The sequence below is a fragment of the Dendrobates tinctorius genome, unplaced genomic scaffold, assembly GCF_039654945.1.
Source record: "Dendrobates tinctorius isolate UK_male_01 unplaced genomic scaffold, ASM3965494v1 ptg000005l, whole genome shotgun sequence".
In the NCBI taxonomy this organism is placed as follows: domain Eukaryota; kingdom Metazoa; phylum Chordata; class Amphibia; order Anura; family Dendrobatidae; genus Dendrobates; species Dendrobates tinctorius.
In genome coordinates this window covers 884533-1172890 of record NW_027361673.1, presented here as the reverse complement: position 1 = coordinate 1172890, position 288358 = coordinate 884533, and positions in this window count along the sequence as shown.

The following is a 288358-nucleotide window of genomic DNA, read 5'->3' as shown; positions in this document are numbered from 1 at the left end:
AAACTCGCCACGCTGTCCCAGAGCTGTTTAAAAGATGAAATGTGAGCTGTGATTGGTTGCTATCAGCAACAGTTTTCTTTGTAGACAGTTGTGGTAACTGAGACCTATTACACAGGTCTGCGACTAAAAAGCTGTTTGATTATTTTCATCTAATTTCCATGTATTTAGGTGTGCTGAAAACAAAAGAAATATTGAAAAAAATCCTGGACGTCAGGATTGCCACAAAATGCTAAATTCTCTTCAAATTTAGTAAATTTTTCTCAATTTTTGTTTTTTTTTTATCTTAGGGTTTTGAAAGTCAAAATTACTATTAATTAATTCACATCAATGCATTGAAGATATACAATGCCAAAAAAATATAACTTTCAAAGAAAAGAACTTGCAGAGTGAGCTAATGAAACCAGCATCAACATGTTGCAAGCTGAACGAGCGGGCTCTGACATGCCCCGGCTTGTTTCAATTGTTTTATCTTGCTTCTCGCCTGTTCACACTTTTTAATCTCAGTTCGTGTTAGCTCGTCACATTCAACCGTGTTTCCCAAAATTAGCATTATGACTCAGCGGAAGTGTATTAATTCGCCTGACAGTTTCTGTTACATTTGTGGTGAATATACAGTGTTGAAGCAACAGCTGAATATTACAGACTTTGTGAAAAAAATATACTTCGCATATTTCGGACTAAAGCTTGGAGATCAAGATAAAGCTTGGGCATCTTCAGTTTTTTCTGTCAGCTAAAATCTGCCAAAATAGCGGAAAACGGATCCGCAGGCGGACTGACTGAAACGGGGGTCGGCGGATCGGCGGATGAACGGATCCGCCGAAGGTAAAAATTTAAAGGAACCGCGCCTGGGGAAAAGGAGAGAGAGAGAATTTTCTCCAGCAGCCAGACAGAAACGTGGGTTAAATCGGCAAATAGCGGATCCGGACACAAAAAAAAGTTACATGCTCCGTTCGGGCCGCTGAGCGGATGCCAAAATCTTGGCGGATCCGTACAAAAATGGATCAAACGGACGACCATTCGTCAAGATCCACCGATAATGCACGTCTATGAGGAAAAAAGGATCTGCCAAGATAAATGGCGGATATGTTTTTTTCCAAATCGGCGGATCTTGACTGATGGTCACAAACGGAAGTGTGAAACAGGCCTAAGAAAAAAGCTTTCCGTTATGGGATTCCTATGGTATGGCGAGAGCAAAAGAACCATAGTGACGATTGCTACTTTTGTTCATGCGATGTGAAAGGGTATAATTCAAAATGGAAGCATTCCATTTCATACCCCAATATTCACTCAGCAATTCATCCCATCCCCCATGGCACAGATATACCAGTACCCAAGGCCCCTGCTACCTTGGAAGAGATAACTAGCTCCGATGAAGGTGGAGTCATACCTGAACCAGATGATGAATCAAGTTCTGACTTTGAAGATGATACAAGAACAAAATTGTTTTCCCAGGAGGAGATGAATGATTTGGTAAGAGACTTGAATCTTCCCAAAGATGCCACTAAGTTACTCAGATCGAGGCTCAAAAGCAAGAATTTATTGTTGCCAGGAGTGTCTTTCTCATGGTTCAGACATCGTGAAGACGAGTTCATTCCTTACTTTGCCCAGGAAGATAAGTTGGTTTATTGCATTGATGTCGAAGGTTTGATGGGTCAATTCAAAATCCAATATGATTCAGCGCAATGGCGTCTTTTTATAGATTCTTCAAAAAGAAGTCTCAAAGCAGTTTTACTCCACAACGGCGGTTTTTTATGCTTCCATCCCTGTAGGTCATTCCGTACAACTCAAGGAAACCTACGAGAATTGGTTCTTCGTAAACTTAACTATGAAGACCACGGTTGGCAAGTGTGCGGGGATTTGAAAGTCTTGTGCATGCTGCTCGGGCAACAAGCTGGGTATACTAAATACCCTTGTTTTCTGTGTCTATGGGGCAGTCGAGACTGACAAAACCACTGGACCAAGAAGAATTGGCAGCCGATGGTGCTCACAGTTGGTGAAAAAAATGTCCTCCGAGAAACTTTGGTTCCTCCCCATAAAGCTCTTCTACCACCTCTTCACATCAAATTGGGATTGATGAAGCAATTCGGAAAATCACTTCCAAAAGATGGAGAATGCTTGAAATACTTGGTCACCAAGTTTCCAAGCCTCTCGGAGGCAAAATTGAAGGAAGGTGTGTTCGTCGGACCAGACATTAGAAGGCTTATAGCTGATCAAGAGTTTATCAATACCATGACGCATCATCAAAAAGAAGGGTGGATTGCATTTAAAGAGGTCGTAGAGAAATTTTTAGGCAGTAGCATAGACTCTGTCTACAAAAAAATCATCAGACGAATGCTGAAAGCATTTCAAGCTTTAGGTTGCCTGATGAGTTTGAAAGTGCATTTCCTCCATTCCCACCTTGACAACTTTCCTGAAAATTTGGGAGCTGTGAGTTTAGAGCAAGGTGAACGATTCCACCAGGACTTTAAAAAGATGGAAAGAAGATACCAGGGAAGATGGAGCATTACAATGATGGCAGACTACTGTTGGACGCTTCAGAGAGACATTACAGATGCTACTCACAAGTGTAAATGTACCAAGAGAAGCCTCACAGGGAAGAAGTGTGTGTTAGTGAGCTCATTGCAGTTAAAAAAATGATTTTCATGAAACTCTTGTAATAAAAAATTAATTTTATGAGTCTATTTTCATTTATTTTGAGGTATTGTCTTATTTAACATAGTTACTTAAATTGTCAGAAAACGTGATGCCCTATGACAAAACGGAGGTCATTATCGGATTCAGCGCACTCAAAAACATAAAAATTACGTGGAATAATCAAAACAGCTCTTGAAAAATTTTTTTTTGCAGACCTGTGTTATTCTTATCATTTCTATGGTGTTATCGTCCTTCTGAAAAGCTGGAAATAACACAATTTATTACCGTGCCAACACAAACCACCCTCTGACACAGACTGCAGGGGGAGCCCAGTATCACACAGGATAGGATTAGATACACGGCTCAGCAGTCAGTATCACACAGGATAGGATTAGATACACTGCTCAGCAGTCAGTATCACACAGGATAGGATTTGATACACGGCTCAGCAGTCAGTATCAAACAGGATAGGATTAGATACACAGTTCAGCAGTCAGTATCACACAGGAGAGGATTAGACACATGGCTCAGCAGGCAGTATCACACAGGAAAGGATTAGATACACAGCTCAGCAGTCAGTATCACAGGATAGGATTAGATACACGGCTCAGCAGACAGTATCACACAGAATAGGATTAGATACACGGCTCAGCAGTCAGTATCACACAGTATAGGATTAGATGCACGTTTTTTATGTGCAATATAATCATTATAATTTGTTATAACTAACCACAGTTGGTTAATATGCCCAGGCAACGCCGGGCTATTCAGCTGGTTTTCAATAAGTGCAATTGTAGACACTGGTCCGGCCATCATGTCTTGAAATGTCCCTATAATGAGGTAGTTCCCTTTTTTTTCAAAGAGAGGTTCCTATGTAAAACCAAGAGAGAGCACCTAAAGAGGTGCAAACTATTTACATAACAGTTCTGGATCACTCAGCGTCCATGATCTCCACAGTTCAAGTGTAAAGGCTGCCAATGGAACTAGGCAACAACTGGGTAAACATAATCAAAATAGAAAAATTGAACAATAGAAAAAAAATAGAAAACTTGGTTAATACCCTCCTGGGTAGCGAGAGTTAGTTTGAATCAACATTAGAGCTAGTTATCCCCTCCTGGGTTCTGGAAGCTGGTTGCTTGGGCTGCTTCCAGGGGAGATACTCTGGGTGTCCTGACAGGTTGGTGAATTGCCAGTATTCATCTGGCATGGCTGCTGCCTGAGGTACAGCAGGGGTGGTATAGCAGTGGTTGCTGGTGATGTTTCGGCTACCAGTGATTCAGCAGGAGTAGCAACTGGTACCAATGGATGCTGTTCCTCATTAGCGGGTGGTCCTGCTGCTCTGGTGCATGGCCTGACATCTGGGGAGGCTGCGGCCTGTTGGCGTTGGTAGGCGGCTACACGGGGATTCAGTAGCCAAGGGATCTCATGGCGCCTTTCACTATCCCAAAGTGACCTAGACTCGTCCCAGCCCTCAAGGCGCCGAATCATGCGTGCCTGTTCCAGCCGTACCCTCCTCAGTAGGGACCTCTTCCACCTCCCCATCTCCGACAGCCTAGTGCCCCCGGATGACTCATCCAACATCCCCATTTCGAGCTCCAGCAAGCCAGCCTCTGACAATGTGAATTCAGGGGCTAACCCGTTAGGAGGGCCGGGATATATACCTGGTACATCCTGGTGGTGTAGTCTCGGGTCCGGTACAGGCATGGTGCGGCTCCCGGTGGCAGTAGTGGTAGCAGATGGCGACTCCCGATCCACGGGGGGCTCCGGCGGGACCTGCGCGGCCGCGTCAGGTCCAGGCGGGAGCTCTTCTTCCTCCGCTTCGGCTCCCAAGGCCTCGTACAACTCCTCCCGTGGTGACGGCAGAGAGGGGACAATGGAGGCTGCTGGTGGTATGGCAGCGGTCGCAGGCTCCAGAGTCTGCCTGGATGAGATCCGGTGCAGCAGCGATGGGTACCGGTGTAGCGGGTACCGCAGGTGTAGACCCCCTCCTGGGCGCGCTGCAGGTTCAAAGTCCATAGCGCCTCCTGCCTCAGTTGCAGATGGCGCGTCAGCTGGGCTATTTCGTCCTCCAGCTGCTGGCGGTTCATCTCGGAAACTGGCTTGGAGCCTTCAGCCATGGCGCCGAGGAGATTCAGCTTAAACTCCTCGAAATCCGCAGGCCTCCTCCCGTCTCCTCCCCTCTCCTTCCAATATGGCGTTCTGGCGTTCTTCTTCCTGTCTGGGCCTTTTTTTCCGCCACTGGCTTCCGCTCCTCCTTCTGGGGGCGGCGTCTTCTTCCAACTCCTCCATACCAGGCCAGTATACGAACCCCTCGGGGGGTGGGCCATGTCGCTGTCGCATAGTAATTCAGGCAGGGGAGACCCAGGACAGTTCCCGGTCTTTTCTTAGGACCTCCCATGTTGTCACGCCCTTCTTCACCGCGCCAGCGGCCATTTTTAGCGTTCATTTTACAGTCTATTAAATTGGGTCTTCTGCACATTTTCAAAAACTTTGAGTCTTAGGCACACAGAACCCGATGGCATCGGGTCTCGTCATCCTGTTCGTGACGCCAAGTTGGGTCGCCCTCCCAGGGCTGTGGGGTACTCGGTACCAAGCCGGTCACTCAGGGGGAAAGGTGTCACAGCAGCGGTGACCCGGTCCATGGCCCTGCGCGCCCAAGTAAAAAGGAGATTGAATGGTGGATTGTAGTTGATTAATTGAATAGTTCGTGACACCACCTGCGGTGTTCGGCAAGGGAGGTGTTAAGCCGACGTTGCATGCAGATCCTCTGGGACTGATGGTATAGTGTAGCAAAGATATAAAAGCTCCCCACAGTTGAAGCTGTAGTCCCAGGGCAGTGTAGATGTGGAGGTCAAGGGGAGATGTAGGTCAGGCGGTGTTGGGCACCAAGATGTAGCAGTGTCGGGTGTGTTGGCGCCGGAATAAGTGGAGGACACCAGGGCATGTAGTTCCAAAGCTTTACTTACAGTCTGTTGTGCAAAGAGGTGCCTGCCTCCGTGCCGTGTCCTCCAGGTCAGGGACTCAGTCAACCTCCAGGCCAGGTGGAATACTGCTTTCCAACACTCCGCCAACATGTGCCTTTCTGAACGTCTCCTCTTATAACGCCTATAAATGAAGTACTCCCAGTACTGAGTTACACTGGAGTTCCTCCTGTCCGATGTTATTATGAACTTTCCTTGTACGGCAGACAGCTGTAGCCTGCTTCGGGAACTTCTTGCTTCCTAGTCCCGGCTCACTATCCATGTTGCTGTTGTGCCCCCAAGTCTGATGTGGGAATAAAGTATTGCTTAGGCTACTTTCACACATCCGTTTTTTTAAATCCGGCACGATGCGCCAAAAATTGTGAAAACCGGATCCGGAATTGGATCCGGTTTTTTCACATAGAATGTAATGATCGCCGCATCGTGCCGGATAGACATGCGGCGGCCTCCGGGTTTTGCCGGATACGGCAAACATGCGCCGTAAGGCTGCGACTTTTTTTGCAGCGCCGGACCGGCTTTTTCAACAGCGCATGCCCGGGCACTGTGAGTTTTAACCCCACAAGTGCCCGGCACGCATCTCTCTCTCTCCCCCTCCCCTTCTCTCTCTCCATACGCTCCATACCTCTCTTTGGCTGCTCTCTCGTCCCCCGCTCTCTCTTTGGCTGCTCTCTCGTCCCCCGCTGTCTTTCTGGCTGCTCTCTCGACTTTTGTGTTTGGACTTTTATGTGGCGAGGTTGGTTTATGTGTGGTGAAATGTGTGCTGAGGGTGGTATATGTGTTGAAGCACGTGGTAGTGTGTGGCGCATTTTGTGTGTGTGTTCATATCCCGGTGTGTGGTGAGTATCCCATGTCAGGGCCCCTCCTTAGCAACTGTACGGTATATACTGTTTGGCGCCATCGCTTTCATTCTTTAAGTCCCCCTTGTTCACATCTGGCAGCTGTCAATTTGCCTCCAACACTTTTCCTTTCACTATTTCCCCATTATGTAGATAGGGGCAAAATTGTTTGGTGAATTGGAATGTGCGGAGTTAAAATTTTGCCTCACAACATAGCCTATGACGCTCTCTGTGCCCAGGCGTGTGACTGTGCTAAATTTTATGGCTGTAGCTACGACGGTGCAGATGCCAATACATACATACACTTTTTCCCCATTTTGTAGATAGGGGTAAAATTGTTTGGTGAATTGGAACACGTGGGGTTAAAATTGAGAAAGTTTAGCGCATAAACTTGGCCATTTTATGCACTAAACTTTATTAATTTTTCATATTTCTAATGCAGTAATGCAATTCATTATTCATTTTTCATGTTTGCATGGTTTGGCGCTACAGTGTGCTTCCTTTTTTGCTTGAATGTGCCAAATTTTATGGCTGTAGCTGCGACGGTGCGGATGCCAATCCCGGACATACATACATACAGTACATACACTCCCACATTGAGCTTTATATATTAGATAGTACGGTGTTGTGCACACAACTGTATTATGGCTCCATACAAGCAAAGCGTTGTATAATCATAGCCAAACTAGAGCCAATTCTGCACCTCTAGGTCTCATATGGAGGATTTTTTCATGGCATCCATATTTTTTTTGGATTCCATTTATAGAGCACCATATGGCGGCACAATGGCTAAGCAAGACGCACCCAAAGGGACTACTGTCTATGTCTTGAGGCTTTACTCTCACACTTGACAATATGGATCAGGCATGTGTTGTCGAATGCAGTATTTCCCCCCCCCCCACATTTCTCCCCATATTGTAACCCTTTTGCTCAGCGTTGTCCATTTTTTATCTAGTAGTTTTGTTTTTGGTTAAAGCATTAACCAATTTTGCAGAAAAGCAAATGAAAAAAAAACAAAAAAAAATGCATGCTTAAACTAATTAAAAATCTTTTTTTTGTTTTTTTTCTTAAATAAACGTCTATGTGGTAAAAATGGTACCAATACCGAGCTGTTGCCACATGCTGGGCATTTTAGAAAAAAAATAAAATAAAGAAAAAGTAAAATATATATTTACAGGTCACTTTTTCTTCTCTTTTTGCAAGTGACATGTAAATTAAATCATGAACATCTACTGCCAAATTTAAAAAAAATGAAAACGAATCTAAAATAAGCAAATGTGATTGAGCCCTTGGCATAAAAGACTGCGGACTACTAGCCAAAAAATCGGACCAGATTAAGCTTTTTAGTGCAACTATATTGTATGTGTGACAGGACTGGACTGGATTTTTTGTTTTGCTTGCATAGTGTGCCTATGTCAGGCATATTCACTTTTATGGTTCATACACACCGCTATAATTATTTCAGCATCATTATGTTTTATCCCCTCACTTTCAACACTTGTTATCACTTAAAATAGTGATTATTATTCTTCATAATTATTTTATTTTCATGTACTCACATGAGCGCATGCCCAGTTCTGTCCTCCCTAGGAGCCTTCTGACGTGCTCAGTCTGGTATGTGGCTGTCTCTGGCTGCTTCGCAGCTCGAGCCACTTTCATGCTGATGATGAGCGCTGATGATAGACTCCCTGTTTATAGTGGGGACTCAACAGCGCATGCGCTGGTGATGCTGTGGACGTTTAGAACTGGATACTATTGACGTCACCGTGGATGCTACAGCGCAGGTCCTAAATTTTACAAGCTTTATTAGGGAAAGCGGTTCATTGGCTGACCGCACTATATAAACTAGATCCGGGGCACATGTAAACCACGCCTCCTGAGGAAGCTGCGGCGTAACGCGCGTGGGGCGGCAGGTCTAACAGCGACATACACAGCACATGTAAGTGTTACTTTCTAATGCAGCCCTTGTATCCCACTCTGGAATTTGTATAGACAGTCTTTACTCTGTGTACACTTAACGCCTACCAGGCTTATTGATACAAGGCACTTATGCACTTTATATTCAGCATTTTACTCTGGGCACTTATTGTATGCAAAACCTTATCTGGGCATACATATTATGTAAATGGGGAGTTTTCTGTTTATCATGCATTCTATTTGTGAAAGGAAAGCAAAGAAACTACATGTTTTATACAGATAAAAACTTTATTAACTGTCAAGGTGCTGGTCTAATTATATTGTGTTTATGTCTGCTGTAACTTGCACTTAGCATTTATGCTCTGTTAATTATTCTAAATAAATTATTTAGCTTGAAAAACTCCAATTTTGATCTCTTGTGATGCTTAATAGCTCATTTATGAGATTTTTTTGCTATTGTATTTTCAGTGAGTTGAGCTTTTGAAGATTTTTTTCCAGTATTTGGGATATATTTGTACTTAACTACAGACCATAGCAGAAATGCTGGATGACTCCGAGAACAGGGGACGCAGGAATAATATAAGAATACGGGGCTTACCTGAATCTATACCTCCCCAGGAGCTGAATACCACTCTGAGAGGCATTTTCAACACGGTATTAGATAGGCCTCAAGACACCCCATTGGAAATAGACAGTGCACATAGGGCTCTAGGCCCACGTCCCGGAGAACAAGACCCACCGAGAGATGTGATATGCCGGGTGCACAAGTACCAACTTAAAGATGCGGTCATGGGAGCAGCCAGAAGAGCAAAGCCCATACACCATTTTGATTCTCGCATACAGCTTTTTCCAGATCTGTCCAGATGGACCTTTCAGAGACGTAGAGCTCTTCGCCCCCTTTTGAATGAACTGCGGCAGCGTGACCTTTATACCTGGGGATTTCCATTTTGTCTTCGAGTTCAGAAGAGAGGCAGAGTGCATCGATTGAGTCACCCTAGTGGTATCCCAGCTTTTTCAGCTGCCCTCGACATACCCGAGGTGGACATTCCTGATTGGCCATCCTTACCATCATTTTATCGAATGGAGGACCCCCGCAGAGGCCTGGATCCTCAACAACAGCGCCGTCACGGAAGATGGCCTAATGGACAGGGCCGCATACACTCGGAAGAAGGAGAAGCTAACTGATTATCCTGTATTTTTCGGGCCTTTTTCTCCCTTTCCCCTTTTTTTGAAGAGGATAAATCTTAGGGGTTACTTCTATAAGTAATACCGAATTAATGTTCATGTATGTTCATGCTATTAACCGACTCTCCTCTTCTATTTTTTCCTTTCCCTCCCCCCCTTTTTTTTCCTTTCTCCCTCCCCTCCCTTCCCTTGTTTCCCCCTCATATTCTTAAATAGCTCATATTTCTTAAATTAGCAATGTCCTTTGTCCTTCATTGGATTATTAGTCTAGGATGTCCTGTTTTTGAAAAAAGAAGTGGATTCTAAAACTTACACTAGTTCAGAGTTACAGGATGGGGTATCTTTATATACTGTTCATCTCAACGATATTGAAGCTAATCACGAGTCGTTACGAGTATCATACGTGTTATAGTTATGATAGGATGCATATGGTCTTTACCCGTTACATTTTTGATTTGCAAGGAACATGACTGTTATATCATTACGGGGTCGGGTATCGAGGGAGGTGGTATCTCCGACTCCTCTTTTGTCGTACTCGTGCCCCCTGGAGACGCTGCTTTGCCATTGAGGCACGCAGCCATTAACATTTTCCTCCACTTGGTTAAATTTTCTATTGGAGTGTGACTATCCGCACTCGTATTGTTAATTTCTTCTATTCTTTGTCCTGTGTTAACTTTATTTACTTTTCCTTTTGCTGCATCCACCCCCCTCTTCCTAGCCTTTCTCTCCCTTCTCAGTAGCGGGCATTGGACCCCGAAGCCGACTCATCCCTGCAGGTGAAATTTACATCCTTGACCCCGGACTACATCCACAATGCCGGGTAAGACTGCCACGCAGAAGATCATATCGGGCTCCTTAAATACTAGAGGCTTTAACATTCCGCAGAAACGGTCACATATCTTATATGGCATGCATAAGAAAAGAGTAAATGTGTTGCTTTTACAAGAGACACATTTTAAAACTGGGCATGTTCCTAATATACACGATCGTTATTACACAACCTGGTTTCATAGTACCAACCTGAGCTCCCGATCCCGAGGTGTATCTATAGCGCTCCATAAAACGGAGGGCAGATACGTAATTTTGAAAATTCAGATTTTTTCAACAATATACACTATAGCAGGATGGTACGCCCCCAGCCGAGACCAAATACGGACAGCTAGATCCTTCTTGAAGACAATGGCTGACTTTGCAGAAGGGGTTGTTATACTAGGGGGTGACTTTAATTTGACTCTTAACCCCACGTTGGACTCCACAACCGCAAAATCTTATCTATCTCTTCGTCAACTGTCCTCTTTGAAAAAAGACCTACACAATTTACGTCTTGCTGATGTCTGGAGACTACTTAACCCTAACGGGAAAGATTATACGTTCTTCTCCACACCACATAACTCCTATGGCAGAATAGATTTCTTCCTCCTCAGTCATTGCGCACTGGCCTGGGATCCGAAACCGTCCATCGGCAGTTTTTTATGGTCGGATCATGCTCCAGTCTTTCTAGCCATTAGTCCTCCCGATTCAGGGGTACGACAGTGGACGTGGAGATTGAACGATAACCTTTTAAAGGACGCTACTTGCGTGGCTGATATTAAGACTACCATAGCAGAATTCCTACAAGACCATGCACACGACACTACTGCTATGCCTATCAAATGGGAAGCCCTCAAATGCGTACTCAGAGGGGTATTTATCAAACATGGATCTCGCTTAAAACAAATAAAAAGTAGGGAAATTATAGACCTGATGGAAAAAATTTTGATGTTGGAGATGAAACATAAGATGACTAAGGAGGCGGAGACAATGACTGACCTGATTAAATGTAGAGACGATTTGAAGTCACTACTAAATGAGAAATACCGACACCATAGAAATCGTTTTAAGAGTATATTATACGGTCAGGCAAATAAATGTGGGCGTTTGTTAGCTAGATTTCTACACCCACGCAATCAAACCACATACATTCCATCTCTCCAACGACATAGAGGTCAGACGACATCGAACCCGCCAGAAATTTTGGATATAATGCGGCGGTATTACCATACATTGTATAATATTAATGGAGATTACCCCCCTCAATCGCCTTTGGACTCCCAATCACATATAGAGTCTTATATACGGGACACGGCCCTTCCGACATTGGCCACAGACCTAACAATGCCATTAGACACTGATTTTACGCCAGAGGAGATTGACGACGTCATTCGAAATACCCCAACTGGTAAAAGTCCAGGACCGGACGGTTTTTCCCCTCATTTTTATAAGATGTTTCATGAACAACTTAGCCCCATCATGACGTCGGTGTTCAATACCATTGCAATCGACACCCCGTTTGTCCCACAATCCTTAGAGGCTTTTATCAAAGTCATACCGAAACCAGGGAAAGATCCTAAAGTAGTAACTAATTACCGCCCAATATCTCTCATCAATATCGATGTAAAATTATACGCTAAAATCTTGGCAAATCGACTGGCTCCTCTTTTACCTTTAGTAGTACATTCGGACCAGGTGGGATTTGTGCGATGGAGAGAAGCGAGAGACGGCATAGGTAAAACTCTCATATTGACTGCACATGCTAAATTAAAATGTAAGCCACTGGCTTTGTTATCGATTGACGCGGAGAAGGCCTTTGACCGTGTACACTGGGGCTTTATGTTCTCGGCCCTAAAACAGCTGGGCCTGGGAAATCGTTTCCTACACAGAATCGCAGCCCTATACTCTGACCCTTCAGCGAGGGTTAGGATTAACGGGGCTTTATCAGACCCTATTTCCATTGGGAACGGAACCCGACAAGGTTGCCCCCTGTCGCCCCTCTTATACGCGATAGTTATGGAACATTTGGCGGTGGCGATTAGGAAGAACTCCAGTGTGCACGGTCTCTGGGTGGACCGCGTTCATTATAAGGCCCCTCTTTATGCAGATGATCTCTTACTGTATATATCCCAACCACACATCACTCTCCCATCACTAATGGAGGAGTTTCGAAAATATGGAGCAGTCAGTAACTTTAAAATCAATTTTCAGAAAACTGAAGCCCTCAACATTTCCTTAGGACAGGCAGAACTTACAAGCATAATGGGAAACTTCCCCTTTCGATGGAAAACTGGGGCCATTCAATATTTGGGTGTTCAAATTCCTACTGACATGACTGACCTATACAAATTAAACTACGTGCCCCTCTTAGAATCGAGTCTGAAACGTCTGAGGGAATACGGACGGAAATCTATGTTATGGTTTGGTAGGATGAATTCATTTAAGATGGACATTCTTCCCAGGTTTTTATACCTGTTCCAGGCGGTTCCGGTTGTACCGCCGAAGACATTCTTCCAGACCATCAGATCTGCGATAATCCACTTTATCTGGCAGGCTTCTAGACCCCGTTTAAAATATTCTATCTTAACTGCTCCAAAATCCAGAGGTGGTGCGGGTCTCCCTGACCTGGAACTTTACCATAGGGCCTCCTTACTTGCACGTTTATTTGACTGGCAATTCAACTACCGCTCTAAACAATGGGTTCAATTGGAGCAAACATCTTTTAGTATCCCATTACGCCATCTTCCATGGATCCAACATTATGATTTGGGTGCAAACGAATCTGAGGAATCCACTGGCTTCTTGACTCGAGAAGTCCTACAGATATGGAATCGTTTTAAAAATAAAAATAAATGTATTAGCACCCTAAATCCACTGACACCAATATTTGGTAATCCGGATTTTCCCCCAGGATGTCACAGAGACCAATTTCTGGGTTGGCATAGTAGTTCTGACTTAAGACTAGGACGGGTTCTAGTGGGGGGGGAGTGTTCCATCCTGGGATGCCTTACAAGAGAAGTTTCCCGATGGGGATCTCTCCGGAATTCCACACAGGAGACTCGGACAGGGCTCTGAGCTATATACGAGCGTGGGAGGATGAGATAGGATGTAAATTTTCAGGTGAAGACCTTGACAAAGCATACCTCTTCACGCACAAAATGTCTCTGGCTGGGGGCGCACGAGAGAAAAACTTTAAGATACTGACCAGGTGGTATCTGTCCCCCGTCAGACTAAAATCTATTTTCCTGTCAGTAGACGATGTCTGCTGGCGTTGTGGGACCGAAAGGGGTACACTTCTCCATATTTGGTGGCAGTGCCCTGCTGTACGATCCTTCTGGGAAAAGGTGTTTCGGGCTTATCAAAAGATTACCGGGAAATATGTTCCCCCCATCCCCACAGATTGCCATCCTATCAATTCTTCCGGGTTCTATATCCACTCAGAAGAGCCTTCTTAGGTTTTGCATTACCGCGGCGCGGATGGTAATCCCACGCCACTGGCACACGACAACACCACCAACTATGGCAGAATGGTTGGCGGAATTTGCAGACATTTTCCGTATGGAGGAATTATTGGCTGAAATGGAAGGTGATAACACTCGGTTGGTCCAAGCGTGGCAGCCTTGGATCTTATTCAAGGAAACTTCTGAACTCCCTCGATTACTCGAGGAAGCTCCTTAATGGTCGGTTCGGAAATCCGAGGCCCGCTTTTCCTCACCCCCTCCCCTTCCCCTCTCTCTTTCTTTCCTCTTTCCCCACTTCCTCTCCTGTGAGTTTTCTTTTCCCCTTCTTAATTTCTTTCTCTCTTTGTCTTAGAAGTGCACTCCCATTGGTTACAAGTAAAGATGCCGTTATGTATGCTCGCAATTATTATCTCCTTATATTTGATTAGGGATGCTGATAATGTACTGGAGGACACACAGAGCATAATGACGCTTTTTACATTTTGTTTTATTATATACGAGTAGCTATGGTATGAAGAATGTTCATACAGTTGAGTTTATTAAGATATGAAGACAAATTCTTGTTTATTCTCTTACATAAGATAATTTTGAGGAATATGCGCCAACCTCCGCTCGTTCGAGGCATACGAATATATGAGCCGGAAGACATCTTACCTTTACAGGGGACTGATTATACTGTAACCTAGTGCGGTTTGGTGTACAATTCTTGTTGCTGTCTTATATGTTATGTTATGTCTAATTGTTTTCAATAAAACAGATTCAACATAAATCTGGTATCGCTGTAATTGCACCGACCCAAAGAATAAAGTTGGGCTCTCGCTCATAAGCCATCACCTCAGGATGCATTTCTTTGCTAGATCATGCAATACCGACTTCCTCCCCCCTCCCATTTACATGTCCAAGTCATAATGGAAAATCCAAAGCATCGGTGTTGTGAATTCACTTTCAGGCCTACCTCTGGTTGCTGGTGAAGGTAGTGGAGATGGTTGTATTGACAGAGGGGTCGCGAGTTCTCTTTCCGGGCTCCCTCTTGTGGTTACAGGAGGTAATGGAGCTGATCTAATTAACAGAGGCCTGCCACCTGATAATGAGGAAGACGATTGGACATTGGGTGTTTCTGACTGGATTTAAGACGGCCGACTCCCTCTATCCCGGCTGGGGCTGTGCTGAATTTCCATCTATGTTACTGTTTGTGCCAGTTTGTTTTAGTCCCTTATTAGATTGGCCTCTCTTTGCTCTGTTTTCAGAATATAACAGAGTGCTGATATAGTGGGCGAAGTCTAGTGACTTCAGTAATTTTTCTATCAGACGTGTTGGGCATTTTTTTGCAGAGTTTTTTGCGTGATTGCAGACAGCGTCTTTCCTTTCCTGTCCTGTCTAGTTAGTTTGGGCCCCATTGTTTGCTCAGCCTATTTTCCTATCTGCGTTTGTGTTTTCATCTTGTCTCACCGACAATATGTTTGGGGGCTATGTAAAATAATGCTTATCCTGTAAAATACTCAGGACTAATTACCAGATAAAAATATAGTGGTTTATTTGGATTCTTCCATCAAAGAAAGGTTATTACAAAAAAACAGGTGAATAAAAATAGGTGAGATATTGTCCATTAGTTCATACCAAAGCAACGTGTATTCTACTTTCTCTCCGGGATCTCACATGGCAAATGGCGTCTGTCTCTCAGTTCGGCTTCTTCGTAGTCAAGTAACATACCAGCTGTTGAGTTGTGTCATCTTGCGTCTGTGTCTCATGATGGTGAGGGAAGAAGAGCGACCTCTACAGTTAGCCATGAATTATATACGTCTCCTAAAGCACGTGGTCTCTACATATATGGAGCTGTCTTTCTACCATGAGCCAAGCTTAAAAATAGCCTATGTTGTGTAAGCTAAAGCAATGTACAGAACTGAGTCTTATAAGAAATTAACGGATTATTAATATTTAACAATTCCCCCTTTTGAGGGAGACAGACATTAACTGGAACCCTCAAATATAATGATCTTTTTTCTTCTTTTTTGACAAAATAATTTAATATCAATAATAATAATAATAATAATAATAATATCAGATTACCGTTATAAGTACTCAATGACATAATTGATGTGAATTCATGTTATGGTAAGTCGTGAACAATATTTATATAAAATATGTATAATTATACTTCCCTAAGTCTAAATTGAAGCATCTCAGGTCCAGTCATCATCTGATGTCATCTGGTCTTCATTTTGATGTCTTCTGTCCTCTTCTTGGTTCTTTTAAAAATACAGTTTTTCTATAGCATATAGAAATTGTGTTGTGTATCAAATCAAAGTCCATAATTTCAAATGTTAATACGAAAACAAAGTCTATGCAGCTTTAATATCTGTGCAGTGTCATCTTTAAAAACCTGGGCTTATATTGGCTCGCCTTGGATATTCTGGAATCCTCCATCGGTACTGGTCTTTGAACAGGTGTGACGTCTTTGGTCAGCAAAGCAAGGGTTAAAATGACTCTTCCTTGCTAAACATAGCACCATAACCAGTATTTGTCCTAATGCACAGGACATATGTCAGGGTTGTAGCTTCCTGATAATTACCTTCATTGTTCACCAGCTTTCATCGAAGCTTTTCAGGTGATTGAAAACCTCTGGAACTTGATAAGAACGTGATAACACCGTTCATCTCAGCATCATAGGATCATCGTCCTCTGGTTGTCAGGTTAGACACTTTAATTGTGACTGTCGGTGGTGGATACTGCACTTGTGACTGTCAGTGGTGGATACTGCACTTGTGACTGTCAGTGGTGGATACTGCATTTGTAATTAACACAGTTCATTACTCAGTAATCATAGCTTTGTTACCTTCTGGGACTTCTGGATCGCGGCATTCTTCTTCTTGCAACTGATAAGAATCAATGAAGTTTAGAAATGTGAAAAGTCTTTATTAACATAATATCAGTATCTTGCTTGAAGTCTTCATTCCCTATCCTATACCAAATCTGGTAATTTCCTATCCTATAATATCACAGCGTACCATAGCAATCAGTAATATCCATATAATTATTATCAGAATTTGTACCGTATATGGATTTCAATATTTGAAATAATAAACCAATAATAAGTGATAATACATTATTATCCATTTTTTTCATGTGATAGAACATTTTTTATGTCATAGGTGTAATTACCTTTTTCAACCCATAGGTGTCACTGTGTTTTATGTAACCAGTGTTATCATCTTTATTAATAAGGAATATATTTATTATACTAATAATATGTAGGAATGTAAAGCCATGAACCAAAATAAGAATATATGAGTGAGCGAATGAATGAATAAAAGAATTGTTGCATATAACTCAGAAGTGAAACATTTTCCTTAGTAATAGAACCATATAATTGCTATATTTAATGAAGCAATATTCTCAGTAGATATTACTTTACTAAATATTGGTGAAAGAATTAAAAATAATGAAAAATAAGAATAAAAATAAAAATAAGAATAAGGCCTTTATGTTGATGCAGAGTAGTTATGTCTTCAGTAACATATACCCTTAATATTTCCATGATCTGGATTATTTCATAATTGTCATAAACTTGTGTTACCAAAATATTCAAATTATGCAACTTTGCATGTAATTCCTCTTAGTGTAAAGAAATGACTCTTTATAATACTTGTTATTATACCCAATACTTATACCATTGTACCTTATTAATATTCTTTCCTATTAAAATGTGTGAAGAAGAGGTATTAATCAAATGTGATGATGTAGTCAGGATCAAAAACATATTTCCCCCTTAATACCAAAAAATATTGTTCTATGAAATAATTCATTTATCAAAACCAAAATTAAAAATAATTAATGTATAAATTATGTGAATTTATACTTGCTTATACCATTATTTGTCTGAAGATGTGTAACCATCAAAATTAATTTGAATATCATAAAATTATCCTTTGGAAAAATTAATTTGCATAAACCATTTTGATGTGCGATTGCACTTTGCACTTATCCACAATTAACTAAATCAAGAAATAATAATTACTATAGAAATATAGAAATATATGTTTGTATAGATAATATTTCATTATGTAGCTTAATATTCTAATAATTTCCTAAAGATAAAAGCTTTGGGGGTTTTTTTTTTTCCTTTCTCTCATGCATTCAGGATCCTGAGGTCTCACAAACATATCACATTACTCGCTCAGCAGCTGCTCATACACTCAGTCACTGTCACTCAGACTGTGTCACATATTAACTTTAAACCAAATACCTCACATACGAAGGTGTGAGGAATACACGTATTTTAACCCAAATTATCCTAATTATCAATGCATTGTAAACTATTTCAATTTAGTCTCTTAATATTTCTTTGAATATTCCCCACATGACATAAATATATGTATATGTATAGCTATACTTGACATTTAGGCCTGGAAAAAAAATTCCATTGGTTTGCAAAAGTTGAGACCCCCTTAAAAATTCTTTCCCTAAGCAACAGGGACATAGTATACTGGTCTACTTGTATTATTAGAACAAGGTTCAAATTCCCCTGCTGTGGTTGTCATTCAAACCATGCAGTAAAGCACACACCCAGAACATTTTAAAAGCAATTAGTTATTTCCTTTTAAGGGTTAGATATATAAAATCATGCAATTATTGCAACTTCCTGTGTAAATAAAGGCATAAATCCTTGGAAGAGAATTTTTCTCGATTAAGTCCTGCTTTGAAATGAAAATTCTAAGGAAACATAAAAAATAAGGTTAATATCATATTCATAATTCTATATATTATTACTGATGTAGATTTTAATTTTCATTAAAAAATACAGTTCTACTATTTCTACTTCTACAAACACTCTATATATACTGTATGAATATGTATATACAAACTATAGAACTACAGGATTATACTCTATAAAATAATTACATATAACTCACTAATTGTATAACACTGTTACACAAAATATATATATATAATTACTTTTTCTAGCCAATTCCTAAACCCATACTTATTTCTCTGCAAAAAATATCCTGAAAGGTTCTTGCCATTTTAAAGCTGATAGATTCTTGGAGCAGAGTATTCAGTTTACAGGCCATGATGTCACTCACCACCTGTTTCTGTCTGTTAAATTCGGCCATCTTTGTTACAGGAAGAAGATCAGAACTCATCATTTTTCTTAACTCAATTTGTGTCTTTTCGGTGATCTTTTGCATCATTCCATAGGGCTTGTAACAAACATGTGATTTCCTTTGTTCCTCATATATTTGTTGATTTTGAAGAAAACTCATTTTAGAAGGTTTTGCTAATACAAGCTTCTGATAAGATTTTACTCTGCCTGTCTTCCCAAAATTAGCACAATTTACTTTCCTTTAACGATTCTCGTGTTTTCTGGCAAAATCAAGGGATTGCGCACATTCAAACAAAGAATCTTTTTGTGACGCAATAACACGAGATGCAGGATTTAAAAACCAAAATTTGCTTACAAAACTCCTTATGAGGGACGGTGTTTTGACATTCTCCATGACCGTTCTATACAAGCGTTCATATATGGACATAAACGTAAAAATACATTCCTTCCGACCAATCCTTAATTTTTGAAGAATATCAATATCTGGATGATTTTCATTTGATGAACAAAAAATGAGAATTTTTAATCTGTCCTTATCAGTTAAATTCTCATGTGTTTCACCAGATAACTTTAAAGACAATCTCCTAGCAAAATTTACAGGGATCCACATTTTGAACAACTGATTCTTCTCCTCGTTAAATCAAATTTATCAGCACAACTTTCAAAAATCTCAGAGTTTCTACAAACATCTATTTTGTTGTCATAAGCAGGAATTATTTGGCATATCTTTATCAAAGTTTTCCTTCGGATTTGGGCCTGTGAGTCGTCTATTTTTAGTGGTACGTCTTTCCCTTGTACATCCTCTACGTCAGTTCTGAAGTCTCCTCCTACTTCTCCATCTTGTTCCACGTCTGCAAGGTCACCTTCAATAGCTGCTACTTGTAACTGTTTCTCCACATTACAGTGAATCTCGGGAACATCACAACAATCATTTTTGGATTTCTCTGACACAGATCTATGAAATATATCTACCATCTGTAGAATATTTTTTAATCTCTCTCTTTCTCTATTGAAAAACTTAGAATCTAACCTTTGATTCTCGAGTTCACACTCGGCATATAAACTTAACCATAGAACTTCTGAATTAGAATTGTCTACAGACTTAAATTTCAATTTACTCTGCTTAGCAAGACAATTAATGACATCCATTTCTCTTACCTTGAAATTTCTCAGCTTGTTCCTTTGATAGACAACGCTGGGCTCTTGTCTTGGTTTCAGCACGTCTGGCACTTTGGCACTTGTAGTACTTCTCAATCTATCTGGCAATTCTTACTTCTAGGTTCTGTGTGATTCTTGTAAGTAGTGGAATTCCCGATAACTTGCACATATGATTTGACGTTAGCAAAGTCCAATCCCCCGTGTGTGCAAGTTGAGGGAAATCCGCAAAAAAAGTACAAAAATTCAGATCTGGCTGGCTCTCCAATGTAAAATAAAGCTTATCCTGTAAAATACTCAGGACTAATTACCAGATAAAAATATAGTGGTTTATTTGGATTCTTCCATCAAAGAAAGGTTATTACAAAAAAACAGGTGAATAAAAATAGGTGAGATATTGTCCATCAGTTCATACCAAAGCAACGTGTATTCTACTTTCTCTCCGGGATCTCACATGGCAAATGGCGTCTGTCTCTCAGTTCGGCTTCTTCGTAGTCAAGTAACATACCAGCTGTTGAGTTGTGTCATCTTGCGTCTGTGTCTCATGATGGTGAGGGAAGAAGAGCGACCTCTACAGTTAGCCATGAATTATATACGTCTCCTAAAGCACGTGGTCTCTACATATATGGAGCTGTCTTTCTACCATGAGCCAAGCTTAAAAATAGCCTATGTTGTGTAAGCTAAAGCAATGTACAGAACTGAGTCTTATAAGAAATTAACGGATTATTAATATTTAACAGGCTATCTATTCCTTTGGGGTCTGCTCTGGGGCAGTTTAGATTTCACCTTTCTTGCTTTAGGCTTATTTAGTTCTCCGGCTGTGTCGAGGCATCTAGAATCATAATAGGTACGCTCCACGGCTACTGCTAGTTGTGTGGATAGGATTAGGGGTCTGCAATCCGCTTAGTTACCAACCTCTCTGGTTTTCTATGGCTTAGCTTGGTCTTGCTTTCCTCCTCGGTGACCCAATCATAACAGAATCACCAGCCTAAACCGCAGATTCTAGGGTACTAAAAAGCAGGAGAGAATTGTAAAAAAAGTGTCAGAAATTGTTTTTTTAATATATATTTTTTCCACTTTTTCTCTTGGGCCATAGGATTTTTTCTTTGATGGAGATTAAGCATTTGTCTGATCGTGTTGAGCAGCTCGCTGCTGAAGTGCGGGGAATTTCCGCCTATCTCGCTCAATCACCTGCTGTTGAACCAAAGATCCCTACTCCGGATGTGTTTTCTGGGGATCGGTCTAAATTTTTGAATTTTAAGAATAATTGTAAACTATTTCTTGCCTTGAAGCCTAACTCATCGGGGAGCTCTGTGCAGCAGGTTATAATTGTCATCTCCTTGCTGCGCGGCGATCCCCAGGATTGGGCTTTTCTCTGACACCTGGAAATCCTATTCTGACTAATGTGGATGCATTTTTTCAAGCCTTGGGGTTGTTGTATGATGAACCTAATGCTATTGATCAAGCTGAGAAAACCCTATTGGCATTGAACCAGGGTCAGGATTCTGCAGAGCTATACTGTCACAAATTCCGAAAGTGGGCGGCCCTTACTATATGGAATGACGGTGCCTTAGCAGCTCTCTTTCGGAAGGGTTTATCAGAAACCGTAAAAGATGTTATGGTGGGATTTCCTGTTCCCTCTGGTCTTGATGATTCTCCAGTATGTCATTAGCCATTCAAATTGATCGGCGTCTACATGAACGTAAAACTACACGAGAGGCGTTGCCGCCTTTTGAACAAACGTCTGAACCCATGCAATGTGATAGGGTTTTGTCTAGGGCGCAATGTCAGGAGTTTAGAAGGCGTAATAAGCTGTGTTTTTTCTGTGGAGACGCCTCTCATACTATTTCTGTCTGCCCTAAACTAAAGAAACGTTTTGCGCACACATTTGCTGTGGGCAGTGTACAACCTAAGTTCCTTTTGGCAATTACTCTGATCTGCTCCTTATCTACATTTTCCTCTAAGGCTTTTGTGGATTCAGGAGCAGCTTTTAATCTGATGGATTTGGACTTTGCTAAACGTTGTGGTTTTCCCATGATACCCCTGCGGACTCCTATCCCTTTGAGGGTATTGATGCTACTCCTTTGGCGGAGAATAAACCCCAGTTTTGGACCCAGGTGATAATGCGGTTGCCCCAGACCAACAAGAAAATTGTAAATTTTTGGTGCTGCACAATTTGCATGATACTATTGTTCTGGGTTTTCCCTGGCTGCAACTCATAATCCTGTTTTGGATTGGAAATCTGTGTCTGTGGTGAGTTGGGGTTGTCAGTGTGGTCTTAGTGACACTCCTGTTTTCTCCACTTCTCCCCAGTCTCATGATATTCCTGATTATTTGGCTGATTTTTCTGATGTATTCAGTGAGAGTAAGTCTGCATCTTTGCCTCCTCATAGAAGTTCTGACTGTGCAATTGAGTTGATGTCAGGGTGTAAATTTCCCAAGGGTCGGCTTTTCAACTTATTGGTACCTGAACATGATGCTATGCGATCTTATATCAAGGAGTCGTTGGAGAAGGGTCATATTAGACCATCCTCTTCACCCTTAGGTGCTGGGGTTTTTTGTGACCAAGAAAGATGGTTCATTAAGGCCTTGTATTAACTGTCGTTCCCTTAACAAAATCACTGCTAAATATCAGTACCCGTTACCCCTGATTTCTGATTTATTTTCCAGAGTTAAAAGTGCCTGCTGGTTTACCAAGCTTGACCTCAGGGGGCGTATAATCTTATTCGCATCAAGCACGGGGATGAATGAAAGACGGCGTTTAATACGGAGGGACATTTTGAGTACTTGGTAATGCCTTTTGGGCTCACTAATGCCCCTTCTGTCTTCCAATCTTTTATGAACGATATTTTCCGGGACTTTGTGGATACGTTTTTGATCATTTATCTCGATGATATTTTGATCTTTTCCAGTGATTGGGATTCTCATGTGGAACATGTCCGGACTGTGTTCCGGATTTTGAGGGAAAATTACCTGTATGTTAAGGGATCGAAATGCCTCTTTGGTGTACAGAGGATTTCATTTTTGGGATTTATTTTGTCTCCGTCGGCTATTGAAATGGACCCGGCCAAGGTACAGGCCATTTATGATTGGGTTCAGCCCACTTCTTTGAAGGCTCTCCAGAAGTTTTTGGGTTTTGTTAATTTCTATAGTAAATTTATAGGTAATTTTTCTGGTATTGTCAAACCACTGACTGATCTGACCAAAAAGGGTGTTGATGTGGTGAATTGGTCTCCAGAGGCAGTCTCGGCATTTCAGGAGCTTAAGCGGAGATTCACTTCTGCTCCGGTTTTACGGCAACCTGATGTCTCACTTCCATTTCAGGTAGATGCTTCTGAGATTGGTGCAGGAGCTGTTTTGTCCCAAAAAGATCCGGTGACTTCTAAAATGAATCCCTGTGCCTTCTTTTCTAGAAAATTCTCCCCATCTGAATGTAATTATGATGTGGGGAATCGGGAATTGTTGGCCATGAAATGGGCATTTGAAGAGTGGAGACATTGGTTGGAGGGAGCTAGACATCAAGTTGTGGTCCTCACCGACCAAAAGAATTTGATTTATCTTGAATCAGCCAAACGCTTGAATCCTAGACAGGCTAGGAGGGCCTTGTTTTTCACGCGTTTTAATTTTGTGGTCTCTTTTCTTCCGGGCACTAAGAATGTTAAGGCGGATGCCCTTTCTAGGAGATTCTTTGCGGATTCTCTTATTCTGACCGAGCCTACTGCCATTCTAGGTGAGGGGGTAGTTCTTTCCGCCATCTCGCCCGATTTAAGATGTGCCTTGGAGGAATTTCAGGAGGATAAACCTGAGCATTGCCCTATGGGAAAATTGTATGTTCATGTCTAGTGGAGGAAGAGAGTAATGTCTGAAATTCATTGCTCCGTGTTGGCTGGTCATCCAGGTATTTTTGGTACCAGAGATTTGGTGAGTCGGTCTTTTTGGTCGCCTGCCTTATCTCGTGATGTCAGGAATTTTGTGCAGTCCTGTGGGGCTTGTTCTCGGTCTAAACCCTGTTCTCGTTCTAGTGGGTTGTTGATGCCCCTGCCGGTGCCCAAGATGCCATGGACCCATATCTCAATGGATTTTATTTCTGATCTTCCTGTCTCTCAGAGAATGACTTATCTGGGTGATTTGTGATAGATTTTCTAAGATGATCCATCTTGTACCACTCCCAAAGTTGTCATCTTCTTCAGAGTTGGTGCCCTTGTTTTTACAACAGGTGGTTCGGTTGCATGGGATTCCTGAGAACATTGTGTCGGACAGAGGGGTCCAGTTTGTTTCCAGATTTTGGAGAACTTTTTGTTCCAATCTGGGAGTTCAGTTATCTTTCTCCTCTGCGTTTCATCCTCAGACCAATGGGCAGACAGAGAACAAACCAGACTTTGGAGTCCTATTTGAGATGTTTTATATCTGCTGACCAGGATGACTGGGTCTCATTTTTGCCCTTGGCCGAATTTACGCTAAACAATAGAGCTAGTTCTGCCACTTTGATGTTGCCCTTTTTCTGTAACTTTGGGTTTCATCCTCGATTATCTTCAGGGCAAGTGGAATCTTCGACCTGCCCAAGTCTGGACACTGTGGTAGAGAGAATGCAGCAGATTTGGGACCAAGTGGTGGATATGTTGTCCCTCTCTCAGGAAAAAGCCCAACGGTTTTCCAACCGGCATAGGACCATTGGTCCCCGGTTTAAAGTGGGTGATATGGTTTGGTTGTCGTCAAAGAATATTCCCATTAAGGTTGCGTCTCCAAAGTTCAAGCCAAGATTCATTGGACCTTATAAGATTTTGGAGATTCTTAATCCTGTTTCTTTTCGATTGGCTCTTCCAGTTACGTTTAAGATCCATAACGTGTTTCATAAATCTCTGTTGAAGAGGTTTGTGGAGCCAGTAGTTCCTATGGCAGCACCTCCTGACCCTGTATTGGTTAAAGGCAATGTGGAATATGAGGTAGAGAAAATATTGGATTCTCATTTGGCTAGACGGAGACTCCAGTACTTGGTCAAATGGAAGGGTTATGGCCAGGAGGATAATTCTTGGGTCTCTGCTTCTGACATTCATGCCGATAGATTGGTTTGTGCTTTTCACCGGGCCCATCCTGATCGGCCTGGTGGCGTGGATGAGGGTTTGGTGACCCCTCCTCAAGGGGGGGTACTGTTGTGAATTCACTTTCTGGCCTACCTCTGGTTGCTGGTGAAGGTAGTGGAGATGGTTGTATTGACAGAGGGGTCACGAGTTCTCTTTCCGGGCTCCCGCTGGTGGTTACAGGAGGTAATGGAGCTGATCTAATTAACAGAGGCCTGCCACCTGATAATGAGGACGATTGGACATTGGGAGTTTCTGACTGGATTTAAGACAGCCGACTCCCTCTATCTAAATTTTTTCCTGCCTCATGAGGTCTTAGTTTCCAGCTCAGTCCCTGCTTGTTCAAGCTAAGTGTTCTTTTGCTAATGTTCACATTTGATTTGGTTTTGTCTATTTCAGTTTTTTGTGGTCAGCCAGCCCCGGCTGGGGCTGTGCTGAATTTCCATCTATGTTACTGTTTGTGCCAGTTTGTTTTTGTCCCTTATTAGATTGGCCTCTCTTTGTTCTGTTTTCAGAATATACCAGAGTGCTGATATAGTGGGCAAAGTCTAGTGACTTCAGTATTTTTTCTATCATACGTGTTGGGCATTTTTTTGCAGGGTTTTTTGAGTGATTGCAGACAGCGTCTTTCCTTTCCTGTCCTGTCTAGTTAGTTTGGGCCCCATCGTTTGCTCAGCCTATTTTCCTATCTGCGTTTGTGTTTTCATCTTGTCTCACTGACAATATATGTTTGGGGGCTATCTATTCCTTTGGGGTCTGCTCTGGGGCAGTTTAGATTTCCCCTTTCTTGCTTAAGGCTTATTTAGTTCTCCGGCTGTGTTGAGGCGTCTAGAATCATCGTAGGTACGCTCCACGGCTACTGTTAGTTGTGTGGATAGGATTAGGGGTCTGCAATCCGCTTAGTTACCAACCTCTCTGGTTTTCTGTGGCTTAGCTTGGTCTTTGCTTTCCTCCTCGGTGACCCAATCATAACATATTGGATTGAGATCCCAGTCTTTCCCCCCATCCCCTTGCTAAACTCCGGAACTGATGAACAGAACTTTTGTATCACTATACATCCCCACAAACCGTGATACATATCCGTGCGTTCTGACCCGCATCTGAATAACATCTGATTGCATTGGGATACTAAAACCATATATGGCCCCATGAATAATTCTGAACAAGGTGTCACCCCAATTTTCATTAGGCTCGTTTCACATTAGCGTTTTTTGCGCAACACATCGTGTGCGTCCATGTGTATGCGTACCTATGTTTAATATGGCGTGCGCATGGTCTTGCGTTTGCACGCGTTTGTATGCGTTTTCATGCACATGCATTTTTCAAGGTGTTCGCCTAGGTGCGCCAGACGCAACCTGTTGCATTTTTGGGTCCGCCGAAAGGCATCAAAAAAATGCATGCGCATGCTTGCGCGCAGAATGCGACAAAATAATGCATTACAGTCTATGGGACCACAGGCGTGCGCATGGGTATGCGTTCGTCTGCATTTTCGCGCGCATGCATTTTTGGCATAAAAATGTGTAGATACTGGTTTTTACCCCTAGAGAACGAATGCACATAAAAATGCAAATGCATGCATAAACGCATGATGCGTTTTTTGCATGAGTTTCTATTGCGCACGATGCACTGCGGAAAAAAACGCTAATGTGAAATTAGCCTTAGTGATATTTTTCCTTAATATACACAACCCCTGAGTAATCTTGTCCATAATGTCCATGTCTCCCAACTGCTTTATCCACGCATTTGCGCAAGTCTGTTTCCCCGAGTTAACCAATCCCTCAGGACCCCGTATATTCTTGATAACTGGGGAGATCACACTCAATCAGGATATCAAATTCGTTTTTAAGTAATTCTTTAGAAACATCACGCAGATCACGCAAAACAAAGTGATGTATTTGTGAATATTGCATACCATGATACTTGTTAAGTGCAAACTTCTCAGTCACCTCTGCTTCAGTCATCCATCTCCTTTCATCTACATGCATCAAATCTTTCATTCTCAGTTCACCCTTCTCTCGCCATTCTTTAAATAATCTGTTCTCCCTTCCTAATTGAAAATTTGGATGGGCCCATGGATTGAGATATTTGGATAACTTCCACGGTATTCCCAATTTTTTTCTTACCGCCTTCCAGGATACTATTATGTCCCTACATATCATCGAGGTCCTCACTGTCGAACCAAGACAGGACGGGGGGGGAGTGTAGAACTGAGGCCAAGTCCCAAGGCTTACAAAACTCATTCTCCAAATACACATCCGAATGACGACTCGTTCTGTGCAACCAATCAATCACGTGCCTAGCCAAACATGCCAGATTATACCCCCTAATATTGGGGATTTCAATCCCTCCTTCCTCCACAGGGGACATAAAAGAGTACTCAAACCTATTCTAGGCCTCTTCCCTCCCCAAAGAAACCTTGTGAACGCTCCATTCAATCTAGATATATCTCCTCGTTTAAGTAACAGGGGAATCGTCTGAAGAGGGTACATCAGTCTCAGAAAGCTCATCATTTTAATCAGGTGTCCTCTGGCCAAAAGTGACAAAGGCAGACCCCTCCAACCTCTCAGCTGTGCTTATATTTTCAAAAACAACGGATAATTTAGGGCATAGACTGAATCCGCCGTGCGGCCCAAGTGAACACCCAGGTATTTGACCGAGGATTTTGCTACCCTGATTCCCCCGTTGTCGGTGAGTTCACTAACGTTTCTTGTCCCATCCCCTCGCAAAAATAATAACTCACATTTGTTTTTGTTAACTTTAAAACCTGAGAATTCCCCAAACTTCTCTATGAGCTTCAACCTTCGCATAAGATCTTTGTATGGATCAAACATATATAACACTATGCAAACAGTAAACAAAGCAGATCGGAACATCTCATTCCCTATTTTCATCCCCTCGTGGCTTTCTCCGCTATTAAGGACCCTCAACAGGGATTCGATGGCCATATTAAACACTAAGGGCGACAATGGGCAGCCCTGGGTGTGTGCCCTTTTATAATGGAAATACAGCTCATAAAAATCCAGGTGTATACACTGGTGGTTCGAGTAGAGTGTCTGTATATATCTTCTCATTCCACCGAATAAACCCATTCAGGTCTTTGGAGATGGACTTGTAGCCTTGAGATTGCTCATGCTTCCTCACAATTTGGTTTCTCAAGTCCTCAGACAGTTCTTTGGTCTTCTTTCTTTTCTCCATGCTCAATGTGGTACACACAAGGACACAGGACAGAGGTTGAGTCAACTTTAATCCATGTCAACTGGCTGCAAGTGTGATTTAGTTATTGCCAACACCTGTTAGGTGCCACAGGTAAGTTACAGGTGCTGTTAATTACACAAATTAGAGAAGCAACACATGATTTTTCAAACAGTGCCAATACTTTTGTCCACCCTGTTTTTTATGTTTGGTGTGGAATTATATCCAATTTGGCTTTAGGACAATTCTTTTTGTGTTTTTTCATTTAAGACAAATTCAATGAAGATAATAATACCAAAGAATTTGTGTTTGCAATCATTTTCAGGAAGAAACTGAGTATTATCTGAAAGAATTGCAGGGGTGTCAATACTTTTGGCCACAACTGTAAGACCTGATTGGTGTGACATGATAGTTCTAGGCGAAATCGCTACCAGTCGATCTGCCAAAATTTTAGAAATCAGCTTGAAATCCTGGTGGATAAATGAAATTGGCCGGTAATGGGAAGGGTCCCCCAAATTCTTATAACCCTTAGGCAGTAGTTTTATATAAACCGTATTAGCATGGCTGGGTATTTCCCCTCCCCCTATCCAAATGTTAAACATATCAGTTAGCGTCCGTGAGACCTGATCTTTTAAGACTTTACAAAATTCACTATCAAAAATTGATCCAAAAAGGGTATCAACTGTTAAATCATATATATTTTTTGTGAACATGTATTCCCATTAAAATTAGATTTTAATGATAAATTTAAAAACACCTATTCCCGTGAGCAGATGATAAAGAAGACAAATTGTATACAAAAAAGCCCTATTAAAGGCTACAATGGACTATCTGTACCCTTCCTTGCCGTGGAGGTTGGCACCCTAATAGATACGATTGTTTGGCGCCCCCACTCAACATCGACTGACCCTGTCTCCCCTATCTCACCCTAGTAACACAGGTGGGAAAACAATGTCAAATAGAAAAGAAATGAAGGAAGGGAATAAAAAGGAAAACCTTTCTAAAATAGAAAAAATAGCCACAATAAAAAGGTATGCCCAAACCTAGATTATAATAGGGCTGACCACTGACATTTAACCTCACAAACATGGAAATGTCAAAAACAATTATTGCCTACTATAGAACAATGGGCCAAAAAACCACCATACATTGCTCAGAGCATGTTTCACAGAATATACATGCACCAAGGACATAAATAGTCCGACAAATAGAATATAGCAGTATATGGCGGATAGTCGCCTCTGATAATTAGAATAACCACAGGTGGTGCAATAGAATAGACATGATATTAAATTGTCCCATAACAGACACATAGATGAAAACATAAATCAAACACCACCTAGTGGTTTTACTTATCATTTAAAGTCGCCCCGACGCGTTTCCCCGGTGTAACGGTTCATCAGGAGGCCGCAGACTTTAGTACCACTGATACTGGATATACTCCATGATGCCCCAGATAACAAGATGTAAAAAGGCATGGCGGCGGTCTCAAGAGATAGGGTTAAATACCCCCGCTATCATGTACCAATAAAGCCAATTGGGCGCACGGTCACACAGGATACAAATCATTCATTTAACCTAGCCAATCGCTACGTGTTTTACATTTCCTCACCCTGCTGCGTTCCAAAACAAAGCCAGCGTGCGTGTCAAGTGAAGTGCGCATGACCGGAAATGATGTACCGGAAATGATGTACTCAGAAAAAAATCAAAGCACGTTACCTCGCAACCAGCAGTAACATCCGGGTGAGTAAAAAGATCAGGAAGTGTCAGCATATATAATAAAATAAGTAGAAACGATGTCTAGGTCAAAACGCACTATCGCGCAAGCGCACATAAAAATGGCACATATATCAATTTCAATTTGAACAACTATAATATATCCATAGCTGAGCTATTAAAATTAAATGTAAGCGTCTCCAACAACAGGGATGTATTAATGCAATAACACTAGGAAAAATGAATTTATAATAATATGCTTAAATAATAATAAATAAAAACATATCATATTTATTTATAATAAACAAACTCATAATAGAGTTAGTGCGAAAATTACGCACTACTTACAAAAGGACTAGCTACACATTTTCAAAATAATGAAAAATTTATAAGGGCCAAAGCAATCATGACTCTTAGAAGAAACATGTGAATGACAGGCACTCATTCAGACCTTTTGGGGAAAGGGATTGGAGTCTAAATATCCATTCTGCCTCTCTTCTTTGTATAATTTTATCAAGGTCTCCCCCCCGGGGTTTGGGTCTGACCAACTCAATCATACAAAAAGTTAAATCCTTCAGGGATCCACCATGAACCTCATTCATATGTCGGGCAATAGATGTATCTCTTTTATTTCTAATGTCATTCAGATGCTCACCTGCTCTTATCCTAAGCTCCCTAATAGTTTTGCCAACATAATCCAGAGGGCAGGTGCATGTTGCTTTATAGACCATACCAGAAGATCTGCAATTACCAAAATCCCTAATATGGTATATCTTCCCATCTACCGAACTACAGAATGTATTAGATTGTAACATAACACCACACCTCGAGCAGTTCCCACATTTGGGGTCAGTTGACGTTGAGTGGGGGCACCAAACAATCGTATCTATTAGGGTGCCAACCTCCACGGCAAGGAAGGGTACAGATAGTCCATTGTAGCCTTTAATACAGACCTCAGTGGAAAAGTTCCAAACTAGATTAAAAGACAGAAAACACGCACAGTTTGTGCGTGATTTTGCTGAATTTAAAGATAAAGCCTACGAATATCAAGTTAAAACTGTTGCGGAGGTATCTTCATCTGATTTGGATACTTCAGACACAGAGCGTTCTGATTATTATAGTCATCGGGGGAGAGGTAAACAAAATCGGGGCAAATGGCGCATGCCAAGAGGTCAGTACAGGCAACGGGGAAATGTGAGGGATTTGAAAAACTCTCCTGGTGCATCACCTGCATCTTCCTCATCAGTACCACAGTCTTTTTTTAGACAGAGGCCCCATAATGGGCTACGATCTGAGGAGAAGACAAGTATAAATCAGAGACAGATTATCAATCTATCATCTTGTGAGCTATCTGGTAATGATTATCTATTGTTGCAGAAGAGTTTCAATTTTGTGCCTACCTTTTCTTTTGATTGTTTTAGGTGGGTAAAGGATTTGAATTTGTTCAGATGTAATTTGAAATGGAAGCTTTTCCTTCAGCAACATAACAGAGATGAATGCAAAAGGTTGGGTATATCTGAGGAGGATTATGATAGTGTCCAAATTTTGACATCTCTTCTAGAAGAAAACAATCAATCACGTGGCAAGGGCCCTTTCACTGATTTAAGGAATAGGAGTACTCGTATGCCACCTATGACGAGTAGCACTAGTGTTGATATCTTTATGAGGATGGTGGAATCTGATTTGTGTAAAATCAAGAATGATCGCATCAAAAATACCTATAATCTCCCTGAGGGTGAAAGGGAATCCCTTGTGGCACTAGAAAAAAATGAGATAGTTATAAAATCTTCAGATAAGGGTGGGAATTTGGTCATCCTTGATCATAAAAAATACCTTCACATGTGTCATTCTGTGCTGTATGAGCATGGCACCTACGAGGTGCTATGTGGGGATCCCACAAAAAAGTATCATTCTGCTTTAACTGAGATTTTGACAAATACAAGAGGGATGGGACTTATTTCTTTGAATGAATTCAAGTTTATGTTACCTGTTCAACCAGTAATACCAACATTCTATGCTCTGCCAAAGATACATAAGGGTCTTGCACCTTTAAAAGGTAGACCAATTGTGGCAGGCATAGAATCGTTAACACAGAATGTTGGTATTTAACTTGATAAGACAATTTGCAACATCTCTCCCATCTTTCATTCGAGATACATCGCATTTGTTAAATTTGCTGGAAGGAATTTCTATTGATGAGAATACAATCCTAGCCTCTATTGATGTAGAGGCACTCTACAGCAGCATTCCACATGATTGTGGAATGAAAGCGGTGAATCATTTCCTTCAATCCAGAGCGGTTGAATGTGGAGATCATAATTTATTGATAGAGGAGCTTCTTTTATTTACCCTTACACATAACTACTTTCTTTTTGATGGTAAGTACTTCCACCAGCTCAGGGGTACAGCAATGGGGAGCCCTTGTTCCCCCACTTATGCTAATGTATTCTTGGGCTGGTGGGACGAAACACTCATCTTTAGTGGTGAGGACATGTGGTGGAACTCCTATATTACATTATGGGCCAGATATATAGATGACATCCTGATATTTTGGTCTGGCCCCGAAAGTGAGTTCCACCGGTTTATGGAAGCTATTAACATCAATAATATAGGGTTACGTTTTACGTCTGAGTGTCACAACAATAGTATCAATTTTTTGGATTTGACTATTATTAAAAAACAGGATGGCAACATTGAGACTCTTACATATCGGAAACCGACATCTATAAATAATCTCCTTAAATGGACAAGTCATCATCCAACCCCTTTAAAAAGAGGTATACCAAAGGGACAGTTCCTCCGTATCAGGAGGAACTGCTCTGATTTGGTTACCTTTAGAAACCAGGCTGATGATTTGCATCATAGGTTTCAAACGAGAGGCTATCCAGAACATATTCTGAGAAAATCATATTATGAGGTGCTATCGGCTGATAGATCCTCACTTTTGGGGGTTAAAGAAAAGAGGAATGATGGGAAGACGGTTAGGATGATAGGCACTTTTGATGGCCAAGCGGAAAGGGTATACCACATCTTTAGAAAGCACTGGGGTATTCTTTTGGCAGACCCTGATTTGAAGGGCATTATTACGCCGAAGCCTAGTATTACCTACAGGAAGGGTAGGTCCCTTGGGGACCGTTTGGTGCATAGTTTTTATCAGAGACCAAAAAAAGAAGGTTCTTGGCTTGATCGGAAACCACAAGGTTTTTTCAAATGTGGGAACTGCTCGAGGTGTGGAGTTATGTTACAATGTAAAACATTCTGTAGTTCGGTAGATGGGAAGATATACCATATTAGGGATTTTGGTAATTGCAGATCTTCTGGTATGGTCAATAAAACAACATGCACCTGCCCTCTGGATTATGTTGGCAAAACTATTAGGATAAGAGCAGGTGAGCATCTGAATGACATCAGAAATAAAATAGATACATCTATTGCCCGACATATGAATGAGGTTCATGGTGAATCCCTGAAGGATATAACTTTTTGTATGATTGAGTTGGTCAGACCCAAACCCCGGGGGGGGAGACCTTGATAAAATTATACAAAGAGAGGCAGAATGGATATTTAGACTCCAATCCCTTTCCCCAAAAGGTCTGAATGAGTGCCTGTCATTCACATGTTTCCTCTAAGAGTCATGATTGCTTTGGCCCTTATAAATTTTTCATTATTTTGAAAATGTGTAGCTAGTCCTTTTGTAAGTAGTGCGTAATTTTCACACTAACTCCATTATGAGTTTGTTTATTATAAATAAATATGATGTTTTTATTTATCATTATTTAAGCATATTATTATAAATTCATTTTTCCTAGTGTTATTGCATTAATACATCCCTGTTGTTGGAGACGCTTACATTTAATTTTAATAGCTCAGCTATGGATATAGTTGTTCAAATTGAAATTGATATATGTGCCATTTTTATGTGCGCTTGCGCGATAGTGCGTTTTGACCTGGACATCGTTTCTACTTATTTTATTATATATACTGACACTTCCGGGTTTTTGCCCGGATGATTATGCGTCTGCGCGATATTGCGGTAGAACCTGGACATTGTTCCTATCTATTCTATCTATATATGCTGATACTTCCGGTTATGTAATAAAGTCCGGATGTTTGTGGGTCTGTGCGATAGTGCGGTATAGTCTGGATATTGTTTTTATATATGCTGGCACTTCCTGATCTTTGTACTCGCCCGGATGTTACTGCTGGTTGCGAGGTAACGTGCTTTGATTTTTTCTGAGTACATCATTTCCGGTACATCATTTCCGGTCATGCGCACTTCACTTGACACGCACGCTGGCTTTGTTTTGGAACGCAGCAGGGTGAGGAAATGTAAAACACGTAGCGATTGGCTAGGTTAAATGAATGATCTGTATCCTGTGTGACCGTGCTCCCAATTGGCTTTATTGGTACATGATAGCGGGGGTATTTAACCCTATCTCTTGAGACCGCCGCCATGCCTTTTTACATCTTGTTATCTGGGGCATCATGGAGTATATCCAGTATCAGTGGTACTAAAGTCTGCGGCCTCCTGATGAACCGTTACACCGGGGAAACGCGTCGGGGCGACTTTAAATGATAAGTAAAACCACTAGGTGGTGTTTGATTTATGTTTTCATCTATGTGTCTGTTATGGGACAATTTAATATCATGTCTATTCTATTGCACCACCTGTGGTTATTCTAATTATCAGAGGCGACTATCCGCCATATACTGCTATATTCTATTTGTCGGACTATTTATGTCCTTGGTGCATGTATATTCTGTGAAACATGCTCTGAGCAATGTATGGTGGTTTTTTGGCCCATTGTTCTATAGTAGGCAATAATTAATTGTTTTTGACATTTCCATGTTTGTGAGGTTAAATGTCAGTGGTCAGCCCTATTATAATCTAGGTTTGGGCATACCTTTTTATTGTGGCTATTTTTTCTATTTTAGAAAGGTTTTCCTTTTTATTCCCTTCCTTCATTTCTTTTCTATTTGACATTGTTTTCCCACCTGAGTTACTACGGTGAGATAGGGGAGACAGGGTCAGTCGACGTTGAGCGGGGGCGCCAAACAATGGTATCTATTAGGCTGGGGTAACACTGGCGATTAAATCGGACGAATGCAATGCAATAAAAAAAAAAATCACATTGCATTCATCCCAATGTTATTCTATGGGGCAGCTCCCATCATGCGATTTTGATCAGATCCGATCCTCGGACCGAGACAATCGCAGCATGCTGCGATTGTCACCGATTTTCGGATCGGATTCGACAATACAAGTCTATGGGGCGAGAAAAAATGGGACTAAAAACGGACTAGATGTGTGACTTGCGATACAATCGCACCCGGTGTCCTTTAGCAAAAGCCGGCAATTCTTCCAATACAGTAAAATCACAGAGACCGGTTAAATAAAGAATGAATAGATCTAGACACACACATACATATATATATATATATATATATATATATATATATATATATATATATGTCATAGAGACTCATTAATATATATATTACAAATTCATACAGTTCATCATAGCAGAATAGGCGCAGAAACATTTGCCGGCTTTTGTATAATTATTCTCCTGCCTAACATGAAATGACACATGGTTTATATATAGTTAACCATTTCATTTCATGTTTTTTTTGTTATGTCTATCACTATTAATTAGATGAGGGTTTGTGGGTAAAATTTTGGACTTGTAGGGGTTAATTTAAGGGGTTAATTCATTGTATGAAATTGCTGGGACTCCCGCTGACGTCACTGAGGCTGCAGGGAGTCCCCGTAATTTCATACAACGAATTAACCCCTTAAATTAACCGCTACAAGTCCAAAATTTTACCCACAAACCCTCATGTAATTAATAGTGATAGACATAACAAAAAAAACATGAAATGAAATGGTTAACTATATGTAAACCATGTGTCATTTCATGTCGGGCAGGAGAATAATTATACAAAAGCCGGCAAATGTTTCTGCGGCTATTCTGCTATGATGAACAGTATGAATTTGTAATATATATATTAATGAGTCTCTATGACATGTATAAAATATATATATATATATATATATGTGTGTTGTGAGAATCATGTGGGAATAGTGGATGAGGGCAGGTATATCTCGCCCAGATTCCTTTCCTATGTGGCCTAGTCTGGTCAGTATCGCACCTGCTTGCTAATGAATAATGGGAGGTGGATATAAAAGGATGCCAGGTGGTTGTGTGAGTGTCTCAGCCTGGGAACACAGAGAGCCTGTCTGTGTGAGAGACACACGTGAGTGGAAGCAGTGCCCACTGCAACTGTGGTTTGGCTGGACGGGAGAAGCCCACCAGTTGGTAGTTAGGTTGTCCATTGTTTAGTTAGTGCTGGACAGGCAAGGATTTGTTTTGTGTTTTATTTCCTTTTTGCATTGCTTTCACCGTTAATAAACCTGACTCAGGGTCAGTTACACCCGAATCCCAGCTCTGCGCCTGAGTTTCATGCTGAACGCACGTGACCTTTGACCCCAGTAAAGGCGATCCCGGAGTGTTTTATCACAGTGTCTAGATCTATTCATTCTTTGTGTGGGGAAACCTGTCATTGGGCTCCATTATATGTCCATTTAGCTACCCTGCGAGAAAATCTCGCCAGACGGATGTCAAACGGATCCTTACATGCGATTTAAATCGCATCAATGAAGAAAAATCGCATCAAAAATGGATCAATGGTTAAGATACCTTTGTGCAATTTCGGACCGTTAAAATGGGACCGTTTTTTTAATGGTTGTGTGTGACTCCAGCCTTAGGGTGCCAACCTCCACGGCAAGGAAGGGTACAGATAGTCCATTGTAGCCTTTAATAGGGCTTTTTTGTATACAATTATTTGTCTTCTTTATCATTTGCTCACGGGAATAGGTGTTTTTAAATTCATCATTAAAATCTAATTTTAATGGGAATACATGTTCACAAAAATTATGTTATTCCTTTTTCTATTTAATTAGTCTGTTAAATCATATATATCCCTAAAAATTATCTTTATTGATTAAAAAACCATATACAATGGTTCACACCAAAAAAAAACGTGCACAAACAAAAACAAACGTGTTCCAAAATTACCAATAAAATGGGTAAGCTAGAAGTCCCTCTTACGTCAACTACGCTGTCACCTTCCTGGCTGCGGAGGTTGGCACCCTAGGGGGGAACGTTGTGGCGCCCCCGCTCCACAATGGCTGACCCTGGGAGCCCTGTATCACCCTACAGCCGCTAGGGGAACCCTTCTACCCGATGTCCTAAAGGAACCCCTATCAATAGACATAGACGATCCTATATCTAAGAGGACCCTAGACCCCAATTAAAAACAAAAAGAACACAATAGGCAGTTGGTGACGATTGACATAATTTCACAACGTGGTCAAAGGATAATAATACTCCAGGGGTTTGGGCCCTTGATTTGCCAAAATAGACTATAGTCTCTTAACATGCAGACTAAATTTCAAAAGTTGCTACAGAAATTAGATACTGCTTACACCGCCAACTAATAGTTGGTAAAGATGAAAAAATGGTGCTCAGAAAACTATTAGAGCCAACTCAGATGTGCTCACTGTAGGAAAAACCTAATGTTGGTTAAATCAGTGTTTTCTAAGCATGCAGTGTATGTTCACACTCTTTCCAATAGCAACAAAAAGACCAACAATGCCACATTTCAAATGTCACAAAAAATACTGCATGATATTGCCCAAAAGAAGTTATAACCCCATCATTAACCACTTGTATAAAATGGAAGTGGCTTCTAAGCATGCAGACTGAGTTCAAAAAACTGCTGCAACAGATACTGCTTTTTAATGCCAATTGTTAATGACACACATGAGTACCAATGCTAAACCAACTTATAACTACAATGAGGTCAATGAAGGACCCGAAATACATATATATATATATATATATATATATATATATATATATATATAATTCACCCCCAAAACCATCTGGTCCCGGAGCCTTTCCATTACCAAAGTCCTTGATAGCCGATTTAACCTCATCCTCTGTAATCTTGGCATTGAGAAACTCCAGCTCTTGGTCAGTGAAATTAGGAATTATAGCCCTTTTTAACCATTCCTCGCTCCCTCCTCCAACCCCCCTAGTTGCCCCATAGAGATACGTGGTCTAGGTTCTTTTTTATCTAAGTGATGAAAAAAAATTCCAAACTTTTTTAGACGAAAAAAATTGCACCATTTTCCGATACACGTAGCATCTCCATTTTTCGTGATCTTGGGTTGGGTGAGGGTTTATTTTTTTGCATGCCGATCTGACGTTTCTAATGATACTATTTTGGTGCAGATACGTTCTTTTGATCGCCCATTATTGCATTTTAATGCAATGTCGCAGCGACCAAAAAAACTCAATTCTGGCGTTTTTACTTTTTTTCTTGCTACGTAGTTTAGCGATCAGGTTAATCTTTTTTTACTATTGATAGATTGGGCGATTCTGAATGCGGTGTTACCAAATACGTGTATGTTTGATTTTTTTATTGTTTTATTTTGAATGGGGCAAAGGGGGTGATTTGAACTTTTATATTTTTTTATATTTTTAAAAACTATTTTTTTTACTTTTGGCATGCTTTCATAGTCAACATGGGAGACTAAAAGCTCCCAAAACCCAATTGGCTCTGCTACATAGAGGCGATGATCAGTTTGCCTCTATTAGAATTACTCAAATTAAAGATGTGTCTGACAGGATATCAGGACTCTTCAGACCTACAGATGACTACCCATTCCTGCTACTACATGTGGGGACAAATGACACCGCAAGAAACGACCTGGAAATCATCTGCAGAGACTTTGAAGACTTAGGCAAGAAAGTGAAAGAACTGGGAGCGCAGGTGGTCTTCTCTTCCATCCTCCCAGTGGATGGCCATGGAACAAGGAGGTGGAATAAGATTCTGCAGGTGAACAACTGGCTACGTCGATGGTGCCGTCAGCAACGATTTGGATTTCTGGATCACGGAGTGAACTACTTATACGATGGACTACTTGCTAGAGATGGGGTGCACCTTACGAAGACTGGAAAGCATGTATTTGGAAGTCGCCTTGCTACACTTGTAAGGAGAGCTTTAAACTAGAACCACATGGGAAGGGAAGCAAAAGACCAGAAAAAGCCATACACCTGACAAATGCTATTGAGAACTCTGCTATTAGAAGTGGAAAGGAAGAACAAAGACGAAAGAATCTAATTAATAAAAATATTGGAGAAAGAGAAACCAATCACAAACTAAAATGTTTCTATACTAATGCACAAAGCATGGGCAACAAACAAGGAGAATTGGAACTACTAACACAGGAACAGAAATATGATGTAATTGGAATCACTGAAACTTGGTGGGACAATACACATGATTGGAATACAAGACTAGAAGGATACAACGTATTTGCAAGAAACAGACTTGATAAACGAGGAGGGGGTGTCGCATTGTATGTTCGAAACGCGTATATCTGCACAGAGATTGAAGCTTCAGAGACTGGGAGTTCTGTGGAAACTGGGTAAGAATACAAGGACAGAACAATGGAAAGGACACCATTGTAGGCATTTACTACAGGCCGCCTGTGCAAGCCGAAGATATAGATGAACTCTTTATGCATCAGATGGCCAAGTTCTCCAAAAAATATGACATAGTTGTCATGGGAGATTTCAACTATCCAGACATTTGTTGGGAATCTCTCTCAGGCAAAACTAACAGGTCAAGGAAATTCTTATCCTCTCTTGCTGACAACTTTATCTTCCAAAAGGTAAGGGAGAAAACAAGGGGAACTGCTACCTTGGATCTAATCCTTATAAACAGGGAGGAAATGGTTGAGGAGGTAAAAGTGGCTGGGACCCTAGGAGGTAGCGACCATGCTATTTTAGAATTTTGGATTACTAGAGGTGGAAGACCTGTGAAGACTCAGACGTCAAGGTTAGATTTCAGAAAGGCAGATTTTAAGGGATTCAGAAAGAGAATTGGAGGGATCCAATGGCTGGATATCCTTAAAGACAAAAATGTCCAGGAAGGATGGGAAATCTTGAAAAATGAAATTCTCAAAGCACAGTTGTTAACAATTCCGAAAAGAGGGAATAGGAAGCATTTAAGGAAACCAGGATGGATGAACACAGAACTTAAGCACATGCTAAAAAGGAAGAAAAAAATGTTTATAAAATGGAAAGAGGGAGGCATATCTAAAGAAGAATATAATGCTGTCTGCAGAACCTGCAGGGCACGAATCAGATTAGCTAAAGCTGAAAATGAACTGAGGCTTGCAAGAGATGTCAAAAGCAATAATAAAGGATTTTGGGGATATGTCAAAAGTAAAAGAAAAGTCAAAGATGCTATAGGATTTTTACAGGATGAAAATGATGAAATGGTAAGACAGGATGTTGAGAAGGCTGAACTTTTAAATTCCTATTTTGCATCTGTTTTCTCTCAGAAAGGAAATGCAACATCAACTGTTATTCACTGTCCTATTAAGGGAATAGAAGAATCCAGGATATCTATAAACAGAAAGATAGTGAGGAAACACTTAGCTAACCTAAATGAATTCAAGTCTCCAGGTCCAGATGAATTACACCCCAGAGTACTGAAGGAGATAGCAGAAGAAATTTTTGAACCCCTCTCCATAATCTTTGAAAATTCTTGGAGAACAGGAGAAGTGCCAGAAGACTGGAGAAGAGCAAATGTTGTTCCTATCTTCAAAAAGGGGAAGAAGGTGGACCCAGGCAACTATAGGCCGGTGAGTCTGACTTCTATACCAGGAAAGATCTTTGAACAAATTATTAAACAACATGTATGTCAATACCTGGATAAGAATGAAGTGATTAAACAGAGTCAGCATGGGTTTCTAACTAATAAGTCATGTCAGACTAACTTAATTTCCTTCTATGACGGTATCACTGATTGGGTGGATCAAGGAAATGCTGTAGATATAGTATATCTTGACTTCAGCAAAGCATTTGACAAAGTCTCTCATACAATCCTTATTGAAAAAATGACTAAGTATGGAATGGACAAGGCAACTGTTAGGTGGATTCATAACTGGCTTAGTGATCGGACCCAAAGAGTGGTCGTAAATGGCTGCACATCCAGTTGGAAGAATGTCTCAAGTGGGGTACCACAGGGCTCTGTCCTGGGCCCTGTATTGTTCAACATCTTTATCAACGATTTAGATGAAGGAATTGAGGGTAAACTGATTAAATTTGCTGATGACACAAAGCTAGGAGGGATAGCTAATACTAGAGAAGAGAGAGAGAGGATTCAAAAAGATTTAAATAAACTGGAGAAGTGGGCAGCAACTAACAGAATGGTTTTTAACAGGGAGAAATGCAAAGTACTACATCTGGGCAATAAAAATGAAAAAAGCATATATAGAATGGGAGGAATAGGGCTAAGTGACAGCACATGTGAAAAAGACTTGGGTATACTAATAGATCACAGACTGAATATGAGTCAACAGTGTGATGCAGCAGCAAAAAAGGCAAATGCAATTCTAGGATGTATTAACAGAAGCATACAGTCTAGATCACGTGAAGTCATTATTTCCCTCTACTCCTCTTTGGTCAGACCTCATCTGGAATATTGTGTCCAGTTTTGGGCACCACATTTTAAAAAAGACATCAACAAACTGGAGCAAGTTCAGAAAAGAGCGACCAGAATGGTGACCGGTCTGCAAACCCTGTCTTATGAGGAAAGGTTGCAGGATTTGGGAATGTTTAGTTTGCAAAAGAGAAGACTGAGAGGAGACTTAATAGCTGTCTACAAATATCTAAAGGGCTGTCACATTGTAGAAGGATCAACTTTATTCTCATTTGCACAAGGAAAGACTAGAAGCAATGGGATGAAACTGAATGGGAAGAGACACAGATTAGATATTAGAAAAACTTTTTGACAGTTAGAGTGATCAATGAGTGGAACAGGCTGCCACGAGAAGTGGTGAGTTCTCCTTCAATGGAAGTCTTCAAACAGAGGCTGGACAGACATCTGACTGGGATGATTTAGCGAATCCTGCTTTGAGCAGGGGGTTGGACCAGATGGCCCAGGAGGTCCCTTCCAATTCGACGATTCTATGATTCTATGATTCTCACTTGCTATGAGCGCCGACCACTGGGTGGCGCTCACAGCAAACCAGCAGTGACAACCATAGAGGTCTCCAGGAGACCTCCGGTTGTCATGCCAACCCACTCGTGACCCGTGATCACGTGATGTGGGTCACCAGTGGGCGGATTTCCAGCGCGATTGCCGGAAGCGCTTAAATGCCGCTGTCAGCGTTTGACAGCGGCATTTAACGAGATAATAGCCGCGGGGGCATTGCGATTCCACCCGGGGCTATTCCGGGCACATGTCAGCTGTTCAAAACAGCTGCCAAGTCCCGAGAAAGATGTGGGCCCACCGCCGGAGCCCACATCAAAGGGAGGGAGTCTGATATAAACGTAAATGTACGCCCAATATCGGAAATGGGTTAATAATTTGGGAAAAGGAACAATATCCCAAAAGGTTCTCAGGCTATTAATAACAGCTCACAGCTGTTTGCTTAACCTTTACTGGTGAGTTTACAGGGGACCCCCCAAAAAATGACTCCTATAAATTAAAACCAGCAAGACTAAACAGACAGCTGTGGGTTAATATTAATAGCCTGGGAAGGAGACAGAGATATTGCCTCCCCAGCTACCAACATTATCGCTCAGCCGCCCCAGAAATGGCGCATCCAGAAGATGCGCCAAATCTGGCGCTTAGCTTCGCTCTTCTCACTTGCTCTCTGGTAATGGCAACTGAGGTAATTTATATATTCTTCACCTGTCTGACGAGAAGATAATCCATTGATGCCAATGTCACCTGTAAAAAAACCAAAAATAATAAAACACCATTTTCCTCACCTGTCCGACGAGAAGATAATCTATTTGACCCACACCGTAATCCATCTCTGCTGCATCTGGATGTCTTGATGAACGGTGACATGATGCGACCGTTCACCCTGACATCCAGGAGACACTGAGCTGAGCTTGGGGTGCAGCTTCAGAGACGAGCGGTAATGTGATAGAGGTTACCACTGGTCACTGATGCTGCAGTTCCCAGGCTCAGTTCACTATGAGCCACCCGATGAACTGTGGTAACCGTCATTAAGTCACCACCGCTAGCACTAGCGGTGATCTCATTGAGGCCACTGCAGTTAATCGTGCCGCTCCCAGCAAACAGAGTGGGAACCGCAGCTTCATTGAGCTTCGGTAACCTCTATGACGTCACCGCAGGTCACTGAAGGTGTGCTCCAAGGGAGACACTACATCTTTTTCACCAGAAAAGGCTAAGCAAACAGCTGTGAGCTGTTATTAATAGCCTTGTAAACATTTGGGATATAGTCCTCTTTCCCAGATAATTAACATTAGGCTCCCAAACATGGGCTTTCCCTCTACTGGTTATGAAAATTACGTGGAAGCCCACGCCATTTTTTTTTTAAATTTAATTCTTAATTTTACAACAGATGTACACAGCGGGTGCTGAATACAAGTCCTATCATTATTGCCTGGACGCGCTAATCTCAGGGAGACTGGGCAACAATGAAGAGAGCTGTCTTCAACACACGGCTCCTGGGAACAGCTAATTATTGCTTTTCTCAGGTGCCAGTGTCACATGGACATACAGACGGCACACGGGTGCCACACGAATAGTAAATGGATACAAGGATGTCACATACGTACATGCAGATGACACACAGACCATGGATCTCACCAATACAGGAATCACCAGGATGTGTGAAGGAGTCCTTAGACTCGGCTCACATTTATCCTGCACTCTATGCTGAGAAAACATTCTCAGAACCAGTGGGATCCATTGAAGCGTTTCAGAATTATTACCTCATAAAGTGACACTGGTCAGAATTGAAAAAAATGGTCTGGTCATGAAGGTGAAAACAGGTTCTGGCATGAAAGGGTTAAAGCTCGAATGCGTAACTGGAGGAGGGGCTGAAATTAGGATCAGAAGATGTAATTACTGGTAGGCTAATTTTGGGCAGGCATTGTGGAGATGCATAATAGTAGAGCAGCAATGCAAATTACAGGATACAGTGAACCTTTGAACTACTTGTGAAAAGTCTAGGCTGCCTTGTCTATTGCTCCACTAAAGTCTCAAACATTAATGGATTCTGTACTTTTTACTGAATTATATTCAAGAAAACTGAGGGGTATTTAAAAGTGCAAAGAGAAAAGGGGTTTATTGATTATAGGAAAATGATTGGCAGTAGGACATGGGGAACGTTTTGGTAACGGTGCATTATACTATTAGCAAACAAATACATAAATTAACAAAAAATGGTTGAGGGAAAGTAAATTACCCATGACCACAATAATCTCTCTGTATTTCAGGCAGGCAAAGTGGGGAACAAAAGCTTCCCCAGATCTCAGCTTCGTGAATTCCTTTGTGTTTGGCATAGGGCAGAGTGGGATAACTGCAGGCAAATGTGATTTTTTAAGATAAACAGCATGTTCTGGCTAAACAAGGCTAGGTTCACATATTCAGTTAAGTCAGCAGTGTATCGTCCGCAACCGCATGCAAAAATGCTTGCAAACGCATGCATGTGTTTGCGGACGATAGGCAAATGCTATTTCCCGGCAAATTTTGAATTTACACAAGCCACGCCCAATGGGTTTGTCTTATGTAAATTATTGCGTACGCTGGCATTACTATAGTGCGGATGGCTGCGGATATTTGACGCTGCAAAAAAATGCAACACGATGCGTTTGCCACGCCCTGCCACATACCGTGAAACGACGCAAACGCATACAAATGCATGTCCCTGCGTACCCCATATTAAAGATAGGTACGCAGGACGCATACGGATGTATGCGCATCAAACGCTGCGGACTCAACCGCAAATGTGAAACTGGCCTTAATGGATAATTTTAAGCTAAAGAGATCTGTTGGCAGGATTTTGCTACTTAATCTGACAGCAGCATGAGGTAGAACCCCTGACTACAATAATGTATCACTTACTGGTTGCAGCAGTTGATATAAAAAGTTTTCTCTGCTGCGGATCTAGCAGAGCTCAGTTGTTGAGTTGTGTATAACCCCGGCAACACCACAGCTTTCTGTGTGCATTGTATAGTGGCAGAGAACCGCTAATCAGTGGTGAGGGCATGGTTGGGCTACCCTGCAAAGGCCAGTTGTCCTGTACTGATAATCTCCTGTTGATAAAAAACTTGATTGTATTGAAATGACAAAACACAGCCTAGTAAGTGACACATATCTGTAACCAGAGACTGTGCTCCTACACTCTAATGCTCTCAGATAACATAACTACAAAGAAGGTCCAGACTAGAATGAGCGAATGTGCTCAGATAATGTCTTATCCAAGAATGTTCAGGTGTTATCCAAGCATGTAGGAGTGCTTGTATATTATGTTCAAGTCCCCTGCAGCTGCATGATTTGCAACTGTCAGACAGCCTGCACACGTGGGGATTCCCTAACAAACAGGCAATCTCAGCATGTGTTGTGTCTGTCTAACAGCCGCAGGGACTCACACATAATATACAAGCACTCCCAGATGCTCGAATAAGAAGTTATTAGAGAACGTTTTCTCATCACTAGTCCCGGCATGTAACTTGAATGGACAGTCCATTTGTACTATGCAATATTTCATTTCTTTTTTCAAACAAATCACCAGCAGAAGGAAGCCCTGTTTTCACCAAACGAAGCGGACCCTTATAACAAAAATTGGATTTTTTTTTAACTTACTGTAAAATCCATTTGTTGTCTTGATCATTGGGGGACATAGAGACCCCAATAAGTGTAGGTGCTGCCAGTAGGAAGTGGCACTCTGCTAATCAGTTTGTACATAATCAATAGAATCTCATGGCTTCCAGTATCACATCTATGCTGATGACACACAGAGCTACATCTCTGGACCAGATATCATCTCCCTACTAACCAGAATCCCACTATGTCTGTCTGCTATTTTATCCTTCTCCGCTAGACTTGAAAAACTTAATATGGACAAAACAGAATTCATCATCTTTCCCCCATCTCACTCGACCCCCAACAGACCTATCCATTAAAGTAAATGGCTGCTCGCTTTCCCCAGTCCCACAAGCTCGCAGCCTCGGGGTAATCCTTGACACTGATCTATCCTTCAAACCACATATCCAAATATCCAAGCCCTTTCCACTTCCTGCCGACTTCAACTCAAAAATATTTCACGGATCCGTACATTCCTCAACAAAGAATATGAAAAGCCTTAGTCCATGCCCTCATCTTCCCCTGCCTGGTCTACTACCACCTCCTGCTCTGTGGCCTCCCCCCTAACACTCTTGCACCCCTCCAATCTATTCTAAACTATGCTGCCTGACTAATCCACCTGTCCCCCCGCTATTCCCCGGCCCCTCCCCTCTGTGAATCCGTGCACTGACTCCCCACTACCCAAAGAACTGTCTGCCATAGCATATCAGATTCTCGCCTACCATGGAAACCTTCAAAAAGAACCTGAAGACCTACCTCTTCCGACAAGCCTACAACCTGCAGTAACCACCGATCCATCAAACCGCTGCACGACCAGCTCTACCCTTGCCTACTGTATCCTCACCCATCCCTTGTAGATTGTGAGCCCTCGCGGGCAGGATCCTCTGTCCTCCTGTAACAGTCGAGACTTGTATTGTTTAAGATTACTGTACTTGTTTTTATTATGTATACCCCTCCTCACATGTAAAGCGCCGTGGAATAAATGTAATAAAAACAAATAGTCAGAAAAGGAAAGCGCCATAAATACAATGCTCCAAAAAATTAAAGTATAACTTTAATCACACATCAAAATTCGATGGAAAAAAAGATTAAAGTTGAAAATATTTAATATAAATTGTTATTCAATTAAAACAAAATGATGTGTCAAAGTCAATGGTAACCAAAACTGTCAGCCACGTGAGAGCTGGATTTCCTCAATGATGAAAGTAAAAACAAACAAAAAAAAATATATATATAATCACAGATGCACCTAATTTGTGTGGCACACCCAACGTTAACTAAAAATTTAAATGGTAATCGTGGGCATGGGCCACTCCTAAGACCCAGAGTGGAGGGAGAGATTATCATAATCATAAAGACTCTAGAGTAAAGTGGCGGAGGATTTGTGTTCTGATGATGGCTCACTAAGCTTGCTGCTAGTGTTCTGATGAAAACCCTCTACTGCTGACCAACCTTACTGCTTGGGTCGGTTACGCTGACAGTAATAAAGGGTAAATCACATACCAAAATTACTCAGCCTATTGAAGAGACTATAGCAGTTTTCTCCAGAACCATGTTTGTTGCCCCATCACCTTTTGGAAGGAAGTAATGTGGTTGCCTGTGTTGGAATAGGCTATGCTGTTAGCAAAAAGGGGCAATTCAGGTACCACAATAACTGCACCTATGGGGTGTGCATAGCAATGTACAGAAACTGTAGGGGGAACCTTCCTTGAGGATTATACTCACTTAATCCGGCAATACATATCTTTATCCTCATTGCTTTGGTTCCCACGTTATAGCAGCAATGTCACACCCTTCAACAACTGTAGGAAGAGTAAGCTGGAAATAACAGGGTAGCAGAGGGAAACAACAAGTGTGATGGTTCGGCACTGAGCTCCTTCCCAATTTGGTGTAGATTCAGGACTGTCAAACTCAAATACACACAGCCCCAAAATTAAAAACTTGAATAAAGTCACAGGCCAACTTAATCTAGTCTATTTATGGCAATTTAGGATTGTCATTTTAACAAATTACCCCATAAAATATCTATTTTAATGGAATAAAATAAAAGCTTATTTTTATTGACTTGCTAGAGAGGGGTAATTTCTAATGGGGTTTTGCGCCCTTTAGGTCTTTTTTGGATTAGATAACATACCCTTCCCAGGTCAAGAGCAATAAAAATGATAGCAACCTAAATTGGCTAATTGGTATCGAACTGCTGCCAGAAATCCACAGCATTAAAAAAACACCATGGGAACTTAGCCCAATAGGTTCAAGTCCCTTAGTGGGACTAAAAAAAGTGGAAAAGAATGTGAAATTCACATAATAGGTTTCCACATATCTGTAACGGTACAACATTTTATTTCACCCACATGGTGAAAGTCATACAAAAATATTTGAAAATCCTTGCAGAATTGCTTGTCTTGCCTCCAAAAAATGGCATGAAAAATAAAGAATCTTATGTACACCCAGGAGCATGTTTTTTTTTCGACGAATTACATTTCTCAGTGGAATCATTTTGGGATTCATAGGACTTATTAACAAACTTTTATTAACTCTTTATAAACAAAACAGTACTTCTGCAACTGATTTTTTGTTTTTGCGTTAACAATTTTGCGCTATTCGCCATGCTGCATACATAAAGTGTTAACTTTATTCTGTGAGTCAGAACGAATAGGGCAATACCAAATGTACATAGTTTCATATATTTTTCTTCTACTTTTGTCTAAATATTACGCTCTTTGAAAAGTATTCATTTGTTTCAGGGTCTCCATATTCTGCGAGCCATAAGTCTCACAGGTTTCCATCAGCACAGTTGTAGAACATCTTGATTTTTGTGGGACAAGCTGTAATTTTCATTGGTGGCATTTTGTTGTACATGTGACTTTGATTTCTTTTTTTTTTTGAGAGGCAAAAAGAGCAAAACAAAACCAACAATTCTATTTTTTCTTAACCAAACAACATTCAGTATAATTGGCATAATATCTTTATTCTGCGGTTCGATGTGACCATGCCAATACCAAATATTACCGTATTTTCTGGCATACAAGATGACCCCCAACTTTTCCATATAAAATATAGAGTTTGGGATATACTTGCAGTATAAGTCGGGGGGTCAACTTATACGCCGGGTGTCGTCTTATATGGCGGATGTGGAGCTCTGTGAAGGTGTGAGTCAAGCTGCAGGCATCTGTGACGCCCGGGGTATGGAGAAAAGAGAGTGCGGCGCTGGATCTAGAGAAACACGCCTCGCTGAGGAGCTGCTCCACCAGGCTGGGTGCAGAGTGTGGTGACGGCAGCCTGGTTGCTGTGCACCCGCAGGCTTCTCCTGCAGTAGACGCTCGGCTGGTCCAGGTATCAGTTCGCCACTTCGTTCACCTCTGGAAGCAGTGACCTGGGGAGACATCTCCAGGCCACATCTTCCTCTCTGGGTGATTCGGGCTCAGGGCGGGGTGCAGAACATCGGCGGATGTAATTTCTCCGTGGAGCTCTGCCCTTCAGTGATCGCTGAACTCTTCCAGGAAAGTGTCCATCGCCAAGGTGACTATCAGCCTCACTCCATCATGTTTGGGAACTGGAGGGCAAGGAAGCTTCGTTAGTAGGGTGCAGTCTGGAGTCTTCCGGCCAGCAACTGTGACAAACATTGATTCCTACCCTGACGTTCGTATCTAGTTAGCAATTGTACTGTCCATCCTCACCAGTAATGGCGCTGACGGCTCCATATGTGGCGACCCCAGAGCTCCGCACCTGCTGTATAAGACGACACCCGGCGTATAAGACAACCCCCGAACTTTTGAGAAGATTTTCAGGGGTTGAAAAGTCATCTTACACGCCTGAAAATACGGTGTATATATCCTACTATATAATCGTATAATTCTGTCTGTCTGTAACGGAAATCCCGCATCGCTGATTGTCGCGGACGGCCGGCAGGGCGCAATCAATCAGCGACAGGCGCAGTCCGACCGCGAATTGGTGCGGAATTTGAACGACGCACGCCACCGCTACCGTCGGGAGATCTGCGGTGCTAGCCGCTGATCTCCCAAAGGTTGCCGTGGGTCATCTCCTGCCGCACGGAGGTCAGCGGCGACGCAGCCGGGAGATGACTGGCGCTAGCCGGTACCCAGGGTCCGGAGGAGCGGAGACTCTCCTTCAGGCCCTGGGTACCATAAACCTGTAAACAATAGAATTAAAATAAAAAATAGTGATATACTTACCTTCCGACGGCCCCCGGACTCTTTCCCTCCTCTCACCAGACCGCTGATGACGCTGCGCTCTCGCGAGAGTGACGTAATCTCCGATCCTTCGCGCCAAGCATTACTGGGACCGGAAGATGCCAGGAGCGTGGAGAGGAGATCGGGGGGCGTCAAAGGTGAGAATAACCTTTTTTTAAAAAATTTTTTATTATTTTTTACATTTTATCTTTTACTACTGATGCTGTATAGGCAGCATCAATAGTAAAAAGTTGATCACAATTGTCAAACACTATGCTTGACAAGTATGACCAACCTGTCAATCACATTCCAAGCGATGCTTCAAATCTCTTGGAATGCGCTTGAATTCCGCACGCGAAAATCCCGGGGAAAACGCATGCGAATTCACATGAGTTTTTCCTGCGGCGGGAGTTGCGGAAATGCTGTGGAAATTTTTGTAGCATTTCTGCAAAGTGGGTACTTAGCCTTAGTGTGACACGCAGCAGCGACCAGGCCCCCACTGTGAGATCGCCGATCGTGGTGGATTGTCTTGGACCATCTTTTGAACGTCGGTCTCCCGCTGGCCATATTCTAGAATGCCCGATGCGTTAGAGTCGGGCCACCAATATATTTAATCTTTTGCAGCAAAAATGCAGAAAGTGGGCAACCCCTTTTAAAGAAAATATTAAATTGCTCAGTTCTAAGACATAATGCAAATTTTAAAATACATTTAAAAAAAAAAAAAAGTAGTTCAGAATGTGCATTTAGTCCATCTGCAAATAATGAATGCACATTTGTAGCTTCAGTTCTGAGCAGTATAAATATCACAGCAGGAAGACACTGCCCTCTGCTGATGAAATGCTTCATTGCAACAACTTCAAACATTTTTACATAGACAGTAGTTTGCATTAATGGAAAAATAATAGTTTTTACCTTATATCAGGACCATATTTTGATTGATTACATTTTGATTAGTGTCTAGAAAGTGCATAGGTAGGTCTGCATTATCAAACTAGAACATTTAATGGTGTGTTCTGGGTAATAAAAAAAATATACCTTAAAGTTTGCTGACTAGTTTTGTGTCCATTTTTGTAATAGGACTTTATTTCCCTTCATCATAGATAAAGGTAAAATGTAAAAAGATAGCGAGTTACTATGGAAATCCAAGTAAATCTAGACAGTCAATGCTGCATCATAATAAATGTGACCCAGTATTTAAAAGATCTAGGTAGCAGTTGGGCAGAAGGTCAGACACGGCATATGCACTCTGTACTGAAGCCATTAGTGGTGAGGGGAGAAATCAACCCCAGAAGCCATACAAGGGACAGGGAGGCATAATACAGGCGGCTAGTGGGTCATAGTTGAGGGATAGTTAATAGTTTCTGAAGATGGTTCTGACGGGGGAAAATGTTGCTTAAGCTGCAGACTACTTGGCTCCAACTGAAATTGGGAAGGTGAACACTATTGGTAGGGGGTCAATTCGATAGGAAAATTAGAGGTTGGATCAGGTTAGAAACTATATATAAGAAATGGGTTAAGGCATATGTAAGGGCCGGCTCAGATGAGGGAGCTCAGAATCGTACCTGAGAAGATTGGAAGCCACCCAACACTCCCTGTATAATGAGACATTGCTGCAGAATGTAGGCCTGGGGTTGCGGCACAGTAATCACTGTAGACAGAAGGGTTGGACTGGAACTGAAATCAGCCCCGGCAATTGAGATCACGCAGGCCCACCCGATGTGTGGTGAATGTGAAATATTTTTGAGTACTTGTGGGTTATGACTGATTTGGGTATATTTCACATTTTTCAAATAAAAATGGCTGCAAACTGCACTTTATCGTCAACAGACAAAACTGAATTGACATAATGTGGAGTATAAATTTCCCTCCAGGAAAATGTTAATTTCTTTCAACTGGAGGGACAGACATGTTTGTAGTAAAGAGCTCCATGATCCCAAAAACGCTGTTTGATAGTAATAGAAAAGTGAATGAGATGTCTGAAATCTCATGGAAAAGCCGCTTATGTTTTCCTTGCAGATTTGAAGCAGTTTTATGTCCGCAGCGCAGAGGTGTAGCTAGGGTTTTGGTTCGGGGGGGCGAAACTTCTGAGTGGGCCCCTAACCAGGTAACCTTGATTATAACTGGGTGACGCACCCTAATAGTGGAGGAGAACCTCAGCAGATGACCGCGCTGTTACTGAAAATAATCGCTATATAAAGACCAACATTGATATTACCGCCATATGGTCAGTGGTAGATACCCGTCCTACAGAACATACTGTATAAGAGATCACAGCACAGCTACAGATAATGACTTACCACTGACGTTCTTTCTGAAGGAATCATTAACTTTTCACGCCTTTTCCATCTGGCCCAGACTGACATGACAACTCCTCCAGCCAGGACTCGGCTACAGAGAATACAACAAAGACACGTTTCACTTCTCACATTTTCAGCACTGTCCAAAACGGGACTATTCCCAACCTGCACAAACTCCTCATCCTACTGATGCCCCAATGCTGATCTGCTGCTGCCATATGTGACCCTATCAGTGCACCTGCTGTGTGGCCCTGTGTGACCTCTAAATTTTAAAGCAACCCTCTAGAAAATACTAAGGCCGGGTGCAAGGGCTCTAGAAAAGTGCCCACATTTTGTCCCCTAGAATGTAATAATGCCCTCTGTGTGCCCATTTGACAGTCACAGTAACCTACTGTAAGTTCCCCTATAACAATAAGTGCCCACTTTACATTTAATAATGTCCAGAGTCTCCCTCCTGTACAGCTCCTCTATACACAGTATGATACTATCTTATACACAGTATAATGCCCCCTCACTGTATATACAGTCATATGTAAAAGTTTGGGCACCCCTATTAATGTTAACCTTTTTTCTTTATAGCAATTTTGGTTTTTGCAACAGCTATTTCAGTTTCATATATCTAATAACTGATGGACTCAGTTATATTTCTGGATTCAAATGGGGTTTATTGTACTAACAGAAAATGTGCAATCTGCATTTTAACAAAATTTGACTAGTGCAAAAGTATGGGCACCCTTATTATTTTCTTGATTTGAACACTCCTAACTACTTTTTACTGACTTCTTGAAGCACTAAATTGGTTTTGTAACCTCATTGAGCTTTCAACTTCATAGCCAGGTGTATCAAATCATGAGAAAACGTATTTAACCCCTTCATGACCCAGCCTATTTTGACCTTAATGACCTGGCCATTTTTTGCAATTCTGACCAGTGTCCCTTTATGAGGTAATAACTCTGGAATGCTTCAACGCATCTTAGCGATTCTGAGATTGTTTTTTCGTGACATATTGGGCTTCATGTTAGTGGTAAACTTAGGTCGATAATTTTTGCGTTTATTTGTGAAAAAAACTGAAATTTGGCGAAAATTTTGAAAATTTCGCAATTTTCAAATTTTTAATTTTTATTCTGTTAAACCAGAGAGTGATGTGACACAAAATAGTTACTAAATAACATTTCCCACATGTCTACTTTACATCAGCACAATTTTGGAAACAATTTTTTTTTGTTAGGAAGTTATAAGGGTTAAAAGTTGACCAGCGATTTCTCATTTTTACAACAATATTTACAAAACCATTTTTTTTAGGGACCACCTCATATTTGAAGTCACTTTGAGGGGTCTATATGGCACAAAATACCCAAAAGTGACACCATTCTAAAAACTGCACCCCTCAAGCTACTCAAAACTACATTCTAGGAGATTATTAACCCTTCAGGTGCTCCACAGGAACTAAAGCAACGTGGAAGGAAAAAATGGACATTTTATTTTTTGCACCACAAATTTTCTTTTATCATTAATTTTTTTCATTTTTACATGGGCTACAGGATAAAATGGATCCTAAAATTTGTTGGGCAATTTCTCCTGAGTACACCGATACCTCATATGTGGTCATAAACCACTGTTTGGGCGCACAGCAGGGCTCGGAAGGGAAGGAGCACATTTGACATTTTGAATGGAAAATATGCTGGAATATTTAGCGCTTGCCATGTCGCGTTTGGAGAGTCGCTGTGCGCCTAAGCACTGGAGCTTCCCCACAAGTGACCCCATTTAAGAAACTAGACCCCCCAAGAAACTTATCTAGATGCATAGTGATCACTTTGAACCCCCAGGTGCTTCACAAATTGATCCGTAAAAAAAAAAGTACTTTTTTTTCGCAAAAATTATCTTTTAGCCTCAGTTTTTTCATTTTCACGTGGGCAACAGGATAAAATGGATCCTAAAATTTGTTGGACAATTTCTCCTGAGTACTCCAATACCTCATATGTGGTCATAAACCACTGTTTGGGCGCACGGCAGGGCCCCGAAGGGAAGGAGCACCATTTGACTTTTTGAATGGAAAATTCGCTCCAATCGTTATCGGACACCATGTCGCGTTTGGAGAGCCCCTGTGTACCTAAACATTGGAGCTCCCCCACAAGTAACACCATTTTGGAAACTAGACCCCTTAAGGAACTTATCTAGATGTGTAGTGAGCACCTTGAACCCCCAAGTGCTTCACAAAAGTTTATAACGTAGAGCAGTGAAAATAAAACATCATTTTTTTTCCTCAAAAATGATTTTTTAGCACGCTATTTTTTATTTTCACAAGGTTAACAGGAGAAATTGGACCAAAAAAGTTGTTGTCCAGTTTGTCCTGAGTACGCTGGTACCCCATATGTGGGGGGGAACCACTGTTTGGGCGCACAGCAGGGCTCAGAAGGGAAGGAGTGCCATTTGACTTTTTGAAATGAAAATTAGCTCCAATCGTTAGCGGACACCATATCGTGTTTGGAGAGCCCCTGTGTGCCTAAACTTTGGAGCTCCCCCACAAATGACCCCATTATGGAAACTAGACCCCCTAAGGAACTTATCTAGATGTGTGGTGAGCACTTTGAACCCCCAGGTGCTTCACAGAAGTTTATAACGTAGAGCCGTGAAAATAAAAAATATTTTTTTTTCTTAAAAAAAATATTTTTAGTCCGCAATTTTTTATTTTCACAGGGGTACCAGGATAAATTGGACCCCAAAAGTTGTTGTACAGTTAGTCCTGAGTACACTGGTACCCCATATTTGGGGGGGACCACTGTTTGGGCACACGTCGGGGCTCAGCAGGGAGGTAGTGACATTTTGAAATGCTGACTTTGATGGCATGGTCTGAGGGTGTCATGTTGCATTTGCAGAGCCCTTGATGTACCTAAACTGTGGAAACCCCCCACAAGTGACCCCATTTTGGAAACTAGACCCCCCAAGGAACTTATCAAGATGTGTGGTGAGCACCTTGAACCCCCAAGTGCTTCACAGAAGTTTATAACGCAGAGCTGTGAAAATAAAAAATCATTTTTTCTCCTCAAAAAAAAAGATTTTTAGCCCGCAATTTTTTTTCACAAGAGTAACAGGATGATTTGGACCCCAAAAGTTGTTGTACAGTTTGTCCTGAGTACGCTGGTACCCCATATGTGGGGGGGAACCACTGTTTGGGCACACGTCAGGGCTCGGAAGGGAAGTAGTGACATTTTGAAATGCTGACTTTGATGGCATGGTCTGCGGGCATCATGTTACATTTGCAGAGCCCTTGATGTACCTAAACTGTGGAAACCCCCCACAAGTGACCCCATTTTGGAAACTAGACCCCATAAGGAAGTTGCCTAGATGTGTGGTGAGCACACTGAACCCCTAAGTGCTTCACAGAAGATTATAACGCAGAGCCATGAAAATAAAATTATTTTTTTTTCTCAAAAAATGATTTTTTAGCTCGCAATTTTTTATTTTCACAAGGGTAACAGGAGAAATTGGACCCCGAAAGTTGTTGTACAGTTTGTCCTGAGTACGCTGATACCCCATATGTGGGGGGGAAACCACTGTATGGGCACACGTCAGGGCTCGGAAGGGAAGTAGTGACATTTTGAAATGCTGACTTTGATGGCATGGTCTGCGGGTATCATGTTACATTTGCAGAGCCCTTGATGTACCTAAACTGTGGAAACCCCCCACAAGTGACCCCATTTTGGAAACTAGACCCCATAAGGAAGTTACTTAGATGTGTAGTGAGCACACTGAACCCCCAAGTGCTTCACAGAAGATTATAACGCAGAGCCATGAAAATAAAAAATATTTTTTTTTTCCTCAAAAAATGATTTTTTAGCTCGCAATTTTTTATTTTCACAAGGGTAACAGGAGAAATTGGACCCCGAAAGTTGTTGTCCAGTTTGTCCTGAGTACGCTGGTACCGCATATGTGGGGGGGAACCATTGTTTGGGCACACGTCAGGGCTCGGAATGGAAGTAGTGACGTTTTGAAATGCAGACTTTGATGGAATAGTCTGCGGTCGTCATTACGTTTGCAGAGCCCCTGATGTGCCTAAACAGTGGAAACCCCCACAAGTGACCCCATTTTGGAAACTAGACCTTCCAAGGAACGTATGTAAGATGTGTTGTGAGCACTTTGAACCCCCAAGTGCTTCACAGAAGTTTATAATGCAGAGACGTGAAAATGAAAAAATCATTTTTTTCCACAAAAATAATTTTTTAGCCTCCAATTTTTTATTTTCCCAAGGGTAACACGAGAAATTAGTCCCCAAAAGTTGTTGTACAATTTTTCCTGAGTACGCTGATACCCCATATGTTGGGGTAAACCACTGTTTGGGCACATGTCAGGGCTTGGAAGGGAGGGTGCACCGTTTGACTTTTTGAACGCAAAATTGGCTGGAATCAATGGTTGCACCATGTCGCGTTTGGAGACCCCCTGATGTGCCTAAACAGTGGAAACCCCTCAATTCTAACTCCAACCCTAACCCCAACACACCCCTAACCACAGCCCTAACCCTAACACATCCCTAACCACAAGCCTAACCCTAATTCCAACGCTAACCCTAATTCCAACCCTAACCCTAATTCTAACCCTAATTCCAACCCTAACCCTAATTCCAACCCTAACCCTAATTCAACCCTAACCCTCTTTCCAACACTAACCCTCTTTCCAACCCTAACCCTCTTTCCAATCCTAACCCTAACCCTCTTTCCAACCCTAACCCTCTTTCCAACCCTAACCCTAACCCTCTTTCCAACCCTAACCCTCTTTCCAACCCTAACCCTCTTTCCAACCCTAACCCTAACCCTCTTTCCAACCCTAACCCTCTTTCCAACCCTAACCCTAACCATTTTTTCAACCCTAACCCTAACCCTAATGGAAAAATAAAAATAAAAATATTGTCTTTATTTTATTAGTTGTGCCTACCTATGGGGGTGATAATCGGGGGGTTTATTTACTTTTTCTTTCATTTTGATCACTGTGAGAGTGATCAAAATGAAAGAATGGAATCTGCAGTCGGCAGATTCGGGCGGGCGCACTGCGCATGCGCCCGCCATTTTCCAAAATGGCGGCGCCCATGAACCGGACCCGCCGGACACCGGGAGCGACAGGGGGACTTAGAAGGTGCCAGGGGAGGTGAGAGGGGGTGAGGGGGTTATCGGAAGCTGGCGGGGAGCAGAGGGAATGGGAGGGGGGCAGATGATGACAGCGGCGGCAGATCGCCGCTGTCATTCAGTTGCGGGGGGGCGATCGCCGGTGGGGGGGTGGAATCGGTGTCTCCAGCCATGTCCGATGCTACAGCAGTATCGGCCATGGCTGGATTGTAATATTTCATCAATTTTCATTGATGAAATATTACTGTCGCTCTGATTGGCTGTTTCACTTTTAACAGCCAGTCAGAGCGATCGTAGCCACGTGGGGGCGAAGCCACACCCCCTGTGGCGAAGAACAAAGCCCCCTGTATCTGCGGGTCGGGTGACCTTTCAGTGACCTAGGTCACCCGACCCGCAGGGGGGCTTTAAAGTCATGACGCCACATAGGCGTCATGGGTCGTTCTGGCACGACTTTTCATGACGCCTACGTGGCGTCAAAGGTCGTGAAGGGGTTAAGGTGGCCACTTGCAAGTAGTTCTTCTATTTGATTCTCCCATGAAGAGTGGCATCATGGGCTCCTCAAAACAACTCTCAAATGATCTGAAAACAAAGATTATTCAACATAGCTTTTCAGGGGAAGGATACAAAAAGTTGTCTCAGAGATTTAACCTGTCAGTTTCCACTGTGAGGAACAAAGTAAGGAAATGGAAGAACACAGGTACAGTTCTTGTTAAGCCCAGAAGTGGCAGGCCAAGAAAAAATATCAGAAAGGCAGAGAAGAAGAATGGTGAGAACAGTCAAGGACAATCCACAGATCTCCTCCAAAGACCTGCAGCATCATCTTGCTGCAGATGGTGTCACTGTGCATCGGGCAACAATACAGCGCACTTTGCACAAGGAGAAGCTGTATGGGAGAGTGATGCGAAAGAAGCCGTTTCTGCAAGCACGCCACAAACAGAGTCGCCTGAGGTGTGCAAAAGCACATTTGGGCAAGCCAGTTACATTTTGGAAGAAGGTCCTGTGGACTGATGAAACAAAGATTGAGTTGTTTGGTCATACAAAAAGGCGTTATGCATGGAGGCTAAAAAACACAGCATTCCAAGAAAAACACTTGCTACCCACAGTAAAATTTGGTGGAGGTTCCATCATGCTTTGGGGCTGTGTGGCCAATGCCGGCATCGGGAATCTTGTTAAAGTTGAGGGTCGCATGGATTCAACTTAGTATCAGCAGATTCTTGACAATAATGTGCAAGAATCAGTGACGAAGTTGAAGTTACGCAGGGGATGGATATTTCAGCAACACAATGATCCAAAACACCGCTCCAAATCTACTCAGGCATTCATGCACAGGAACAATTACAATGTTCTGGAATGGCCATCCCAGTCCCCAGACCTGAATATCATTGTACATCTGTGGGATGATTTGAAGCGGGCTGTCCATGCTCGGCGACCAGCAAACTTAACTGAACTGGAATTGTTTTGTAAACAGGAATGGTCACAAATACCTTCATCCAGGATCCAGGAACTCATTAATAGCTACAGGAAGCAACTAGAGGCTGTTATTTTTGCAAAAGGAGGATCTACGAAATATTAATGTCACTTTTATTTTGAGGTGCCCATACTTTTGCACCCATCAAATTTTGTTTAAATGCAGATTGCACATACTGTATTCTGTTAGTACAATAAACCTCATTTGAATCCAGAAATATAACTGAGTCCATCAGTTATTAGATATATAAAACTGAAATAGCTGTTGGAAAAACCAAAATTGTTATAAAGAAAAAAGGTTAACATTAATAGGGGTGCCCAAACTTTTACATATGACTGTATACTGACCCCTTAATATCCCCCAAACTATTTTATGGCTCCAACACTATGATAGCCCTGTCACTATAATCACCACACTGTATGATGGGCCACTAGATAGGCCTCCACATAGTATACTGCACTCCCCATAGGTTTCCATATTGTATAATGCATTCCCCATAGGTCCATCTCCAAATAGTATAATGCACTCCCCATAGTCCTCCATATAGTATAATGCACTCCCCATAGGTCTCCATATAGTATAATGCTCTCTCCAAAGGCAGACTCTATATTGTATAATGACCTCCCCATAGGCAGACTCTATAGCATCATGCACCCCTATAGGCAGCTTCTGTAGTGTAATGCACCCCCATAGGCAGCCTCTGTAGTGTAATGCACCCCCATAGGCAGCCTCTATAATGTATTGCATCCCCATAGCCACCCTCTGTAGTATAATGCACCCCCGTAGCCACCCTCTGTAGTATAATGCACCCCTATAGCCACCCTCTGTAGTATAATGCACCTCATAGCCACCCTCTGTAGTATAATGCACCCACATAGCCACCCTCTGTAGTATAATGCACCCGATAGCCACCCTCTGTAGTATAATGAACCCCTATAGCCACCCTATGTAGTATAATGCAGCCTCATAGCCACCCTCTGTAGTATAATGCACTCCCATAGCCACCCTCTGTAGTATAATGCACTCCCATAGCCACCCTCTGTAGTATAATGCACTCCCATAGCCACACTCTGTAGTATAATGCACTCCCATAGCCACCCTCTGTAGTATAATGCACCCCATAGCCACCCCCTTGTAGTGTATTATAGCCCCATAGCCACCCCATTTAGTATACTGCACCCCCATAACCTCCCTCTGTAGTATAATGCACCCCCATAGCCACCCTCTGTAGTATAATGAGCCCCCATATCCACCCTCTGTAGTATAATGCACCCCTCCCCCATAAACTAATAACTCACCTTTCTCCCTCATGGTTGCTGTGCTGCTCCCACTCATCTCCGACTGCAGGTGCCGAGTACTGACGTCATCAAGCCCACTGTCAGTGTCGGCGTCGGTGACGTCAGACGCTGACAGGGGGATGATGAGTGAAGGAGCGCTCGCTCCTTCTCTCATCAATGCGGTCAGCTGTATCGGCATGAAGCCGATTCAGCTGAACCTACGATGACGGGCGGGGGGCCCATTGCTGACACTGGGTCCCCCCGCCTGCTCAGGGGCCCCATAGCGGCCGAGCAGGAAGATTGATTCTCCCTGCTCTGCCGCACAATGTAACTGTAACGTAGCTCCGGGTGGGCCCCCTGGTAGCTACGCTACTACCGCAGCGTCTATTCTTTCAGCATTTTTCAACCATCCTAAAGAACGGGAAAAAATCTCATTAAAAAAAGCAGCAATATGAAGGCGATTTTCCTGCCAAGTGACACATTTTTGGTGCAGAAATGTCTGCAGCCTGTACTTATGGTGTGCACATACCCACGCCGTATCATTACCAGTACACACACCAGACTATAGGCTGCTATCTCTACTAGATGCTGAATTCAACAATTATCTTGGACAGGAGAAAGGTCCATGTACACCGGCAGAATGCAGCCATTAAAACAGCATCCACCGTTTTGTCATGTAACTGCTGGAATGTGATTTCCACAGTTGCAGTTTCGTGCTGAATAGATCCTCAATATCTTCTCTCAATGTTCTGTTGAGTAAAGCAGATGACAATCTGATCAGAACATGACCACCATGCAGCCCAAATCACATTCCTGCAGTGACGCGACACCAACAAGCAGAGCCGAACCCTGACTTTGTATATACTGCTCACGGTCAGTTATTCTGCACGCTGTACTGCTTGCTGAGTTTCCTTCTGGGTGAAAACCCCCTTTAATGGCTGTGGTCAACCGGGGTGAATGCACCTTAAATAGAACCTGTCAGCAAGTAAAGAGATGGCTGTAATGGCGCGGTAATACTGATCACATTGATATCTTTGGTGAGGGAATCCACATTGATATTCCTCTGTAGTCACCATGGGAAGTTTTCTGCTAATCACATTTCAGTGCACAGGGGCCGGACTGTTTAATTAGTTTTCCATAGACTTCATTGTTGAAAAAAAAAGAAAAAAAAAAAGATTCAGTTGAAACCAGTTTTTTTCAAGCTGGTCAAAACAGTTGTGTCTGCAACACTTTTTTGTCAATTGATGGCTGCTGGATCCGCTCTAACTGATGATACTAGACAAGTGAACAGAGCCTTACTGTAGGGATTCTTACTTTGTCTGGTCTTATCCCCTCACTGTTTGGACTCGCTGAGCTCATTCTAGGGGTCTTTAGACTTCATCTTTTCTAAAAGAATGGTCACAATAAGTCTAAGTATAGAAGTGCAGCCATTCTTCCCATTTTTTTTTGCTTATATTTTGTTATGTAGCGCTCTTCAGTACATTTATGTCATCCCCCATTAGCTTTTTCATCTCTCCTTACACATATGTCTTGTATCTTAGCTAAAACCTGGTAGTAAGTAGCACATAAGACAGTTCTATAATGGGTAGTGTATAATCCCTGCATATTTCAGGGTTATGTGCTTCTGAGGACTAATTAGTGCTGCCTTCCTCAGGCAGAACCTGGTTGTGACCTCGTATAATATGGGGCTGGCCAGTCTCAGCTACCAGTGTGGGTCACAGACCCTTTTTCTGTTTGCTTTGATGTTTTACTCATCTTTTATTATGCTACACCCCAAATCCCTCCTAATCCTGGAGATCCTGGTGTGGACGAGGTTAGCTGTGGAGTGGGCGGGGTTAGCTTTCTCAGCTGTGCTGCATTGCTAAATCTAATAGCTCTGATTGTGTCAGAATGGCTGCACCCAGTAAACTAAGCAATAAATATTTGGATTCAGGGTTTCTTTTTCTATATCGGGCTGCTCTCAGATGAAATAGTAAAAAACTGCTGACAGATTCCCTTTAACTAAAAATTATTTTAACTTCTCAGTTTTTCTGAATCTAAAAGTAATGGATCAAGGCAATAAATAAGAGAGGGTGATCCAGCCCACCCACGTTAAATGACCGAATCCTCAGCTTGGATGAAAAACCACTCCTGCTTGGTGGTAGCAATTGGAAACGATAGGGATATCTATCTATTTTTTAAATTAAAATTTTCAAAACTATTTTAGTAGAATTAAATAAAAACAGAACATACCCAGTACAATAGAAAAAGTGAGACCTGTTCCAAAATGTTTTGTTTTTATTCAATTCTAGTAATATTTTTTTTTTAAATTTGTTATCCAAAAAACGGCTGGATATCCCTACCTTTTCCAATGGATCAAGGCACCCTCCAAACTGCATATGTTGATTATTAACCTTTGACATTATAATGATACAAAAGGATCTGGAAATTATTCCTGCAAGAGTAACCATGATTTTAGTGAACAAGATTTTAGGGTGTATAAAAAAAGAGAGATAAAATCCTGTGATCCATATGTAAACAGCGATAAAGTCCCTAAAGGAGAAAAAAACAACAGCTCGACACACCAAAAACAAGTCCTTACAAAGCTCTATGGGATAGAAAAATAAAAATGTTACAGATCTTGGAATACAGTAAAATTTAGATGTGGACTCATATACAGGAATTTCCAAAAGGCAGGACATATAGACTGAGGCATCATCATAAGGAGTTTGGGAAAAATGAAGATTATACATAACGCTCACCCTAAAGATCCTCTGCCAATCTCTTTGATCTGGGTATAGTCGCTCATACTTGGTTTTCTCATAGGGGTCAATGATCTGATCACGGCCTAGAAGAATAAGAAATGACAATAAGACATATAAGTTGCAGGAAGATAAAAGCTGCAGATGCAGGAACTTCTCTATCTGATCACGGCCTAGAAGAATAAGAAATGACAATAAGACATATAAGTTGCAGGAAGATAAAAACTGCAGATGCAGGAACTTCTCTACATTATGTCCCCGCTGATTACACTGCAGCAGATGTAGAGGACATGATACCAGCAGGACGCTCCCCAGACACTAATATATTATAGGGATATCCTCCATACACATGTATCATTGTACTGGAGGGGATGGTAAGGAACATCACACAGAGGAGACAGGAATAATAATAATAGGTCCAATCTACATTCATTAAGAATAGAGTTAACCCACTGTACTCTGGGGTGTAACATGTGATGTGTAATTCATACCCCGTTATCTGATGATATACAGATGTTTTCTCTGATACTTACACTGGCAGATTCGGGGATCTCTGGTGTCTCAGATATTCCACCGTCAGCAGTTGCCGGCTCAGTTGTCTCTAATATAATGATAAAATAATGAGACATCATGTATTAGATGATATCAGAACTTAATATATAACACATTGATATAAGGAAGGAAAGACAAGTAAATGGTATAATACTAGTTATATGGATATTCTGCACATACTGTATATACTTATGGCACATCCATAGATAGATATACTCTGCCATAAATGTGTGATTGTTCGGGATCTGACAGTGACTTGGATGAGGACCCTGTGAGGTCCTCTGTGCATTTTGGGGCTTAGAAGATCCCAGAAGAGAGAACCAGAGGGGTTTTCAGAATTGCATGAGCCCTCTCCATTACAGTCTACAGGAGGTTCAGGAGCCGTCACCGGCCTCATACAGAGGATGAAGAGTAAATTTATATATTCTCTGGTGTCTCCATAATATTAATGTTTGTAGGAATGCGAGATGATCAGCTTACCTTCAATCAGATCACTTTTTAGCCCTGGCTCACTGGTATTGGGGTCAGCGATATTTCGGTGTTGCCCCTCTTTGGAGTCACCGGCCGGTGTTTCCTGATGGATATAATATGTGCAATTAATATAACAACTCACAAATACTAAATTACAGTACACAAAAGACAGAGGGACTAAACCTGGATTTACATAATTGCGGGGAATATACACGGCCGCTCCGCCCAGTAAATCCACATTAATATATAAGGGACTTGTATATACAACAGTTCTCCAATAACATCTATTACCAGAACTGCAGCATTTACAAGAAGGAAGATTGTGAAGATAAAGCGAGACCGATGTGATATGAAAGGTCCGCACCACTGAGCACAGTACAGACTGTCACCACAGAGGATGGAGCAGAGACAGGCTGCCATAAAAGATCCTGTATCTGCCTGGAGCGGACAGGGGGCTTCTATAATGAGAAATATGACTATCTGCTATATGACCAGTAATCTGGAGAAGATCAGACAAGAAAGACATGAGATATAGAAGATGACGGATTCTTACCAAATGCTTCAGTGGGCGGGCAATAAACTCTAGTACATACAGGAAATGTTGGGCCAATTGTTTAAAAAAGGCCAAATCTCCACATTGGGATCTTTCTTCAGCCTATAAAAATGGAAATAAACAAAAAAGGAAAATCATGAGAGAAAGTAGAGAATATAGGACGCTATTTATGTCACATTTTACTCCTGCAATCTACAGCTACAATTAATACATATATGGATATTTCTTATAAGCTATAAATTATATTGCTCTTGGCCAAAATATATAAATATATATTTCATGTAAAGAAACTTGTATTTTATAAATATTATTCATTATTGTTTCATGTGCTGTGAATATCATTCATTATTATTGTTATGTGCTTTGCCCAGATTGTCTGTTACCTGTTGTACTAATGTCCTGATGTTCATCTGTAAATGCTCAAGATATTCTGAGCTCATACGACCTTGTTGGTGTTTGGTCAGGCAGTCTCTCACTAGCTCCATAACCAGCCGGTAAGTGAAGCTGAGGACGCCATCGGGTATTGGTTGCACATTGTCAGGGGCATAGATGGTAAGAATCCCCTGGAGTAGTGCCAACTCCTCAAGTTTATCTGAAGAAATGTCAGACATTTCAAGCAAATCCAAGCGCAGTCAGTATATCACCAGCTTCGCAGCCAATCACTGACAATAATGACACCTGGGCAGTAAGCACTTGGTTAAGTAGTGGCGGAGCATTATGATGTCATTTTTACGCTGAGATTTATATTCAGATTTTATCCATAGAATTGCATTAGATGAGGAAAATGCGCAGGTAAAAAACACAAAATGCATAAAATCCACACATGACTCTATCAATAAAGCTTTGTTAAAGCCAAGTACCAGGAAGTATCAAAATTAAAGCAGATTTATTCAACACATAACATAGCAAATAAACAAAAAAACGCAGTCAAAAAGATACAAAAATAGGTGGAAAAATGCAGCAGAAAATCTGCGACATCAAGAACTCACCAACTACTCTAACACAGACAGGGGCTGGCTGGCACTTTTCAGCCTGGGGAGCCATCACAAGGCAGTGGCCCTCGAGTTGCAGTGGCCCTCCTTTTCCCTCCCTATCTCTGGCCATTGTATTAAAGCAGCAGAGATAACAGGCTTTAAAAATAGGCTGGTATGTAGATATGGGAACAGTAAGGAGCTTGCTGCATAGATATGGGAGCAGAACCAAGCGTACTCCAGAGATATGGAAGCAGAACCAAGCGTACTCCAGAGATATGGAAGCAGAACCAAGCTTAATCCAGAGATATGGGAGCAGAATGGAGCTTACTCCAGAGATATGGGAGCAGAACAGAGCTTACTACAGAAATATGGGAGCAGAGCAGCACTTACTCCAGATATATGGGAGCAGAATCAAGCTTACTACAAGATATGGGAGCAGAACTGAGCATACTCCAGAGATATGGGAGCAGAACTGAGCATACTCCAGAGATATGGGAGCAGAACAGAGCTTACTACAGACATATGGGAGAAGAACTGAGCTTACTACACAGATGTGGATATGGATCAGAACGGAGAATACTCCAGAGATATGGGAGCAGAATGGAGCTTACTCCAGAGATATGGGAGCAGAACAGAGCATACTACAGAAATATGGGAGCAGAGCAGCACTTACTCCAGATATATGGGAGCAGAATCAAGCTTACTACAGAGATATGGGAGCAGAACTGAGCATACTCCAGAGATATGGGAGCAGAACAGAGCTTACTCCAGAGATATGGGAGCAGAACAGAGCTTACTACAGAAATATGGGAGCAGAGCAGCGCTTACTCCAGATATATGGGTACAGAATCAAGCTTACTACAGAGATATGGAAACAGAACTGAGCATACTCCAGAGATATGGGAGCAGAACCGAGCTTACTACAGACATATGGGAGAACTGAGCTTACTACACAGATATGGATCAGAACGGAGAATACTCCAGAGATATGGGAGCAGAATGGAGCTTACTACAGCGGTATGGGAGCAGAACCGAGCTTACTTGTCACAATCCATTTTTGGATCTGTGTCAGAGTCTGGACTCTCTTATATAAACCTTTTTCCTTTCAGGCCCTGGGGGTTAATATGGGTTTTTTCCCCGGTGGCTGCTGGTGTTACTACAACTGTAGTTGCTCTGCTGCTGGTTTTCTCCTGGTGGCCGCTGGTGTTACTACATGTTCAATTAGCCAGCAGGTGGTGACCTCCCCCCTCCTTCCTATAAAAGATCATCAGCTGCTGCAGCTCCCTGTTGGTAATACCGGTCATTTGCTAACGAACCTTGGTGAAGTCTGGACCTACCTGGTGGAGAAGGGGTTCAGCTTATCTGGAGCAGTTGAGTTGCTGCTGGATGCTGATCGGGTACCTTTCTCTGCTGCTTGGAGCATTGGCAGCAGATAAAGCTAAGTTTGGGTTTATAGTTGCTTTAACCCCGTGGTGTCTGTTTTATTTTCCCTTGTGTTATTTGGTGCAATTTACTTTATTCCCTGTCTCACCTCCTGGGGAGGGGGTTGGGGTTGAGCTCATGGCTAAACAGGGGATAAGGACAGGTCAGAGAATTGGGCCTCACTACCATTAAGTGTACCCCCAAGTTAAGGAAAGTCAGGGCACCCCCTAAGCCTGAGCGACAGTTCAGGGGCCCAGGTTCCATGTCTCCTGCCTTTTCCCTACTGTCCTGTGACATTATTGCCAACCGTCCCATTTTTTCTGGTGAGCCATGGCCCTAATGCAGACCTGTTTCCAATTGCTGCAGACCCTCACTGAGGAGTGTGGGGTGCTGCGTGGTGTGGTGGAGCAGCAGCTACAGCAGTTGGTGGGGTACGGGGCTTCAGCTCAGATGCAGGCTCAACCAGAGCCCAAGTTACCTCTCCCAGACAGGTTTTCTGGAGGGAGAGAGAATTTTTTGTTTTTTAAGGAGGCCTACAAGCTACACTTCAGGCTCCACAATCGCTCATTAGGGAGTGAGGAACAGCAGGTGGGATCCACTATAGCCCTCCCTGAGGGTGAACCCCAATCCTGGGCCTTCTCCTTGCCGGCCGATTCACCATCTCTACGGTCGGTAGATGAGTTTTTTGTGGCTTTGGCGAATATGTCCAATGTAGTCCTTGCTAGGGAGGAGGACACACTGGTGCAGGAAGACGAGCCCAGGCAGGTGGGAAGAGGTGGTTCCCCAGCGGTGTTTCCTCCAGTTCGTCGTGGTGTGGGGGCATGTTTTAGCTATGGGCAAACTGGTCATGTTTTCAGGGTCTGCCCAGCGTGCGCCAAATCTTCTGTGCCATCTAAGAAGCTGCGTCCCCCTGGTCGTGTGGAGGGAGGCGATCAGGGAGTGTATATTTCCTCCATTTTGCCCTCTCTGTCTACATCCATGATATATTTTTGGTCTGGCAGGGTACTACTCTGTACTACTCTGGAACTACAGGAGTTTATTGGTCGCCTGAATAGCAACGACCAAAATATACGTTAAACATTCACATGCGATGCTGATAAGATTGAGTTCCTCTATGTCATTGTTTAAAAGGATACTGATGGTCTGGGGCAGCCCGATATTTTTAGGAAGATGACTTCTACAAATATGTTGTTACATGCTTCGCTATGTCATCCTGATCACATGGTCAGGTCTGTTCCCATTGGTCAGTTCCTCCAACTTTGTCGGATTTGCTCTATTAATGAGGATTTTGAGAGAAGAGCAGAGGAGCTAAAAATGAGATTCTTGGAACGTGGCTATAGTCGGCATCTACTCAAAAGAGCCTATAACAGGGCTAATTATTCTTCCCAAAATGGCCTGCTGTACAATAGGGAATCAGCTAGGAAGATGGAGGGACCTGGAAGTTACGCTTCATTGCAAATTATCATTCCCATTCTAGGCAGGTCAGGCAGGCTTTGTCTAAAGCATGTCCTATATTGAAAATTGACCCAATAATTGGCAAATTTATTCTGGATATACCAGTCATTACATTTAGGCATGCTAAGAATCTGCGCAATCACCTCACCCATAGTCATTATACAAGTGAGAGAAAGGGTACATTTTTGGATAATTTCACACATAGGAGTGGGTGTGTTCCGTGTGGACATTGAGTTGCCTGTCCCAACATTGAAAAGTGTGATTCTTTTTCCGATTCAGTTGGCGTTAAAAATTTTAAGATCAATAAACACATACTTGTGCTACGAGATATGTTATTTATTACGCCACCTGTCCATGTGGATTAATTTATGTCGGTTTAACAACTAGACAATTCAAGGTTTGCGTGCGCGAGTATGTGTTGGATATTCAGGCGGCGGCTGGCCACATGGATGCATCCACTCTTAAAACGTTACCCCGTCACTTTAAAAACTTTCATGACTGTGACAGTACGGTGCTACAGGTGAGGGGTATCGATGCCTTAAATATTGGAATTCGTGGTGGCAATCTGTTTCAAAGATTGGGTAAACTTGAGACTCGCTGGATCTGGACGCTTAATATGGTATATCCACAAGGACTAAACGAGAATTTGAGTTTCGATCCGTTCCTGTGACCACCTTACTGTTCCAGGTGGACATTGGGTGGATCTAATCCTTGCTATTTTTTATTGTTTTTATTATATTTTTAATTGTGTGTTTTTCATGTATTAGGTATTTTTATGATATTTTGTGGATCTATGAAGATCATTGGACGGAGTCCAGGATAGTGGCGGTACCTTGTACAGATGGACTAATTTCTACTGTTTTCTGTGTCCATCCTATACCTATGTTTGAAGAAGATCCTTTGACGAGGTTGAAGATGAGTCGGGGGGATGTCTTGTGGATATCTTTATTTTGTTTATTTTATTTTATTTATTTTTCTATTTTTTTCAATGATATATAATTAGGACTGTATGATAATGTCTTTTATATAATCATATCTTGGTAATGCTGTTCTATATATTTTGTGGGCAATAATGAAATATAATATTATTATATCTTTCTTTGTGATATGATTGTATATCAATTTTGATATTGCTTGAAAATTGTGAATATAATATGAATTCTTATCTTTTTTTATATTATCTATCAAAAAATATATATGGCATTCTCCTTTAAATATTATGCAGTGAAGGGTATGTGTCTATTTCTATTATAAAAACTTGTGGGATACATATAGGGTGTTTTTTGATTGTTGGCACTGCTGCATGTGCGGTGGTGCTGCTTCTTATGTATTTGTACTATTCTGTATTACTCTGCTTTCTATTGTATTATGTTGCCCTTCTGCATATCTTGTGTCGGCGGTGCATCCCACGCCAGACCTCAGGGACACCGTGGTTTGGGTGTGGGCTGCCATGCCTTGTACATATACACTATTTCACCTCCCTGGTAGCGTGTCACTTGTTCCCACTCCCCCTCCTCTGCACATGCGACGCCTTCTTGGTTCATCGCGTCGGTCCCCGACACGTGGTGCCTCCGGCGTCTGGTCACATGATAATGTGTTTCCGATGCTGGGGGTTCCTGTGTCGGATGCTGGCATCTTGGACACCATGGCGATGCACCACCTCTTCCCTTATTAGGTATTACATTATTTCCGGCCTCCTCCCTTTATAACATCACTTAGGTCAACCTTTACCACGCCCCCTGATAAAGGAGTAATCCTAAATGTGTGTAGGGGAGGGTGGGCTGGCCTCTTGTAGACGCTGCTGCCATCCATCACCACTTATCACCAACGGGTAATTATTGTAAGACTTTATGCACTTTATTATACATACAGTATGTTGGACATTTGTTCATGTATACATTCTGCTGTTTGAGCCCATATACTTCTGTGTATAGAAGTGAGAGTGATGGGTATACATGTATGCAGTGACTGCTTTATCTCTATGGCTGATATAGCTGGGCACTGTGCAATATGAATCAGGGCTGCAGTGCAGGGTGTTATATCCACTGATGTTTTTAACTCCTTCTATCTTTGTCTGCTCATCTTGACTAATAAAAATTATATATTTTTTGCATTACATGGACTCTTGTGATTGCAATTTTTGTTGGTTTCCTTCCCTCCTTTGTATGATTATTGGCAATCTGTTCTTACCAGTCCTATGCATTGTTTGGGGATCTATGGCCAGTCATATTTATATGATTTTGTGAGATTTATATATAACTAGCTGAAGAGCCCGGCGCTGCCCGGGCATAGTAACTAACTGTGGTTAGTTATAACAAATTATAATAATCCTCCATCCCATAGTCCCGTGCCCATATACCCATCACACATCCACGATCCCATAGGCCCATGCCCATATACCCATCATACATATCCTCCATCCCATAGTCGAGTGCCCATATACCCATCCTCCATCCAATAGTCCCATGCCCATATACCCATCATACATATTCTCCATCCCATAGTCCCATGCCCATATACCCATCATACATATCCTCCATCCCATAGTCGAGTGCCCATATACCCATCATACATCCTCCATCCCATAGTCGAGTGCCCATATACCCATCACACATCCTCCATCCCATAGTCCCGTGCCCATATACCCATCATACATAGCCTCCATCCCATAGTCCCGTGCCCATATACTCATCATACATATCCTCCATCCCATAGTCCCGTGCCCATATACTCGTCATACATATCCTCCATCCCACAGTCCCGTGCCCATATACCCATCATACATATCCTCCATCCCATAGTCCCGTGCCCATATACCCGTCATACATATCCTCCATACCATAGTCCCGTGCCCATATACCCATCATGCATATCCTCCATACCATAGTTCCGTGCCCATATACCCGTCATACATATCCTCCATCCCATAGTCCCGTGCCCATATACCCGTCATACATATCCTCCATCCCACAGTCCAGTGCCCATATACCCGTCATACACATCCGCCATACCATAGTCCCGAGCCCATATACCCGTCATACATATCCTCCATCCCATAGTCCAGTGCCCATATACCCATCACACATCCTCCATCTCATAGTCAACCATTATGACATCATAATGAGCGGCGGCAGGGCTTGCAACCTATGATGACATCAGCGTCGCCATGGCAACCATTGTGACATCATAATGAGGGGCGGGGCTTGATACGCACACACTGCTTCCCCAGTATGCAAATAGGGGCATTATGACATCATAATGAGGGGCGGGGCTTGACGCGCACACACTTTTTCCCTCAGTATGTAGACGGGGGCAAAATTGTTTGGTGAATTGGAACGCGCGGGGTTAAAATTTTGCCTCACAACATAGCTTAGGACGCTCTTGGGGTCCAGACGTGTGACTGTGCCAAATTTTGTGGCTGTAGCTGCGACGGTGCGGATGCCTATCCCGGACATACACACATACACACACACATACATACATACACACATACACACACACTTTGAGCTTTATATATTAGATATATACATTTGGATATTATCCATTCATATATTCCTTTTGGTCCATTGTTACCCCAGACATTCTAATGTCTTTCATATACAATATTTCCTTATATCTAAGTACAGCAGCATATAGAAATAATGCCCCCATGCCTCCTTATAATAATTCTCCTTCACCCTTTATAGTAATAATATTGACCCCGTACCGTCTTACCCCCATGATTGCTTATAATAATATGTCTCCTGTTCTCTCCCTGTAATGATACTGATTTTGCATTCTGCCTCTTGATAGTAATGCCCCTGAGCAGGAGCATACGTAGAAATCACTGGAACGCCAAACCAAAAGTCTTATTATTATTTATTATTATTATTATAGCGACATTTAATCCATGGCGCTTTACATGTGAGGAGGGGTGTACATAATAAAAGACAAGTACAGTAATCTTTTTTTAACTCCTTAGTGACTGAGCCAATTTGCAGCTTACTGACCAGGCCAATTTTTACAATTCTGACGACTGTCACTTTGAGGTTATAACTTTGGAACACTTTAACAGATCCCGCGATTCTGAGACTGTTTTTTCATGACATATTTTACTTTATGTTAGTGGTAAACGTTCTTCGAAATGACTTGTGTTTATTTATGAAAAAAACGGAAATATGGCAAAAAATTTTAAAATTTTGCAATTTTCAAATTTTGAATTTTTATGCCCTTAAATCAGAGAGATATGTTACACAAAATACTTAATAAATAACATTTCCCACATGCCTGCTTTACAGTAGCATAATTTTTTTGTTAGGACGTTATAAGGGTTAAAAGTTGACCAGCGATTTCACATTTTCACAACAAAATTTGCAAAACCATTTTTTTAGGGACCACCTCACATTTGAAGTCACTTTGAGAGGTCAATATGACAGAAAATACACAAAAGTGACACCATTCTAAAAACTGCACCCCTCAAGGTGCTCAAAACCACATTCAAGAAGTTTATTAACCCTTTACGTGCTGCACAGGAACTGAACAACGTGGAAGAAAAAATTTAACATTTAACTTTTTTTTACAAACATTTTACTTCAGAACCAATTTTTTTATTTTCACAAGCGTAAAAAGAGAAAATAAAACACAAAATTTGTTGTGCAATTTTTCCTGAATACGGTGATACCCCATATGTGGGGGTAAACCACTGTTTGGGCGCACGGCAGGGCTTGGAATGGAAGGAGCGCCGTTTGACTTTTTCAATGCAGAATTGGATGGAATTGAAATCGGATGCCATGCCGCGTTTGTAGAGTCCCTGATGTGCCTAAACAGTGGAAACCCCCAACAATTGACACCATTTTGGAAACTATACCCCTTAAGGAACTTAACTAGATGTGTGGTGAGCACTTTGAACCTCCAAGTGCTTCACAGAAGTTTATAACGTAGAGCCATGAAAATAAAAAATCATATTTTTTTCACAAAAATTATCTTTTTGTCCCGGAATTTTTATTTTCACAAAGGTAACAGGAGAAATTAGACCCCCAAAGTTGTGCAATTTGTCCTGAGTGCGCCGATACCCCTTATGTGGGGGTAACTGACTGTTAGGGGGCACGGTAGAGCTCAGAAGTGAAGGAACGTCATTTGACTTTTTCAATGCAGAATTGGCTGGAATTGAGGTCAAACGCCATGTCGCGTTTGGAGACCCCTTGATGTGCCTAAACAGTGGAAACCCCCTACAAGTGACACCATTTTGGAAACTAGACCCCCCAAGGAGTTTATCTAGGTGTGTGGTGAGCACTTTGAACCCCCAAGTGCTTCACAGAAGTTTATAACGCAGAGTCGTGAAAATAAAAAATCATTTTTTTTCCACAAAAATGATTTTTTAGCCACCAGATTTTTAATTTTCCCAAGGGTAACTGTAGAAATTAGACTCCCAAAGTTGTTGTGCAATTTGTCTTGAGTACGCTGATGCCCCATATGTTGGGGTGAACCACTGTTTGGGCACACGTCGGGGCTTGGAAGGGAGGGAGCATCATTTGACTTTTTCAACGCAAAATTGGTTGGAATCAATGGTGGCACCATGTCGCGTTTGAAGACCCTGTGATGTGCCTAAGTAGTGGAAACCCATCAATTCTTCAACCCTAACCCCCAACACACCCGTAACCTTAATCCCAACCCTAATCATAACTCTAACCACAAACCTAACCCCAACACACCCCTAACTCTAATCCCAACCCTAACCATAACCCTAACCCCAACACAACCCTAACCCTAACCACAATCCTAACCACAAACCTAACACCAACACACCCCTAGCCCTAATTCTTAACCCTAGTCCCAACCCTAACCCTAATGCCAAACCTAACCCTAATCCTAACGCCAATCCCAACCCTAACCCTAATTCCCACCCTAATGCTAACCCTAACCCTAATGGAAAAATGAAAATAAAAATATTTTCTTTATTTCATTATTTTTCCCCACCTATGGGGTGATAAAGTGGGGGTTTATTTACTATTTTTTAATTTTGATCACTGTGATAGGGTCTATCACAGTGACCAAAATGAACCAATAGGAAAAATCTTCCTATTGAAAAAAAGGGAGAAAAGAGACACAGGATAACATGCACACAACAGCAGAATGTCCATGTGAAAAAAGGCTTTTATTGACATACAATAGCCAGAGAGATCCAAGTGTACAATAAAAACAATTAAAAACCACAAATGAAACAAAAGTGGGCAGGTGGAGAACACATGCAGTATACAAAGGAAGAAATGTTTATATAAATAAGTGTTCCTTACTTCCCCTGACAAAACTGCAGGTTAGTAGCGACACGCGTTGGGTTCTGTGGGCAGTGTGAGTATGCTTAGGCAATTTTCATGTGATCCAGCAATTGCCTTCCCTCATCTGTGGACTTGCATGGTAATCATTTGGATTATTCATATACCTACAAGTGACTATTAGACTGATCGGACTTCATTGCTGCAAATTGTCCATATGTTTATACTAAACAATTTATGCATATTATATGGCGATAGAGGGCATTGTTGTGAATGCATTTTTTTGAAACACTTATTTATAGAAACATTTCTTCCTTTGTATACTGCATGTGTTCTCCACCTGCCCACTTTTGTTTCATTTGTGGTTTTTAATTGTTTTTATTGTACACTTGGATCTCTCTGGCTATTGTATGTCAATAAAAGCCTTTTTTCACATGGACATTCTACTGTTGTGTGCATGTTATCCTGTGTCTCTTTTCTCCCTTTTTTTCATTTGATCTATTTGGCACAGTGTTGCACCCAGTTATCATATTCATGTCATATTTTCCGTGGTGCCCACCTATATACATATAAAAAATCTTCCTATTGTTGCCGGGTACCGGCCGGCAGATCTCGGCGGGCGCACTGCGCATGCGCCCACCATTTTCTTCCCAGAAGAAGATGGCGTCACCCATGGAGGGTAAGTACGAGGGCCGAGGACCACCGGGAGGTACCGGGGGGTTGGGGATCCTATTTCTCTCTCCTCTGATGTGCGATCACATCATAGGAGAGAGAAATTGAATGGCACATTGGACTTTTTTTTCGGTCGCCGTTATACGGTTAATAACGGCGATGGCAAAAGCGGGGTCAGTAAAAATCAACCCAAATCATGTTCTTTGGAGTCTCGGCTACCTCCGGCAGCTGAGACCCCGGAGAAAATCCGACTCTGGGGGTTGCTATACACTTTCTCCACAGCGCTGTTCATTAACGGCGATGTGGTTTAAGTACCCTTAACTACTGCAATTAAAAAGCGTATTGGTGGTCGTTAAGGGGTTAAACTGTTTATTTTTTAAATATTTTCTATTTTCTTGTACAAATAACATCATAAACACAAGTATACTTGTAGCAAAATTCTGCAAAACATTTTAGAAGTTTCTTCCAGTGGTACAGTACTCAGCACTTCTGCTCCTACTAACATTAGGTCAAACATCTAATACATCATCTAAGAGTAGGTATGGTACAGGGAAGACATAGGGAAAAAGTCAGGGAGGGGGGAAAAAAAAGAAAGAAAAGAAGCACGTAACATCAATTGGTTAGCTTAGTTACATAGTCATCCCATGGATTCAATATGCGATTAACCCCTTCCCGACCTTTGACACAGTGTATGCATCATGAAAGCCAGTGCCAATCCGACCTGTGACGCATACGCTGTGTCATGGAAGGATCGCGTTCCTGCGGGTCGGGTGACTGGGGTCACTGAAAGGTCACCTGTCCCGAAGGCACAAGACCCTTTGTACTTCACCTCGGGGGGTGGGTTAGCCCCCCCATGGCTACGATCGCTCTGATTGGCTGTTTCACTTTTAACAGCCAATCAGAGCGATTTGTAATATTTCATCAATGAAATTTGGTGAAATATTACAATCCAGCCATGGCTGATGCTGCAATAGCATCTGTCATGGCTGGAGACCAAGATCCGACCCCCCCACACCAAATGATGGGGACGATCAGCCCCCGCCACTGACTAACGGCGTCGATCTGCCGCCACCGTAACCATCTGCTCCCCTCCCCCTTCCCTCCACTTCCCCCGCCTTCTGATCCCCCCTCACCTGTCCCAGTATCTCCGATGCCCCTGTGTCCATCCCGGTGTCCCTCCAGAATCCTTCATGGGCGCTGCCATCCTGCAAAATGGTGGGCGCATGCGCAGTGCGCCCGCCGGCCGGCAGATTCCATTCATTTATTTTGATCACTGTGATAAACTCTCACAGTGATCAAAATAAAAAAAAGTAAATAAACCCCCCCTTTATCACCCCCTTAGGTAGGGGAAAATAATAAAATAAAGAAAATATTTTTTATTTTTCCATTAGGGTTAGAATTAGGGTTAGGGTTGGAATTAGGGTTAGGGTTGAAATTAGGGTTAGGGATGGAATTAGGTTTAGGGTTGGAATTAGTGTTAGGGTTGGAATTAGGGTTAGAATTATGGTTAGGGTTGGAATTAGGGTTAGGGTTGGAATTAGGGTTGGGATTAGGGCTAGGGTTGGAATTAGGGTTAAGATTAGGGTTAGGCTTGTGTTTAGGGTTAGAGTTGGGATTAGGGTTAGGGGTGTGTTGAGGTTAGGGTTGTGGTTATGGATAGGGTTGGGATTAGGGTTAGGAGTGTGTTGGGGTTTGGGTTGGAGTTAGAATGGGGGGTTTACACTATTTAGGCACATCAGGGTGTCTCCAAACGCGGCATGGTGCCACCATTGATTCCAGCCAATTTTGCTTTCAAAAAGTCAAACAGTGCTCCCTCCATTCCGAGCCCTGACGTGTGCCCAAACAGTGGTTTACCCCAACATATGGGGTATCAGCGTACTCAGGAAAAATTGCACAACATCTTTGGGGGTCTAATTTCTCCTGTTACCCTTGGGAAAATACTAAAAAAATGATTTTTGTGGAAAAAAATGATTTTTTTATTTTCAAGGCTCAGCGCTATAAACTTCTGTGAAGAACTTGGGGATTCAAAGTGCTCACCACACATCTAGATGAGTTCCTTGGGGGATCTAGTTTCCAAAATGGGGTCACTTGTGGGGGGTTTCTACTTTCTAGGCACATCATGGGCTCTGCAAACGTAACATGACGCCCGCAGACCATTCCATCAAGTCGGCATTTCAAAACGTCACTACTTCTCTTCCGAGCCCCGACGTGTGCCCAAACAGTGGTTCCCCCCCATATATGGGATACCAGCGTACTCAGGACAAATTGCACAACAACTTTTGTGGTCCAATTTCTCCTGTTACCCTTGTCAAAATAAAAAATTGTGGGCTAAAATATCATTTTTGAGGAAAAAAAATGATTTTTTATTTTCACTGCTCTGCGTTATAAACTTCTGTGAAGCACTTGGGGGGTTCAGAGTGCTCACATCACATCTAGATAAGTTCCTTAAAGGGTCTACTTTTCAAAATGGTGTCACTTGTGTTTTTTTCACTGTTTAGGTACACAGAGGCTCTCCAAATGCGTCATGATGTCCGCTAACGATTGGAGCTAATTTTTGTATTTGAAAAGTCAAATGGTGCTCCTTTCCTTCTGGGCCCTGCCGTGCGCCCAAACAGTGGTTTATAACCACATATGAGGTATCGGTTTACTCAGGAGAAATTGACCAGGAAATTTTAGGATCCACTTTATCCTGTTGTCCATGTGAAAATAAAAAACTGAGGCTAGAAGATAATTTTTGTGAAAAAAAGTACTTTCTTTTTTTTACAGATCAATTTGTGAAGCACCTGGGGGTTCAAAGTGCTCACTATGCATCTAGATAATTTCCTTGGGTGGTCTAGTTTCCAAAATGGGGTCACTTGTGGGGGAGCTCCAATGTTTAGGCACACAGAGACTCTCCAAATGTGACATGGCAACCGCTAAATATTCTGGCATATTTTCCATTCAAAAAGTCAAATGGCACTCCTTCCCTTCTGAGCCCTGCCGTGCGCTCAAACAGTGGTTTATGACCACACATGAGGTATCGTTGTACTCAGGAGAAATTGCCCAACAAATTTAGGATCCAATTTATCCTGTTACCCATGTGAAAATGAAAAAATTGATGCTAAATTAAATTTTTTGTCAGAAAAATTAAAATGTCCATTTTTTCCTTCCATATTGCTTTAGTTCCTGTTAGGCACCAGAAGTGTTAATAATCTTCTTGAATGTAGTTTTGAGTAGCTTGAGGGGTGTAGTTTTTAGAATTATGTCACTTTTGGGTATTTTCTGCCATATAGACCCCTCAAAGTGATTTCAAATGTGAGGTGGCCCCTAAAAAAATGGTTTTGTATATTTTGTTGTAAAAATGAGAAATCGCTGGTCAACTTTTAACCCTTATAACTTCCTAACAAAACAAAATTTTGTTTCCAAAAAAATTGTGCTGATGTAAAGTAAACATGTGGGAAATGTTATTTATTAACTATTTTGTGTCACATAACTCTCTGGTCTAACAGAATAAAAAATCAAAATATGAAAATTGCGAAATTTACAAAATTTTCACCAAATTTCCGTTTTTTCACAAATAAATGCAAAAATTATCAACCTAAATTTACCACTATCATGAAGCCCAATATGTCACAAAATACAGTCTCAGAATCGCAAGGACCCGTTGAAGCATTCCTGAGTTATTACCTCATAAAGGGACACTGGTCAGAATTGCAAAAAATGGCCTGGTCATTAAGGTCAAAATAGGCTGGGTCATGAAGGGGTTAAACAAATCAAGTTCATTATTAATACAGGCCGTAAGAATCTCCATACGTCTTCATTTCTTTAATCTTCAAGCTGAGTTTTTTCATGGAAGGAGCTGATCTTTTCTTCCAGTATGAGGCTATTAGACACTTTGACGATGTTAGAATATGGAGGAGCAGCCTGGCAGGACCCTTGCTCATAGATACGGGTGGAACATTAAGTAAATAAGCCACAGGATCCAGAGGTATCTCTACATCCAACACCTAAGAAATCAACCCCTGTACTCTCTTCCAGAAGGGGGGTATATTCTGGCAATCCCAGAATATATGTGGCAATGAGCCCTCAGCCCCCAGGCATCTCCAGCATCTATCTGACATGGCAGGGTAAATATTATGTAAAACCTCCTGCGTATGATACCAATACATCAGTATCTTGTACTGATTTTCCTTCTGTATTGTGCATGGTGATGATTTAGCTGCCTAAGGGTACCGTTACACCTAGCAACTCACCAGCGATCCCGACCAGCGATATGACGCGGTCAGGATCGCTGGTGAATCGCTAGGTGGTCGCTAGTGAGCTGCCACACAGGCAGATCTCACCAGCGACATCGCAGGGGTCGGGGGTCGCTACTTACCTGTCAGACGCGGCGATCTTGCGTCTTCCCGCCCGGCTCCACGCGTCGCTCGTCGGCGCCACAGGAAGCGCCGCAGGAAGTGGACGACGAGGAATGGTCCAGCAGCTTCTCGCGCGATCAGCGATAACCAGCGGGGGAGCCGGTCGGAGGTAAGTATCACATGCAGCGATATCGCTAGCAATATCGCTGCTACGTCACAAAATCGGTGACTTTACAGTGATATTGCTAGCGATATCGCAGTGTGTAACGGGGGGCTTTAGACCATATGACCTGCCAGATAGGAAGTGGAAGTTCCCTCCCCAGGTATCTCTCCCACTTAATCATGTAAGTATGTTTAGGAGGGGGTCTAATGGCAGAGTGAACAGTATATTATAAAAGTCTGTGATCAAACCCTTTGTAGAGGGGTTCCCTTTACAGAGTCGCTCAAAGGGAGTGGGGGTAGAGAACGTTGTGTTTTTATATAAAGATAAGGCCAGATGGCGAATTTGTAAGTATGAGAAGTAGGTCCTAAGTGGGAGATTAAACCGCTCTCTAAGAGTCTGGAAAGGAAGAATATTTATGTTAAAGGGGTCTACAATATCTGCATAATAAAATAATTGTGATTGAAACCATGGTTCTGCCATAGCTGCAGGAATACTATAAAGTATGGAGAGTGTAAAAAAGAAGGAGATCATATGGGTACCTGGGGGAGATCAATGGAAAGGCCCTGTTGCTTATCCTCCAAATTTTCATTGTAAATGCCATAGAGCCCAGCAGAGGAACTGAGGGGCATGTACTCCCATCTCTCCATAACAATGAATTGGGATACGCTGGAGCCATCCAAAGTTTATCGATTTCTACCCATTTGCTATAAGCCCGCAAGGAGGCCCAAGCTGGTATCCTTCTAAGGTGCACGGCCAAGTTATATCTCCAGATGTCTGGAAAGGTAATACCCCCTGCGTTTTTGGAGAGGTGAGGACTGGACTGATTTAGCTATTCGATGTCGCAGTACAGTAATCTTAAACAACACAGGTCCCAATAGGTACAGGAGGAGAGAGGACCCTGCCCACGAGGGCTCACAATCTACAAGGGCTGGGTGAGGATACAATAGCTGAGGGCCGAGCTGGTCATGCAGTGGTTTGGTGGATCGGTGGTTACTGCAGGTTATAGGCGTGTTGGAAGAGGTAGGTCTTCAGGTTCCTTTTGAAGGTTTCCACAGTAGGTGAGAGTCTGATATGTTGTGGTAGAGTTCGAGAGTAGGGCGGATGCACCGGAGAAATCTTGTATGCGTTTGTGGGAAGAGGAGATAAGAGGGGAGTTGAGAAGATCTTGTGAGGATCGGATGTTGCATGCAAGTAAGTTCCCGGGAGACGAGGTCACAGATGTATGGTGGGCACAGGTTGTGGATGGCTTTGCATATCATGGTTAGGGTTTTGAGCTGGAGTCTTTGGGTAATACGGAGCCAGTGCAGGGATTGACAGAGGAGGGAGGCTGGGGAAGAGCGGGGAAACAGGTGGATTAGTCAGGCAGCGGAGTTTAGAATAGATTGGAGGGGTGCGAGAGTGTTAGCGGGGAGGCCATAGAGCAGGAGGTTGCAGTAGTCAAGGTGGGAGATGAAGAGGGCATGGATTAGGGTTTTTGCAGATTCTTGGTTGAGGAATGTACGGATCCGAGAAATATTTTTGGGTAGAGATGAGCGACTTTGCCTTGTTTAGGGTCAAGTCGGGTTTCATGAAACCCGACTTTCTCAAAAGTCAAGTTGAACGAAATAGGCCGACTATCCGGAAAAGTCGGAGGTCCGACTGAAACACGAAACCCAATGCAAGTCAATGGGGAAGCAAAGTCGTCAGGGAGAGGAGGACAGTAAACACACCTATAGTGCCCATTTCAATGCCAACGACATCAATTCTTATTACTTAAGCTTGTCAAGCTTAATTTACTTTATAATAATAGTTACGCATTGAAAACTGGGGGTTATTTGGCTAAAGTTGTGGGGGGGAAGGGCTGGCGCCAGGTTTTCGTGTGCCCCGGGCGAAAGAGTGTCAGTGGGCCCCTTTAACACATACCACAATTCATGATGCTCCGATACAGCAGAGAAATATTGGTATAGTGCAATGAGAAATACTTCACTTCTTACATTACATGACTGATATCTATTTTAAATTCTACAATAGCTCAAAAACCGGACAGTATATTCCTCCATACAGTATTATGTCCACCACATAGTGCACCATACAGAATAATGAGCCCCATATATTGCTCCATACAGAATAATCGGTCCCATATAATGTTCCATACAGTATATGATGAGCTCCACATAATGCTACAATATATGATGGTCCCCATATAATGTGCCATACAGTATAGGACGGTCCCCATAGAATAGAATGAGCCCCACATATTGCTCCATGCAGTATAATGAGTCGCATATAAAGCTCCATACAGTATATGATGAGCCCCATATATTGCTCCATACAGAATGGGCTCCAGCCCCATAAATAATGAACCCCATATGATGCTCCAGTATATGATGGGCACCATGGATGGTTCTCCATTGTATGATGGGCCTATATATTGCTCCATATATAATGGGCCCCATATGATGCTTTAGTATATGATGGGCCCCATATGACGCTCCAGTATATGATGGGCCCCATGGATGATGCTCCATTGTATGATGGGCCTATATTATGCTCCATATATAATGGGCCCCATATGATGCTCTAGAATATGATGGGCCCCATATGATGCTCCATTATATGAAGGGCCCCATGGATGATGCTCCAGTGTATGATGGGCCTATACACTGCATGCAGAATTATAAGGCAAATGAGTATTTTGAGCACATCATCCTTTTCATACATGTTGTCCTACTCCAAGCTATATAGGCTTGAAAGTCAACTGCCAATTATGTAAATCAGGTGATTTGCATCTCTGTAATGAGGAGGGGTGTGGTCTAATGACATCAACACCCTATATAAGGTGTGCTTAATTATTAGGTAACTTCCTTTCCTTTGGCAAAATGGGTCAGAAGAGAGATTTGACAGACTCTGAAAAGTCAAAAATTGTGAGATGTCTTGCAGAGGGATGCAGCAGTCTTGAAATTGCCAAACTTTTGAAGCGTGATCACTGAACAATCAGGCAATTCATGGCAAATAGCCAACAGGGTCACAAGAAGCGTGTTGATAAAAAAAGGCTCAAAATAACTGTCCATGAATAGAGGAAAATCAAGTGTGAAGCTGCCAAGATGCCATTTGCCACCAGTTTTGCCGTATTTCAGAACTGCAACGTTACTGGAGTACCAAAAAGCACAAGGTGTGCCATACTCTGGGACATGACCAAGGTAAGGAAGGCTGGAAAACGACCACCTTTGAACAAGAAACATAAGATGAAATGTCAAGACTGGGCCAAGAAATATGTTAAGGCTGGTTTCACATTTGCGTTTTTTTGCGCTGGAAAAAAACGCATACGTGCGCATGCGTTTTTTCCCCTATATTTAACATGGGTGCGCATACCTGCGCGCTGGTAAGCGCACGTATGCGATTTTCATGCGCTGCGTTTTTTTGGGGTGTGCGTTTGTATTTTCCAGACGCAGCATGTTGCATTTTTTGGCCCTGCAAAAAAGCGCATGCGCACGTATGCGCACGTTTTGCGCTAAAATTGGCCATTATAGCCTATGGATGCGCATATGTGCGCACTGGCATGCTCATGTATGCGTTTTTTTGCACATGCGTTTTTTTTTTTTACCATTAGTTTAGACAATGGAATTTAGGGGTTTGGGTAAAGTTAGGGTTAGTTAAGGGGGTTTAGGGTTAGGGTTAGGGTCAGGGTTAGGGTTAGGGTTAGGGTTAGGGTCAGGGTTAGGGTTAAGTATGGTTTGGTTAAGGGTTAGGGTCAGGGTTAGGGTTAGGGTTAGGGTCAGGGTTAGGGTTAAGTATGGTTTGGTTAAGGGTTAGGGTTAGGGTTAGGGTCAGGGTTAGGGTTAAGTATGGTTTGGTTAAGGGTTAGGGTCAGGGTTAGGGTTAAGTATGGTTTGGTTAAGGGTTAGGGTCAGGGTTAGGGTTAAGTATGGTTTGGTTAAGGGTTAGGGTTAGGGTCAGGGTTAGGGTTAGGGTTAGGGTCAGGGTTAGGGTTAGGGTTAGGGTTAGGGTCAGGGTTAGGGTCAGGGTTAGGGTTAAGTATGGTTTGGTTAAGGGTTAGGGTCAGGGTTAGGGTCAGGGTTAGGGTTAAGTATGGTTTGGTTAAGGGTTAGGGTCAGGGTTAGGGTTAGGGTTAGGGTTAGGGTCAGGGTTAGGGTTAGTGTTAGGGTCAGGGTTAAGGTCAGGGTTAGGGTTAGTTAGGGTTTAGGGTTTGGGTTAGGGTTAAGTATGGTTTGGTTAAGGGTTAGGGTCAGGGTTAGGGTCAGGGTTAGGGTTAAGTATGGTTTGGTTAAGGGTTAGGGTCAGGGTTAGGGTTAGGGTCAGGGTTAGGGTTAGTGTTAGGGTCAGGGTTAAGGTCAGGGTTAGGGTTAGTTAGGGTTTAGGGTTTGGGTTAGGGTTAAGTATGGTTTGGTTAAGGGTTAGGGTCAGGGTTAGGGTTAGGGTTAGGGTCAGGGTTAGGGTTAAGGGTTAGGGTCAGGGTTAGGGTTAGTAAAGTCATGGTTTGGGTTAGTGTGAGGGGCCACCTAATGTTGGAAAAAAACGCAAACGCGGTAAAAACGCACCAAAAACGCATACAAACGCATAAAAACGCTGCGTTTTTTTCATGCATGCTCATAAAAATGCTTGAAAAAAACGCAGCAGTTGTATGCTTTTGTATGCGTTTTTTCAATGCGTTTTTTTGCGGGAAAAACGCGCTGCAAAAAAAAGCAAGTGTGAAACTAGCCTAAGACAGTTTTTTGTAAGGTTTTATGGACTGATGAAATGAGAGTGATTCTTGATGGGCCAGATGGATGGGCCCGAGGCTGGATCAGTAAATGCTGTAGAGCTCCACTCTGACTCAGACGCCAGCAAGGTGGAGGTGGGGTACTGGTATGGGCTGGTATCATCAAAGATAAACTTGTGGGACTTATTCGGGTTGAGGATGGAGGGAAGCTCAACTCCCAGACCTACTGCTAATTTCTGGAAGACACCTTCTTCAACCAGTGGCACAGGAAGAAGTCAGTATTGTTCAAGAAAATCATGATTTTTATGCAGGCCAATGCTCCATCACATGCATCCAAATACTCCACAGCGTGGCTGCCCAGTAAAGGTCTAAAAGAAGAAAAAATAATGACATGGCCCCCTTGTTCACCTAATCTGAACCCCACAGAGAACCTGGGGAGTCAAAACATTACACCTCTGGGAACAGTGTCAGGGAGGCTGTGGTGGCTGCTGCACGCAATGTTGATCGTAAACAGATCAAGCAACTGACAGAATGTATGGATGGAAGGCTTTTGAGTGTCATCGTAAAGAAAGGTGGCTATGTTGGTCCTTTTTTTTGTTTTGAATGTCAGAAATGTTTATTTCTACATTTTGTGTTGTTATATTGGTTTACCTGGTGAAAATAAACAAGTGAGATGGGTATATACTGCACAGTAATAGTTACCTGCACAAACAGATATCCTCCTAAGATAGCCAAATCTAAAAAAAACCCACTCCAACTTCCAAAAATATTAAGCTTTGATATTTATGAGTCTTTTCGGTTGATTGAGAACATAGTTGTTGTTCAATAATAAAAAGAATCCTCTCAAATACAACTTGCCTAGTAATAATTATGCAAACAAGTATCAACCTAGGGCCTTGTCAGATCACTCCCCTGTTATGGCGACATTTAATTGGGAAAATGGCGGGAGAGGGGAACGGGCACCATGGTCGTTTAACGCATTCTGGTTACCTATTATTCAAGCAGATGCTAGGATCCCTGATTGCTAAAATAATTTTTTGCTATTAATGAGGGTGCAGCCCCCAGGGAAATAATATGGGATGCGTCTAAAGCTTATCTGAGAGGACTGTTGATCTCGGAAGTGAATAGAGTTAGAATTAAGTCTAGAGCAGGGGTCCCCAACCGCCGGTCCGCGGCCCAGCACCGGGCCGCTGCAGTGCCCTTGCCGGTCCGCGGACACAAGGGGAGCCAGGGGCGGTCAGTGGCATAGCGGGGGCTGGGGCGGCGCGCAGCAGCTCTTAGCGGCGGGCAGGGAGCGATCAAGCAGCTCCGCTGCCTGCAAGAGGGAATAGCAGGAGCGGAGCTGCAAGGACCCGTCCAGCTTCCTGCCTGCCGCCCGCGCTTCCTGTCTCTGACTGACACAGAGAGGAGAGCGCGGCCGCTGCTGTGTCAGTGCGAGGAAGCGCGGGCGGCGGCCAGGTGAGAGGAGAGAGGTGGTGTCTGTGTGTACATGTATGTCTGTCTGTGTGTGTGTGTATAATGTGTGTACATGTATGTCTGTGTGTGTGTGTGTGTGTGTGTGTGTGTGTGTGTGTGTTGGTCTGTGTTTGTGTAGCCTGGCCCTGGAGGAGATGGGGACATGAGGAGAAGGCCATGAGGGGAATGATGGGGTGAAGGCAATGATGGAGAGACAGCAGTGATGGGGAGAAGGGAGTGATGGGGTGAAGGCAATGATGGGGAGAGGGGAGTGATGGGGTGAAGGCAATGATGGGAGAGGGGAGTGATGGGGTGAAGGCAATGAAGGGGAGACAGCAGTGATGGGGTGAAGGCAATGATGGGGAGAGGGGAGTGATGGGGTGAAGGCAATGATGGAGAGACGGCAGTGATGGGGTGAAGGCAATGATGGGGAGAAGGGAGTGATGGGGTGAAAGCAATGATGGGGAGAAGGGGGTGATGGGGTGAAGGCAATGATGGGGAGAGGGGAGTGATGGGGTGAAGGCAGTGATGGGGAGAAGGTAGTGATGGGGTGAAGGCAATGATGGGGAGAGGGGAGTGATGGGGTGAAGGCAATGATGGGAGAGGGGAGTGATGGGGTGAAGGCAATGAAGGGGAGACAGCAGTGATGGGGTGAAGGCAATGATGGGGAGAGGGGAGTGATGGGGTGAAGGCAATGATGGAGAGACGGCAGTGATGGGGTGAAGGCAATGATGGGGAGAAGGGAGTGATGGGGTGAAAGCAATGATGGGGAGAAGGGAGTGATGGGGTGAAGGCAATGATGGAGAGGGCAGTGATGGGGTGAAGGCAATGATGGAGAGACGGCAGTGATGGGGTGAAGGCAATGATGGGGAGACAGCAGTGATGGGGTGAAAGCAATGATGGGGAGAGGGGAGTGATGGGGTGAAAGCAATGATGGGGAGAAGGGAGTGATGGGGTGAAGGCAATGATGGAGAGACGGCAGTGATGGGGTGAAAGCAATGATGGGGAGAGGGGAGTGATGGGGTGAAAGCAATGATGGGGAGAAGGGAGTGATGGGGTGAAAGCAATGATGGGGAGAAGGGAGTGATGGGGTGAAGGCAATGATGGAGAGGGCAGTGATGGGGTGAAGGCAATGATGGAGAGACGGCAGTGATGGGGTGAAGGCAATGATGGAGAGACGGCAGTGATGGGGTGAAGGCAATGATGGGGAGACAGCAGTGATGGGGTGAAAGCAATGATGGGGAGAGGGGAGTGATGGGGTGAAGGCAATGATGGAGAGACGGCAGTGATGGGGTGAAGGCAATGATGGAGAGACAGCAGTGATGGGGTGAAGGCAATGATGGGGAGACAGCAGTGATGGGGTGAAGGCAATGATGGGGAGACAGCAGTGATGGGGTGAAGGCAATGATGGGGAGACAGCAGTGATGGGGTGAAGGCAATGATGGAGAGATGGCAGTGATGGGGTGAAGGCAATGATGGAGAGATGGCAGTGATGGGGTGAAGGCAATGATGGGGAGAGGGGAATGATGGGGTGAAGGCAATGATGGGGAGACAGCAGTGATGGGGAGAAGGCAATGATGGGGAGAAGGGAGTGATGGGGTGAAGGCAATGATGGGGAGAAGGGGGTGATGGAGCACTTATTCAAAACCTATGGTGAGTTGAGTCACATTATAAATGTTATTTAATTATAAGTATGCACTGCTACACTACAACCGTGTCCATAGCCCCGCCCCCTTATGACCAAAGCCCCGCCCCTGCCACACCTCCATCCCCGCCCTGCCGGGCCATGGAAGAATGGTCTTGCTTGAAACCGGTCCCCGGTGCAAAAAAGGTTGGGGACCACTGGTCTAGAGAATATGAGGAACTTTTACAGAAGGAAGCTATCTCTGCAGAATTGCAATATTTGAAAACTCAGTCGGATATACATTTTAACGCATTAAAAGATGGGGAAAAACAATCAACCCAACATAAGCTTTCAAAAGCTGCAGATAAACAATACTTCCGGCGGCAGGTCTATTTCGGGGAGGGGGAGGGAACTGGACATCTACTAGCTACCCTGATCAAGACTCAATCTGGCCCTGCAATGGTAGCGGAGATAAAAAACAAAAATGGGGAACTAGAAAGATCTTCTGGGGCAATTCTAGCAACTTTTAGCGAGTTTTTTGAGACATTATATAATTCGCAGGGCGGGTTCTCTGACGAGTTGCTCAGTAGCTTTTTGGGGACTGCTGGTCTGCCTTCTCTGTCGGAATCGGAAGCTGTTGGGCTGGAGGCACCAATTAGTCTGGAGGAATAAGGGTACCGTTACACCTAGCGATGCACCAGCGATCCCGACTAGCGAATATGACGCAGTCAGGATCGCTGGTGCATCGCTAGGTGGTCGCTAGTGAGCTGCCACTCAGGCAGATCTCACCAGCGACATCGCAGGGGACGGGGATCGCTACTTACCTGTCAGACGCGGCGATCCTGCGTCCTCCCGCCCACGTCCACGCGTCGCTCGTCGTCACAGCAGGAAGCGCCGCAGGAAGTGACCGACAAGGAATGGTCCAGGAGCTTCTCGCGCGATCAGCGATGAGCCGGTCGGAGGTAAGTATCACATGCAGCGATATCGCTAGCAATATCGCTGCAACGTCACAAAATCGGTGACTTTACAGCGATATTGCTAGCGATATCGCAGTGTGTAACGGGGGCTTTAGAGGAGGCTCTAGATCAGTGATGGTTAACCTTGGCACTCCACCTGTTGTAAAACTACAACTCACAGCATGCCCTTGCAACCTGCAGCAGTTGAGGCAGCAGTTGAGGCATGCTGGGAGTTGTAGTTCTCCAACAGCTGGAGTGCCAAGGTTCACCATCACTGCTCTAGATTCTATGGCAGGGAATAAGACACCGGGGTCTGATGGGCTGCCTGTGGAGGTATATAAACAGTACTCAAATATAATGCCTCCACAGCTGTTGAAGGTGTTTGAGGCAGCTAGGGAAGATGGGCACTTGCCCCGGTCCTTGAATGAAGCAATCATAGTGGTGATCCCCAATGCTGATAAGGATCCTTGTCTTCCAGAGTCATACAGGCCTATCTCCCTTTTAAACATTGATGTCAAGATTTTTGCAAAGATTCTGGCGATGCGGCTGTCTGGAGTAATATCTAGTATTATTCATCCAGATAAAACTGGTTTTATGCCAGAGAAATCAACTGCAATTAATATCCGGCGGTTATATCTAAATTTACAGATCCCATCTAAGGGATAGGAACCTAGGGCTGTTGCATTTTTGGATGCTGCTAAAGCATTTGACTGCGTCGAATACCCATATCTCTGGGCTATATTAGCCAAGATGGGTTTCTGTAAAAATTGTATTGCCTGGATACAGCTGCTCAATTCGAGTCCAGAGGCCAAAATTAGAATTAATGGGGAGGTCTCAAATACAATTAACTTATACATAGGGACCAGACAGGGGTGCCCCCTGTCTCCTCTACTGTTTGATCTGGCATTGAGCCCTTGGCAGTAGTAATTCAGGCGACACCTGAAATTAAGGGGTTTTGGTATGAGTCTTTGCAAGAAAAACTAGTGTTGTATGCTGATGACATGCTTTTGTTTTTGGGAGAGTGGCCATCTTCTCTGAGGGTGGCAATGTAAGTCTTTGGATCCTTCGCAGTGATCTCTGGTTTATGTATTAACTGGGAGAAATCTTCAATTATGCCGGTGGGAGATGCTCCCGAGAACTCCTTGGAATTGGCCAGACGATTAAATGTAGTCAAAGAGTTTAAATAATTGGGAATTCATAGTAAGGCTAGTTTCACACTTGCTTTTTTTTGCAGCGCGTTTTTCCCGCAAAAAAACGCATTGAAAAAACGCATACAAAAGCATACAACTGCTGCGTTTTTTTCAAGCATTTTTATGAGCATGCATGAAAAAAACGCAGCGTTTTTATGCGTTTGTATGCATTTTTAGTGCGTTTTTACCGCGTTTGCGTTTTTTCCAACATTAGGTGGCCCCTCACACTAACCCAAACCATGACTTTACTAACCCTAACCATGACCCTAACCCTAACCCTAACCCTAACTTTGACCCTAACCCTAACCCTAACCCTAACCCTTAACCAAACCATACTTAACCCTAACCCAAACCCTAAACCCTAACTAACCCTAACCCTGACCCTAAACCTAACCCTAACCCTAACCCTAACCCTGACCCTAACCCTAACCCTAACCCTGACCCTAACCCTTAACCAAACCATACTTAACCCTAACCCTAACCCTAACCCTAACCCTGACCCTAACCCTAACCCTAACCCTAACCCTGACCCTAACCCTTAACCAAACCATACTTAACCCTAACCCAAACCCTAAACCCTAACTAACCCTAACCCTGACTTTAAACCTAACCCTAACCCTAACCCTGACCCTAACCCTAACCCTGACCCTAACCCTTAACCAAACCATACTTAACCCTAACCCAAACCCTAAACCCTAACTAACCCTAACCCTGACCCTAACCCTAAACCTAACCCTAACCCTTACCCTAACCCTAACCCTAACCCTGACCTTAACCCTTAACCAAACCATACTTAACCCTAACCCAAACCCTAAACCATAACTAACCCTAACCCTGACCCTAAACCTAACCCTAACCCTGACCCTGACCCTAACCCTAACCCTAAACCCCCTTAACTAACCCTAACTCTAACCCAAACCCCTAAATTCCATGGTTAACAAAAAAAACGCATGTGCAAAAAAACGCATACATAAGCATGCCAATGCGCACATATGCGCACCCATAGACTATAATGGGTGTCTTGCTGTAAAAAAAACGCATTGCGCGCGCATGCGTTTTTTTGAGGCAAGTCGGACGCACCAAAAAATGCAACAGGTTGCATTTTGTGCGCCCGAGCGCATACCACAAAAAAACGCATGCGCGGTAAAACGCGTACAAACGCATGTGTATGCGCACATAAGCGCATCCCATGCAAAGTATAGGAAAAAAAACGCATGCGCTATTTAGCGCTAAATTACCGCGAAAAAAAACGCAAATGTGAAACCAGCCTAACATAGTTTTGAAGGCTGAAGGAAGACCTTATGTCCATCTAGTTCAGCCTATTTTTAGTGCAGCTGTTCTGCATTGTTGATCCTGGGGAAGGCAAAAAACCCACAGAGTAGAAGCCAATTTTCTCCATAGGGAAAAAAATCCCTTCCCCTAAGTTGGGTCAACCATCTACCTATAATATTATGTTATTCGTAACCTTCTATACTGTTACTCACAAGAAAAACATCCATTCCTTTCTTAAATTCATTCAGTGAGTTGGCCATCACCACTTCCTCAGGAAGAGAATTCCAGAGCCTCACTGCTCTTTCCGTGAAGAACGCTCTTCTATGCTGGTGCAGAAATTGTCTTCCCTCCAAACGAAGAGAATGCCCCCTTGTTCTTGTCACAGTCCTTGGTACAAACAGTTCATTGGAGAGATCTCTGTATTGCCCTCTGATATACTTGCACATATATATTAGGTCTCCAGTAAGTCTTCTCTTTTCTAGAGTAAATAGACCTAATTTTGATAACCTTTCTGGGTTTTGTAGTGAACCAACTCCATTTATCATTTTAGTAGCCCGCCTTTGAACCCTTTCAAGTTCAGTAATGTCTTTCTTGAGCACCGGCGTCCAAAATTACACACAATACTCCAAGGGTGGTCTGACGAGTGATTTGTACAGAGGGAGAATTATGTTTTCATCTCGTGTCCCCAGACCTCTTCTAATGCATCCCATGACCCTATTTGCTTTGGTGGCAGCTGCCTGACACTGGGCACTCCAATTTAGCTTCTTATTGACTAAGATGCCTAAGTCTTTTTCCATGTCTGATTTCCCAAGCAGTTTCCCATTTAGTAAGTAATTGTAGCATCTGTTTCTCCTTCCCATGTGCATAACCTTACACTTATCTGTGTTAAACCTCATTTGCCATTTTTCAGCCCAATTCTCCATTATTCATCTTGGATATAATATACAAGATTTTGAGCATTTAAATATTACCCCGCTACTTGCTAAATTTAAAAAAAAAATAAATGACTGGTGCAAGTTACCACTGAGTATGGTGGGAAGGGCAAACCTGGTAAAAATGGTTCTCATGCCACAAGCTTTGTATGCCCTCCACAATGCGCCCATTTGGATTCCTGGTCGAATCTTTTATCAGATAAACAGAATATTTAGAGAGCTTATCTGGAAGAGGAGTGTTCCTAGAATTCGGTTGGAGGTTTTGCGTACATCTAAAGAACTGGGGGGGTTAGCGGTTCCTGACCCATTTCTGTATTATCTTGCAGCGCAGTTGCAACATTTTAGAGGATGGGGGAGGAGGATTCCTTCATGTGAAGTTCCTCGTGATGTATGCTTACATGCGTAGTGGGAAGGGACTTACTGCTGCAGGCGCTAGACTCAGTGCAGTTCCGTCAGGGTCAAGCTATCAATACTCCGATAATGAAGTACATGGATAAGGTATGGAACACGGTCAAAGAAATATTGGGTATACAGGGAGTCACGGCGCATTCCCTGATCTGGAGAAACTTGACATGTACAGAGCTAAATAAATTAGAGGGTTTGAACTATGGGAGAGGAGAGGGCTTAACCCCTTCACGACCTTTGACGCCACGTAGGCGTCATGAAAAGTCGTGCCAGAACGACCCATGACGCCTATGTGGCGTCATGACTTTAAAGCCCCCCTGCGGGTCGGGTGACCTAGGTCACTGAAGGGTCACCCGACCCGCAGATACAGGGGGCTTTGTTCTTCTCCACAGGGGGCGTGGCTTCACCCCCACGTGGCTACGATCGCTCTGATTGGCTGTTAAAAGTTAAACAGCCAATCAGAGCGATAGTAATATTTCATCAATGAAAATTGATGAAATATTACAATCCAGCCATGGCCGATGCTGCTGTAGCATCGGACATGGCTGGTGACACCGATTCCACCCCCCCCACCGGCGATCGCCCCCCCCGCAACTGAATGACAGCGGCGATCTGCCGCCGCTGTCATGATCTGCCTCAGGACAAACTGGACAACAACTTTTGGGGTCCAATTTCTCCTGTTACCCTTGTGAAAAAAAAATTGCGTGCTAAAATTCATTTTTTTTTAGGGAAAAAAAATGATTTTTTATTTTCACGGCTCTGCATTATAAACTTCTGTGAAGCACTTGGGGGTTCAAGGTGCTCACCACACATCTAGATAAGTTCCTTGGGGGGGTCTAGTTTCCAAAATGGGGTCACTTGTGGGGGTTTCTACTGTTTAGGCACACAGGGGCTCAGCAAATGTAACATGACGCCCGCAGACCATTCCATCAAAGTCAGCATTTCAAAATGTCACTACTTCCCTGCTGAGCCCCAACGTGTGCCCAAACAGTGGTTCCCCCCCACATATGGGGTACCAGCGTACTCAGGACAAACTGGACAACAACTTTTGGGGTCCAATTTATCCTAGTACCCTTGTGAAAATAAAAAATTGCCAACTAAAAAAATTTTTTTTAGGAAAAAAAAAGATTTTTTATTTTCACTGCTCTGCATTATAAACTTCTGTGAATCACCTGGGGGTTCAAAGTGCTCACTATGCATCTAGATAAGTTCCTTAGGGGGTCTAGTTTCCAAAATGGGGTCATTTGTGGGGGAGCTCCAAAGTTTAGGCACACAGGGGCTCTCCAAACACGACATGGTGTCCGCTAACGATTGAAGCTAATTTTCATTTCAAAAAGTCAAATGGCGCTCATTCCCTTCTGCGCCCTGCCGTGCACCCAAACAGTGGCCCCCCCCCACATATGGGGTACCAGCGTACTCAGGACAATCTGGACAACAACTTTTTTGGTTCAATTTCTCCTGTTACCCTTGTGAAAATAAAAAATAGCGTGCTAAAAAAATCATTTTTGAGGAAAAAAAATGATTTTTTATTTTCACTGCTCTATGTTATAAACTTTTGTGAAGCACTTGGGGGTTCAAAGTGCTCACTACACATCTAGATAAGTTCCTTAAGGGGTCTAGGTTCCAAAATTGTGTCACTTGTGGGGGAGCTCCAATGTTTAGGTACACAGGGGCTCTCCAAACGCGACATGGTGTCCGATAACGATTGGAGCTAATTTTCCATTCAAAAAGTCAAATGGCGCTCCTTCCCTTCCGGGCCCTGCCGTGCACCCAAACAGTGGTTTATGACCATATATGAGGTATCGGTGTACTCAGGAGAAATTGCCCAACAAATTTTAGGATCCATTTTATCCTGTTGCCCATGTGAAAATGAAAAAACTGAGGCTAAAAGATAATTTTTGTGAAAAAAAGTACTTTTTTTTTTTTACGGATCAATTTGAGAAGCACCTGGGGGTTCAAAGTGATCACTATGCATCTAGATAAGTTCCTTGGGGGGTCTAGTTTCCAAAATAGGGTCACTTGTGGGGGAGCTCCAGTGTTTAGGCACACAGCGACTCTCCAAACGCGACATGGCAAGCGCTAAATATTCCAGCATATTTTCCATTCAAAAAGTCAAATGGCGCTCCTTCCCTTCTGAGCCCTGCCGTGCGCCCAAACAGTGGTTTTTGACCACATATGAGGTATCGGTGTACTCAGGGGAAATTGCCCAACAAATTTTATGATCCATTTTATCCTGTTGCCCATGTGAAAAATGAAAAAATTGATGCTGAAAGAAAATTTTTGTTGGAAAAATTAAAATGTCCTTTTTTTCCTTCCATGTTGCTTTAGTTCCTGTGAAACACCTAAAGGGTTAATAATCTTCTTGAATGTAGTTTTGAGTAGCTTGAGGGGTGCAGTTTTTAGAATGGTGTCACTTTTGGGTATTTTCTACCATATAGACCCCTCAAAGTAACTTCAAATGTGAGGTGGTCCCTAAAAAAAATGGTTTTGTAAATTTTGTTGTAAAAATGAGAAATCGCTGGTCAACTTTTAACCCTTATAACTTCCTAACAAAAAAGTTTTGCTTCCAAAATTGTGCTGATGTAAAGTAGACATGTGGGAAATGTTATTTAGTAACTATTTTGTGTCACATAACTCTCTAGTTTAACAGAATAAAAATTCAAAATTTGAAAATTGCGAAATTTTCACAATTTTCGCCAAATTTCTGATTTTTTCACAAATAAACGCAAAAATTATCGATCTAAATTTACCACTAACATGAAGCCCAATATGTCACGAAAAAACAATCTCAGAATCGCTAGGATGCGTTGAAGCGTTCCAGAGTTATTACCTCATAAAGGGACACTGGTCAGAATTGCAAAAAATGGCCAGGTCATTAAGGTCAAAATAGGCTGGGTCATGAAGGGGTTAAACTAGTATCACAGCTTTATTCGGAAGGTTAGTTTCGATCTTTTGAGGATCTCAAACAGACATTTTCCATCCCTAATAAAAGATTTTTTCAATATCTCCAGCTGAGACATGCTTGTGAAGCACAACAGTGACTCGCTCCACTAGGTAATCCAGCTAAAACTCCGCTGTTGGATAGAGTAGTGATGGGAGGAGGATCAAGAGGTATTATATCCATGATATATGCAACCATGTTGGAAAAGAGAGTGGTAAGTTTGGAGACACTGAAGAATAAGTGGCAAGTTGATGTAGGTGATTTAACAGATGATGAATGGGAGAATGCATTGCAAGAAGTCACGAAAGTCTCGGTTAGCGAGGCTCAGAGTGTCGCATCTTTATTTGTTTCATCGAGTTTATCGAACCCCTGTATGGCTGTTGAAAATGGGCTATGCTAGAGAGGCAGATTGTTGGAAATGTGGAACGCCTAAAGCTGATCTGATACACATGACCTGGAACTGTCCTCGGTTACGTAGGTTTTGGGGAGGTGTGAATGATTTACTTAATACTGTCTATCAATGTCAAATGGTACTAGACCCCAAAATGGCTCTTCTGGGGCGGGTGGAGACTTTGCCGCTTTCGGAGGAGCACCAGCAGGCAGTCTCACGAATATTATATCAAGCTCGTAAAAGGGTGGTGGCTCACTGGAAGAGATCTTCCATACCCACAATCATGGAAGTTACTGATGCAGTTAATAATAATATGGATATGGAAAAATATGTGTATCAAAAGAGAAGAACAACTAAGAAATGGGAAGATATGTGGGCACCTTGGTTGGACACACCCGGGTTGGCACCTCCTAGATTAACATGGATGAGAGCATTGAGGAGGATATAACCCAAAAATTGTAGCTATGAGAGATCAAATGCATCGGGAGAGACGAGAGGTGTTTTTTCGGGTGAGGGTGGGGGGTGAGTTGGGAGGGATTTTTGTGAGGTTCTATTGTGTTTATGTAATACACTCTTTGGGAAATATCCTGTATATGACTACCTGCTTTTTCAATTCATCAGGGGAAGGTGGTACAAAATCCTTTGAAACCCAGGCATGGTTCATTTTAATGAAGGTGAGATCACCAACATTTTGGGTCAACAGCCGGGTCCTTCTTTCTGTCAGGATTGATCCAGCAGCACTGAAGACTCTTTCTGATAGCACACTACCAGCAGGGCAAGCGAGCTCCTGTAAGGCATATTGTGCCAATTCAGGCCAGGTGTCCAGTTTAGAGGGCCAGTAGTCAAAGGGGAATGAACTGTGAGGGAGAACATCGATAGGGGAGGAGAGGTAATTTTGAACCATAGTTGACAACTGCTGTCTCCTGTCTGTTGCAATCGATTCAGTATTAACAGTCATGTGAGCGGTCCTCGAGAAATCAGTCCACAACATGGTCATGAAACCCCTGTCTCCAACGCCAGTTCGGCTGTGTGCACCACGAACACCTCTTCTATTTGGCCCAGTACGGCTCGTGGTAGAACCTGCACCGCTGCTGTGTGCTGAGAATGCCTCTTACAAACGGTTTACCAGAGTTGCTTGTTTGTTCGCCAGTATTAGCTCTAGGTTCTCCTGTGGCATGATGTTCTGTAATTTGCCTTTATAGCATGGATCGAGGATGCTGGTCAACCAATAGTCGTCATCCTTCATAATTTTGACAATGCGGGGGTCCCTTTTTAGGATCCGCAAGAGATAATCACACATATGGGCCAATGTTCCAGGTGTCAATGATGCACTGACAGTGGTGGGTGGAGAAGCACTTTCTGCCAAATCCACATCCCTCCAGTCACGCACAAACCCTGTACATGACCTGGGCAAGCCAACATTTTCTCTTGCCCCCCCAAGAAGCATCCTCCTCCCCAAAATAATCATCCCCCTCATCCTCCTCCTCCTCCTCTTCTTCCTCCACCTCGTCCAGGACAGTTCCCTGAGCAGACAATGGCTGACTGTCATCAAGGCTTCCCTCCTCCTCCTCCTCCTCCTTTTCCTCCTCCTGCAGACGCCTGATCCTTAATGTGCATCAAAGTTTGCATGAGCAGATGCATAAGTGGTATGCTCATGCTTATGATGGCGTCGTCTGCGCTTACCAGCCGTGTGCATTCCTCAAAACACTGAAGGACTTTACAGAGGTCTTTCAGCTTGGACCATTGCAAACCCGACAACTCCATGTCTGCCCTCAAACTGCCTGCCCGTGTATCCTCCAACAAATGCATTATAGCCTGCCTCTGTTCGCACAGCCTCTCCACCATGTGCATGGTGGAGTTCCACCTTGTTGCAACGTCTGATTAGGCAGTGCTTGGGGAGGTGGAGCGATCGCTGCAGCCTCTGCATACGACTGGAGTCTACGGGCGAGCGACGGATATGCAAGCACAGTCTTCGCATCTTATGGAGCAGGGATGTTAACTCTGGATAATTGTTTAGGAAGCACTGCACCACCAGGTTCAAGGTGTGAGCCAGCACAACACACAAGAACACACTGACCATAAGTCCTGAATGTAAATATATACATTCTTTATTATTTTATAAATAAAGGTACTTGAGGTATTTTAAAAGTGGCAAAGCATCAGTGTTTTATAATATAAAAATATACATAAGAGGGCAGTACTATCCATTTCATAAGGACATATTATTGCAGTAAATGGTGCTAACAAATATATATATATCTCAACAGTGAAAAAAATTTTTTAAAAACCAAAATGATAATATATATTCATAAGTAAGGTGCATACAAATTAGTAAAAATTTTATATCAATTCCCTATAGGTGTACATCATAATTATACAAATAAGAAAACGTATATAAAGTGCAAAAAATATATAGGTATTAAAATGCAATATTAGTGCAAAAATAGTGAACACCATATGTGTCACTGCATAGATATACCATGTGAATAATGGGAATAATACCCAATAGCACCAATAGGTGTCAGTATATGCATAGTTTATGTCATGGACCAGGAAAATTTCTGAAAACAGCGTTAGACATCAAAGAGTATGGTAAGTATAAGGTATAACTTACAAGCTACACTGCACCTGATCTGGACAGCCGCCCTCCCCAACACGTGTTTCGACCCTTAGCCTTCATCAGGGGGTGGCGCCTATAGGAGACAGGTAAGTATATATACCCAAACTCAACCAATCGCACATCGGATATAGCAAAACTGGCCAATCAAAGCGGAAGGGTGTGTTTAACAATCACCATGATGAACCTCCCATCCTATTCTACCTCATACGTCATTTAATCAAAACCATATCATTATAAGCTGTGAATCGTTGCAATATGTGTGAAAACAGGAGACCAGGCCCTAATAGCGCGTGACAAACAAGAAGTAATCATCACCGCTCATAAATACAAAGCATCCCTGGTAACATAATGACAGGCATACTGCGCATTACAGTTAAAACATGGCCACCGCTACTCATAGATATACAGCGTCCATAGTAACTAGTGTTGAGCGATACCATCCAATATTCAGAAATATCGGATCGGATTGGATCGGCCCGATACACAAAAAGTATCAGGTATCGCCGATTCCGATACCGGAAGTCCCATTCAAGTCAATGGGACAGAAATATCGGAATTAAGAAAAACCCTTTCTTGCCTTGTACATCCTGTTTGGGAAGGGGGAAGAGTGTGGGCGGTGTGTGGGCGGACACTGTGCGTGTCTGTGTGTGCGGGCGGGGCCTGTGCGGGCCTCACAGGGGTCTGTGCCGACTGTCGGGGGCCTGTACGGGCCTCTCGGGGGTCTGTACAGGCCTGTTGGGGGCCTGTGCCGGCTGCCGGTGGTCTGTACGGGCCTCTCGGGGGCCTGTGCCGGCTGTCTGTGGTCTGTGCCGGCTGCCGTGGGCCTGTGCCGGCTGCCGGTGGTCTGTGCGGGCCTCTCGGGGGCCTGTGCCGGCTGTCGGTGGTCTGTGCGGGCCTGCAGGGGGTCTTGTGTGTGCAGGCATCGTCCGATGGGACTACAAGTCCCATCGGGCGATGCCTGCTACAATGACAGTGATTGACACATTGGCCAATGATGGGACAGTAGTAGTTCCATCATCTGGCTAATGTGTTGAATGTAAAAAAAAAAAACATACTACATACATACTACATATATACTACATTCATACAACATACATACTACATATATACTACATTCATACAGCATACATACTACATACATGCTACATATATACTACATTCATACAACATACATACATACTACATACATGCTACATATATACTATATTCATACAACATACATACATACTACATACATGCTACATATATACTGCATTCATACAACATACATACATACTACATATATACTACATTCATACAACATACATACATACTACATACTACATACATGCTACATATATACTATATTCATACAACATACTACATACAGTACATGCTACATATATACTACATTCATACAACATACATACATACTACATACATTCTACATGTATACTACATTCATGCAACATACATACATACTACATACATGCTACATATATACTGCATTCATACAACATACATACATACTACATACATGCTTCATATATACTACATTCATACAACATACATACATAGTACATACATACATACATACTACATACATACAATACATTCATACAATACATACATAAAGACATACAGTACATATAACAGAGTACATACTCACCATCACTTGTCACTTTGATCCCCGAAGCCAGTGTCATCTGTGGAAAAATATGAAAATAACAAACAAACAATATACTCCCTGATCCGCAGAAATCCACGCGTGTTGTGAGTTCATTTTCCCCTTCACTACTGAGGCCCGAGGAACTCCCTCTTCTGGTAAAGAAAGGTAGTGAGCCTGATTATCAAACACCTGAGCCTGATGATGATGACTGGCTGAGTGGCGTTACTGACTGGATATAAGGCTGCCGACGCCCTTCTGCCCTGCGGGTGATTTCTCTGTGGGATCCTTGAAGACCAGTCTGAATTCCTGCTCTTCTAAAGCTAAGTTTTCTGCTCGGCTTTTTGCATTTGTGCTTTGACTTTGTTTTGCTTTGTTTTTCTGGATTTCTGCCATTCCCTGCTGGGGTGTGCTGAATTCCTTTAGCTCTGTCTTCTGAAAATACCTGAGTGCTGATTTAGTTTTTGAAGCCTAGCTGCTTCAGGGTCTTTTTCCATATCAGCTTGTTGGCTTATGTGTTTGATAGGGTTTTGGCAGATTGCAGACAGCAACCTTCCTGTTCTGTTTGGTTGGCTTGGGCCCCATCATTTGCTCAGCCTATCTTTCTATCTGTGTGAGTGTTTTTTCATCTTGCTTCACCGTCATTATATGTTGGGGGCTGCCTTTTACTTTGGGGTCTGCTCTGGGGCAGTTTAGATTTCCTTTTCTGTCTTTAGGCTATTTAGCTCTCCGGCTGTGATCGAGGGGTCTAGGGCATCGTAGGAACCCCCCACGGCTACTGCTAGTTGTGTTGATAGGTTCAGGGGTCTGCAATCTGATAGTTGCCAACTTCTCTGGTTTTCTGGACGTAGCTTCTATTTTTGTGTCTGCCTCCTACGGTGACTCAGTCATAACACACGCGTGTCCCACGCCGATCTCCCGTGGAGTACAGCAGCATCAGCTGATGCGACTGCTCTCTACGGGGCTCCAGGAATCCAGTGACGGGAGGTAGGTATCCTTCTGCACTGTATTCCTCCGCCACTGTAAAAAAATAGTCCCTGGTCTCACTTTATGGCAAAAGCTGCATGGGAACTTTCTCACACAGCAATGCCAAAAGTGAGACTAGGGACTATTTTTTTACGGTGGCGGAGGAATACAGTGCTGAAGGATACCTACCTCCCGTCATTGGATTAGTGAAGCCCCTAGAGAGCGGTCGCATCAGCTGATGCTGCTGTTCTCCACGGGAGATCGGCATGGGACCCTCGTGGATTTCTGCGGATCAGGGAGTATATGGCTTGTTTGTTATTTTCATATTTTTTCATAGATGACACTGGCTTCGGGGATCAAAGTGACAAGTGATGGTGAGTATGTACTCTATGTTATATGTACTGTATGTCTATATGTATGTATTGTATGAATGTATTGTATGCAGTATGTATGTAGTATGTATGCAGTATGTATGTATGTAGTATGTATGTACTATGTATGTATGTTGTATGAATGTAGTATATATGAAGCATGTATGTAGTATGTATGTTGTATGAATGTAGTATATATGTAGCATGTATGTAGTATGTATGTATGTTGCATGAATGTAGTATACATGTAGAATGTATGTAGTATGCATGTATGTTGTATGAATGTAGTATATATATAACCCCTGATGTACCAAAACAGTGGAAACCCCCCACAAATGACACCATTTTGGAAACTAGACCCCCCAAGGAACTTATCTAGATGTGTGGTGTTAACTTTGAACCCCCAAGGGCTTCACAGAAGTTTATAACGTACAGCCGTACAATTAAAAAATCATATTTTTTCCACAAAAATGATCTTTTCGCCCTCAATTCTTATTTTTCCAAGGGTAACAGGACCCTAAAAGTTATTGTGCAATTTGTCCTGAGTACGCTGATACCCCACATGTGGGGGTAAACCACTATTTGGGCGCATGGCAGAGCTTGGAAGGGAAGCAGCGCCATTTGACGTTTTTGGCTGGAATTGAGATCGGACACCATGTCGCGTTTGGAAAACCCCTGATGTACCAAAACAGTGAAAAACCCCCCCACAAATGACACCATTTTGGAAACTAGACCCACCAAGGAACTTATCTAGATGTGTGGTGAGCACTTTGAACCCCCCAGTGCTTCACAGAAGTTTATAACGACCGGGTGTGAAAATAAAAAAATCTTATTTTTTCAACAAACATGATCTTTTAGTCCCCATTTTTTATTTTCCCAAGGGTAACAGGAGAAATTGGATCTGAAAAGTTGTTGTCCAATTTGTCCTGAGTACGCTGATACCCCATATGTGGGAGAAAACTACTGTATGGGCATACGTCGGGGCTCGGAAGGGAAGCAGTGACGTTTTGGAATGCAGACTTTGATGGAATGGTCTGCGGGTGTCATGTTGCCTTTGGAGAGCCCCTAATGTACCTAAACAGTGGAAACCCCCCACAAATGACCCCATTTTGGAAACTAGACCCCCTAAGGAACTTATCTAGATTGTGGTGAGCACTTTGAACCCCCCAAGGGCTTCACAGAAGTTTATAATGCCCGGTCATGAAAATAAAAAAATCGCATTTTTTCCACAAACAAGATCATTTTAGTCCCCAATTTTTTCATTTTCCCAAGGGTAACAGGAGAAATTGGACGCCTAAAGTTGTTATCCAATTTGTCCTGAGTACGCTGATACCTCATATGTGGGAGAAAACGACTATATGGACACACGTCGGGGCTCAGGAGGGAAGTAGTGACGTTTTGGAATGCAGACTTTGATGGAATGGTCTGCGGGTGTCATGTGCGTTTGGAGAGCCCCTGATGTACCTAAACTATTGAAACTCCCCACAAGTGACCCCATTTTGGAAACTAGACCCCCCACAGAACTTATCTAGATGTGTGGTGAGCACGTTGAACCCCCAAGTGCTTCACAGAAGTTTATAACGCCCGGGCGTGAAAATAAAAAAATCATTTTTTTCCACAAAAATCATATTTTTGCCCCCAATTTTTTATTTTCCTAAGGGTAACAGGAGAAATTGGACCCCAAAAGTTGTTTTGCAATTTGTCCTGAGTAGGCTGATACCCCATATGTGGGGGTAAAACACTGGGCACATGGCAGAGCTTGGAACGGAAGGAGCACCATTTGACTTTTTCAACGCAGAATTGGCTGGAATTGAGATCAGACGCCATGCTGCATTTGGAGAGCCCCTGATGTGCCCAAACAGTGGAAACCCCCAAATTATAACTCCAACCCTAACCCCAACACACCCCTAACCGTAATCTCAGCCCTAACTCTAGCCCTAGCCCTAACCCTAGCGGGAAAATGGAAATAAATACATTTTCTTTTAATTTTATTATTTTTCCCTAACTAAGGGGGTGATAACGGGGGGTTCATTTACTATTTATGGTGGTTTTTATGTTTGGCAGCTGTCGCACGCTAAAAGACGCTTTTTATTGTAAAAATAGTTTTTGCATCACCACATATTGAGAGCTTTAATTTTTGTATATTTTAACCCACCAAGTCATGTTAGGTCTTATTTTTTGCGGGACGAATTGACGTTTTTATTGGTACCATTTTCGGGTATGTGACATCTTTTGATCGCTTTTTATTCCGATTTTTGTGACGCAGATTGAACAAAAATCAGCATTTCATGAATTTCTTTTGGGGGGGTGCGTTTACACCGTTCCATCTGCGGTAAAATTGATAAGGCGGTTTTATTCTTCGGGTCAGTACGGTTACAGCGATACCTCATTTAGGTAGTTTTTTTATGCTTTGTCGGTTTTATGCAATGAAAACAATTTTACATAAAGCATAATTATTTTTGCATCGCTTTATTCTGCGAGCTATAACTTTTATTTTTTGCTGATGATGCTGTATGTGGCTTGTTTTTTGCGGGACAAGATCCGTATGGCGGTATTATCACTACTGTATATGCTGGTAATATTTTGATCTGCTCTGGTGCTATTTGTTTGGTAGGCTAAGTTCCCGTGAAGAGTAGTTGGTGAGTTTTTGATGTCGCAGATTTTCTGCTGCATTTTCCACCTATTTTTGTATCTTTTTGACTGTGATTTTTTGTTTATTTGCTATGTTATGTGTTGAATAAATCTGCTTTAATTTTGATACTTCCTGGTACTCGGCTTTAACAAAGGTTTACTGAAAGAGTCATGTGTGGATTTTATGAATTTTGCGTTTTTTACCTACGTATTTTCCTCATCTAATGCAATTCTATAGATAAAATCTGCATATAAATCTCAGCGTAATCACAAGAAAAATGTATCCTGTATATTGTGGATTTCAAACACACGCACCGCAGGTCATTTTATACAGGGTATAAAAAATCACAGTGGGCATGAGATTTCTAGAAATCCCATCAACTTTGTGGGGACTGTAAGAAAATGTGTTTTCTTTGCAGTGAAAATATTCAATGTGAGAACTAAACTATATATCGCAATATTATTATTATGAAATCTGGTTCTTCCCTCCATGCCTGAGTTTGAAACTGATGCTCAGCCTATGGTATTGCCACAATAATTATTGCTAGGCAACTTCCTTTTATGGTGAGATGTCCCTTTAAGATTCCATCACCAGATTCCCTTATGACATCACTGATGACAAGTTAACATTCCACCCCAAGATTCCATTATGACATCATAATGCTCCGCCACTACTTAACCAAGTGCTTACTGCCCAGGTGTCATTATTGTCAGTGATTGGCTGTGAAGCTGGTGATATACTGACTGCGCTTGGATTTGTTTGAAATGTCTGACATTTCTTCAGATAAACTTGAGGAGTTGGCACTACTCCAGGGGATTCTTACCACCTATGCCCCTGACAATGTGCTACCAATACCCGATGGCGTCCTCAGCTTCACTTACCGGCTGGTTATGAAGCAAGTGAGAGACTGCCTGACCAAACACCAACAAGGTCGTATAAGCTCAGAATATCTTGAGCATTTACAGATGAACATCAGGACATTAGTACAACAGGTAACAGACAATCTGGGCAAAGCATATAAAGAAATAATGGATAATATTCATAAAATACAAGCTTGGGAGGGGCGGTGATAGCGTGGGCCCGCGTGCTCTACAATGCCAGGGCTGAATTTTACTCCCAGTCCACCCTGGTCACAATATGAAGAAAAAGTAAATGTTTACACATGTAAAGAATATTTAGCATCCAAAACCTGGTTTAAATAATTTTTTGGGGGAAAGACGGATGTAAAAGCCTGATAAGAAGAGCAAAGCCATGATTTTCCCTCTATCCTTGATTCTGGTTCTGATGCTCAACAAATTATGTTGCCACTTTAATTGTTACTAGAATGTTTCTAGGCAACTTCCCTTTATGGTGAGATGCCCCTTTAACCACCACCTTACGATTTTCCATTTTATGTGCTTTCGTTTTTTTGCTCCCCTTCTTCTCAGAGCCAGAACATTTTTTACCATCAATATAGCTTATGAGGTCTTGTTTATTGCAGGCTGAGTTGTAGTTTTAAATATCACCATAGATTACATATATTGTACTTGAAAACGGGGAAAAAATTTCAAGTGCTGTGAAATTGCAAAACAGTGCAATTCCACAAATTTTTTTAATTTAAAATGTTTACTAAATGCTAAAACTGACCTGGTAATATGATTCTACAGGACAGTACGAGAATGCAGATACCAAACATGTATAGGTCCTTTTTTTAATTAAGTGGTGGGAAAAACATCTGAACGCCGGCCATGAGTCGGTGTTCCTAAAAGAAGATCAATGGACAGGCACACTGGTCTTCTGCAGACCCCCGGCTTTTATGATAACCCATCGCAACCCCAGAATCATGTGACAAGGGCGCTGTTGAGCGAGACTTGTGACACGGTTTCGGATAGCACGTCTGATATGCAGTTGTCAGTGATTGACAGCAGCATTTAAGTGGTTGACAGCCAAAATCCATCTGCATCTATTTGCAGGACATGACAGCTGATCACATCAGCTGTCATGTATGGGTAGAGATGCGGGCTCTGGTGCTGCCTAAAAAAAGACAGAGACACAACCATGGATGTAACTATACTTTCAAACTTGTAACTGGGTTAAGATTCCATCCCCGGATTCCATGATGACATCACTGATGGCATGTTAACATTCCACCACAAGATTCCATTATGACATCATAATGCACCACCACTACCTACCCAAGTGCTTACTGCCCAGGTGTCATTGTTGTCAGTGATTGGCTATGAAGCTGGTGATATACTGACTGCACTTGGATTTTTTTGAAATGTCTGGAATTTCTTCAGATAAACTTGAGGAGTTGGCACTACTCCAGGGGATTCTTACCATCTATGCCCCTGCCCATGTGCTACCAGTACCCGATGGCGTCCTCAGCTTCACTTACCGGCTAGTTGTGAAGCAAGTGAGAGACTGCCTGACCAAACACCAACAAGGTCATATAAGCTCAGAATATCTTGAGCATTTACAGATGAACATCAGGACATTAGTACAACAGGTAGCAGACAATCTGGGCAAAGCATATAACAATAATAATGAATGATATTCACAGCACATGAAACAATAAAGAATAATATTTATAAAATACAAGTTTATTTACATGAAACATGTAGTTTGGCCAAGAGCAATATAATTTATAGCTTATAAGAAATATCCATATATGTATTAATTGTAGCTGTAGATTGCACTAGTAAAATGGTGACATAAATAGCGTCCTATATTCTCTACTTTCTCTCATGATTTTCCTTTTTTGTTTATTTCCATTTTTATAGGCTGAAGAAAAATCCCAATGTGGAGATTTGGCCTTTTTTAAACAATTGGCCCAACATTTCCTGTATGTACTAGAGTTTATTGCCCGCCCACTGAAGCATTTGGTAAGAATCTGTCATCTTCTATATCTCAGGTCTTTCTTGTCTGATCTTCTCCAGATTACTAGTCATATAGCAGATTGTCATATTTCTCATTATAGAAGCCCCCTGTCCGCTCCAGGCAGATACAGGATCTTTTATGGCAGCCTGTCTCTGCTCCATCCTCTGTGGTGACAGTCTGTACTGTGCTCAGTGGTGCGGACCTTTCATATCACATCGGTCTCGCTTTATCTTCACAATCTTCCTTCTTGTAAATGCTGCAGTTCTGGTAATAGATGTTATTGGAAAACTGTTGTATATACAAGTCCCTTATATATTAATGTGGATTTACTGGACGGAGCGGCCGTGTATATTCCCCGCAATTATGTTATTCCAGGTTTAGTCCATTCTGTCTTTTGTGTACTGTAATTTAGTATTTGTGAGTTGTTATATTAATTGCACATATTATATCCATCAGGAAACACCGGCCGGTGACTCCAAAGAGGGGCAACACCGAAATATCGCTGACCCCAATACCAGTGAGCCAGGGCTAAAAAGTGATCTGATTGAAGGTAAGCTGATCATCTCGCATTCCTACAAACATTAATATTATGGAGACACCAGAGAATATATAAATTTACTCTTCATCCTCTGTATGAGGCCGGTGACGGCTCCTGAACCTCCTGTAGACTGTAATGGAGAGGGCTCATGCAATTCTGAAAACCCCTCTGGTTCTCTCTTCTGGGATCTTCTCAGCCCCAAAATGCACAGAGGACCTCACAAGGTCCCCATCCACGTCACTGTCAGATCCCGAACAATCACACATTTATGGCAGAGTATATCTATCTATGGATGTGCCATAAGTATATACAGTATGTGCAGAATATCCATATAACTAGTATTATACCATTTACTTGTCTTTCCTTCCTTATATCAATGTGTTATATATTAAGTTCTGATATAGTCTAATACATGATGTCTCATTATTTTATCATTATATTAGAGACAACTGAGCCGGCAACTGCTGACGGTGGAATATCTGAGACACCAGAGATCCCCGAATCTGCCAGTGTAAGTATCAGAGAAAACATCTGTATATCATCAGATAACGGGGTATGAATTACACATCACATGTTACACCCCAGAGTACAGTGGGTTAACTCTATTCTTAATGAATGTAGATTGGACCTATTATTATTATTCCTGTCTCCTCTGTGTGATGTCCCTTACCATCCCCTCCAGTACAATGATACATGTGTATGGAGGATATCCCTATAATATAATAGTGTCTGGGGAGCGTCCTGCTGGTATCATGTCCTCTACATCTGCTGCAGTGTAATCAGCGGGGACATAATGTAGAGAAGTTCCTGCATCTGCAGCTTTTATCTTCCTGCAACTTATATGTCTTATTGTCATTTCTTATTCTTCTAGGCCGTGATCAGATCATTGACCCCTATGAGAAAACCAAGTAAGAGCGACTATACCCAGATCAAAGAGATCAGCAGTGGAGGTTTTGGGTGAGCGTTATGTATAATCTTCATTTTTCCCAAACTCCTTATGATGATGCCTCAGTCTATATGTCCTGCCTTACGGAAATTCCTGTATATGAGTCCACATCTAAATGTTACTGTATTCCAAGATCTGTAACATTTTTATTTTTTCATCCCATAGAGCTTTGTAAGGACTTGTTTTTTGTGTGTTGAGCTGTTGTTATCGGTACCACTTTGCACTAGATCTAATCTACATCTAGTCATCTACTCCACATCTATTTGTCCCGATTCACCTCAGTTATGATGTGATATGTATGAAAACCTCCCATAAGGACTCATACTCACTTGCGAGAGACTCGCACTATTCTGGTGCCAGTCTCACATGGAAACCTGGCACAGCTGCCGGCACTGGGACTGGAGTGTGCGGCTACATGTATCTCTATGCAGCCGCACGCTCCGGTCCCAGTGCCAGTGGTAGTGCCGAGTTTTCATGCGAGAGACTAGCACGAGAATCATGCGAGTCTCTCGTAAGTGAGTATGAGCCCTAAGTGATCATTTATGCTGAGTAATTTTGTGTATTTCCAGACATTGGTTTCTAGTGACGGCCATACATCTAGTATTAACTATTAGTGATGAGCGAGTATACTTGTTACTCGTGATTTCCGAGCATGCTCGGGTGTTCTCTGAGTATTTTGGCATGCTCGGAGATTTAGTTTGTGTCGCCGTAGCTGCATGATTTGCGGCTCCTAGACAGCCTGAATACATGTGGGGATTTCCTAACAAACAGGCATTCCTCCTCACGTGTATTCAGGCTGTCTAGCAGTCGCAAACCATGCAGCTGCGGCGACACAAACGAAATCTCCGAGCACGCCAAAATACTCAGAGAACACCCGAGCATGCTCGGAAAACTCAAGTAACGAGGATACTCGCTCATCACTATTAATCACTATTAACTATTAGGACAGAAGATCATTTGACATACAGTATAGACAGACTGTTAGTAAGAATTCTGTATAAATTATGGATTTTTCTCCTCTACAGGGCCGTCCACTTAGTGCGTCATAAAGACACAAACAAGGTATTCGCCATGAAGAAACAAGCAAGGAGTAACCTGGAGGATCCAGAGTATCTTGAAATGGCCTATCAGGAAAGGGACATCGCAATATTCGCTGATTGTCCCTTTGTTGTCTCCACGCTTTGTTCCTTCCCAACTAAACAACATCTGTGTATGGTCATGGACTTTGAAGCAGGTAAACTTATCCATTGTATCTATAATCAGCCCATTTCTGCTTAAATATATAAAGCTACCAATGTATTTATATTTCATTATTCTACATGCTCAGAAGAACAGATTAGGAAGGTTACATCTTTCTGACAGATAATAATTTTCATTGCTTCTTATTGCATTTTTTTCTGATGTTGGGGCAACAAAAACACTGCAATTCCATCTGAGTTTGTTTTTTTATTATTTATTTTGAATGGAGAAAAAGTGATGTTTATATAAAATTTTCTTTCCCCAAATATTTTTGTTATTTTATTTTTTAGTCTCCATAAGGGACCTGAACTTGCGATTATATAATCGTAATTACTATGTACTGCAATATGGGCATTGCAGAATATGGTAAAAATCTTGGTCCACTATGAAGCCAAGCTACACACTGACCTTCACAGAAGTACCATAGTGGCAAGGATAGTAGTCTTCCGCAGACACTCAGCAGCCATAGCAAACCACTGACATGGAATGGGAGCGATGAGTGCTTAGAGCAGCTCACCTCCAGGTCACCTGCTGTAAATGCCGCTGTCAGAGATTGACAGTGCAATGTAAGAGTTTACCAGCAGGGGGCAGATCTCAGCTCTCTTTTTGTATAGGATTACTCTGCAGTATACAGTATACGCTCTACAGTACACAGTGTATCTCTATGATTGACTCCCTGCCCCAATGTCTCAGCTTATTTCTCATTCACACTCATCATGTGTAACTTACATTGTAACAAACCCTCACCTGTCATATTTGCTTTCTGCTCTAGGAGGAGACTGTGGCAGTCTCTTAAAGTTATATGGTCATTTATCCCTCGCCTGGGCCCGCAGGTACCTTGCAGAAACGGTTGTTGCTGTGGAATATCTGCACAGCTATGGTGTGGTTCACCGAGACCTGAAGCCTGGAAAGTAAGTGAACGCTGCAGTATAATAAAGGGAGACAGTTATAGTTTGGTATACAGTCTATGGGTTATTACTTAGGGCTGACAATATCTTTTCTTTTACAGCCTCATGATATCATCAACTGGACATATCAAAGTCACCGATTTTGGGCTTTCAAAACTCGGACTCATGAGACCAACATCAGACATTTACAAGGCTCAAACTGAAGACATCACCAGAGAGTTTCCTGATGATGGGGTTAGCTATACATAAAAAACTTATTCTTTACAGATCTGATCTATTTCTGCTTCTCTGATATTTTCTCACATAGAAAACTTTTCCACTGATATTATTTGTCACAGTTATTTTCATTGATCATCTTCTTATTGTTCTGTTGGTTTTCAGAAGATTGGCACCTTGCATTATATAGCCCCAGAAGTCATCTTAGGGGAGCGCTACGGAAGGCCTATTGACTGGTGGTCACTAGGGATCATCATGTATAAATTTCTTACTGGTGATGTGCCATTTAAAGGAAGATACAAAAGTATTATTTTTAACAGTATCACCACAGGTAAGTAAAATATTCTGATGCTGTGTGATGCCACAGTAATTTGGTTCAGTTGCTATGTTCATTCTTTGATTTAGTTACTTGTTGCTTTTGATGAGTTTTTTTAAATGATAGTAAATGTAGAGACTTTCTTTTCTGTAATATTTACTTTTTACATAACAGATGACATCACTTTGAAATTTAAAAAGCATGCTATTCATCCCAAAGCTCAAAGCATCATTACTCAGCTACTCATAAAAGATCCAACACATAGACTCGGGACAGGTAATATATATAGTAGTATTAATAATGACTTATAGCTCCTCTGTGACCTGACAAATAGATCATTTCCATGAGGATAAACACTGAGGTCTCTGCGTTATCGTCTTGTCCATTCCCCATTCTTCATGCCATGACTTACAGTATATTTTGGATCTGCTATATCTTCAGTTTAGATTAACTTAAAATGTACAGTCTTCCTAACATTGTCTGGATCACTTTTTTCTTGTCTTCCGTTTCCAGGAGGAGCAAATGAAATCAAGAGTCATCCATTCCTGAGTGAGTTAGACTTTGAGAACCTTCAAAATATGCCAACGTTAAGGCCAGATATTACGTCAGAGGAGGACACCCGCTACTTTCTCAGTAAGTAGAATGAGACGTCATCTGGTTAAAGTTGCCATTTGTCTTGTCTTTCATTTTATGTGACAATATGTTCCCATCATTATTAGTAATAACTTGGTGACTGTCTGTGATTATATTAATAATCTTTGATAATACTTGTACTTTGTAGCTGGCATTGAGAGACCCAAACATATGGATTCAGATGAGGATGACACAAGTGAGGAGGTCAGTGATTGGCCAGAAAGTCTAAACTATGTATCATCTTCTCAAAGACTTTCTAAGGTATGTATATGATCAGCAAATCCACAAAACTATAACTATAATAGTATGAAAATACTATATATATATAATTAATTTTACTCTGTGTATTTTAGCTATATGACCCCAATACCATGATGATGAGAGATGAACATCATGAGCCATCTCCAGATAGCTCTCTAGAGACCAGCACAAAACACTCAGACGTGTGAGTAGATTATTACAGGGTATAGTACTGACATATCTTCAGAATACCAAATACAAGACGCATATGACACAATACTAAATCCAGAACTCACCGCCCCCATGATTGATCATCACTGTAATGTCTGGCTTGTGATAACGCTGGTGATAACAGTTGATCATTATGACCAGCCTTTCATTTCCATTTCATTAAAGCCCTTTATTACTAGTTATTCTTCATTCTTGCTGACAGAAGGCAGTCCTGTGCAAGGTATACCCTTCATTTTGTCCAAGTGTCCTAATTGCCCATAAAAAAGGAGTCTTTTTATTTTTCATTGCTTTCACATGTAATTTATTTTTTTTTTCTACTAAACAGGCAGAAAGAATCTTCTCCAACTGGAAATGATGGTGATAATCAGTGCTTCACTACTGAAAACAACAAGTCACCCTCTCCCATATTGCCAGGTATGTGCAGGTCTATAGGACATCTTGTTGTCGCCACTGATCATAAGGTGTAATGTAAATGTTACATGAGGGCTCAGAAAATCACTGCTTTTTTGTGCCTTTAAAATAATCAACAATCCAACACTTTACTGTATAAAATTCTCACTCTTATGTGCTGCGCATTAAAAGGTATAAGGGGCCATACAGTCTGGTGCCTGATACTGATCACGAATACTCTGCCCATGGCTCAATCAGGCCCCAAACTAACCCTATATATACCCTTAATGTGCCACAGATGTTTTAACCCCTTAACGCCCGAATCTTTTTTTCGATTTTGCGTTTTCGTTTTTCTTTCCCCTTCTTTCCAGAGCCATAAGTTTTTTATTTTTAGGTCAATATTGCCGTATGAGGGCTTATTTTTTGTGGGACGAGTTGTACTTTTGAACAATATCTTTGGTTTTACCATGTCATGTAACAGAAAACAGGATAAAAAATTCCAAGTGCAGTAAAATTGCAAAATAAATGCAATCCCACACTTAATTTTTGATTGGCTTTTTTGCTAGGTTCACTAAATGCTAAAACTGACCTGTGACTTTGATTCTACAAGTCATTACGAGTTCATAGACACCAAACATGTCTAGGTTCTTTTTTATCTAAGTGGTGAAAAAAAATTCCAGACTTTGCAAAAAAAAAAATAAATTGCGCCCTTTTCTGAGACCCGTAGCGTCTCCACTTTTTGGGATCTCTGGTTGGGCGAGGATTTAGTTTTTGCGCGCCGAGCTGACGTTTTTAATGATAACACTTTTATGCAGATGCGTTCTTTTGATCGCTTGTTATTTCATATTAATGCAATATTGCGGTGGCAAAAAAAACTTAATTATGGCGTTTCGATTTGTTCTCTCGCTCAGCCGTTTAGCGATAGGGTTAATCCTTTTTTTATTGATAGATCGGGTGATTCTGAACACTGCAATACCAAATATGTGTAGGTTTGATTTTTTTTATTGTTTAATTTTGAATGGGGCGAAAGAGGGGTGATTTAAACTTTTGTTTTTTTACATTTTTTAATATTTTTAAAACAATTTTTTTATTTTGGCATGCTTCAATAGCCTCCGTGGGAGGCTAGAAACTGCCATAAATCGATCGTCTCTGCTACATAGAAGAGATGCATAGATCACCTCTATGTAGCAGAATTATAGGTGTGCTATGAACGCCAACCACAGGGTTGCGCTCATAGCAATCCGGCAGCAGCAACCATAAAGATAAGACTCTAATCTTATAGGAGTTTATCATTGACCTGTTTTTCTTCATTTTATGTATGATTTTCCAGTTCATATGAAAAATACATCTGCACTAAAACTGGAAGAGCAAAAACCAGAAATAGTAGTAAAGACAGAACCTAGCAGAGGTAAGTGTGACAATAATGTCTATGTGGTCTGATGTCAGCGACTGAGAATAATTCACAAGGAGGATATATTATATGTTACTTTTTTACATGAATTTCCAGTTGAGACAATAAATACATCTGCATTAAAACTGGGAGAAGATGAAGACCCAAAAATAGTCCCAGAGACAGAACCGAGCAGAGGTAAGTGTGACAATAAGGTTTTTGATGTCTGATGTCGGCGACAGAATAATTCACGAGCAGGATATATTATATGTCAATGGTGGGATTTTCACATCTATGACTGACAATGATCACTAACTTGTTTTTCTTACTTATTTTGTATGAATTTCAAGATGAGACAAAAAATACCTCTGCATTAAAACTGGGAGAAGATCAAGACCCTGAAATAGTCGCAGAGACAGAGCCTAGCAGAGGTAAGTGTGACAATAAGGTCTATGTTGTCTAATGTCGGAGACAGAATAATTGAGGAGGAGGATATATTATATGTCAATGGTGGGATTTTCACATCTATGACTGACAATGATCACTGACTTGTTTTTCTTACTTTTTTATCTGAATTTCAAGATGAGACAAAAAATACCTCTGCATTAAAACTGGGAGAAGATCAAGACCCAGAAATAGTCGCAGAGACAGAGCCTAGCAGAGGTAAGTGTGACAATAAGGTCTATGTGGTCTGATGTCGGAGACTGAGAATAATTGAGGAGGAGGATATATTATATGTCAATGTGGGATTTTCACATCTATGACTGACAATTATCATTGACTTGTTTTTCTTACTTTTTTATATAATTTTCCAGTTGAGGCAAAAAATACATCTGCATTAAAACTGGGAGAAGAGCAAGACCCAGAAATAGTGGCAGAGACAGAGCCTAGCAGACGTAAGTGTGACAATAAGGTCTATGTGGTCTGATGTCGGCGATTGAGAATAATTCACAAGGAGAAGATATTATATGTAGTGATAAGTGAATGTGCTCTTTACTCGAGTTTTCTGAACATGCTTGGGTGTTCTCTGAGTAGTTTCGGCGTGCTCAGAAATCAAGCTTTAGTCCCCGCAGCTGCATGATTTGAGACTGCTAGAGAACCTGAATTTATGTGAGGATTTCCAAAAAAACGGGCAATCCCCACATTTATTCAGGCTGCCTAGAAGCTGCAAATCATGCAGCTGCGGGGACTAAAACTTAATTCATGAGCACCCTCAAAATGCTCGGAAAACTCGAGTAACGAACACACTCGCTCATCACTATATGTCAATGGTGGGATTTTCACATCTATGACTGACAATAATCATTGACTTGTTTTTCTTACTTTTATATATGAATTTCCAGTTGAGGCCAATAATACATCTGCATTAAAACTGGGAGAACAAGACCCAGAAATAGTTGCAGAGACAGAGCCTAGCAGAGGTAAGTGTGACAATAAGGTCTATGTTGTCTGATGTCGGCAACTGAGAATAATTCATGAGGAGGATATATTATATGTAGTGATAAGTGAGTGTGCTCTTTACTCGAGTTTTCCGAACATGCTCGTGTGTTCTCTGAGTAGTTTGGGCGTGCTCGGAAATCAACTTTTAGTCCCCGCAGCTGCATGATTTGAGACTGCTAGAGAACCTGAATACATGTGGAGAACACCCGAGCATGCTCGGAAAACTCCAGTAACGAGCACACTCGCTCATCGCTATATATGTCAGTGGTGGGATTTTCACATCTATGACTGACAATTATCATTGACTTGTTTTTCTTACTTTTTTATATAATTTTCCAGTTGAGGCAAAAAATACATCTGCATTAAAACTGGGAGAAGAGCAAGACCCAGAAATAGTGGCAGAGACAGAGCCTAGCAGACGTAAGTGTGACAATAAGGTCTATGTGGTCTGATGTCGGCGATTGAGAATAATTCACAAGGAGGAGATATTATATGTAGTGATAAGCGAATGTGCTCTTTACTCGAGTTTTCTGAACGTGCTTGGGTGTTCTCTGAGTAGTTTCGGCGTGCTCGGAAATCAAGCTTTAGTCCCCGCAGCTGCATGATTTGAGACTGCTAGAGAACCTGAATTCATGTGAGGATTTCCAAAAAAACGGGCAATCCGCACATGTATTCAGGCTGTCTAGAAGCTGCAAATCATGCAGCTGCGGGGACTAAAACTTAATTCATGAGCACCCTCAAAATGCTCGGAGAACTCGAGTAACGAACACACTCGCTCATCACTATATGTCAATGGTGGGATTTTCACATCTATGACTGACAATAATCATTGACTTGTTTTTCTTACTTTTATATATGAATTTCCAGTTGAGGCCAATAATACATCTGCATTAAAACTGGGAGAAGAACAAGACCCAGAAATAGTTGCAGAGACAGAGCCTAGCAGAGGTAAGTGTGACAATAAGGTCTATGTTGTATGATGTCGGCAACTGAGAATAATTCATGAGGAGGATATATTATATGTAGTGATAAGTGAGTGTGCTCTTTACTCGAGTTTTCCGAACATGCTCGGGTGTTCTCTGAGTAGTTTGGGCGTGCTCGGAAATCAACTTTTAGTCCCCGCAGCTGCATGATTTGAGACTGCTAGAGAACCTGAATACATGTGGAGAACACCCGAGCATGCTCGGAAAACTCCAGTAACGAGCACACTCGCTCATCGCTATATGTCAGTGGTGGGATTTTCACATCTATGACTAACAATGATCATTGACTTGTTTTTCTTACTTTTTTACATGAATTTCCAGTTGAGACAATAAATACATCTGCACTAAGACTGGGAGAAGATCAAGACCCAGAAATAGTCCCAGAGACAGAACCTAGCAGTGGTAAGTGTGACAATAAGGTCTATGTTGTCTGATGTCGCCGATTAAGAATTAGTCACGAGGAGGAGATGTTAACTCCCAGTGGGTACGATTGTCACATGTATGATGACTGACAATGATCATTGACTTGTTTTTTCACTTTTTATATGAATTTCTAGTTGAGAAGAAAAATAACTCTGCAATAAAACTGGTAGAAGAGCAAAATGCCAAAATAGTAGAAGAGCGAGAACCTAGAAGACGTAAGTGTGATAATAAGGTCTATGTTGTTTGATGTTGGCCAGTGAGAATAATTCATGTGGAGATGTTTTCTGTCAGTGGTGGGATTGTCACATGTATGATGAGTGACAATGATCCTGTTCCTCTGCACGGATAAGATTTCTCTACCGTCCTGCCACAATGACACCAAAGCAGTATCCTCTAATACGGAGTCCCATTACTTAAATTAGTTTTATATCTCTTCTCCTAGGATCCATCTTCCGCCGGATTATATCATCCTGTCGGCGTGGATTATCCAGGGCCGCTCGCAGCATCAGAAGATGCATTTGTCCAATTTGTCTTTAGGGCACCATATACATCTATTACAGCAAGTCCATCATCAAAGCTGTACTTGGGCAGCACGGGGGCTCAGTGGTTAGCACTGTTGTTTTGCAGCACTGGGATCCTGGGTTTAAATGTCACTAAGGAAAACATCTGCAAGGAGTTTGTATGTTCTCCCCGTGTTTGCGTGGGTTTCCTCCGGGTACTCCGGTTTCCTCCCACACTCCAAAGACATACTGATAGGGAATTCCTAATTTAAAAAAAATGAAATAAAAATTCTGAATTAATTAATATTCCTTTGTAATAGAATATTTCTGAAATATATGGCATACCAATACTGTACGTCGTACATGTTTGAAGAATCCTCATGAAGTTTTGTTTTTTTCACTAAACGTGTATGTACTGTAGTGTGGTAGGGTAATATACTTCCCAACTGCTGTCTTCTCTGAGATCAAGCTCTGTCCAGCTCCACTTTTATGTGATGTCATAGATACATAGTTACATACAAAGGTTGAAAAAAGACTTAGGTCCATCAAGTTTAACCTTTCTCCACCAATTGTCCATTTTGTCACTAAATTAAATATAACCCACAATGTTATGTGTATTGAAGAAATCATCCAGCCCTTTTTAAAAGCTGTTGTAGTGTCTGCTATTACTAGTTCTTGTGGTCGGCATTCCACAGTGTGACTGCTCTAACTGTAAATAACCCTTTCCTATTTAGCTGTCGGAATCGCCTTTCATCGCTCTCCAGACTCTTCGGCTCACTCTATGCTCTCGGTGTGAGCGAGAAGTCTCTTCTATTATACTAGCCTATGGGGCCTTGTTCTGATGCTCCATAGGCTTACATTGATAAAGGCAACCTGTTACCTCGTTTTTCAGCTATAAGCTGCGGCCACTGCCTTTCAGGGCTTATCGACAGCATTCTAGAATGCAGTAGAAAGGCAGTGGCCGCAGCTTATAGCTGAAAAACGAGGTGACAGGTTTCCCTTTACTGACTACATACTTGCCGATGTGGGAGATGTTGTGACCTTGTCATCATCTAGCCATGACAATTATTCCCTTATAAAAGGTTCTAGAGACATTCATTAACTAGTAGGACTTGGGCATCCTAAGACAGTCCTGCTTAGACTGCAGAGACCCGTATGACGTAAACGGTGCCTCCCCGCCTCCCACCAATCCCATAATAACGAAACAACAAAAAGGCCTGGATGGGTTGAACAGGTCGGTCACAGTTTATTGAATTCTAAACCGAGAGAGGCAAATACAAATTCTCAACAGACTCAGAGCCGAAAACCCCCCATAACTGACAGTGGGTAAGGAAGCTGATGAGAGGTTACGAACCTTTGCCCCCCCATACTACCGCTGTGACATTGGATACAACAAAATCATGTAAGTAATGAAAACATAGTCCAAAATTTTTTTTTTTTTAAATAAACATTATATACAATAGCCGCACAGCACAATTGCGAATTTATAAGGGAGGGAGGGTGGGACAAAACTTCGAATGGTCAGCCAGGGGAGGAAGAGGAATTATCCGGCCCAGCACAAGAATTTAACCCCTGAGGGTGTGGCCGGACGCCCCTTCCCCTTTCTCCCGTTGGTCAGTGGGCGTTCTAATATATGGCATCACCTGAGAAGTAGTGGGAGGGGGGAAGCACTGCCCAAAGTTCCTTTATAGCTTAACCTATCTATGGGGGCTCTGCAGTCAGACACACATTCCCTATACGGTGCCGTGCCTCTCAGACTGTTCACGTTGGACTATGATCAGTGGCCCTGTCGGTATTTGTGTCTGAAGCCCCACAGAATGGGATTCAGATGTTCGCACCAACAGGAACATTGAATATAATGATGCAGGCAGAGTCAGTGTTCTATGTTAGCATTATTATATGCCTATTTGAGGCAGGCACCAAGACGCCATCTTGGTGTCTGCCTCAAAAAGGCATACGAGGCCAAAAATTATGACCTATAGAGCACACAATGACTCCATCTACATCATTATAATCAACAAGATGGTGGCCCGATTCTAACGCATCGGGTATTCTAGAATATGTATGTAGTTTATTTAAAGGGAATCTGTCACCCCATAAGCAGGGGCCACCGCAATCAGGGGCTTATCTACAGTATTCTGTAATACTGTAGATAAGCCCCCGATGAAGCCTGAAAAATAAGAAAATCACGTTAGATTATACTCACCGGGGGCGGGGGCAGTGGTTCGTCGCTGTCCGGTGCCTCCCATCTTCATACAATGATGTCCTCCTCCTTGCTTCTCCCTCGGCTCCTGCGCACATGTACTTTATCTGCCTTGTTGAGGACAGAGTAAAGTACTGCAGTGCACAGGCGCCGGGAAAGATCAGAGGTCAGGCGCCTGCGTACTGCAGTACTCTGCACTGCCCTCAACAGGGCCAATAAAGTATGCGTGCGCAGGAACTGAGGGAGAAGCAAGGAGGAGGGCATCATCATATGAAGATGGGAGGTGTCAGATGGGACAGCAACACCCATCGGACTGGACCAAACGCCAGGGTGAGTATAAGCTAACTCTTTTTTCTTATCTTTCAGGTTTCATCGGGGGCTTATCTACAGCATTACAGAAAGCTGTAGATAAGCCCCTGATGGCAGTGGCTGCAGCTGATAGGACAAAAATGGGGTGACAGATCCCCTTTAAATTCCACGCCAATATTGCTGATTGCGACAAATCCGTGCGGCAGGAGCCGCAGATCTCCCGATGGTAGCGGTAGCATGCGTCGTTCGAATTCTGCGCCAATTTGTGGCCGGACTGCGCCTGTCGCTGATTGGTCGCGGCCGGCCGGCCGCGACCAATCAGCGACGCGGGATTTCCGTTGCAAACAGACAGACAGAATTATTATATAGTAGATGGCTCCATTAACACAAACATCGGAAAACGTTTTTCTAGGGCTTCAGCTGCAAGCCCTAAACCGTAGACAAAGACACAATGTGAACTTTGATTAAGTAATTAAGCTATAGCCATCAAGAAGAAAGAAAAAAAATGGATTCAGCTCACTGCTTGTAGTCCAAATGGAGATGCTAAAAAATAACTTTTAAATAGTCTGTGGTCGGGCACACGGGTCGAGATACATACCAGGCTGGCTCCATAGTCAAATAGCTTCAAAAAGTAGTAGTAGTAGTATATGTAATTACTGCTATCTCCTGCCAAATTCCTTAGTGAGGAGTGCCGAACATTTATTCAGGTTATTTGTCAACCCAGAACGCTTAAGACAATGCATAGGTTAAAAAAACACACTATGCCAATAATAGTTATGACTAGAGTTGAGCGATACCGTCCGATACTTCAAAGTATCGTATCGGATGGTATCGGCCGATCTTTAAAAAAAGTATCGGTATCGCCGATTCCGATACCGTAAGTCCCATTCAAGTCTATGGGACTTCCGGTATTGGAATAAGAAAAACCCTTTCCTGCCCTTGTACAGCCTCTCTGGGGTCTGTACGGGCCTTTCGGGGGCCTGTGCCGGCCTGACAGGGGGTCGGTGCAGGCTCCGGTGGTCTGTGCCGGCCTGCCGGGGGGCTGTGCCGGCCTGCCGGTGGTCTGTGCAGGCTCTGGTGGGCTGTGCCGGCCTGCCGGGGGGCTGTGCCGGCCTGCCGGGGGGCAGTGCCGGCCTGCCGTGGGGCTGTGCAGGCTCCGGGGGGCTGTGCCGGCCTGCCGGGGGGCTGTGCCGGCCTGCCGGGGGGCTGTGCAGGCTTCGGGGGTCTGTGCAGGCATCGTCCGATGGGACTACAAGTCCCATCGGGCGATGCCTGCTACCATGACAGTGATTGACACATTAGCCAATGATGGGACAGTAGTAGTCCCATCATCCGGCTAATGTGTTAAATGTAAAAAAAAAAAAAAAAAAAAAAAAAAATTACATGCTACATACATACAACATGCATACTACATACATGCTACATTCATACTACATACTACATACATGCTACATACATGCTACATTCATACTACATACTACATACATGCTACATTCATACTACATAAATACTACATGCAACATACATACTACATATATACTACATACATACTACATATATACTACATGCATGCTACATACATGCTGCATGCTACATATATACTACATGCTACATACATACTGCATGCTACATACATACTACATGCTACATACATACCACATATATACTACATACATACTACATACATACTACATGCATGCTACATGCATGCTACATGCTACATACATAACACATATATACTACATGCATGCTACATGCATGCTACATGCTACATACATAACACATACATACTACATGCTACATACATACCACATACATACTACATGCATGCTACATACATACTACATGCATGCTACATACATACTACATGCTACATACTACATATATACTACATGCATGCTACATACATACTACATGCTACATACTACATATATACTACATGCATGCTACATACATACTACATGCTACATACATACCACATACATACTACATACATGCTACATACTACATACATACTACATACATACTACATGCATGCTACATACATACTACATGCATGCTACATACATACTACATGCATGCTACATACATACTACATGCTACATACATACCACATACATACTACATACATACTACATGCTACATACATACTACATATATACTACATGCATGCTACATACATACTACATGCTACATACATACCACATACATACTACATACATGCTACATACATACTACATATATACTACATGCATGCTACATACATACTACATATATACTACATGCATGCTACATACATACTACATGCTACATGCATGCTACATACATACTACATACATACTACATGCTACATACATACCACATATATACTACATACATACAATACATTCATACAATACATACATAGACATACAGTACATATAACATAGAGTAACATACTTACCAATACTTGTCACATTGTTCCCCGAAGCCATTGTCTTTTCCGGAATAAATATTAACATAACAAACCACAAAAATACTCACCCACGATCCGAAGCAGTCCACGAGTGTGTCCCACGACGATCTTGGGTAGAGAACGGCAGCATCAGCTGATGCTGCCGTTCTCTACGGGCTGCAGGAATCCAATGACGGAAGGTAGGTATCCTTCCGCACTGTATTCCTCTGCCACTTAAAAAAAAAAAAAGTCCCTAGTCTCACTTTATGCCATTGCTGTGTGGGAATTTCCCACGCAGCAATGGCATAAAGTGAGACTAGGGACTTTTTTTTTTCAAGTGGCGGAGGAATACAGTGCGGAAGGATACCTACCTTCCGTCATTGGATTCCTGCAGCCCGTAGAGAACAGCAGCATCATCTGATGCTGCAGTTCTCTACCCAAGATCGTCGTGGGACACACTCGTGGACTGCTTCGGATCGTGGGTGAGTATTTTTGTGGTTTGTTATGTTAATATTTATTCCGGAAAAGACAATGGCTTCGGGGAACAATGTGACAAGTATTGGTAAGTATGTTACTCTATGTTATATGTACTGTATGTCTATGTATGTATTGTATGAATGTATTGTATGTATGTAGTATATATGTGGTATGTATGTAGCATGTAGTATGTATGTAGTATGTATGTAGCATGCATGTAGCATGTAGTATGTATGTAGCATGCATGTAGTATATATGTAGTATGTATGTAGCATGCATGTAGTATATATGTAGTATGTATGTAGCATGTATGTAGTATGTATGTGGTATGTATGTAGCATGTAGTATGTATGTAGCATGCATGTAGTATATATGTAGTATGTATGTAGCATGTAGTATGTATGTAGTATGTATGTGGTATGTATGTAGCATGTAGTATGTATGTAGCATGCATGTAGTATGTATGTAGCATGCATGTAGTATGTATGTAGCATGCATGTAGTATGTATGTAGTATGTATGTAGTATGTATGTAGTATGTAGCATGTATGTAGTATGTATGTGGTATGTATGTAGCATGTAGTATGTATGTAGCATGCATGTAGTATATATGTAGTATGTAGTATGTATGTAGTATGTATGTGGTATGTATGTAGCATGTAGTATGTATGTAGCATGCATGTAGCATGCATGTAGTATGTATGTAGCATGCATGTAGTATGTATGTAGCATGCATGTAGTATGTATGTAGTATGTATGTAGTATGTATGTAGCATGCAGTATGTATGTAGCATGTATGTAGCATGTATGTAGTATATATGTAGTATGTATGTAGCATGTAGTATGTATGTAGTATGTATGTAGTATTTTTTTTTTTTTTTAACATTTAACACATTAGCCGGATGATGGGACTACTACTGTCCCATCATTGGCTAATGTGTCAATCACTGTCATGGTAGCAGGCATCGCCCGATGGGACTTGTAGTCCCATCGGACGATGCTTGCACAGACCCCCGGACATCAGCACAGCCCCCCGGCAGGCCGACACAGCCCCCCGGCAGGCCGGTACAGACCCCCACAGGGTGCACAGACCACCGGCAGGCCGGCACAGCCCCCCGGCAGGCCGGTACAGACCCCGGGCAGTCCACACAGCCCCCCGGCAGGCCGGCACAGCCCCCCGGCAGGCCGGCAGAGACCCCCGGAAGGCCCGAAATGACGGAGCATCATGATGCGCACACACCGCGCATCATGATGACGTCAGTCTGTCAATCAACTTTGAACTTCCGATTCCGATGCCGAATTCCGATATTGAAAAAATATCGGAAGTCGGTATCGGAATTCCGATACAGCAAGTATCGGCCGATACCCGATACTTGCGGTATCGGAATGCTCAACACTAGTTATGACATCTTCTTGTATGGACCTTGAGAATATATCCATGTCAGAAGGAGCAGACATCAGAAGGAAGGGTCGGAGGTTGATCATAGAACTTTGCTTTACCTTATTCACTTAACGGAGTACAAAACATGAACCGATTGGCTTTATTAAAAAAATAAAGTTTTTTCCTGATCCCGAGTGACAATCAGAGTGGACCTACAGGCATTTAGGCTTCACGGCGGTCAGAGCCAGAACAAAAAACAATTAGTTCCAGTCAGAGCATAACAGTTCATTTTAATGGCTACATTTAATCAGCAACATTCCCTTTATAATCTACAGTACATGATAAATGGATCTGGAAGATTTAAAGGGAATGTGCCCATTTTTTTCTCAACAATTGGAAAAAAAATGCAAAAACGTATATTTTTTAATGGTATAAAATAGCAATTTTTGTTCATATTTTCAACTTGAAAAACTGGAGGGAGTGGGGGGCAACTGCTGATATTTGCCATAAAAATTTAATGTAATGTGAGATAGTGCAACTGCAGTACACATTGGTGGGATCTGCTCCATGTGTGAGACGTCACTCCTCGCCTTCTAGATGTTTGCCAAAGGATAAGGCAGGATGAAGCATAGGAGCCATTTTGTTAGTGGCGGCAAAGTGATATTGACAAGTGGACAGTGACACAGAGGTCGGTCGTTAGCACCGATTCTGTTAGTTGAAGCTGCGCTGCTCACCGTTTCAGTGACCGCATGAGATACATGGCTCAGCAGACCGTCACACATGATGGGACTAGATACATGGCTGTGCTCAGTGTAAAGCCTCACTCAGATGTATCATGTAGGGACATCTGAATGAGGCTTTACACTGACTGAGCAGAGATGAGTCAGTGTTCAGAGCACAGCAACGTGATGATGAACTCTGAATACTGAAGTGAGTACAGGTCGGCAGGCTGACATTGTACGACTAATCCCAGGCCACCGAGCTGCTCAATAGCCTGATATTAGTACAGCGTCAGGCTCCTGATCTGTGCTCACCACATCTCACAACCACTGCGCAGACCTCCTGTCACCGACAGCTACGTGAACTGTTGATATTGGGGTGTAAATTGTAGCGAAGAGCACAGTTCTGGACTACAATAAAATGGCACCTGACTCCCCCGCAGCGTTGAACTGGACACCCCATGGGGAATACACAGTCCACAGCTGAGGCAGACACAATATAGGAGATTGTGGTCTGTGCGTCTCTAGTATCCTATGGCTGCAGTATTTGCGGTGCGCAAGTGTCATACCCAAACAGTTTTGTTGCTACATTGCAACAAACAAAAGATTCAAATGATCCACAACTTTAATAAAAAAAATTGATACACATATAAAGCATTCACGGAAAGCCTACAAGTGAAGATCATTAACTGGAAAAATACAGTGTTTGTGTATCCATAGTCCAGCATAGTGCAATTATTCGCATGTACTTTTATATCTTGGCCGATTTTGGTTTCAAAGACCTGCTGCAAGTATTGGCAACTGAAATAATAGTGGTTAGATTTGGCTTGGGGAAAAAAAAATAATTATATACAATTTTTTTTTTTAATAATGAAATAGAAGGCACGATTCATTAAGACTGTGCTGTGCAGGCCAGTTTAAGAAGAGGATTGCTGGAGTACACCCAATTCTGGTGCCGTCAATGTACCCCAGTCAGACTCTTTATGCAGGTGGGTGCAGCCATGCCCTGTCCATATTGGCATAGCTGGCTTGTAAAGTAAACTCCAAATGTTGCAATATTTTTGCGCAACTTCACCAGAATTCTGCTGAAATCAGCTTAATAAATCAGGACCCAAAAGACTTCAAAATAGTGAATAATGAAGTTATTAAAATCTAATAAAGGCTCATTTTAATAGCTTACACATGTAGCAGAATATGAGCACCGAACTGTTACTTGCCAATTACAGGTGGACTACATAGAGGTAAAGGGACAACATCCCATTAGAAGGGAGGTACAGTTTACCATTACCTTTTTTGGGACAGTCAGAATAACAGCCCCAATACATGTTAGTTGAAAGCCGGTCAAAGCCACAGATTTTGGGAGGATCGCTCGGCCATCTGATGTGTAGGGGCACCTCCCGGCTCTTCCCCGATAGGAGAGAGAAGGACCGGGCAGGTGGAGCGGCAATGTCTGATACTTTTGTTCTCAGGGGAGATAATCTCAAAATCCCCAGCACTCACAAGTATGTGGAGTCGGGAGTGATAGCCTTTGGCCGAACATTCAGCACACGGCTACCCAATGTGTATGGTCAGCTTTTTCCATCTCGTGTAGCCTTACAACTGGAGAATATGAAACCATCCTCAAATCCGAGTTTGCCATATTCATGGCTTTTTTGTACTCTATTCGTGCAGAATTTATGTTTGACGATCAGTCCCGAACATATTCGCTCAACTCTAGACCCATTGACGTTTGGTGAATACTGTAAATACAATATTCGCCGGCGATCGTAATCCGAACCAAATTTTGCAAAATTCGCTCAACTCTTGTCACAACCCCTATCTCCTGTGGCATTGCTTACTCCCAACACTACATTGATAGCTATACGATAGGGATACATTTTTATAATAGACATTACCAGAATTTTAATGCCAGGTAACACAAGAATACAAACCATCTTGCAGCAAGAATTCAAACCAAAATTTATTTGCATAAAGTAAAATATGAAGCCGCAAAAGGAAATCAGTGCATAGATGTCCAAGGTATGATAAAATCACAAATCTTTATTAGATAACACAGGTAGAAAAGCACAAACAATGACAAACAAAGGGTGACACAAACAGAAACAGAGCAAAAGGGTATACAGTGTCAAAAACCTCACTCTGACCCATATCGTGAGTAAACACCTGGTGGTAAAGATAAATAAGTATCCAAGTATAAACACCCAATATATAGCAGGCAGACCAATGAAAAGCAGTAAGGGGTAAAATCCCCAGCTGGACAGCCATATAATCAGGGGTGAAGATACAAAGACACAAAAGCAAGGTACATACCAGGATGGGAGAGGGGAGAGACACTGAATCCAAAGCTCAGCTGACCCCGACGTACGTTTCGGAAATGATCTTCCTTCCTCAGGGGGCGTGTCAATAGGGTGTTAATTGCGGTTTAAATAGGGGAAGTAAAAACAAGCACCAATCATGAGGGGTGACGCTGACCAATCCCCCCACATCCCCATCACTGCCTTAGCTGGCGCTGATCTTATTTATGTTGGCCTTACAACACGCCAACTAAAGGTCCGTGTGCGGGAGCATGTGTTGGGGATCCAGGCGGCACGGGACCACATGGATGACTCCACCCTGAGAACTATTCCCAAGCACTTCAAAGATCATCATAAATGTGACGCATCTTTATTTAAAGTGCGTGGCATCGAGGCTCTGAGAATAGATATCAGAGGTGGGGGCCTATCTAAAAGGCTGGGTCAATTGGAAACCAGGTGGATCTGGAAGTTGCAAACGGTTCATCCGAGGTGTCTTAATGAGTGTCTGTCATTTGCTCCATTTTTATGATTATCCTCTCTATCCCCTTTTCTGCTGCTGCCAGTTGGGTGACTCTTTGTGTCTTTGGTTTTAACATTTGTTTTTATTTTAGTTTTAATTGCAGGCACCTGTCTGATGGTTTTCTTGTGGCTTTCCTTGCTGGGTTGGATGGATATCCTACTTGGGAAGATGAAGATACATCTACTCCTCCATTGTTGTATGGAGAATATGGCGGTTTCAAGGCCTCATTTTTCCCTCATCGCAATACTATGAATGCTGGACTAATAATGCCTCTGTATTTATGTGCCAGTTTACTCTATGGCACATTTTGAATGGAGAATTTGGCGGTTTCAAGGCCTCATCATCTTTTTTTCATCACAATACTATGAATGTTGGTTTAATAATGTCTCTGTATTTATGTGCAAGTTTAATTTATGGCACATTTTCATGGAGAATATGGTGGTGCCCTAGTCCTTTTTTTTTTTTCTCCATCTCATTATTATGAATGCTGGACTAATGATGTTGCTGTATCCATATATAGGTGTATTTTATGGCTCAATATTATGGATGTGTATACTGATGTATATATTGACACGTATACAGCTTTTGTGGAGCTTTATGTATTTAAAATCATGTATTCGATTATATATGATAGGTATGGGCACTGAACACTGGTTATTGTTATTAACTCTGTAATATTATGTGCTCTGCCTCTCATCTTACCGATTATTCTTGCTGCCTAGGTGTAATTTATACACTTAGTTTACATTTCCATTTCTTGCTAATGCCCTATTTGCGCTCCCCTATATATTAATTAATTTGTATATCATTGGTGATGCATTACTACATTGTTATATTAGGGTACTAAATTAGTTGTAGCGCTATTCAGCCCGCTTCTATCTTGTAAGGTCTTTTCAGGGACGTTCACTATTCCCTTTCACAGTTCTGGCAGATTTCCTGCCTTTTGCCCATATCCAAGATGGTGGCGGCCGTCTTTCCTGTTCCTGTACATGTGTGGGTGGACACGCTTCCTGTCCCGCCCCCGTCTGCCTGTGGTCTGGCGTCTGACGTCATGGGGCCCCGTGCTGATCAGCGCCAGCTAAGGCAGTGATGGGGGATGTGGGGGGATTGGTCAGCGTCACCCCTCATGATTGGTGCTTGTTTTTACTTCCCCTATTTAACCCGCAATTAACACCCTATTGACACGCCCCCTGAGGAAGGAAGATCATTTCCGAAACGTACGTCGGGGTCAGCTGAGCTTTGGATTCAGTGTCTCTCACCTCTCCCCTCCTGGTATGTACCTTGCTTTTGTGTCTTTGTATCTTCACCCCTGATTATATGGCTGTCCAGCTGGGGATTTTACCCCTTACTGCTTTTCACTGGTCTGCCTGCTATATATTGGGTGTTTATACTTAGATACTTATTTATCTTTACCACCAGGTGTTTACTCACGATAAGGGTCAGAGTGAGGTTTTTGACACTGTATGCCCTCTTGCTCTGCTTCTGTTTGTGTCACCCTTTGTTTGTCATTGTTTGTGCTTTTCTACCTGTGTTATCTAATAAAGATTTGTGATTTTATCATACTTTGGACATCTATGCACTGATTTCCTTTTGCGGCTTCTTATTGATTACAGTGTGTCCTACACTGATTTTCCATGGGCTGATTGTGTTGGTTTTCTTTTCATCTGCACCCACATGTAATATATGATGTTATACTGTTTCAGCCTTGTGGTCTGTCATTTTTATTTATAAAGTAAAATATGAAAAAGGCAACTTCACAAACAACAAAAAAAAAAACAAAGAAACCTTCACAATGTTGATAATAAATGGAGTATTCAGAAATACAAAAAATAAATGCATACCTATTTTTCCCATTAAAGAAATTATTGCTGATTTGAATCCCCAGAAACCCTCTTGGCAGTGAACCTGTCAGACACCTGATGTGGGAGTTTTCAAATTAGGCCAGGATCACACATTGCTATGCAGCCGCACGCTCCGCTCCCGAGTGCAGGCGGCAATGCCGGGTATTAACATGCGAGATTCGTCCGAGTTTCTCGCATGTGTGATCCCGGACTTAAACCAAATGTCGGTGGTAAGAACATTTTATTTGCTGCCGATGTGCAAAACAGCAATCGGTGTGAAGAAACCGAGACATTGTTCATAGGACGGCACTTTTTATTGCAGCTTATCCCATTTTACATCAATGAAGCTACAATACTGAGCTAATCCCATGGACACGAGTATCTAATTATCCATTTATTAGATTTGCTGGTGTTTATATTATACTAGCTGAAGAGCCCGGTGTTGCCTGGGCATAGTAACCAACTGTGGTTAGTTATAACAAATTATAATGATTATATTGCACATAAAAACCGTGCATCTAATCCTATCCTGTGTGATATTGACTGCTGAGCCATGTATCTAATCCTATCCTGTGTGATACTGACTGCTGAGCCGTGTATCTGGGTCGCCCTCCCAGGGCTGTGGGGTACTCGGTACCAAGCCGGTCACTCAGGGGGAAAGGTGTCACAGCAGCGGTGACCCGGTCCTTGGCCCTGAGCGCCCAAGTAAAAGGAAGATTGAATGGTGGATTGTAGTTGATTAAATTTATAGATCGTGATGCCACCTGTGTTGTTTGGCAAGGGAGGTGTTAAGCCGACACTGCATGCAGATCCTCTGGGACTGATGGTATGGTGCAGCAAAGATGTAAAAGCTCCCCACACGTGAAGCTGTAGTCCCAGGGCAGTGTAGATGTGGAGGCCAAGGGGAGATGTAGGTCAGGCGGTGTTGGGCACCAAGATGTAGCAGTGCCGGGTGTGTTGGCGCAGGAATAAGTGGAGGACACCAGGGCATGTAGTTTCAAAGCTTTACTTACAGTCTGTTGTGCAAAGAGGTGCCTGCCTCCGTGCCGTGTCCTCCAGGTCAGGGACTCAGTCAACCTCCAGGCCAGGTGGAATACTGCTTTCCAACACTCCGCCAACATGTGCCTTTCTGAACGTCTCCTCTTATAACGCCTATAAATGAAGTACTCCCAGTACTGAGTTACACTGGAGTTCCTCCTGTCCGATGTTCTTATGAACTTTCCTTGTACGGCAGATAGTTGTAGCCTGCTTCGGGACTTCTTGCTTCTTAGTCCCGGCTCACTATCAATGTTGCTGTTGTGCCCCCTAGTCTGACGTGGGAATAAAGTATTGCTAACTTCTATTCCTCCGGTGTCTGCTGCAGGATCATTAGTATCCATACAACCTCGGGGACCGGGCCCCGGCCTTGCGCTTAGAAATCCTAGGCAGGGTTCTTCTCTAACCCACATCATGTTCTCTCTTTTACTCCTCACGTTCCGCACTAATCCTTTTTTTCTATGGAACTATCAGGTGTCCTTTCTATGTCTCTTTCTTGTGCTAGCAGACCCAGGTCACTGTGGCCTGCTGCAGCACTTACTTCATCCATCCCTCTCCCGGGGATCCTCTCTGTCTTACTCTCTGTCCTTCTGCATCCTCACTCACTCTCAGTGACTGACTGAATGACTATGACTGAATGACTGACTAGTAACTGCTGAATCCTAAACTCTTCCCGCTCTTTTAATGTAAACTCAACTCCACCCACCTCCCAGCACGTTTCGTGTTCCAAGCAGGGAGCCACCAATGGGTGCTTTGCTATACTCCAAGCAGGGAGCCGCCGAAGGTGCTTTGCTACACTACTTTGTGGTGTCGGGTGCAGGTGTTGGAGTGTGGTCAGGAGCTTCCCACCTTACCTGGATGGTGGGGCACCACACCTCAGGAGGAGGTGCAGTACCTCTGTGGCGACCGAGCTTCAGGGGCGCCACATACCCCCCGTTAAACACAGCACGTTCGCAGGCTGCAAGTTAAACAAAGTTGACAATACAGGAACATACAAAAATTTTATATTGCATAATGAACATTTCTTATACTAAACTTCCCAATGTGGGAGGCACAGTTTCTTGAATGTTACAAACAATTTAACTGCCTATCTATATTTAAAGTTATGCTACCTAATTCAAAGTGCTATGGCAACAAATTCACTATTAACTTGAGTATCACATTTGCTAGCAACACATTTCTTTTTCTGCCATCTCTCACATTTGCTACTTTCTTCTTTACTGAGTGACAAACGCTATTGCCTGGTTCATCTTCTCCACATTTTTATTCCATTCTCACATCTTTATTCAAACTTTGTAAAACATTCACTGTATTTCTTCCTCAATTAAACCTTATAAAATCTGTCATTAGTACTTTCACTACACACTATCACTTTATAGCTTTTTGTTCAAAAATATCAAACATCTAATATATAAAGCTAAATGTGGGCGTGTATGTATGTATGTATGTATGTATGTATGTATGTGTGTATGTCCAGGATTGGCATCTGCACCGTCGTAGCTACAGCCACAAAATTTTGCACAGTCACACATCTGGACCCCGAGAGCGTCATAGGCTATGTTGTGGGGTGAAATTTTAACCTTGCGTGTTCCAATTCACCAAACAATTTTGCCCCTATCTACATAATGGGGAAAAAGTAAAAGGAAAAGTGTTGGAGGCAAATTGACAGCTGCCAGATGTGAACAAGGGGGACTTAAAGAATGAGAGAGATGGCGCCAAAGAGTATATACCGTACAGTTGCTAAGGTGGGGCCCTGACATGGTATACTCACCACACACGGGGATACTAATGAAACCAGCATCAACATGTTGCAAGCTGAACGAGCGGGCTCTGACATGCCCCGGCTTGTTTCAATTGTTTTATCTTGCTTCTCGCCTGTTCACACTTTTTAATCTCAGTTCGTGTTAGCTCGTCACATTCAACCGTGTTTCCCAAAATTAGCATTATGACTCAGCGGAAGTGTATTAATTCGCCTGACAGTTTCTGTTACATTTGTGGTGAATATACAGTGTTGAAGCAACAGCTGAATATTACAGACTTTGTGAAAAAAATATACTTCGCATATTTCGGACTAAAGCTTGGAGATCAAGATAAAGCTTGGGCATCTTCAGTTTTTTCTGTCAGCTAAAATCCGCCAAAATAGCGGAAAACGGATCCGCAGGCGGACTGACTGAAACGGGGGTCAGCGGATCGGCGGATGAACGGATCCGCCGAAGGTAAAAATTTAAAGGAACCGCGCCTGGGGAAAAGGAGAGAGAGAGAGAGAATTTTCTCCAGCAGCCAGACAGAAACGTGGGTTAAATCTGCAAATAGCGGATCCGGACACAAAAAAAAGTTACATGCTCCATTCAGGCCGCTGAGCGGATGCCAAAATCTTGGCGGATCCGTACAAAAATGGATCAAACGGACGACCATTCGTCAAGATCCACCGATAATGCACGTCTATGAGGAAAAAAAGGATCTGCCAAGAAAAATGGCGGATATGTTTTTTTTCCAAATCGGCGGATCTTGACTGATGGTCACAAACGGAAGTGTGAAACAGGCCTAAGAAAAAAGCTTTCCGTTATGGGATTCCTATGGTATGGCGAGAGCAAAAGAACCATAGTGACGATTGCTACTTTTGTTCATGCGATGTGAAAGGGTATAATTCAAAATGGAAGCATTCCATTTCATACCCCAATATTCACTCAGCAATTCATCCCATCCCCCATGGCACAGATATACCAGTACCCAAGGCCCCTGCTACCTTGGAAGAGATAACTAGCTCCGATGAAGGTGGAGTCATACCTGAACCAGATGATGAATCAAGTTCTGACTTTGAAGATGATACAAGAACAAAATTGTTTTCCCAGGAGGAGATGAATGATTTGGTAAGAGACTTGAATCTTCCCAAAGATGCCACTAAGTTACTCAGATCGAGGCTCAAAAGCAAGAATTTATTGTTGCCAGGAGTGTCTTTCTCATGGTTCAGACATCGTGAAGACGAGTTCATTCCTTACTTTGCCCAGGAAGAAAAGTTGGTTTATTGCATTGATGTCGAAGGTTTGATGGGTCAATTCAAAATCCAATATGATTCAGCGCAATGGCGTCTTTTTATAGATTCTTCAAAAAGAAGTCTCAAAGCAGTTTTACTCCACAACGGCGGTTTTTTATGCTTCCATCCCTGTAGGTCATTCCGTACAACTCAAGGAAACCTACGAGAATTGGTTCTTCGTAAACTTAACTATGAAGACCACGGTTGGCAAGTGTGCGGGGATTTGAAAGTCTTGTGCATGCTGCTCGGGCAACAAGCTGGGTATACTAAATACCCTTGTTTTCTGTGTCTATGGGGCAGTCGAGACTGACAAAACCACTGGACCAAGAAGAATTGGCAGCCGATGGTGCTCACAGTTGGTGAAAAAAATGTCCTCTGAGAAACTTTGGTTCCTCCCCATAAAGCTCTTCTACCACCTCTTCACATCAAATTGGGATTGATGAAGCAATTCGGAAAATCACTTCCAAAAGATGGAGAATGCTTGAAATACTTGGTCACCAAGTTTCCAAGCCTCTCGGAGGCAAAATTGAAGGAAGGTGTGTTCGTCGGACCAGACATTAGAAGGCTTATAGCTGATCAAGAGTTTATCAATACCATGACGCATCATCAAAAAGAAGGGTGGATTGCATTTAAAGAGGTCGTAGAGAAATTTTTAGGCAGTAGCATAGACTCTGACTACAAAAAAATCATCAGACGAATGCTGAAAGCATTTCAAGCTTTAGGTTGCCTGATGAGTTTGAAAGTGCATTTCCTCCATTCCCACCTTGACAACTTTCCTGAAAATTTGGGAGCTGTGAGTGAAGAGCAAGGTGAACGATTCCACCGGGACTTTAAAGAGATGGAAAGAAGATACCAGGGAAGATGGAGCATTACAATGATGGCAGACTACTGTTGGACGCTTCAGAGAGACATTACAGATGCTACTCACAAGTGTAAATGTACCAAGAGAAGCCTCACAGGGAAGAAGTGTGTGTTAGTGAGCTCATTGCAGTTAAAAAAATGATTTTCATGAAACTCTTGTAATAAAAAATTAATTTTATGAGTCTATTTTCATTTATTTTGAGGTATTGTCTTATTTAACATAGTTACTTAAATTGTCAGAAAACGTGATGCCCTATGACAAAACGGAGGTCATTATCGGATTCAGCGCACTCAAAAACATAAAAATTACGTGGAATAACTAAAACAGCTCTTGAAAAATTTTTTTTTGCAGACCTGTGTTATTCTTATCATTTCTATGGTGTTATCGTCCTTCTGAAAAGCTGGAAATAACACAATTTATTACCGTGCCAACACAAACCACCCTCTGACACAGACTGCAGGGGGAGCCCAGTATCACACAGGATAGGATTAGATACACGGCTCAGCAGTCAGTATCACACAGGATAGGATTAGATACACTGCTCAGCAGTCAGTATCACACAGGATAGGATTTGATACACGGCTCAGCAGTCAGTATCAAACAGGATAGGATTAGATACACAGTTCAGCAGTCAGTATCACACAGGAGAGGATTAGACACATGGCTCAGCAGGCAGTATCACACAGGAAAGGATTAGATACACAGCTCAGCAGTCAGTATCACAGGATAGGATTAGATACACGGCTCAGCAGACAGTATCACACAGAATAGGATTAGATACACGGCTCAGCAGTCAGTATCACACAGTATAGGATTAGATGCACGGTTTTTATGTGCAATATAATCATTATAATTTGTTATAACTAACCACAGTTGGTTAATATGCCCAGGCAACGCCGGGCTATTCAGCTGGTTTTCAATAAGTGCAATTGTAGACACTGGTCCGGCCATCATGTCTTGAAATGTCCCTATAATGAGGTAGTTCCCTTTTTTTTCAAAGAGAGGTTCCTATGTAAAACCAAGAGAGAGCACCTAAAGAGGTGCAAACTATTTACATAACAGTTCTGGATCACTCAGCGTCCATGATCTCCACAGTTCAAGTGTAAAGGCTGCCAATGGAACTAGGCAACAACTGGGTAAACATAATCAAAATAGAAAAATTGAACAATAGAAAAAAAATAGAAAACTTGGTTAATACCCTCCTGGGTAGCGAGAGTTAGTTTGAATCAACATTAGAGCTAGTTATCCCCTCCTGGGTTCTGGAAGCTGGTTGCTTGGGCTGCTTCCAGGGGAGATACTCTGGGTGTCCTGACAGGTTGGTGAATTGCCAGTATTCATCTGGCATGGCTGCTGCCTGAGGTACAGCAGGGGTGGTATAGCAGTGGTTGCTGGTGATGTTTCGGCTACCAGTGATTCAGCAGGAGTAGCAACTGGTACCAATGGATGCTGTTCCTCATTGGCGGGTGGTCCTGCTGCTCTGGTGCATGGCCTGACATCTGGGGAGGCTGCGGCCTGTTGGCGTTGGTAGGCGGCTACACAGGGATTCAGTAGCCAAGGGATCTCATGGCGCCTTTCACTATCCCAAAGTGACCTAGACTCGTCCCAGCCCTCAAGGCGCCGAATCATGCGTGCCTGTTCCAGCCGTACCCTCCTCAGTAGGGACCTCTTCCACCTCCCCATCTCCGACAGCCTAGTGCCCCCGGATGACTCATCCAACATCCCCATTTCGAGCTCCAGCAAGCCAGCCTCTGACAATGTGAATTCAGGGGCTAACCCGTTAGGAGGGCCGGGATATATACCTGGTACATCCTGGTGGTGTAGTCTCGGGTCCGGTACAGGCATGGTGCGGCTCCCGGTGGCAGTAGTGGTAGCAGATGGCGACTCCCGATCCACGGGGGGCTCCGGCGGGACCTGCGCGGCCGCGTCAGGTCCAGGCGGGAGCTCTTCTTCCTCCGCTTCGGCTCCCAAGGCCTCGTACAACTCCTCCCGTGGTGACGGCAGAGAGGGGACAATGGAGGCTGCCGGTGGTATGGCAGCGGTCGCAGGCTCCAGAGTCTGCCTGGATGAGATCCGGTGCAGCAGCGACGGGTACCGGTGTAGCGGGTACCGCAGGTGTAGACCCCCTCCTGGGCGCACTGCAGGTTCAAAGTCCATAGCGCCTCCTGCCTCAGTTGCAGATGGCGCGTCAGCTGGGCTATTTCGTCCTCCAGCTGCTGGCGGTTCATCTCGGTAACTGGCTTGGAGCCTTGAACCATGGCGCCGAGGAGATTCAGCTTAAACTCCTCGAAATCCGCAGGCCTCCTCCCGTCTCCTCCCCTCTCCTTCCAATATGGCGTTCTGGCGTTCTTCTTCCTGTCTGGGCTCTTTTTCCGCCACTGGCTTCCGCTCCTCCTTCTGGGGGCGGCGTCTTCTTCCAACTCCTCCATACCAGGCCAGTATACGAACCCCTCGGGGGGTGGGCCATGTCGCTGTCGCATAGTAATTCAGGCAGGGGAGGCCCAGGACAGTTCCCGGTCTTTTCTTAGGACCTCCCATGTTGTCACGCTCTTCTTCACCGCGCCAGCGGCCATTTTTAGCATTCATTTTACAGTCTATTAAATTGGGTCTTCTGCACATTTTCAAAAACTTTGAGTCTTAGGCACACAGAACCCGATGGCATCGGGTCTCGTCATCCTGTTCGTGACGCCAAGTTGGGTCGCCCTCCCAGGGCTGTGGGGTACTCGGTACCAAGCCGGTCACTCAGGGGGAAAGGTGTCACAGCAGCGGTGACCCGGTCCATGGCCCTGCGCGCCCAAGTAAAAAGGAGATTGAATGGTGGATTGTAGTTGATTAAATGAATAGTTCGTGACACCACCTGCGGTGTTCGGCAAGGGAGGTGTTAAGCGGACGCTGCATGCAGATCCTCTGGGACTGATGGTATAGTGTAGCAAAGATATAAAAGCTCCCCACAGTTGAAGCTGTAGTCCCAGGGCAGTGTAGATGTGGAGGTCAAGGGGAGATGTAGGTCAGTCGGTGTTGGGCACCAAGATGTAGCAGTGTTGGGTGTGTTGGCGCCGGAATAAGTGGAGGACACCAGGGCATGTAGTTCCAAAGCTTTACTTACAGTCTGTTGTGCAAAGAGGTGCCTGCCTCCGTGCCGTGTCCTCCAGGTCAGGGACTCAGTCAACCTCCAGGCCAGGTGGAATACTGCTTTCCAACACTCCGCCAACATGTGGCTTTCTGAACGTCTCCTCTTATAACGCCTATAAATGAAGTACTCCCAGTACTGAGTTACACTGGAGTTCCTCCTGTCCGATGTTATTATGAACTTTCCTTGTACGGCAGACAGCTGTAGCCTGCTTCGGGAACTTCTTGCTTCCTAGTCCCGGCTCACTATCCATGTTGCTGTTGTGCCCCCAAGTCTGATGTGGGAATAAAGTATTGCTTAGGCTACTTTCACACATCCGTTTTTTTAAATCCGGCACGATGCGCCAAAAATTGTGAAAACCGGATCCGGAATTGGATCCGGTTTCTTCACATAGAATGTAATGATCGCCGCATCGTGCCGGATAGACATGCGGCGGCCTCCGGGTTTTGCCGGATACGGCAAACATGCGCCGTAAGGCTGCGACTTTTTTTGCAGCGCCGGACCGGCTTTTTCAACAGCGCATGCCCGGGCACTGTGAGTTTTAACCCCACAAGTGCCCGGCACGCATCTCTCTCTCTCCCCCTCCCCTTCTCTCTCTCCATACGCTCCATACCTCTCTTTGGCTGCTCTCTCGTCCCCCGCTCTCTCTTTGGCTGCTCTCTCGTCCCCCGCTGTCTTTCTGGCTGCTCTCTCGACTTTTGTGTTTGGACTTTTATGTGGCGAGGTTGGTTTATGTGTGGTGAAATGTGTGCTGAGGGTGGTATATGTGTTGAAGCACGTGGTAGTGTGTGGCGCATTTTGTGTGTGTGTTCATATCCCGGTGTGTGGTGAGTATCCCATGTCAGGGCCCCTCCTTAGCAACTGTACGGTATATACTGTTTGGCGCCATCGCTTTCATTCTTTAAGTCCCCCTTGTTCACATCTGGCAGCTGTCAATTTGCCTCCAACACTTTTCCTTTCACTATTTCCCCATTATGTAGATAGGGGCAAAATTGTTTGGTGAATTGGAATGTGCGGAGTTAAAATTTTGCCTCACAACATAGCCTATGACACTCTCTGTGCCCAGGCGTGTGACTGTGCTAAATTTTATGGCTGTAGCTACGACGGTGCAGATGCCAATACATACATACACTTTTTCCCCATTTTGTAGATAGGGGTAAAATTGTTTGGTGAATTGGAACACGTGGGGTTAAAATTGAGAAAGTTTAGCGCATAAACTTGGCCATTTTATGCACTAAACTTTATCAATTTTTCATATTTCTAATGCAGTAATGCAATTCATTATTCATTTTTCATGTTTGCATGGTTTGGCGCTACAGTGTGCTTCCTTTTTTGCTTGAATGTGCCAAATTTTATGGCTGTAGCTGCGACGGTGCGGATGCCAATCCCGGACATACATACATACAGTACATACACTCCCACATTGAGCTTTATATATTAGATAGTACGGTGTTGTGCACATGACTGTATTATGGCTCCATACAAGCAAAGCGTTGTATAATCATAGCCAAACTAGAGCCAATTCTGCACCTCTAGGTCTCATATGGAGGATTTTTTCATGGCATCCATATTTTTTTTGGATTCCATTTATAGAGCACCATATGGCGGCACAATGGCTAAGCAAGACGCACCCAAAGGGACTACTGTCTATGTCTTGAGGCTTTACTCTCACACTTGACAATATGGATCAGGCATGTGTTGTCGAATGCAGTATTTCCCCCCCCCACATTTCTCCCCATATTGTAACCCTTTTGCTCAGCGTTGTCCATTTTTTATCTAGTAGTTTTGTTTTTGGTTAAAGCATTAACCAATTTTGCAGAAAAGCAAATGAAAAAAAAACAAAAAAAAATGCATGCTTAAACTAATTAATCTTTTTTTTGTTTTTTTCTTAAATAAACGTCTATGTGGTAAAAATGGTACCAATACCGAGCTGTTGCCACATGCTGGGCATTTTAGAAAAAAATTAAAATAAAGAAAAAGTAAAATATATATTTACAGGTCACTTTTTCTTCTCTTTTTGCAAGTGACATGTAAATTAAATCATGAACATCTACTGCCAAATTTAAAAAAAATGAAAACGAATCTAAAATAAGCAAATGTGATTGAGCCCTTGGCATAAAAGACTGCGGACTACTAGCCAAAAAATCGGACCAGATTAAGCTTTTTAGTGCAACTATATTGTATGTGTGACAGGACTGGACTGGATTTTTTGTTTTGCTTGCATAGTGTGCCTATGTCAGGCATATTCACTTTTATGGTTCATACACACCGCTATAATTATTTCAGCATCATTATGTTTTATCCCCTCACTTTCAACACTTGTTATCACTTAAAATAGTGATTATTATTCTTCATAATTATTTTATTTTCATGTACTCACATGAGCGCATCCCCAGTTCTGTCCTCCCTAGGAGCCTTCTGACGTGCTCAGTCTGGTATGTGGCTGTCTCTGGCTGCTTCGCAGCTCGAGCCACTTTCATGCTGATGATGAGCGCTGATGATAGACTCCCTGTTTATAGTGGGGACTCAACAGCGCATGCGCTGGTGATGCTGTGGACGTTTAGAACTGGATACTATTGACGTCACCGTGGATGCTACAGCGCAGGTCCTAAATTTTACAAGCTTTATTAGGGAAAGCGGTTCATTGGCTGACCGCACTATATCAACTAGATCCGGGGCACATGTAAACCACGCCTCCTGAGGAAGCTGCGGCGTAACGCGCGTGGGGCGGCAGGTCTAACAGCGACATACACAGCACATGTAAGTGTTACTTTCTAATGCAGCCCTTGTATCCCACTCTGGAATTTGTATAGACAGTCTTTACTCTGTGTACACTTAACGCCTACCAGGCTTATTGATACAAGGCACTTATGCACTTTATATTCAGCATTTTACTCTGGGCACTTATTGTATGCAAAACCTTATCTGGGCATACATATTATGTAAATGGGGAGTTTTCTGTTTATCATGCATTCTATTTGTGAAAGGAAAGCAAAGAAACTACATGTTTTATACAGATAAAAACTTTATTAACTGTCAAGGTACTGGTCTAATTATATTGTGTTTATGTCTGCTGTAACTTGCACTTAGCATTTATGCTCTGTTAATTATTCTAAATAAATTATTTAGCTTGAAAAACTCCAATTTTGATCTCTTGTGATGCTTAATAGCTCATTTATGAGATTTTTTTGCTATTGTATTTTCAGTGAGTTGAGCTTTTGAAGATTTTTTCCAGTATTTGGGATATATTTGTACTTAACTACAGACCATAGCAGAAATGCTGGATGACTCCGAGAACAGGGGACGCAGGAATAATATAAGAATACGGGGGTTACCTGAATCTATACCTCCCCAGGAGCTGAATACCACTCTGAGAGGCATTTTCAACACGGTATTAGATAGGCCTCAAGACACCCCATTGGAAATAGACAGTGCACATAGGGCTCTAGGCCCACGTCCCGGAGAACAAGACCCACCGAGAGATGTGATATGCCGGGTGCACAAGTACCAACTTAAAGATGCGGTCATGGGAGCAGCCAGAAGAGCAAAGCCCATACACCATTTGGATTCTCGCATACAGCTTTTTCCAGATCTGTCCAGATGGACCTTACAGAGACGTAGAGCTCTTCGCCCCCTTTTGAATGAACTGCGGCAGCGTGACCTTCTTTATACCTGGGGATTTCCATTTTGTCTTCGAGTTCAGAAGAGAGGCAGAGTGCATCGATTGAGTCACCCTAGTGGTATCCCAGCTTTTTCAGCTGCCCTCGACATACCTGAGGTGGACATTCCTGATTGGCCATCCTTACCATCATTTTATCGAATGGAGGACCCCCGCAGAGGCCTGGATCCTCAACAACAGCGCCGTCACGGAAGATGGCCTAATGGACAGGGACGCATACACTCGGAAGAAGGAGAAGCTAACTGATTATCCTGTATTTTTCGGGCCTTTTTCTCCCTTTCCCCTTTTTTTGAAGAGGATAAATCTTAGGGGTTACTTCTATAAGTAATACCGAATTAATGTTCATGTATGTTCATGCTATTAACCGACTCTCCTCTTCTATTTTTTCCTTCCCCCCCCTTTTTTTTCCTTTCTACCTCCCCTCCCTTCCCTTGTTTCCCCCTCATATTCTTAAATAGCTCATATTTCTTAAATTAGCAATGTCCTTTGTCCTTCATTGGATTATTAGTCTAGGATGTCCTGTTTTTGAAAAAAGAAGTGGATTCTAAAACTTACACTAGTTCAGAGTTACAGGATGGGGTATCTTTATATACTGTTCATCTCAACGATATTGAAGCTAATCACGAGTCGTTACGAGTATCATACGTGCTATAGTTATGATAGGATGCATATGGTCTTTACCCGTTACATTTTTGATTTGCAAGGAACATGACTGTTATATCATTACGGGGTCGGGTATCGAGGGAGGTGGTATCTCCGACTCCTCTTTTGTCGTACACGTGCCCCCTGGAGACGCTGCTTTGCCATTGAGGCACGCAGCCATTAACGTTTTCCTCCACTTGGTTAAATTTTCTATTGGAGTGTGACTATCCGCACTCGTATTGTTAATTTCTTCTATTCTTTGTCCTGTGTTAACTTTATTTACTTTTCCTTTTGCTGCATCCACCCCCTCTTCCTAGCCTTTCTCTCCCTTCTCAGTAGCGGGCATTGGACCCCGAAGCCGACTCATCCCTGCAGGTGAAATTTACATCCTTGACCCCGGACTACATCCACAATGCCGGGTAAGACTGCCACGCAGAAGATCATATTGGGCTCCTTAAATACTAGAGGCTTTAACATTCCGCAGAAACGGTCACATATCTTATATGGCATGCATAAGAAAAGAGTAAATGTGTTGCTTTTACAAGAAACACATTTTAAAACTGGGCATGTTCCTAATATACACGATCGTTATTACACAACCTGGTTTCATAGTACCAACCTGAGCTCCCGATCCCGAGGTGTATCTATAGCGCTCCATAAAGCGGAGGGCAGATACGTAATTTTGAAAATTCAGATTTTTTCAACAATATACACTATAGCAGGATGGTACGCCCCCAGCCGAGACCAAATACGGACAGCTAGATCCTTCTTGAAGACAATGGCTGACTTTGCAGAAGGGGTTGTTATACTAGGGGGTGACTTTAATTTGACTCTTAACCCCACGTTGGACTCCACAACCGCAAAATCTTATCTATCTCTTCGTCAACTGTCCTCTTTGAAAAAAGACCTACACAATGTCTGGAGACTACTTAACCCTAACGGGAAAGATTATACGTTCTTCTCCACACCACATAACTCCTATGGCAGAATAGATTTCTTCCTCCTCAGTCATTGCGCACTGGCCTGGGATCCGAAACCATCCATCGGCAGTTTTTTTATGGTCGGATCATGCTCCAGTCTTTCTAGACATTAGTCCTCCCGATTCAGGGGTACGACAGTGGACGTGGAGATTGAACGATAACCTTTTAAAGGACGCTACTTGTGTGGCTGATATTAAGACTACCATAGCAGAATTCCTACAAGACCATGCACACGACACTACTGCTATGCCTATCAAATGGGAAGCCCTCAAATGCGTACTCAGAGGGGTATTTATCAAACATGGATCTCGCTTAAAACAAATAAAAAGTAGGGAAATTATAGACCTGACGGAAAAAATTTTGATGTTGGAGACGAAACATAAGATGACTAAGGAGGCGGAGACAATGACTGACCTGATTAAATGCAGAGACGATTTGAAGTCACTACTAAATGAGAAATACCGACACCATAGAAATCGTTTTAAGAGTATATTATACGGTCAGGCCAATAAATGTGGGCGTTTGTTAGCTAGATTTCTACACCCACGCAATCAAACCACATACATTCCATCTCTCCAACGACATAGAGGTCAGACGACATCGAACCCGACAGAAATTTTGGATATAATGCGGCGGTATTACCATACATTGTATAATATTAATGGAGATTACCCCCCTCAATCGCCTTTGGACCCCCAATCACATATAGAGTCTTATATACAGGACACGGCCCTTCCGACATTGGCCACAGACCTGACAATGCCATTAGACACTGATTTTACGCCAGAGGAGATTGACGACGTCATTCGAAATACCCCAACTGGTAAAAGTCCAGGACCGGACGGTTTTTCCCCTCATTTTTATAAGATGTTTCGTGAACAACTTAACCCCATCATGACGTCGGTGTTCAATACCATTGCAATCGACACCCCGTTTGTCCCACAATCCTTAGAGGCTTTTATCACAGTCATACCGAAACCAGGGAAAGATCCTAAAGTAGTAACTAATTACCGCCCAATATCTCTCATCAATATCGATGTAAAATTATAGGCTAAAATCTTGGCAAATCGACTGACTCCTCTTTTACCTTTAGTAGTACATTCGGACCAGGTGGGATTTGTGCGATGGAGAGAAGCGAGAGACGGCATAGGTAAAACTCTCATATTGACTGCACATGCTAAATTAAAATGTAAGCCACTGGCTTTGTTATCGATTGACGCGGAGAAGGCCTTTGACCGTGTACACTGGGGCTTTATGTTCTCGGCCCTAAAACAGCTGGGCCTGGGAAATCGTTTCCTACACAGAATCGCAGCCCTATACTCTGACCCTTCAGCGAGGGTTAGGGTTAACGGTGCTTTATCAGACCCTATTTCCATTGGGAACGGAACCCGACAAGGTTGCCCCCTGTCGCCCCTCTTATACGCGATAGTTATGGAACATTTGGCGGTGGCGATTAGGAAGAACTCCATTGTGCACGGTCTCTGGGTGGACCGCGTTCATTATAAGGCCCCTCTTTATGCAGATGATCTCTTACTGTATATATCCCAACCACACATCACTCTCCCATCACTAATGGAGGAGTTTCGAAAATATGGAGCAGTCAGTAACTTTAAAATCAATTTTCAGAAAACTGAAGCCCTCAACATTTCCTTAGGACAGGCAGAACTTACAAGCATAATGGGAAACTTCCCCTTTCGATGGAAAACTGGGGCCATTCAATATTTGGGTGTTCAAATTCCTACTGACATGACTGACCTATACAAATTAAACTACGTGCCCCTCTTAGAATCGAGTCTGAAACGTCTGAGGGAATACGGACGGAAATCTATCTCATGGTTTGGTAGGATGAATTCATTTAAGATGGACATTCTTCCCAGGTTTTTATACCTGTTCTAGGCGGTTCCAGTTGTACCGCCGAAGACATTCTTCCAGACCATCAGATTTGCGATAATCCACTTTATCTGGCAGGCTTCTAGACCCCGTTTAAAATATTCTATCTTAACTGCTCCAAAATCCAGAGGTGGTGCGGGTCTCCCTGACCTGGAACTTTACCATAGGGCCTCCTTACTTGCACGTTTATTTGACTGGCAATTCAACTACCGCTCTAAACAATGGGTTCAATTGGAGCAAACATCTTTTAGTATCCCATTGCGCCATCTTCCATGGATCCGACATTATGATTTGGGTGCAAACGAATCTGATGAATCCACTGGCTTCTTGACTCGAGAAGTCCTACAGATATGGAATCGTTTTAAAAATAAAAATAAATGTATTAGCACCCTAAATCCACTGACACCAATATTTGGTAATCCGGATTTTCCCCCAGGATGTCACAGAGACCAATTTCTGGGTTGGCATAGTAGTTCTGACTTAAGACTAGGACGGGTTCTAGTGGGGGGGGAGTGTTCCGTCCTGGGATGCCTTACGAGAGAAGTTTCCCGATGGGGATCTCTCCTGGATGGAATACAATCAATTGAGATCGTTTTTTCGGGGACGTTTGGTCGATCGTTCTTCTGTTCCCCCCATGACACGGCTGGAAACTTTACTACAACAACAGAGCCCTCCCTTTCATCTGATTTCTCTTTTATATCAGGAATTCCACACAGGAGACTCGGACAGGGCTCTGAGCTATATACGAGCGTGGGAGGATGAGATAGGATGTAAATTTTCAGGTGAAGACCTTGACAAAGCATACCTCTTCACGCACAAAATGTCTCTGGCTGGGGGCGCACAAGAGAAAAACTTTAAGATACTGACCAGGTGGTATCTGTCCCCCGTCAGACTAAAATCTATTTTCCCGTCAGTAGACGATGTCTGCTGGCGTTGTTGGACCGAAAGGGGTACACTGCTCCATATTTGGTGGCAGTGCCCTGCTGTACGATCCTTCTGGGAAAAGGTGTTTCGGGCTTATCAAAAGATTACCGGGAAATATGTTCCCCCCTCCCCACAGATTGCCATCCTATCAATTCTTCCGGGTTCTATATCCACTCAGAAGAAGAGCCTTCTTAGGTTTTGCATTACCGCGGCGCGGATGGTAATCCCACGCCACTGGCACACGACAACACCACCAACTATGGCAGAATGGTTGGCGGAATTTGCAGACATTTTTTCCGTATGGAGGAATTATTGGCTGAAATGGAAGGTGATAACACTCGGTTGGTCCAAGCGTGGCAGCCTTGGATCTTATTCAAGTAAACTTCTGAACTCCCTCGATTACTCGAGGAAGATCCTTAATGGTCGGTTCGGAAATCCGAGGCCCGCTTTTCCTCACCCCCTCCCCTTCCCCTCTCTCTTTCTTTCCTCTTTCCCCACTTCCTCTCCTGTGAGTTTTCTTTTCCCCTTCTTAATTTCTTTCTCTCTTTGTCTTAGAAGTGCACTCCCATTGGTTACAAGTAAAGATGCCGTTATGTATGCTCGCAATTATTATCTCCTTATATTTGATTAGGGATGCTGATAATGTACTGGAGGACACACAGAGCATAATGACGCTTTTTACATTTTGTTTTATTATATACGAGTAGCTATGGTATGAAGAATGTTCATACAGTTGAGTTTATTAAGATATGAAGACAAATTCTTGTTTATTCTCTTACATAAGATAATTTTGAGGAATATGCGCCTACCTCCGCTCGTTCGAGGCATACGAATATATGAGCCGGAAGACATCTTACCTTTACAGGGGACTGATTATACTGTAACCTAGTGCGGTTTGGTGTACAATTCTTGTTGCTGTCTTATATGTTATGTTATGTCTAATTGTTTTCAATAAAACAGATTCAACATAAATCTGGTATCGCTGTAATTGCACCGACCCAAAGAATAAAGTTGGGCTCTCGCTCATAAGCCATCACCTCAGGATGCATTTCTTTGCTAGATCATGCAATACCGACTTCCTCCCCCCTCCCATTTACATGTCCAAGTCATAATGGAAAATCCAAAGCATCGGTGTTGTGAATTCACTTTCAGGCCTACCTCTGGTTGCTGGTGAAGGTAGTGGAGATGGTTGTATTGACAGAGGGGTCGCGAGTTCTCTTTCCGGGCTCCCTCTTGTGGTTACAGGAGGTAATGGAGCTGATCTAATTAACAGAGGCCTGCCACCTGATAATGAGGAAGACGATTGGACATTGGGTGTTTCTGACTGGATTTAAGACGGCCGACTCCCTCTATCCCGGCTGGGGCTGTGCTGAATTTCCATCTATGTTACTGTTTGTGCCAGTTTGTTTTAGTCCCTTATTAGATTGGCCTCTCTTTGCTCTGTTTTCAGAATATAACAGAGTGCTGATATAGTGGGCGAAGTCTAGTGACTTCAGTAATTTTTCTATCAGACGTGTTGCGCATTTTTTTGCAGAGTTTTTTGCGTGATTGCAGACAGCGTCTTTCCTTTCCTGTCCTGTCTAGTTAGTTTGGGCCCCATTGTTTGCTCAGCCTATTTTCCTATCTGCGTTTGTGTTTTCATCTTGTCTCACCGACAATATGTTTGGGGGCTATCTATTCCTTTGGGGTCTGCTCTGGGGCAGTTTAGATTTCACCTTTCTTGCTTTAGGCTTATTTAGTTCTCCGGCTGTGTCGAGGCATCTAGAATCATAATAGGTACGCCCCACGGCTACTGCTAGTTGTGTGGATAGGATTAGGGGTCTGCAATCCGCTTAGTTACCAACCTCTCTGGTTTTCTATGGCTTAGCTTGGTCTTGCTTTCCTCCTCGGTGACCCAATCATAACAGAATCACCAGCCTAAACCGCAGATTCTAGGGTACTAAAAAGCAGGAGAGAATTGTAAAAAAAAGTGTCAGAAATTGTTTTTTTAATATATATTTTTTCCTCTTTTTCTCTTGGGCCATAGGATTTTTTCTTTGATGGAGATTAAGCATTTGTCTGATCGTGTTGAGCAGCTCGCTGCTGAAGTGCGGGGAATTTCCGCCTATCTCGCTCAATCACCTGCTGTTGAACCAAAGATCCCTACTCCGGATGTGTTTTCTGGGGATCGGTCTAAATTTTTGAATTTTAAGAATAATTGTAAACTATTTCTTGCCTTGAAGCCTAACTCATCGGGGAGCTCTGTGCAGCAGGTTATAATTGTCATCTCCTTGCTGCGCGGCGATCCCCAGGATTGGGCTTTTCTCTGACACCTGGAAATCCTATTCTGACTAATGTGGATGCATTTTTTCAAGCCTTGGGGTTGTTGTATGATGAACCTAATGCTATTGATCAAGCTGAGAAAACCCTATTGGCATTGAACCAGGGTCAGGATTCTGCAGAGCTATACTGTCACAAATTCCGAAAGTGGGCGGCCCTTACTATATGGAATGACGGTGCCTTAGCAGCTCTCTTTCGGAAGGGTTTATCAGAAACCGTAAAAGATGTTATGGTGGGATTTCCTGTTCCCTCTGGTCTTGATGATTCTCCAGTATGTCATTAGCCATTCAAATTGATCGGCGTCTACATGAACGTAAAACTACACGAGAGGCGTTGCCGCCTTTTGAACAAACGTCTGAACCCATGCAATGTGATAGGGTTTTGTCTAGGGCGCAATGTCAGGAGTTTAGAAGGCGTAATAAGCTGTGTTTTTTTTGTGGAGACGCCTCTCATACTATTTCTGTCTGCCCTAAACTAAAGAAACGTTTTGCGCACACATTTGCTGTGGGCAGTGTACAACCTAAGTTCCTTTTGGCAATTACTCTGATCTGCTCCTTATCTACATTTTCCTCTAAGGCTTTTGTGGATTCAGGAGCAGCTTTGAATCTGATGGATTTGGACTTTGCTAAACGTTGTGGTTTTCCCATGATACCCCTGCGGACTCCTATCCCTTTGAGGGTATTGATGCTACTCCTTTGGCGGAGAATAAACCCCAGTTTTGGACCCAGGTGATAATGCGGTTGCCCCAGACCAACAAGAAAATTGTAAATTTTTGGTGCTGCACAATTTGCATGATACTATTGTTCTGGGTTTTCCCTGGCTGCAACTCATAATCCTGTTTTGGATTGGAAATCTGTGTCTGTGGTGAGTTGGGGTTGTCAGTGTGGTCTTAGTGACACTCCTGTTTTCTCCACCTCTCCCCAGTCTCATGATATTCCTGATTATTTGGCTGATTTTTCTGATGTATTCAGTGAGAGTAAGTCTGCATCTTTGCCTCCTCATAGAAGTTCTGACTGTGCAACTGAGTTGATGTCAGGGTGTAAATTTCCCAAGGGTCGGCTTTTCAACTTATCGGTACCTGAACATGATGCTATGCGATCTTATATCAAGGAGTCGTTGGAGAAGGGTCATATTAGACCATCCTCTTCACCCTTAGGTGCTGGGGTTTTTTGTGACCAAGAAAGATGGTTCATTAAGGCCTTGTATTAACTGTCGTTCCCTTAACAAAATCACTGTTAAATATCAGTACCCGTTACCCCTGATTTCTGATTTATTTTCCAGAGTTAAAAGTGCCTGCTGGTTTACCAAGCTTGACCTCAGGGGGCGTATAATCTTATTCGCATCAAGCACGGGGATGAATGAAAGACGGCGTTTAATACGGAGGGACATTTTGAGTACTTGGTAATGCCTTTTGGGCTCACTAATGCCCCTTCTGTCTTCCAATCTTTTATGAACGATATTTTCCGGGACTTTGTGGATACGTTTTTGATCATTTATCTCGATGATATTTCGATCTTTTCCAGTGATTGGGATTCTCATGTGGAACATGTCCGGACTGTGTTCCGGATTTTGAGGGAAAATTACCTGTATGTTAAGGGATCGAAATGCCTCTTTGGTGTACAGAGGATTTCATTTTTGGGATTTATTTTGTCTCCGTCGGCTATTGAAATGGACCCGGCCAAGGTACAGGCCATTTATGATTGGGTTCAGCCCACTTCTTTGAAGGCTCTCCAGAAGTTTTTGGGTTTTGTTAATTTCTATAGTAAATTTATATGTAATTTTTCTGGTATTGTCAAACCACTGACTGATCTGACCAAAAAGGGTGTTGATGTGGTGAATTGGTCTCCAGAGGCAGTCTCGGCATTTCAGGAGCTTAAGCGGAGATTCACTTCTGCTCCGGTTTTACGGCAACCTGATGTCTCACTTCCATTTCAGGTAGATGCTTCTGAGATTGGTGCAGGAGCTGTTTTGTCCCAAAAAGATCCGGTGACTTCTAAAATGAATCCCTGTGCCTTCTTTTCTAGAAAATTCTCCCCATCTGAACGTAATTATGATGTGGGGAATCGGGAATTGTTGGCCATGAAATGGGCATTTGAAGAGTGGAGACATTGGTTGGAGGGAGCTAGACATCAAGTTGTGGTCCTCACCGACCAAAAGAATTTGATTTATCTTGAATCAGCCAAACGCTTGAATCCTAGACAGGCTAGGAGGGCCTTGTTTTTCACGCGTTTTAATTTTGTGGTCTCTTTTCTTCCGGGCACTAAGAATGTTAAGGCGGACGCCCTTTCTAGGAGATTCTTTGCGGATTCTCTTATTCTGACCGAGCCTACTGCCATTCTAGGTGAGGGGGTAGTTCTTTCCGCCATCTCGCCCGATTTAAGATGTGCCTTGGAGGAATTTCAGGAGGATAAACCTGAGCATTGCCCTATGGGAAAATTGTATGTTCATGACTAGTGGAGGAAGAGAGTAATGTCTGAAATTCATTGCTCCGTGTTGGCTGGTCATCCCGGTATTTTTGGTACCAGAGATTTGGTGAGTCGGTCTTTTTGGTCGCCTGCCTTATCTCGTGATGTCAGGAATTTTGTGCAGTCCTGTGGGGCTTGTTCTCGGTCTAAACCCTGTTCTCGTTCTAGTGGGTTGTTGATGCCCCTGCCGGTGCCCAAGATGCCATGGACCCATATCTCAATGGATTTTATTTCTGATCTTCCTGTCTCTCAGAGAATGACTTATCTGGGTGATTTGTGATAGATTTTCTAAGATGATCCATCTTGTACCACTCCCAAAGTTGTCATCTTCTTCAGAGTTGGTGCCCTTGTTTTTACAACAGGTGGTTCGGTTGCATGGGATTCCTGAGAACATTGTGTCGGACAGAGGAGTCCAGTTTGTTTCCAGATTTTGGAGAACTTTTTGTTCCAATCTGGGAGTTCAGTTATCTTTCTCCTCTGCGTTTCATCCTCAGACCAATGGGCAGACAGAGAACAAACCAGACTTTGGAGTCCTATTTGAGATGTTTTATATCTGCTGACCAGGATGACTGGGTCTCATTTTTGCCCTTGGCCGAATTTACGCTAAACAATAGAGCTAGTTCTGCCACTTTGATGTCGCCCTTTTTCTGTAACTTTGGGTTTCATCCTCGATTATCTTCAGGGCAAGTGGAATCTTCGACCTGCCCAAGTCTGGACACTGTGGTAGAGAGAATGCAGCAGATTTGGGACCAAGTGGTGGATATGTTGTCCCTCTCTCAGGAAAAAGCCCAACGGTTTTCCAACCGGCATAGGACCATTGGTCCCCGGTTTAAAGTGGGTGATATGGTTTGGTTGTCGTCAAAGAATATTCCCATTAAGGTTGCGTCTCCAAAGTTCAAGCCAAGATTCATTGGACCTTATAAGATTTTGGAGATTCTTAATCCTGTTTCTTTTCGATTGGCTCTTCCAGTTACGTTTAAGATCCATAACGTGTTTCATAAATCTCTGTTGAAGAGGTTTGTGGAGCCAGTAGTTCCTATGGCAGCACCTCCTGACCCTGTATTGGTTAAAGGCAATGTGGAATATGAGGTAGAGAAAATATTGGATTCTCATTTGGCTAGACGGAGACTCCAGTACTTGGTCAAATGGAAGGGTTATGGCCAGGAGGATAATTCTTGGGTCTCTGCTTCTGACATTCATGCCGATAGATTGGTTTGTGCTTTTCACCGGGCCCATCCTGATCGGCCTGGTGGCGTGGATGAGGGTTTGGTGACCCCTCCTCAAGGGGGGGTACTGTTGTGAATTCACTTTCTGGCCTACCTCTGGTTGCTGGTGAAGGTAGTGGAGATTGTTGTATTGACAGAGGGGTCACGAGTTCTCTTTCCGGGCTCCCGCTGGTGGTTACAGGGGGTAATGGAGCTGATCTAATTAACAGAGGCCTGCCACCTGATAATGAGGACGATTGGACATTGGGAGTTTCTGACTGGATTTAAGACAGCCGACTCCCTCTATCTAAATTTTTTCCTGCCTCATGAGGTCTTAGTTTCCAGCTCAGTCCCTGCTTGTTCAAGCTAAGTGTTCTTTTGCTAATGTTCACATTTGATTTGGTTTTGTCTATTTCAGTTTTTTGTGGTCAGCCAGCCCCGTCTGGGGCTGTGCTGAATTTCCATCTATGTTACTGTTTGTGCCAGTTTGTTTTTGTCCCTTATTAGATTGGCCTCTCTTTGTTCTGTTTTCAGAATATACCAGAGTGCTGATATAGTGGGCAAAGTCTAGTGACTTCAGTATTTTTTCTATCAGACGTGTTGGGCATTTTTTTGCAGGGTTTTTTGAGTGATTGCAGCGTCTTTCCTTTCCTGTCCTGTCTAGTTAGTTTGGGCCCCATCGTTTGCTCAGCCTATTTTCCTATCTGCGTTTGTGTTTTCATCTTGTCTCACTGACAATATATGTTTGAGATCCCAGTCTTTCCCCCCATCCCCTTGCTAAACTCTGGAACTGATGAACAGAACTTTTGTATCACTATACATCCCCACAAACCGTGATACATATCCGTGCGTTCTGACCCGCATCTGAATAACATCTGATTGCATTGGGATACTAAAACCATATATGGCCCCATGAATAATTCTGAACAAGGTGTCACCCCAATTTTCATTAGGCTCGTTTCACATTAGCGTTTTTTGCACAACACGTGTGCGTCCATGTGTATGCGTACCTATGTTTAATATGGCGTGCGCATGGTCTTGCGTTTGCACGCGTTTGTATGCGTTTTCATGCACATGCATTTTTCAAGGTGTTCGCCTAGGTGCGCCAGACGCAACCTGTTGCATTTTTGGGTCCGCCGAAAGGCATCAAAAAAATGCATGCGCATGCTTGCGCGCAGAATGCGACAAAATAATGCATTACAGTCTATGGGACCACAGGCGTGCGCATGGGTATGCGTTTGTCTGCATTTTCGCGCGTATGAATTTTTGGCATAAAAATGTGTAGATACTGGTTTTTACCCCTAGAGAACGAATGCACATAAAAATGCAAATGCATGCATAAACGCATGATGCGTTTTTTGCATGAGTTTCTATTGCGCACGATGCACTGCGGAAAAAAACGCTAATGTGAAATTAGCCTTAGTGATATTTTTCCTTAATATACACAACCCCTGAGTAATCTTGTCCATAATGTCCATGTCTCCCAACTGCTTTATCCACACATTTGCGCAAGTCTGTTTCCCCGAGTTAACCAATCCCTCAGGACCCCGTATATTCTTGATAACTGGGGAGATCACACTCAATCAGGATATCAAATTCGTTTTTAAGTAATTCTTTAGAAACATCACGCAGATCACGCAAAACAAAGTGATGTATTTGTGAATATTGCATACCATGATACTTGTTAAGTGCAAACTTCTCAGTCACCTCTGCTTCAGTCATCCATCTCCTTTCATCTACATGCATCAAATCTTTCATTCTCAGTTCACCCTTCTCTCGCCATTCTTTAAATAATCTGTTCTCCCTTCCTAATTGAAAATTTGGATGGGCCCATGGATTGAGATATTTGGATAACTTCCACGGTATTCCCAATTTTTTTTCTTACCGCCTTCCAGGATACTATTATGTCCCTACATATCATCGAGGTCCTCACTGTCGAACCAAGACAGGACGGGGGGGGAGTGTAGAACTGAGGCCAAGTCCCAAGGCTTACAAAATTCATTCTCCAAATACACATCCGAATGACGACTCGTTCTGTGCAACCAATCAATCACGTGCCTAGCCAAACATGCCAGATTATACCCCCTAATATTGGGGATTTCAATCCCTCCTTCCTCCACAGGGGACATAAAAGAGTACTCAAACCTATTATAGGCCTCTTCCCTCTCCAAAGAAACCTTGTGAACGCTCCATTCAATCTAGATATATCTCCTCGTTTAAGTAACAGGGGAATCGTCTGAAGAGGGTACAGCAGTCTCAGAAAGCTCATCATTTTAATCAGGTGTCCTCTGGCCTAAAGTGACAAAGGCAGACCCCTCCAACCTCTCAGCTGTGCTTATATTTTCAAAAACAACGGATAATTTAGGGCATAGACTGAATCCGCCGTGCGGCCCAAGTGAACACCCAGGTATTTGACCGAGGATTTTGCTACCCTGATCCCCCCCGTTGTCGGTGAGTTCACTAACGTTTCTTGTCCCATCCCCTCCTCGCAAAAATAATAACTCACATTTGTTTTTGTTAACTTTAAAACCTGAGAATTCCCCAAACTTCTCTATGAGCTTCAACCTTCGCATAAGATCTTTGTATGGATCAAACATATATAACACTATGCAAACAGTAAACAAAGCAGATCGGAACATCTCATTCCCTATTTTCATCCCCTCGTGGCTTTCTCCGCTATTAAGGACCCTCAACAGGGATTCGATGGCCATATTAAACAGTAAGGGCGACAATGGGCAGCCCTGGGTGTGTGCCCTTTTATAATGGAAATACAGCTCATAAAAATCCAGGTGTATACACTGGGGGTTCGAGTAGAGTGTCTGTATATATCTTCTCATTCCACCGAATAAACCCATTCAGGTCTTTGGAGATGGACTTGTAGCCTTGAGATTGCTCATGCTTCCTCACAATTTGGTTTCTCAAGTCCTCAGACAGTTCTTTGGTCTTCTTTCTTTTCTCCATGCTCAATGTGGTACACACAAGGACACAGGACAGAGGTTGAGTCAACTTTAATCCATGTCAACTGGCTGCAAGTGTGATTTAGTTATTGCCAACACCTGTTAGGTGCCACAGGTAAGTTACAGGTGCTGTTAATTACACAAATTAGAGAAGCAACACATGATTTTTCAAACAGTGCCAATACTTTTGTCCACCCTGCTTTTTATGTTTGGTGTGGAATTATATCCAATTTGGCTTTAGGACAATTCTTTTTGTGTTTTTACATTTAAGACAAATTCAATGAAGATAATAATACCAAAGAATTTGTGTTTGCAATCATTTTCAGGAAGAAACTGAGTATTATCTGAAAGAATTGCAGGGGTGTCAATACTTTTGGCCACAACTGTAAGACCTGATTGGTGTGACATGATAATTCTAGGCGAAATCGCTACCAGTCGATCTGCCAAAATTTTGGAAATCAGCTTGAAATCCTGGTGGATAAATGAAATTGGCCGGTAATGGGAAGGGTCCCCCAAATTCTTATAACCCTTAGGCAGTAGTTTTATATAAACCGTATTAGCATGGCTGGGTATTTCCCCTCCCCCTATCCAAATGTTAAACATATCAGTTAGCGTCCGTGAGACCTGATCTTTTAAGACTTTACAAAATTCACTATCAAAAATTGATCCAAAAAGGGTATCAACTGTTAAATCATATATATTTTTTGTGAACATGTATTCCCATTAAAATTAGATTTTAATGATAAATATAAAAACACCTATTCCCGTGAGCAAATGATAAAGAAGACAAATTGTATACAAAAAAGCCCTATTAAAGGCTACAATGGACTATCTGTACCCTTCCTTGCCGTGGAGGTTGGCACCCTAATAGATACGATTGTTTGGCGCCCCCACTCAACATCGACTGACCCTGTCTCCCCTATCTCACCCTAGTAACACAGGTGGGAAAACAATGTCAAATAGAAAAGAAATGAAGGAAGGGAATAAAAAGGAAAACCTTTCTAAAATAGAAAAAATAGCCACAATAAAAAGGTATGCCCAAACCTAGATTATAATAGGGCTGACCACTGACATTTAACCTCACAAACATGGAAATGTCAAAAACAATTAATTATTGCCTACTATAGAACAATGGGCCAAAAAAACACCATACATTGCTCAGAGCATGCTTCACAGAATATACATGCACCAAGGACATAAATAGTCCGACAAATAGAATATAGCAGTATATGGCGGATAGTCGCCTCTGATAATTAGAATAACCACAGGTGGTGCAATAGAATAGACATGATATTAAATTGTCCCATAACAGACACATAGATGAAAACATAAATCAAACACCACCTAGTGGTTTTACTTATCATTTAAAGTCGCCCCGACGCGTTTCCCCGGTGTAACGGTTCATCAGGAGGCCGCAGACTTTAGTACCACTGATACTGGATATACTCCATGATGCCCCAGAAAACAAGATGTAAAAAGGCATGGCGGCGGTCTCAAGAGATAGGGTTAAATACCCCCGCTATCATGTACCAACAAAGCCAATTGGGCGCACGGTCACACAGGATACAAATCATTCATTTAACCTAGCCAATCGCTACGTGTTTTACATTTCCTCACCCTGCTGCGTTCCAAAACAAATCCAGCGTGCGTGTCAAGTGAAGTGCGCATGACCGGAAATGATGTACCGGAAATGATGTACTCAGAAAAAAATCAAAGCACGTTACCTCGCAACCAGCAGTAACATCCGGGCGAGTAAAAAGATCAAGAAGTGTCAGCATATATAATAAAATAAGTAGAAACGATGTCTAGGTCAAAACGCACTATCGCGCAAGCGCACATAAAAATGGCACATATATCAATTTCAATTTGAACAACAATAATATATCCATAGCTGAGCTATTAAAATTAAATGTAAGCGTCTCCAACAACAGGGATGTATTAATGCAATAACACTAGGAAAAATGAATTTATAATAATATGCTTAAATAATAATAAATAAAAACATATCATATTTATTTATAATAAACAAACTCATAATAGAGTTAGTGCGAAAATTACGCACTACTTACAAAAGGACTAGCTACACATTTTCAAAATAATGAAAAATTTATAAGGGCCAAAGCAATCATGACTCTTAGAGGAAACATGTGAATGACAGGCACTCATTCAGACCTTTTGGGGAAAGGGATTGGAGTCTAAATATCCATTCTGCCTCTCTTCTTTGTATAATTTTATCAAGGTCTCCCCCCCCGGGGTTTGGGTCTGACCAACTCAATCATACAAAAAGTTAAATCCTTCAGGGATCCACCATGAACCTCATTCATATGTCGGGCAATAGATGTATCTCTTTTATTTCTAATGTCATTCAGATGCTCACCTGCTCTTATCCTAAGCTCCCTAATAGTTTTGCCAACATAATCCAGAGGGCAGGTGCATGTTGCTTTATAGACCATACCAGAAGATCTGCAATTACCAAAATCCCTAATATGGTATATCTTCCCATCTACCGAACTACAGAATGTTTTAGATTGTAACATAACACCACACCTCGAGCAGTTCCCACATTTGGGGTCAGTCGACGTTGAGTGGGGGCACCAAACAATCGTATCTATTAGGGTGCCAACCTCCACGGCAAGGAAGGGTACAGATAGTCCATTGTAGCCTTTAATACAGACCTCAGTGGAAAAGTTCCAAACTAGATTAAAAGACAGAAAACACGCACAGTTTGTGCGTGATTTTGCTGAATTTAAAGATAAAGCCTACGAATATCAAGTTAAAACTGTTGCGGAGGTATCTTCATCTGATTTGGATACTTCAGACACAGAGCATTCTGATTATTATAGTCATCGGGGGAGAGGTAAACAAAATCGGGGCAAATGGCGCATGCCAAGAGGTCAGTACAGGCAACGGGGAAATGTGAGGGATTTGAAAAACTCTCCTGGTGCATCACCTGCATCTTCCTCATCAGTACCACAGTCTTTTTTTAGACAGAGGCCCCATAATGGGCTACGATCTGAGGAGAAGACAAGTATAAATCAGAGACAGATTATCAATCTATCATCTTGTGAGCTATCTGGTAATGATTATCTATTGTTGCAGAAGAGTTTCAATTTTGTGCCTACCTTTTCTTTTGATTGTTTTAGGTGGGTAAAGGATTTGAATTTGTTCAGATGTAATTTGAAATGGAAGCTTTTCCTTCAGCAACATAACAGAGATGAATGCAAAAGGTTGGGTATATCTGAGGAGGATTATGATAGTGTCCAAATTTTGACATCTCTTCTAGAAGAAAACAATCAATCACGTGGCAAGGGCCCTTTCACTGATTTAAGGAATAGGAGTACTCGTATGCCACCTATGACGAGTAGCACTAGTGTTGATATCTTTATGAGGATGGTGGAATCTGATTTGTGTAAAATCAAGAATGATCGCATCAAAAATACCTATAATCTCCCTGAGGGTGAAAGGGAATCCCTAGTGGCAGTAGAAAAAAATAATGAGATAGTTATAAAATCTTCAGATAAGGGTGGGAATTTGGTCATCCTTGATCATAAAAAATACCTTCACATGTGTCATTCTGTGCTGTATGAGCATGGCACCTACGAGGTGCTATGTGGGGATCCCACAAAAAAGTATCATTCTGCTTTAACTGAGATTTTGACAAATACAAGAGGGATGGGACTTATTTCTTTGAATGAATTCAAGTTTATGTTACCTGTTCAACCAGTAATACCAACATTCTATGCTCTGCCAAAGATACATAAGGGTCTTGCACCTTTAAAAGGTAGACCAATTGTGGCAGGCATAGAATCGTTAACACAGAATGTTGGTATTTAAGTTGATAAGACAATTTGCAACATCTCTCCCATCTTTCATTCGAGATACATCGCATTTGTTAAATTTGATGGAAGGAATTTCTATTGATGAGAATACAATCCTAGCCTCTATTGATGTAGTGGCACTCTACAGCAGCATTCCACATGATTGTGGAATGAAAGCGGTGAATCATTTCCTTCAATCCAGAGCGGTTGAATGTGGAGATCATAATTTATTGATAGAGGAGCTTCTTTTATTTACCCTTACACATAACTACTTTCTTTTTGATGGTAAGTACTTCCACCAGCTCAGGGGTACAGCAATGGGGAGCCCTTGTTCCCCCACTTATGCTAATGTATTCTTGGGCTGGTGGGACGAAACACTCATCTTTAGTGGTGAGGACATGTGGTGGAACTCCTATATTACATTATGGGCCAGATATATAGATGACATCCTGATATTTTGGTCTGGCCCCGAAAGTGAGTTCCACCGGTTTATGGAAGGTATTAACATCAATAATATAGGGTTACGTTTTACGTCTGAGTGTCACAACAATAGTATCAATTTTTTGGATTTGACTATTATTAAAAAACAGGATGGCAACATTGAGACTCTTACATATCGGAAACCGACATCTACAAATAATCTCCTTAAATGGACAAGTCATCATCCAACCCCTTTAAAAAGAGGTATACCAAAGGGACAGTTCCTCCGTATCAGGAGGAACTGCTCTGATTTGGTTACCTTTAGAAACCAGGCTGATGATTTGCATCATAGGTTTCAAACGAGAGGCTATCCAGAACATATTCTGAGAAAATCATATTATGAGGCGCTATCGGCTGATAGATCCTCACTTTTGGGGGTTAAAGAAAAGAGGAATGATGGGAAGACGGTTAGGATGATAGGCACTTTTGATGGCCAAGCGGAAAGGGTATACCACATCTTTAGAAAGCACTGGGGTATTCTTTTGGCAGACCCTGATTTGAAGGGCATTATTACGCCGAAGCCTAGTATTACCTACAGGAAGGGTAGGTCCCTTGGGGACCGTTTGGTGCATAGTTTTTATCAGAGACCAAAAAAAGAAGGTACTTGGCTTGATCGGAAACCACAAGGTTTTTTCAAATGTGGGAACTGCTCGAGGTGTGGTGTTATGTTACAATGTAAAACATTCTGTAGTTCGGTAGATGGGAAGATATACCATATTAGGGATTTTGGTAATTGCAGATCTTCTGGTATGGTCAATAAAACAACATGCACCTGCCCTCTGGATTATGTTGGCAAAACTATTAGGATAAGAGCAGGTGAGCATCTGAATGACATCAGAAATAAAATAGATACATCTATTGCCCGACATATGAATGAGGTTCATGGTGAATCCCTGAAGGATATAACTTTTTGTATGATTGAGTTGGTCAGACCCAAACCCCGGGGGGGAGACCTTGATAAAATTATACAAAGAAGAGAGGCAGAATGGATATTTAGACTCCAATCCCTTTCCCCAAAAGGTCTGAATGAGTGCCTGTCATTCACATGTTTCCTCTAAGAGTCATGATTGCTTTGGCCCTTATAAATTTTTCATTATTTTGAAAATGTGTAGCTAGTCCTTTTGTAAGTAGTGCGTAATTTTCACACTAACTCTATTATGAGTTTGTTTATTATAAATAAATATGATGTTTTTATTTATCATTATTTAAGCATATTATTATAAATTCATTTTTCCTAGTGTTATTGCATTAATACATCCCTGTTGTTGGAGACGCTTACATTTAATTTTAATAGCTCAGCTATGGATATACAGTAGTTGTTCAAATTGAAATTGATATATGTGCCATTTTTATGTGCGCTTGCGCGATAGTGCGTTTTGACCTGGACATCGTTTCTACTTATTTTATTATATATACTGACACTTCCGGGTTTTTGCCCGGATGATTATGCGTCTGCGCGATATTGCGGTAGAACCTGGACATTGTTCCTATCTATTCTATCTATATATGCTGATACTTCCGGTTATGTAATAAAGTCCGGATGTTTGTGGGTCTGTGCGATAGTGCGGTATAGTCTGGATATTGTTTTTATATATGCTGGCACTTCCTGATCTTTGTACTCGCCCGGATGTTACTGCTGGTTGCGAGGTAACGAGCTTTGATTTTTTCTGAGTACATCATTTCCGGTACATCATTTCCGGTAATGCGCACTTGACTTAACACGCACGCTGGCTTTGTTTTGGAACGCAGCAGGGTGAGGAAATGTAAAACACGTAGCGATTGGCTAGGTTAAATGAATGATCTGTATCCTGTGTGACCGTGTGCCCAATTGGCTTTATTGGTACATGATAGCGGGGGTATTTAACCCTATCTCTTGAGACCGCCGCCATGCCTTTTTACATCTTGTTATCTGGGGCATCATGGAGTATATCCAGTATCAGTGGTACTAAAGTCTGCGGCCTCCTGATGAACCGTTACACCGGGGAAACGCGTCGGGGCGACTTTAAATGATAAGTAAAACCACTAGGTGGTGTTTGATTTATGTTTTCATCTATGTGTCTGTTATGGGACAATTTAATATCATGTCTATTCTATTGCACCACCTGTGGTTATTCTAATTATCAGAGGCGACTATCCGCCATATACTGCTATATTCTATTTGTCGGACTATTTATGTTTCTATTTTAGAAAGGTTTTCCTTTTTATTCCCTTCCTTCATTTCTTTTCTATTTGACATTGTTTTCCCACCTGAGTTACTACGGTGAGATAGGGGAGACAGGGTCAGTCGACGTTGAGCGGGGGCGCCAAACAATGGTATCTATTAGGCCGGGGTCACACTGGCGATTAAATCGGACGAATGCAATGCAATAAAAAACAAAATCACATTGCATTCGTCCCAATGTTATTCTATGGGGCAGCTCCCATCATGCGATTTTGATCAGATCCGATCCTCGGACCGAGACAATCGCAGCATGCTGCGATTGTCACCGATTTTCGGATCGGATTCGACAATACAAGTCTATGGGGCGAGAAAAAATGGGACTAAAAACGGACTAGATGTGTGACTTGCGATACAATCGCACCCGGTGTCCTTTAGCCAAAGCCGGCAATTCTTCCAATACAGTAAAATCACAGAGACCGGTTAAATAAAGAATGAATAGATCTAGACACACACATATATATATATATATATATATATATATATATATATTTTATACATGTCATAGAGACTCATTAATATATATATTACAAATTCATACAGTTCATCATAGCAGAATAGGCGCAGAAACATTTGCCGGCTTTTGTATAATTATTCTCCTGCCTGACATGAAATGACACATGGTTTACATATAGTTAACCATTTCATTTCATGTTTTTTTGTTATGTCTATCACTATTAATTAGATGAGGGTTTGTGGGTAAAATTTTGGACTTGTAGGGGTTAATTTAAGGGGTTAATTCGTTGTATGAAATTGCTGGGACTCCCGCTGACGTCACTGAGGCTGCAGGGAGTCCCCGTAATTTCATACAACGAATTAACCCCTTAAATTAACCCCTACAAGTCCAAAATTTTACCCACAAGCCCTCATCTAATTAATAGTGATAGACATAACAAAAAAAACATGAAATGAAATGGTTAACTATATGTAAACCATGTGTCATTTCATGTCGGGCAGGAGAATAATTATACAAAAGCTGGCAAATGTTTCTGCGGCTATTCTGCTATGATGAACTGTATGAATTTGTAATATATATATTAATGAGTCTCTAAGACATGTATAAAATATATATAGATATATATATATATATATATGTGTTGTGAGAATCATGTGGGAATAGTGGATGAGGGCAGGTATATCTCGCCCAGATTCCTTTCCTATGTGGCCTAGCCTGGTCAGTATCGCACCTGCTTGCTAATGAATAATGGGAGGTGGATATAAAAGGATGCCAGGTGGTTGTGTGAGTGTCTCAGCCTGGGAACACAGAGAGCCTGTCTGTGTGAGAGACACACGTGAGTGGAAGCAGTGCCCACTGCAACTGTGGTTTGGCTGGACGGGAGAAGCCCACCAGTTGGTAGTTAGGTTGTCCATTGTTTAGTTAGTGCCGGACAGGCAAGGATTTGTTTTGTGTTTTATTTCCTTTTTGCATTGCTTTCACCGTTAATAAACCTGACTCAGGGTCAGTTACACCCGAATCCCAGCTCTGCGCCTGAGTTTCATGCTGAACGCACGTGACCTTTGACCCCAGCAAAGGCGATCCCGGAGTGTTTTATCACAGTGTCTAGATTTATTCATTCTTTGTGTGGGGAAACCTGTCATTGGGCTCCATTATATGTCCATTTAGCTACCCTGCGAGAAAATCTCGCCAGACGGATGTCAAACGGATCCTTACATGAGATTTAAATCGCATCAATGAAGAAAAATCGCATCAAAAATGGATCAATGGTTAAGATACCTTTGTGCAATTTCGGACCGTTAAAATGGGACCGTTTTTTTAATGGTTGTGTGTGACTCCAGCCTTAGGGTGCCAACCTCCACGGCAAGGAAGGGTACAGATAGTCCATTGTAGCCTTTAATAGGGCTTTTTTGTATACAATTATTTGTCTTCTTTATCATTTGCTCACGGGAATAGGTGCTTTTAAATTCATCATTAAAATCTAATTTTAATGGGAATACATGTTCACAAAAATTATGTTATTCCTTTTTCTATTTAATTAGTCTGTTAAATCATATATATCCCTAAAAATTATCTTTATTGATTAAAAAACCATATACAATGGTTCACACCAAAAAAAAACGTGCACAAACAAAAACAAACGTGTTCCAAAATTACCAATAAAATGGGTAAGCTAGAAGTCCCTCTTACGTCAACTACGCTGTCACCTTCCTGGCTGCGGAGGTTGGCACCCTAGGGGGGAACGTTGTGGCGCCCCCGCTCCACAATGGCTGACCCTGGGAGCCCTGTATCACCCTACAGCCGCTAGGGGAACCCTTCTACCCGATGTCCTAAAGGAACCCCTATCAATAGACATAGACGATCCTATATCTAAGAGGACCCTAGACCCCAATTAAAAACAAAAAGAACACAATAGGCAGTTGGTGACGATTGACATAATTTCACAACGTGGTCAAAGGATAATAATACTCCAGGGGTTTGGGCCCTTGATTTGCCAAAATAGACTATAGTCTCTTAACATGCAGACTAAATTTCAAAAGTTGCTACAGAAATTAGATACTGCTTACACCGCCAACTAATAGTTGGTATAGATGAAAAAATGGTGCTCAGAAAACTATTAGAGCCAACTCAGATGTGCTCACTGTAGGAAAAACCTAATGTTGGTTAAATCAGTGTTTTCTAAGCATGCAGTGTATGTTCACACTCTTTCCAATAGCAACAAAAAGACCGACAATGCCACATTTCAAATGTCACAAAAAATACTGCATGATATTGCCCAAAAGAAGTTATAACCCCATCATTAACCACTTGTATAAAATGGAAGTGGCTTCTAAGCATGCAGACTGAGTTCAAAAAACTGCTGCAACAGATACTGCTTTTTAATGCCAATTGTTAATGACACACATGAGTACCAATGCTAAACCAACTTATAACTACAATGAGGTCAATGAAGGACCCAAAATACATATATATATATATATATATATATATATAATTCACCCCAAAACCATCTGGTCCCGGAGCCTTTCCATTACCAAAGTCCTTGATAGCCGATTTAACCTCATCCTCTGTAATCTTGGCATTGAGAAACTCCAGCTCTTGGTCAGTGAAATTAGGAATTATAGCCCTTGTTAACCATTCCTCGCTCCCTCCTCCAACCCCCCTAGTTGCCCCATAGAGATACGTGGTCTAGGTTCTTTTTTATCTAAGTGATGAAAAAAAATTCCAAACTTTTTTAGACGAAAAAAATTGCACCATTTTCCGATACACGTAGCATCTCCATTTTTCGTGATCTTGGGTTGGGTGAGGGTTTATTTTTTTGCATGCCGATCTGACGTTTCTAATGATACTATTTTGGTGCAGATACGTTCTTTTGATCGCCCATTATTGCATTTTAATGCAATGTCGCAGCGACATTGCATTTTAATGCAATGTCGCAGCGACCAAAAAAACTCAATTCTGGCGTTTTTACTTTTTTTCTTGCTACGTAGTTTAGCGATCAGGTTAATCTTTTTTTACTATTGATAGATTGGGCGATTCTGAATGCGGTGTTACCAAATACGTGTATGTTTGATTTTTTTATTGTTTTATTTTGAATGGGGCAAAGGGGGTGATTTGAACTTTTATATTTTTTTATATTTTTAAAAACTATTTTTTTTACTTTTGGCATGCTTTCATAGTCAACATGGGAGACTAAAAGCTCCCAATACCCTATTGGCTCTGCTACATAGAGGCGATGATCAGTTTGCCTCTATTAGAATTACTCACTTGCTATGAGCGCCGACCACTGGGTGGCGCTCACAGCAAGCCAGCAGTGACAACCATAGAGGTCTCCAGGAGACCCCCGGTTGTCATGCCAACCCACTCGTGACCCGTGATCACGTGATGTGGGTCACCAGTGGGCGGATTTCCAGCGCGATTGCCGGAAGCGCTTGTTAAATGCCGCTGTCAGCGTTTGACAGCGGCATTTAACGAGATAATAGCCGCGGGGGCATCGCGATTCCACCCGGGGCTATTCCGGGCACATGTCAGCTGTTCAAAACAGCTGCCAAGTCCCGAGAAAGATGTGGGCCCACCGCCGGAGCCCACATCAAAGGGAGGGAGTCTGATATAAACGTAAATGTACGCCCAATATCGGAAATGGGTTAATAATTTGGGAAAAGGAACAATATCCCAAAAGGTTCTCAGGCTATTAATAACAGCTCACAGCTGTTTGCTTAACCTTTACTGGTGAGTTTACAGGGGACCCCCCAAAAAATGACTCCTATAAATTAAAACCAGCAAGACTAAACAGACAGCTGTGGGTTAATATTAATAGCCTGGGAAGGAGCCAGAGATATTGCCTCCCCAGCTACCAACATTATCGCTCAGCCGCCCCAGAAATGGCGCATCCAGAAGATGCGCCAAATCTGGCGCTTAGCTTCGCTCTTCTCACTTGCTCTCTGGTAATGGCAACTGAGGTAATTTATATATTCTTCACCTGTCTGACGAGAAGATAATCCATTGATGCCAATGTCACCTGTAAAAAAAACAAAAATAATAAAACACCATTTTCCTCACCTGTCCGACGAGAAGATAATCTATTTGACCCACACCGTAATCCATCTCTGCTGCATCTGGATGTCTTGATGAACGGTGACATGATGCGACCGTTCACCCTGACATCCAGGAGACACTGAGCTGAGCTTGGGGTGCAGCTTCAGAGACGAGCGGTAATGTGATAGAGGTTACCACTGGTCACTGATGCTGCAGTTCCCAGGCTCAGTTCACTATGAGCCACCCGATGAACTGTGGTAACCGTCATTAAGTCACCACCGCTAGCACTAGCGGTGATCTCATTGAGGCCACTGCAGTTAATCGTACCGCTCCCAGCAAACAGAGTGGGAACCGCAGCTTCATTGAGCTTCGGTAACCTCTATGACGTCACTGCAGGTCACTGAAGCTGTGCTCCAAGGGAGACACTACATCTTTTTCACCAGAAAAGGCTAAGCAAACAGCTGTGAGCTGTTATTAATAGCCTTGGAAACATTTGGGATATAGTCCTCTTTCCCAGATAATTAACATTAGGCTCCCAAACATGGGCTTTCCCTCTACTGGTTATGAAAATTACGTGGGAGCCCACGCCATTTTTTTTTAAAATTTAATTCTTAATTTTACAACGGATGTACACAGCGGGTGCTGAATACAAGTCCTATCATTATTGCCTGGACGCACTAATCTCAGGGAGACTGGGCAACAATGAAGAGAGCTGTCTTCAACACACGGCTCCTGGGAACAGCTAATTATTGCTTTTCTCAGGTGCCAGTGTCACATGGACATACAGACGGCACACGGGTGCCACACGAATAGTAAATGGATACAAGGATGTCACATACGTACATGCAGATGACACACAGACCATGGATCTCACCAATACAGGAATCACCAGGATGTGTGAAGGAGTCCTTAGACTCGGCTCACATTTATCCTGCACTCTATGCTGAGAAAACATTCTCAGAACCAGTGGGATCCATTGAAGCGTTTCAGAATTATTACCTCATAAAGTGACACTGGTCAGAATTGAAAAAAATGGTCTGGTCATGAAGGTGAAAACAGGTTCTGGCATGAAAGGGTTAAAGCTCGAATGCGTAACTGGAGGAGGGGCTGAAATTAGGATCAGAAGATGTAATTACTGGTAGGCTAATTTTGGGCAGGCATTGTGGAGATGCATAATAGTAGAGCAGCAATGCAAATTACAGGATACAGTGAACCTTTGAACTACTTGTGAAAAGTCTAGGCTGCCTTGTCTATTGCTCCACTAAAGTCTCAAACATTAATGGATTCTGTACTTTTTACTGAATTATATTCAAGAAAACTGAGGGGTATTTAAAAGTGCAAAGAGAAAAGGGGTTTATTGATTATAGGAAAATGATTGGCAGTAGGACATGGGGAACGTTTTGGTAACGGTGCATTATACTATTAGCAAACAAATACATAAATTAACAAAAAATGGTTGAGGGAAAGTAAATTACCCATGACCACAATAATCTCTCTGTATTTCAGGCAGGCAAAGTGGGGAACAAAAGCTTCCCCAGATCTCAGCTTCGTGAATTCCTTTGTGTTTGGCATAGGGCAGAGTGGGATAACTGCAGGCAAATGTGATTTTTTAAGATAACAGCATGTTCTGGCTAAACAAGGCTAGGTTCACATATTCAGTTAAGTCAGCAGTGTATCGTCCGCAACCGCAGGCAAAAATACTTGCAAACGCATGCATGTGTTTGCGGACGATAGGCAAATGCTATTTCCCGGCAAATTTTGAATTTACACAAGCCACGCCCAATGGGTTTGTCTTATGTAAATTATTGCGTACGCTGGCATTACTATAGTGCGGATGGCTGCGGATATTTGACGCTGCAAAAAAATGCAACACAATGCGTTTGCCACGCCCTGCCACATACCGTGAAACGACGCAAACGCATACAAATGCATGTCCCTGCGTACCCCATATTAAAGATAGGTACGCAGGACGCATACGAATGTATGCGCATCAAACGCTGCGGACTCAACCGCAAATGTGAAACTGGCCTTAATGGATAATTTTAAGCTAAAGAGATCTGTTGGCAGGATTTTGCTACTTAATCTGACAGCAGCATGAGGTAGAACCCCTGACTACAATAATGTATCACTTACTGGTTGCAGCAGTTGATATAAAAAGTTTTCTCTGCTGCGGATCTAGCAGAGCTCAGTTGTTGAGAACCGCTAATCAGTGGTGAGGGCATGGTTGGGCTACCCTGCAAAGGCCAGTTGTCCTGTACTGATAATCTCCTGTTGATAAAAAACTTGATTGTATTGAAATGACAAAACACAGCCTAGTAAGTGACACATATCTGTAACCAGAGACTGTGCTCCTACACTCTAATGCTCTCAGATAACATAACTACAAAGAAGGTCCAGACTAGAATGAGCGAATGTGCTCAGATAATGTCTTATCCAAGAATGTTCAGGTGTTATCCAAGCATGTAGGAGTGCTTGTATATTATGTTCAAGTCCCCTGCAGCTGCATGATTTGCAACTGTCAGACAGCCTGCACACGTGGGGATTCCCTAACAAACAGGCAATCTCTGCATGTGTTGTGTCTGTCTAACAGCCGCAGGGACTCACACATAATATACAAGCACTCCCAGATGCTCGAATAAGAAGTTATTAGAGAACGTTTTCTCATCACTAGTCCCGGCATGTAACTTGAATGGACAGTCCATTTGTACTATGCAATATTTCATTTCTTTTATCAAACAAATCACAGTTGATCATGAGGAGTACCAGCAGAAGGAAGCCCTGTTTTCACCAAACGAAGCGGACCCTTATAACAAAAATTGGATTTTTTTTTAACTTACTGTAAAATCCATTTGTTGTCTTGATCATTGGGGGACATAGAGACCCCAATAAGTGTAGGTGCTGCCAGTAGGAAGTGGCACTCTGCTAATCAGTTTGTACATAATCAATAGAATCTCATGGCTTCCAGTATCACATCTATGCTGATGACACACAGAGCTACATCTCTGGACCAGATATCATCTCCCTACTAACCAGAATCCCACTATGTCTGTCTGCTATTTTATCCTTCTCCGCTAGACTTGAAAAACTTAATATGGACAAAACAGAATTCATCATCTTTCCCCCATCTCACTCGACCCCCAACAGACCTATCCATTAAAGTAAATGGCTGCTCGCTTTCCCCAGTCCCACAAGCTCGCAGCCTCGGGGTAATCCTTGACACTGATCTATCCTTCAAACCACATATCCAAATATCCAAGCCCTTTCCACTTCCTGCCGACTTCAACTCAAAAATATTTCACGGATCCGTACATTCCTCAACAAAGAATATGAAAAGCCTTAGTCCATGCCCTCATCTTCCCCTGCCTGGTCTACTACCACCTCCTGCTCTGTGGCCTCCCCCCTAACACTCTTGCACCCCTCCAATCTATTCTAAACTATGCTGCCTGACTAATCCACCTGTCCCCCCGCTATTCCCCGGCCCCTCCCCTCTGTGAATCCGTGCACTGACTCCCCACTACCCAAAGAACTGTCTGCCATAGCATATCAGATTCTCGCCTACCATGGAAACCTTCAAAAAGAACCTGAAGACCTACCTCTTCCGACAAGCCTACAACCTGCAGTAACCACCGATCCATCAAACCGCTGCACGACCAGCTCTACCCTTGCCTACTGTATCCTCACCCATCCCTTGTAGATTGTGAGCCCTCGCGGGCAGGATCCTCTGTCCTCCTGTACCAGTCGAGACTTGTATTGTTTAAGATTACTGTACTTGTTTTTATTATGTATACCCCTCCTCACATGTAAAGCGCCATGGAATAAATGTAATAAAAACAAATAGTCAGAAAAGGAAAGCGCCATAAATACATTGCTCCAAAAAATTAAAGTATAACTTTAATCACACATCAAAATTCGATGGAAAAAAAGATTAAAGTTGAAAATATTTAATATAAATTGTTATTCAATTAAAACAAAATGATGTGTCAAAGTCAATGGTAACCAAAACTGTCAGCCACGTGAGAGCTGGATTTCCTCAAAGATGAAAGTAAAAACAAACAAAAAAAATATATATATATATAATCACAGATGCACCTAATTTGTGTGGCACACCCAACGTTAACTAAAAATTTAAATGGTAATCGTGGGCATGGGCCACTCCTAAGACCCAGAGTGGAGGGAGAGATTATCATAATCATAAAGACTCTAGAGTAAAGTGGCGGAGGATTTGTGTTCTGATGATGGCTCACTAAGCTTGCTGCTAGTGTCCTGATGAAAACCCTCTACTGCTGACCAACCTTACTGCTTGGGTCGGTTACGCTGACAGTAATAAAGGGTAAATCACATACCAAAATTACTCAGCCTATTGAAGAGACTATAGCAGTTTTCTCCAGAACCATGTTTGTTGCCCCATCACCTTTTGGAAGGAAGTAATGTGGTTGCCTGTGTTGGAATAGGCTATGCTGTTAGCAAAAAGGGGCAATTCAGGTACCACAATAGCTGCACCTATGGGGTGTGCATAGCAATGTACAGACACTGTAGGGGGAACCTTCCTTGAGGATTATACTCACTTAATCCGGCAATACATATCTTTATCCTCATTGCTTTGGTTCCCACGTTATAGCAGCAATGTCACACCCTTCAACAACTGTAGGAAGAGTAAGCTGGAAATAACAGGGGAGCAGAGGGGAACAACAAGTGTGATGGTTCGGCACTGAGCTCCTTCCCAATTTGGTGTAGATTCAGGACTGTCAAACTCAAATACACACAGCCCCAAAATTAAAAACTTGAACAAAGTCACAGGCCAACTTAATCTAGTCTATTTATGGCAATTTAGGATTGTCATTTTAACAAATTACCCCATAAAATATCTATTTTAATGGAATAAAATCTTATTTTTATTGACTTGCTAGAGAGGGGTAATTTCTAATGGGGTTTTGCGCCCTTTAGGTCTTTTTGGATTAGATAACATACCCTTCCCAGGTCAAGAGCAATAAAAATGATAGCAACCTAAATTGGCTAATTGGTATCGAACTGCTGCCAGAAATCCACAGCATTAAAAAAACACCATGGGAACTTAGCCCAATAGGTTCAAGTCCCTTAGTGGGACTAAAAAAAGTGGAAAAGAATGTGAAATTCACATAATAGGTTTCCACATATCTGTAACGGTACAACATTTTATTTCACCCACATGGTGAAAGTCATACAAAAATATTTGAAAATCCTTGCAGAATTGCTTGTCTTGCCTCCAAAAAATGGCATGAAAAATAAAGAATCTTATGTACACCCAGGAGCATGTTTTTTTTTCGACGAATTACATTTCTCAGTGGAATCATTTTGGGATTCATAGGACTTATTAACAAACTTTTATTAACTCTTTATAAACAAAACAGTACTTCTGCAACTGATTTTTTGTTTTTGCGTTAACAATTTTGCGCTATTCGCCATGCTGCATACATAAAGTGTTACCTTTATTCTGTGAGTCAGAACGAATAGGGCAATACCAAATGTACATAGTTTCATATATTTTTCTTCTACTTTTGTCTAAATATTACGCTCTTTGAAAAGTATTCATTTATTTCAGGGTCTCCATATTCTGCGAGCCATAAGTCTCACAGGTTTCCATCAGCACAGTTGTAGAACATCTTGATTTTTGTGGGACAAGCTGTAATTTTCATTGGTGGCATTTTGTTGTACATGTGACTTTGATTTCTTTTTTTTTTTGAGAGGCAAAAAGAGCAAAACAAAACCAACAATTTTATTTTTTCTTAACCAAACAACATTCAGTATAATTGGCATAATATCTTTATTCTGCGGTTCGATGTGACCATGCCAATACCAAATATTACCGTATTTTCTGGCATACAAGATGACCCCCAACTTTTCCATATAAAATATAGAGTTTGGGATATACTTGCAGTATAAGTCGGGGGTCAACTTATACGCCCGGTGTCGTCTTATATGGCGGATGTGGAGCTCTGTGAAGGTGTGAGTCAAGCTGCAGGCATCTGTGACGCCCGGGGTATGGAGAAAAGAGAGTGCGGCGCTGGATCTAGAGAAACACGCCTCGCTGAGGAGCTGCTCCACCAGGCTGGGTGCAGAGTGTGGTGACGGCAGCCTGGTTGCTGTGCACCCGCAGGCTTCTCCTGCAGTAGACGCTCGGCTGGTCCAGGTATCAGTTCGCCACTTCGTTCACCTCCGGAAGCAGTGACCCGGGGAGACATCTCCAGGCCACATCTTCCTCTCTGGGTGATTCGGGCTCAGGGCGGGGTGCAGAACATCAGCGGATGTAATTTCTCCGTGGAGCTCTGCCCTTCAGTGATCGCTGAACTCTTCCAGGAAAGTGTCCATCGCCAAGGTGACTATCAGCCTCACTCCATCATGTTTGGGAACTGGAGGGCAAGGAAGCTTCGTTAGTAGGGTGCAGTCTGGAGTCTTCCGGCCAGCAACTGTGACAAACATTGATTCCTACCCTGACGTTCGTATCTAGTTAGCAATTGTACTGTCCATCCTCACCAGTAATGGCGCTGATGGCTCCATATGCGGCGACCCCAGAGCTCCGCACCTGCTGTATAAGACGACACCCGGCGTATAAGACAACCCCCGAACTTTTGAGAAGATTTTCAGGGGTTGAAAAGTCATCTTACACGCCTGAAAATACGGTGTATATATCCTACTATATAATCGTCTAATTCTGTCTGTCTGTAACGGAAATCCCGCATCGCTGATTGTCGCGGACGGCCGGCAGGGCGCAATCAATCAGCGACAGGCGCAGTCCGACCGCGAATTGGTGCGGAATTTGAACGACGCACGCCACCGCTACTGTCGGGAGATCTGCGGTGCTAGCCGCTGATCTCCCAAAGGTTGCCGTGGGTCATCTCCTGCCGCACGGAGGTCAGCGGCGACGTAGCCGGGAGATGACTGGCGCTAGCCGGTACCCAGGGTCCGGAGGAGCGGAGACTCTCCTTCAGGCCCTGGGTACCATAAACCTGTAAACAATAGAATTAAAATAAAAAATAGTGATATACTTACCTTCCGACGGCCCCCGGACTCTTTCCCTCCTCTCACCAGACCGCTGATGACGCTGCGCTCTCGCGAGAGTGACGTAATCTCCGGTCCTTCGCGCCAAGCATTACTGGGACCGGAAGATGCCAGGAGCGTGGAGAGGAGATCGGGGGCCGTCAAAGGTGAGAATAACCTTTTTTTAAAAAAATTTTTATTATTTTTTACATTTTATCTTTTACTACTGATGCTGTATAGGCAGCATCAATAGTAAAAAGTTGATCACAATTGTCAAACACTATGCTTGACAAGTATGACCAACCTGTCAATCACATTCCAAGCGATGCTTCAAATCTCTTGGAATGCGCTTGAATTCCGCACGCGAAAATCGCGTGAAAAACGCATGTTTTCCGGGGAAAACACATGCGAATTCACATGAGTTTTTCCTGCGGCGGGAGTTGCGGAAATGCTGTGGAAATTTTTGTAGCATTTCTGCAAAGTGGGTACTTAGCCTTAGTGTGACACGCAGCAGCGACCAGGCCCCCACTGTGAGATCGCCGATCGTGGTGGATTGTCTTGGACCATCTTTTGAATGTCGGTCTCCCGCTGGCCATATTCTAGAATGCCCGATGCGTTAGAGTCGGGCCACCAATATATTTAATCTTTTGCAGCAAAAATGCAGAAAGTGGGCAACCCCTTTTAAAGAAAATATTAAATTGCTCAGTTCTAAGACATAATGCAAATTTTAAAATACATTTAAAAAAAAAAAAAAAGTAGTTCAGAATGTGCATTTAGTCCATCTGCAAATAATGAATGCACATTTGTAGCTTCAGTTCTGAGCAGTATAAATATCACAGCAGGAAGACACTGCCCTCTGCTGATGAAATGCTTCATTGCAACAACTTCAAACATTTTTACATAGACAGTAGTTTGCATTAATGGAAAAATAATAGTTTTTACCTTATATCATGACCATATTTTGATTGATTACATTTTGATTAGTGTCTAGAAAGTGCATAGGTAGGTCTGCATTATCAAACTAGAACATTTAATGGTGTGTTCTGGGTAATAAAAAAAATATGCCTTAAAGTTTGCTGACTAGTTTTGTGTCCATTTTTGTAATAGGACTTTATTTCCCTTCATCATAGATAAAGGTAAAATGTAAAAAGATAGCGAGTTACTATGGAAATCCAAGTAAATCTAGACAGTCAATGCTGCATCATAATAAATGTGACCCAGTATTTAAAAGAACTAGGTAGCAGTTGGGCAGAAGGTCAGACACGGCATATGCACTCTGTACTGAAGCCATTAGTGGTGAGGGGAGAAATCAACCCCAGAAGCCATACAAGGGACAGGGAGGCATAATACAGGCGGCTAGTGGGTCATAGTTGAGGGATAGTTAATAGTTTCTGAAGATGGTTCTGACGGGGGAAAATGTTGCTTAAGCTGCAGACTACTTGGCTCCAACTGAAATTGGGAAGGTGAACACTATTGGTAGGGGGTCAATTCGATAGGAAAATTAGAGGTTGGATCAGGTTAGAAACTATATATAAGAAATGGGTTAAGGCATATGTAAGGGCCGGCTCAGATGAGGGAGCTCAGAATCGTACCTGAGAAGATTGGAAGCCACCCAACACTCCCTGTATAATGAGACATTGCTGCAGAATGTAGGCCTGGGGTTGCGGCACAGTAATCACTGTAGACAGAAGGGTTGGACTGGAACTGAAATCAGCCCTGGCAATTGAGATCACGCAGGCCCACCCGATGTGTGTGAATGTGAAATATTTTTGAGTACTTGTGGGTTATGACTGATTTGGGTATATTTCACATTTCTCAAATAAAAATGGCTGCAAACTGCACTTTATCATCAACAGACAAAACTGAATTGACATAATGTGGAGTATAAATTTCCCTCCAGGAAAATGTTAATTTCTTTCAACTGGAGGGACAGACATGTTTGTAGTAAAGAGCTCCATGATCCCAAAAACGCTGTTTGATAGTAATAGAAAAGTGAATGAGATGTCTGAAATCTCATGGAAAAGCCGCTTATGTTTTCCTTGCAGATTTGAAGCAGTTTTATGTCCGCAGCGCAGAGGTGTAGCTAGGGTTTTGGTTCGGGGGGGGCGAAACTTCTGAGTGGGCCCCTAACCAGGTAACCTTGATTATAACTGGGTGACGCACCCTAATAGTGGAGGAGAACCTCAGCAGATGACCGCGCTGTTACTGAAAATAATCGCTATATAAAGACCAACATTGATATTACCGCCATATGGTCAGTGGTAGATACCCGTCCTACAGAACATACTGTATAAGAGATCACAGCACAGCTACAGATAATGACTTACCACTGACGTTCTTTCTGAAGGAATCATTAACTTTTCACGCCTTTTCCATCTGGCCCAGACTGACATGACAACTCCTCCAGCCAGGACTCGGCTACAGAGAATACAACAAAGACACGTTTCACTGCTCACATTTTCAGCACTGTCCAAAACGGGACTATTCCCAACCTGCACAAACTCCTCATCCTACTGATGCCCCAATGCTGATCTGCTGCTGCCATATGTGACCCTATCAGTGCACCTGCTGTGTGGCCCTGTGTGACCTCTAAATTTTAAAGCAACCTTCTAGAAAATACTAAGGCCGGGTGCAAGTGCTCTAGAAAAGTGCCCACATTTTGTCCCCTAGAATGTAATAATGCCCTCTGTGTGCCCATTTGACAGTCACAGTAACCTACTGTAAGTTCCCCTATAACAATAAGTGCCCACTTTACATTTAATAATGTCCCGAGTCTCCCTCCTGTACAGCTCCTCTATACACAGTATGATACTATCTTATACACAGTATAATGCCCCCTCACTGTATATACAGTCATATGTAAAAGTTTGGGCACCCCTATTAATGTTAACCTTTTTTCTTTATAGCAATTTTGGTTTTTGCAACAGCTATTTCAGTTTCATATATCTAATAACTGATGGACTCAGTTATATTTCTGGATTCAAATGGGGTTTATTGTACTAACAGAAAATGTGCAATCTGCATTTTAACAAAATTTGACTAGTGCAAAAGTATGGGCACCCTTATTATTTTCTTGATTTGAACACTCCTAACTACTTTTTACTGACTTCCTGAAGCACTAAATTGGTTTTGTAACCTCATTGAGCTTTGAACTTCATAGCCAGGTGTATCAAATCATGAGAAAAGGTATTTAACCCCTTCATGACCCAGCCTATTTTGACCTTAATGACCTGGCCATTTTTTGCAATTCTGACCAGTGTCCCTTTATGAGGTAATAACTCTGGAATGCTTCAACGCATCTTAGCGATTCTGAGATTGTTTTTTTGTGACATATTGGGCTTCATGTTAGTGGTAAACTTAGGTCGATAATTTTTGCGTTTATTTGTGAAAAAACTGAAATTTGGCGAAAATGTTGAAAATTTCACAATTTTCAAATTTTTAATTTATATTCTGTTAAACCAGAGAGTGATGTGACACAAAATAGTTACTAAATAACATTTCCCACATGTCTACTTTACATCAGCACAATTTTGGAAACAATTTTTTTTTTGTTAGGAAGTTATAAGGGTTAAAAGTTGACCAGCGATTTCTCATTTTTACAACAATATTTACAAAACCATTTTTTTAGGGACCACATCACATTTGAAGTCACTTTGAGGGGTCTATATGGCAGAAAATACCCAAAAGTGACACCATTCTAAAAACTGCACCCCTCAAGCTACTCAAAACTACATTCTAGGAGATTATTAACCCTTCAGGTGCTTCACAGGAACTAAAGCAACGTGGAAGGAAAAAATGGACATTTTATTTTTTGCACCACAAATTTTCTTTTATCATTAATTTTTTTCATTTTCTCATGGGCTACAGGATAAAATGGATCCTAAAATTTGTTGGGCAATTTCTCCTGAGTACACCGATACCTCATATGTGGTCATAAACCACTGTTTGGGCGCACAGCAGGGCTCGGAAGGGAAGGAGCACATTTGACATTTTGAATGGAAAATATGCTGGAATATTTAGCGCTTGCCATGTCGCGTTTGGAGAGTCGCTGTGCGCCTAAGCACTGGAGCTTCCCCACAAGTGACCCCATTTAAGAAACTAGACCCCCCAAGAAACTTATCTAGATGCATAGTGATCACTTTGAACCCCCAGGTGCTTCACAAATTGATCCGTAAAAAAAAAAAAGTACTTTTTTTTCGCAAAAATTATCTTTTAGCCTCAGTTTTTTCATTTTCACGTGGGCAACAGGATAAAATGGATCCTAAAATTTGTTGGACAATTTCTCCTGAGTACTACAATACCTCATATGTGGTCATAAACCACTGTTTGGGCGCACGGCAGGGCCCCGAAGGGGAGGAGCACCATTTGACTTTTTGAATGGAAAATTCGCTCCAATCGTTATCGGACACCATGTCGCGTTTGGAGAGCCCCTGTGTACCTAAACATTGGAGCTCCCCCACAAGTAACACCATTTTGGAAACTAGACCCCTTAAGGAACTTATCTAGATGTGTAGTGAGCACCTTGAACCCCCAAGTGCTTCACAAAAGTTTATAACATAGAGCAGTGAAAATAAAAAATCATTTTTTTCCTCAAAAATGATTTTTTAGCACGCTATTTTTTATTTTCACAAGGGTAACAGGAGAAATTGGACCACAAAAGTTGTTGTCCAGTTTGTCCTGAGTACGCTGGTACCCCATATGTGGGGGGGAACCACTGTTTGGGCGCACAGCAGGGCTCAGAAGGGAAGGAGTGCCATTTGACTTTTTGAAATGAAAATTAGCTCCAATCGTTAGCGGACACCATATCGTGTTTGGAGAGCCCCTGTGTGCCTAAACTTTGGAGCTCCCCCACAAATGACCCCATTATGGAAACTAGACCCCCTAAGGAACTTATCTAGATGTGTGGTGAGCACTTTGAACCCCCAGGTGCTTCACAGAAGTTTATAACGTAGAGCCGTGAAAATAAAAAATATTTTTTTTTCTTAAAAAAAATATTTTTAGTCCGCAATTTTTTATTTTCACAGGGGTACCAGGATAAATTGGACCCCAAAAGTTGTTGTACAGTTAGTCCTGAGTACACTGGTACCCCATATGTGGGGGGGACCACTGTTTGGGCACACGTCGGGGCTCAGCAGGGAGGTAGTGACATTTTGAAATGCTGACTTTGATGGCATGGTCTGAGGGTGTCATGTTGCATTTGCAGAGCCCTTGATGTACCTAAACTGTGGAAACCCCCCACAAGTGACCCCATTTTGGAAACTAGACCCTCCAAGGAACTTATCAAGATGTGTGGTGAGCACCTTGAACCCCCAAGTGCTTCACAGAAGTTTATAACGCAGAGCTGTGAAAATAAAAAATCATTTTTTCTCCTCAAAAAAAAAGATTTTTAGCCCGCAATTTTTTTTCACAAGAGTAACAGGATGATTTGGACCCCAAAAGTTGTTGTACAGTTTGTCCTGAGTACGCTGGTACCCCATATGTGGGGGGGAACCACTGTTTGGGCACACGTCAGGGCTCGGAAGGGAAGTAGTGACATTTTGAAATGCTGACTTTGATGGCATGGTCTGCGGGCATCATGTTACATTTGCAGAGCCCTTGATGTACCTAAACTGTGGAAACCCCCCACAAGTGACCCCATTTTGGAAACTAGACCCCATAAGGAAGTTGCCTAGATGTGTGGTGAGCACACTGAACCCCCAAGTGCTTCACAGAAGATTATAACGCAGAGCCATGAAAATAAAATTATTTTTTTTTCTCAAAAAATGATTTTTTAGCTCGCAATTTTTTATTTTCACAAGGGTAACAGGAGAAATTGGACCCCGAAAGTTGTTGTACAGTTTGTCCTGAGTACGCTGATACCCCATATGTGGGGAGGAAACCACTGTATGGGCACACGTCAGGGCTCGGAAGGGAAGTAGTGACATTTTGAAATGCTGACTTTGATGGCATGGTCTGCGGGTATCATGTTACATTTGCAGAGCCCTTGATGTACCTAAACTGTGGAAACCCCCCACAAGTGACCCCATTTTGGAAACTAGACCCCATAAGGAAGTTGCCTAGATGTGTAGTGAGCACACTGAACCCCCAAGTGCTTCACAGAAGATTATAACGCAGAGCCATGAAAATAAAAAATATTTTTTTTTTCCTCAAAAAATGATTTTTTAGCTCGCAATTTTTTATTTTCACAAGGGTAACAGGAGAAATTGGACCCCAAAAGTTGTTGTCCAGTTTGTCCTGAGTACGCTGGTACCCCATATGTGGGGGGGAACCATTGTTTGGGCACACGTCAGGGCTCGGAATGGAAGTAGTGACGTTTTGAAATGCAGACTTTGATGGAATAGTCTGCGGTCGTCATTACGTTTGCAGAGCCCCTGATGTGCCTAAACAGTGGAAACCCCCACAAGTGACCCCATTTTGGAAACTAGACCTTCCAAGGAACGTATGTAAGATGTGTTGTGAGCACTTTGAACCCCCAAGTGCTTCACAGAAGTTTATAATGCAGAGACGTGAAAATGAAAAAATCATTTTTTTACACAAAAATAATTTTTTAGCCTCCAATTTTTTATTTTCCCAAGGGTAACACGAGAAATTAGTCCCCAAAAGTTGTTGTGCAATTTTTCCTGAGTACGCTGATACCCCATATGTTGGGGTAAACCACTGTTTGGGCACATGTCAGGGCTTGGAAGGGAGGGTGCACCGTTTGACTTTTTGAACGCAAAATTGGCTGGAATCAATGGTTGCACCATGTCGCGTTTGGAGACCCCCTGATGTGCCTAAACAGTGGAAACCCCTCAATTCTAACTCCAACCCTAACCCCAACACACCCCTAACCACAGCCCTAACCCTAACACATCCCTAACCACAAGCCTAACCCTAATTCCAACGCTAACCCTAATTCCAACCCTAACCCTAATTCCAACCCTAACCCTAATTCCAACCCTAACCCTAATTCCAACCCTAACCCTAATTCAACCCTAACCCTCTTTCCAACCCTAACCCTCTTTCCAACCCTAACCATCTTTCCAATCCTAACCCTAACCCTCTTTCCAACCCTAACCCTCTTTCCAACCCTAACCCTAACCCTCTTTCCAACCCTAACCCTCTTTCCAACCCTAACCCTCTTTCCAACCCTAACCCTAACCATTTTTTCAACCCTAACCCTAACCCTAATGGAAAAATAAAAATAAAAATATTGTCTTTATTTTATTAGTTGTGCCTACCTATGGGGGTGATAATCGGGGGGTTTATTTACTTTTTCTTTCATTTTGATCACTGTGAGAGTGATCAAAATGAAAGAATGGAATCTGCAGCCGGCAGATTCGGGCGGGCGCACTGCGCATGCGCCCGCCATTTTCCAAAATGGCGGCGCCCATGAACCGGACCCGCCGGACACCGGGAGCGACAGGGGGACTTAGAAGGTGCCGGGGGAGGTGAGAGGGGGTGAGGGGGTTATCGGAAGCTGGCGGGGAGCAGAGGGAATGGGAGGGGGGCAGATGATGACAGCGGCGGCAGATCGCCGCTGTCATTCAGTTGCGGGGGGGCGATCGCCGGTGGGGGGGTGGAATCGGTGTCTCCAGCCATGTCCGATGCTACAGCAGTATCGGCCATGGCTGGATTGTAATATTTCATCAATTTTCATTGATGAAATATTACTATCGCTCTGATTGGCTGTTTCACTTTTAACAGCCAGTCAGAGCGATCGTAGCCACGTGGGGGCGAAGCCACACCCCCTGTGGCGAAGAACAAAGCCCCCTGTATCTGCGGGTCGGGTGACCTTTCAGTGACCTAGGTCACCCGACCCGCAGGGGGCTTTAAAGTCATGGGTCGTTCTGGCACGACTTTTCATGACGCCTACGTGGCGTCAAAGGTCGTGAAGGGGTTAAGGTGGCCACTTGCAAGTAGTTCTCCTATTTGACTCTCCCATGAAGAGTGGCATCATGGGTTCCTCAACTCTCAAATGATCTGAAAACAAAGATTATTCAACATAGCTTTTCAGGGGAAGGATACAAAAAGTTGTCTCAGAGATTTAACCTGTCAGTTTCCACTGTGAGGAACAAAGTAAGGAAATGGAAGAACACAGGTACAGTTCTTGTTAAGCCCAGAAGTGGCAGGCCAAGAAAAAATATCAGAAAGGCAGAGAAGAAGAATGGTGAGAACAGTCAAGGACAATCCACAGACCTCCTCCAAAGACCTGCAGCATCATCTTGCTGCAGATGGTGTCACTGTGCATCGGGCAACAATACAGCGCACTTTGCACAAGGAGAAGCTGTATGGGAGAGTGATGCGAAAGAAGCCGTTTCTGCAAGCACGCCACAAACAGAGTCGCCTGAGGTATGCAAAAGCACATTTGGGCAAGCCAGTTACATTTTGGAAGAAGGTCCTGTGGACTGATGAAACAAAGATTGAGTTGTTTGGTCATACAAAAAGGCGTTATGCATGGAGGCTAAAAAACACAGCATTCCAAGAAAAACACTTGCTACCCACAGTAAAATTTGGTGGAGGTTCCATCATGCTTTGGGGCTGTGTGGCCAATGCCGGCATCGGGAATCTTGTTAAAGTTGAGGGTCGCATGGATTCAACTCAGTATCAGCAGATTCTTGACAATAATGTGCAAGAATCAGTGACGAAGTTGAAGTTACGCAGGGGATGGATATTTCAGCAACACAATGATCCAAAACACCGCTCCAAATCTACTCAGGCATTCATGCACAGGAACAATTACAATGTTCTGGAATGGCTATCCCAGTCCCCAGACCTGAATATCATTAAACATCTGTGGGATGATTTGAAGCGGGCTGTCCATGCTCGGCGACCAGCAAACTTAACTGAACTGGAATTGTTTTCTAAACAGGAATGGTCACAAATACCTTCATCCAGGATCCAGGAACTCATTAATAGCTACAGGAAGCAACTAGAGGCTGTTATTTTTGCAAAAGGAGGATCTACGAAATATTAATGTCACTTTTATTTTGAGGTGCCCATACTTTTGCACCCATCAAATTTTGTTTAAATGCAGATTGCACATATTCTGTTAGTACAATAAACCTCATTTGAATCCAGAAATATAACTGAGTCCATCAGTTATTAGATATATGAAACTGAAATAGCTGTTGCAAAAACCAAAATTGTTATAAAGAAAAAAGGTTAACATTAATAGGGGTGCCCAAACTTTTACATATGACTGTATACTGACCCCTTAATATCCCCCAAACTATTTTATGGCTCCAACACTATGATAGCCCTGTCACTATAATCACCACACTGTATGATGGGCCACTAGATAGGTCTCCATATAGTATAATGTACTCCCCATAGGCCTCCACATAGTATACTGCACTCCCCATAGGTTTCCATATTGTATAATGCATTCCCCATAGGTCCATCTCCAAATAGTATAATGCACTCCCCATAGTCCTCCATATAGTATAATGCACTCCCCATAGGTCTCCATATAGTATAATGCTCTCTCCAAAGGCAGACTCTATATTGTATAATGACCTCCCCATAGGCAGACTCTATAGCATCATGCACCCCTATAGGCAGCTTCTGTAGTGTAATGCACCCCCATAGGCAGCCTCTGTAGTGTAATGCACCCCCATAGGCAGCCTCTATAATGTATTGCATCCCCATAGCCACCCTCTGTAGTATAATGCACCCCCGTAGCCACCCTCTGTAGTATAATGCACCCCTATAGCCACCCTCTGTAGTATAATGCACCTCATAGCCACCCTCTGTAGTATAATGCACCCACATAGCCACCCTCTGTAGTATAATGCACCCGATAGCCACCCTCTGTAGTATAATGAACCCCTATAGCCACCCTATGTAGTATAATGCAGCCTCATAGCCACCGTCTGTAGTATAATGCACTCCCATAGCCACCCTCTGTAGTATAATGCACTCCCATAGCCACCCTCTGTAGTATAATGCACTCCCATAGCCACACTCTGTAGTATAATGCACTCCCATAGCCACCCTCTGTAGTATAATACACCCCATAGCCACCCTCTGTAGTATAATACACCCCATAGCCACCCTCTGTAGTATAATGCACTCCCATAGCCACCTTCTGTAGTATAATAGCCACCCTCTGTAGTATAATGCACCCCATAGCCACCCTCTGTAGTATAATGCAGTCCCATAGCCACTCTTTGTAGGATAATGCACTCCCATAGCCATCCTCTGTAGTATAATGAACCCCTATAGCCACCCTCTGTAGTATAATGCAGCCCCATAGCCACCCTCTGTAGTATAATGAACCCCATAGCCACCCTCTGTAGTATAATGCACTCCCATAGCCACCCTCTGTAGTATAATGCACTCCCATAGCCACCCTCTGTAGTATAATGCACCCCATAGCCACCCCCTTGTAGTGTATTATAGCCCCATAGCCACCCCATTTAGTATACTGCACCCCCATAACCTCCCTCTGTAGTATAATGCACCCCCATAGCCACCCTCTGTAGTATAATAAGCCCCCATATCCACCCTCTGTAGTATAATGCACCCCTCCCCCATAAACTAATAACTCACCTTTCTCCCTCATGGTTCCTGTGCTGCTCCCACTCATCTCCGACTGCAGGTGCCGAGTACTGACGTCATCAAGCCCACTGTCAGTGTCGGCGTCGGTGACGTCAGACGCTGACAGGGGGATGATGAGAGAAGGAGCGCTCGCTCCTTCTCTCATCAATGCGGTCAGCTGTATCGGCATGAAGCCGATTCAGCTGAACCTATGATGACGGGCGGGGGGCCCATTGCTGACACTGGGTCCCCCCGCCTGCTCAGGGGCCCCATAGCGGCCGAGCAGGAAGATTGATTCTCCCTGCTCTGCCGCACAATGTAACTGTAACGTAGCTCCGGGTGGGCCCCCTGAGAGCGCGGGGCCTCTGCCCCCCTGGTAGCTACGCTACTACCGCAGCGTCTATTCTTTCAGCATTTTTCAACCATCCTAAAGAACGGGAAAAAATCTCATTAAAAAAAGCAGCAATATGAAGGCGATTTTCCTGCCAAGTGACACATTTTTGGTGCAGAAATGTCTGCAGCCTGTACTTATGGTGTGCACATACCCACGCCGTATCATTACCAGTACACACACCAGACTATAGGCTGCTATCTCTACTAGATGCTGAATTCAACAATTATCTTGGACAGGAGAAAGGTCCATGTACACCGTCAGAATGCAGCCATTAAAACAGCATCCACCGTTTTGTCATGTAACTGCTGGAATGTGATTTCCACAGTTGCAGTTTCGTGCTGAATAGATCCTCAATATCTTCTCTCAATGTTCTGTTGAGTAAAGCAGATGACAATCTGATCAGAACATGACCACCATGCAGCCCAAATCACATTCCTGCAGTGACGCGACACCAACAAGCAGAGCCGAACCCTGACTTTGTATATACTGCTCACTGTCAGTTATTCTGCACGCTGTACTGCTTGCTGAGTTTCCTTCTGGGTGAAAACCCCCTTTAACGGCTGTGGTCAACCGGGGTGAATGCACCTTAAATAGAACCTGTCAGCAAGTAAAGAGATGGCTGTAATGGCGCGGTAATACTGATCACATTGATATCTTTGGTGAGGGAATCCACATTGATGTTCCTCTGTAGTCACCATGGGAAGTTTTCTGCTAATCACATTTCAGTGCACAGGGGCCGGACTGTTTAATTAGTTTTCCATAGACTTCATTGTTAAAAAAAAAGAAAAAAAAAAAGATTCAGTTGAAACCAGTTTTTTTCAAGCTGGTCAGAACAGTTGTGTCTGCAACACTTTTTTGTCAATTGATGGCTGCTGGATCCGCTCTAACTGATGATACTAGACAAGTGAACAGAGCCTTACTGTAGGGATTCTTACTTTGTCTGGTCTTATCCCCTCACTGTTTGGACTCGCTGAGCTCATTCTAGGGGTCTTTAGACTTCATCTTTTCTAAAAGAATGGTCACAATAAGTCTAAGTATAGAAGTGCAGCCATTCTTCCCATTCTTTTTTGCTTATATTTTGTTATGTAGCGTTCCTCAGTACATTTATGTCATCCCCCATTAGCTTTTTCATCTCTCCTTACACATATGTCTTGTATCTTAGCTAAAACCTGGTAGTAAGTAGCACATAAGACAGTTCTATAATGGGTAGTGTATAATCCCTGCATATTTCAGGGTTATGTGCTTCTGAGGACTAATTAGTGCTGCCTTCCTCAGGCAGAACCTGGTTGTGACCTCGTATAATATGGGGCTGGCCAGTCTCAGCTACCAGTGTGGGTCACAGACCCTTTTTCTGTTTGCTTTGATGTTTTACTCATCTTTTATTATGTTACACCCCAAATCCCTCCTAATCCTGGAGATCCTGGTGTGGGCGAGGTTAGCTGTGGAGTGGGCGGGGTTAGCTTTCTCAGCTGTGCTGCATTGCTAAATCTAATAGCTCTGATTGTGTCAGAATGGCTGCACCCAGTAAACTAAGCAATAAATATTTGGATTCAGGGTTTCTTTTCCTATATCGGGCTGCTCTCAGATGAAATAGTAAAAAACTGCTGACAGATTCCCTTTAACTAAAAATTATTTCAACTTCTCAGTTTTTCTGAATCTAAAAGTAATGGATCAAGGCAATAAATAAGAGAGGGTGATCCAGCCCACCCACGTTAAATGACCGAATCCTCAGCTTGGATGAAAAACCACTCCTGCTTGGTGGTAGCAATTGGAAACGATAGGGATATCTATCTATTTTTTAAATTAAAATTTTCAAAACTATTTTAGTAGAATTCAATAAAAACAGAACATACCCAGTACAATAGAAAAAGTGAGACCTGTTCCAAAATGTTTTGTTTTTATTCAATTCTAGTAATATTTTTTTTTTAAATTTGTTATCCAAAAAACGGCTGTATATCCCTACCTTTTCCAATGGATCAAGGCACCCTCCAAACTGCATATGTTGATTATTAACCTTTGACATTATAATGATACAAAAGGATCTGGAAATTATTCCTGCAAGAGTAACCATATGGCAAATGACGTTTAATGTAGAGTAATGCACCGCAATGGTAGTAATCATACCGCTGTATATAGATTAAATGTAAATATATTAGAGATTACAGAACAGGAGAAGGACTTGTGTATTCTGGTCATAAGTAAGGGTCCCGTTTTTCACATAGCGACGCATCAGCGATCCCGACAACTATATGACCTGGTAGGGATCACTGGTGCGTCACTACATGGTCGCTAGTAAGCTGCCAAAAAGGCAGATCTCTTCAATGACGCAGCAACGATCTGGCGATCCGTATAACGACCTCGGCAATCGTTGATACCTTGTCACACAGCAGCTTATCTAACGACTCACACCTGCGTCCCTGAGTTCTGCGTCACCAACGAGGTCGCTCGTCGGAGTCAAACACAGCGATGCATGCTGGCCAGCGGGACGCCGACGATCAAAAAATGGCCCATGACATTCGAGCACGATCAGCGATATCCAGTGGGGGCCGTCGCCGCTATGTGTCACACCTAGCGAGATCGCTGGCGAGGTCGCTGTTGCGTCACAAAATCGGTGACTTTTCAGCGATCTCGCTAACGATCTCGTTATGGGATATGGGGCCTTAAGCTGAGCAGCAGTACTCAATGTCAGGAAGCAGCTGCAAAAGCAAACAAGATTTTAGGGTGTATAAAAAAAGAGAGATAAAATCCTGTGATCCATATGTAAACAGCGATAAAGTCCCTAAAGGAGAAAAAAACAACAGCTCGACACACCAAAAACAAGTCCTTACAAAGCTCTATGGGATAGAAAAATAAAAATGTTACAGATCTTGGAATACAGTAAAATTTAGATGTGGACTCATATACAGGAATTTCCAAAAGGCAGGACATATAGACTGAGGCATCATCATAAGGAGTTTGGGAAAAATGAAGATTATACATAACGCTCACCCTAAAGATCCTCTGCCAATCTCTTTGATCTGGGTATAGTCGCTCATACTTGGTTTTCTCATAGGGGTCAATGATCTGATCACGGCCTAGAAGAATAAGAAATGACAATAAGACATATAAGTTGCAGGAAGATAAAAGCTGCAGATGCAGGAACTTCTCTACATTATGTCCCCGCTGATTACACTGCAGCAGATGTAGAGGACATGATACCAGCAGGACGCTCCCCAGACACTAATATATTATAGGGATATCCTCCATACACATGTATCATTGTACTGGAGGGGATGGTAAGGAACATCACACAGAGGAGACAGGAATAATAATAATAGGTCCAATCTACATTCATTAAGAATAGAGTTAACCCACTGTACTCTGGGGTGTAACATGTGATGTGTAATTCATACCCCGTTATCTGATGATATACAGATGTTTTCTCTGATACTTACACTGGCAGATTCGGGGATCTCTGGTGTCTCAGATATTCCACCGTCAGCAGTTGCCGGCTCAGTTGTCTCTAATATAATGATAAAATAATGAGACATCATGTATTAGACTATATCAGAACTTAATATATAACACATTGATATAAGGAAGGAAAGACAAGTAAATGGTATAATACTAGTTATATGGATATTCTGCACATACTGTATATACAGTGGGGAAAAAAAGTATTTAGTCAGTCAGCAATAGTGCAAGTTCCACCACTTAAAAAGATGAGAGGCGTCTGTAATTTACATCATAGGTAGACCTCAACTATGGGAGACAAACTGAGAAAAAAAAATCCAGAAAATCACATTGTCTGGTTTTTTTTTCATTTTATTTGCATATTATGGTGGAAAATAAGTATTTGGTCAGAAACAAAATTTCATCTCAATACTTTGTGATATATTCTTTGTTGGCAATGACAGAGGTCAAACATTTTCTGTAAGTCTTCACAAGGTTGCCACACACTGTTGTTGGTATGTTGGCCCATTCCTCCATGCAGATCTCCTCTAGAGCAGTGATGTTTTTGGCTTTTCGCTTGGCAACACGGACTTTCAACTCCCTCCAAAGGTTTTCTATAGGGTTGAGATCTGGAGACTGGCTAGGCCACTCCAGGACCTTGAAATGCTTCTTACGAAGCCACTCCTTCGTTGCCCTGGCGGTGTGCTTTGGATCATTGTCATGTTGAAAGACCCAGCCACGTTTCATCTTCAATGCCCTTGCTGATGGAAGGAGGTTTGCACTCAAAATCTCACGATACATGGCCCCATTCATTCTTTCATGTACCCGGATCAGTCGTCCTGGCCCCTTTGCAGAGAAACAGCCCCAAAGCATGATGTTTCCACCACCATGCTTTACAGTAGGTATGGTGTTTGATGGATGCAACTTAGTATTCTTTTTCCTCCAAACACGACAAGTTGTGTTTCTACCAAACAGTTCCAGTTTGGTTTCATCAGACCATAGGACATTCTCCCAAAACTCCTCTGGATCATCCAAATGCTCTCTAGCTAACTTCAGACGGGCCCGGACATGTACAGGCTTAAGCAGTGGGACACGTCTGGCACTGCAGGATCTGAGTCCATGGTGGCGTAGTGTGTTACTTATGGTAGGCCTTGTTACATTGGTCACAGCTCTCTGCAGTTCATTCACTAGGTCCCCCCGCGTGGTTCTGGGATTTTTGCTCAACGTTCTTGTGATCATTCTGACCCCACGGGGTGGGATTTTGCGTGGAGCACCAGATCGAGGGAGATTATCAGTGGTCTTGTATGTCTTCCATTTTCTAATTATTGCTCCCACAGTTGATTTCTTCACTCCAAGCTGGTTGGCTATTGCAGATTCAGTCTTCCCAGCCTGGTGCAGGGCTACAATTTTGTTTCTGGTGTCCTTTGACAGCTCTTTGGTCTTCACCATAGTGGAGTTTGGAGTCAGACTGTTTGAGGGTGTGCACAGGTGTCTTTTTATACTGATAACAAGTTTAAACAGGTGCCATTACTACAGGTAATGACTGGAGGAAAGAGGAGACTCTTAAAGAAGAAGTTACAGGTCTGTGAGAGCCAGAAATCTTGATTGCTTGTTTCTGACCAAATACTTATTTTCCACCATAATATGCAAATAAAATGAAAAAAAAACAGACAATGTGATTTTCTGGATTTTTTTTTCTCAGTTTGTCTCCCATAGTTGAGGTCTACCTATGATGTAAATTACAGACGCCTCTCATCTTTTTAAGTGGTGGAACTTGCACTATTGCTGACTGACTAAATACTTTTTTTCCCCACTGTACTTATGGCACATCCATAGATAGATATACTCTGCCATAAATGTGTGATTGTTCGGGATCTGACAGTGACTTGGATGAGGACCCTGTGAGGTCCTCTGTGCATTTTGGGGCTTAGAAGATCCCAGAAGGGAGAACCAGAGGGGTTTTCAGAATTGCATGAGCCCTCTCCATTACAGTCTACAGGAGGTTCAGGAGCCGTCACCGGCCTCATACAGAGGATGAAGAGTAAATTTATATATTCTCTGGTGTCTCCATAATATTAATGTTTGTAGGAATGCGAGATGATCAGCTTACCTTCAATCAGATCACTTTTTAGCCCTGGCTCACTGGTATTGGGGTCAGCGATATTTCGGTGTTGCCCCTCTTTGGAGTCACCGGCCGGTGTTTCCTGATGGATATAATATGTGCAATTAATATAACAACTCACAAATACTAAATTACAGTACACAAAAGACAGAGGGACTAAACCTGGATTTACATAATTGCGGGGAATATACACGGCCGCTCCGCCCAGTAAATCCACATTAATATATAAGGGACTTGTATATACAACAGTTCTCCAATAACATCTATTACCAGAACTGCAGCATTTACAAGAAGGAAGATTGTGAAGATAAAGCGAGACCGATGTGATATGAAAGGTCCGCACCACTGAGCACAGTACAGACTGTCACCACAGAGGATGGAGCAGAGACAGGCTGCCATAAAAGATCCTGTATCTGCCTGGAGCGGACAGGGGGCATCTATAATGAGAAATATGACAATCTGCTATATGACCAGTAATCTGGAGAAGATCAGACAAGAAAGACATGAGATATAGAAGATGACGGATTCTTACCAAATGCTTCAGTGGGCGGGCAATAAACTCTAGTACATACAGGAAATGTTGGGCCAATTGTTTAAAAAAGGCCAAATCTCCACATTGGGATCTTTCTTCAGCCTATAAAAATGGAAATAAACAAAAAAGGAAAATCATGAGAGAAAGTAGAGAATATAGGACGCTATTTATGTCACATTTTACTCCTGCAATCTACAGCTACAATTAATACATATATGGATATTTCTTATAAGCTATAAATTATATTGCTCTTGGCCAAAATATATAAATATATATTTCATGTAAAGAAACTTGTATTTTATAAATATTATTCATTATTGTTTCATGTGCTGTGAATATCATTCATTATTATTGTTATGTGCTTTGCCCAGATTGTCTGTTACCTGTTGTACTAATGTCCTGATGTTCATCTGTAAATGCTCAAGATATTCTGAGCTCATACGACCTTGTTGGTGTTTGGTCAGGCAGTCGCTCACTAGCTCCATAACCAGCCGGTAAGTGAAGCTGAGGACGCCATCGGGTATTGGTAGCACATTGTCAGGGGCATAGGTGGTAAGAATCCCCTGGAGTAGTGCCAACTCCTCAAGTTTATCTGAAGAAATGTCAGACATTTCAAGCAAATTCAAGCGCAGTCAGTATATCACCAGCTTCGCAGCCAATCACTGACAATAATGACACCTGGGCAGTAAGCACTTGGTTAAGTAGTGGCGGAGCATTATGATGTCATTTTTACGCTGAGATTTATATTCAGATTTTATCCATAGAATTGCATTAGATGAGGAAAATACGCAGGTAAAAAACACAAAATGCATAAAATCCACACATGACTCTATCAATAAAGCTTTGTTAAAGCCAAGTACCAGGAAGTATCAAAATTAAAGCAGATTTATTCAACACATAACATAGCAAATAAACAAAAAAACGCAGTCAAAAAGATACAAAAATAGGTGGAAAAATGCAGCAGAAAATCTGCGACATCAAGAACTCACCAACTACTCTAACACAGACAGGGGCTGGCTGGCACTTTTCAGCCTGGGGAGCCATCACAAGGCAGTGGCCCTCGAGTTGCAGTGGCCCTCCTTTTCCCTCCCTATCTCTGGCCATTGTATTAAAGCAGCAGAGATAACAGGCTTTAAAAATAGGCTGGTATGTAGATATGGGAACAGTAAGGAGCTTGCTGCATAGATATGGGAGCAGAACCAAGCGTACTCCAGAGATATGGAAGCAGAACCAAGCGTACTCCAGAGATATGGAAGCAGAACCAAGCTTAATCCAGAGATATGGGAGCAGAATGGGGCTTACTCCAGAGATATGGGAGCAGAACAGAGCTTACTACAGAAATATGGGAGCAGAGCAGCACTTACTCCAGATATATGGGAGCAGAATCAAGCTTACTACAAGATATGGGAGCAGAACTGAGCATACTCCAGAGATATGGGAGCAGAACTGAGCATACTCCAGAGATATGGGAGCAGAACAGAGCTTACTACAGACATATGGGAGAAGAACTGAGCTTACTACACAGATGTGGATATGGATCAGAACGGAGAATACTCCAGAGATATGGGAGCAGAATGGAGCTTACTCCAGAGATATGGGAGCAGAACAGAGCATACTACAGAAATATGGGAGCAGAGCAGCACTTACTCCAGATATATGGGAGCAGAATCAAGCTTACTACAGAGATATGGGAGCAGAACTGAGCATACCCCAGAGATATGGGAGCAGAACAGAGCTTACTCCAGAGATATGGGAGCAGAACAGAGCTTACTACAGAAATATGGGAGCAGAGCAGCGCTTACTCCAGATATATGGGTACAGAATCAAGCTTACTACAGAGATATGGAAACAGAACTGAGCATACTCCAGAGATATGGGAGCAGAACCGAGCTTACTACAGACATATGGGAGAACTGAGCTTACTACACAGATATGGATCAGAACGGAGAATACTCCAGAGATATGGGAGCAGAATGGAGCTTACTACAGCGGTATGGGAGCAGAACCGAGCTTACTTGTCACAATCCATTTTTGGATCTGTGTCAGAGTCTGGACTCTCTTATATAAACCTTTTTCCTTTCAGGCCCTGGGGGTTAATATGGGTTTTTTCCCCGGTGGCTGCTGGTGTTACTACAACTGTAGTTGCTCTGCTGCTGGTTTTCTCCTGGTGGCCGCTGGTGTTACTACATGTTCAATTAGCCAGCAGGTGGTGACCTCCCCCCTCCTTCCTATAAAAGATCATCAGCTGCTGCAGCTCCCTGTTGGTAATACCGGTCATTTGCTAACGAACCTTGGTGAAGTCTGGACCTACCTGGTGGAGAAGGGGTTCAGCTTATCTGGAGCAGTTGAGTTGCTGCTGGATGCTGATCGGGTACCTTTCTCTGCTGCTTGGAGCATTGGCAGCAGATAAAGCTAAGTTTGGGTTTATAGTTGCTTTAACCCCGTGGTGTCTGTTTTATTTTCCCTTGTGTTATTTGGTGCAATTTACTTTATTCCCTGTCTCACCTCCTGGGGAGGGGGTTGGGGTTGAGCTCATGGCTAAACAGGGGATAAGGACAGGTCAGAGAATTGGGCCTCACTACCATTAAGTGTACCCCCAAGTTAAGGAAAGTCAGGGCACCCCCTAAGCCTGAGCGACAGTTCAGGGGCCCAGGTTCCATGTCTCCTGCCTTTTCCCTACTGTCCTGTGACATTATTGCCAACCGTCCCATTTTTTCTGGTGAGCCATGGCCCTAATGCAGACCTGTTTCCAATTGCTGCAGACCCTCACTGAGGAGTGTGGGGTGCTGCGTGGTGTGGTGGAGCAGCAGCTACAGCAGTTGGTGGGGTACGGGGCTTCAGCTCAGATGCAGGCTCAACCAGAGCCCAAGTTACCTCTCCCAGACAGGTTTTCTGGAGGGAGAGAGAATTTTTTGTTTTTTAAGGAGGCCTACAAGCTACACTTCAGGCTCCACAATCGCTCATTAGGGAGTGAGGAACAGCAGGTGGGATCCACTATAGCCCTCCCTGAGGGTGAACCCCAATCCTGGGCCTTTTCCTTGCCGGCCGATTCACCATCTCTACGGTCGGTAGATGAGTTTTTTGTGGCTTTGGCGAATATGTCCAATGTAGTCCTTGCTAGGGAGGAGGACACACTGGTGCAGGAAGACGAGCCCAGGCAGGTGGGAAGAGGTGGTTCCCCAGCGGTGTTTCCTCCAGTTCGTCGTGGTGTGGGGGCATGTTTTAGCTATGGGCAAACTGGTCATGTTTTCAGGGTCTGCCCAGCGTGCGCCAAATCTTCTGTGCCATCTAAGAAGCTGCGTCCCCCTGGTCGTGTGGAGGGAGGCGATCAGGGAGTGTATATTTCCTCCATTTTGCCCTCTCTGTCTACATCCACGATATATTTTTGGTCTGGCAGGGTACTACTCTGTACTACTCTGGAACTACAGGAGTTTATTGGTCGCCTGAATAGCAACGACCAAAATATACGTTAAACATTCACATGCGATGCTGATAAGATTGAGTTCCTCTATGTCATTGTTTAAAAGGATACTGATGGTCTGGGGCAGCCCGATATTTTTAGGAAGATGACTTCTACAAATATGTTGTTACATGCTTCGCTATGTCATCCTGATCACATGGTCAGGTCTGTTCCCATTGGTCAGTTCCTCCAACTTTGTCGGATTTGCTCTATTAATGAGGATTTTGAGAGAAGAGCAGAGGAGCTAAAAATGAGATTCTTGGAACGTGGCTATAGTCGGCATCTACTCAAAAGAGCCTATAACAGGGCTAATTATTCTTCCCAAAATGGCCTGCTGTACAATAGGGAATCAGCTAGGAAGATGGAGGGACCTGGAAGTTACGCTTCATTGCAAATTATCATTCCCATTCTAGGCAGGTCAGGCAGGCTTTGTCTAAAGCATGTCCTATATTGAAAATTGACCCAATAATTGGCAAATTTATTCTGGATATACCAGTCATTACATTTAGGCATGCTAAGAATCTGCGCAATCACCTCACCCATAGTCATTATACAAGTGAGAGAAAGGGTACATTTTTGGATAATTTCACACATAGGAGTGGGTGTGTTCCGTGTGGACATTGAGTTGCCTGTCCCAACATTGAAAAGTGTGATTCTTTTTCCGATTCAGTTGGCGTTAAAAATTTTAAGATCAATAAACACATACTTGTGCTACGAGATATGTTATTTATTACGCCACCTGTCCATGTGGATTAATTTATGTCGGTTTAACAACTAGACAATTCAAGGTTTGCGTGCGCGAGTATGTGTTGGATATTCAGGCGGCGGCTGGCCACATGGATGCATCCACTCTTAAAACGTTACCCCGTCACTTTAAAAACTTTCATGACTGTGACAGTACGGTGCTACAGGTGAGGGGTATCGATGCCTTAAATATTGGAATTCGTGGTGGCAATCTGTTTCAAAGATTGGGTAAACTTGAGACTCGCTGGATCTGGACGCTTAATATGGTATATCCACAAGGACTAAACGAGAATTTGAGTTTCGATCCGTTCCTGTGACCACCTTACAGTTCCAGGTGGACATTGGGTGGATCTAATCCTTGCTATTTTTTATTGTTTTTATTATATTTTTAATTGTGTGTTTTTCATGTATTAGGTATTTTTATGATATTTTGTGGATCTATGAAGATCATTGGACGGAGTCCAGGATAGTGGCGGTACCTTGTACAGATGGACTAATTTCTACTGTTTTCTGTGTCCATCCTATACCTATGTTTGAAGAAGATCCTTTGACGAGGTTGAAGATGAGTCGGGGGGATGTCTTGTGGATATCTTTATTTTGTTTATTTTATTTTATTTATTTTTCTATTTTTTTCAATGATATATAATTAGGACTGTATGATAATGTCTTTTATATAATCATATCTTGGTAATGCTGTTCTATATATTTTGTGGGCAATAATGAAATATAATATTATTATATCTTTCTTTGTGATATGATTGTATATCAATTTTGATATTGCTTGAAAATTGTGAATATAATATGAATTCTTATCTTTTTTTATATCTATCAAAAAATATATATGGCATTCTCCTTTAAATATTATGCAGTGAAGGGTATGTGTCTATTTCTATTATAAAAACTTGTGGGATACATATAGGGTGTTTTTTGATTGTTGGCACTGCTGCATGTGCGGTGGTGCTGCTTCTTATGTATTTGTACTATTCTGTATTACTCTGCTTTCTATTGTATTATGTTGCCCTTCTGCATATCTTGTGTCGGCGGTGCATCCCACGCCAGACCTCAGGGACACCGTGGTTTGGGTGTGGGCTGCCATGCCTTGTACATATACACTATTTCACCTCCCTGGTAGCGTGTCACTTGTTCCCACTCCCCCTCCTCTGCACATGCGACGCCTTCTTGGTTCATCGCGTCGGTCCCCGACACGTGGTGCCTCCGGCGTCTGGTCACATGATAATGTGTTTCCGATGCTGGGGGTTCCTGTGTCGGATGCTGGCATCTTGGACACCATGGCGATGCACCACCTCTTCCCTTATTAGGTATTACATTATTTCCGGCCTCCTCCCTTTATAACATCACTTAGGTCAACCTTTACCACGCCCCCTGATAAAGGAGTAATCCTAAACGTGTGTAGGGGAGGGCGGGCTGGCCTCTTGTAGACCCTGCTGCCATCCATCACCACTTATCACCAACGGGTAATTATTGTAAGACTTTATGCACTTTATTATACATACAGTATGTTGGACATTTGTTCATGTATACATTCTGCTGTTTGAGCCCATATACTTCTGTGTATAGAAGTGAGAGTGATGGGCATACATGTATGCAGTGACTGCTTTATCTCTATGGCTGATATAGCTGGGCACTGTGCAATATGAATCAGGGCTGCAGTGCAGGGTGTTATATCCACTGATGTTTTTAACTCCTATCTTTGTCTGCTCATCTTGACTAATAAAAATTATATATTTTTTGCATTACATGGACTCTTGTGATTGCAATTTTTGTTGGTTTCCTTCCCTCCTTTGTATGATTATTGGCAATCTGTTCTTACCAGTCCTATGCATTGTTTGGGGATCTATGGCCAGTCATATTTATATGATTTTGTGAGATTTATATATAACTAGCTGAAGAGCCCGGCGCTGCCCGGGCATAGTAACTAACTGTGGTTAGTTATAACAAATTATAATAATCCTCCATCCCATAGTCCCGTGCCCATATACCCATCACACATCCACGATCCCATAGGCCCATGTCCATATACCCATCATACATATCCTCCATCCCATAGTCGAGTGCCCATATACCCATCCTCCATCCAATAGTCCCATGCCCATATACCCATCATACATATTCTCCATCCCATAGTCCCATGCCCATATACCCATCATACATATCCTCCATCCCATAGTCGAGTGCCCATATACCCATCATACATCCTCCATCCCATAGTCGAGTGCCCATATACCCATCACACATCCTCCATCCCATAGTCCCGTGCCCATATACCCATCATACATAGCCTCCATCCCATAGTCCCGTGCCCATATACTCATCATACATATCCTCCATCCCATAGTCCCGTGCCCATATACTCGTCATACATATCCTCCATCCCACAGTCCCGTGCCCATATACCCATCATACATATCCTCCATCCCATAGTCCCGTGCCCATATACCCGTCATACATATCCTCCATACCATAGTCCCGTGCCCATATACCCATCATGCATATCCTCCATACCATAGTTCCGTGCCCATATACCCGTCATACATATCCTCCATCCCATAGTCCCGTGCCCATATACCCGTCATACATATCCTCCATCCCACAGTCCAGTGCCCATATACCCGTCATACACATCCGCCATACCATAGTCCCGAGCCCATATACCCGTCATACATATCCTCCATCCCATAGTCCAGTGCCCATATACCCATCACACATCCTCCATCTCATAGTCAACCATTATGACATCATAATGAGCGGCGGCAGGGCTTGCAACCTATGATGACATCAGCGTCGCCATGGCAACCATTGTGACATCATAATGAGGGGCGGGGCTTGATACGCACACACTGCTTCCCCAGTATGCAAATAGGGGCATTATGACATCATAATGAGGGGCGGGGCTTGACGCGCACACACTTTTTCCCTCAGTATGTAGACGGGGGCAAAATTGTTTGGTGAATTGGAACGCGCGGGGTTAAAATTTTGCCTCACAACATAGCTTAGGACGCTCTCGGGGTCCAGACGTGTGACTGTGCCAAATTTTGTGGCTGTAGCTGCGACGGTGCGGATGCCTATCCCGGACATACACACATACACACACACACACACATACATACATACACACATACACACACACTTTGAGCTTTATATATTAGATATATACATTTGGATATTATCCATTCATATATTCCTTTTGGTCCATTGTTACCCCAGACATTCTAATGTCTTTCATATACAATATTTCCTTATATCTAAGTACAGCAGCATATAGAAATAATGCCCCCATGACTCCTTCTAATAATTCTCCTTCACCCTTTATAGTAATAATATTGACCCCGTACCGTCTTACCCCCATGATTGCTTATAATAATATGTCTCCTGTTCTCTCCCTGTAATGATACTGATTTTGCATTCTGCCTCTTGATAGTAATGCCCCTGAGCAGGAGCATACGTAGAAATCACTGGAACGCCAAACCAAAAGTCTTATTATTATTTATTATTATTATTATAGCGACATTTAATCCATGGCGCTTTACATGTGAGGAGGGGTGTACATAATAAAAGACAAGTACAGTAATCTTTTTTTAACTCCTTAGTGACTGAGCCAATTTGCAGCTTACTGACCAGGCCAATTTTTACAATTCTGACGACTGTCACTTTGAGGTTATAACTTTGGAACACTTTAACAGATCCCGCGATTCTGAGACTGTTTTTTCATGACATATTTTACTTTATGTTAGTGGTAAACGTTCTTCGAAATGACTTGTGTTTATTTATGAAAAAAACGGAAATATGGCAAAAAATTTTAAAATTTTGCAATTTTCAAATTTTGAATTTTTATGCCCTTAAATCAGAGAGATATGTTACACAAAATACTTAATAAATAACATTTCCCACATGCCTGCTTTACAGTAGCATAATTTTTTTGTTAGGACGTTATAAGGGTTAAAAGTTGACCAGCGATTTCACATTTTCACAACAAAATTTGCAAAACCATTTTTTTAGGGACCACCTCACATTTGAAGTCACTTTGAGAGGTCAATATGACAGAAAATACACAAAAGTGACACCATTCTAAAAACTGCACCCCTCAAGGTGCTCAAAACCACATTCAAGAAGTTTATTAACCCTTTACGTGCTGCACAGGAACTGAACAACGTGGAAGAAAAAATTTAACATTTAACTTTTTTTTACAAACATTTTACTTCAGAACCAATTTTTTTATTTTCACAAGCGTAAAAAGAGAAAATAAAACACAAAATTTGTTGTGCAATTTTTCCTGAATACGGTGATACCCCATATGTGGGGGTAAACCACTGTTTGGGCGCACGGCAGGGCTTGGAATGGAAGGAGCGCCGTTTGACTTTTTCAATGCAGAATTGGATGGAATTGAAATCGGATGCCATGCCGCGTTTGTAGAGTCCCTGATGTGCCTAAACAGTGGAAACCCCCAACAATTGACACCATTTTGGAAACTATACCCCTTAAGGAACTTAACTAGATGTGTGGTGAGCACTTTGAACCTCCAAGTGCTTCACAGAAGTTTATAACGTAGAGCCGTGAAAATAAAAAATCATATTTTTTTCACAAAAATTATCTTTTTGTCCCCGAATTTTTATTTTCACAAAGGTAACAGGAGAAATTAGACCCCCAAAGTTGTGCAATTTGTCCTGAGTGCGCCGATACCCCTTATGTGGGGGTAACTGACTGTTAGGGGGCACGGTAGAGCTCAGAAGTGAAGGAACGTCATTTGACTTTTTCAATGCAGAATTGGCTGGAATTGAGGTCAAACGCCATGTCGCGTTTGGAGACCCCTTGATGTGCCTAAACAGTGGAAACCCCCTACAAGTGACACCATTTTGGAAACTAGACCCCCCAAGGAGTTTATCTAGGTGTGTGGTGAGCACTTTGAACCCCCAAGTGCTTCACAGAAGTTTATAACGCAGAGTCGTGAAAATAAAAAATCATTTTTTTCCACAAAAATGATTTTTTAGCCACCAGATTTTTAATTTTCCCAAGGGTAACTGTAGAAATTAGACTCCCAAAGTTGTTGTGCAATTTGTCTTGAGTACGCTGATGCCCCATATGTTGGGGTGAACCACTGTTTGGGCACACGTCGGGGCTTGGAAGGGAGGGAGCATCATTTGACTTTTTCAACGCAAAATTGGTTGGAATCAATGGTGGCACCATGTCGCGTTTGAAGACCCTGTGATGTGCCTAAGTAGTGGAAACCCATCAATTCTTCAACCCTAACCCCAACACACCCGTAACCTTAATCCCAACCCTAATCATAACTCTAACCACAAACCTAACCCCAACACACCCCTAACTCTAATCCCAACCCTAACCATAACCCTAACCCCAACACAACCCTAACCCTAACCACAATCCTAACCACAAACCTAACACCAACACACCCCTAGCCCTAATTCTTAACCCTAGTCCCAACCCTAACCCTAATGCTAACCCTAACCCTAATGGAAAAATGAAAATAAAAATATTTTCTTTATTTCATTATTTTTCCCCACCTATGGGGTGATAAAGTGGGGGTTTATTTACTATTTTTTAATTTTGATCACTGTGATAGGGTCTATCACAGTGACCAAAATGAACCAATAGGAAAAATCTTCCTATTGAAAAAAAGGGAGAAAAGAGACACAGGATAACATGCACACAACAGCAGAATGTCCATGTGAAAAAAGGCTTTTATTGACATACAATAGCCAGAGAGATCCAAGTGTACAATAAAAACAATTAAAAACCACAAATGAAACAAAAGTGGGCAGGTGGAGAACACATGCAGTATACAAAGGAAGAAATGTTTATATAAATAAGTGTTCCTTACTTCCCCTGACAAAACTGCAGGTTAGTAGCGACACGCGTTGGGTTCTGTGGGCAGTGTGAGTATGCTTAGGCAATTTTCATGTGATCCAGCAATTGCCTTCCCTCATCTGTGGACTTGCATGGTAATCATTTGGATTATTCATATACCTACAAGTGACTATTAGACTGATCGGACTTCATTGCTGCAAATTGTCCATATGTTTATACTAAACAATTTATGCATATTATATGGCGATAGAGGGCATTGTTGTGAATGCATTTTTTTGAAACACTTATTTATAGAAACATTTCTTCCTTTGTATACTGCATGTGTTCTCCACCTGCCCACTTTTGTTTCATTTGTGGTTTTTAATTGTTTTTATTGTACACTTGGATCTCTCTGGCTATTGTATGTCAATAAAAGCCTTTTTTCACATGGACATTCTGCTGTTGTGTGCATGTTATCCTGTGTCTCTTTTCTCCCTTTTTTTCATTTGATCTATTTGGCACAGTGTTGCACCCAGTTATCATATTCATGTCATATTTTCCGTGGTGCCCACCTATATACATATAAAAAATCTTCCTATTGTTGCCGGGTACCGGCCGGCAGATCTCGGCGGGCGCACTGCGCATGCGCCCACCATTTTCTTCCCAGAAGAAGATGGCGTCACCCATGGAGGGTAAGTACGAGGGCCGAGGACCACCGGGAGGTACCGGGGGGTTGGGGATCCTATTTCTCTCTCCTCTGATGTGCGATCACATCATAGGAGAGAGAAATTGAATGGCACATTGGACTTTTTTTTCGGTCGCCGTTATACGGTTAATAACGGCGATGGCAAAAGCGGGGTCAGTAAAAATCAACCCAAATCATGTTCTTTGGAGTCTCAGCTACCTCCGGCAGCTGAGACCCCGGAGAAAATCCGACTCTGGGGGTTGCTATACACTTTCTCCACAGCGCTGTTCATTAACGGCGATGTGGTTTAAGTACCCTTAACTACTGCAATTAAAAAGCGTATTGGTGGTCGTTAAGGGGTTAAACTGTTTATTTTTTAAATATTTTCTATTTTCTTGTACAAATAACATCATAAACACAAGTATACTTGTAGCAAAATTCTGCAAAACATTTTAGAAGTTTCTTCCAGTGGTACAGTACTCAGCACTTCTGCTCCTACTAACATTAGGTCAAACATCTAATACATCATCTAAGAGTAGGTATGGTACAGGGAAGACATAGGGAAAAAGTCAGGGAGGGGGGAAAAAAAAGAAAGAAAAGAAGCACGTAACATCAATTGGTTAGCTTAGTTACATAGTCATCCCATGGATTCAATATGCGATTAACCCCTTCCCGACCTTTGACACAGTGTATGCATCATGAAAGCCAGTGCCAATCCGACCTGTGACGCATACGCTGTGTCATGGAAGGATCGCGTTCCTGCGGGTCGGGTGACTGGGGTCACTGAAAGGTCACCTGTCCCGAAGGCACAAGACCCTTTGTACTTCACCTCGGGGGGTGGGTTAGCCCCCCCATGGCTACGATCGCTCTGATTGGCTGTTTCACTTTTAACAGCCAATCAGAGCGATTTGTAATATTTCATCAATGAAATTTGGTGAAATATTACAATCCAGCCATGGCTGATGCTGCAATAGCATCTGTCATGGCTGGAGACCAAGATCCGACCCCCCCACACCAAATGATGGGGACGATCAGCCCCCGCCACTGACTAACGGCGTCGATCTGCCGCCACCGTAACCATCTGCTCCCCTCCCCCTTCCCTCCACTTCCCCCGCCTTCTGATCCCCCCTCACCTGTCCCAGTATCTCCGATGCCCCTGTGTCCATCCCGGTGTCCCTCCAGAATCCTTCATGGGCGCTGCCATCCTGCAAAATGGTGGGCGCATGCGCAGTGCGCCCGCCGGCCGGCAGATTCCATTCATTTATTTTGATCACTGTGATAAACTCTCACAGTGATCAAAATAAAAAAAAGTAAATAAACCCCCCCTTTATCACCCCCTTAGGTAGGGGAAAATAATAAAATAAAGAAAATATTTTTTATTTTTCCATTAGGGTTAGAATTAGGGTTAGGGTTGGAATTAGGGTTAGGGTTGAAATTAGGGTTAGGGATGGAATTAGGTTTAGGGTTGGAATTAGTGTTAGGGTTGGAATTAGGGTTAGAATTATGGTTAGGGTTGGAATTAGGGTTAGGGTTGGAATTAGGGTTGGGATTAGGGCTAGGGTTGGAATTAGGGTTAAGATTAGGGTTAGGCTTGTGTTTAGGGTTAGAGTTGGGATTAGGGTTAGGGGTGTGTTGAGGTTAGGGTTGTGGTTATGGATAGGGTTGGGATTAGGGTTAGGAGTGTGTTGGGGTTTGGGTTGGAGTTAGAATGGGGGGTTTACACTATTTAGGCACATCAGGGTGTCTCCAAACGCGGCATGGTGCCACCATTGATTCCAGCCAATTTTGCTTTCAAAAAGTCAAACAGTGCTCCCTCCATTCCGAGCCCTGACGTGTGCCCAAACAGTGGTTTACCCCAACATATGGGGTATCAGCGTACTCAGGAAAAATTGCACAACATCTTTGGGGGTCTAATTTCTCCTGTTACCCTTGGGAAAATACTAAAAAAATGATTTTTGTGGAAAAAAATGATTTTTTTATTTTCAAGGCTCAGCGCTATAAACTTCTGTGAAGAACTTGGGGATTCAAAGTGCTCACCACACATCTAGATGAGTTCCTTGGGGGATCTAGTTTCCAAAATGGGGTCACTTGTGGGGGGTTTCTACTTTCTAGGCACATCATGGGCTCTGCAAACGTAACATGACGCCCGCAGACCATTCCATCAAGTCGGCATTTCAAAACGTCACTACTTCTCTTCCGAGCCCCGACGTGTGCCCAAACAGTGGTTCCCCCCCATATATGGGATACCAGCGTACTCAGGACAAATTGCACAACAACTTTTGTGGTCCAAATTCTCCTGTTACCCTTGTCAAAATAAAAAATTGTGGGCTAAAATATCATTTTTGAGGAAAAAAAATGATTTTTTATTTTCACTGCTCTGCGTTATAAACTTCTGTGAAGCACTTGGGGGGTTCAGAGTGCTCACATCACATCTAGATAAGTTCCTTAAAGGGTCTACTTTTCAAAATGGTGTCACTTGTGTTTTTTTCACTGTTTAGGTACACAGAGGCTCTCCAAATGCGTCATGATGTCCGCTAACGATTGGAGCTAATTTTTGTATTTGAAAAGTCAAATGGTGCTCCTTTCCTTCTGGGCCCTGCCGTGCGCCCAAACAGTGGTTTATAACCACATATGAGGTATCGGTTTACTCAAGAGAAATTGACCAGGAAATTTTAGGATCCACTTTATCCTGTTGTCCATGTGAAAATAAAAAACTGAGGCTAGAAGATAATTTTTGTGAAAAAAAGTACTTTCTTTTTTTTACAGATCAATTTGTGAAGCACCTGGGGGTTCAAAGTGCTCACTATGCATCTATGCATCTAGATAAGTTCCTTGGGTGGTCTAGTTTCCAAAATGGGGTCACTTGTGGGGGAGCTCCAATGTTTAGGCACACAGAGACTCTCCAAATGTGACATGGCAACCGCTAAATATTCTGGCATATTTTCCATTCAAAAAGTCAAATGGCACTCCTTCCCTTCTGAGCCCTGCCGTGCGCTCAAACAGTGGTTTATGACCACACATGAGGTATCGTTGTACTCAGGAGAAATTGCCCAACAAATTTAGGATCCAATTTATCCTGTTACCCATGTGAAAATGAAAAAATTGATGCTAAATTAAATTTTTTGTCAGAAAAATTAAAATGTCCATTTTTTCCTTCCATATTGCTTTAGTTCCTGTTAGGCACCAGAAGTGTTAATAATCTTCTTGAATGTAGTTTTGAGTAGCTTGAGGGGTGTAGTTTTTAGAATTATGTCACTTTTGGGTATTTTCTGCCATATAGACCCCTCAAAGTGATTTCAAATGTGAGGTGGCCCCTAAAAAAATGGTTTTGTATATTTTGTTGTAAAAATGAGAAATCGCTGGTCAACTTTTAACCCTTATAACTTCCTAACAAAACAAAATTTTGTTTCCAAAAAAATTGTGCTGATGTAAAGTAAACATGTGGGAAATGTTATTTATTAACTATTTTGTGTCACATAACTCTCTGGTCTAACAGAATAAAAAATCAAAATATGAAAATTGCGAAATTTACAAAATTTTCACCAAATTTCCGTTTTTTCACAAATAAATGCAAAAATTATCAACCTAAATTTACCACTATCATGAAGCCCAATATGTCACAAAATACAGTCTCAGAATCGCAAGGACCCGTTGAAGCGTTCCTGAGTTATTACCTCATAAAGGGACACTGGTCAGAATTGCAAAAAATGGCCTGGTCATTAAGGTCAAAATAGGCTGGGTCATGAAGGGGTTAAACAAATCAAGTTCATTATTAATACAGGCCGTAAGAATCTCCATACGTCTTCATTTCTTTAATCTTCAAGCTGAGTTTTTTCATGGAAGGAGCTGATCTTTTCTTCCAGTATGAGGCTATTAGACACTTTGACGATGTTAGAATATGGAGGAGCAGCCTGGCTGGACCCTTGCTCATAGATACGGGTGGAACATTAAGTAAATAAGCCACAGGATCCAGAGGTATCTCTACATCCAACACCTAAGAAATCAACCCCTGTACTCTCTTCCAGAAGGGGGGTATAGTCTGGCAATCCCAGAATATATGTGGCAATGAGCCCTCAGCCCCCAGGCATCTCCAGCATCTATCTGACATGGCAGGGTAAATATTATGTAAAACCTCCTGCGTATGATACCAATACATCAGTATCTTGTACTGATTTTCCTTCTGTATTGTGCATGGTGATGATTTAGCTGCCTAAGGGTACCGTTACACCTAGCAACTCACCAGCGATCCCGACCAGCGATATGACGCGGTCAGGATCACTGGTGAATCGCTAGGTGGTCGCTAGTGAGCTGCCACACAGGCAGATCTCACCAGCGACATCGCAGGGGTCGGGGGTCGCTACTTACCTGTCAGACGCGGCGATCCTGCGTCTTCCCGCCCGGCTCCACGCGTCGCTCGTCGGCGCCACAGGAAGCGCCGCAGGAAGTGGACGACGAGGAATGGTCCAGCAGCTTCTCGCGCGATCAGCGATAACCAGCGGGGGAGCCGGTCGGAGGTAAGTATCACATGCAGCGATATCGCTAGCAATATCGCTGCTACGTCACAAAATCGGTGACTTTACAGTGATATTGCTAGCGATATCGCAGTGTGTAACGGGGGCTTTAGACCATATGACCTGCCAGATAGGAAGTGGAAGTTCCCTCCCCAGGTATCTCTCCCACTTAATCATGTAAGTATGTTTAGGAGGGGGTCTAATGGCAGAGTGAACAGTATATTATAAAAGTCTGTGATCAAACCCTTTGTAGAGGGGTTCCCTTTACAGAGTCGCTCAAAGGGAGTGGGGGTAGAGAACGTTGTGTTTTTATATAAAGATAAGGCCAGATGGCGAATTTGTAAGTATGAGAAGTAGGTCCTAAGTGGGAGATTAAACCGCTCTCTAAGAGTCTGGAAAGGAAGAATATTTATGTTAAAGGGGTCTACAATATCTGCATAATAAAATAATTGTGATTGAAGCCATGGTTCTGCCATAGCTGCAGGAATACTATAAAGTATGGAGAGTGTAAAAAAGAAGGAGATCATATGGGTACCTGGGGGAGATCAATGGAAAGGCCCTGTTGCTTATCCTCCAAATTTTCATTGTAAATGCCATAGAGCCCAGCAGAGGAACTGAGGGGCATGTACTCCCATCTCTCCATAACAATGAATTGGGATACGCTGGAGCCATCCAAAGTTTATCGATTTCTACCCATTTGCTATAAGCCCGCAAGAGGCCCAAGCTGGTATCCTTCTAAGGTGCACGGCCAAGTTATATCTCCAGATGTCTGGAAAGGTAATACCCCCTGCGTTTTTGGAGAGGTGAGGACTGATTTAGCTATTCGATGTCGCAGTACAGTAATCTTAAACAACACAGGTCCCAATAGGTACAGGAGGAGAGAGGACCCTGCCCACGAGGGCTCACAATCTACAAGGGCTGGGTGAGGATACAATAGCTGAGGGCCGAGCTGGTCATGCAGTGGTTTGGTGGATCGGTGGTTACTGCAGGTTATAGGCGTGTTGGAAGAGGTAGGTCTTCAGGTTCCTTTTGAAGGTTTCCACAGTAGGTGAGAGTCTGATATGTTGTGGTAGAGTTCGAGAGTAGGGCGGATGCACCGGAGAAATCTTGTATGCGTTTGTGGGAAGAGGAGATAAGAGGGGAGTCGAGAAGATCTTGTGAGGATCGGATGTTGCATGCAAGTAAGTACCGGGAGACGAGGTCACAGATGTATGGTGGGCACAGGTTGTGGATGGCTTTGTATATCATGGTTAGGGTTTTGAGCTGGAGTCTTTGGGTAATACAGAGCCAGTGCAGGGATTGACAGAGGAGGGAGGCTGGGGAAGAGCGGGGAAACAGGTGGATTAGTCAGGCAGCGGAGTTTAGAATAGATTGGAGGGGTGCGAGAGTGTTAGCGGGGAGGCCATAGAGCAGGAGGTTGCAGTAGTCAAGGTGGGAGATGAAGAGGGCATGGATTAGGGTTTTTGCAGATTCTTGGTTGAGGAATGTACGGATCCGAGAAATATTTTTGGGTAGAGATGAGCGACTTTGCCTTGTTTAGGGTCAAGTCGGGTTTCATGAAACCCGACTTTCTCAAAAGTCAAGTTGAACGAAATAGGCCGACTATCCGGAAAAGTCGGAGGTCCGACTGAAACACGAAACCCAATGCAAGTCAATGGGGAAGCAAAGTCATCAGGGAGAGGAGGACAGTAAACACACCTATAGTGCCCATTTCAATGCCAACGACATCAATTCTTATTACTTAAGCTTGTCAAGCTTAATTTACTTTATAATAATAGTTACGCATTGAAAACTGGGGGTTATTTGGCTAAAGTTGTGGGGGGGAAGGGCTGGCGCCAGGTTTTCGTGTGCCCCGGGCGAAAGAGTGTCAGTGGGCCCCTTTAACACATACCACAATTCATGATGCTCCGATACAGCAGAGAAATATTGGTATAGTGCAATGAGAAATACTTCACTTCTTACATTACATGACTGATATCTATTTTAAATTCTACAATAGCTCAAAAACCGGACAGTATATTCCTCCATACAGTATTATGTCCACCACATAGTGCACCATACAGAATAATGAGCCCCATATATTGCTCCATACAGAATAATCGGTCCCATATAATGTTCCATACAGTATATGATGAGCTCCACATAATGCTACAATATATGATGGTCCCCATATAATGTGCCATACAGTATAGGACGGTCCCCATAGAATAGAATGAGCCCCACATATTGCTCCATGCAGTATAATGAGTCGCATATAAAGCTCCATACAGTATATGATGAGCCCCATATATTGCTCCATACAGAATGGGCTCCAGCCCCATAAATAATGAACCCCATATGATGCTCCAGTATATGATGGGCACCATGGATGGTTCTCCATTGTATGATGGGCCTATATATTGCTCCATATATAATGGGCCCCATATGATGCTTTAGTATATGATGGGCCCCATATGACGCTCCAGTATATGATGGGCCCCATGGATGATGCTCCATTGTATGATGGGCCTATATTATGCTCCATATATAATGGGCCCCATATGATGCTCTAGAATATGATGGGCCCCATATGATGCTCCATTATATGAAGGGCCCCATGGATGATGCTCCAGTGTATGATGGGCCTATACACTGCATGCAGAATTATAAGGCAAATGAGTATTTTGAGCACATCATCCTTTTCATACATGTTGTCCTACTCCAAGCTATATAGGCTTGAAAGTCAACTGCCAATTATGTAAATCAGGTGATTTGCATCTCTGTAATGAGGAGGGGTGTGGTCTAATGACATCAACACCCTATATAAGGTGTGCTTAATTATTAGGTAACTTCCTTTCCTTTGGCAAAATGGGTCAGAAGAGAGATTTGACGGACTCTGAAAAGTCAAAAATTGTGAGATGTCTTGCAGAGGGATGCAGCAGTCTTGAAATTGCCAAACTTTTGAAGCGTGATCACTGAACAATCAGGCAATTCATGGCAAATAGCCAACAGGGTCACAAGAAGCGTGTTGATAAAAAAAGGCTCAAAATAACTCTCCATGAATAGAGGAAAATCAAGTGTGAAGCTGCCAAGATGCCATTTGCCACCAGTTTTGCCGTATTTCAGAACTGCAACGTTACTGGAGTACCAAAAAGCACAAGGTGTGCCATACTCTGGGACATGACCAAGGTAAGGAAGGCTGGAAAACGACCACCTTTGAACAAGAAACATAAGATGAAATGTCAAGACTGGGCCAAGAAATATGTTAAGGCTGGTTTCACATTTGCGTTTTTTTGCGCTGGAAAAAAACGCATACGTGCGCATGCGTTTTTTCCCCTATATTTAACATGGGTGCGCATACCTGCGCGCTGGTAAGCGCACGTATGCGATTTTCATGCGCTGCGTTTTTTTGGGGTGTGCGTTTGTATTTTCCAGACGCAGCATGTTGCATTTTTTGGCCCTGCAAAAAAGCGCATGCGCACGTATGCGCACGTTTTGCGCTAAAATTGGCCATTATAGCCTATGGATGCGCATATGTGCGCACTGGCATGCTCATGTATGCGTTTTTTTGCACATGCGTTTTTTTTTTTTACCATTAGTTTAGACAATGGAATTTAGGGGTTTGGGTAAAGTTAGGGTTAGTTAAGGGGGTTTAGGGTTAGGGTTAGGGTCAGGGTTAGGGTTAGGGTTAGGGTTAGGGTCAGGGTTAGGGTTAAGTATGGTTTGGTTAAGGGTTAGGGTCAGGGTTAGGGTTAGGGTTAGGGTCAGGGTTAGGGTTAAGTATGGTTTGGTTAAGGGTTAGGGTTAGGGTTAGGGTCAGGGTTAGGGTTAAGTATGGTTTGGTTAAGGGTTAGGGTCAGGGTTAGGGTTAAGTATGGTTTGGTTAAGGGTTAGGGTCAGGGTTAGGGTTAAGTATGGTTTGGTTAAGGGTTAGGGTTAGGGTCAGGGTTAGGGTTAGGGTTAGGGTCAGGGTTAGGGTTAGGGTCAGGGTTAGGGTCAGGGTTAGGGTTAAGTATGGTTTGGTTAAGGGTTAGGGTCAGGGTTAGGGTCAGGGTTAGGGTTAAGTATGGTTTGGTTAAGGGTTAGGGTCAGGGTTAGGGTTAGGGTTAGGGTTAGGGTCAGGGTTAGGGTTAGTGTTAGGGTCAGGGTTAAGGTCAGGGTTAGGGTTAGTTAGGGTTTAGGGTTTGGGTTAGGGTTAAGTATGGTTTGGTTAAGGGTTAGGGTCAGGGTTAGGGTTAAGTATGGTTTGGTTAAGGGTTAGGGTCAGGGTTAGGGTTAGGGTTAGGGTCAGGGTTAGGGTTAGTGTTAGGGTCAGGGTTAAGGTCAGGGTTAGGGTTAGTTAGGGTTTAGGGTTTGGGTTAGGGTTAAGTATGGTTTGGTTAAGGGTTAGGGTCAGGGTTAGGGTTAGGGTCAGGGTTAGGGTTAAGGGTTAGGGTCAGGGTTAGGGTTAGTAAAGTCATGGTTTGGGTTAGTGTGAGGGGCCACCTAATGTTGGAAAAAAACGCAAACGCGGTAAAAACGCACTAAAAACGCATACAAACGCATAAAAACGCTGCGTTGTTTTCATGCATGCTCATAAAAATGCTTGAAAAAAACGCAGCAGTTGTATGCTTTTGTATGCGTTTTTTCAATGCGTTTTTTTGCGGGAAAAACGCGCTGCAAAAAAAAGCAAGTGTGAAACTAGCCTAAGACAGTTTTTTGTAAGGTTTTATGGACTGATGAAATGAGAGTGACTCTTGATGGGCCAGATGGATGGGCCCGAGGCTGGATCAGTAAATGCTGTAGAGCTCCACTCTGACTCAGACGCCAGCAAGGTGGAGGTGGGGTACTGGTATGGGCTGGTATCATCAAAGATAAACTTGTGGGACTTATTCGGGTTGAGGATGGAGGGAAGCTCAACTCCCAGACCTACTGCTAATTTCTGGAAGACACCTTCTTCAACCAGTGGTACAGGAAGAAGTCAGTATTGTTCAAGAAAATCATGATTTTTATGCAGGCCAATGCTCCATCACATGCATCCAAATACTCCACAGCGTGGCTGCCCAGTAAAGGTCTAAAAGAAGAAAAAATAATGACATGGCCCCCTTGTTCACCTAATCTGAACCCCACAGAGAACCTGGGGAGTCAAAACATTACACCTCTGGGAACAGTGTCAGGGAGGCTGTGGTGGCTGCTGCACGCAATGTTGATCGTAAACAGATCAAGCAACTGACAGAATGTATGGATGGAAGGCTTTTGAGTGTCATCGTAAAGAAAGGTGGCTATGTTGGTCCTTTTTTTTGTTTTGAATGTCAGAAATGTTTATTTCTACATTTTGTGTTGTTATATTGGTTTACCTGGTGAAAATAAACAAGTGAGATGGGTATATACTGCACAGTAATAGTTACCTGCACAAACAGATATCCTCCTAAGATAGCCAAATCTAAAAAAAACCCACTCCAACTTCCAAAAATATTAAGCTTTGATATTTATGAGTCTTTTCGGTTGATTGAGAACATAGTTGTTGTTCAATAATAAAAAGAATCCTCTCAAATACAACTTGCCTAGTAATAATTATGCAAACAAGTATCAACCTAGGGCCTTGTCAGATCACTCCCCTGTTATGGCGACATTTAATTGGGAAAATGGCGGGAGAGGGGAACGGGCACCATGGTCGTTTAACGCATTCTGGTTACCTATTATTCAAGCAGATGCTAGGATCCCTGATTGCTAAAATAATTTTTTGCTATTAATGAGGGTGCAGCCCCCAGGGAAATAATATGGGATGCGTCTAAAGCTTATCTGAGAGGACTGTTGATCTCGGAAGTGAATAGAGTTAGAATTAAGTCTAGAGCAGGGGTCCCCAACCGCCGGTCCGCGGCCCAGCACCGGGCCGCTGCAGTGCCCTTGCCGGTCCGCGGACACAAGGGGAGCCAGGGGCGGTCAGTGGCATAGCGGGGGCTGGGGCGGCGCGCAGCAGCTCTTAGCGGCGGGCAGGGAGCGATCAAGCAGCTCCGCTGCCTGCAAGAGGGAATAGCAGGAGCGGAGCTGCAAGGACCCGTCCAGCTTCCTGCCTGCCGCCCGCGCTTCCTGTCTCTGACTGACACAGAGAGGAGAGCGCGGCCGCTGCTGTGTCAGTGCGAGGAAGCGCGGGCGGCGGCCAGGTGAGAGGAGAGAGGTGGTGTCTGTGTGTACATGTATGTCTGTCTGTGTGTGTGTGTATAATGTGTGTACATGTATGTCTGTGTGTGTGTGTGTGTGTGTGTGTGTGTGTGTGTGTGTTGGTCTGTGTTTGTGTAGCCTGGCCCTGGAGGAGATGGGGACATGAGGAGAAGGCCATGAGGGGAATGATGGGGTGAAGGCAATGATGGAGAGACAGCAGTGATGGGGAGAAGGGAGTGATGGGGTGAAGGCAATGATGGGGAGAGGGGAGTGATGGGGTGAAGGCAATGATGGGAGAGGGGAGTGATGGGGTGAAGGCAATGAAGGGGAGACAGCAGTGATGGGGTGAAGGCAATGATGGGGAGAGGGGAGTGATGGGGTGAAGGCAATGATGGAGAGACGGCAGTGATGGGGTGAAGGCAATGATGGGGAGAAGGGAGTGATGGGGTGAAAGCAATGATGGGGAGAAGGGGGTGATGGGGTGAAGGCAATGATGGGGAGAGGGGAGTGATGGAGTGAAGGCAGTGATGGGGAGAAGGTAGTGATGGGGTGAAGGCAATGATGGGGAGAGGGGAGTGATGGGGTGAAGGCAATGATGGGAGAGGGGAGTGATGGGGTGAAGGCAATGAAGGGGAGACAGCAGTGATGGGGTGAAGGCAATGATGGGGAGAGGGGAGTGATGGGGTGAAGGCAATGATGGAGAGACGGCAGTGATGGGGTGAAGGCAATGATGGGGAGAAGGGAGTGATGGGGTGAAAGCAATGATGGGGAGAAGGGAGTGATGGGGTGAAGGCAATGATGGAGAGGGCAGTGATGGGGTGAAGGCAATGATGGAGAGACGGCAGTGATGGGGTGAAGGCAATGATGGGGAGACAGCAGTGATGGGGTGAAAGCAATGATGGGGAGAGGGGAGTGATGGGGTGAAAGCAATGATGGGGAGAAGGGAGTGATGGGGTGAAGGCAATGATGGAGAGACGGCAGTGATGGGGTGAAAGCAATGATGGGGAGAGGGGAGTGATGGGGTGAAAGCAATGATGGGGAGAAGGGAGTGATGGGGTGAAAGCAATGATGGGGAGAAGGGAGTGATGGGGTGAAGGCAATGATGGAGAGGGCAGTGATGGGGTGAAGGCAATGATGGAGAGACGGCAGTGATGGGGTGAAGGCAATGATGGAGAGACGGCAGTGATGGGGTGAAGGCAATGATGGGGAGACAGCAGTGATGGGGTGAAAGCAATGATGGGGAGAGGGGAGTGATGGGGTGAAGGCAATGATGGAGAGACGGCAGTGATGGGGTGAAGGCAATGATGGAGAGACAGCAGTGATGGGGTGAAGGCAATGATGGGGAGACAGCAGTGATGGGGTGAAGGCAATGATGGGGAGACTGCAGTGATGGGGTGAAGGCAATGATGGGGAGACAGCAGTGATGGGGTGAAGGCAATGATGGAGAGATGGCAGTGATGGGGTGAAGGCAATGATGGAGAGATGGCAGTGATGGGGTGAAGGCAATGATGGGGAGAGGGGAATGATGGGGTGAAGGCAATGATGGGGAGACAGCAGTGATGGGGAGAAGGCAATGATGGGGAGAAGGGAGTGATGGGGTGAAGGCAATGATGGGGAGAAGGGGGTGATGGAGCACTTATTCAAAACCTATGGTGAGTTGAGTCACATTATAAATGTTATTTAATTATAAGTATGCACTGCTACACTACAACCGTGTCCATAGCCCCGCCCCCTTATGACCAAAGCCCCGCCCCTGCCACACCTCCATCCCCGCCCTGCCGGGCCATGGAAGAATGGTCTTGCTTGAAACCGGTCCCCGGTGCAAAAAAGGTTGGGGACCACTGGTCTAGAGAATATGAGGAACTTTTACAGAAGGAAGCTATCTCTGCAGAATTGCAATATTTGAAAACTCAGTCGGATATACATTTTAACGCATTAAAAGATGGGGAAAAACAATCAACCCAACATAAGCTTTCAAAAGCTGCAGATAAACAATACTTCCGGCGGCAGGTCTATTTCGGGGAGGGGGAGGGAACTGGACATCTACTAGCTACCCTGATCAAGACTCAATCTGGCCCTGCAATGGTAGCGGAGATAAAAAACAAAAATGGGGAACTAGAAAGATCTTCTGGGGCAATTCTAGCAACTTTTAGCGAGTTTTTTGAGACATTATATAATTCGCAGGGCGGGTTCTCTGACGAGTTGCTCAGTAGCTTTTTGGGGACTGCTGGTCTGCCTTCTCTGTCGGAATCGGAAGCTGTTGGGCTGGAGGCACCAATTAGTCTGGAGGAATAAGGGTACCGTCACACCTAGCGATGCACCAGCGATCCCGACTAGCGAATATGACGCAGTCAGGATCGCTGGTGCATCGCTAGGTGGTCGCTAGTGAGCTGCCACTCAGGCAGATCTCACCAGCGACATCGCAGGGGACGGGGATCGCTACTTACCTGTCAGACGCGGCGATCCTGCGTCCTCCCGCCCACGTCCACGCGTCGCTCGTCGTCACAGCAGGAAGCGCCGCAGGAAGTGACCGACAAGGAATGGTCCAGGAGCTTCTCGCGCGATCAGCGATGAGCCGGTCGGAGGTAAGTATCACATGCAGCGATATCGCTAGCAATATCGCTGCAACGTCACAAAATCGGTGACTTTACAGCGATATTGCTAGCGATATCGCAGTGTGTAACGGGGGCTTTAGAGGAGGCTCTAGATCAGTGATGGTTAACCTTGGCACTCCACCTGTTGTAAAACTACAACTCACAGCATGCCCTTGCAACCTGCAGCAGTTGAGGCAGCAGTTGAGGCATGCTGGGAGTTGTAGTTCTCCAACAGCTGGAGTGCCAAGGTTCACCATCACTGCTCTAGATTCTATGGCAGGGAATAAGACACCGGGGTCTGATGGGCTGCCTGTGGAGGTATATAAACAGTACTCAAATATAATGCCTCCACAGCTGTTGAAGGTGTTTGAGGCAGCTAGGGAAGATGGGCACTTGCCCCGGTCCTTGAATGAAGCAATCATAGTGGTGATCCCCAATGCTGATAAGGATCCTTGTCTTCCAGAGTCATACAGGCCTATCTCCCTTTTAAACATTGATGTCAAGATTTTTGCAAAGATTCTGGCGATGCGGCTGTCTGGAGTAATATCTAGTATTATTCATCCAGATAAAACTGGTTTTATGCCAGAGAAATCAACTGCAATTAATATCCGGCGGTTATATCTAAATTTACAGATCCCATCTAAGGGATAGGAACCTAGGGCTGTTGCATTTTTGGATGCTGCTAAAGCATTTGACTGCGTCGAATACCCATATCTCTGGGCTATATTAGCCAAGATGGGTTTCTGTAAAAATTGTATTGCCTGGATACAGCTGCTCAATTCGAGTCCAGAGGCCAAAATTAGAATTAATGGGGAGATCTCAAATACAATTAACTTATACATAGGGACCAGACAGGGGTGCCCCCTGTCTCCTCTACTGTTTGATCTGGCATTGAGCCCTTGGCAGTAGTAATTCAGGCGACACCTGAAATTAAGGGGTTTTGGTATGAGTCTTTGCAAGAAAAACTAGTGTTGTATGCTGATGACATGCTTTTGTTTTTGGGAGAGTGGCCATCTTCTCTGAGGGTGGCAATGTAAGTCTTTGGATCCTTCGCAGTGATCTCTGGTTTATGTATTAACTGGGAGAAATCTTCAATTATGCCGGTGGGAGATGCTCCCGAGAACTCCTTGGAATTGGCCAGACGATTAAATGTAGTCAAAGAGTTTAAATAATTGGGAATTCATAGTAAGGCTAGTTTCACACTTGCTTTTTTTTGCAGCGCGTTTTTCCCGCAAAAAAACGCATTGAAAAAACGCATACAAAAGCATACAACTGCTGCGTTTTTTTCAAGCATTTTTATGAGCATGCATGAAAAAAACGCAGCGTTTTTATGCGTTTGTATGCATTTTTAGTGCGTTTTTACCGCGTTTGCGTTTTTTTCCAACATTAGGTGGCCCCTCACACTAACCCAAACCATGACTTTACTAACCCTAACCATGACCCTAACCCTAACCCTAACCCTAACTTTGACCCTAACCCTAACCCTAACCCTAACCCTTAACCAAACCATACTTAACCCTAACCCAAACCCTAAACCCTAACTAACCCTAACCCTGACCCTAAACCTAACCCTAACCCTAACCCTAACCCTGACCCTAACCCTAACCCTAACCCTGACCCTAACCCTTAAACAAACCATACTTAACCCTAACCCTAACCCTAACCCTGACCCTAACCCTAACCCTAACCCTAACCCTGACCCTAACCCTTAACCAAACCATACTTAACCCTAGCCCAAACCCTAAACCCTAACTAACCCTAACCCTGACTTTAAACCTAACCCTAACCCTAACCCTGACCCTAACCCTAACCCTAACCCTGACCCTAACCCTTAACCAAACCATACTTAACCCTAACCCAAACCCTAAACCCTAACTAACCCTAACCCTGACCCTAACCCTGACCCTAAACCTAACCCTAACCCTTACCCTAACCCTAACCCTAACCCTGACCTTAACCCTTAACCAAACCATACTTAACCCTAACCCAAACCCTAAACCATAACTAACCCTAACCCTGACCCTAAACCTAACCCTAACCCTGACCCTGACCCTAACCCTAACCCTAAACCCCCTTAACTAACCCTAACTCTAACCCAAACCCCTAAATTCCATGGTTAACAAAAAAAACGCATGTGCAAAAAAACGCATACATAAGCATGCCAATGCGCACATATGCGCACCCATAGACTATAATGGGTGTCTTGCTGTAAAAAAAACGCATTGCGCGCGCATGCGTTTTTTTGAGGCAAGTCGGATGCACCAAAAAATGCAACAGGTTGCATTTTGTGTGCCCGAGCGCATACCACAAAAAAACGCATGTGCGGTAAAACGCGTACAAACGCATGTGTATGCGCACATAAGCGCATCCCATGCAAAGTATAGGAAAAAAAACGCATGCGCTATTTAGCGCTAAATTACCGCGAAAAAAAACGCAAATGTGAAACCAGCCTAACATAGTTTTGAAGGCTGAAGGAAGACCTTATGTCCATCTAGTTCAGCCTATTTTTAGTGCAGCTGTTCTGCATTGTTGATCCTGGGGAAGGCAAAAAACCCACAGAGTAGAAGCCAATTTTCTCCATAGGGAAAAAAATCCCTTCCCCTAAGTTGGGTCAACCATCTACCTATAATATTATGTTATTCGTAACCTTCTATACTGTTACTCACAAGAAAAACATCCATTCCTTTCTTAAATTCATTCAGTGAGTTGGCCATCACCACTTCCTCAGGAAGAGAATTCCAGAGCCTCACTGCTCTTTCCGTGAAGAACGCTCTTCTATGCTGGTGCAGAAATTGTCTTCCCTCCAAACGAAGAGAATGCCCCCTTGTTCTTGTCACAGTCCTTGGTACAAACAGTTCATTGGAGAGATCTCTGTATTGCCCTCTGATATACTTGCACATATATATTAGGTCTCCAGTAAGTCTTCTCTTTTCTAGAGTAAATAGACCTAATTTTGATAACCTTTCTGGGTTTTGTAGTGAACCAACTCCATTTATCATTTTAGTAGCCCGCCTTTGAACCCTTTCAAGTTCAGTAATGTCTTTCTTGAGCACCGGCGTCCAAAATTACACACAATACTCCAAGGGTGGTCTGACGAGTGATTTGTACAGAGGGAGAATTATGTTTTCATCTCGTGTCCCCAGACCTCTTCTAATGCATCCCATGACCCTATTTGCTTTGGTGGCAGCTGCCTGACACTGGGCACTCCAATTTAGCTTCTTATTGACTAAGATGCCTAAGTCTTTTTCCATGTCTGATTTCCCAAGCAGTTTCCCATTTAGTAAGTAATTGTAGCATCTGTTTCTCCTTCCCATGTGCATAACCTTACACTTATCTGTGTTAAACCTCATTTGCCATTTTTCAGCCCAATTCTCCATTATTCATCTTGGATATAATATACAAGATTTTGAGCATTTAAATATTACCCCGCTACTTGCTAAATTTAAAAAAAAAATAAATGACTGGTGCAAGTTACCACTGAGTATGGTGGGAAGGGCAAACCTGGTAAAAATGGTTCTCATGCCACAAGCTTTGTATGCCCTCCACAATGCGCCCATTTGGATTCCTGGTCGAATCTTTTATCAGATAAACAGAATATTTAGAGAGCTTATCTGGAAGAGGAGTGTTCCTAGAATTCGGTTGGAGGTTTTGCGTACATCTAAAGAACTGGGGGGGTTAGCGGTTCCTGACCCATTTCTGTATTATCTTGCAGCGCAGTTGCAACATTTTAGAGGATGGGGGGAGGAGGATTCCTTCATGTGAAGTTCCTCGTGATGTATGCTTACATGCGTAGTGGGAAGGGACTTACTGCTGCAGGCGCTAGACTCAGTGCAGTTCCGTCAGGGTCAAGCTATCAATACTCCGATAATGAAGTACATGGATAAGGTATGGAACACGGTCAAAGAAATATTGGGTATACAGGGAGTCACGGCGCATTCCCTGATCTGGAGAAACTTGACATGTACAGAGCTAAATAAATTAGAGGGTTTGAACTATGGGAGAGGAGAGGGCTTAACCCCTTCACGACCTTTGACGCCACGTAGGCGTCATGAAAAGTCGTGCCAGAACGACCCATGACGCCTATGTGGCGTCATGACTTTAAAGCCCCCCTGCGGGTCGGGTGACCTAGGTCACTGAAAGGTCACCCGACCCGCAGATACAGGGGGCTTTGTTCTTCTCCACAGGGGGCGTGGCTTCGCCCCCACGTGGCTACGATCGCTCTGATTGGCTGTTAAAAGTTAAACAGCCAATCAGAGCGATAGTAATATTTCATCAATGAAAATTGATGAAATATTACAATCCAGCCATGGCCGATGCTGCTGTAGCATCGGACATGGCTGGAGACACCGATTCCACCCCCCCCACCGGCGATCGCCCCCCCCGCAACTGAATGACAGCGGCGATCTGCCGCCGCTGTCATGATCTGCCCCCCTCCCATTCCCTCTGCTCCCCGCCAGCTTCCGATAACCCCCTCACCGCATCTCACCTCCCCCGGCACCTTCTAAGTCCCCGTGTCGCTCCCGGTGTCCGGCGGGTCCGGTTCATGGGCGCCGCCATCTTAGAAAATGGCGGGCGCATGCGCAGTGCGCCCGCCCGAATCTGCCGGCTGCAGATTCAATTCTTTCATTTTGATCACTCTCACAGTGATCAAAATGAAAGAAAAAGTAAATAAACCCCCCGATTATCACCCCACAACTAATAAAATAAAGAAAATATTTTTATTTTTATTTTTCCATTAGGGTTAGGGTTAGGGTTGAAAAGAGGGTTAGGGTTAGGGTTGAAAAGAGGGTTAGGGTTGAAAAGAAGGTTAGGGTTGAAAAGAGGGTTAGGGTTGGAAAGAGGGTTAGGGTTGGAAAGAGGGTTAGGGTTAGGGTTGGAAAGAGGGTTAGGGTTAGGGTTGGAAAGAGGGTTAGGGTTGGAAAGAGGGTTAGGGTTAGGGTTGGAAAGAGGGTTAGGGTTAGGGTTGGAAAGAGGGTTAGGGTTGGAAAGAGGGTTAGGGTTGGAAAGAGGGTTAGGGTTAGGATTGGAAAGAGGGTTAGGGTTGGAAAGAGGGTTAGGGTTAGGGTTGGAATTAGGGTTAGCGTTGGAATTAGGGTTAGGCTTGTGGTTAGGGATGTGTTAGGGTTAGGGCTGTGGTTAGGGGTGTGTTGGGGTTAGGGTTGGAGTTAGAATTGAGGGGTTTCCACTGTTTAGGCACATCAGGGGGTCGCCAAACGCGACATGGTGCAACCATTGATTCCAGCAAATTTTGCGTTCAAAAAGTCAAACGGTGCTCCCTCCCTTCCAAGCCCTGACGTGTGCCCAAACAGTGGTTTTCCCCAACATATGAGGTATCAGCGTACTCAGGAAAAATTGCACAACAACTTTTGGGGACTAATTTCTCGTGCTACCCTTGGGAAAATAAAAAATTGGGGGCTAAAAAATTATTTTTGTGGAAAAAAATGATTTTTTCATTTTCACGTCTCTGCATTATAAACTTCTGTGAAGCACTTGGGGGTTCAAAGTGCTCACAACACATCTTACATACGTTCCTTGGAAGGTCTAGTTTCCAAAATGGGGTCACTTGTGTGGGGTTTCCACTGTTTAGGCACAGCAGGGGCTCTGCAAACATAATGACGACCGCAGACTATTCCATCAAAGTCTGCATTTCAAAACGTCACTACTTCCATTCCGAGCCTTGACGTGTGCCCAAACAATGGTTCCCCCCCACATATGGGGTACCAGTGTACTCAGGACAAACTGGACAACAACTTTTGGGGTCCAATTTCTCCTGTTACCCTTGTGAAAATAAAAAATTGCGGGCTAAAAAATCCTTTTTTGAGTAAAAAAAAGATTTTTTATTTTCACGGTTCTGCATTATAAACTTCTGTGAAGCACTTGGGGGTTCAAAGTGCTGCTCACCACACATCTAGATAAGTTCCTTGGTGGTCTAGTTTCCAAAATGGGGTCACTTGTGGGGGGTTTCCACTGTTTAGGCACATCAGAGGCTCTGCAAACTTAACATGATGCCCGCAGACCATTCGATCAAGTCGGTATTTCAAAACGTCACTACTTCCCTTCCGAGCCCCGACGTGTGCCCAAACAATGGTCCCACCCCACATATGGGGTATCAGCATACTCAGGGCAAACTGGACACCAACTTTTGGGGTCCAATTTCTCCTGTTACCCTTGTGAAAATAAAAAATTGCGAGCTAAAAATTCATTTTTTGAGGAAAAAAAAAGATTTTTTATTTTCATGGCTCTGCGTTACAATCTTCTGTGAAGCTCTTCGGGGTTCAAGGTGCTCACCACACATCTAGATAAGTTCCTTGGGGGGTCTAGTTTCCAAAATGGGGTCACTTGTGGGGGGTTTCCACAGTTTAGGTACATCAAGGGCTCTGCAAATGTAACATGATGCCCGCAGACCATTCCATCAAAGTCTGCATACCAAAACGTCACTACTTCCCTTCCGAGCCCTGACGTGTGCCCATACAGTGGTCATCCCCCACATATGGGGTATCAGCGTCCTCAGGACAAACTGGACAACAACTTTTGGGGTCCAATTTCTCCTGTTACCCTTGTGAAAAAAAAATTGCGTGCTAAAATTCATTTTTTTTTAGGGAAAAAAAATGATTTTTTATTTTCACGGCTCTGCATTATAAACTTCTGTGAAGCACTTGGGGGTTCAAGGTGCTCACCACACATCTAGATAAGTTCCTTGGGGGGGTCTAGTTTCCAAAATGGGGTCACTTGTGGGGGTTTCTACTGTTTAGGCACACAGGGGCTCAGCAAATGTAACATGACGCCCGCAGACCATTCCATCAAAGTCAGCATTTCAAAATGTCACTACTTCCCTGCTGAGCCCCAACGTGTGCCCAAACAGTGGTTCCCCCCCACATATGGGGTACCAGCGTACTCAGGACAAACTGGACAACAACTTTTGGGGTCCAATTTATCCTAGTACCCTTGTGAAAATAAAAAATTGCCAACTAAAAAATTTTTTTTTAGGAAAAAAAAAGATTTTTTATTTTCACTGCTCTGCATTATAAACTTCTGTGAATCACCTGGGGGTTCAAAGTGCTCACTATGCATCTAGATAAGTTCCTTAGGGGGTCTAGTTTCCAAAATGGGGTCATTTGTGGGGGAGCTCCAAAGTTTAGGCACACAGGGGCTCTCCAAACACGACATGGTGTCCGCTAACGATTGAAGCTAATTTTCATTTCAAAAAGTCAAATGGCGCTCATTCCCTTCTGCGCCCTGCCGTGCACCCAAACAGTGGCCCCCCCCCCACATATGGGGTACCAGCGTACTCAGGACAATCTGGACAACAACTTTTTTGGTTCAATTTCTCCTGTTACCCTTGTGAAAATAAAAAATAGCGTGCTAAAAAATCATTTTTGAGGAAAAAAAATGATTTTTTATTTTCACTGCTCTATGTTATAAACTTTTGTGAAGCACTTGGGGGTTCAAAGTGCTCACTACACATCTAGATAAGTTCCTTAAGGGGTCTAGGTTCCAAAATTGTGTCACTTGTGGGGGAGCTCCAATGTTTAGGTACACAGGGGCTCTCCAAACGCGACATGGTGTCCGATAACGATTGGAGCTAATTTTCCATTCAAAAAGTCAAATGGCGCTCCTTCCCTTCCGGGCCCTGCTGTGCACCCAAACAGTGGTTTATGACCATATATGAGGTATCGGTGTACTCAGGAGAAATTGCCCAACAAATTTTAGGATCCATTTTATCCTGTTGCCTATGTGAAAATGAAAAAACTGAGGCTAAAAGATAATTTTTGTGAAAAAAAGTACTTTTTTTTTTTTACGGATCAATTTGAGAAGCACCTGGGGGTTCAAAGTGATCACTATGCATCTAGATAAGTTCCTTGGGGGGTCTAGTTTCCAAAATAGGGTCACTTGTGGGGGAGCTCCAGTGTTTAGGCACACAGCGACTCTCCAAACGCGACATGGCAAGCGCTAAATATTCCAGCATATTTTCCATTCAAAAAGTCAAATGGCGCTCCTTCCCTTCTGAGCCCTGCCGTGCGCCCAAACAGTGGTTTTTGACCACATATGAGGTATCGGTGTACTCAGGGGAAATTGCCCAACAAATTTTATGATCCATTTTATCCTGTTGCCCATGTGAAAAATGAAAAAATTGATGCTGAAAGAAAATTTTTGTTGGAAAAATTAAAATGTCCTTTTTTTCCTTCCATGTTGCTTTAGTTCCTGTGAAACACCTAAAGGGTTAATAATCTTCTTGAATGTATTTTTGAGTAGCTTGAGGGGTGCAGTTTTTAGAATGGTGTCACTTTTGGGTATTTTCTACCATATAGACCCCTCAAAGTAACTTCAAATGTGAGGTGGTCCCTAAAAAAAATGGTTTTGTAAATTTTGTTGTAAAAATGAGAAATCGCTGGTCAACTTTTAACCCTTATAACTTCCTAACAAAAAAGTTTTGCTTCCAAAATTGTGCTGATGTAAAGTAGACATGTGGGAAATGTTATTTAGTAACTATTTTGTGTCACATAACTCTCTAGTTTAACAGAATAAAAATTCAAAATTTGAAAATTGCGAAATTTTCACAATTTTCGCCAAATTTCTGATTTTTTCACAAATAAACGCAAAAATTATCGATCTAAATTTACCACTAACATGAAGCCCAATATGTCACGAAAAAACAATCTCAGAATCGCTAGGATGCGTTGAAGCGTTCCAGAGTTATTACCTCATAAAGGGACACTGGTCAGAATTGCAAAAAATGGCCAGGTCATTAAGGTCAAAATAGGCTGGGTCATGAAGGGGTTAAACTAGTATCACAGCTTTATTCGGAAGGTTAGTTTCGATCTTTTGAGGATCTCAAACAGACATTTTCCATCCCTAATAAAAGATTTTTTCAATATCTCCAGCTGAGACATACTTGTGAAGCACAACAGTGACTCGCTCCACTAGGTAATCCAGCTAAAACTCCGCTGTTGGATAGAGTAGTGATGGGAGGAGGATCAAGAGGTATTATATCCATGATATATGCAACCATGTTGGAAAAGAGAGTGGTAAGTTTGGAGACACTGAAGAATAAGTGGCAAGTTGATGTAGGTGATTTAACAGATGATGAATGGGAGAATGCATTGCAAGAAGTCACGAAAGTCTCGGTTAGCGAGGCTCAGAGTGTCGCATCTTTATTTGTTTCATCGAGTTTATCGAACCCCTGTATGGCTGTTGAAAATGGGCTATGCTAGAGAGGCAGATTGTTGGAAATGTGGAACGCCTAAAGCTGATCTGATACACATGACCTGGAACTGTCCTCGGTTACGTAGGTTTTGGGGAGGTGTGAATGATTTACTTAATACTGTCTATCAATGTCAAATGGTACTAGACCCCAAAATGGCTCTTCTGGGGCGGGTGGAGACTTTGCCGCTTTCGGAGGAGCACCAGCAGGCAGTCTCACGAATATTATATCAAGCTCGTAAAAGGGTGGTGGCTCACTGGAAGAGATCTTCCATACCCACAATCATGGAAGTTACTGATGCAGTTAATAATAATATGGATATGGAAAAATATGTGTATCAAAAGAGAAGAACAACTAAGAAATGGGAAGATATGTGGGCACCTTGGTTGGACACACCCGGGTTGGCACCTCCTAGATTAACATGGATGAGAGCATTGAGGAGGATATAACCCAAAAATTGTAGCTATGAGAGATCAAATGCATCGGGAGAGACGAGAGGTGTTTTTTCGGGTGAGGGTGGGGGGTGAGTTGGGAGGGATTTTTGTGAGGTTCTATTGTGTTTATGTAATACACTCTTTGGGAAATATCCTGTATATGACTACCTGCTTTTTCAATTCATCAGGGGAAGGTGGTACAAAATCCTTTGAAACCCAGGCATGGTTCATTTTAATGAAGGTGAGATCACCAACATTTTGGGTCAACAGCCGGGTCCTTCTTTCTGTCAGGATTGATCCAGCAGCACTGAAGACTCTTTCTGATAGCACACTACCAGCAGGGCAAGCGAGCTCCTGTAAGGCATATTGTGCCAATTCAGGCCAGGTGTCCAGTTTAGAGGGCCAGTAGTCAAAGGGGAATGAACTGTGAGGGAGAACATCGATAGGGGAGGAGAGGTAATTTTGAACCATAGTTGACAACTGCTGTCTCCTGTCTGTTGCAATCGATTCAGTATTAACAGTCATGTGAGCGGTCCTCGAGAAATCAGTCCACAACATGGTCATGAAACCCCTGTCTCCAACGCCAGTTCGGCTGTGTGCACCACGAACACCTCTTCTATTTGGCCCAGTACGGCTCGTGGTAGAACCTGCACCGCTGCTGTGTGCTGAGAATGCCTCTTACAAACGGTTTACCAGAGTTGCTTGTTTGTTCGCCAGTATTAGCTCTAGGTTCTCCTGTGGCATGATGTTCTGTAATTTGCCTTTATAGCATGGATCGAGGATGCTGGTCAACCAATAGTCGTCATCCTTCATAATTTTGACAATGCGGGGGTCCCTTTTTAGGATCCGCAAGAGATAATCACACATATGGGCCAATGTTCCAGGTGTCAATGATGCACTGACAGTGGTGGGTGGAGAAGCACTTTCTGCCAAATCCACATCCCTCCAGTCACGCACAAACCCTGTACATGACCTGGGCAAGCCAACATTTTCTCTTGCCCCCCCGAGAAGCATCCTCCTCCCCAAAATAATCATCCCCCTCATCCTCCTCCTCCTCCTCTTCTTCCTCCACCTCGTCCAGGACAGTTCCCTGAGCAGACAATGGCTGACTGTCATCAAGGCTTCCCTCCTCCTCCTCCTCCTCCTTTTCCTCCTCCTGCAGACGCCTGATCCTTAATGTGCGTCAAAGTTTGCATGAGCAGATGCATAAGTGGTATGCTCATGCTTATGATGGCGTCGTCTGCGCTTACCAGCCGTGTGCATTCCTCAAAACACTGAAGGACTTTACAGAGGTCTTTCAGCTTGGACCATTGCAAACCCGACAACTCCATGTCTGCCCTCAAACTGCCTGCCCGTGTATCCTCCAACAAATGCATTATAGCCTGCCTCTGTTCGCACAGCCTCTCCACCATGTGCATGGTGGAGTTCCACCTTGTTGCAACGTCTGATTAGGCAGTGCTTGGGGAGGTGGAGCGATCGCTGCAGCCTCTGCATACGACTGGAGTCTACGGGCGAGCGACGGATATGCAAGCACAGTCTTCGCATCTTATGGAGCAGGGATGTTAACTCTGGATAATTGTTTAGGAAGCACTGCACCACCAGGTTCAAGGTGTGAGCCAGCACAACACACAAGAACACACTGACCATAAGTCCTGAATGTAAATATATACATTCTTTATTATTTTATAAATAAAGGTACTTGAGGTATTTTAAAAGTGGCAAAGCATCAGTGTTTTATAATATAAAAATATACATAAGAGGGCAGTACTATCCATTTCATAAGGACATATTATTGCAGTAAATGGTGCTAACAAATATATATATATCTCAACAGTGAAAAAAAAATTTTAAAAACCAAAATGATAATATATATTCATAAGTAAGGTGCATACAAATTAGTAAAAATTTTATATCAATTCCCTATAGGTGTACATCATAATTATACAAATAAGAAAACGTATATAAAGTGCAAAAAATATATAGGTATTAAAATGCAATATTAGTGCAAAAATAGTGAACACCATATGTGTCACTGCATAGATATACCATGTGAATAATGGGAATAATACCCAATAGCACCAATAGGTGTCAGTATATGCATAGTTTATGTCATGGACCAGGAAAATTTCTGAAAACAGCGTTAGACATCAAAGAGTATGGTAAGTATAAGGTATAACTTACAAGCTACACTGCACCTGATCTGGACAGCCGCCCTCCCCAACACGTGTTTCGACCCTTAGCCTTCATCAGGGGGTGGCGCCTATAGGAGACAGGTAAGTATATATACCCAAACTCAACCAATCGCACATCGGATATAGCAAAACTGGCCAATCAAAGCGGAAGGGTGTGTTTAACAATCACCATGATGAACCTCCCATCCTATTCTACCTCATACGTCATTTAATCAAAACCATATCATTATAAGCTGTGAATCGTTGCAATATGTGTGAAAACAGGAGACCAGGCCCTAATAGCGCGTGACAAACAAGAAGTAATCATCACCGCTCATAAATACAAAGCATCCCTGGTAACATAATGACAGGCATACTGCGCATTACAGTTAAAACATGGCCACCGCTACTCATAGATATACAGCGTCCATAGTAACTAGTGTTGAGCGATACCATCCAATATTCAGAAATATCGGATCGGATTGGATCGGCCCGATACACAAAAAGTATCAGGTATCGCCGATTCCGATACCGGAAGTCCCATTCAAGTCAATGGGACAGAAATATCGTAATTAAAAAAAACCCTTTCTTGCCTTGTACATCCTGTTTGGGAAGGGGGAAGAGTGTGGGCGGTGTGTGGGCGGACACTGTGCGTGTCTGTGTGTGCGGGCGGGGCCTGTGCGGGCCTCTCGGGGGTCTGTGCCGACTGTCGGGGGCCTGTACGGGCCTCTCGGGGGTCTGTACAGGCCTGTTGGGGGCCTGTGCCGGCTGCCGGTGGTCTGTACGGGCCTCTCGGGGGCCTGTGCCGGCTGTCTGTGGTCTGTGCCAGCTGCCGTGGGCCTGTGCCGGCTGCCGGTGGTCTGTGCGGGCCTCTCGGGGGCCTGTGCCGGCTGTCGGTGGTCTGTGCGGGCCTGCAGGGGGTCTTGTGTGTGCAGGCATCGTCCGATGGGACTACAAGTCCCATCGGGCGATGCCTGCTACAATGACAGTGATTGACACATTGGCCAATGATGGGACAGTAGTAGTTCCATCATCTGGCTAATGTGTTGAATGTAAAAAAAAAAAACATACTACATACATACTACATATATACTACATTCATACAACATACATACTACATATATACTACATTCATACAGCATACATACTACATACATGCTACATATATACTACATTCATACAACATACATACATACTACATACATGCTACATATATACTATATTCATACAACATACATACATACTACATACATGCTACATATATACTGCATTCATACAACATACATACATACTACATATATACTACATTCATACAACATACATACATACTACATACTACATACATGCTACATATATACTATATTCATACAACATACTACATACAGTACATGCTACATATATACTACATTCATACAACATACATACATACTACATACATTCTACATGTATACTACATTCATGCAACATACATACATACTACATACATGCTACATATATACTGCATTCATACAACATACATACATACTACATACATGCTTCATATATACTACATTCATACAACATACATACATAGTACATACATACATACATACTACATACATACAATACATTCATACAATACATACATAAAGACATACAGTACATATAACAGAGTACATACTCACCATCACTTGTCACTTTGATCCCCGAAGCCAGTGTCATCTGTGGAAAAATATGAAAATAACAAACAAACAATATACTCCCTGATCCGCAGAAATCCACGCGTGTTGTGAGTTCATTTTCCCCTTCACTACCGAGGCCCGAGGAACTCCCTCTTCTGGTAAAGAAAGGTAGTGAGCCTGATTATCAAACACCTGAGCCTGATGATGATGACTGGCTGAGTGGAGTTACTGACTGGATATAAGGCTGCCGACGCCCTTCTGCCCTGCGGGTGATTTCTCTGTGGGATCCTTGAAGACCAGTCTGAATTCCTGCTCTTCTAAAGCTAAGTTTTCTGCTCGGCTTTTTGCATTTGTGCTTTGACTTTGTTTTGCTTTGTTTTTCTGGATTTCTGCCATTCCCTGCTGGGGTGTGCTGAATTCCTTTAGCTCTGTCTTCTGAAAATACCTGAGTGCTGATTTAGTTTTTGAAGCCTAGCTGCTTCAGGGTCTTTTTCCATATCAGCTTGTTGGCTTATGTGTTTGATAGGGTTTTGGCAGATTGCAGACAGCAACCTTCCTGTTCTGTTTGGTTGGCTTGGGCCCCATCATTTGCTCAGCCTATCTTTCTATCTGTGTGAGTGTTTTTTCATCTTGCTTCACCGTCATTATATGTTGGGGGCTGCCTTTTACTTTGGGGTCTGCTCTGGGGCAGTTTAGATTTCCTTTTCTGTCTTTAGGCTATTTAGCTCTCCGGCTGTGATCGAGGGGTCTAGGGCATCGTAGGAACCCCCCACGGCTACTGCTAGTTGTGTTGATAGGTTCAGGGGTCTGCAATCTGATAGTTGCCAACTTCTCTGGTTTTCTGGACGTAGCTTCTATTTTTGTGTCTGCCTCCTACGGTGACTCAGTCATAACACACGCGTGTCCCACGCCGATCTCCCGTGGAGTACAGCAGCATCAGCTGATGCGACTGCTCTCTACGGGGCTCCAGGAATCCAGTGACGGGAGGTAGGTATCCTTCTGCACTGTATTCCTCCGCCACTGTAAAAAAATAGTCCCTGGTCTCACTTTATGGCAAAAGCTGCATGGGAACTTTCTCACACAGCAATGCCAAAAGTGAGACTAGGGACTATTTTTTTACGGTGGCGGAGGAATACAGTGCTGAAGGATACCTACCTCCCGTCATTGGATTAGTGAAGCCCCTAGAGAGCGGTCGCATCAGCTGATGCTGCTGTTCTCCACGGGAGATCGGCATGGGACCCTCGTGGATTTCTGCGGATCAGGGAGTATATGGCTTGTTTGTTATTTTCATATTTTTTCATAGATGACACTGGCTTCGGGGATCAAAGTGACAAGTGATGGTGAGTATGTACTCTATGTTATATGTACTGTATGTCTATATGTATGTATTGTATGAATGTATTGTATGCAGTATGTATGTAGTATGTATGCAGTATGTATGTATGTAGTATGTATGTACTATGTATGTATGTTGTATGAATGTAGTATATATGAAGCATGTATGTAGTATGTATGTTGTATGAATGTAGTATATATGTAGCATGTATGTAGTATGTATGTATGTTGCATGAATGTAGTATACATGTAGAATGTATGTAGTATGCATGTATGTTGTATGAATGTAGTATATATATAACCCCTGATGTACCAAAACAGTGGAAACCCCCCACAAATGACACCATTTTGGAAGCTAGACCCCCCAAGGAACTTATCTAGATGTGTGGTGTTAACTTTGAACCCCCAAGGGCTTCACAGAAGTTTATAACGTACAGCCGTACAATTAAAAAATCATATTTTTTCCACAAAAATGATCTTTTCGCCCTCAATTCTTATTTTTCCAAGGGTAACAGGACCCTAAAAGTTATTGTGCAATTTGTCCTGAGTACGCTGATACCCCACATGTGGGGGTAAACCACTATTTGGGCGCATGGCAGAGCTTGGAAGGGAAGCAGCGCCATTTGACGTTTTTGGCTGGAATTGAGATCGGACACCATGTCGCGTTTGGAAAACCCCTGATGTACCAAAACAGTGAAAAACCCCCCCACAAATGACACCATTTTGGAAACTAGACCCACCAAGGAACTTATCTAGATGTGTGGTGAGCACTTTGAACCCCCCAGTGCTTCACAGAAGTTTATAACGACCGGGTGTGAAAATAAAAAAATCTTATTTTTTCAACAAACATGATCTTTTAGTCCCCATTTTTTATTTTCCCAAGGGTAACAGGAGAAATTGGATCTGAAAAGTTGTTGTCCAATTTGTCCTGAGTACGCTGATACCCCATATGTGGGAGAAAACTACTGTATGGGCATACGTCGGGGCTCGGAAGGGAAGCAGTGACGTTTTGGAATGCAGACTTTGATGGAATGGTCTGCGGGTGTCATGTTGCCTTTGGAGAGCCCCTAATGTACCTAAACAGTGGAAACCCCCCACAAATGACCCCATTTTGGAAACTAGACCCCCTAAGGAACTTATCTAGATTGTGGTGAGCACTTTGAACCCCCCAAGGGCTTCACAGAAGTTTATAATGCCCGGTCATGAAAATAAAAAAATCGCATTTTTTCCACAAACAAGATCATTTTAGTCCCCAATTTTTTCATTTTCCCAAGGGTAACAGGAGAAATTGGACGCCAAAAGTTGTTATCCAATTTGTCCTGAGTACGCTGATACCTCATATGTGGGAGAAAACGACTATATGGGCACACGTCGGGGCTCAGGAGGGAAGTAGTGACGTTTTGGAATGCAGACTTTGATGGAATGGTCTGCGGGTGTCATGTGCGTTTGGAGAGCCCCTGATGTACCTAAACTATTGAAACTCCCCACAAGTGACCCCATTTTGGAAACTAGACCCCCCACAGAACTTATCTAGATGTGTGGTGAGCACGTTGAACCCCCAAGTGCTTCACAGAAGTTTATAACGCCCGGGCGTGAAAATAAAAAAATCATTTTTTTCCACAAAAATCATATTTTTGCCCCCAATTTTTTATTTTCCTAAGGGTAACAGGAGAAATTGGACCCCAAAAGTTGTTTTGCAATTTGTCCTGAGTAGGCTGATACCCCATATGTGGGGGTAAAACACTGGGCACATGGCAGAGCTTGGAACGGAAGGAGTACCATTTGACTTTTTCAACGCAGAATTGGCTGGAATTGAGATCAGACGCCATGCTGCATTTGGAGAGCACCTGATGTGCCCAAACAGTGGAAACCACCCAATTATAACTCCAACCCTAACCCCAACACACCCCTAACCGTAATCTCAGCCCTAACTCTAGCCCTAGCCCTAACCCTAGCGGGAAAATGGAAATAAATACATTTTCTTTTAATTTTATTATTTTTCCCTAACTAAGGGGGTGATAACGGGGGGTTCATTTACTATTTATGGTGGTTTTTATGTTTGGCAGCTGTCGCACGCTAAAAGACGCTTTTTATTGTAAAAATAGTTTTTGCATCACCACATATTGAGAGCTTTAATTTTTGTATATTTTAACCCACCAAGTCATGTTAGGTCTTATTTTTTGCGGGACGAGTTGACGTTTTTATTGGTACCATTTTCGGGTACGTGACATCTTTTGATCGCTTTTTATTCCGATTTTTGTGACGCAGATTGAACAAAAATCAGCATTTCATGAATTTCTTTTGGGGGGGTGCGTTTACACCGTTCCATCTGCGGTAAAATTGATAAGGCGGTTTTATTCTTCGGGTCAGTACGGTTACAGCGATACCTCATTTAGGTAGTTTTTTTATGCTTTGTCGGTTTTATGCAATGAAAACAATTTTACATAAAGCATAATTATTTTTCCATCGCTTTATTCTGCGAGCTATAACTTTTATTTTTTGCTGATGATGCTGTATGTGGCTTGTTTTTTGCGGGACAAGATCCGTATGGCGGTATTATCACTACTGTATATGCTGGTAATATTTTGATCTGCTCTGGTGCTATTTGTTTGGTAGGCTAAGTTCCCGTGAAGAGTAGTTGGTGAGTTTTTGATGTCGCAGATTTTCTGCTGCATTTTCCACCTATTTTTGTATCTTTTTGACTGTGATTTTTTGTTTATTTGCTATGTTATGTGTTGAATAAATCTGCTTTAATTTTGATACTTCCTGGTACTCGGCTTTAACAAAGGTTTACTGAAAGAGTCATGTGTGGATTTTATGAATTTTGCGTTTTTTACCTACGTATTTTCCTCATCTAATGCAATTCTATAGATAAAATCTGCATATAAATCTCAGCGTAATCACAAGAAAAATGTATCCTGTATATTGTGGATTTCAAACACACGCACCGCAGGTCATTTTATACAGGGTATAAAAAATCACAGTGGGCATGAGATTTCTAGAAATCCCATCAACTTTGTGGGGACTGTAAGAAAATGTGTTTTCTTTGCAGTGAAAATATTCAATGTGAGAACTTAACTATATATCGCAATATTATTATTATGAAATCTGGTTCTTCCCTCCATGCCTGAGTTTGAAACTGATGCTCAGCCTATGGTATTGCCACAATAATTATTGCTAGGCAACTTCCTTTTATGGTGAGATGTCCCTTTAAGATACCATCACCAGATTCCCTTATGACATCACTGATGACAAGTTAACATTCCACCCCAAGATTCCATTATGACATCATAATGCTCCGCCACTACTTAACCAAGTGCTTACTGCCCAGGTGTCATTATTGTCAGTGATTGGCTGCGAAGCTGGTGATATACTGACTGCGCTTGGATTTGTTTGAAATGTCTGACATTTCTTCAGATAAACTTGAGGAGTTGGCACTACTCCAGGGGATTCTTACCACCTATGCCCCTGACAATGTGCTACCAATACCCGATGGCGTCCTCAGCTTCACTTACCGGCTGGTTATGAAGCAAGTGAGAGACTGCCTGACCAAACACCAACAAGGTCGTATAAGCTCAGAATATCTTGAGCATTTACAGATGAACATCAGGACATTAGTACAACAGGTAACAGACAATCTGGGCAAAGCATATAAAACAATAATGGATAATATTCATAAAACACAAGCTGGGGAGGGGCGGTGATAGCGTGGGCCCGCGTGCTCTACAATGCCAGGGCTGAATTTTACTCCCAGTCCACCCTGGTCACAATATGAAGAAAAAGTAAATGTTTACACATGTAAAGAATATTTAGCATCCAAAACCTGGTTTAAATAATTTTTTGGGGGAAAGACGGATGTAAAAGCCTGATAAGAAGAGCAAAGCCATGATTTTCCCTCTATCCTTGATTCTGGTTCTGATGCTCAACAAATTATGTTGCCACTTTAATTGTTACTAGAATGTTTCTAGGCAACTTCCCTTTATGGTGAGATGCCCCTTTAACCACCACCTTACGATTTTTCATTTTATGTGCTTTCGTTTTTTTGCTCCCCTTCTTCTCAGAGCCAGAACATTTTTTACCATCAATATAGCCTATGAGGGCTTGTTTATTGCAGGCTGAGTTGTAGTTTTAAATATCACCATAGATTACATATATTGTACTTGAAAACGGGGGAAAAATTTCAAGTGCTGTGAAATTGCAAAACAGTGCAATTCCACAAATTTTTTTAATTTAAAATGTTTACTAAATGCTAAAACTGACCTGGTAATATGATTCTACAGGACAGTACGAGAATGCAGATACCAAACATGTATAGGTCCTTTTTTTAATTAAGTGGTGGGAAAAACATCTGAACGCCGGCCATGAGTCGGTGTTCCTAAAAGAAGATCAATGGACAGGCACACTGGTCTTCTGCAGACCCCCGGCTTTTATGATAACCCATCGCAACCCCAGAATCATGTGACAAGGGCGCTGTTGAGCGAGACTTGTGACACGGTTTCGGATAGCACGTCTGATATGCAGTTGTCAGTGATTGACAGCAGCATTTAAGTGGTTGACAGCCAAAATCCATCTGCATCTATTTGCAGGACATGACAGCTGATCACATCAGCTGTCATGTATGGGTAGAGATGCGGGCTCTGGTGCTGCCTAAAAAAAGACAGAGACACAACCATGGATGTAACTATACTTTCAAACTTGTAACTGGGTTAAGATTCCATCCCCGGATTCCATGATGACATCACTGATGGCATGTTAACATTCCACCACAAGATTCCATTATGACATCATAATGCACCACCACTACCTACCCAAGTGCTTACTGCCCAGGTGTCATTGTTGTCAGTGATTGGCTATGAAGCTGGTGATATACTGACTGCACTTGGATTTTTTTGAAATGTCTGGAATTTCTTCAGATAAACTTGAGGAGTTGGCACTACTCCAGGGGATTCTTACCATCTATGCCCCTGCCCATGTGCTACCAGTACCCGATGGCGTCCTCAGCTTCACTTACCGGCTAGTTGTGAAGCAAGTGAGAGACTGCCTGACCAAACACCAACAAGGTCATATAAGCTCAGAATATCTTGAGCATTTACAGATGAACATCAGGACATTAGTACAACAGGTAGCAGACAATCTGGGCAAAGCATATAACAATAGTAATAAATGATATTCACAGCACATGAAACAATAATGAATAATATTTATAAAATACAAGTTTATTTACATGAAACATGTAGTTTGGCCAAGAGCAATATAATTTATAGCTTATAAGAAATATCCATATATGTATTAATTGTAGCTGTAGATTGCACTAGTAAAATGGTGACATAAATAGCGTCCTATATTCTCTACTTTCTCTCATGATTTTCCTTTTTTGTTTATTTCCATTTTTATAGGCTGAAGAAAAATCCCAATGTGGAGATTTGGCCTTTTTTAAACAATTGGCCCAACATTTCCTGTATGTACTAGAGTTTATTGCCCGCCCACTGAAGCATTTGGTAAGAATCTGTCATCTTCTATATCTCAGGTCTTTCTTGTCTGATCTTCTCCAGATTACTAGTCATATAGCAGATTGTCATATTTCTCATTATAGAAGCCTCCTGTCCGCTCCAGGCAGATACAGGATCTTTTATGGCAGCCTGTCTCTGCTCCATCCTCTGTGGTGACAGTCTGTACTGTGCTCAGTGGTGCGGACCTTTCATATCACATCGGTCTCGCTTTATCTTCACAATCTTCCTTCTTGTAAATGCTGCAGTTCTGGTAATAGATGTTATTGGAGAACTGTTGTATATACAAGTTCCTTATATATTAATGTGGATTTACTGGGCAGAGCGGCCGTGTATATTCCCCGCAATTATGTTATTCCAGGTTTAGTCCATTCTGTCTTTTGTGTACTGTAATTTAGTATTTGTGAGTTGTTATATTAATTGCACATATTATATCCATCAGGAAACACCGGCCGGTGACTCCAAAGAGGGGCAACACCGAAATATCGCTGACCCCAATACCAGTGAGCCAGGGCTAAAAAGTGATCTGATTGAAGGTAAGCTGATCATCTCGCATTCCTACAAACATTAATATTATGGAGACACCAGAGAATATATAAATTTACTCTTCATCCTCTGTATGAGGCCGGTGACGGCTCCTGAACCTCCTGTAGACTGTAATGGAGAGGGCTCATGCAATTCTGAAAACCCCTCTGGTTCTCTCTTCTGGGATCTTCTCAGCCCCAAAATGCACAGAGGACCTCACAAGGTCCCCATCCAAGTCACTGTCAGATCCCGAACAATCACACATTTATGGCAGAGTATATCTATCTATGGATGTGCCATAAGTATATACAGTATGTGCAGAATATCCATATAACTAGTATTATACCATTTACTTGTCTTTCCTTCCTTATATCAATGTGTTATATATTAAGTTCTGATATAGTCTAATACATGATGTCTCATTATTTTATCATTATATTAGAGACAACTGAGCCGGCAACTGCTGACGGTGGAATATCTGAGACACCAGAGATCCCCGAATCTGCCAGTGTAAGTATCAGAGAAAACATCTGTATATCATCAGATAACGGGGTATGAATTACACATCACATGTTACACCCCAGAGTACAGTGGGTTAACTCTATTCTTAATGAATGTAGATTGGACCTATTATTATTATTCCTGTCTCCTCTGTGTGATGTCCCTTACCATCCCCTCCAGTACAATGATACATGTGTATGGAGGATATCCCTATAATATAATAGTGTCTGGGGAGCGTCCTGCTGGTATCATGTCCTCTACATCTGCTGCAGTGTAATCAGCGGGGACATAATGTAGAGAAGTTCCTGCATCTGCAGCTTTTATCTTCCTGCAACTTATATGTCTTATTGTCATTTCTTATTCTTCTAGGCCGTGATCAGATCACTGACCCCTATGAGAAAACCAAGTAAGAGCGACTATACCCAGATCAAAGAGATCAGCAGTGGAGGTTTTGGGTGAGCGTTATGTATAATCTTCATTTTTCCCAAACTCCTTATGATGATGCCTCAGTCTATATGTCCTGCCTTACGGAAATTCCTGTATATGAGTCCACATCTAAATGTTACTGTATTCCAAGATCTGTAACATTTTTATTTTTTCATCCCATAGAGCTTTGTAAGGACTTGTTTTTGGTGTGTCGAGCTGTTGTTATCGGTACCACTTTGCACTAGATCTAATCTACATCTAGTCATCTACTCCACATCTATTTGTCCCGATTCACCTCAGTTATGATGTGATATGTATGAAAACCTCCCATAAGGACTCATACTCACTTGCGAGAGACTCGCACTATTCTGGTGCCAGTCTCACATGGAAACCTGGCACAGCTGCCGGCACTGGGACTGGAGTGTGCGGCTACATGTATCTCTATGCAGCCGCACGCTCTGTTCCCAGTGCCAGTGGTAGTGCCGAGTTTTCATGCGAGAGACTAGCACGAGAATCATGCGAGTCTCTCGTAAGTGAGTATGAGCCCTAAGTGATCATTTATGCTGAGTAATTTTGTGTATTTCCAGACATTGGTTTCTAGTGACAGCCATACATCTAGTATTAACTATTAGTGATGAGTGAGTATACTTGTTACTCGTGATTTCCGAGCATGCTCGGGTGTTCTCTGAGTATTTTGGCATGCTCGGAGATTTAGTTTGTGTCGCCGTAGCTGCATGATTTGCGGCTCCTAGACAGCCTGAATACATGTGGGGATTTCCTAACAAACAGGCATTCCTCCTCACGTGTATTCAGGCTGTCTAGCAGTCGCAAACCATGCAGCTGCGGCGACACAAACGAAATCTCCGAGCACGCCAAAATACTCAGAGAACACCCGAGCATGCTCGGAAAACTCAAGTAACGAGGATACTCGCTCATCACTATTAATCACTATTAACTATTAGGACAGAAGATCATTTGACATACAGTATAGACAGACTGTTAGTAAGAATTCTGTATAAATTATGGATTTTTCTCCTCTACAGGGCCGTCCACTTAGTGCGTCATAAAGACACAAACAAGGTATTCGCCATGAAGAAACAAGCAAGGAGTAACCTGGAGGATCCAGAGTATCTTGAAATGGCCTATCAGGAAAGGGACATCGCAATATTCGCTGATTGTCCCTTTGTTGTCTCCACGCTTTGTTCCTTCCCAACTAAACAACATCTGTGTATGGTCATGGACTTTGAAGCAGGTAAGACATATCCATTGTATCTATAATCAGCCCATTTCTGCTTAAATATATAAAGCTACCAATGTATTTATATTTCATTATTCTACATGCTCAGAAGAACAGATTAGGAAGGTTACATCTTTCTGACAGATAATAATTTTCATTGCTTCTTATTGCATTTTTTTCTGATGTTGGGGCAACAAAAACACTGCAATTCCATCTGAGTTTGTTTTTTTATTATTTATTTTGAATGGAGAAAAAAGTGATGTTTATATAAAATTTTCTTTCCCCAAATATTTTTGTTATTTTATTTTTTAGTCTCCATAAGGGACCTGAACTTGCGATTATATAATCGTAATTACTATGTACTGCAATATGGGCATTGCAGAATATGGTAAAAATCTTGGTCCACTATGAAGCCAAGCTACACACTGACCTTCACAGAAGTACCATAGTGGCAAGGATAGTAGTCTTCCGCAGACACTCAGCAGCCATAGCAAACCACTGACATGGAATGGGAGCGATGAGTGCTTAGAGCAGCTCACCTCCAGGTCACCTGCTGTAAATGCCGCTGTCAGAGATTGACAGTGCAATGTAAGAGTTTACCAGCAGGGGGCAGATCTCAGCTCTCTTTTTGTATAGGATTACTCTGCAGTATACAGTATACGCTCTACAGTACACAGTGTATCTCTATGATTGACTCCCTGCCCCAATGTCTCAGCTTATTTCTCATTCACACTCATCATGTGTAACTTACATTGTAACAAACCCTCACCTGTCATATTTGCTTTCTGCTCTAGGAGGAGACTGTGGCAGTCTCTTAAAGTTATATGGTCATTTATCCCTCGCCTGGGCCCGCAGGTACCTTGCAGAAACGGTTGTTGCTGTGGAATATCTGCACAGCTATGGTGTGGTTCACCGAGACCTGAAGCCTGGAAAGTAAGTGAACGCTGCAGTATAATAAAGGGAGACAGTTATAGTTTGGTATACAGTCTATGGGTTATTACTTAGGGCTGACAATATCTTTTCTTTTACAGCCTCATGATATCATCAACTGGACATATCAAAGTCACCGATTTTGGGCTTTCAAAACTCGGACTCATGAGACCAACATCAGACATTTACAAGGCTCAAACTGAAGACATCACCAGAGAGTTTCCAGATGATGGGGTTAGCTATACATAAAAAACTTATTCTTTACAGATCTGATCTATTTCTGCTTCTCTGATATTTTCTCACATAGAAAACTTTTCCACTGATATTATTTGTCACAGTTATTTTCATTGATCATCTTCTTATTGTTCTGTTGGTTTTCAGAAGATTGGCACCTTGCATTATATAGCCCCAGAAGTCATCTTAGGGGAGCGCTACGGAAGGCCTATTGACTGGTGGTCACTAGGGATCATCATGTATAAATTTCTTACTGGTGATGTGCCATTTAAAGGAAGATACAAAAGTATTATTTTTAACAGTATCACCACAGGTAAGTAAAATATTCTGATGCTGTGTGATGCCACAGTAATTTGGTTCAGTTGCTATGTTCATTCTTTGATTTAGTTACTTGTTGCTTTTGATGAGTTTTTTTAAATGATAGTAAATGTAGAGACTTTCTTTTCTGTAATATTTACTTTTTACATAACAGATGACATCACTTTGAAATTTAAAAAGCATGCTATTCATCCCAAAGCTCAAAGCATCATTACTCAGCTACTCATAAAAGATCCAACACATAGACTCGGGACAGGTAATATATATAGTAGTATTAATAATGACTTATAGCTCCTCTGTGACCTGACAAATAGATCATTTCCATGAGGATAAACACTGAGGTCTCTGCGTTATCGTCTTGTCCATTCCCCATTCTTCATGCCATGACTTACAGTATATTTTGGATCTGCTATATCTTCAGTTTAGATTAACTTAAAATGTACAGTCTTCCTAACATTGTCTGGATCACTTTTTTCTTGTCTTCCGTTTCCAGGAGGAGCAAATGAAATCAAGAGTCATCCATTCCTGAGTGAGTTAGACTTTGAGAACCTTCAAAATATGCCAACGTTAAGGCCAGATATTACGTCAGAGGAGGACACCCGCTACTTTCTCAGTAAGTAGAATGAGACGTCATCTGGTTAAAGTTGCCATTTGTCTTGTCTTTCATTTTATGTGACAATATGTTCCCATCATTATTAGTAATAACTTGGTGACTGTCTGTGATTATATTAATAATCTTTGATAATACTTGTACTTTGTAGCTGGCATTGAGAGACCCAAACATATGGATTCAGATGAGGATGACACAAGTGAGGAGGTCAGTGATTGGCCAGAAAGTCTAAACTATGTATCATCTTCTCAAAGACTTTCTAAGGTATGTATATGATCAGCAAATCCACAAAACTATAACTATAATAGTATGAAAATACTATATATATATAATTAATTTTACTCTGTGTATTTTAGCTATATGACCCCAATACCATGATGATGAGAGATGAACATCATGAGCCATCTCCAGATAGCTCTCTAGAGACCAGCACAAAACACTCAGACGTGTGAGTAGATTATTACAGGGTATAGTACTGACATATCTTCAGAATACCAAATACAAGACGCATATGACACAATACTAAATCCAGAACTCACCGCCCCCATGATTGATCATCACTGTAATGTCTGGCTTGTGATAACGCTGGTGATAACAGTTGATCATTATGACCAGCCTTTCATTTCCATTTCATTAAAGCCCTTTATTACTAGTTATTCTTCATTCTTGCTGACAGAAGGCAGTCCTGTGCAAGGTATACCCTTCATTTTGTCCAAGTGTCCTAATTGCCCATAAAAAAGGAGTCTTTTTATTTTTCATTGCTTTCACATGTAATTTATTTTTTTTTTCTACTAAACAGGCAGAAAGAATCTTCTCCAACTGGAAATGATGGTGATAACCAGTGCTTCGCTACTGAAAACAACAAGTCACCCTCTCCCATATTGCCAGGTATGTGCAGGTCTATAGGACATCTTGTTGTCGCCACTGATCATAAGGTGTAATGTAAATGTTACATGAGGGCTCAGAAAATCACTGCTTTTTTGTGCCTTTAAAATAATCAACAATCCAACACTTTACTGTATAAAATTCTCACTCTTATGTGCTGCGCATTAAAAGGTATAAGGGGCCATACAGTCTGGTGCCTGATACTGATCACGAATACTCTGCCCATGGCTCAATCAGGCCCCAAACTAACCCTATATATACCCTTAATGTGCCACAGATGTTTTAACCCCTTAACGCCCGAATCTTTTTTTCGATTTTGCGTTTTCGTTTTTCTTTCCCCTTCTTTCCAGAGCCATAAGTTTTTTATTTTTAGGTCAATATTGCCGTATGAGGGCTTATTTTTTGTGGGACGAGTTGTACTTTTGAACAATATCTTTGGTTTTACCATGTCATGTAACAGAAAACAGGATAAAAAATTCCAAGTGCAGTAAAATTGCAAAATAAATGCAATCCCACACTTAATTTTTGATTGGCTTTTTTGCTAGGTTCACTAAATGCTAAAACTGACCTGTGACTTTGATTCTACAAGTCATTACGAGTTCATAGACACCAAACATGTCTAGGTTCTTTTTTATCTAAGTGGTGAAAAAAAATTCCAGACTTTGCAAAAAAAAAAAATAAATTGCGCCCTTTTCTGAGACCCGTAGCGTCTCCACTTTTTGGGATCTCTGGTTGGGCGAGGATTTAGTTTTTGCTCGCCGAGCTGACGTTTTTAATGATAACACTTTTATGCAGATGCGTTCTTTTGATCGCTTGTTATTTCATATTAATGCAATATTGCGGTGGCAAAAAAAACTTAATTATGGCGTTTCGATTTGTTCTCTCGCTCAGCCGTTTAGCGATAGGGTTAATCCTTTTTTTATTGATAGATCGGGTGATTCTGAACACTGCAATACCAAATATGTGTAGGTTTGATTTTTTTTATTGTTTAATTTTGAATGGGGCGAAAGAGGGGTGATTTAAACTTTTGTTTTTTTACATTTTTTAATATTTTTAAAACAATTTTTTTATTTTGGCATGCTTCAATAGCCTCCGTGGGAGGCTAGAAACTGCCATAAATCGATCGTCTCTGCTACATAGAAGAGATGCATAGATCACCTCTATGTAGCAGAATTATAGGTGTGCTATGAACGCCGACCACAGGGTTGCGCTCATAGCAATCCGGCAGCAGCAACCATAAAGATAAGACTCTAATCTTATAGGAGTTTATCATTGACCTGTTTTTCTTCATTTTATGTATGATTTTCCAGTTCATATGAAAAATACATCTGCACTAAAACTGGAAGAGCAAAAACCAGAAATAGTAGTAAAGACAGAACCTAGCAGAGGTAAGTGTGACAATAATGTCTATGTGGTCTGATGTCAGCGACTGAGAATAATTCACAAGGAGGATATATTATATGTTACTTTTTTACATGAATTTCCAGTTGAGACAATAAATACATCTGCATTAAAACTGGGAGAAGATGAAGACCCAAAAATAGTCCCAGAGACAGAACCGAGCAGAGGTAAGTGTGACAATAAGGTTTTTGATGTCTGATGTCGGCGACAGAATAATTCACGAGCAGGATATATTATATGTCAATGGTGGGATTTTCACATCTATGACTGACAATGATCACTGACTTGTTTTTCTTACTTATTTTGTATGAATTTCAAGATGAGACAAAAAATACCTCTGCATTAAAACTGGGAGAAGATCAAGACCCTGAAATAGTCGCAGAGACAGAGCCTAGCAGAGGTAAGTGTGACAATAAGGTCTATGTTGTCTAATGTCGGAGACAGAATAATTGAGGAGGAGGATATATTATATGTCAATGGTGGGATTTTCACATCTATGACTGACAATGATCACTGACTTGTTTTTCTTACTTTTTTATCTGAATTTCAAGATGAGACAAAAAATACCTCTGCATTAAAACTGGGAGAAGATCAAGACCCAGAAATAGTCGCAGAGACAGAGCCTAGCAGAGGTAAGTGTGACAATAAGGTCTATGTGGTCTGATGTCGGAGACTGAGAATAATTGAGGACGAGGATATATTATATGTCAATGTGGGATTTTCACATCTATGACTGACAATTATCATTGACTTGTTTTTCTTACTTTTTTATATAATTTTCCAGTTGAGGCAAAAAATACATCTGCATTAAAACTGGGAGAAGAGCAAGACCCAGAAATAGTGGCAGAGACAGAGCCTAGCAGACGTAAGTGTGACAATAAGGTCTATGTTGTCTGATGTCGGCGATTGAGAATAATTCACAAGGAGAAGATATTATATGTAGTGATAAGTGAATGTGCTCTTTACTCGAGTTTTCTGAACATGCTTGGGTGTTCTCTGAGTAGTTTCGGCGTGCTCAGAAATCAAGCTTTAGTCCCCGCAGCTGCATGATTTGAGACTGCTAGAGAACCTGAATTTATGTGAGGATTTCCAAAAAAACGGGCAATCCCCACATTTATTCAGGCTGCCTAGAAGCTGCAAATCATGCAGCTGCGGGGACTAAAACTTAATTCATGAGCACCCTCAAAATGCTCGGAAAACTCGAGTAACGAACACACTCGCTCATCACTATATGTCAATGGTGGGATTTTCACATCTATGACTGACAATAATCATTGACTTGTTTTTCTTACTTTTATATATGAATTTCCAGTTGAGGCCAATAATACATCTGCATTAAAACTGGGAGAACAAGACCCAGAAATAGTTGCAGAGACAGAGCCTAGCAGAGGTAAGTGTGACAATAAGGTCTATGTTGTCTGATGTCGGCAACTGAGAATAATTCATGAGGAGGATATATTATATGTAGTGATAAGTGAGTGTGCTCTTTACTCGAGTTTTCCGAACATGCTCGTGTGTTCTCTGAGTAGTTTGGGCGTGCTCGGAAATCAACTTTTAGTCCCCGCAGCTGCATGATTTGAGACTGCTAGAGAACCTGAATACATGTGGAGAACACCCGAGCATGCTCGGAAAACTCCAGTAACGAGCACACTCGCTCATTGCTATATATGTCAGTGGTGGGATTTTCACATCTATGACTGACAATTATCATTGACTTGTTTTTCTTACTTTTTTATATAATTTTCCAGTTGAGGCAAAAAATACATCTGCATTAAAACTGGGAGAAGAGCAAGACCCAGAAATAGTGGCAGAGACAGAGCCTAGCAGACGTAAGTGTGACAATAAGGTCTATGTGGTCTGATGTCGGCGATTGAGAATAATTCACAAGGAGGAGATATTATATGTAGTGATAAGCGAATGTGCTCTTTACTCGAGTTTTCTGAACGTGCTTGGGTGTTCTCTGAGTAGTTTCGGCGTGCTCGGAAATCAAGCTTTAGTCCCCGCAGCTGCATGATTTGAGACTGCTAGAGAACCTGAATTCATGTGAGGATTTCCAAAAAAACGGGCAATCCGCACATGTATTCAGGCTGTCTAGAAGCTGCAAATCATGCAGCTGCGGGGACTAAAACTTAATTCATGAGCACCCTCAAAATGCTCGGAGAACTCGAGTAACGAACACACTCGCTCATCACTATATGTCAATGGTGGGATTTTCACATCTATGACTGACAATAATCATTGACTTGTTTTTCTTACTTTTATATATGAATTTCCAGTTGAGGCCAATAATACATCTGCATTAAAACTGGGAGAAGAACAAGACCCAGAAATAGTTGCAGAGACAGAGCCTAGCAGAGGTAAGTGTGACAATAAGGTCTATGTTGTATGATGTCGGCAACTGAGAATAATTCATGAGGAGGATATATTATATGTAGTGATAAGTGAGTGTGCTCTTTACTCGAGTTTTCCGAACATGCTCGGGTGTTCTCTGAGTAGTTTGGGCGTGCTCGGAAATCAACTTTTAGTCCCCGCAGCTGCATGATTTGAGACTGCTAGAGAACCTGAATACATGTGGAGAACACCCGAGCATGCTCGGAAAACTCCAGTAACGAGCACACTCGCTCATCGCTATATGTCAGTGGTGGGATTTTCACATCTATGACTAACAATGATCATTGACTTGTTTTTCTTACTTTTTTACATGAATTTCCAGTTGAGACAATAAATACATCTGCACTAAGACTGGGAGAAGATCAAGACCCAGAAATAGTCCCAGAGACAGAACCTAGCAGTGGTAAGTGTGACAATAAGGTCTATGTTGTCTGATGTCGCCGATTAAGAATTAGTCACGAGGAGGAGATGTTAACTCCCAGTGGGTACGATTGTCACATGTATGATGACTGACAATGATCATTGACTTGTTTTTTCACTTTTTATATGAATTTCTAGTTGAGAAGAAAAATAACTCTGCAATAAAACTGGTAGAAGAGCAAAATGCCAAAATAGTAGAAGAGCGAGAACCTAGAAGACGTAAGTGTGATAATAAGGTCTATGTTGTTTGATGTTGGCCAGTGAGAATAATTCATGTGGAGATGTTTTCTGTCAGTGGTGGGATTGTCACATGTATGATGAGTGACAATGATCCTGTTCCTCTGCACGGATAAGATTTCTCTACCGTCCTGCCACAATGACACCAAAGCAGTATCCTCTAATACGGAGTCCCATTACTTAAATTAGTTTTATATCTCTTCTCCTAGGATCCATCTTCCGCCGGATTATATCATCCTGCCGGCGTGGATTATCCAGGGCCGCTCGCAGCATCAGAAGATGCATTTGTCCAATTTGTCTTTAGGGCACCATATACATCTATTACAGCAAGTCCATCATCAAAGCTGTACTTGGGCAGCACGGGGGCTCAGTGGTTAGCACTGTTGTTTTGCAGCACTGGGATCCTGGGTTTAAATGTCACTAAGGAAAACATCTGCAAGGAGTTTGTATGTTCTCCCCGTGTTTGCGTGGGTTTCCTCCGGGTACTCCGGTTTCCTCCCACACTCCAAAGACATACTGATAGGGAATTCCTAATTTAAAAAAATGAAATAAAAATTCTGAATTAATTAATATTCCTTTGTAATAGAATATTTCTGAAATATATGGCATACCAATACTGTACGTCGTACATGTTTGAAGTATCCTCATGAAGTTTTGTTTTTTTCCACTAAACGTGTATGTACTGTAGTGTGGTGGGGTAATATACTTCCCAACTGCTGTCTTCTCTGAGATCAAGCTCTGTCCAGCTCCACTTTTATGTGATGTCATAGATACATAGTTACATACAAAGGTTGAAAAAAGACTTAGGTCCATCAAGTTTAACCTTTCTCCACCAATTGTCCATTTTGTCACTAAATTAAATATAACCCACAATGTTATGTGTATTGAAGAAATCATCCAGCCCTTTTTAAAAGCTGTTGTAGTGTCTGCTATTACTAGTTCTTGTGGTCGGCATTCCACAGTGTGACTGCTCTAACTGTAAATAATAACCCTTTCCTATTTAGCTGTCGGAATCGCCTTTCATCGCTCTCCAGACTCTTCGGCTCACTCTATGCTCTCGGTGTGAGCGAGAAGTCTCTTCTATTATACTAGCCTATGGGGCCTTGTTCTGATGCTCCATAGGCTTACATTGATAAAGGCAACCTGTTACCTCGTTTTTCAGCTATAAGCTGCGGCCACTGCCTTTCAGGGCTTATCGACAGCATTCTAGAATGCAGTAGAAAGGCAGTGGCCGCAGCTTATAGCTGAAAAACGAGGTGACAGGTTTCCCTTTACTGACTACATACTTGCCGATGTGGGAGATGTTGTGACCTTGTCATCATCTAGCCATGACAATTATTCCCTTATAAAAGGTTCTAGAGACATTCATTAACTAGTAGGACTTGGGCATCTTAAGACAGTCCTGCTTAGACTGCAGAGACCCGTATGACGTAAACGGTGCCTCCCCGCCTCCCACCAATCCCATAATAACGAAACAACAAAAAGGCCTGGATGGGTTGAACAGGTCGGTCACAGTTTATTGAATTCTAAACCGAGAGAGGCAAATACAAATTCTCAACAGACTCAGAGCCGAAAACCCCCCATAACTGACAGTGGGTAAGGAAGCTGATGAGAGGTTACGAACCTTTGCCCCCCATACTACCGCTGTGACATTGGATACAACAAAATCATGTAAGTAATGAAAACATAGTCCAAAATTTATTTTTTTTTAAATAAACATTATATACAATAGCCGCACAGCACAATTGCGAATTTATAAGGGAGGGAGGGTGGGACAAAACTTCGAATGGTCAGCCAGGGGAGGAAGAGGAATTATCCGGCCCAGCACAAGAATTTAACCCCTGAGGGTGTGGCCGGACGCCCCTTCCCCTTTCTCCCGTTGGTCAGTGGGCGTTCTAATATATGGCATCACCTGAGAAGTAGTGGGAGGGGGGAAGCACTGCCCAAAGTTCCTTTATAGCTTAACCTATCTATGGGGGCTCTGCAGTCAGACACACATTCCCTATACGGTGCCGTGCCTCTCAGACTGTTCACGTTGGACTATGATCAGTGGCCCTGTCGGTATTTGTGTCTGAAGCCCCATAGAATGGGATTCAGATGTTCGCACCAACAGGAACATTGAATATAATGATGCAGGCAGAGTCAGTGTTCTATGTTAGCATTATTATATGCCTATTTGAGGCAGGCACCAAGACGCCATCTTGGTGTCTGCCTCAAAAAGGCATACGAGGCCAAAAATTATGACCTATAGAGCACACAATGACTCCATCTACATCATTATAATCAACAAGATGGTGGCCCGATTCTAACGCATCGGGTATTCTAGAATATGTATGTAGTTTATTTAAAGGGAATCTGTCACCCCATAAGCAGGGGCCACCGCAATCAGGGGCTTATCTACAGTATTCTGTAATACTGTAGATAAGCCCCCCGATGAAGCCGGAAAAATAAGAAAATCACGTTAGATTATACTCACCGGGGGCGGGGGCGGGGGCGGTGATTCGTCGCTGTCCGGTGCCTCCCATCTTCATACAATGATGTCCTCCTCCTTGCTTCTCCCTCGGCTCCTGCGCACATGTACTTTATCTGCCTTGTTGAGGACAGAGTAAAGTACTCCAGTGCACAGGCGCCGGGAAAGATCAGAGAGGTCAGGCGCCTGCGTACTGCAGTACTCTGCACTGCCCTCAACAGGGCCAATAAAGTATGCGTGCGCAGGAACTGAGGGAGAAGCAAGGAGGAGGGCATCATCATATGAAGATGGGAGGTGTCAGATGGGACAGCAACACCCATCGGACCGGACCAAACGCCGGGGTGAGTATAAGCTAACTCTTTTTTCTTATCTTTCAGGTTTCATCGGGGGCTTATCTACAGCATTACAGAATGCTGTAGATAAGCCCCTGATGGCAGTGGCTGCAGCTGATAGGCCAAAAATGGGGTGACAGATCCCCTTTAAATTCCACGCCAATATCGCTGATTGCGGCAAATCCGTGCGGCAGGAGCCGCAGATCTCCCGATGGTAGCGGTAGCATGCGTCGTTCGAATTCTGCGCCAATTTGTGGCCGAACTGCGCCTGTCGCTGATTGGTCGCGGCCGGGCGGCCGCGACCAATCAGCGACGCGGGATTTCCGTTGCAAACAGACAGACAGAATTATTATATAGTAGATGGCTCCATTAACACAAACATCGGAAAACGTTTTTCTAGGGCTTCAGCTGCAAGCCCCCAACCGTAGACAAAGACACAATGTGAACTTTGATTAAGTAATTAAGCTATAGCCATCAAGAAGAAAGAAAAAAAATGGATTCAGCTCACTGCTTGTAGTCCAAATGGAGATGCTAAAAAATAACTTTTAAATAGTCTGTGGTCGGGCACACGGGTCGAGATACATACCAGGCTGGCTCCATAGTCAAATAGCTTCAAAAAGTAGTAGTAGTAGTATATGTAATTACTGCTATCTCCTGCCAAATTCCTTAGTGAGGAGTGCCGAACATTTATTCAGGTTATTTGTCAACCCAGAACGCTTAAGACAATGCATAGGTTAAAAAAACACACTATGCCAATAATAGTTATGACATCTTCTTGTATGGACCTTGAGAATATATCCATGTCAGAAGGAGCAGACATCAGAAGGAAGGGTCGGAGGTTGATCATAGAACTTTGCTTTACCTTATTCACTTAACGGAGTACAAAACATGAACCGATTGGCTTTATTAAAAAAATAAAGTTTTTTCCTGATCCCGAGTGACAATCAGAGTGGACCTACAGGCATTTAGGCTTCACGGCGGTCAGAGCCAGAACAAAAAACAATTAGTTCCAGTCAGAGCATGACAGTTCATTTTAATGGCTACATTTAATCAGCAACATTCCCTTTATAATCTACAGTACATGATAAATGGATCTGGAAGATTTAAAGGGAATGTGCCCATTTTTTTCTCAACAATTGGAAAAAAAATGCAAAAACGTATATTTTTTAATGGTATAAAATAGCAATTTTTGTTCATATTTTCAACTTGAAAAACTGGAGGGAGTGGGGGGCAACTGCTGATATTTGCCATAAAAATTTAATGTAATGTGAGATAGTGCAACTGCAGTACACATTGGTGGGATCTGCTCCATGTGTGAGACGTCACTCCTCGCCTTCTAGATGTTTGCCAAAGGATAAGGCAGGATGAAGCATAGGAGCCATTTTGTTAGTGGCGGCAAAGTGATATTGACAAGTGGACAGTGACACAGAGGTCGGTCGTTAGCACCGATTCTGTTAGTTGAAGCTGCGCTGCTCACCGTTTCAGTGACCGCATGAGATACATGGCTCAGCAGACCGTCACACATGATGGGACTAGATACATGGCTGTGCTCAGTGTAAAGCCTCACTCAGATGTATCATGTAGGGACATCTGAATGAGGCTTTACACTGACTGAGCAGAGATGAGTCAGTGTTCAGAGCACAGCAACGTGATGATGAACTCTGAATACTGAAGTGAGTACAGGTCGGCAGGCTGACATTGTACGACTAATCCCAGGCCACCGAGCTGCTCAATAGCCTGATATTAGTACAGCGTCAGGCTCCTGATCTGTGCTCACCACATCTCACAACCACTGCGCAGACCTCCTGTCACCGACAGCTACGTGAACTGTTGATATTGGGGTGTAAATTGTAGCGAAGAGCACAGTTCTGGACTACAATAAAATGGCACCTGACTCCCCCGCAGCGTTGAACTGGACACCCCATGGGGAATACACAGTCCACAGCTGAGGCAGACACAATATAGGAGATTGTGGTCTGTGCGTCTCTAGTCTCCTATGGCTGCGGTATTTGCGGTGCGCAAGTGTCATACCCAAACAGTTTTGTTGCTACATTGCAACAAACAAAAGATTCAAATGATCCACAACTTTAATAAAAAAAATTGATACACATATAAAGCATTCACGGAAAGCCTACAAGTGAAGATCATTAACTGGAAAAATACAGTGTTTGTGTATCCATAGTCCAGCATAGTGCAATTATTCGCATGTACTTTTATATCTTGGCCGATTTTGGTTTCAAAGACCTGCTGCAAGTATTGGCAACTGAAATAATAGTGGTTAGATTTGGCTTGGGGAAAAAAAAATAATTATATACAATTTTTTTTTTTAATAATGAAATAGAAGGCACGATTCATTAAGACTGTGCTGTGCAGGCCAGTTTAAGAAGAGGATTGCTGGAGTACACCCAATTCTGGTGCCGTCAATGTACCCCAGTCAGACTCTTTATGCAGGTGGGTGCAGCCATGCCCTGTCCATATTGGCATAGCTGGCTTGTAAAGTAAACTCCAAATGTTGCAATATTTTTGCGCAACTTCACCAGAATTCTGCTGAAATCAGCTTAATAAATCAGGACCCAAAAGACTTCAAAATAGTGAATAATGAAGTTATTAAAATCTAATAAAGGCTCATTTTAATAGCTTACACATGTAGCAGAATATGAGCACCGAACTGTTACTTGCCAATTAGAGGTGGACTACATAGAGGTAAAGGGACAACATCCCATTAGAAGGGAGGTACAGTTTACCATTACCTTTTTTGGGACAGTCAGAATAACAGCCCCAATACATGTTAGTTGAAAGCCGGTCAAAGCCACAGATTTTGGGAGGATCGCTCGGCCATCTGATGTGTAGGGGCACCTCCCGGCTCTTCCCCGATAGGAGAGAGAAGGACCGGGCAGGTGGAGCGGCAATGTCTGATACTTTTGTTCTCAGGGGAGATAATCTCAAAATCCCCAGCACTCACAAGTATGTGGAGTCGGGAGTGATAGCCTTTGGCCGAACATTCAGCACACGGCTACCCAATGTGTATGGTCAGCTTTTTCCATCTCGTGTAGCCTTACAACTGGAGAATATGAAACCATCCTCAAATCCGAGTTTGCCATATTCATGGCTTTTTTGTACTCTATTCGTGCAGAATTTATGTTTGACGATCAGTCCCGAACATATTCGCTCAACTCTAGACCCATTGACGTTTGGTGAATACTGTAAATACAATATTCGCCGGCGATCGTAATCCGAACCAAATTTTGCAAAATTCGCTCAACTCTTGTCACAACCCCTATCTCCTGTGGCATTGCTTACTCCCAACACTACATTGATAGCTATACGATAGGGATACATTTTTATAATAGACATTACCAGAATTTTAATGTCAGGTAACACAAGAATACAAACCATCTTGCAGCAAGAATTCAAACCAAAATTTATTTGCATAAAGTAAAATATGAAGCCGCAAAAGGAAATCAGTGCATAGATGTCCAAGGTATGATAAAATCACAAATCTTTATTAGATAACACAGGTAGAAAAGCACAAACAATGACAAACAAAGGGTGACACAAACAGAAACAGAGCAAAAGGGTATACAGTGTCAAAAACCTCACTCTGACCCATATCGTGAGTAAACACCTGGTGGTAAAGATAAATAAGTATCCAAGTATAAACACCCAATATATAGCAGGCAGACCAATGAAAAGCAGTAAGGGGTAAAATCCCCAGCTGGACAGCCATATAATCAGGGGTGAAGATACAAAGACACAAAAGCAAGGTACATACCAGGAGGGGAGAGGGGAGAGACACTGAATCCAAAGCTCAGCTGACCCCGACGTACGTTTCGGAAATGATCTTCCTTCCTCAGGGGGCGTGTCAATAGGGTGTTAATTGCGGGTTAAATAGGGGAAGTAAAAACAAGCACCAATCATGAGGGGTGACGCTGACCAATCCCCCCACATCCCCATCACTGCCTTAGCTGGCGCTGATCTTATTTATGTTGGCCTTACAACACGCCAACTAAAGGTCCGTGTGCGGGAGCATGTGTTGGGGATCCAGGCGGCACGGGACCACATGGATGACTCCACCCTGAGAACTATTCCCAAGCACTTCAAAGATCATCATAAATGTGACGCATCTTTATTTAAAGTGCGTGGCATCGAGGCTCTGAGAATAGATATCAGAGGTGGGGGCCTATCTAAAAGGCTGGGTCAATTGGAAACCAGGTGGATCTGGAAGTTGCAAACGGTTCATCCGAGGTGTCTTAATGAGTGTCTGTCATTTGCTCCATTTTTATGATTATCCTCTCTATCCCCTTTTCTGCTGCTGCCAGTTGGGTGACTCTTTGTGTCTTTGGTTTTAACATTTGTTTTTATTTTAGTTTTAATTGCAGGCACCTGTCTGATGGTTTTCTTGTGGCTTTCCTTGCTGGGTTGGATGGATATCCTACTTGGGAAGATGAAGATACATCTACTCCTCCATTGTTGTATGGAGAATATGGCGGTTTCAAGGCCTCATTTTTCCCTCATCGCAATACTATGAATGCTGGACTAATAATGCCTCTGTATTTATGTGCCAGTTTACTCTATGGCACATTTTGAATGGAGAATTTGGCGGTTTCAAGGCCTCATCATCTTTTTTTCATCACAATACTATGAATGTTGGTTTAATAATGTCTCTGTATTTATGTGCAAGTTTAATTTATGGCACATTTTCATGGAGAATATGGTGGTGCCCTAGTCCTTTTTTTTTTTTTCTCCATCTCATTATTATGAATGCTGGACTAATGATGTTGCTGTATCCATATATAGGTGTATTTTATGGCTCAATATTATGGATGTGTATACTGATGTATATATTGACACGTATACAGCTTTTGTGGAGCTTTATGTATTTAAAATCATGTATTCGATTATATATGATAGGTATGGGCACTGAACACTGGTTATTGTTATTAACTCTGTAATATTATGTGCTCTGCCTCTCATCTTACCGATTATTCTTGCTGCCTAGATGTAATTTATACACTTAGTTTACATTTCCATTTCTTGCTAATGCCCTATTTGCGCTCCCCTATATATTAATTAATTTGTATATCATTGGTGATGCATTACTACATTGTTATATTAGGGTACTAAATTAGTTGTAGCGCTATTCAGCCCGCTTCTATCTTGTAAGGTCTTTTCAGGGACGTTCACTATTCCCCTTCACAGTTCTGGCAGATTTCCTGCCTTTTGCCCATATCCAAGATGGTGGCGGCCGTCTTTCCTGTTCCTGTACATGTGTGGGTGGACACGCTTCCTGTCCCGCCCCCGTCTGCCTGTGGTCTGGCGTCTGACGTCATGGGGCCCCGTGCTGATCAGCGCCAGCTAAGGCAGTGATGGGGGATGTGGGGGGATTGGTCAGCGTCACCCCTCATGATTGGTGCTTGTTTTTACTTCCCCTATTTAACCCGCAATTAACACCCTATTGACACGCCCCCTGAGGAAGGAAGATCATTTCCGAAACGTACGTCGGGGTCAGCTGAGCTTTGGATTCAGTGTCTCTCACCTCTCCCCTCCTGGTATGTACCTTGCTTTTGTGTCTTTGTATCTTCACCCCTGATTATATGGCTGTCCAGCTGGGGATTTTACCCCTTACTGCTTTTCACTGGTCTGCCTGCTATATATTGGGTGTTTATACTTAGATACTTATTTATCTTTACCACCAGGTGTTTACTCACGATAAGGGTCAGAGTGAGGTTTTTGACACTGTATGCCCTCTTGCTCTGCTTCTGTTTGTGTCACCCTTTGTTTGTCATTGTTTGTGCTTTTCTACCTGTGTTATCTAATAAAGATTTGTGATTTTATCATACCTTGGACATCTATGCACTGATTTCCTTTTGCGGCTTCTTATTGATTACAGTGTGTCCTACACTGATTTTCCATGGGCTGATTGTGTTGGTTTTCTTTTCATCTGCACCCACATGTAATATATGATGTTATACTGTTTCAGCCTTGTGGTCTGTCATTTTTATTTATAAAGTAAAATATGAAAAAGGCAACTTCACAAACAACAAAAAAAAAAACAAAGAAACCTTCACAATGTTGATAATAAATGGAGTATTCAGAAATACAAAAAATAAATGCATACCTATTTTTCCCATTAAAGAAATTATTGCTGATTTGAATCCCCAGAAACCCTTTTGGCAGTGAACCTGTCAGACACCTGATGTGGGAGTTTTCAAATTAGGCCAGGATCACACATTGCTATGCAGCCGCACGCTCCGCTCCCGAGTGCAGGCGGCAATGCCGGGTATTAACATGCGAGATTCGTCCGAGTTTCTCGCATGTGTGATCCCGGACTTAAACCAAATGTCGGTGGTAAGAACATTTTATTTGCTGCCGATGTGCAAAACAGCAATCGGTGTGAAGAAACCGAGACACTGTTCATAGGACGGCACTTTTTATTGCAGCTTATCCCATTTTACATCAATGAAGCTACAATACTGAGCTAATCCCATGGACACGAGTATCTAATTATCCATTTATTAGATTTGCTGGTGTTTATATTATACTAGCTGAAGAGCCCGGTGTTGCCTGGGCATAGTAACCAACTGTGGTTAGTTATAACAAATTATAATGATTATATTGCACATAAAAACCGTGCATCTAATCCTATCCTGTGTGATATTGACTGCTGAGCCATGTATCTAATCCTATCCTGTGTGATACTGACTGCTGAGCCGTGTATCTGGGTCGCCCTCCCAGGGCTGTGGGGTACTCGGTACCAAGCCGGTCACTCAGGGGGAAAGGTGTCACAGCAGCGGTGACCCGGTCCTTGGCCCTGAGCGCCCAAGTAAAAGGAAGATTGAATGGTGGATTGTAGTTGATTAAATTAATAGATCGTGATGCCACCTGTGTTGTTTGGCAAGGGAGGTGTTAAGCCGACACTGCATGCAGATCCTCTGGGACTGATGGTATGGTGCAGCAAAGATGTAAAAGCTCCCCACACGTGAAGCTGTAGTCCCAGGGCAGTGTAGATGTGGAGGCCAAGGGGAGATGTAGGTCAGGCGGTGTTGGGCACCAAGATGTAGCAGTGCCGGGTGTGTTGGCGCAGGAATAAGTGGAGGACACCAGGGCATGTAGTTTCAAAGCTTTACTTACAGTCTGTTGTGCAAAGAGGTGCCTGCCTCCGTGCCGTGTCCTCCGGGTCAGGGACTCAGTCAACCTCCAGGCCAGGTGGAATACTGCTTTCCAACACTCCGCCAACATGTACCTTTCTGAACGTCTCCTCTTATAACGCCTATAAATGAAGTACTCCCAGTACTGAGTTACACTGGAGTTCCTCCTGTCCGATGTTCTTATGAACTTTCCTTGTACGGCAGATAGTTGTAGCCTGCTTCGGGACTTCTTGCTTCTTAGTCCCGGCTCACTATCAATGTTGCTGTTGTGCCCCCTAGTCTGACGTGGGAATAAAGTATTGCTAACTTCTATTCCTCCGGTGTCTGCTGCAGGATCATTAGTATCCATACAACCTCGGGGACCGGGCCCCGGCCTTGCGCCTAGAAATCCTAGGCAGGGTTCTTCTCTAACCCACATCATGTTCTCTCTTTTACTCCTCACGTTCCGCACTAATCCTTTTTTTCTATGGAACTATCAGGTGTCCTTTCTATGTCTCTTTCTTGTGCTAGCAGACCCAGGTCACTGTGGCCTGCTGCAGCACTTACTTCATCCATCCCTCTCCCGGGGATCCTCTCTGTCTTACTCTCTGTCCTTCTGCATCCTCACTCACTCTCAGTGACTGACTGAATGACTATGACTGAATGACTGACTAGTAACTGCTGAATCCTAAACTCTTCCCGCTCTTTTAATGTAAACTCAACTCCACCCACCTCCCAGCACGTTTCGTGTTCCAAGCAGGGAGCCACCAATGGGTGCTTTGCTATACTCCAAGCAGGGAGCCGCCGAAGGTGCTTTGCTACACTACTTTGTGGTGTCGGGTGCAGGTGTTGGAGTGTGGTCAGGAGCTTCCCACCTTACCTGGATGGTGGGGCACCACACCTCAGGAGGAGGTGCAGTACCTCTGTGGCGACCGAGCTTCAGGGGCGCCACATACCCCCCGTTAAACACAGCACGTTCGCAGGCTGCAAGTTAAACAAAGTTGACAATACAGGAACATACAAAAATTTTATATTGCATAATGAACATTTCTTATACTAAACTTCCCAATGTGGGAGGCACAGTTTCTTGAATGTTACAAACAATTTAACTGCCTATCTATATTTAAAGTTATGCTACCTAATTCAAAGTGCTATGGCAACAAATTCACTATTAACTTGAGTATCACATTTGCTAGCAACACATTTCTTTTTCTGCCATCTCTCACATTTGCTACTTTCTTCTTTACTGAGTGACAAATGCTATTGCCTGGTTCATCTTCTCCACATTTTTATTCCATTCTCACATCTTTATTCAAACTTTGTAAAACATTCACTGTATTTCTTCCTCAATTAAACCTTATAAAATCTGTCATTAGTACTTTCACTACACACTATCACTTTATAGCTTTTTGTTCAAAAATATCAAACATCTAATATATAAAGCTAAATGTGGGCGTGTATGTATGTATGTATGTATGTATGTGTGTATGTCCAGGAATGGCATCCACACCGTCGCAGCTACAGCCACAAAATTTGGCACAGTCACACATCTGAACCCCGAGAGCGTCATAGGCTATGTTGTGAGGCAAAATTTTAACCCTGCGCGTTCCAATTCACCAAACAATTTTGCCCCTATCTACATAATGGGGAAAAAGTGTATGTATTGGCATCTGCACCGTCGTAGCTACAGCCACAAAATTTTGCACAGTCACACATCTGGACCCCGAGAGCGTCATAGGCTATGTTGTGGGGTGAAATTTTAACCTTGCGTGTTCCAATTCACCAAACAATTTTGCCCCTATCTACATAATGGGGAAAAAGTGAAAGGAAAAGTGTTGGAGGCAAATTGACAGCTGCCAGATGTGAACAAGGGGGACTTAAAGAATGAGAGCGATGGCGCCAAAGAGTATATACCGTACAGTTGCTAAGGTGGGGCCCTGACATGGTATACTCACCACACACGGGGATATAAACACACACACAAAATGCGCCACACACTACCACGTGCTCCAACACATATACCACCCTCAGCACACATTTCACCACACATACACCAATCTCACCATATAAAAGTCCAAACACAAAAGTCGCCACTCAAAACTCGCCACGCTGTCCCAGAGCTGTTTAAAAGATGAAAAGTGAGCTGTGATTGGTTGCTATCAGCAACAGTTTTCTTTGTAGACAGTTGTGGTAACTGAGACCTATTACACAGGTCTGCGACTAAAAAGCTGTTTGATTATTTTCATCTAATTTCCATGTATTTTGGTGTGCTGAAAACAAAAGAAATATTGAAAAAAATCCTGGACGTCAGGATTGCCACAAAATGCAAAATTCTCTTCAAATTTAGTAAATTTTTCTCAATTTTTGGTTTTTTTTTATCTTAGGGTTTTGAAAAAGTCAAAATTACTATTAATTAATTCACATCAATGCATTGAAGATATACAATGCCAAAAAAATATAACTTTCAAAGAAAAGAACTTGCAGAGTGAGCTAATGAAACCAGCATCAACATGTTGCAAGCTGAACGAGCGGGCTCTGACATGCCCCGGCTTGTTTCAATTGTTTTATCTTGCTTCTCGCCTGTTCACACTTTTTAATCTCAGTTCGTGTTAGCTCGTCACATTCAACCGTGTTTCCCAAAATTAGCATTATGACTCAGCGGAAGTGTATTAATTCGCCTGACAGTTTCTGTTACATTTGTGGTGAATATACAGTGTTGAAGCAACAGCTGAATATTACAGACTTTGTGAAAAAAATATACTTCGCATATTTCGGACTAAAGCTTGGAGATCAAGATAAAGCTTGGGCATCTTCAGTTTTTTCTGTCAGCTAAAATCCGCCAAAATAGCGGAAAACGGATCCGCAGGCGGACTGACTGAAACGGGGGTCAGCGGATCGGCGGATGAACGGATCCGCCGAAGGTAAAAATTTAAAGGAACCGCGCCTGGGGAAAAGGAGAGAGAGAGAGAGAATTTTCTCCAGCAGCCAGACAGAAACGTGGGTTAAATCTGCAAATAGCGGATCCGGACACAAAAAAAAGTTACATGCTCCGTTCGGGCCGCTGAGCGGATGCCAAAATCTTGGCGGATCCGTACAAAAATGGATCAAACGGACGACCATTCGTCAAGATCCACCGATAATGCATGTCTATGAGGAAAAAAAGGATCTGCCAAGAAAAATGGCGGATATGTTTTTTTTCCAAATCGGCGGATCTTGACTGATGGTCACAAACGGAAGTGTGAAACAGGCCTAAGAAAAAAGCTTTCCATTATGGGATTCCTATGGTATGGCGAGAGCAAAAGAACCATAGTGACGATTGCTACTTTTGTTCATGCGATGTGAAAGGGTATAATTCAAAATGGAAGCATTCCATTTCATACCCCAATATTCACTCAGCAATTCATCCCATCCCCCATGGCACAGATATACCAGTACCCAAGGCCCCTGCTACCTTGGAAGAGATAACTAGCTCCGATGAAGGTGGAGTCATACCTGAACCAGATGATGAATCAAGTTCTGACTTTGAAGATGATACAAGAACAAAATTGTTTTCCCAGGAGGAGATGAATGATTTGGTAAGAGACTTGAATCTTCCCAAAGATGCCACTAAGTTACTCAGATCGAGGCTCAAAAGCAAGAATTTATTGTTGCCAGGAGTGTCTTTCTCATGGTTCAGACATCGTGAAGACGAGTTCATTCCTTACTTTGCCCAGGAAGAAAAGTTGGTTTATTGCATTGATGTCGAAGGTTTGATGGGTCAATTCAAAATCCAATATGATTCAGCGCAATGGCGTCTTTTTATAGATTCTTCAAAAAGAAGTCTCAAAGCAGTTTTACTCCACAACGGCGGTTTTTTATGCTTCCATCCCTGTAGGTCATTCCGTACAACTCAAGGAAACCTACGAGAATTGGTTCTTCGTAAACTTAACTATGAAGACCACGGTTGGCAAGTGTGCGGGGATTTGAAAGTCTTGTGCATGCTGCTCGGGCAACAAGCTGGGTATACTAAATACCCTTGTTTTCTGTGTCTATGGGGCAGTCGAGACTGACAAAACCACTGGACCAAGAAGAATTGGCAGCCGATGGTGCTCACAGTTGGTGAAAAAAATGTCCTCTGAGAAACTTTGGTTCCTCCCCATAAAGCTCTTCTACCACCTCTTCACATCAAATTGGGATTGATGAAGCAATTCGGAAAATCACTTCCAAAAGATGGAGAATGCTTGAAATACTTGGTCACCAAGTTTCCAAGCCTCTCGGAGGCAAAATTGAAGGAAGGTGTGTTCGTCGGACCAGACATTAGAAGGCTTATAGCTGATCAAGAGTTTATCAATACCATGACGCATCATCAAAAAGAAGGGTGGATTGCATTTAAAGAGGTCGTAGAGAAATTTTTAGGCAGTAGCATAGACTCTGACTACAAAAAAATCATCAGACGAATGCTGAAAGCATTTCAAGCTTTAGGTTGCCTGATGAGTTTGAAAGTGCATTTCCTCCATTCCCACCTTGACAACTTTCCTGAAAATTTGGGAGCTGTGAGTGAAGAGCAAGGTGAACGATTCCACCAGGACTTTAAAGAGATGGAAAGAAGATACCAGGGAAGATGGAGCATTACAATGATGGCAGACTACTGTTGGACGCTTCAGAGAGACATTACAGATGCTACTCACAAGTGTAAATGTACCAAGAGAAGCCTCACAGGGAAGAAGTGTGTGTTAGTGAGCTCATTGCAGTTAAAAAAATGATTTTCATGAAACTCTTGTAATAAAAAATTAATTTTATGAGTCTATTTTCATTTATTTTGAGGTATTGTCTTATTTAACATAGTTACTTAAATTGTCAGAAAACGTGATGCCCTATGACAAAACGGAGGTCATTATCGGATTCAGCGCACTCAAAAACATAAAAATTACGTGGAATAACCAAAACAGCTCTTGAAAAATTTTTTTTTGCAGACCTGTGTTATTCTTATCATTTCTATGGTGTTATCGTCCTTCTGAAAAGCTGGAAATAACACAATTTATTACCGTGCCAACACAAACCACCCTCTGACACAGACTGCAGGGGGAGCTCAGTATCACACAGGATAGGATTAGATACACGGCTCAGCAGTCAGTATCACACAGGATAGGATTTGATACACGGCTCAGCAGTCAGTATCAAACAGGATAGGATTAGATACACAGTTCAGCAGTCAGTATCACACAGGAGAGGATTAGACACATGGCTCAGCAGGCAGTATCACACAGGAAAGGATTAGATACACAGCTCAGCAGTCAGTATCACAGGATAGGATTAGATACACGGCTCAGCAGACAGTATCACACAGAATAGGATTAGATACACGGCTCAGCAGTCAGTATCACACAGTATAGGATTAGATGCACGGTTTTTATGTGCAATATAATCATTATAATTTGTTATAACTAACCACAGTTGGTTAATATGCCCAGGCAACGCCGGGCTATTCAGCTGGTTTTCAATAAGTGCAATTGTAGACACTGGTCCGGCCATCATGTCTTGAAATGTCCCTATAATGAGGTAGTTCCCTTTTTTTTCAAAGAGAGGTTCCTATGTAAAACCAAGAGAGAGCACCTAAAGAGGTGCAAACTATTTACATAACAGTTCTGGATCACTCAGCGTCCATGATCTCCACAGTTCAAGTGTAAAGGCTGCCAATGGAACTAGGCAACAACTGGGTAAACATAATCAAAATAGAAAAATTGAACAATAGAAAAAAAATAGAAAACTTGGTTAATACCCTCCTGGGTAGCGAGAGTTAGTTTGAATCAACATTAGAGCTAGTTATCCCCTCCTGGGTTCTGGAAGCTGGTTGCTTGGGCTGCTTCCAGGGGAGATACTCTGGGTGTCCTGACAGGTTGGTGAATTGCCAGTATTCATCTGGCATGGCTGCTGCCTGAGGTACAGCAGGGGTGGTATAGCAGTGGTTGCTGGTGATGTTTCGGCTACCAGTGATTCAGCAGGAGTAGCAACTGGTACCAATGGATGCTGTTCCTCATTGGCGGGTGGTCCTGCTGCTCTGGTGCATGGCCTGACATCTGGGGAGGCTGCGGCCTGTTGGCGTTGGTAGGCGGCTACACAGGGATTCAGTAGCCAAGGGATCTCATGGCGCCTTTCACTATCCCAAAGTGACCTAGACTCGTCCCAGCCCTCAAGGCGCCGAATCATGCGTGCCTGTTCCAGCCGTACCCTCCTCAGTAGGGACCTCTTCCACCTCCCCATCTCCGACAGCCTAGTGCCCCCGGATGACTCATCCAACATCCCCATTTCGAGCTCCAGCAAGCCAGCCTCTGACAATGTGAATTCAGGGGCTAACCCGTTAGGAGGGCCGGGATATATACCTGGTACATCCTGGTGGTGTAGTCTCGGGTCCGGTACAGGCATGGTGCGGCTCCCGGTGGCAGTAGTGGTAGCAGATGGCGACTCCCGATCCACGGGGGGCTCCGGCGGGACCTGCGCGGCCGCGTCAGGTCCTGGCGGGAGCTCTTCTTCCTCCGCTTCGGCTCACAAGGCCTCGTACAACTCCTCCCGTGGTGACGGCAGAGAGGGGACAATGGAGGCTGCCGGTGGTATGGCAGCGGTCGCAGGCTCCAGAGTCTGCCTGGATGAGATCCGGTGCAGCAGCGACGGGTACCGGTGTAGCGGGTACCGCAGGTGTAGACCCCCTCCTGGGCGCACTGCAGGTTCAAAGTCCATAGCGCCTCCTGCCTCAGTTGCAGATGGCGCGTCAGCTGGGCTATTTCGTCCTCCAGCTGCTGGCGGTTCATTTCGGAAACTGGCTTGGAGCCTTCAGCCATGGCGCCGAGGAGATTCAGCTTAAACTCCTTGAAATCCGCAGGCCTCCTCCCGTCTCCTCCCCTCTCCTTCCAATATGGCGTTCTGGCGTTCTTCTTCCTGTCTGGGCTCTTTTTCCGCCACTGGCTTCCGCTCCTCCTTCTGGGGGCGGCGTCTTCTTCCAACTCCTCCATACCAGGCCAGTATACGAACCCCTCGGGGGGTGGGCCATGTCGCTGTCGCATAGTAATTCAGGCAGGGGAGGCCCAGGACAGTTCCCGGTCTTTTCTTAGGACCTCCCATGTTGTCACGCTCTTCTTCACCGCGCCAGCGGCCATTTTTAGCATTCATTTTACAGTCTATTAAATTGGGTCTTCTGCACATTTTCAAAAACTTTGAGTCTTAGGCACACAGAACCCGATGGCATCGGGTCTCGTCATCCTGTTCGTGACGCCAAGTTGGGTCGCCCTCCCAGGGCTGTGGGGTACTCGGTACCAAGCCGGTCACTCAGGGGGAAAGGTGTCACAGCAGCGGTGACCCGGTCCATGGCCCTGCGCGCCCAAGTAAAAAGGAGATTGAATGGTGGATTGTAGTTGATTAAATGAATAGTTCGTGACACCACCTGCGGTGTTCGGCAAGGGAGGTGTTAAGCCGACGCTGCATGCAGATCCTCTGGGACTGATGGTATAGTGTAGCAAAGATATAAAAGCTCCCCACAGTTGAAGCTGTAGTCCCAGGGCAGTGTAGATGTGGAGGTCAAGGGGAGATGTAGGTCAGTCGGTGTTGGGCACCAAGATGTAGCAGTGTCGGGTGTGTTGGCGCCGGAATAAGTGGAGGACACCAGGGCATGTAGTTCCAAAGCTTTACTTACAGTCTGTTGTGCAAAGAGGTGCCTGCCTCCGTGCCGTGTCCTCCAGGTCAGGGACTCAGTCAACCTCCAGGCCAGGTGGAATACTGCTTTCCAACACTCCGCCAACATGTGGCTTTCTGAACGTCTCCTCTTATAACGCCTATAAATGAAGTACTCCCAGTACTGAGTTACACTGGAGTTCCTCCTGTCCGATGTTATTATGAACTTTCCTTGTACGGCAGACAGCTGTAGCCTGCTTCGGGAACTTCTTGCTTCCTAGTCCCGGCTCACTATCCATGTTGCTGTTGTGCCCCCAAGTCTGATGTGGGAATAAAGTATTGCTTAGGCTACTTTCACACATCCGTTTTTTTAAATCCGGCACGATGCGCCAAAAATTGTGAAAACCGGATCCGGAATTGGATCCGGTTTTTTCACATAGAATGTAATGATCGCCGCATCGTGCCGGATAGACATGCGGCGGCCTCCGGGTTTTGCCGGATACGGCAAACATGCGCCGTAAGGCTGCGACTTTTTTTGCAGCGCCGGACCGGCTTTTTCAACAGCGCATGCCCGGGCACTGTGAGTTTTAACCCCACAAGTGCCCGGCACGCATCTCTCTCTCTCCCCCTCCCCTTCTCTCTCTCCATACGCTCCATACCTCTCTTTGGCTGCTCTCTCGTCCCCCGCTCTCTCTTTGGCTGCTCTCTCGTCCCCCGCTGTCTTTCTGGCTGCTCTCTCGACTTTTGTGTTTGGACTTTTATGTGGCGAGGTTGGTTTATGTGTGGTGAAATGTGTGCTGAGGGTGGTATATGTGTTGAAGCACGTGGTAGTGTGTGGCGCATTTTGTGTGTGTGTTCATATCCCGGTGTGTGGTGAGTATCCCATGTCAGGGCCCCTCCTTAGCAACTGTACGGTATATACTGTTTGGCGCCATCGCTTTCATTCTTTAAGTCCCCCTTGTTCACATCTGGCAGCTGTCAATTTGCCTCCAACACTTTTCCTTTCACTATTTCCCCATTATGTAGATAGGGGCAAAATTGTTTGGTGAATTGGAATGTGCGGAGTTAAAATTTTGCCTCACAACATAGCCTATGACACTCTCTGTGCCCAGGCGTGTGACTGTGCTAAATTTTATGGCTGTAGCTACGACGGTGCAGATGCCAATACATACATACACTTTTTCCCCATTTTGTAGATAGGGGTAAAATTGTTTGGTGAATTGGAACACGTGGGGTTAAAATTGAGAAAGTTTAGCGCATAAACTTGGCCATTTTATGCACTAAACTTTATCAATTTTTCATATTTCTAATGCAGTAATGCAATTCATTATTCATTTTTCATGTTTGCATGGTTTGGCGCTACAGTGTGCTTCCTTTTTTGCTTGAATGTGCCAAATTTTATGGCTGTAGCTGCGACGGTGCGGATGCCAATCCCGGACATACATACATACAGTACATACACTCCCACATTGAGCTTTATATATTAGATAGTACGGTGTTGTGCACATGACTGTATTATGGCTCCATACAAGCAAAGCGTTGTATAATCATAGCCAAACTAGAGCCAATTCTGCACCTCTAGGTCTCATATGGAGGATTTTTTCATGGCATCCATATTTTTTTTGGATTCCATTTATAGAGCACCATATGGCGGCACAATGGCTAAGCAAGACGCACCCAAAGGGACTACTGTCTATGTCTTGAGGCTTTACTCTCACACTTGACAATATGGATCAGGCATGTGTTGTCGAATGCAGTATTTCCCCCCCCCCCACATTTCTCCCCATATTGTAACCCTTTTGCTCAGCGTTGTCCATTTTTTATCTAGTAGTTTTGTTTTTGGTTAAAGCATTAACCAATTTTGCAGAAAAGCAAATGAAAAAAAAACAAAAAAAAATGCATGCTTAAACTAATTAATCTTTTTTTTGTTTTTTTCTTAAATAAACGTCTATGTGGTAAAAATGGTACCAATACCGAGCTGTTGCCACATGCTGGGCATTTTAGAAAAAAATTAAAATAAAGAAAAAGTAAAATATATATTTACAGGTCACTTTTTCTTCTCTTTTTGCAAGTGACATGTAAATTAAATCATGAACATCTACTGCCAAATTTAAAAAAAATGAAAACGAATCTAAAATAAGCAAATGTGATTGAGCCCTTGGCATAAAAGACTGCGGACTACTAGCCAAAAAATCGGACCAGATTAAGCTTTTTAGTGCAACTATATTGTATGTGTGACAGGACTGGACTGGATTTTTTGTTTTGCTTGCATAGTGTGCCTATGTCAGGCATATTCACTTTTATGGTTCATACACACCGCTATAATTATTTCAGCATCATTATGTTTTATCCCCTCACTTTCAACACTTGTTATCACTTAAAATAGTGATTATTATTCTTCATAATTATTTTATTTTCATGTACTCACATGAGCGCATGCCCAGTTCTGTCCTCCCTAGGAGCCTTCTGACGTGCTCAGTCTGGTATGTGGCTGTCTCTGGCTGCTTCGCAGCTCGAGCCACTTTCATGCTGATGATGAGCGCTGATGATAGACTCCCTGTTTATAGTGGGGACTCAACAGCGCATGCGCTGGTGATGCTGTGGATGTTTAGAACTGGATACTATTGACGTCACCGTGGATGCTACAGCGCAGGTCCTAAATTTTACAAGCTTTATTAGGGAAAGCGGTTCATTGGCTGACCGCACTATATAAACTAGATCCGGGGCACATGTAAACCACGCCTCCTGAGGAAGCTGCGGCGTAACGTGCGTGGGGCGGCAGGTCTAACAGCGACATACACAGCACATGTAAGTGTTACTTTCTAATGCAGCCCTTGTATCCCACTCTGGAATTTGTATAGACAGTCTTTACTCTGTGTACACTTAACGCCTACCAGGCTTATTGATACAAGGCACTTATGCACTTTATATTCAGCATTTTACTCTGGGCACTTATTGTATGCAAAACCTTATCTGGGCATACATATTATGTAAATGGGGAGTTTTCTGTTTATCATGCATTCTATTTGTGAAAGGAAAGCAAAGAAACTACATGTTTTATACAGATAAAAACTTTATTAACTGTCAAGGTGCTGGTCTAATTATATTGTGTTTATGTCTGCTGTAACTTGCACTTAGCATTTATGCTCTGTTAATTATTCTAAATAAATTATTTAGCTTGAAAAACTCCAATTTTGATCTCTTGTGATGCTTAATAGCTCATTTATGAGATTTTTTTGCTATTGTATTTTCAGTGAGTTGAGCTTTTGAAGATTTTTTCCAGTATTTGGGATATATTTGTACTTAACTACAGACCATAGCAGAAATGCTGGATGACTCCGAGAACAGGGGACGCAGGAATAATATAAGAATACGGGGGTTACCTGAATCTATACCTCCCCAGGAGCTGAATACCACTCTGAGAGGCATTTTCAACACGGTATTAGATAGGCCTCAAGACACCCCATTGGAAATAGACAGTGCACATAGGGCTCTAGGCCCACGTCCCGGAGAACAAGACCCACCGAGAGATGTGATATGCCGGGTGCACAAGTACCAACTTAAAGATGCGGTCATGGGAGCAGCCAGAAGAGCAAAGCCCATACACCATTTGGATTCTCGCATACAGCTTTTTCCAGATCTGTCCAGATGGACCTTACAGAGACGTAGAGCTCTTCGCCCCCTTTTGAATGAACTGCGGCAGCGTGACCTTCTTTATACCTGGGGATTTCCATTTTGTCTTCGAGTTCAGAAGAGAGGCAGAGTGCATCGATTGAGTCACCCTAGTGGTATCCCAGCTTTTTCAGCTGCCCTCGACATACCTGAGGTGGACATTCCTGATTGGTCATCCTTACCATCATTTTATCGAATGGAGGACCCCCGCAGAGGCCTGGATCCTCAACAACAGCGCCGTCACGGAAGATGGCCTAATGGACAGGGACGCATACACTCGGAAGAAGGAGAAGCTAACTGATTATCCTGTATTTTTCGGGCCTTTTTTAAATCTTAGGGGTTACTTCTATAAGTAATACCGAATTAATGTTCATGTATGTTCATGCTATTAACCGACTCTCCTCTTCTATTTTTTCCTTCCCCCCCCCCTTTTTTTTCCTTTCTACCTCCCCTCCCTTCCCTTGTTTCCCCCTCATATTCTTAAATAGCTCATATTTCTTAAATTAGCAATGTCCTTTGTCCTTCATTGGATTATTAGTCTAGGATGTCCTGTTTTTGAAAAAAGAAGTGGATTCTAAAACTTACACTAGTTCAGAGTTACAGGATGGGGTATCTTTATATACTGTTCATCTCAACGATATTGAAGCTAATCACGAGTCGTTACGAGTATCATACGTGCTATAGTTATGATAGGATGCATATGGTCTTTACCCGTTACATTTTTGATTTGCAAGGAACATGACTGTTATATCATTACGGGGTCGGGTATCGAGGGAGGTGGTATCTCCGACTCCTCTTTTGTCATACACGTGCCCCCTGGAGACGCTGCTTTGCCATTGAGGCACGCAGCCATTAACGTTTTCCTCCACTTGGTTAAATTTTCTATTGGAGTGTGACTATCCGCACTCGTATTGTTAATTTCTTCTATTCTTTGTCCTGTGTTAACTTTATTTACTTTTCCTTTTGCTGCATCCACCCCCCTCTTCCTAGCCTTTCTCTCCCTTCTCAGTAGCGGGCATTGGACCCCGAAGCCGACTCATCCCTGCAGGTGAAATTTACATCCTTGACCCCGGACTACATCCACAATGCCGGGTAAGACTGCCACGCAGAAGATCATATTGGGCTCCTTAAATACTAGAGGCTTTAACATTCCGCAGAAACGGTCACATATCTTATATGGCATGCATAAGAAAAGAGTAAATGTGTTGCTTTTACAAGAAACACATTTTAAAACTGGGCATGTTCCTAATATACACGATCGTTATTACACAACCTGGTTTCATAGTACCAACCTGAGCTCCCGATCCCGAGGTGTATCTATAGCGCTCCATAAAGCGGAGGGCAGATACGTAATTTTGAAAATTCAGATTTTTTCAACAATATACACTATAGCAGGATGGTACGCCCCCAGCCGAGACCAAATACGGACAGCTAGATCCTTCTTGAAAACAATGGCTGACTTTGCAGAAGGGGTTGTTATACTAGGGGGTGACTTTAATTTGACTCTTAACCCGACGTTGGACTCCACAACCGCAAAATCTTATCTATCTCTTCGTCAACTGTCCTCTTTGAAAAAAGACCTACACAATGTCTGGAGACTACTTAACCCTAACGGGAAAGATTATACGTTCTTCTCCACGCCACATAACTCCTATGGCAGAATAGATTTCTTCCTCCTCAGTCATTGCGCACTGGCCTGGGATCCGAAACCATCCATCGGCAGTTTTTTTATGGTCGGATCATGCTCCAGTCTTTCTAGACATTAGTCCTCCCGATTCAGGGGTACGACAGTGGACGTGGAGATTGAACGATAACCTTTTAAAGGACGCTACTTGTGTGGCTGATATTAAGACTACCATAGCAGAATTCCTACAAGACCATGCACACGACACTACTGCTATGCCTATCAAATGGGAAGCCCTCAAATGCGTACTCAGAGGGGTATTTATCAAACATGGATCTCGCTTAAAACAAATAAAAAGTAGGGAAATTATAGACCTGACGGAAAAAATTTTGATGTTGGAGACGAAACATAAGATGACTAAGGAGGCGGAGACAATGACTGACCTGATTAAATGCAGAGACGATTTGAAGTCACTACTAAATGAGAAATACCGACACCATAGAAATCGTTTTAAGAGTATATTATACGGTCAGGCCAATAAATGTGGGCGTTTGTTAGCTAGATTTCTACACCCACGCAATCAAACCACATACATTCCATCTCTCCAACGACATAGAGGTCAGACGACATCGAACCCGACAGAAATTTTGGATATAATGCGGCGGTATTACCATACATTGTATAATATTAATGGAGATTACCCCCCTCAATCGCCTTTGGACCCCCAATCACATGTAGAGTCTTATATACGGGACACGGCCCTTCCGACATTGGCCACAGACCTGACAATGCCATTAGACACTGATTTTACGCCAGAGGAGATTGACGACGTCATTCGAAATACCCCAACTGGTAAAAGTCCAGGACCGGACGGTTTTTCCCCTCATTTTTATAAGATGTTTCGTGAACAACTTAACCCCATCATGACGTCGGTGTTCAATACCATTGCAATCGACACCCCGTTTGTCCCACAATCCTTAGAGGCTTTTATCACAGTCATACCGAAACCAGGGAAAGATCCTAAAGTAGTAACTAATTACCGCCCAATATCTCTCATCAATATCGATGTAAAATTATAGGCTAAAATCTTGGCAAATCGACTGACTCCTCTTTTACCTTTAGTAGTACATTCGGACCAGGTGGGATTTGTGCGATGGAGAGAAGCGAGAGACGGCATAGGTAAAACTCTCATATTGACTGCACATGCTAAATTAAAATGTAAGCCACTGGCTTTGTTATCGATTGATGCGGAGAAGGCCTTTGACCGTGTACACTGGGGCTTTATGTTCTCGGCCCTAAAACAGCTGGGCCTGGGAAATCGTTTCCTACACAGAATCGCAGCCCTATACTCTGACCCTTCAGCGAGGGTTAGGGTTAACGGTGCTTTATCAGACCCTATTTCCATTGGGAACGGAACCCGACAAGGTTGCCCCCTGTCGCCCCTCTTATACGCGATAGTTATGGAACATTTGGCGGTGGCGATTAGGAAGAACTCCAGTGTGCACGGTCTCTGGGTGGACCGCGTTCATTATAAGGCCCCTCTTTATGCAGATGATCTCTTACTGTATATATCCCAACCACACATCACTCTCCCATCACTAATGGAGGAGTTTCGAAAATATGGAGCAGTCAGTAACTTTAAAATCAATTTTCAGAAAACTGAAGCCCTCAACATTTCCTTAGGACAGGCAGAACTTACAAGCATAATGGGAAACTTCCCCTTTCGATGGAAAACTGGGGCCATTCAATATTTGGGTGTTCAAATTCCTACTGACATGACTGACCTATACAAATTAAACTACGTGCCCCTCTTAGAATCGAGTCTGAAACGTCTGAGGGAATACGGACGGAAATCTATCTCATGGTTTGGTAGGATGAATTCATTTAAGATGGACATTCTTCCCAGGTTTTTATACCTGTTCTAGGCGGTTCCAGTTGTACCGCCGAAGACATTCTTCCAGACCATCAGATTTGCGATAATCCACTTTATCTGGCAGGCTTCTAGACCCCGTTTAAAATATTCTATCTTAACTGCTCCAAAATCCAGAGGTGGTGCGGGTCTCCCTGACCTGGAACTTTACCATAGGGCCTCCTTACTTGCACGTTTATTTGACTGGCAATTCAACTACCGCTCTAAACAATGGGTTCAATTGGAGCAAACATCTTTTAGTATCCCATTGCGCCATCTTCCATGGATCCGACATTATGATTTGGGTGCAAACGAATCTGATGAATCCACTGGCTTCTTGACTCGAGAAGTCCTACAGATATGGAATCGTTTTAAAAATAAAAATAAATGTATTAGCACCCTAAATCCACTGACACCAATATTTGGTAATCCGGATTTTCCCCCAGGATGTCACAGAGACCAATTTCTGGGTTGGCATAGTAGTTCTGACTTAAGACTAGGACGGGTTCTAGTGGGGGGGGGAGTGTTCCGTCCTGGGATGCCTTACGAGAGAAGTTTCCCGATGGGGATCTCTCCTGGATGGAATACAATCAATTGAGATCGTTTTTTCGGGGACGTTTGGTCGATCGTTCTTCTGTTCCCCCCATGACACGGCTGGAAACTTTACTACAACAACAGAGCCCTCCCTTTCATCTGATTTCTCTTTTATATCAGGAATTCCACACAGGAGACTCGGACAGGGCTCTGAGCTATATACGAGCGTGGGAGGATGAGATAGGATGTAAATTTTCAGGTGAAGACCTTGACAAAGCATACCTCTTCACGCACAAAATGTCTCTGGCTGGGGGCGCACAAGAGAAAAACTTTAAGATACTGACCAGGTGGTATCTGTCCCCCGTCAGACTAAAATCTATTTTCCCGTCAGTAGACGATGTCTGCTGGCGTTGTTGGACCGAAAGGGGTACACTGCTCCATATTTGGTGGCAGTGCCCTGCTGTACGATCCTTCTGGGAAAAGGTGTTTCGGGCTTATCAAAAGATTACCGGGAAATATGTTCCCCCCTCCCCACAGATTGCCATCCTATCAATTCTTCCGGGTTCTATATCCACTCAGAAGAAGAGCCTTCTTAGGTTTTGCATTACCGCGGCGCGGATGGTAATCCCACGCCACTGGCACACGACAACACCACCAACTATGGCAGAATGGTTGGCGGAATTTGCAGACATTTTTTCCGTATGGAGGAATTATTGGCTGAAATGGAAGGTGATAACACTCGGTTGGTCCAAGCGTGGCAGCCTTGGATCTTATTCAAGTAAACTTCTGAACTCCCTCGATTACTCGAGGAAGCTCCTTAATGGTCGGTTCGGAAATCCGAGGCCCGCTTTTCCTCACCCCCTCCCCTTCCCCTCTCTCTTTCTTTCCTCTTTCCCCACTTCCTCTCCTGTGAGTTTTCTTTTCCCCTTCTTAATTTCTTTCTCTCTTTGTCTTAGAAGTGCACTCCCATTGGTTACAAGTAAAGATGCCGTTATGTATGCTCGCAATTATTATCTCCTTATATTTGATTAGGGATGCTGATAATGTACTGGAGGACACACAGAGCATAATGACGCTTTTTACATTTTGTTTTATTATATACGAGTAGCTATGGTATGAAGAATGTTCATACAGTTGAGTTTATTAAGATATGAAGACAAATTCTTGTTTATTCTCTTACATAAGATAATTTTGAGGAATATGCGCCTACCTCCGCTCGTTCGAGGCATACGAATATATGAGCCGGAAGACATCTTACCTTTACAGGGGACTGATTATACTGTAACCTAGTGCGGTTTGGTGTACAATTCTTGTTGCTGTCTTATATGTTATGTTATGTCTAATTGTTTTCAATAAAACAGATTCAACATAAATCTGGTATCGCTGTAATTGCACCGACCCAAAGAATAAAGTTGGGCTCTCGCTCATAAGCCATCACCTCAGGATGCATTTCTTTGCTAGATCATGCAATACCGACTTCCTCCCCCCTCCCATTTACATGTCCAAGTCATAATGGAAAATCCAAAGCATCGGTATTGTGAATTCATTTTCAGGCCTACCTCTGGTTGCTGGTGAAGGTAGTGGAGATCGTTGTATTGACAGAGGGGTCGCGAGTTCTCTTTCCGGGCTCCCTCTTGTGGTTACAGGAGGTAATGGAGCTGATCTAATTAACAGAGGCCTGCCACCTGATAATGAGGAAGACGATTGGACATTGGGTGTTTCTGACTGGATTTAAGACGGCCGACTCCCTCTATCCCGGCTGGGGCTGTGCTGAATTTCCATCTATGTTACTGTTTGTGCCAGTTTGTTTTAGTCCCTTATTAGATTGGCCTCTCTTTGCTCTGTTTTCAGAATATAACAGAGTGCTGATATAGTGGGCGAAGTCTAGTGACTTCAGTAATTTTTCTATCAGACGTGTTGGGCATTTTTTTGCAGAGTTTTTTGCGTGATTGCAGACAGCATCTTTCCTTTCCTGTCCTGTCTAGTTAGTTTGGGCCCCATTGTTTGCTCAGCCTATTTTCCTATCTGCGTTTGTGTTTTCATCTTGTCTCACCGACAATATGTTTGGGGGCTATCTATTCCTTTGGGGTCTGCTCTGGGGCAGTTTAGATTTCACCTTTCTTGCTTTAGGCTTATTTAGTTCTCCGGCTGTGTCGAGGCATCTAGAATCATAATAGGTACGCTCCACGGCTACTGCTAGTTGTGTGGATAGGATTAGGGGTCTGCAATCCGCTTAGTTACCAACCTCTCTGGTTTTCTATGGCTTAGCTTGGTCTTGCTTTCCTCCTCGGTGACCCAATCATAACAGAATCACCAGCCTAAACCGCAGATTCTAGGGTACTAAAAAGCAGGAGAGAATTGTAAAAAAAAAGTGTCAGAAATTGTTTTTTTAATATATATTTTTTCCTCTTTTTCTCTTGGGCCATAGGATTTTTTCTTTGATGGAGATTAAGCATTTGTCTGATCGTGTTGAGCAGCTCGCTGCTGAAGTGCGGGGAATTTCCGCCTATCTCGCTCAATCACCTGCTGTTGAACCAAAGATCCCTACTCCGGATGTGTTTTCTGGGGATCGGTCTAAATTTTTGAATTTTAAGAATAATTGTAAACTATTTCTTGCCTTGAAGCCTAACTCATCGGGGAGCTCTGTGCAGCAGGTTATAATTGTCATCTCCTTGCTGCGCGGCGATCCCCAGGATTGGGCTTTTCTCTGACACCTGGAAATCCTATTCTGACTAATGTGGATGCATTTTTTCAAGCCTTGGGGTTGTTGTATGATGAACCTAATGCTATTGATCAAGCTGAGAAAACCCTATTGGCATTGAACCAGGGTCAGGATTCTGCAGAGCTATACTGTCACAAATTCCGAAAGTGGGCGGCCCTTACTATATGGAATGACGGTGCCTTAGCAGCTCTCTTTCGGAAGGGTTTATCAGAAACCGTAAAAGATGTTATGGTGGGATTTCCTGTTCCCTCTGGTCTTGATGATTCTCCAGTATGTCATTAGCCATTCAAATTGATCGGCGTCTACATGAACGTAAAACTACACGAGAGGCGTTGCCGCCTTTTGAACAAACGTCTGAACCCATGCAATGTGATAGGGTTTTGTCTAGGGCGCAATGTCAGGAGTTTAGAAGGCGTAATAAGCTGTGGTTTTTTTGTGGAGACGCCTCTCATACTATTTCTGTCTGCCCTAAACTAAAGAAACGTTTTGCGCACACATTTGCTGTGGGCAGTGTACAACCTAAGTTCCTTTTGGCAATTACTCTGATCTGCTCCTTATCTACATTTTCCTCTAAGGCTTTTGTGGATTCAGGAGCAGCTTTGAATCTGATGGATTTGGACTTTGCTAAACATTGTGGTTTTCCCATGATACCCCTGCGGACTCCTATCCCTTTGAGGGTATTGATGCTACTCCTTTGGCGGAGAATAAACCCCAGTTTTGGACCCAGGTGATAATGCGGTTGCCCCAGACCAACAAGAAAATTGTAAATTTTTGGTGCTGCACAATTTGCATGATACTATTGTTCTGGGTTTTCCCTGGCTGCAACTCATAATCCTGTTTTGGATTGGAAATCTGTGTCTGTGGTGAGTTGGGGTTGTCAGTGTGGTCTTAGTGACACTCCTGTTTTCTCCACCTCTCCCCAGTCTCATGATATTCCTGATTATTTGGCTGATTTTTCTGATGTATTCAGTGAGAGTAAGTCTGCATCTTTGCCTCCTCATAGAAGTTCTGACTGTGCAACTGAGTTGATGTCAGGGTGTAAATTTCCCAAGGGTCGGCTTTTCAACTTATCGGTACCTGAACATGATGCTATGCGATCTTATATCAAGGAGTCGTTGGAGAAGGGTCATATTAGACCATCCTCTTCACCCTTAGGTGCTGGGGTTTTTTGTGACCAAGAAAGATGGTTCATTAAGGCCTTGTATTAACTGTCGTTCCCTTAACAAAATCACTGTTAAATATCAGTACCCGTTACCCCTGATTTCTGATTTATTTTCCAGAGTTAAAAGTGCCTGCTGGTTTACCAAGCTTGACCTCAGGGGGCGTATAATCTTATTCGCATCAAGCACGGGGATGAATGAAAGACGGCGTTTAATACGGAGGAACATTTTGAGTACTTGGTAATGCCTTTTGGGCTCACTAATGCCCCTTCTGTCTTCCAATCTTTTATGAACGATATTTTCCGGGACTTTGTGGATACGTTTTTGATCATTTATCTCGATGATATTTCGATCTTTTCCAGTGATTGGGATTCTCATGTGGAACATGTCCGGACTGTGTTCCGGATTTTGAGGGAAAATTACCTGTATGTTAAGGGATCGAAATGCCTCTTTGGTGTACAGAGGATTTCATTTTTGGGATTTATTTTGTCTCCGTCGGCTATTGAAATGGACGTGGCCAAGGTACAGGCCATTTATGATTGGGTTCAGCCCACTTCTTTGAAGGCTCTCCAGAAGTTTTTGGGTTTTGTTAATTTCTATAGTAAATTTATATGTAATTTTTCTGGTATTGTCAAACCACTGACTGATCTGACCAAAAAGGGTGTTGATGTGGTGAATTGGTCTCCAGAGGCAGTCTCGGCATTTCAGGAGCTTAAGCGGAGATTCACTTCTGCTCCGGTTTTACGGCAACCTGATGTCTCACTTCCATTTCAGGTAGATGCTTCTGAGATTGGTGCAGGAGCTGTTTTGTCCCAAAAAGATCCGGTGACTTCTAAAATGAATCCCTGTGCCTTCTTTTCTAGAAAATTCTCCCCATCTGAACGTAATTATGATGTGGGGAATCGGGAATTGTTGGCCATGAAATGGGCATTTGAAGAGTGGAGACATTGGTTGGAGGGAGCTAGACATCAAGTTGTGGTCCTCACCGACCAAAAGAATTTGATTTATCTTGAATCAGCCAAACGCTTGAATCCTAGACAGGCTAGGAGGGCCTTGTTTTTCACGCGTTTTAATTTTGTGGTCTCTTTTCTTCCGGGCACTAAGAATGTTAAGGCGGACGCCCTTTCTAGGAGATTCTTTGCGGATTCTCTTATTCTGACCGAGCCTACTGCCATTCTAGGTGAGGGGGTAGTTCTTTCCGCCATCTCGCCCGATTTAAGATGTGCCTTGGAGGAATTTCAGGAGGATAAACCTGAGCATTGCCCTATGGGAAAATTGTATGTTCATGACTAGTGGAGGAAGAGAGTAATGTCTGAAATTCATTGCTCCGTGTTGGCTGGTCATCCCGGTATTTTTGGTACCAGAGATTTGGTGAGTCGGTCTTTTTGGTCGCCTGCCTTATCTCGTGATGTCAGGAATTTTGTGCAGTCCTGTGGGGCTTGTTCTCGGTCTAAACCCTGTTCTCGTTCTAGTGGGTTGTTGATGCTCCTGCCGGTGCCCAAGATGCCATGGACCCATATCTCAATGGATTTTATTTCTGATCTTCCTGTCTCTCAGAGAATGACTTATCTGGGTGATTTGTGATAGATTTTCTAAGATGATCCATCTTGTACCACTCCCAAAGTTGTCATCTTCTTCAGAGTTGGTGCCCTTGTTTTTACAACAGGTGGTTCGGTTGCATGGGATTCCTGAGAACATTGTGTCGGACAGAGGAGTCCAGTTTGTTTCCAGATTTTGGAGAACTTTTTGTTCCAATCTGGGAGTTCAGTTATCTTTCTCCTCTGCGTTTCATCCTCAGACCAATGGGCAGACAGAGAACAAACCAGACTTTGGAGTCCTATTTGAGATGTTTTATATCTGCTGACCAGGATGACTGGGTCTCATTTTTGCCCTTGGCCGAATTTACGCTAAACAATAGAGCTAGTTCTGCCACTTTGATGTCGCCCTTTTTCTGTAACTTTGGGTTTCATCCTCGATTATCTTCAGGGCAAGTGGAATCTTCGACCTGCCCAAGTCTGGACACTGTGGTAGAGAGAATGCAGCAGATTTGGGACCAAGTGGTGGATATGTTGTCCCTCTCTCAGGAAAAAGCCCAACGGTTTTCCAACCGGCATAGGACCATTGGTCCCCGGTTTAAAGTGGGTGATATGGTTTGGTTGTCGTCAAAGAATATTCCCATTAAGGTTGCGTCTCTAAAGTTCAAGCCAAGATTCATTGGACCTTATAAGATTTTGGAGATTCTTAATCCTGTTTCTTTTCGATTGGCTCTTCCAGTTACGTTTAAGATCCATAACGTGTTTCATAAATCTCTGTTGAAGAGGTTTGTGGAGCCAGTAGTTCCTATGGCAGCACCTCCTGACCCTGTATTGGTTAAAGGCAATGTGGAATATGAGGTAGAGAAAATATTGGATTCTCATTTGGCTAGACGGAGACTCCAGTACTTGGTCAAATGGAAGGGTTATGGCCAGGAGGATAATTCTTGGGTCTCTGCTTCTGACATTCATGCCGATAGATTGGTTTGTGCTTTTCACCGGGCCCATCCTGATCGGCCTGGTGGCGTGGATGAGGGTTTGGTGACCCCTCCTCAAGGGGGGGTACTGTTGTGAATTCACTTTCTGGCCTACCTCTGGTTGCTGGTGAAGGTAGTGGAGATGGTTGTATTGACAGAGGGGTCACGAGTTCTCTTTCCGGGCTCCCGCTGGTGGTTACAGGAGGTAATGGAGCTGATCTAATTAACAGAGGCCTGCCACCTGATAATGAGGACGATTGGACATTGGGAGTTTCTGACTGGATTTAAGACAGCCGACTCCCTCTATCTAAATTTTTTCCTGCCTCATGAGGTCTTAGTTTCCAGCTCAGTCCCTGCTTGTTCAAGCTAAGTGTTCTTTTGCTAATGTTCACATTTGATTTGGTTTTGTCTATTTCAGTTTTTTGTGGTCAGCCAGCCCCGTCTGGGGCTGTGCTGAATTTCCATCTATGTTACTGTTTGTGCCAGTTTGTTTTTGTCCCTTATTAGATTGGCCTCTCTTTGTTCTGTTTTCAGAATATACCAGAGTGCTGATATAGTGGGCAAAGTCTAGTGACTTCAGTATTTTTTCTATCAGACGTGTTGGGCATTTTTTTGCAGGGTTTTTTGAGTGATTGCAGACAGCGTCTTTCCTTTCCTGTCCTGTCTAGTTAGTTTGGGCCCCATCGTTTGCTCAGCCTTTTTTCCTATCTGCGTTTGTGTTTTCATCTTGTCTCACTGACAATATATGTTTGGGGGCTATCTATTCCTTTGGGGTCTGCTCTGGGGCAGTTTAGATTTCCCCTTTCTTGCTTAAGGCTTATTTAGTTCTCCGGCTGTGTTGAGGCGTCTAGAATCATCGTAGGTACGCTCCACGGCTACTGCTAGTTGTGTGGATAGGATTAGGGGTCTGCAATCCGCTTAGTTACCAACCTCTCTGGTTTTCTGTGGCTTAGCTTGGTCTTTGCTTTCCTCCTCGGTGACCCAATCATAACATATTGGATTGAGATCCCAGTCTTTCCCCCCATCCCCTTGCTAAACTCTGGAACTGATGAACAGAACTTTTGTATCACTATACATCCCCACAAACCGTGATACATATCCGTGCGTTCTGACCCGCATCTGAATAACATCTGATTGCATTGGGATACTAAAACCATATATGGCCCCATGAATAATTCTGAACAAGGTGTCACCCCAATTTTCATTAGGCTCGTTTCACATTAGCGTTTTTTGCACAACACATCGTGTGCGTCCATGTGTATGCGTACCTATGTTTAATATGGCGTGCGCATGGTCTTGCGTTTGCACGCGTTTGTATGCGTTTTCATGCACATGCATTTTTCAAGGTGTTCGCCTAGGTGCGCCAGACGCAACCTGTTGCATTTTTGGGTCCGCCGAAAGGCATCAAAAAAATGCATGCGCATGCTTGCGCGCAGAATGCGACAAAATAATGCATTACAGTCTATGGGACCACAGGCGTGCGCATGGGTATGCGTTTGTCTGCATTTTCGCGCGTATGAATTTTTGGCATAAAAATGTGTAGATACTGGTTTTTACCCCTAGAGAACGAATGCACATAAAAATGCAAATGCATGCATAAACGCATGATGCGTTTTTTGCATGAGTTTCTATTGCGCACGATGCACTGCGGAAAAAAACGCTAATGTGAAATTAGCCTTAGTGATATTTTTCCTTAATATACACAACCCCTGAGTAATCTTGTCCATAATGTCCATGTCTCCCAACTGCTTTATCCACGCATTTGCGCAAGTCTGTTTCCCCGAGTTAACCAATCCCTCAGGACCCCGTATATTCTTGATAACTGGGGAGATCACACTCAATCAGGATATCAAATTCGTTTTTAAGTAATTCTTTAGAAACATCACGCAGATCACGCAAAACAAAGTGATGTATTTGTGAATATTGCATACCATGATACTTGTTAAGTGCAAACTTCTCAGTCACCTCTGCTTCAGTCATCCATCTCCTTTCATCTACATGCATCAAATCTTTCATTCTCAGTTCACCCTTCTCTCGCCATTCTTTAAATAATCTGTTCTCCCTTCCTAATTGAAAATTTGGATGGGCCCATGGATTGAGATATTTGGATAACTTCCACGGTATTCCCAATTTTTTTTCTTACCGCCTTCCAGGATACTATTATGTCCCTACATATCATCGAGGTCCTCACTGTCGAACCAAGACAGGACGGGGGGGAGTGTAGAACTGAGGCCAAGTCCCAAGGCTTACAAAACTCATTCTCCAAATACACATCCGAATGATGACTCGTTCTGTGCAACCAATCAATCACGTGCCTAGCCAAACATGCCAGATTATACCCCCTAATATTGGGGATTTCAATCCCTCCTTCCTCCACAGGGGACATAAAAGAGTACTCAAACCTATTATAGGCCTCTTCCCTCTCCAAAGAAACCTTGTGAACGCTCCATTCAATCTAGATATATCTCCTCGTTTAAGTAACAGGGGAATCGTCTGAAGAGGGTACAGCAGTCTCAGAAAGCTCATCATTTTAATCAGGTGTCCTCTGGCCTAAAGTGACAAAGGCAGACCCCTCCAACCTCTCAGCTGTGCTTATATTTTCAAAAACAACGGATAATTTAGGGCATAGACTGAATCCGCCGTGCGGCCCAAGTGAACACCCAGGTATTTGACCGAGGATTTTGCTACCCTGATCCCCCCCGTTGTCGGTGAGTTCACTAACGTTTCTTGTCCCATCCCCTCCTCGCAAAAATAATAACTCACATTTGTTTTTGTTAACTTTAAAACCTGAGAATTCCCCAAACTTCTCTATGAGCTTCAACCTTCGCATAAGATCTTTGTATGGATCAAACATATATAACACTATGCAAACAGTAAACAAAGCAGATCGGAACATCTCATTCCCTATTTTCATCCCCTCGTGGCTTTCTCCGCTATTAAGGACCCTCAACAGGGATTCGATGGCCATATTAAACAGTAAGGGCGACAATGGGCAGCCCTGGGTGTGTGCCCTTTTATAATGGAAATACAGCTCATAAAAATCCAGGTGTATACACTGGGGGTTCGAGTAGAGTGTCTGTATATATCTTCTCATTCCACCGAATAAACCCATTCAGGTCTTTGGAGATGGACTTGTAGCCTTGAGATTGCTCATGCTTCCTCACAATTTGGTTTCTCAAGTCCTCAGACAGTTCTTTGGTCTTCTTTCTTTTCTCCATGCTCAATGTGGTACACACAAGGACACAGGACAGAGGTTGAGTCAACTTTAATCCATGTCAACTGGCTGCAAGTGTGATTTAGTTATTGCCAACACCTGTTAGGTGCCACAGGTAAGTTACAGGTGCTGTTAATTACACAAATTAGAGAAGCAACACATGATTTTTCAAACAGTGCCAATACTTTTGTCCACCCTGCTTTTTATGTTTGGTGTGTAATTATATCCAATTTGGCTTTAGGACAATTCTTTTTGTGTTTTTACATTTAAGACAAATTCAATGAAGATAATAATACCAAAGAATTTGTGTTTGCAATCATTTTCAGGAAGAAACTGAGTATTATCTGAAAGAATTGCAGGGGTGTCAATACTTTTGGCCACAACTGTAAGACCTGATTGGTGTGACATGATAATTCTAGGCGAAATCGCTACCAGTCGATCTGCCAAAATTTTGGAAATCAGCTTGAAATCCTGGTGGATAAATGAAATTGGCCGGTAATGGGAAGGGTCCCCCAAATTCTTATAACCCTTAGGCAGTAGTTTTATATAAACCGTATTAGCATGGCTGGGTATTTCCCCTCCCCCTATCCAAATGTTAAACATATCAGTTAGCGTCCGTGAGACCTGATCTTTTAAGACTTTACAAAATTCACTATCAAAAATTGATCCAAAAAGGTATCAACTGTTAAATCATATATATTTTTTGTGAACATGTATTCCCATTAAAATTAGATTTTAATGATAAATATAAAAACACCTATTCCCGTGAGCAAATGATAAAGAAGACAAATTGTATACAAAAAAGCCCTATTAAAGGCTACAATGGACTATCTGTACCCTTCCTTGCCATGGAGGTTGGCACCCTAATAGATACGATTGTTTGGCGCCCCCACTCAACATCGACTGACCCTGTCTCCCCTATCTCACCCTAGTAACACAGGTGGGAAAACAATGTCAAATAGAAAAGAAATGAAGGAAGGGAATAAAAAGGAAAACCTTTCTAAAATAGAAAAAATAGCCACAATAAAAAGGTATGCCCAAACCTAGATTATAATAGGGCTGACCACTGACATTTAACCTCACAAACATGGAAATGTCAAAAACAATTAATTATTGCCTACTATAGAACAATGGGCCAAAAAACCACCATACATTGCTCAGAGCATGTTTCACAGAATATACATGCACCAAGGACATAAATAGTCCGACAAATAGAATATAGCAGTATATGGCGGATAGTCGCCTCTGATAATTAGAATAACCACAGGTGGTGCAATAGAATAGACATGATATTAAATTGTCCCATAACAGACACATAGATGAAAACATAAATCAAACACCACCTAGTGGTTTTACTTATCATTTAAAGTCGCCCCGACGCGTTTCCCCGGTGTAACGGTTCATCAGGAGGCCGCAGACTTTAGTACCACTGATACTGGATATACTCCATGATGCCCCTGATAACAAGATGTAAAAAGGCATGGCGGCGGTCTCAAGAGATAGGGTTAAATACCCCCGCTATCATGTACCAACAAAGCCAATTGGGCGCACGGTCACACAGGATACAAATCATTCATTTAACCTAGCCAATCGCTACGTGTTTTACATTTCCTCACCCTGCTGCGTTCCAAAACAAAGCCAGCGTGCGTGTCAAGTGAAGTGCGCATGACCGGAAATGATGTACCGGAAATGATGTACTCAGAAAAAAATCAAAGCACGTTACCTCGCAACCAGCAGTAACATCCGGGCGAGTAAAAAGATCAGGAAGTGTCAGCATATATAATAAAATAAGTAGAAACGATGTCTAGGTCAAAACGCACTATCGCGCAAGCGCACATAAAAATGGCACATATATCAATTTCAATTTGAACAACAATAATATATCCATAGCTGAGCTATTAAAATTAAATGTAAGCGTCTCCAACAACAGGGATGTATTAATGCAATAACACTAGGAAAAATGAATTTATAATAATATGCTTAAATAATAATAAATAAAAACATATCATATTTATTTATAATAAACAAACTCATAATAGAGTTAGTGCGAAAATTACGCACTACTTACAAAAGGACTAGCTACACATTTTCAAAATAATGAAAAATTTATAAGGGCCAAAGCAATCATGACTCTTAGAGGAAACATGTGAATGACAGGCACTCATTCAGACCTTTTGGGGAAAGGGATTGGAGTCTAAATATCCATTCTGCCTCTCTTCTTTGTATAATTTTATCAAGGTCTCCCCCCCCGGGGTTTGGGTCTGACCAACTCAATCATACAAAAAGTTAAATCCTTCAGGGATCCACCATGAACCTCATTCATATGTCGGGCAATAGATGTATCTCTTTTATTTCTAATGTCATTCAGATGCTCACCTGCTCTTATCCTAAGCTCCCTAATAGTTTTGCCAACATAATCCAGAGGGCAGGTGCATGTTGCTTTATAGACCATACCAGAAGATCTGCAATTACCAAAATCCCTAATATGGTATATCTTCCCATCTACCGAACTACAGAATGTTTTAGATTGTAACATAACACCACACCTCGAGCAGTTCCCACATTTGGGGTCAGTCGACGTTGAGTGGGGGCACCAAACAATCGTATCTATTAGGGTGCCAACCTCCACGGCAAGGAAGGGTACAGATAGTCCATTGTAGCCTTTAATACAGACCTCAGTGGAAAAGTTCCAAACTAGATTAAAAGACAGAAAACACGCACAGTTTGTGCGTGATTTTGCTGAATTTAAAGATAAAGCCTACGAATATCAAGTTAAAACTGTTGCTGAGGTATCTTCATCTGATTTGGATACTTCAGACACAGAGCATTCTGATTATTATAGTCATCGGGGGAGAGGTAAACAAAATCGGGGCAAATGGCGCATGCCAAGAGGTCAGTACAGGCAACGGGGAAATGTGAGGGATTTGAAAAACTCTCCTGGTGCATCACCTGCATCTTCCTCATCAGTACCACAGTCTTTTTTTAGACAGAGGCCCCATAATGGGCTACGATCTGAGGAGAAGACAAGTATAAATCAGAGACAGATTATCAATCTATCATCTTGTGAGCTATCTGGTAATGATTATCTATTGTTGCAGAAGAGTTTCAATTTTGTGCCTACCTTTTCTTTTGATTGTTTTAGGTGGGTAAAGGATTTGAATTTGTTCAGATGTAATTTGAAATGGAAGCTTTTCCTTCAGCAACATAACAGAGATGAATGCAAAAGGTTGGGTATATCTGAGGAGGATTATGATAGTGTCCAAATTTTGACATCTCTTCTAGAAGAAAACAATCAATCACGTGGCAAGGGCCCTTTCACTGATTTAAGGAATAGGAGTACTCGTATGCCACCTATGACGAGTAGCACTAGTGTTGATATCTTTATGAGGATGGTGGAATCTGATTTGTGTAAAATCAAGAATGATCGCATCAAAAATACCTATAATCTCCCTGAGGGTGAAAGGGAATCCCTAGTGGCAGTAGAAAAAAATAATGAGATAGTTATAAAATCTTCAGATAAGGGTGGGAATTTGGTCATCCTTGATCATAAAAAATACCTTCACATGTGTCATTCTGTGCTGTATGAGCATGGCACCTACGAGGTGCTATGTGGGGATCCCACAAAAAAGTATCATTCTGCTTTAACTGAGATTTTGACAAATACAAGAGGGATGGGACTTATTTCTTTGAATGAATTCAAGTTTATGTTACCTGTTCAACCAGTAATACCAACATTCTATGCTCTGCCAAAGATACATAAGGGTCTTGCACCTTTAAAAGGTAGACCAATTGTGGCAGGCATAGAATCGTTAACACAGAATGTTGGTATTTAACTTGATAAGACAATTTGCAACATCTCTCCCATCTTTCATTCGAGATACATCGCATTTGTTAAATTTGATGGAAGGAATTTCTATTGATGAGAATACAATCCTAGCCTCTATTGATGTAGTGGCACTCTACAGCAGCATTCCACATGATTGTGGAATGAAAGCGGTGAATCATTTCCTTCAATCCAGAGCGGTTGAATGTGGAGATCATAATTTATTGATAGAGGAGCTTCTTTTATTTACCCTTACACATAACTACTTTCTTTTTGATGGTAAGTACTTCCACCAGCTCAGGGGTACAGCAATGGGGAGCCCTTGTTCCCCCACTTATGCTAATGTATTCTTGGGCTGGTGGGACGAAACACTCATCTTTAGTGGTGAGGACATGTGGTGGAACTCCTATATTACATTATGGGCCAGATATATAGATGACATCCTGATATTTTGGTCTGGCCCCGAAAGTGAGTTCCACCGGTTTATGGAAGGTATTAACATCAATAATATAGGGTTACGTTTTACGTCTGAGTGTCACAACAATAGTATCAATTTTTTGGATTTGACTATTATTAAAAAACAGGATGGCAACATTGAGACTCTTACATATCGGAAACCGACATCTACAAATAATCTCCTTAAATGGACAAGTCATCATCCAACCCCTTTAAAAAGAGGTATACCAAAGGGACAGTTCCTCCGTATCAGGAGGAACTGCTCTGATTTGGTTACCTTTAGAAACCAGGCTGATGATTTGCATCATAGGTTTCAAACGAGAGGCTATCCAGAACATATTCTGAGAAAATCATATTATGAGGCGCTATCGGCTGATAGATCCTCACTTTTGGGGGTTAAAGAAAAGAGGAATGATGGGAAGACGGTTAGGATGATAGGCACTTTTGATGGCCAAGCGGAAAGGGTATACCACATCTTTAGAAAGCACTGGGGTATTCTTTTGGCAGACCCTGATTTGAAGGGCATTATTACGCCGAAGCCTAGTATTACCTACAGGAAGGGTAGGTCCCTTGGGGACCGTTTGGTGCATAGTTTTTATCAGAGACCAAAAAAAGAAGGTACTTGGCTTGATCGGAAACCACAAGGTTTTTTCAAATGTGGGAACTGCTCGAGGTGTGGTGTTATGTTACAATGTAAAACATTCTGTAGTTCGGTAGATGGGAAGATATACCATATTAGGGATTTTGGTAATTGCAGATCTTCTGGTATGGTCAATAAAACAACATGCACCTGCCCTCTGGATTATGTTGGCAAAACTATTAGGATAAGAGCAGGTGAGCATCTGAATGACATCAGAAATAAAATAGATACATCTATTGCCCGACATATGAATGAGGTTCATGGTGAATCCCTGAAGGATATAACTTTTTGTATGATTGAGTTGGTCAGACCCAAACCCCGGGGGGGAGACCTTGATAAAATTATACAAAGAAGAGAGGCAGAATGGATATTTAGACTCCAATCCCTTTCCCCAAAAGGTCTGAATGAGTGCCTGTCATTCACATGTTTCCTCTAAGAGTCATGATTGCTTTGGCCCTTATAAATTTTTCATTATTTTGAAAATGTGTAGCTAGTCCTTTTGTAAGTAGTGCGTAATTTTCACACTAACTCTATTATGAGTTTGTTTATTATAAATAAATATGATGTTTTTATTTATCATTATTTAAGCATATTATTATAAATTCATTTTTCCTAGTGTTATTGCATTAATACATCCCTGTTGTTGGAGACGCTTACATTTAATTTTAATAGCTCAGCTATGGATATAGTTGTTCAAATTGAAATCGATATATGTGCCATTTTTATGTGCGCTTGCGCGATAGTGCGTTTTGACCTGGACATCGTTTCTACTTATTTTATTATATATACTGACACTTCCGGGTTTTTGCCCGGATGATTATGCGTCTGCGCGATATTGCGGTAGAACCTGGACATTGTTCCTATCTATTCTATCTATATATGCTGATACTTCCGGTTATGTAATAAAGTCCGGATGTTTGTGGGTCTGTGCGATAGTGCGGTATAGTCTGGATATTGTTTTTATATATGCTGGCACTTCCTGATCTTTGTACTCGCCCGGATGTTACTGCTGGTTGCGAGGTAACGAGCTTTGATTTTTTCTGAGTACATCATTTCCGGTACATCATTTCCGGTAATGCGCACTTCACTTGACACGCACGCTGGCTTTGTTTTGGAACGCAGCAGGGTGAGGAAATGTAAAACACGTAGCGATTGGCTAGGTTAAATGAATGATCTGTATCCTGTGTGACCGTGTGCCCAATTGGCTTTATTGGTACATGATAGCGGGGGTATTTAACCCTATCTCTTGAGACCGCCGCCATGCCTTTTTACATCTTGTTATCTGGGGCATCATGGAGTATATCCAGTATCAGTGGTACTAAAGTCTGCGGCCTCCTGATGAACCGTTACACCGGGGAAACGCGTCGGGGCGACTTTAAATGATAAGTAAAACCACTAGGTGGTGTTTGATTTATGTTTTCATCTATGTGTCTGTTATGGGACAATTTAATATCATGTCTATTCTATTGCACCACCTGTGGTTATTCTAATTATCAGAGGCGACTATCCGCCATATACTGCTATATTCTATTTGTCGGACTATTTATGTTTCTATTTTAGAAAGGTTTTCCTTTTTATTCCCTTCCTTCATTTCTTTTCTATTTGACATTGTTTTCCCACCTGAGTTACTACGGTGAGATAGGGGAGACAGGGTCAGTCGACGTTGAGCGGGGGCGCCAAACAATGGTATCTATTAGGCCGGGGTCACACTGGCGATTAAATCGGACGAATGCAATGCAATAAAAAACAAAATCACATTGCATTCGTCCCAATGTTATTCTATGGGGCAGCTCCCATCATGCGATTTTGATCAGATCCGATCCTCGGACCGAGACAATCGCAGCATGCTGCGATTGTCACCGATTTTCGGATCGGATTCGACAATACAAGTCTATGGGGCGAGAAAAAATGGGACTAAAAACGGACTAGATGTGTGACTTGCGATACAATCGCACCCGGTGTCCTTTAGCAAAAGCCGGCAATTCTTCCAATACAGTAAAATCACAGAGACCGGTTAAATAAAGAATGAATAGATCTAGACACACACATATATATATATATATATATATATATATATATATATATTTTATACATGTCATAGAGACTCATTAATATATATATTACAAATTCATACAGTTCATCATAGCAGAATAGGCGCAGAAACATTTGCCGGCTTTTGTATAATTATTCTCCTGCCTGACATGAAATGACACATGGTTTACATATAGTTAACCATTTCATTTCATGTTTTTTTTGTTATGTCTATCACTATTAATTAGATGAGGGTTTGTGGGTAAAATTTTGGACTTGTAGGGGTTAATTTAAGGGGTTAATTCGTTGTATGAAATTGCTGGGACTCCCGCTGACGTCACTGAGGCTGCAGGGAGTCCCCGTAATTTCATACAACGAATTAACCCCTTAAATTAACCCCTACAAGTCCAAAATTTTACCCACAAACCCTCATCTAATTAATAGTGATAGACATAACAAAAAAAACATGAAATGAAATGGTTAACTATATGTAAACCATGTGTCATTTCATGTCGGGCAGGAGAATAATTATACAAAAGCTGGCAAATGTTTCTGCGGCTATTCTGCTATGATGAACTGTATGAATTTGTAATATATATATTAATGAGTCTCTAAGACATGTATAAAATATATATAGATATATATATATATATATATATATGTGTTGTGAGAATCATGTGGGAATAGTGGATGAGGGCAGGTATATCTCGCCCAGATTCCTTTCCTATGTTGCCTAGTCTGGTCAGTATCGCACCTGCTTGCTAATGAATAATGGGAGGTGGATATAAAAGGATGCCAGGTGGTTGTGTGAGTGTCTCAGCCTGGGAACACAGAGAGCCTGTCTGTGTGAGAGACACACGTGAGTGGAAGCAGTGCCCACTGCAACTGTGGTTTGGCTGGACGGGAGAAGCCCACCAGTTGGTAGTTAGGTTGTCCATTGTTTAGTTAGTGCCGGACAGGCAAGGATTTGTTTTGTGTTTTATTTCCTTTTTGCATTGCTTTCACCGTTAATAAACCTGACTCAGGGTCAGTTACACCCGAATCCCAGCTCTGCGCCTGAGTTTCATGCTGAACGCACGTGACCTTTGACCCCAGCAAAGGCGATCCAGGAGTGTTTTATCACAGTGTCTAGATTTATTCATTCTTTGTGTGGGGAAACCTGTCATTGGGCTCCATTATATGTCCATTTAGCTACCCTGCGAGAAAATCTCGCCAGACGGATGTCAAACGGATCCTTACATGAGATTTAAATCGCATCAATGAAGAAAAATCGCATCAAAAATGGATCAATGGTTAAGATACCTTTGTGCAATTTCGGACCGTTAAAATGGGACCGTTTTTTTAATGGTTGTGTGTGACTCCAGCCTTAGGGTGCCAACCTCCACGGCAAGGAAGGGTACAGATAGTCCATTGTAGCCTTTAATAGGGCTTTTTTGTATACAATTATTTGTCTTCTTTATCATTTGCTCACGGGAATAGGTGCTTTTAAATTCATCATTAAAATCTAATTTTAATGGGAATACATGTTCACAAACATTATGTTATTCCTTTTTCTATTTAATTAGTCTGTTAAATCATATATATCCCTAAAAATTATCTTTATTGATTAAAAAACCATATACAATGGTTCACACCAAAAAAAAACGTGCACAAACAAAAACAAACGTGTTCCAAAATTACCAATAAAATGGGTAAGCTAGAAGTCCCTCTTACGTCAACTACGCTGTCACCTTCCTGGCTGCGGAGGTTGGCACCCTAGGGGGGAACGTTGTGGCGCCCCCGCTCCACAATGGCTGACCCTGGGAGCCCTGTATCACCCTACAGCCGCTAGGGGAACCCTTCTACCCGATGTCCTAAAGGAACCCCTATCAATAGACATAGACGATCCTATATCTAAGAGGACCCTAGACCCCAATTAAAAACAAAAAGAACACAATAGGCAGTTGGTGACGATTGACATAATTTCACAACGTGGTCAAAGGATAATAATACTCCAGGGGTTTGGGCCCTTGATTTGCCAAAATAGACTATAGTCTCTTAACATGCATACTAAATTTCAAAAGTTGCTACAGAAATTAGATACTGCTTACACCGCCAACTAATAGTTGGTATAGATGAAAAAATGGTGCTCAGAAAACTATTAGAGCCAACTCAGATGTGCTCACTGTAGGAAAAACCTAATGTTGGTTAAATCAGTGTTTTCTAAGCATGCAGTGTATGTTCACACTCTTTCCAATAGCAACAAAAAGACCGACAATGCCACATTTCAAATGTCACAAAAAATACTGCATGATATTGCCCAAAAGAAGTTATAACCCCATCATTAACCACTTGTATAAAATGGAAGTGGCTTCTAAGCATGCAGACTGAGTTCAAAAAACTGCTGCAACAGATACTGCTTTTTAATGCCAATTGTTAATGACACACATGAGTACCAATGCTAAACCAACTTATAACTACAATGAGGTCAATGAAGGACCCAAAATACATATATATATATATATATATATATATATATATAATTCACCCCAAAACCATCTGGTCCCGGAGCCTTTCCATTACCAAAGTCCTTGATAGCCGATTTAACCTCATCCTCTGTAATCTTGGCATTGAGAAACTCCAGCTCTTGGTCAGTGAAATTAGGAATTATAGCCCTTTTTAACCATTCCTCGCTCCCTCCTCCAACCCCCCTAGTTGCCCCATAGAGATACGTGGTCTAGGTTCTTTTTTATCTAAGTGATGAAA